General features: G+C 38.1%; 2 protein-coding genes across 5 annotated transcripts; one reads left to right on the top strand and one right to left on the bottom strand.

Annotated features, from left to right (window-relative positions):
• Positions 1-4112: 4112 nt before the first annotated feature.
• RIC1 (RIC1 homolog, RAB6A GEF complex partner 1) lies at positions 4113-140691 on the top strand. 4 transcript variants are annotated; one of them, XM_082842826.1, is made up of 26 exons: positions 4113-4443; positions 42026-42133; positions 65068-65147; positions 86007-86114; positions 90650-90792; positions 91123-91259; positions 96324-96415; positions 101191-101279; positions 106588-106732; positions 107415-107463; positions 109093-109245; positions 110923-111126; positions 116005-116043; positions 116365-116475; positions 117323-117412; positions 118030-118190; positions 119143-119278; positions 123688-123804; positions 124296-125024; positions 130810-130968; positions 131051-131187; positions 132993-133279; positions 134139-134330; positions 136734-136911; positions 137066-137254; positions 138092-140691. In XM_082842826.1, the coding sequence occupies exons 1-26, from the start codon at positions 4300-4302 to the stop codon at positions 138378-138380; spliced, it is 4266 nt and encodes a 1421-aa protein (XP_082698952.1). In that variant the 5' UTR covers positions 4113-4299; the 3' UTR covers positions 138381-140691. The 4 variants fall into 4 exon arrangements, with proteins under 4 accessions (XP_082698952.1, XP_082698954.1, XP_082698953.1 ...); XM_082842828.1 differs by having other exon boundaries at positions 96327-96415; XM_082842827.1 differs by having other exon boundaries at positions 91126-91259.
• Positions 140692-144900: 4209 nt separating this feature from the next.
• On the bottom strand, positions 144901-196804 carry ERMP1 (endoplasmic reticulum metallopeptidase 1; the record flags this gene model as incomplete). Its single annotated transcript, XM_082842839.1, has 15 exons — positions 144901-146690; positions 146816-146979; positions 163705-163820; positions 164421-164623; positions 166728-166880; positions 170667-170857; positions 171264-171438; positions 174412-174632; positions 175496-175708; positions 178139-178231; positions 178895-179041; positions 190114-190219; positions 190871-190998; positions 194815-195116; positions 196461-196804. The coding sequence occupies 15 exons, from the start codon at positions 196802-196804 to the stop codon at positions 146526-146528; spliced, it is 2721 nt and encodes a 906-aa protein (XP_082698965.1). The 3' UTR covers positions 144901-146525.
• Between the last annotated feature and the right edge of the window lie 26585 nt (positions 196805-223389).

Below are 223389 nucleotides of genomic sequence, written 5' to 3' on the forward strand. Positions count from 1 at the left end.
TTGTGTTCAAGTGCCAGCCTAGGGAGTCTCATTTGCATCAATTAAGGCTTATTAATAATAAGCCATTCTGCCTTTATGGTTAATTAAATGATTCTAAGTAAAATTTAACACTATTTACCATGAGGATTGTGGACAAGGTAGATTGGTTAATCACACATGATGGAGTTCCTGATTTGTTTAAAATTTAAATGTTTATACTTTTTTTAGTGGAAATTTCAACCATATGGAATAACAAGATGAGTTCCCAAGTTCCCATCATTTAGCTTCCTAGATTATCAACTCACGGCCAACCTTGTTTCATATATATTTCCACCTTCTCCACTCACCCCCGGATTACCTTGAAGCAAAACACAGACATTGTATCATTTCAGCTGAGATATTATCAATCTTCAGGAGGGGATGAATAATAATCAAGAATCTATCCCAGAAGCAAATACATCAGTTGCACATAACAGAAGTGTCATAAAGTTGAATGTTAAAGGCATATTAGGGACTTCCCTGGTGGTCCAGTGGTTAAGAATCCGCCTTCCAATGCAGGAGATGCGGGTTCGATCCCTGGTTAGGCAACTAAGATCCCACATGCCGTGGAGCAACTAAGCCCGAGAGCTGCAACTACTGAGCCTGCATGCCATAACTAGAGAACCCACGCACTTTGGAGCCCGGTGCCCACCCCCTTGTGCCACAACTAGAGAGAAGCCTGCGTGCCGTAGGAAAGATCCCACGTGCCATCAACTAAGACCCAACGCAGACAAAAATAAATAAGTATTTTTTAAAAAAGCATATTAAACAGTCAAAAACTAAAGCAGTATCACTTTCGGTGAATACTGTGATAGGTTATTATAGAGCTCCCCCCATATTGGGAGCGGTGTGTGAAGGATCAAATTCCAGTCCAACTGTGTACTGTTATAAGAAGTCTGTGAATGTCCGAAGGGCAGAGAGCCTACTTTCAGTCTGATGACTCAGGGTGCTTTTCCTCCTAATCCTCCTCTCACCAGTCTTGGGACAGTGCCTGAAGCTCCACGTTACTACATTCCACCCTGATTTGCCAGCACTGCAGGCCCCACTTAAAGCAGGCAAGTGGGTCATTATCAGTCATGAGCAATTTAACTTTGTTTTACATAATTGTTTTTCATTACAGAAGTAACATGTGTTCGTTATAGACAATTTGGAAAATACAGAAAAGCCCCCAAAAGAACATAAAAAGCACCATAGTCAGGGTAAATACCAGAATTTTAGTGCATTTTCTTCCTTTTTTTTCTCTAGGCCTTTTTATACTTTTTTTTTCATGAACATGGGATACTGCCTTTTTCCTGCTTTCATTACTTCATAATAGTGAATATACTTCTATATGATTACATATTCTTCCCCAACATAATTTTTTATTTTTGCAAGATATTCCATTGTAAGGAAGGACTATAATTAATGTCTTTTGGGGGACATTTGGATTACTTGCTCTTAGCTACACCTTTGTGGGGTACATTCTTAAAGCTAAACTCTGTACATATTGGTGTTTATTTCTTAGAAAATAATCATAGGAAAAGAAATAGTTGGGGCCAAAGGTGTGCATATCTTTAAGATCTCTCTTTCTTAAATGTAATGCCAACTACTCCTTAGAAAAACTGCACCAAATTATACTTCCACCAACCGTTTATAAATGTACCTCTGTTTCTGTGTACGAACATTTCTTCTAATTAAAAAAACCCATTAATTTGATACATGAAAACACATACCTATTAATGTTCACTTACACCTGAGTCTTAGAATAGAGTTCATTAAGTTTGACTTGAGAGTGATGGTGGTGGTGTAGGGAAAGGAAGAGTAGGAACATTCAGGGCACAGGAATTGCTAGTGTATTTAGAGTAACATTACACTGATATTTGAAAGCTGGAAAGTCCAGTTCATAAGGTTTCTATCATAATGGGGGAACTCTTAAGTAAGGGATTGTGGAGAGTCAGATATTTCACTTTTCCCCCCACAGGGCGAAAGGCCTACAGGGTGTCACTGCCTGGAGCAGCTACCACAGTTCAGTTCAATCCAAAGATCACTAGGTCTGTAGAAGGAAGGCCAGTTCTCTTCAGGCCATGTGACTTTAGGCATGTTCACCACTCTGGTCCTGTTTCCTCATTAAGAAAGTGAGAATAACATCACACCAGTATTACCTACCTTGAAGATTTACTGTGGAACAAAATCAAGTCATGCATTTGAAAATATTCTGCAAACCTTAAATACTACAAAGGAATGTGGCAGGGAAATTAGATTCTAAAGCCAGCAAGTAAAGTTAAAACTGAGAGCAATGAAAATTACTTAGAAGTTCCTTAAAATGTGCTTGAGTGCAGTTAAATGCTAACATTTAGGAAGCACGTGAGAACAAAGAACCTCTGAAGGAGAGCTGGGATGAATACACTCTCAGGAAATTTTGCCAGTGGAATTGGTGCCCTGTAACTTATTTTAATTTCCTCTCTCTTTCTGCCAAGTGCATAACTGAATCTGAGAATGTTAGATGACAGTATGATGCCACTGTTATTCTTCTACAATTTTATATTGGCAAGTCAAGAAACCACTCTGGGCCTCTTTATTTGTCTAATGGTACAGTTCAGCTGGATCACGGTTTCATCCAAAGTTTCCTTTGACAAATACTTTGAGTTTACTATTCTTACTACGTTCCAGGCTGCTTTGCTGTTTGTCAGACAAAAACACCAGGAAGGAGACACGGTCTGACCACAAGAGGCTGGTGAGCAGTGAGGCAATTTCAACTTTGAGGAATCCTGGGTTCTTTGATCGCCTTCTGGGGAATGCACTGAATGTTTAGGAAAATTATGGAAAGTTACATATTTTGTTATGAATACCAGCTACAATACTACATCTGATACGGATTAAGTTACTTTGTTTCCTCTTTTGCTGTTTATCTTGCTACTTTTTCATGTGAGCTAACATTTTTTTTTAAAACCTGGGCTAACTTAAAAATCCTTTAATTGAAAAAGTAATAGAAACACGTGGAAAAATTCAGACGGTACAAAAAAGTAGATAATGAGAAGCAAGTCTTTTAATCCAGACCCCTCCCCTTCCCCTACTCCGCATTCCCTCGCCACTCCTGCCATCCTATTCAGAGGTAGAGTCAACACTTAAGAAAACCCTCTTATTGTTAAGGTGATCCCTGGGTCCAAAAAGTTAAACAGAATCTCTAAAGTCTGTTCCAGCTCTAAAATTAAATCTTATACCCTACTGAGAGTGCAAAAGAGAAAGCCTCGCCTTGTTTAACATTATGGTTGGTAAAGGGACAGAAAAATGCAAACTGAATTCAAAAATATACACTACATTTAGAATTCCTGAAGGACAGAGAACAGGATTCAGGCACTTCCATGCTGGTTTATTTACGAATTGAAATAAAGGGCTCCTCTAGGGTGTAAACTCCATGAGGGCAGGAAGTTCACCAGCAGGTTTCACCGCAGACCTTGTCACACAAGAAAGGCTCACTGGGCGAGGGACACAACAACCCAGCACAGAGATCACGGCCCAGAAGCCAGGACCGGAACTAGAGCACGGAGCGTCACGTGACTCGTCCTCCTCTGCAATTTCCCCCACCCCCACCCCCGCTCGGCGATGCAGCTCCGGGACCGCCTCCATCAGAGGCCGCACCAATCCGCGAGGGAAGTCAAATTTGGCTAGGCCAGGCAACGGGCGGCTCCAGCTCGTAGTCGCCTTGTAGCTGCGTCTCGCTGGCTCGGCCCACTTGTCGCCGAGTCTCAGGCGGTAGTCCCGCCTTCCAGCCCAGACTACACGCTCTACATTGCAAGTGGGAGGTGCAAACGAGCAAGGGGCGGGGGGGGGGCACAGACGCATGCGTGTTGAAGTGAAGCCCAAGGCGAAGCTTCAGAAAGCAGAGGGAGGGGGAGGGGAGAAGTCTCCAGTACGCGCGCGTGCTCAGCAGCCCTCCCTGGCCAGACGCACGCGGCGCGGCGTGGTGACGCCAGGGCGGCCCGAGGAAGGGGCGGGGCCGGGGCGGGCCTTCCCAGCTTTTCCAGCTCCTCCAGCTCCTCCCGCCCCCTCCCGGCCCCGACTCGCTCTCCCCCTCCCTACCCTACACTGGGCCCCGTCTGCGCCGGGGTGCCTTAGTCGCTTAGCTTCGCGTCGGCCCGGCCCGGCCCGGCCAACGGGCAAATGCCCTGAGCTGCCACCCCCGCCGCCGCCGACTCGGCCGGTGGCGGTGTGGGAGACGGGCGTCCGGCCCCGGGCCGCTGAGTGTGACGGACGGGGCCGGGGGCCGCCGGGCGCCGCGGCGTCGGCGGCTCCGCGCGGACCATGTATTTCCTGAGCGGCTGGCCCAAGAGGCTGCTCTGCCCTTTGGGGAGCCCGGCCGAGGCGCCTTTCCACGTTCAGTCCGACCCCCAGAGGACTTTCTTCGCCGTGCTGGCCCCGGCCCGCCTCAGCATCTGGTACAGCCGAGTAAGTAGAGCCGCCCGCCGTCTCTCGCCTCTCTCTCCCCGGCGTCCCGGCACCGTCTCGCCCCCAACTTCCCCCCAGAGTCTGGGACCCCTGCCCCTTCGCGCCGGACCCACTCGTCTTCGCCGTCGGCGTCCTTGTTCCACCTACTCGGCCACACGAACCCCCGGGTCCTAACACGTCCTCCGGCCAGGGCTCCAGGGTGGATGTCGTCGCTGCTGCCCCAAATCCCAGCGCCTCCCTGCGTTGGACCGACTGCCGCGCACAGTGCGGACCCCAAGCGCTCCGTCGGCAGAGCCCAGACTTTCCCTCCTCTCCTTTCCCCCATTCGCTGAGGAACAAATTTGTTTAAACTTTCCACAGTTAGGAATCTGGCCGCTGTTTTGTTCCTAGCCCTTCCTTGCCCTAAAGGCCATTGTTTTGAAGTTAGGGAAAGCCTGTTGGGCTTTACCCAGTGTCAGACTTTACATGCTGTGATAACTTATTTCTGGCAACTACAGCCAGAGTTATTTTTTACTAAAGTTTTGATAATCCAACTCCTCGCCTCACCCCAACATCTCCTTTTCACTTTCAGGCCAGTTCTTTTTTCTGCTGCTCTTGGACTCTTCTGTAGAGAATTGTAGGGGGTTAGTAGGAGCGGAAGTAGAGCTCAAATCTGTTCGCGCTGCTCCTGGTATTCACACCTGGAAGTAATAAGATTTGGGAAGAGCGTGAACCGGTGTTCTGTTTTTACTTTCTGTGAATCTTGCTTTTTTATTTCTTGTATCTAATTACTGAGTAGATAACTTCAAAAATAAGTGGTGGATAGGATACTCCTTATTTTCCGTAACGGTTCTGTTTATAAAAGCAACAAAATAGAGTATAAAAATGCCCCCCCCCGAAGGCCGTACTAATCGATGTCAGAGTAAAGTCGTTCTCTTTTCAAAGCTAATTTTACCAAGTGGAAATAGGTCGTGACCTTAGCTTTGTTAGATCTGTGTGAAATACTGGCTTTAGTTAAATTAGCTAAAACTGTCACATCTGTGTATCTGACCACTTGAATGCCTGTGAGGCCCTTGACTACCCTCACACACAGCCCTGGTAAAAGTGATGATGAGATTTAGATATTTCTGGTATCTCTTTTATATGACTATCATAGTTAGTGTTTAAATCAGACTATTTGCCATTAAGTTTTAGCTGATTTAATTTTTATATATCAGAACAAAATAGGCTGTTATAAAACAACAGTGTGACTCTTCTGTCTGGTGCTTGATGGCATTTTTTGAATATATGTATTGCATATCATTTGGTTCTTAAATGAGATACTAATTCATTTACAGCGTGTATGCCAATTGAATAATATTTTATTTGGTTGTATATAACTATTATACTTAAAGCATATAAAGAAAAAAATAATTAGAACTTGAATTTTAAATTGCCTTCTGAATTTAGTACATAATTTCACTCTAATTTAACAAATTGTTTGTAAAGCCTAAAATTTAACTTTCCTTATCTCTATAAAGGGCAGACCTGACTTAATTTTAGGCGGAACTAAACTTAATTTGTAGGAGGAAGAGACCAGAAGCCTGTAGGCTACTATTCCTCTGTAGAAGAAACAAAAATGCACCTTGACAGGGATATTGTGACTATTAAGAATATCAGTTGTTTTTTGCTTTTGGACTTAGATACTAAGTAAATCAAAGGCAGTCCTGGAATGTAAAACTACTCATACTTCTTTCCTTCAGATTCCTACTGTGCACACAGATAGCTACTTCCTACAGAAGTGCTGGGGCCACTACCATTAAGATCCATTGTGCAAAAAGTTAGTTTGTACAGAATCTGTGGGCTCAGAAGTATGTGAAATGAGATGCAGGAAAACCTTAGAGGAGGCTCCATGGTACTGTAGGTTTACAAATGGTTAACTTTGATCTCTGGCATCACTGTCACTTTAAAGATCAAGTATTGGACCAGGTGAATTTAAGGTCTATAACTGGGTGAATGGGGGAACAGGTGCCAGACCCCAGTTTCTATTTTGATTTTTTAATTTCTAAACTTAAATTTATTTTAACTTACATAATTTAGGTCAACAGACTTCTTTTAGAAGTGAAAACACCTCTAGCTAAATTGAGTAGCTATCAGTTATTTCTATATAATTTAGAGTGAATTGGTTTAAAATGTTTGCGTGAGAACATGAAAGCTGATTTTGGAGACATTGTATATGCAAGTAATTTTACAGAATAAAGTGAATTTTGAAGATCTGAAGAAGGGTTTTATGGAGTTTGAGGTCTTAAAAGCAGCTTTAGGGCATTTGGAGACAGGGAGAAACATGCTCAAAGAGATGAGAGGATATAACACGATTGGCTTACTTGAAATTTTGTTAGGGCTCTCTTAGTAAGTTAAACTCACTTAGGAGGAATGCATTTTTAAAAAGAAAAAAACTAGCCTTGTGGGAGGATCGCGCATTTGATAGTCTAGCTGTTTTTTGTTTTTTAATGTCTAAAAGAATTGCTGTCTGGAAAATGTTGATTAGACATGAGACAATGGAAACATTAAAATAAAATCTCTAAGGATAACTTGGGTACATTTTATTGGTCTTCTAGTGAGCTTATATGTATCAATACCTCTTATAGCTACTATTATAAACTCTAAGTAGCTATTTGGAATTCCAGTGTTATAGAATCGTATCTCTTCAAAATTCTTTCCTGACTCCAAGTTTGAGAAATGTAGTATAGTGCTTTTCAGATGTGTTAATAAACAAAAGAGTTTCTGTAGATACTCACTTTGCTTTTTGATTTCATTTTTAGTGTGAGGATGTGACTTGTTTTCATTGTAACATGTTGATGTAAATTGCTTTCTCTACTTTGTGATTCTACTTAGGAGTTTTAAAAACTACTTGAGCTTACAACAGGGATCATCCATATATTTTGGAACCCAAAAAAGGTTTGGTATGTATGTTAGATTGGGATGCTAGAGGTGGGACTTACTTGATGGAGCAGTTGATGATGTATTTCTGCCAAGGGTATTGTAAAAGGACTAGTTTCAGCTTTGAGGATGAAGCTGCTGTTTAAAGCACATTATGATTTATGATTGACATGTGTGTTGTGTGAGATGAATTGTGTTTTGTATTGTATCAGAGAGCCTAGAATTATTCCTTTAATATACTGCTTAACTGTGAGTACAAAAAGTCTACACATGTGAACCACAAAATGATACCTTAGAATGCTCTAATTCTAAATTAGTCTTATCTCAGTTTTCAGGTCATTGATTATTTCAAATACATGAACACCTCCTGTGTAAAAGGTAGTATAAATAGGCAGTATATGAAAGGGATTAAGAGGCACATTGTATGAAAAAAACATTCTATCCAAAGATATTAGTGTGTTAATATAAATGAAAATTTTGTGAGTTATCACTACTAATAAAAAGCTGAAATAGATAAATAATTACTGGCCTTATGAAATAAATTGTCTTTGAGTAACCCTGAATAGAAACTTATCCTCTTGTTGCTGTATACTAATAATGGAAAACAATGAGATAGACGTTCAAAGAATCAGGTGTATGGTTAAATGTGTGACCTTAGGAAAGTAACTTAATTTGGATGGTACCTGTATTTTTCCAGCTCTCCCATTTCTCACCTTTTAAACCCTATTCTGTTAATGCCTCCAAAGAGCCTTCCTTATAAACTCACTGGTTGGAAGTCATTTAGGGTTCACTGTTGGTTAAAGAATGAAGTTCAAACTCCTTAGTTTGATAACAGAGACACTCCCCACTTGGAATGCTCTCTTGCCCCATCTCTGCCTATCAGAATATTATTCAAACTTTAGCTACTGTTGAAATCCTGCTCTGAGTCATTCTTTATTTACTGTAATTAGAAGTGTTCGTTTTTTTGATGAACTACTGTTTGTACTGTAGTTTTGCACACATGCTTTATTTCTCCAACTAGATTGTAAGTTTCTGGAGTGCAGAAGTGGTCTTATTTATTTATTTAATTGAAGTGTAATTGAGTTACAACATTGTGTTATTTTAGAAGTGATCTTATTTTGTATTATCCATAACACTTTGCACAAAGCACATGCTTAATAAGTATTTAAAATAAATTAATGAATTTAGGGTATCTGTCCTATGTGTAGCACAGAATTTTTTCAAGTTTTAATAATTGGAAGATTTTTAAATGTTGACATGTAACTTAAAAAAATGTGGTAATACTAAATTACAACTTAAAATCAGAAAAATTTGATTAGGGAGGGTTATATAAGTGAAGGTGAATTAAATACTTTTTTATTACACACAGTCCAAATTATATTAGAAAAGTGGTACATGTTATTCACAATAACCAAGATGTGGAAGTAACCTAAGTATCTGTCAATGCATGAATGGATAAAGGAGATGTGGTACATATACACAGTGGAATATTATTCAGCCATGAGAAGGAAGGACATCTTAAACCATTTGCGGCGACATGGCAGGACCTTGAGGGCATTATGCTAAGTGGAATAAGTCAGAGACAATTCATGTATGATATCATTTACATATATGGAATCTGAAAAAGCTGAATGCATAGAAACATTCTAGAATGGTGGATACGAGGGGCTGGGAAGGGTGGAAAAAGGGAGATGTTGGTCCAAGAGCATAGACTTCCAGCTGTAAGATGAGTAAATTCATGTACAGCATGGTGATTATAGTTGATAATACTGTATTATATACTTGAAAGTTGCTTAGATGAGAGTAGATTTTCAATGTGTTCACGACAAAAAAGAAATGGTAATTATGTGACATGATGCAAGTGTTAGCTAAGACTATGGTGGTAATCATTTTGCAATATATAAGTGTATCAAATCAACATGTACATCTTATACAGTGTTATATGTCAGTCATATCTCATTAAAGCTGTGGGAAAAAGTGGTACGTGATAAAGGGTCCTTCTTTAATTATTAGATAATCTGCTGTTTGCCAAAACTTAAACTACTGTGTAGTATTACAGCTAGTTGAAATCCTGGTTCCTAGTATGTGTTTATATTGATGTGATCTATGGAAAAAGAAGGTCACACACACAAAAGAAGCAGAATAAGAACATTAAAGACATTTTGCTTATCTTCAGGTGCTTGTGAATTATCGAAGTGATCCATTTTACTCATGAACATTCATTCTGAGTTTACTGCGGACTGTGTGCTTTACAACATGGGAATCAAAGTTTCCTGAATTTAGGTTCTTAACATACCTCACTCATGATTTTTGCCCTGTCCTCATAGTACCTATCCAGTCTAACTTTTAGACTTGAAGTTCTCTTTCAAAATAAATTTATATCTTTATTACAAATGGAAAACTATCACCACTTGTATGAATAGAGGGTTACTGCATGAGGGAATACAATGAAAAGAATGTTATGAAAATCTAGTTTCCTGCCAAAGGCTGTTACCTTTTTCTTTAAAAGGGCAGTTTGCAGATTACATGAGAGGTATTTAGAAGTAAACTAGCCCCTCATGCAGATTTCCTCCGTACCTAAATCAAAAGGATTGAAGAATTGAAAAAAATTATTTTCTCACATATGATTAAATATTTAATACAGAGTTTATATGTTACCTAAAATAGTATAGAAAATATTGCCTTAAAGCATTCTGTTTACTGCTAAATAAAGCACTTATTATGCAGTTTCAGGTTAGAAAAGATAAATTTACAATTTAAGCATTTAAAAATGTTCTAGAATTCAGACTTGCTACAGAGTGAGACAATTGCTTAATTTTCTTCTTTTTTTAAAAAACTGACCAGCAAACATCAATTGTTTGAAATCAAGGTATCTTACTTTTCTTTTAAGTTCATTATAATTGCTTTGCTTTGAGTTGCTATCACAAACCTGTCTCCCCAAGTGATTGCCTTATTTCAATCATAAATCATACCTAAATTTACATACGAAATTTTGGATATTATTGTAAATATACAGTAGAATTTGCTGTGGTTTAATTTTCAAACAGCTTTATTGAGGTGTATAAAATACATCTATTGTAAGTGTATAGTGATTTTTAGTAAATTAATAGCATTGTGAAGTCATCATTACAGTCTAGTTTTAGAACATTGATAGCAACCTCAAAAGTATTATGCCCATTTGCAGTCAACCTCTGCTCCCACTCCGGCCCCAGGAAATCATTGGCTGGCTTTTTGTCCCTTTGGATTTGGCGGTACTCCTTTTTATTGCTGAATATTATTCCATTATATGGATATACCATATATTTTTTTTAGTCCATTCACCAGTTGATGGGTATTTCGATTGTTTCTAATTTCGGACCATTATGAATAATGCTACTGTAGACATCTGTGTATACTTTTTTGTGTGTGAGATTATATATTATCATTTCTCTTGGGGAGATACCTAAGAATGGAAGTGCTAGGTAGTATGGTAAGTTTGTTTTTAGCTTTTTAGGAAACTGCCAAAATGTTCAAAGTAGCTGTCACATTTTGCATCCGCACCAGCAGTGTATGAAGGTTTCTGTTTCTCCACATCCTGTTAACACTTGCTGTCAAGCTTCTGTCAATCTTCTTTTATTATAGCCATTTAGTGGGTTTTTAGTGGTATCTCACTGTAGCTTTAATTTGTATATTCCTAATGACTAAACATGTTTAACATCTTTTCATGTGCTTATTAGCCATTTGCGTACCTTATTTGGTGAAATATCTATTCAAATCCTTTGCCCCCTTTTTTTTTTAAAAATTGGAGTGTTTGTCTCATTGAGTTGTAAGAGTTCTTTATATATTCTAGATACAAATTCTTTATCAGATATATGACTTGCATATATTTTATCAGTCTTTGGTTTGTCTTTTCAGTTTCTTAATGTGACCTTTTGAAGAACAAAAGTTTAGTTTTGATGAAGTCTGGATTATCATTTCTTTCTTTTATGAATCATGCTTTTTGGGTCTTATCTAAGGAACCTTTGGCTGGTCCAAGGTCACAGACATGTTCTGTATTTTCTTTTGTAAGTTTTATCATCTGAACTCTTATACATAGGTCTGTCACATGTTTTGAGTTGATTTTTATGCATAGTTTGAGGTAAAGGTCTAAGTTCGGTTTGTTTTTTACATATAGATCCAGTTGTTTTAGCATTATTTGTTGGAAAGACTCTTTTCACTATTGAATTGCATTGGCACCTTTGTCAAAAATCAGTTGACCATAAATGTAAGTGTTTATTTCTGTATTTTCTATTCTGTTCTGTTAATCAATATGTCTATCATCAGGCAGACATCACACTATAGCTTTTATGGCAAGGTGGTGAAGCTCCTACTTTTTGATTTCAAAATTATTTTGCTATTCTAGATCCTTTGCATTTCTATATCAATTTTTAAGATCATCTTGTCAATTTCTACCAAAAAGAAAAAAGAAAAAAAAAAAATAAACCTTGCTGGTATTTTCAGGAAATGGCACTAAATCAGACACACATAAACATGAGTGTTTCTCCTTTTATTTAGACTGTAAAAAGTTTCTGTTGTTAATCGGCTATACTTAAGTATAAAATAAACAAAACCAAAGTTTCTGTTGACAGTATTTTTTCGTTTTCAGTGTACAGGTCTCTCACTTTTGTTAAACTTATTTCTAAGTATCTTATTTATCTTTTATGATGCTGTTTTGAATGTAATTTCATTTTCAGATTGTTACTGGTATATAGATATAAAATTGATTTTTGTATATTGTTCTGCAACCTTGCCAAAGCTTGTTTACTTCACTAGTTTTTTTTGTAGTTAGAACTAATAAATTCAGCAAAATTACAGGACATAAAATCAAGACGCAAAATTCGGTTGCATTTTTATACAAAAACTATGAGCATCCAGAAATGAAATTAAGAAAAAAGTTCCATTTACAGTAACATCAAAAAGAATAAAATACAGGCTGTGGGGGGAGTTTGAGGTTAACATATACACACTACTATATGTAAAGTAGATAAAAAACAAGGATCTACTCTGTAACAAAGGGAACTATATTCAATGTCTTGTAATAACCTATAATGGAAAAGAATCTGAAAAAAAAGTGTGTGTGTGTATCTGATATAACTGAGTCACTTTTCTGTATACCTGAAGCTAACACAACATTGTCAATTAACTAAAAATGGTTAATTTAAAAAATGGTTGTTGGGAAAAAAAAGAGTAAAATACTTAGGATTAAACTTAACTAAGGAGGCGAAAGACATAGTCTAACAATTACAAAACATTGCTGAAAGAAAGAAGATGGAAATAAGTGGAAAGACGTCTCATCTTCACAGGTTGGAAAACAATATTGTTAAGATGCCAGTAGTACACAAAGCAGTCTGCAGATTCAGTGCAATCCCAACAGTGTTTTTTTGCAGAAATACGAAAATCACTCTAAAATTGATACGGAATCACAAGGGACTCCCCACATCAGTCTAGCTAAAATTTTATCAATTTTTTAGATCTTTACAGAGAACCAGCGTTTGGATTTACTGATCTTAGTCTATTAATTTTGTTTTCTATTTTATTGATTTCTGCATTGAATTTTCTTAAAAAATTATTTTCTTCAGCTTGCTTTGGGTTTAATTGTATAAAGCAAATTAAAAGTAAAGTAGGGCTTCCCTGGTGGCGCAGTGGTCGAGAGTCCGCCTGCCGATGCAGGGGACACGTGTTCGTGCCCCGGACCGGGAAGATCCCACATGCCGCAGAGCGGCTAGGCCCGTGAGCCATGGCCACTGAGCCTGCGTGTCCGGAGCCTGTGCTCCGCAACGGGAGAGGCCATAACAGTGAGAGGCCTGCGTACCACACACACACACACAAAAAAAAGTAAAGTAAATTTTGCTAGGTTGAAAACAGGTTATTAATTAGAGGCATTTCTTTTTTTAAAATAGGCATTTTAAGCTCTAAGTTTTCTTCTAAGTACTGTATTAGCTGTATTCCATAACTTTTTTCTTGTTTTTGAGCAGTTTCAGGTTTACAGTAAAATTGAGAGGAAGGTACATAGATTTCCCATATCCCCCCTCTTTACACATGCACAGCCTCCCCCATTATCAACATCAGTCATCAGAATGGTACATTTTTTTTTAAACCAAGGATAAACCTACAATGACACATCGTGCTTACCCAAAGTTCATAGTTTACCTAAGAGTTTACTCTTGGTATGTGTGTTCATTTTGGTTGGACAGATGTCTGATGACATATCCATCGTTGTAATATCATACAGAGTATTTTTCCCTCCCTAAAAATTCTGTGTTCTGCCCATTCATCGCCTGCCCCACCATAACTTTGATACGTTCCAATTTTGTTTTCATTTAGTTCAGTTTTAAAAATTTAACCAATTTCTGTGAATCATGGATTATTTAGAAGTGTTGTGGTTTAATTTCTAAATATTTGAGGATTTCCCAAATTCTTTCTGTTATTGATTTCTAACGTAATTCCATTGTGGTTGGGGAATATATATTTTGGGTGATTTTATTCTTTTAAGGTTATTAAGACTTGTTTTATGGGTTAACATATGGTTTGTGTAAGTGAATGTTCAGTGTGCACTTGTAAAGAATGTGTTCTGCTGTTGGCAGAGTGTTCTCTAAATATTAGGTTAAATTGGTTGACATGGTTGTTAAGTGTTCTGTAGCCTTGCTAATGTTAAGTCTAGTTCTGTCAGTTATTGAAAGTGAAGATTGAAGGCTCCAGCTCTGTTGTTGAATTGCCGGTTTCTTCTTTGAGTTCTGTCAGTTTTTGCTTCATGTGTTTTTGGGCTGTGTTGTTAGATTTGTATACATTTATAATTGTTTTATCTTCCCTTTGTATTAACTGATTTATCATTATGAAATTCCTTCTCTCTACTAATGTTCCCTTTCTTGAAGTGTATTTTGTTTTGCCTTAACATTGCCACTACAGTTCTCTTAATATTACCACTTGTGTGACATATCTTTTTCCACCCTTTTACTTTCAAACTGCTTATGTCCTTCAGTCTGAACTGTGTCTTGTATAGGTATCACATACTTAGATCTTGCTTTTTTGCTATTGTTTCAAAAATCCAGTCTGATAATTCCTGCATTTTGATTGGACTGTTCAGTCCGTTCACATATAATGTGATTACTGATGTGGTTGGATTTACATTACCTATTTTGCTATTGCTTTTCTACACCTCACATGTTTTTTGTTTACCCGTTATTCCTTTAATTGCTTTGATTTCTTAATCATATTTTCTGAGTTATATTATTAATGGTTGCTCTAGCAATTAAAAAATGAATCTTATTACAGTATACTTCAAGTTAATACTGAATTAATTCCAGTAAAATATAGCAAATTTTTCATCCCTTCTTTTTACTTTTATGTTTTTAAAGTGATGAAATGTACATAAAATTTACCGTTTTAATGATTTTTAAATATACAGTTTTGTGACGTTAAGTGCGTTCACATTTGTGCAGCCATCACCACCATCCATTTTCAGAACTTTTTTCATCTTCCCATATTGAAACTCCCTTCCTGGTAAACAGTAACTCCCCATTTCCCCTCCTCCCAGCCCCTGACAACCACTACTTTACTTTCTTTCCTTATGAATTTCCAATAGTGTGGAAACACAATATTTGATCTTAAGTGATAGACTTAATTCACTTAGAATGTCTTCAGGGTTCTTCCATGTTATAGCATGTACCAAAATTTGCTTTTTTAAGGCTGAATAATATTTCATTGTACGTGTATATTATAGTTTGTTTATCCATTCATATGTTTGTGGACACTTGGGTTGCATCCACTCTTTGGGTTGCTTTCACTTACTGTGAATGGTCCTGCTGTGAACATTAGTGTGCAAATATCTGTTTGTGTCCCTACTTTTGATTCTTTTGCATATATACCCCAAAGTGGAATCGCTGGATTATATGGTAGTTCTGTGTTTAATATTTTGAGAAATTGCTTTTTTTTTGATTGCTGTACTGTTTTTCACAGTAGCTGCACCATTTTACATTCCCATCAGCAATGTACAGGGATTTCGATTTTCCCACATCTGTGCCAACACTTTCTTTTTTTTGTTTGTTTTTTGATTATAGCCATCCTGAAACGTGCAAAGTGGTATCTCGTGGTGTTTTTTTTAAAACATCTTTATTGGAGTATAATTGCTTTACAGTGTTGTGTTTCTGCTGTATAACTAAGTGAATCAGCTATATGCATATGTATATGCCCATATCCCCTCCCTCTTGCATCTCCATCCCACCCTCCTTATCCCAGTCCTCTAAGTGGTTGCAAGGCACCCACCTGATCTCCCTGTTCCAAGCAGCTGCTTCCCTCTAGCTATCTGTTTTACATTTGGTAGTGTATATATGTCAGTGTTACTCTCTCACTTCGTCCCAGCTTACCCTTCCCCCTCCCCATGTACTCAAGTCCATTCTCCATATCTTTGTCTTTACTCCTGTCCAGCGCCTAGGTTCATCAGGACCTTTTTTTTTTTTTTGATTCCATATATATGTGTTAGCATACAGTATTTGGTTTTCTCTTTCTGATTTACTTCACTCTGTATGACAGACTCTTGATCCATCCACCTCACTACAAATAACTCAATTTCATTTCTTTCTATGGCTGAGTAATATTCCATCGTATATATGCGCCACATCTTCTTTATCTGTTCATCTGTCAGTGGACACTTAGGTTGCTTCCAAGTCCTGGTTATTGTAAATAGTGCTGCTATGAACATTGTAGTACATGCCTCTTTTTGAATTATGGTTTTCTCAGGGTATATGCCCAGTAGTGGGATTGCTAGGTTGTATGGTAGTTCTATTTTTAGTTTTTTAAGGAACCTCCATACTGTTCTCCATAGTGGCTGTATCAGTTTACATTCCCACCAACAGTGCAAGAGGTTTCCCTTTTCTCCACATCCTCTCGAGCATTTATTGTTTGTAGATTTTTTCATGATGGCCATTCTGACCTGTGTGAGGTGATACCTCATTGTAGTTTTGATTCACATTTCTCTAATGATTAGTGATTTTGAGCATCTTTTCATGTGTTTCTTGGCAATTTGTATATCTTCTTTGGAGAAATGTCTATTAGGTCTTCTGCCCATTTTTGGATTGGGTTGTTTGTTTTTTTGATACTGAGCTGCTTGTAAATTTTGGAGATTAATCCTTTGTCAGTTGCTTCGTTTGCAAATATTCTCTCCCATTCTGAGGGTTGTATTTTCGTCTTGTTTATGGTTTCCTTTGCTGTGCAAAAGCTTTTAAGTTTCATTAGGTCCCATTTGTTTATTTTTGTTTTTATTTCCATTTCTCTAGGAGGTGGGTCAAAAAGGATCTGCCTGTGATTGATGTCATAGAGTGTTCTGCCTATGTTTTCCTCTAAGAGTTTTAGAGTGTCTGGCCTTACATTTAGGTCTTTAATCCATTTTGAGGTTATTTTTGTATATGGTGTTGGGAAGAGTTCTAGTTTCATTCTTTTACATGTAGCTGTCCAGTTTTCCCAGCACCACTTATTGAAGAGGCTGTCTTTTCTTCATTGTATACTCTTGCCTCCTTTATCAAAGGTGACCATATGTGTGTGGGTTTATCTTTGGGGCTTTCTAACCTGTTCCATTGATCTATATTTGTGTTTTTGTGTCAGTACCATACTGTCTTGATTACTGTAGGTTTGTAGTATAGTCTGAAGTTGGGAAGCCTGATTCCTCCAGCTCCGTTTTTCTTCCCTCAAGACTGCTTTGGCTGTTTGGGGTCTTTTGTGTTTTCATACAAATTGTTAAATATTTTGTTCTAGTTCTGTGAAAAATGCCAGTGGTAGTTTGATAGGGATTGCATTGAATCTGTAGATTGCTTTGGGTAGTATAGTCATTTTCCCAATGTTGATTTTTCCAATCCAAGAACATGGTATATCTATCCATCTGTTTTTATTGTCTTTAATGTCTTTCATCAGTGTGATAGTTTTCTGCATACAGGTTTTTTGTTTCCTTAGGTAGGTTTATTTCTAAGTATTTTATTTTTTCTGTTGTGGTGGTGAATGGGAGTGTTTCCTTAATTTCTCTTTCAAATTTTTCATCGTTAGTGTATAGGAATGCAAGAGATTTCTGTGCATTAATTTTGTATCCTGCTACTCTACCAAATCCATTGATTAGCTCTAGTAGTTTTCTGGTAGCATCTTTAGGATTCTCTATAGTATCATGTAATCTGCAAGCAGTGACTGTTTTACTTCCTTTCCGATTTTATTGGATTTTTAAAATTTCTTTTTCTTCTCTGATTGCTGTGGCTAAAACTTCCAAAACTATGTTGAATAATAGTGGTGAGAGTAGGCAACCTTGTCTTGTTCCTGATCTCACAGGAAATGGTTTCAGTTTTTCACCATTGAGAAGGATGTTGGCTGTGGTTTTGTCATATATGGCCTTTATTATGTTGAGGTAGGTTCCCTCTACGCCTACTTTCTGGAGAGCTTTTATCATAAATGGGTGTTGAATTTTGTCAAAAGCTTTTTCTGAAGCTATTGAGATGATCATATGGTTTTTATCCTTCAATTTGTTAATATGGTGTATCACATTCATTTGTGTATATTGAAGAATCCTTGCATTCCTGGGATAAACCCCACTTGATCATGGTGTATGATCCTTTTAATGTGCTGTTGGATTCTGTTTGCTAGTATTTTGTTGAGGGTTTTTGCATCTCTGTTCATCAGTGATACCGGCCTGTAGTTTTCTCTTTTTGTGACATCTTTGTCTGGTTTTGGTATCAGGGTGATGGTGGCCTCGTAGAATGAGTTTGGGAGTGTTCTTCCCTCTGCTGTATTTTGGAAGAGTTTAAGAAGGATAGGTGTTAGCTCTTTTCTAAATGTTTGATAGAATTCGCCTGTGAAGCTGTCTGGTCCTGGGCTTTTTTTTGTTGGAAGATTTTAAATCACAGTTTCAATTGCAGTGCTTGTGATTGGTCTGTTCATATTTGCTCTTTTTTCCTCCTTCAGTCTCAGGAAGTTGTGCATTTCTAAGAATTTGTCCATTTCTACCAGGTTGCCCATTTTATTGGCATATAGTTGCTTGTAGTAATCTCATGATTCTTTGTATTTCAGTAGTGTCAGTTGTTAAGTCTCCTTTTTCATTTCTAATTCTGTTGGTTTGAGTCTTCTCTCTTTTTTCTTGATGAGTCTGGCTATTGGTTTGTCAATTTTGTATATATTCTCAAAGAACCAGCTTTGGTTTTATTGATCTTTGCGGTCGTTTTCTTTAGTTCTTTTTCATTTATTTCTGATCTGATCTTTATGATTTCTTTCTTTGTGCTAACTTCGGGGGTTTTTTTGTTCTTCTTTCTCTAATTGCTTTAGGTGTAAGGTTAGGTTGTTCATTTGAGATTTTTCTTGTTTCTTGAGGTAGGATTGTATTGCTATAAACTTCCCTCTTAGAGCTTCCCTGGTGGCGCAGTGGTTGAGAATCCGCCTGCCAATGCAGGGGACACGGATTCGTGCCCCGGTCCGGGAAGATCCCACATGCCACGGAGTGGCTGGGCCCGTGAGCCATGGCTGCTGAGCCTGCGCGTCCGGAGCCTGTGCTCTGCAACGGGAGAGGCCACAACAGTGAGAGGCCCACGTACCGCAAAACAAAAAACAAAAAACAAACTTCCCTCTTAGAAACGCTTTTGCTGCATCCCATAGGCTTTGGGTCATCGTGTTTTCATTGTCATTTATTTCTAGCTATTTTTTTGATTTCCTCTTTGATTTTTTTCAGTGATCTCTTGGTTATTTAGTAGTGTATTGTTTAGTCTCCATGTGTTTGTATTTTTTATAGTTGTTTTTCCTGGGATTGATATCTAGCCTCATAGCATTGTGGTTGGCAAAGATACTTGATACAATTTCAATTTTCTTAAATTTACCAAAGCTTAATTTGTGACCCAGGATCTGATCTATCCTGGAGAATGTCCCATGAGTATTTGAGAAGTGTATACTGTTGTTTTGGGATGGAATGTCCTATAAATATCAGTTGAGTCCATGTAGTCTAATGTATCATTTAAAGCTTCTGTGTCCTTATTTATTTTCATTTTGGATCATCTGTCTGTTGGTGAAAGTGAGGTGTTAAAGTCCCCTATTATTATTATTATTTTTTTGTGGTATGTGGGCCTCTCACTGTTGTGGCCTCTGCCGTTGCGGAGCACAGGCTCCGGACGCGCAGGCTCAGCGGCCATGCCTCACGGGCCCAGCTGCTCCGTGGCATGTGGGATCTTCCCGGACCAGGGCACGAACCCACATCCCCTGCATTGGCAGGCGGATTCTCAACCACTGCACCACCAGGGAAGCCCAAAGTCCCCTATTATTATTGTGTTGCTGTTGATTTCCTCTCTTATGGCTGTCAGTATTTGTGTTATGTATTGAGGAGCTCCTGTGTTGGGTGCATAAATATTTACAATTGTTATATCTTTTTCTTGGATTGATTCCTTAATCATTCTGTAGTGTCATTCTTTGTATCTTGTGATAGTCTTTATTTTAAAGTCTATTTTGTTGGATATGAGAATTGCTACTCCATCTTTCTTTTGATTTCCATTTGCATGGAATACCTTTTTCCATCCCCTCTCTGTCAGTCTGTATGTGTCCCTAGGTCTGAAGTGGGTCTCCTGTAGACAGCATATATATGGGTCTTGTTTTTGTATCCATTCAGCTGGTCTGTGCCTTTTGGTTGGAGTAATTAATCCATTTACATTTAAGGAAATTATCGATATGTATGTTCCTATTACCATTTTCTTAATTGTTTTGAGTTTGTAATCGTAGGTCTTTTCCTTTTGTTGTGTGTTTTGCCTAGAGAAGTTTCTTTAGCATTTGTTGTAAAGCTGGTTTGGTGGTGCTGAATTCTCTTAGCTTTTGCTTGTAAGTAAAGGTTTTCATTGCTCTGTCCAATGTGAATGAGATCCTTGCTGGGTAATCTTGGTTGTAAGTTTTTTCTTTTTATCACTTTAAATATGTCCTGCCACTTCCTTCTAGCTTGCAGAGTTTCTGCTGAAAGGTCAGCTGTTGACCTTATGGGGATTCCCTTGTATGTTATTTGTTGCGTTTCCCTTGCAGTTTTTAATATTTTTTCTTTGTATTTAATTTTTGATAGTTTGATATATGTCTTGGCGTGTTTGTCTTTGGGTTTATCCTTTATGGGATTCTCTGCGCTTCCTGGATTTCATTGACTCTTTCCTTTCCCATCTTAGGGAAGTTTTAAACTATAATTTCTTCATACATTGTCTCAGACCCTTTCTTTTTCTCTTTTTTCCTCTGGGACCCCTATAATTCGAATGTTCATGCGTTTAATATCCCAGAGGTCTCTGAGACTGTCCTCAATTCTTTTCATTCTTTTTTCTTTATTCTCCCTGCCAGTTATTTCCACCATTTTATCTTCTAGGTCACTTACCCGTTCTTCTGTCTCAGTTATTCTGCTATTGATTCTTTCTATAGTATTTTTAATTTCAGTAATTGTGTTGTTCATCACTGTTTGTTTGCTCTTTAGTTCTTCTAGATCCTTGTTAAATGTTTCTTCATTTTGCTTTGAGATTTTGGGTCATCTTTACTATCATTACTCTGAATTCTTTTTCAGGTATGTTCCCTATCTTGTCTTCATTTATTTGGTCTTACAGGTTTTTACTTTGCTCCTTCATCTGTAACATATTTTTTTGTCGTTTCATTTTTCTTTTTTTTGATGGGTGGTACTGTATTCCTGTCTTACTGGTTGTTCGGTCTGAAACGTCCAGCAGTGGAGTTTGCAGGCAGTTGTATAGAGCCTTGGTGCTGAGATGAGTACCTCTGGGAGGCCTCACTCCGACTGATATTCCTTGGGGTCTGAGGTTCTCTGTTAGTCCAGTGTTTTGGACTTGGAGCCCACAGGAGCTTGGGCCCAACCTCTGGCCTGGGAACCAAGGTCCCACAAGCTTTGTGGCATGGTGTTTAAAAAAAAAGAAAGGAGCAGTATGATATCAAAGAATAAAAAAGAAAATAAAATTAGAAGGATAAAAAATATATTAGGAAAAATTAAACTATAATTGAAACAATTGCTATTAGCTAAAATAAAGCTGCAACAGGAAAAAGAATGGAAAAAAAATGGGGGGTGGGAGAAGCCAAAAGAAAAGAATAATAACAAAGTATAAAGAATAAAATGAAATTAGAAAAATGAAAGATTTATTAGGAAAAATAAGAATATAAAAGAATCAACAACAGTGAACCAAAAAGGTAAAACAGAACCCCAATCTAAAGGAAGAAAAAGGAAAAAAAAAATGCCTTGGCTGTAGGAGCAGAGTTTAGGCAGGGGTGGAATTTAGGCAGGGGAGGGGTTTAGCATGGGGTGGGACCTAGGCGGGTGGGGGGTGACGTTTGAGTGTGGGGCGGGGCCTCTGCTTAGGACCTGTGTGGAAGGGAAGAGGCAGCCTTCCACGAAAGAAGGGCCTCTGGAGTGTGGAGTTCCAGTGTTTAGAAGTAGGGCCCTGAGTGAGGGTGCGTGGGTGGGGTTTAGGCCCATCGCGTTGGAGGGGGTCTCTGAGTGTAGAGGTAGGGCCCTGGATGGGGGTATAGTGGCGGGGTTTGTGTTCTGCGCAACAGGGAGGAGGCTCTGAGGGCAGAGAATTAGGCCTGGGAGTCCAACAGGCTCCCCAGTGCCTAAGTGGACAGGAAAGCACTGGCCGTGTTCCCTTCTGTTCCTTCGTGCCCCTCCCCCACCATCTCCCCCAGGGTCTTCCCCATCGCCGCTGGACCCCTTACAGTGGTTGGGTCCCTCTGGGTGTAGGAACTCCTCCCCTCCCCTCCCTCAGCTACCCCTCAGGGGTGCTGGTTCCGGAGGTCTGGCCTTTGTTTTTGCTCCGCTTCCCTCCCTCCCACACCCTCAGGACCCACACGGCTGGAGGGGACCTAGGTGGGCAGAGGATCTGTCCTGGGATCTCAGCAGGTTCCTGGGGGCCCATGTGAGCAGGGGAAACCTGGCCACACTCCCTTTTGATCCGCTGTCCCCAGTGGTTCCCCTTTTCCCCCTTTGGGCATGGGAACTCTTCCCCTCCCCCAGCCACCTCTCAGGGGTGCCAGTCCTGTCTTGCCTCCACTTCTTCTCCCCCTTCACTCCCCCCCCAACACCCCACGTCCTACCCAGTCGCTGGGGGTTCCTCCCGTCCCCTTAGGTGTCCGTGGTCCCCCACCAGTGCCTGGTAGGTGCCCTAGTTGTGAGGAGACACAAATTCTGCATTCTCCTAGTACGCTGTCTTGACTCTGTCCTCCTCAGTGTGGTTTTGATTTGCATCTCTAATGACAAGTGATGTTGAGTGCCTTTTAATGTATTTATTGGCGGTTCATGTATCTTTTTTGGAGAAACATCTGTTCCAATTCTTTGCCCATTTTAAAATAGGGTCATTTTTCTTTTTATTGTTGACCTGTAGGAGTTCTGTATGTACAGTTGACCCTTGAACGTCACGGGTTTGACCTGCATGGATCCACTTACATGTGAACGTTTTTCAGTAGTAGATACTATAGTACTACATTCTATGTGGTTGCTTGAATTCTCAGATGTGGAGCTGCAGTTATGGAGGGCCAACTGTTAAGTTATACTCAGATTTTTGACAGATGGTCAATTCCTGCATTGCAAGGGTCAACTGTATTCTGAATATCAATTTCTTATCATATATATGATTTGCAAATATTTTCTCCTATCATGTGGGTTGCCATTGTACTCTGTTGATAGTGCCCTTTGATGTCCAAAAGCTTTTACTTTTGATGAAGTCCAACTTAATTTTTCTTTTGTTGCCTGTGCTTTTGGTGTCATATGCAAGAAATCATTGCAAATCCAAAGTCATGAAGTTTTTGCCCTTTTTTTTCCTTGATAAATTTATATTATTTTAGGCTGTGTTGGGTCTTCATTGCTACACGTGGGCTTTCTGTAGTTGCGGAGAGTGGGGGCTACTCTTCATTGTGGTGCGCGGGCTTCTCATTGCAGTGGCTTCTCTTGTTGCGGAGCATGGGCTGTAGGCGTGTGGGCTTCAGTAATTATGGCACGTGGGTATAGTTGTTCCGTGGCATGTGAGATCTTCCTGGATCAGGGCTCGAACCCGTGTCCCGTACTTTGGCAGACGGATTCTTAACCACTGTGCCACTAGGGAAGCCCCACCTTTTGTTTTTCTTCTAAGAATTTTATAGTTTTAGCTTATATGTAGGAATGTGATCCATTTTGAGTTGATTTTTGTATGTGGTGTGAGATAGGATCAAATTTAATTTTTTTCCATGTGGGTTTTCATGTTTCCTGGTGCTGTTTGGTTATTTTTTTTTTTTTTTTTTTTTGCGGTACGCGGGCGTCTCACTGCTGTGGCCTCTCCCGTTGCGGAGCACAGGCTCCGGACGCGCAGGCCCAGCGGCCATGGCTCACGGGCCCAGCCGCTCCGCGGCACGTGGGATCCTCCCGGACCGGGGCACGAACCCGCATCCCCTGGACCGGCAGGCGGACCCTCAACCACTGCTCCACCAGGGAAGCCCCCTGGTGCAGTTTGTTAAACACTGTCCTTTTCCCCCATTGAATGGTTTTGGCACCCTTGTTGAAAATCATTTAGCCATATATATGAGGGTTTATTCCTGGGCTCTGTTGTATTCTGTTGTTGGGTATGTCAGTCTTTATGCCAGTGTGGTACTATTTTGATTACCATAGCTTTGTAGTAAGTTTTGAAATCAGAAAGTGTGACACCTTCAACTTTCTTTTTTTTCAAGTTTTGGCTCTTTGGGGTCCCTTGAGTTTCCATATTTTAGGATGAATTTTCATATTTTTGCAAAAAACTGGTGTTGTGATTTTGATAGGGCCTGCATTGAATCTGTACATTGGTAGTTTGGGTAGTACTGACATCTTAGCATTAGTTTTTACCCCATGAGCATGAGGTGTCTTTCTTTTTTTTTTTTTTTTTTTTTTTGCGGTACGCGGGCTTTCACTGCTGTGGTCTCTCCTGTTGCGGAGCACAGGCTCCGGACGCGCAGGCCCAGCGGCCATGGCTCACGGGCCCAGCCGCTCCGCAGCATACGGGATCCTCCCAGACCGGGGCACGAACCCACGTCCCCTGAAATAGCAGGTGGGCTCTCAGCCACTGCACCACCAGGGAAGCCCATGAGGTGTCTTTTTATTTATATGCATCTTCTTTATTTAAGCAACATTTTCTAGATTTCAGCATACATGTCTCTCACTTCCTTGGTTAAGCTTAACTCTAAGTATTTTATTCTTTTCTATATTTACTTATTTATTTTCTGTATACTCTTTTTATTTTCCACTATAAATGGAGTGATTTTCTTAATTTTATTTTTAGATGTTCATTACATAAAAATGGAATTGAGTTTTGTGTGTTGATATTGCATCCTGCAACTGTGCTAACTGCTTAATCAATTCTAACAGTTTTATGTGGAATCTATAGGGTTTTCTACATAAAAGATCATGTTTTCAGAGAACAGAGATAATTCTATTTCTCTTCTAGTTTAGATGCCTTTTATTTCATATTCTTGCTAATTGCCCTGGCCAGGACTTACAGTACTGTTTTGAAGGGAAGTAGTTAAAGTGAACATCCTTGTCTTATTCCTCACCTTAGGGAAAATGTTTTCAGTTTTTTACCATCAAGTATGATGTTGACTAATTTTTTTATGTATTGGTTTTACTACATTGAGGTAGTTCCCTCTATTCCTAATTTGTTGAATGTTCTTGTTATGAAAGGGTGTTGAGTTTTGTCAAATGCTTTTTTACTGAGATGGTCATGTGGTGTTTTTCTTTCATTCTGTTAATGTGGTGTACTACATTGATTTTTCTTGTGTTGAACCATCCTTGCATTCCAGGAATAAATCTCACTGGTTTATAATTCTTTTCATACTGCTGTTAAATTTGGTTCGCTAGTATCTTGTTGAGGATTTTTGCATATGTATTCTTCAGGGATATTGACCTGTAGTTTTCTTTTCTTGTGAGTCTTTGTCTGGCTTTAGTATCAGGGTAATGCTGGGCTCATAGGATGAGTTACTAAGTGGTCCTGTTTCAGTTTTTTTAAAGAGTTTGAGGAGAATTGGTGTTTATTTCAATTGTTTGATAGAATTCACTAGTGAAACCGTATGGACTTTTCTTTCTTTGATTACTGATTTAATCTTATACATGTATTCAGATTTTCTATTTCTTCAACATTCAATTGTGGAATTTGTCCGTTTTATCTCAGTTTTCTGATTGGTCAGGATACAGTTGTTCAGAGTACTCTCTTATAATCATTTTTATTTTTGTAAAATCAGTAGTAATGTTTCCCCTTTCACTTCTGAGTTTAGTTAATTGAGTCTTTTTTTCCTTAGTCAGTCTACCTAAGGGTTTCTCAGTTTTGTTGATCTTTTAGAAGAACCAACTCCTGGTTTCTTTGATTTTTCTCTATTTTGCTCTTTTTCACTTTATTTCTGTCTGCTCTAATCTTTATTATTTCATTCTTCTAGGTTTGGGTTAATTCATTCTTCGTGTATTTCCATAAGATGTAAAGTAAAGTAGGTTTGAGATCTTTTTCTTTTAATGTAAGCATTAGTTGTAAGTTTCCCGCTTTGCACTGCTTTTGTTGCATCCCATGTGTTGTAGTGTGTTGTGTTTTCATTTTCATTTGTCTCAGGATATTTTCTGATTTCCTTTGTGATTTTTTCTTTTCCATGGATTGTTTAAGAGTGGGTTAATTTCCACGTTTGTGAGTTTTTTGTTTTTTCTTTTGCTATTGATCTTCACTTTCATTCCACTGTGATCAGAAAAAATACTTTGGATTGTTTCAGTCTTTTAAAGTTTATTAAGACTTGTTTTGTAGCCTAAGCTATAATCTGTCTTGGAGAATATTCCATGTGCATTTGACAAAAATGTGTGTTTTTCTGTTGTATGGAGTGATCTGTGTATTTCTTTTAAGTCAAATTAGTCTGTAGTGTTGTTCAAATTCTCTTTTTGATTTTTTTGGTCTGGTTCTGTTCTCAGGTGCTTTCTTTGAGGTATTATTGTCATGTATGTTGCATGTTATAAGCCCAATAGTGCAGTGTATTTTGTTTTTAAGTTATTGTCTTATAAAGGCTGATATATTTTAGAGAAATTAGAAGGAGGAAAGATAAAAATACATTTATTCAGTCTTTTACCTTTATCCATTTACCATATCTTGTGCTTTGTTTCTTCCTTTGCATTTGAGTTACCATCTTTCTCAGTAGTCCCCTAAATTACCCCCGGTTCAGTGATTTGCTAGGAAGACTCACAGTACACAGCATATAGTTACATTCATGACTGTGATTTATTACAACAAAAGGATACAAAGCAAATTTGCCAAAGGGAAAAAGTTTAGTGGGCAAAATCTGGAGGAACCAGCTGCCAGCTTCAAATAGTCCTCTTTCAGTGCAGTCATATAGGATGTGCTTATTTTCTCCATTAAATTGTGACAACATTTGTACAATGTTGAATACCAGGGAAGCTTGTTATAGACCTAGTCCCCAAGGTTTTTACTGGGGACTTTCTGCCTAGCACATACTGAATTTCACATTCTCTGAAAGAAAACAGGTGTTTCAGCATAAGCTGTTTGATTTGTATAAACAGTTTAGATACAGTCAGCATTCTAATTAGTTTTGGAATGGTGGGAACCCTCCCAAAATCCAAGTTCCCAGATGCCAGCTCAGGACCAACCTTGCAGGCAGGCGGGGTTTTTTTGTTTGTTTTTTAGTACAGCAGTCTTAAGCCAGTTAACTCTTTTCTGCATACCTTTTGATGTCCTTTCCTTTTTTCCTGAGGGATTTCTTTTAGTATTTCTCATAAGGCAGGTTCAGTAAGAACAAATATTTTAATCTCTGTTTATCTGGGAATGTCTTTGTCTGTAGTTCCAAAAGATAGTTTTGCTGGATATAGAATTCATGGTTGACAGTTTTTCTGTTTCAGCATTTAAATATGTCCTTTCAGTGTCTTTTTGGTTTCCATTGTTTCTGACAAGAAGTGAGCCATTAATTGTATTTTTGTTGTCTTGTGTGCGATCACTTGTTTTACCTATATTCTTTTAACATTTTCTTTTTGTTGAGTTTAAGTAGTTTTGTGTATGATGTATGTGTGCATGTGTTTATCCCACTGGGATTTTGTCAAGCATTCTGAATCTGGGGCTTAATGTCTATCATAAAACTTGGGACATTTGCAGTCATTATTTATTCAAATTTTTTTTTATCCCATGTACTATCTCCTGGAACTTCCCATTATACGTGCGTTAGTGCACTTGATGTCTTAGGGGTCTCTGAGGCTCTCTTCACTTCAGTTTTTCTTTTCTGTTTTTTATATTACTTAATTTTATTGAAGTGTTTTCATGTTTTTTGATCTGTCATCTCAAATCTGCCGCTGAGTCTGTATAATGTTTTCATTTCAGTTATTGTATTGGGTCGGCCAAAAAGTTTGTTCGGATTTTTCCATAAGATGTTATGGAAAAACCTGTGTGAACTTTTTGGCCAACCCAATACTTCTAAACTGTAGAATTTCTAGAATTGGTTCTGTTTTATTGATTTTACTTCTTTTTCGAGATTCCCCACTTGTTTAGGTGTCATCATTTTTTTTTTCATTATTTAAACATACTTTCCTTTATTCTTTTAATATGTTTTTCATGACTGATTTGAATTATTTGCCTGCCATTCTGGGCCCGCTCACAGGTAGTTTCTTCTTCCTTCAGTCTGGGTCACTCATTGTATATCTTCAAACTTTTTTTGTTGATGATTGGACATTTTGGATAATTTATTATAATAACTTTAGAGTTTTTTTTTTTTTGTTTTGTTTGTTTCCTGAGGGTCATTGTTGCTGATACTTGTTTTAGTATTGTTTTTTAGTAAGTTTCCTGGACTTAATCTGCAAAATTGATCTCCCCTGCAATGTGCAGCTACTGACTAATCCCCTGCAATGTGCAGCTACTGACTAATGTCTCTGCTTATTTTTTCTTATTTTTATTTTTACAATGGCTTTCTAGGGGTTGCCTCCATATCTGCATAGTGTTTAGATGTTCAAACATCTTGAGCCAGTAAGGCATCTGTTCTCTGTTGATTGTGGGATGATGTGTGGGTTTGGGAGTACAGGCAAAGTTCAGGACGTTTTAATGTCTGCCCCAGCTTTTACTTCCTGCCAGGCCTTTCTGGAACTTCCTTGCAAACAGCTTTGCAGTGAGCTAGTGATGTGTGGGGAACTTGGCCTTTCAAGTGCCCTTAGCTTTGCATGTACACAGCCTCCCTGACAGACAGGGATGAGTGGAGAGCTTGGGTGCTTCAGCGTTTTTCCCTTTTATAAGTCTGCCTCCCGTTGAACCAAGGATGTGTGGCAAGCTTATCTGTTCCCTCTTTGACTCTCTGGTTTCCAGGATTTTCCTGTTAAATTTCTTGCTGGTTGAGGGATGTGCTGCTTGCCCAAAGCAGGTCTGCAAACTCTGGCTAGCAACACTGTTAGCTTTTTCTGTTTGTTCTCTAAGAATTTGCCACTTTAACAGTGCTGCAGGCTGTATTGCACTCTGCTCCATGTCAAGGCAGCAGCAAAGCTGCTGGTTTTTCACCAACAGCCCTACCCTGGTGGCACTACTGCCTACCAGAGTTTGGTGAGGGGATGGGAACAGTCCTGGCAAGAACATCATTTATTGCCACTGTTCTTATCTGAGGTTCAGAAGTTTCCCATGCATAAAATGTTCTTAATTTGTATGCCATCACTTTTCAAATACAGTACAGTTGACCCTTGAATAACACAGGGGTTATGGGCCCTGACCCTCTGTGTGGTCAAAAATCTGCGTATAACTTTACAGTCAGCCCACTGTATCCACGTTTCCGTGTCCATGGGTTCAGCGAACCACAGATTGAGACGTACTATAGTATGTATTTACTGAATAAAATCTGCATATGAGTAGACCTGTGCAGTTCAGACCTGGGTTGATCAAGGGTCAACTGTATTTGCAATGTTTGTTTTGAGTTTTGTTCAGTTTTTTGGTTGGTTTTTGGGGGAGAAGATTTGCCAGTCTCTTTACTCTCTCATTGTTGGAAGTCCTTGTGATTTAACTTTTGCTAAGCAATTTTATGTTTCCCTAAGTCTTAATGGGGTAAAACTGAGCAAATTGGCTCTTTGTGTCATAATTCTCAGTCATTAGAAGAAATAATTCCTTAATTTTTCTCTTTAAGCACATGTAATTGTTGATGTAATTTCTGCTTTCTTCTTAAAGCAAGACTGAGCTGTTTTGAGTGTGTGTTTGTGTGTGTGTGTGTGTGTGTGAGAGAGAGAGAAGTGGTAGGAAGAGAATATGTTTGAAGCTTGGTTATTTACAGTACAGTATTCAGTAGCTTTGGGGTCTCATTTGTCTTCCATTACCATTATTGTTATCACTTTCTTTAAAAACCAGATCCACTACCATCAGCTCTGCTGCCATCGTCAGTATCACTTGTTTTTGAAGCAGAAGAGTGATAGAATTTTTGTTAATTTTTTTTCGCTGTCAGTCACATGAAATATATATCCCACTGACCTTAAAACTAAAAACCTAAAAGAGAACAAATATAAACTAACAAGTATTGAGTGCATATTGTATGTCAGTCTCTATTTAAGTTTATTATGTATATTATTTCATGAAATCCTTACAGTAATTTTGGGAGATTGGTCTTAGTTCTGTTTTCCAGATAGGGAAACTGAAGCTCAAATAAAGTAATTGTGTGACCTAGAGGAAATTATTTAATAAATGGCAGAGCTGAGATTCAAACCCACGCTTAATGCCAAAGCTGATTTCGTGGGGATTGTCCCGTGCTGCTTCTCCTATAAAGTAAGAACAGTAACAGTTGAGACAATCTGTTTGAAAGATATCTTAGCAACAACTCAAGTAAAACCATATTCAAATAGTTCTGTTCAGACTTAAAGATTGTTTAATAAATGCCCACTAAATTTCAAGCACGGTGTCTAATAATCTTTTGGTATATTCTGTTTAAATGAAATGATACTGTGAAGTAGAATGGATTTCTTTCCATTTTAGGCCTTTTCGTAAGCCTGGGTTCCACCAATTCTGAGGTTGAACTAAAGGAAGATTATGAAACTCAGCTGGAAAGATGGCGTATAGGAAGAAGAAAAGTCTTAAAACATGGATGTATATTTCAAACCAGAAAACTATATTGTTTAGTGTATTTTAAAATGTTTACTATTTTTCTGGAATAGGGGAATTAGGTAGTCTCCCTAAGTCTATTTTCCAGATAACTGATTCTATTTCTTTAAGTCCAACTTATAAATCTTAGTTAATTATTTTTTCTAAACTCTTTCTGAAGTTCTGTTATTTGTTTTTTCTTTATCTGGCATGTAAATAGTATGTAATAGTGAAGACTCTTAAGTCAAATAGTACATAAGACTTCTAGAGTCTCTGTTGTTGATATCATGGTGTGCTGTTGAGGTATGTTGGTCTGTGACCCACAGTTTGCTCTTAACTATATGCTAGCAAATGGAGATAAATTATACAGATTGCATACCTTCAGCTCTGTACAGTTTGTTTCTAGAAATTTCCACCTCTAATTATGTCCAATTGTGTATACACATAGGACTAAACTGGTGCTTCTTTAGAGGGACTAGTGTGGTTTCCTTAATTCATGAGATTTAAGTATTGTTTCCCAATTTAAGAATACAACCAACTCCTTATTTTCTTTATAAAGTTTTATAAAAGTTTTAAAACATACAGAACACCTGGATACTCACCACCTAGAATCAGCAATTGTCAACATTTTCTTTCTCATTTATTTGCTTGGGTGTATATATGTATATGTCTGTGCGTGAAGTTGGAGACATCAAGACACTACACTAATACCTAACTACTTGGTGTTCATCTTCTAAAAGTGACTTAAATATACATAGCCATAATATGCAAATTAATAATTCCCTAATCTGTTATGGAGTTTGACTTGAAAATTTCCCCAGTATTCCCCAAATTACTTGCATAGCCTTTTTCTTATTTTAAAACAGATCTACTCAAGGATCACACATTCCATTGGATTGTTGTATCTTAGAAATTGTTATCGCTTAACCTAGGATAGTCTTCCTTCTCTTACTTTCAGTTATTCAATATGTAGATTTATTTTGTTTTTAATAGATTAGGTCACTTTTCTTGAAAGATCACCCTCACACTCTGGATTTGCTTAGTTGTTAATGTTTTCCTTGAATCCGCTATATTTCTTGTAAACGTTTAAAGGTTTGATTAGATTAAAGTTAAGCATATCTAGTGTGAATACTTTATGGGTGATTTTTGTATTCATGAAATTAATTTTAAAAGTGTTTCCATTCAAGAGTACTTGTTAATTGAGGTAATATTGCACAGGCTAAAGAATAGTAACATGGTAGGAGGTAAACAGTCTGGTTTCAGGAGCTTGAAAGTGGGAATCAGGTATTTCTCAAGTATTACTCATTTCGTAAAGGAAAGAAAGAAAATAACCAAAGTTTATTGGCTGTCCTTTTCCTGTACATGAAGGTGATCATCTCAGTTTAATGCCATGAGTATTGGTGTTGAGCTTGAGTCATCAGTCACAGTCATTAGCTGCTACCCTTAAGGAAAATTGCACTTTGGAATTCGAGGAATGTTTGAAGCATGGAGTTAATTACTTATCACTACTGACATGGTATCAGTGGAAGAAAGTGCATGTTACTGATAGAAGTGACCTGTGTACTCTGAAAATAATACCTAATGGACTGTCAACAATTAACCAGAAAACCTTTTTTGAAAATCATCTTAAACATATTAGTAATGTTTCCTGTGTTTGTAAATAGTATTCAGTATACTTAAATGATGGCTTATTTATTTACTTTTAGACTTTTGTTTTTTAATGTACAGTGATGTGTTGTTCTTAAGTGGATATTGACAGGCGTATATACTATGTAATGACTATTCCAATCAGGATTCAGAATATTTTCATCACTCCAGAAAGTTCGCTGTGTCTACTTCTGGTCAGCCTGGTTCTTCTCCCCATTCAGGTATCTGGTGGTCCAAGCCCTATACTGCCAGAGAGTTGGGCTGATCTTGTCATTGCTTAAGCTGTAGCAGAAAGCAATATGTTACTGGTGTCTTAAGTAGGAATTTCAAATACATTATCTCAAGGAAGCAGTTGGGAGTTTTGTTCTGTAGTATTTTTAATAATGTGATCCTGGGACATTAATAAAACAGCAACAAATAATATCTACAGCGCTTGCTGAGCTCTAAGCACTCTGCCAAGTGCTGTTATTTATTTATTCAATTTTTGCAGAACCTACCAGTGAGGTAGGTTCTATTGTTAGATTTATTTTAAAGATGCAGAAACTGAAGCATAGGAGAAATTAGTTTGTTCAAGCTCACAAAGCTATTAAATGGCAGAGCAAGTATTTGAACCTTGCATTCAGACTTCAGAGCTTGTATTATTAATCACTGTATTATATTCCCTGTTAGTATATGTGGGCTTAGGAGACCTTCTTGAGCTGGTCAGGGAATCTAATCACCATTTATAGTGAATTTTCCTATATGAACAAAAGAACCCCAGTAATCAACTTAAAAAGACAGATATTGGAACAGTACCTCTTTGAAAGTTGGTGATCCCAGTTAAAAAAATAGGCAATGGATTTGAATAGGTATTTCTCCAGAGACGATGTAAGATAGCCACATGAAAAGTTGCTCAACGTGATTTATTCATTAGGGAAATGTAAATAAACCGTAAGATACTACCACACTCACTAGAATGGCTACCATTAAAAAGACAGTAGCAAGTGTTGGCAAGGAGGTGAAAAAATTAGAACTCTCATGAACTGCTGGTGGGAATGTATAATAAAATAGTGCAGTCACTGTGGAAAACAGTTTGACAGTTCCCCAAAAAGTTAAACACAGAGTTATCATATGACCCAGCAATTCCATTCCTAGGTATATAGCCAAAAGAATTGATAACAGGTGTTGCAACAGAAACTTGTGCATGAACATTCATAGCAGCATTTTTCACAATAGCCAAAAGGTGGAAACAACCCAAACATCCATCAACAGATGAATGGATAAACACAATGTTGTATATCGATACAAGGGAATATTATTCAGTCATAACAGGAATGAAGTATTGATACATACTACAACATGGATGAACCTTAAAAGATTATGCTAAGTGAAAGGCCACGTGTCATATGATTCCCTTTATATGAAATCTCCAGAATACGCAAATCCATAGAGTCAGAAAGTAGATTATTGGTTGCTAGGAGCTGGGGGTGGGGGCGGGGGGGGGGGAATGGAGAATGACTACTAATAGATACAGAGTGTCGTATTGGAGTGATTTAAAAAATGCTCTGAAATTATATAGGGGTGATGATTGCACAACTCTGAATACACTAAAGCACAGTAAATTAGACACTATAAAAAGTAAAAAGTAGACTTTAAAAGTTGATGACATTTAGTTTATCAGACATAATATACACATATAACTTACTTGAAAAGTGTAGAATAGAATTTCCTGGAGGCTGGTATACAGAACTCTTGATACTGTGTGGTAATCTAGGGAAAGACGAGTTGTTTAATCAAATAAACTTGGGAAATATATGTACTGTATCTATTGAAGATTTACAGTGTACATCAGCCCACTAAAGATTTGGTAAAGCTCTGTGGTAAAGAAACCTGTTCAGTGTTAACACAGGATTTTTGTAACTGAATTGGTCTTCAGCCCTTTAAATGAACAATCACCAGTTCTACAGAACCTACTTCATTATATCCAGCTTGGAAAGCACCGGTCACATATTATTAAAAATTTTAGTTTATTAAGAATTCAGTAAAATAAAATCATTTCCTTAAACTAGCCACATTTCAAGTGCTCAGTAGTCACATGTGAGTAGTATATACTGTATTGGATAATGCATTTCTCTTGTTGCAGAAAGTTTGTACAGCCTTAGTAGACATACACGGTGAGACATACAGTCATAGGATGTTTTTATTTACTCTTAGTGCCCCACTTCTCAATTATTATAGAGCATTACAGAGAGAATGTTATGGGTTGAATCATGTCTCCCACCAAAAGATATACTGAAGTCCTAACCCCCAGTACCAGAAAGTACTTTTTATGCAGAAAAATTCATGCCTACTTGAATCTTTGTTACCATGTTACAAGTTACAAGGAAATATCTGATAGACTTCTTTAGTTATACATATATTTAGACACAGAGGTAGTTTTGTAAGGAGTAAAATTGCCTCGTAGAAAGTATTTTTTTTTAATAGCGTCAACAATTAATTGGGGGCCTTTAAACACGTTGATTTCTGCTATTTACAGAGTCAAAGTAGTACTTATTAACATTTATGCAAAATGTAAGTTACTAGAAAACAGGTGGGACTGAAGACTGCTGGTTGTCTGCTTTACATAAAAATGTAGCAGTTTCATAAGCCCACGTTATTGTACATTATTCTTTTGATATGGATACAAGCAGAATAACAATATCAGGTTTGATATGCTTTCTGACTCCCAAATTAGGGAAGTCATTCATTTTGAGAAATGAAAAGTTTATAAGATATATAAATATTGAAATAGTTAGAAATAAGTAAATACTAAAACATACTATGATTTTAAATTAGTGATTAAATATTGTCACTCTGATTGGCTCTTTTACCTTTATTAATCCAGTTGGCAAATTATCATCATTGCTGATTATAACAATAGAAACCTTTTTAAAAGCTCCTTTGTTGATGGGTTAACGTTGTCTCCTTTGTCATTAACATTAAAAAAACAACCTTTCAAATAGATAAGAGATCCCTAAATCATCAAAAATAAAGATGCAATTTACTCTAACTTGTATCTTGCATGTATGTATTGTAGTTGTGAAACAAATTACAATCAGTTTTTGTTGTTTTTGTCTTCTTTCTGTCCCTCCTACCGTCTGTCATAGTTCAGGTTTCTCTTTTAGGTTTTTGCAACAGATTCTGAGTAGGCCTCTGTAAGTATGTTGTTTTTCCCTTTAATTAGTTCTTCAAAAGACCATCTAAGATAACTTGTTTTTAACTTTTTAAACTTTTTTAGGATATACTTGACATAAATATAAATATAATTGACATATACATAAATTGTACATGTTTACAGTGTAAATTTGATTAAGTTTGATGTGTATGCACCCATTAAACCATCACTATAATCATGATAATGAACATATCCGTTACGCCCAGTTGTTTCCTCCTGTCTCTCTGTAGTGGCTTCCCACTGCCCTCCATCTCTGGGCACTCATCTGCTTACTTTCTCTCACTGTAGATTAGTTTTCATTTTCTAGAATTTTATATGAATGAAATCAGGCAATATGTACTTGTTTATTGGTTGTTCTTTTGTGTCTTTCACTTAGCATAATTATAAAGAGGAAATTAACATTGGTACAGTATTATTAAAGTACAGATCTCATTGAAATTTTCCCTAATTTTTCTACTGATGTAGTTGTTATTTCTTAGTCTTTTCCATTCAGTAATAGTTGTTCAATTTTCCTTGTCTTTTATGACCTTGATCCTTTTGAAGAATACTGATCAGTTCATTTATAGAATCTATCAGCTTGGGTTTATTTGATTTTTCTCATGAATGGAATGCGCTTATGTGTTTTTGGCAGAAATTATCACAAAAATGTCCTACTCAGTATTATATCAAGGAGTTCATGATGTTCATATATCTTACTATTGGTGACCTTTACCTTGATCACTTGGTGTCTGCCAGGTTTCTCTACTATAAACTTTCTTTTTGTAGTTAAAAAGGAACTGGGGGAAGATATTGTGCATATCTTATTTTTCCTGAAACTTGCTCACTGATTTTATGTCCATCACTGGATCTTGTCTGCAGCTAATTATGTGGTATTTATCTAATGATGATTCTCTACATCCTTCTTCCTTCTCTATTTATTAATTGGAATTCTATGTAAGAAAGAGCTGTCCCTTTGCTTTCATTTATTCAGTTACTTATATCAGTATGTTTTTGTATTTACGTGTTAAATACAATGCTGTAATTATTTTATTTAAATTTTTGCCTATTTTAAAAATTGGATTATATATATATATATTTACTGCATTTTAAGAATTCTTCATTTGTTTTGGATACAAGTCATTGATGCAGATACGTGATTTGCAGATATTTTTTTCCAATTTGTAGCATGTCTTTTATTCTTTTTAGTAGTGTTTTTTGAAGAGAAATATTTGATTTTTATAAGGACCAGTCTGTCAGTTTTAATAATATTTATTTTGTGAGCCATGAAATAAATACTGTGTCTTATCTAAGAACTCTTTGCCTAACCCAGGACCACAAAAGATTTTCTATATTCCTGAACGTTGATGGATCAAGTTTTACATATAGGTCTCTAAATAGGTGAATTAATTAATTAATAGATGTTATACATCTGTTACTGTATTTATTAGGTTATTTTGATACTTTCGTCTTTTAACTTTTATACTAGGATTAAAAGGAGTTTACTTATCATTATAGTATTCTGTATTTGTCTATATATTTACCTGTACCAGTCGGTTTTATACTTTTTTTTTATGCTACAGTGTTGCTGTTCTGTGACCTTTCATTTTAACCTGAAGAATTTTAACCTTTAGCATTTCTGGTGAGTAGGTCTAGTGGTGATGAACTCCGTCAGGTTTTGTTTGTTTGGGAAAGTTTTTAATTTTCCTTCTTTTTTGAAGGATAAGTTGCCAGTTATAGTATTCTTGGTTGGTGGCTTTTTTCTTTTAGCACTTAGAATATATCATCCCACTCCTTTCTGGCCTGCAAGGTTTCTGCTGAGAAATTTGCTTATAGTTCTATGGGGGTTCCCTTGTACATGGCAAGTTGCCTTTTTCTTCTGCTTCCAAAATTCTTTCTTTGGTTTGACTTTTGACAATTTAATTTGTCTCATTGGGGATTTCTTTGAGTTCCTCTTTGGGGTTCTTTGGGCTTTTTGTATCAGGGCATCCATTTCCTTCCCCAGATTTGGGAAGTTTTCAGCCATTATTTCTTTGAAAAAGTTTTCTGGTCATTTCTCTTTCTCCTGAGCATACATTGATCTGCTTGTTGGTATCTCACAAGTTCCTTAGGTTGTTTTTTTACTCTTTTTTTCATTTTTTTTTCTTTTTGTTATTGAATGATTCCTGATGACTTTTCTTAGACCTTTTTTCTTTCTGCCTGATCTAGTCTTCTCTGGAATCCCTCTAGTGAGTTTTTATTTCAGTTATTACATTCTTTAACTTTGTGATTTCTGTTTGGTAGTTTTATATTTATATATAATAAATTATATATATATAATATGTATATAAAATATGTTTATATATATTTTTTAAATTCATTTTATTTATTTTACTTTTGGCTGTGTTGGGTCTTTGCTGCTGCACACGGGCCCTCTCCAGTTGTGGCGAGCGGGGGCCACTCCTTGCTGCAGTGCACAGGCCTCTCACTGTGGTGACCTCTCCCGCTGCAGAGCACGGGCTCTAGGCACGCAGGCCTCAGTAGTTGTCGCATGCGGCCTCAGTAGTTGTGGCTTGTGGGCTCTAGAGCACAGGCTCAGCAGCTGTAGCGCATGGGTCCAGCTGCTCCGTGGCATGGGAGATCCCCCTGGACCAGGGCTCGAACCTGTGTCCCCTGCATTGGCAGGCAGATTCCCAACCACTGCGCCACCAGGGAAGCCCCTATTTATGTATGTTTATTTAATAATTATTTATTTAGTATTTTGTCTTTGTTGAAATTCTTACTTTGTTCATGCATCGTTCTCCTGATCTCAGTGAACATCTTTATGATGGTTATTTTGAATTATCTGTCTAGTAAATCATATATCTCTATTTCATTAGGGTCTCTTTTTTTTTTTAAATTAATTTATTTTATTTTTGGCTGCATTGGGTCTTCGTTGCAGCACGCAGGCTTTCTCTAGTTGCGGTGAGCAGGGGCTACTCTTTGTTGTGGTGCGCAGGCTTCTCATTGCAGTGGCTTCTCTTGTTGCGGAGCACAGGCTCTAGGCACGTGGGCTTCAGCAGTTGTGGCATGTGGGCTCAGTAGTTCTGGCTCTCGGGCTCCAGAGTGCAGGCTCAGTAGTTGTGGAGCACGGGCTTAGTTCTGCGGCATGTGGGATCTTCCCGGACCAGGGCTCGAACCTGTGTCCCCTTCATTGGCAGGCTGATTCTTAACCACTGTGCCACCAGGGAAGCCCCATTAGGATCTCTTTCTATAGATTTATCTTGTGTCCTTTGGAACATATTTGCCTGTTTCTTCGTCTTCCTTGACCCTCTTTTTTGGTGTTTGTGCATTAGGCAAAGCAGCCACCTCTCCAGTCTTTATGGATTGGCCTCATACAGAAGAAGATCCCTACCAGTCAGCCCAGCCAGAGATTCTGGTGGCATCTCAAAACTATATTCTAGTTCAGCATGCTTACTTTATTCTTTGCAGCCGCCTGGTGTCTGGGTTATTCTACATCCCCTCACAGCATCAAAACAAGTGAGACTGAAGCCATTTCTCAGGCAGCCTCTAAAAAAGTTGGATCATTTGATGGTTTAGCCAATTCTTTCCCTCCCTTGGGAGAAGCTGAGGGCTGCGTTTTTTCATCCACTTGCTCTGTGCTGAGCTGAGGGGAGGAGCTTTGGGAACTGGCAGCCCAAACCTCGGTCTCTATTCTCATTAGCATCTGGTGGCTAAATTATGCCAGGTCTCATTATTGCCCAGTGGAAGGCAAGACAGACCCCACCACCACCCCTTTTTTGGGCAGCCCCTGGAAAAGTTGGGGCATTGGAATTGTGGGCTAATCTTTAGCTCCCCAGGGAGAAGTTGGGGTTGGGTTTTTTATCCACTTGCTCTATACTTAGCCAGGGAGAGGGGCTATGGCAACTGCCTGCCCAAACCTCTGTCTCTGTGCTTACTAGCCCCCAGGCAGCTAGATTTTTCCAGATCCTGTCAGCACTCTGAGGCAGGTAAGTCAGAACCCATTCCTTTGAATAGGCCCCATAGAAACCGGGCTTTTGGACGTGTGGATCAACTCTTTTTTTCCCAGGGAAAAGCTGAGAGCTAGAATTATTTTCTCTGCTAACTCTGTGCTAAGCTGTGGAGAGGAGCTATTGGTGACTACCAGTCCATGCTGTTGTCTCTGTTCTCCCCCAGGTAGCTAGATTATGCCGGTTCTGACAGTGCTTCAAGACTGACAAGTTAGAAGCCTGTCCTCTGAGGATCCCTGTGGAAAGGTTGGGGCATCTGACACACAGACCACCCCTTTTCCTTTGTAGGGATTACCTGGGAGTTGGAGGGTTTCATCCTGATTGTATGGCACTATGTTGGTGGTAGGAATTCTGGTGAGAAGGTGTCCTGAATTTCCCTACCAGCTTTGATGAGTGTGATCTCTCATTCATCCAGCATTCAGGTGCTTTTCAATTCATTTCTGTATTTCTCACAAAAGGGGATTTGTCTGCGAATTGTCGTGGGGGGGTGGTGGAGAAGAGAATCTAGGACTTTTTACTCTGACATTTTGCTAATGTCACTGCCCCCAGGGTATTTGTTTTTAATGTTTAATTGATATTTGAAGTACAGACAACTAATGCCTAGCAGTTTTAATGTGTTTGGAGCTTTGTTAGCTTCTTAGAAACTTTTGTATTTCACTTTCAGAGATTAAAACAAGCTTCTAAGGGGATGACCTATGTAACTTTGGAAAATGGCATTGTAACTCGTTATTCTAAGGCTAAAGTAGAAGTTATCCAAAAAAACTGTATTGTATTTGGTAAATTTGTTTTTTTATAGGGGTATAGTTAGCAATTGCAAAATACTATATACATATGGTAAGGTTGAACAAAGAACTAAATTAGTTGTATGAAATGATAGCCAGGTTCTCGCTGTCTGAAGAAAGTTCCAAATAAGTAAGGGAGAAGGCTAGAAAGAACCACATTGTGCTTGATTATAGTCACATATTTTTGTTTATAAATATATGCATATATTGAAAGAAATATGTAGAGATACGTGTGTATATGTGGGTTATATAGGTTCATATACTTCCTACTGTGTTTGCTGAGAGGCCCTACAAGTAATGACACCCCACTAACAGTAAGCATCTTGTTTTCAGGTCTTCTTTTCTAAATACTATCTCTAATAAAAGGGTCAGGAATCCCTGAAAAAATGGCTGATTTTAGGGCAAGGACAGAGTACCAGATGACCTTGTGGAGCTTCTTGTAGTGCCAGAAACTGGATGTCCAGTTGTTCCAGCATCATTTGTTGAAAACTATCTGTTCTCCATTGTGTTTGCCTTTGCTTCTTTGTCAAAGGTCAGTTGACTGTATTTATGTGTGTCTGTTTCTGGGCTATTCTTTCATTGATCTGTTTTCTATTCTTTTGCCAATACCACACTCTCTTCATGACTGTATCTTTATAGTAAGTCTTGAAGTTGGGTGGTGTCAGTCTTTCAACTTAGTTCGTTTCCTTCAATATTGTGTTGGTCGTTCTCAGTCTTTTGCCTCTCCATGTAAACCTTAGAACCAGTTTGTCAATATCTATAAAATAACTTGCTGTGATTTTGATTGGGATTGTATTGAATCTGTAGATCAAATTGGGAAGAACTGAACATCTTGACAATACTGGGCTTTTTAATCCATGAATTTGGGATATCTCTCCATTTATTTTTTATTTTATTTTGTTCATTGAAACTTTGTAGTTTTCCTCACATAGATCCTACACATATTTTGAATTTATATCTAAATATTTTTTGTTGAAAATTCCACTTGTTCATTGCTAGTATATAGGAAAGCAGTTGACTTGTATATAATAACATTGTATCCTGCAACCTTGCCATAGTCACTTATTATTTCCACAAGTTTTTTTGTTATTGTTGTTGTTCATTCTTTCTGATTTTCTATATGGGCAGTCATGTCATCTAAGAATAAGTTGTATTTCTTTCTTCTCCATCTGTATATCTTTCATTTCCTTTTCTTGTGTTCTCCCAGTATGATTTTGAAAAGGAAGGGTAAGAGGGAGTATCCTTACTTTGTTCCTGATCTTATCAGGAAAGCTAGTTTCTTCCAGTGAGTATGTTGTTAGCTATAGGTTTTTGTAGATGTTCTTTGTCAGGTTGAAGAAGTTCCCCTCTGTTTCTAGTTTGCTGAGAGTTTTTGTCATGAATGGGTGTTGGATTTTGTCAAATTCTTTCTCTGCATCTATTTATAAGATCATGTGATTTTTTTTCATTTAGTCTGTTGATATGATGGTGGATTATATTAATTTTCAAATGTTGAACCAATCCTGCAGATCTATAGTAAATCTCACTTGATTATAGTATATGATTCTTTTTATACATTGTTGGATTTGATTTGCTAATATTGTGTTCAGAATTTTTGCATCTATGTGCATGAGAGCTCTTGGTTTGTCATTTTATTTTCTAATAATGTCTTTTCTGGTTTTAGTATTAGGGTAATACTGGCCTCATAGAAGGAGTTAGTATTCTCTGCTTTTATCTTGTGGAAGAGATTGTAGAAAATTTGTATAATTGCTTCCTTAAATGTTTGGTAGAATCCACCAGTGAACCCATCTGGGTCTGGTCCTTTCTGTTTTTGAAGATTATTAATTATCAATTCAATTTCTTTAATGGATATAGGCTTATTCAGATTGTTTGTCTTTATGGTTCTTTTTAGTTGATTTGCTTGGACTGTTTAAACTCATTTAATATTGGATTATGTTATCTTTTATTATACTTCTAGAATTATTAAAATACTGTCATTGTACTTGATGATATCTTTTACTTTTTATGAGATATTAATAAAATAAAACTGTTTTCTTCCAGCCTAGTGTATTAATCATAACCTACAAGGAACCTGCAAAATCATCTTCTCAGTTTGGATCCTACACACAAGCTGAATGGAGGCCAGATAGTACCATGATAGCTGTGTCAGTAAGTACATTTTTCAACTTTAATGCTGTTTTCTTATGAAATCATTACATCACATTTAAATTTAATTCTCTTAGATGAGATCCTTTCACTTTTTCACACCCATTAGTATTTACCATCTGTGATAGGAATTGCTGTACCGATTCTTCTATTCAGGTTACTCCTACTATATCGTCTTTCTTGATTCTTCTGCTTCCTCCCATCCCTAAATGGTGCCTATATCCTTTTCTTTTTATTCCTCTCACTTTGCTGTTTTGTCCTTGAAGTCTAATCTAGATTTTTTAAGCTTTCATCTGTATTTACATGGTATTCCCAAATTTATATTATAAATCCTGCCCTCTGTTCCCAAGGATGTCTCATAAAAATGATAAACTTTGTGTTTATGTCATACTACATTCTCATATCCATTTGGGTTTATTTCTGCATTTCTCCTCTATTCCATTAATGTGCTTAGGTCTGGTTAATTTTACCTTTTTATTGTCAGCTCTTGGGCTGTCATCATCACCTAATTCGAATTAGCAATAATACATTTATTGAGAACACCTTCCATGTAACTATTATTATAACCGCATTAGGTGTATCATGTCTTCTAAGCTCCACACTTCGAAGTAGATACAGTTGTCCTTCGTAGTAGATTAGTGTATTGAGGGTTTGAGAAAGTAAGTTTTATCCAAAGTTACACAGATAGTGTATATTGGAGAGAAGGACTTTAGAATTAGGTACTTAGATTCCATTTACTGTCAAGTACTACACTGATATCTCTCTGCTTTCGGTCCTTTTCCTGTTCATGCTATATAATGCTGACTGGGTTAATCGTCTGAAAGTGGCTCCATAAAATAAAAAATATTGAGTAGTTCCTCACTTCCTGCAGCAAGGGTTTGCAGACTACCAACCATGTGCCAAATTTACTCTGCTTCCTGTTGTGTGTGGACCATGAACTAAGAAGAGTTTTATGTTTTTAAATTATTGGAAAAAATCAAAGAGGAATAGTATTTTTGACAGGTGAAACTTATATGAAATTTAAATTTTATTGTCCATCAATAATGTTTTTGAGTATTAAAATGCTGATTTCTTTGCATGTTGTCTGGCCGCTTTCAAGGGACAACAGCTGAGTTGAGTAATACTGACAGTGACCATACATGGTGCTTTATCTCTTCACTCTTCTGCTCAGTGCAGTATAAATTATAATAAAGCATTTATAAATTCATTGTTTCAAGTGCCACGCATATTGCTATATTGTGACATGTCATATTATTTTTATTACTAGTGTATACTGATCATGTCAAAGGAATAAAAAGAGAAAAATAGATTTTGAATTTCATGCTTTTAAAGCACATGTGTATTATTTTATTACTGAATTAGATGGCAAAATATTGTGTATATTATGGAATGACACTATAGTGATGCCAGAAGAATACAGTATAAGTTGAAATTACCCAGCTACGTACTCATCACAGTATTCCCAGCTCACTGAAATTAGTAGTCAGGAAAAATCAGAAAATTTAAAATGGATTATCTCATCACATCAGATTTTTTTCACAAAAATAAAAAATTAAAATGAAGGTGCAATCAAAGTAAGTTTGCTTGGTTCTTATGATGAATTGACAAATGTTAATACTGCTCAGTTTATTTGAATATCAAGACAGAATGTGAAATGACTAAGAATTACTCCCCATGAATAGCATGTGTGGGACAACTTCAGGTGAAAAAAATTTTCAAAGTTGAGAAAACACTAATTCAATACAACCTGAAGTAGAATCCACTAAGGTGTCTTGATTGATGGTGGTAAAAACATGGAGCAGAAAAAGGCTTCAGTTGGACAAATTTACAAAGCTTATGAATATGTAAACATTTAAAACTGATGGTTATTTTACGTTTTTGTCAGAAATAGAAGCTGAATATCCTGACTTGCCCAAGACCACAGTGTTTTGATGGCTTAGCAGTTAGTGGTAAACATTTATTGTGAATTTTTTGAGCTCATGTGTGAGGTTGAAATTTTTTGAACTTGAGGAACCACTCTTAATCACCTGTGGGGCATTGAATGGCTTTGGAAAATAGCTTTGCTGCAGACTTGATAATGTTTCCTAATGAATTTAAAACTATAAAGCAAAACAGCGCTTATATGTGAAACTTATATGTGGTTAAGCCATTTTGATGACAGCTAATGTTTGAATTACAAGTAAAGTCAGGCTGCTTTTTATATTTCTACTGCTGTCAAAAGTTAACAAGAAGATGTCTATTTCCAAGAAAAATTAGCAATAAGTATTTTTTCTAAGGTCAAACCACAGTTCAAGTAGTATTTTTTGGATCTTGATGCAGTTGCAAAAGAAATTTCCATATTCATAATCCATTAATTGTGCAAATGAGGAGTGCTTCCACCTAACCTTCAGTTGGAAGTGATTACAATGTAATGACATGTTAATAGGCAAACATAGAAGAAATCTGGTAGACTTTATAATTGCCTACCAAGTGATGAATGTATTCAATTAAAATCATATGCTCATGGGTTGATATCAGTATTTGGCAGTACTGGTTTGAAAACACATTTTCACATATAAATATGTAAAATCACATTACAGACTAGCATTAAGAGGAAACTTTGCAATTGATTTTGATCGTGGGAACACTAACTTTATTTTTAATTGAAATATAGTTGGTTTGCAATGTTGTGTTTCTGGTGTACAGCAAAGTGATTCAGTTATGTACGTATATGTTTATATTTATTTATTTATTTTTCATATCATTTTCCATTATGGTTTGTTACAAGATATTGAATATAGTTTCCTGTGCTGTGCAGTAGGACCTTGGTTTTTTTTTTTTTTATATATATAGTAATTTGTATTGGCTAATCCCAAGCTCCTAATTTATCCCTCCTCCACCCCCATCCCCGTTTGGTAACCATAAGTTTGTTTTCTGTGTCTGTGACTCTGTTTCTGTTTTATACATAAGTTCATTTGTATCATATTTCAGATTCCACATGTAAGTGATATAATGTGGTATTTGTCTCTTTCTGTCTGCCTACTTCACTTAGTATGATTATCTCTAGGTCCATCCATGTTGCTGCAAATGGGCTTATTTCATTCTTTTTTATGGCTGAGTAGTATTTCATATATATATACACAACATCTTTATCCATTCATCTGTTGACGGACACTTAGGTTGCTTCCATGTCTTGGTGATTGTAAATAGTGCTGCTCTGAACATTGGGGTGTATGTATCTTTTCAAATTAGACTTTTCCTTTTTTCCAGACCATATGCTCAGGAGTGGGCTTGCTGGATCATATGGTAAACTCTGTTTTCCATAGTGGCTGCACCAGTTTACATTTCCACCAACAGTATAGGAGAGTTCCCTTTTCTCCACACCCTCTTTGGCATTTAATATTTGTAGACTTTTTGATAACGGCCATTCTGCCAGTGTGAGGTGATACCTCACTGTAGTTTTTTTTTTTTTTTTGCTGTACGCGGGCCTCTCACTGTTGTGGCCTCTCCCGTTGTGGAGCACAGGCTCCGGATGCACAGGCTCAGCGGCCACGGCTCACGGGCCTAGCCGCTCCGTGGCCTGTGGGATCTTCCCGGACCGGGGCATGAACCCATGTCCCCTTCATCGGCAGACGGACTCTCAACCACTGCGCCACCAGGGAAGCCCTTCACTGTAGTTTTGATTTGCATTTCTCTGATCATTAGCGATGTGGAGCATCTTTTCATGTGCCTGTTGGCCATCTGTATGTCTTCTTTGGAGAAATGTCTGTTTAGGTCTTCTGCCCATTTTTTGATTGGGTTGTTTGATTTTTTGTTATTGAGTTGTATGAGCTGTTTGTATATTTTGGAAATTAAGCCCTTGTTGGTCACATCATTTGCAAATATTTTCTCCCATTCCATAGGTTTTCTTTTCATTTTGTTCATGGTTTCCTTTGCTGTGCCAAAGCTTATAAGTCTGAATAGGTCCCATTTTTTAATTTTTGTTTTTATTTCTATTGCCTTAGGAGACTGACCTAAGAAAACACTGCTACAGTTTATGTCAGAGAATGTTTCGCCTATGTTCTCTTCTAGGAGTTTTATGGTGTCCTGTCTTATATTTAAGTCTTTAAGCCACTTAGAGTTTGGTTTTGTGTGTGGTGTGAGAGTGTGTTCTAACTTCACTGATTTACATGCAGCTGTCCAGCTTTCCCAACACTACTTGCTGAAGAGACTTCTTCAGCAAGAAGTAGAAGAAGAAGAGACGACTTCTTGCCTCCTTTGTCAAAGATTGACTGAGTGTGGGTTTATTTCTGGGCTCTCTGTTCCATTTATGCATGTGTCTGTTTTTGTGCCAGTACCATGCCATGCTGTTTTGATTACTGTAGCTTTGTAGCATTTTCTGAAGTCTGGGAGAGTTATGCCTCCTGCTATGTTCTTTTTCCTCAGGATTGCTTTGACACTTCTGGGTCTTTTATGGTTCCATATAAATTTTAGGATTATTTGTTCTAGTTCTGTGAAAAAGGTCATAGGTAATTTTATGCTAGGGATTGCCTTAAATCTGTAGATGCTTTGAGTAGTATGGCCATTTTAACAATATTAATTTTTTCAGTCCAAAAGCATGAAATGTCTTTCCATTTCTTTGAGTTATCTTCAGTTTCCTTTATCAGTGTTTTATAATTCTCAGCATATAAGTCTTTAACCTCCTTGGTCAGTTTTATTCCTAAGTATTTTATTTCAGTTTTTGGATGCAGTTTTAAAGAGATCTTTTTTTTTTAACTTTCTGATATTTCATTGGTAGGGTAAAGAGGTGCAACTGATTTCTGTATGTTAATCTTGTATCCTGCTATGTTGCTGAATTCGTTTATCAGTTCTAGTAGTTTTTGTGTGGAGTTTTTAGGGTTTTCAATATATAGTATCTTGTCATCTGTGTATTATGACAATTTTACCTCTTCCCGTCCAATTTGGATACCTTTTATTTCCTTTTCTTGTCTGATTGCTTTGGCTAGGACTTCCAATATTATGTTGAATAGAAGTGGTGATAGTGGGCATCCTTGTCTTGTTCTAGATTTTAGCAGGAAGGCTTTTAGCTTCTCCCCATTGAGTATTATGTTGGCAGGGGAACATTAACTTTAAACCTCAATTAAGCAAAAAATATTATCCCCACAAAAAGAATTTCATTCTCTTTAGTGGATATATATTACAAAGAAAAATTGTACTAAATTTTCATCACTATTATATTTAGAATTTTGTAACAGTAAAATTTATGAAAATTTTTTCTCTCTGTAATCTTGTGTTGTTGTTTTTCTGTATTTTGATGCTTTGACGCTGGCCCTGGAGAGACTGCCCCTCTCAGGGCTGGCCAATTTCTAGAGATAGTAAAGGATTACCTGCTAATGTTCCTTTCATGTGCAAACCAAACACTTCACAGCCTGTACCCTCAACCACATCCTTTATGGAGCTCTTTACCTAGGGCCACTATTCCCCACTCCTAATTACCCCAGAGCCAGTTACCAGATAACTAGAAACAGCCTCTACAGAAACAATTTCACAATAATTTATTAACCTTTGCATATACTAAATATTAAGAAAACAAAGAAGTTAGGAATTATTTCTGTTCTCAAGTTGGGAGTAGGTAAAATACATATGTAAGAGAAGATAACAAACAATTTACTCTTTTTGGCTACTGAAAGTCCAGTTTTTATTTTACCTGGTTATTGCTTATAGTCTTTTTCTAGAAGATACATCTCCATACAACTGGAGATGTCATGATGAACATAAATTTAGCTGTTGTAGTCTGGTTTATGTTAAATAGGCTAAGTAAATGCTGACCTGATTCAAGTGATTTAAGTTAATTCATCTCTGTTTGTATAATTTAAAACATGAATTAATGGTTTAGCTTATATGAATTATAAGTTCATAAATGGACTTTATGAAAAATACACTTTTTTAGAGCAATTTTAAGTTAACAGCAAAATTGAGAGGAAGGTATAGAGATTTCTTGCATTACTCCCTGCCCCAACACATGCATAGCCTCCCCCCATTATCCTCCACTAGAGTGATACATTTGTTACAATTGGTGAATCTACATTCACCATCATTATCACCCAGAGCCCATAGTTTGCATTACGGTGCACTTTTGGTGTTGTACATTGTGTGGGTTTGGATGAATTTATAATGACATGTATCCACCATTATAGTATATAAAGAGTAGTTTCACTGCCCCTCAAACCCTCTGTGCTTTACCTATTTATCCCTTCATATCCCATAACCCCTGGCAGCCACTGATCTGTTTTATTGTCTTCATAGTTTTGCCTTTTCTAGAATGTCATATAATTGGAATCATACAGTATGTAGCCTTTTCAGATTAGCTTCTTTCACTTAGTAGTATGCATTTAACGTTCTTCCATGTCTTTTCATGACTTGATAGCTCATTACTTTTTAGCATGAATATTAAATCATTGGATGTATTACAGTTTACACATTCACCTACTGAAGGACATCTTGGTTGCTTCCAAATTTTAGCAGTTATGAATAAAGCTGGTATAAACATCTTTGTGCAGGTTTTTGTATGGACATGTTTTCAACTCCTTTCATGCGCTGAGGTGCGCTTGCTGGGTTGTATGGTAAAACTATGTTTAGTTTTGTAAGAAACTGCCAAACTCTTCCAGAGTGGCTGTACCATTTTGTATTCCCATCAGCAATGAATGAGAGTTCCTGTTACTCCACATCTTTGACAGTGTTGTTAGTGTTTTGGATTATGATCATTTTAATAGGTGTATGGTGGTATCTTCTTGTTTTAGTTTGCATTTTTCTCACGACATATGCTCTGGAATATCTTTTCATATGCTTATTTGCCATCCATATATCTTTGGTGAGGTGCATGTTAAGGTCTTTGGCCCATTTTTTAGTTGGGTTGTTTGTTTCTTATTTTTGAATTTTAAGAGTTTTTTGTTATTTTGGGTAACAGTCCTTTATCAGATATGTCTTTTGCAAATATTTTCTGCCAATCTGTGGCTTCTCTTTTCATTCTTTTGACAGATTTTTTGCAGAGCAGACGTTTGTAATTTTAATGATGTCAAGCTTATCAGTTTACTTCATCGATTGTGCCTTTGGTGTTGTATCTAAAAGTCATCACCAAACCGAGGTCATGTAGATTTTCTGTTATGTTATCTTTTAGGAGTTTTATAGTTTTGAGAATTGGATTTTTAAAAGTTTTAGTTTTTAATAAGGGGGATAAATGTTCGATGAAGAAAATCTGAGAATTGTAGAGATAAACAAGAAAAAATAAATAACTTCACTACTCACAGATAATCATTAATTTTTACTTATGTTCCTATACCTTTTTAACGGTTGTTTGCAGATACACTTATATTTAATAGTACATAGAATTTGAAAGGCTATTGAAGTCTGTTTGTTTTTAAATCCAAAGTGATATTACTATAAGTGACTGTTAATGTCACCTGTTCATGAGGAGCACATTTGATAAATCTGTGAGTTTTCGTAGGTAGAGGATTATTGAAAACATATTTTTTTCTTTATAGAAAGCTACTGTACAGCTTTTTTGACATGTTATATCATGAACATTGTCTCACTTCAACATTTTTCTGTAACTTGATTTTGAATGTTTGCATAGGATTCTAACTTACAGATGAGTAGATATTTAAATAGATAAATATAGAAATTTTCATTATTTTCACACAAAATTAACATCTTAATTTACACATTACTCTGCAATTTGATTTTTTTCACTTAGTATATTATGACTACCCTTCTAGATTAATACATATACTCTAACTTATTAGTTTTAGTATTTGTATAATATTCCATAGTGTGGAAGTTTCTTATACTCTTTGCTATTCTTCTCTTAATGGACCTTTGGCAACTATAAACAGTGCTACAGTAAACATTGTTATACATATACCCTTTTGTATTGGCGCATTTATTTCTTTAGGGCACTTCTCCCTATGTAGGATTGCTGGGTCAAAGTGTGTATGTATATTCTTTTTAATGAGTATTGCCAAATCATATTTTCATAAAATTGTGTCAGTTTCCAGAGTCACTCCTATGTGTTCTTAAGATTCCTGTTTACCTACATTGTGCCTGCATTGGATTGGTGAAAAATGGTCTTGTCATTTTAATTTCCATTTGTTTAATTTCTCTTGCTAGTGAGGTTTGGCATCTTTTCCTATATTTATTGGCCCTTTGCAGTTCCTCTTCTGTAGGTTGCCTGTGTTTGTCCATTTTTCTTTTTTTCTTTAATTTATTTGGTTGCACCGGGTCTTAGTTGTGGCTCGCGGGCTCCTTAGTTGTGGCACACAGGCTCCTTAGTTGTGGCATGTGAACCCTTACTTGCGGCATGCGTGTGGGATTTAGTTCCCTGACCAGGGATCGAACCCAGACCCCCTGCATTGGGAGTGTGGAGTTTTATCCACTGTGCCACCAGGGAAGTCCCTGTCCATTTTTCAAACCCAGAATATTAGTTCCATATCTTTTTGCTTGTTATTTTCACTATAGCTTCAATGCCAAGAGCATTTTCTGCACACAGTGGGCATTCATATATTAAATAATATCTGAACGTACTGTTCTTTAAGCATGGTGAAGGATATCCTGTCTAGGTACAGGATTCTTAGATTGAGATTCTTTTTTTTTTTTTTTCCTAGCCATGAGGTAATGTTCTAGTGCCCTCTGGTTTCTAGGGTTATTAGTGAGAAGTCTAGTGTTAATCTGAGTCTTTTCCCTTTTCAGGAAACCTATTCTTTTTCTCTGAAAGATTTTTCTCTTTGTGATTGAAATTAAGTTATTTTTACTTACAAGATTGTATCTTTTTTTTTTTCATTAAATTGTCTCCCTCTGCCTGCCTCCCTCCTTCCCACCCCGGGCCAATCCACCCAAATTAAACCTGAGTCTTAGGCGTTTCAATCTGAAGACTTCAGTCTGTTTCTGCAGCTAGGGATTTTTTTTTCTCTTTTTCCTAAATAAGAGAAGACTAGAACAAGGTTTGTCTTGTTTTCTTCCCTTTTTTTTTAATTGGAGTATAATTGCTTTACAATGGTGTGTTAGTTTCTGCTTTATAACAAAGTGAATCAGTTATACATATGTTCCCATATCTCTTCCCTCTTGCGTCTCCTTCCCTCCCACCCTCCCTATCCCACCCCTCCAGGCGGTCACAAAGCACCGAACTGATCTCCCTGTGCTATGCGGCTGCTTCCCACTAGCTGTCTACCTTACGTTTGGTAGTGTATATATGTCCATGCCTCTCTCTTGCTTTGTCACAGCTTACCCTTCCCCTTCCCCATATCCTCAAGTCCATTCTCTAGTAAGTCTGTGTCTTTATTCCTGTATTACCCCTAGGTTCTTCATGACATTTTTTTTCTTAAATTCCATATATATGTGTTAGCATACCTGTTTTCTTTCTTTAATTCATTATTTGCAGAGCTCCTGAATTTGTCTTCCAAGTCTCTTACCTTTCAGTAATGATTTTATCGAGAAGGGACAAGCTGTCAAGATGGCAGCATAGAAGGACGTGGAGCTCACCTCCTCCCACAGATACATACAATAATACATCTACAAGTGGAGTAGTTCTCACAGAATACACACTGAAAGCTGGCAGAAGATCTAATACAACCAAAGCTGCAAGAAAGATGCCCACGTAACTGGTTAGGATGAAAGGGGAAATAAAAAGGAATCAGGACAGGACCTGGACCCCTGGGAGGGACCTGTGAAAGAAGAAAGGTTTCCTCACCCTGGGAACCTCCTTCACCAGCTGGGAGGTCCACTGGGACAGATAGGGAGCTTCAGAGACGAATACAGGAGCCAGCTTATAGCCAGGTAGGGTAGAGGGAGACCAGCATAGACGGTCCTTGCACATTGGTGCACTTTCCAGCCCGACATGCAGGCCTGCCGGTATGCGCAGGGGCTGGATGCTGAAACTCGGGCTTCAGTGGACAGACCTGGTGAGGGGACTTGGTTTGGCTGTGCAGAGATAGCCTGAAGGGCCTGAAGTGTGGTCTGGGATGCCACTGGCACGGAGCGCAGGTCTGCCATAGGAGCCCCATTGTCAACACACGAAGGGAAGGGTGTGGGCCCACCATGGCAGCCTCATTGTCAGCATGCTCCCAGCGGGGCATGGCTGCAGCCACTGCGGACTTTAGAAATGTGCACCAGCAAGTTTTGGGAGCGTGCAAGCGCCACCAAGAGTGGGTGTGCACGTGCAAAGGCAGGGCTGAAATCTGAGCAGATTACCAGCACTCCGATAGTGGGTGCAGGAGTGCGACTTTGGTGGGTTTTCGCACCAGTGGCGTTGTGAGCATGCACATCCCTGAGAAATGTATGAGTCTGTTGATTATTGATGCTCCTGTAGCGGAGGCTGGTTTGAAGGCAGTGCCAGCAATATTGTACTTTGTGGGCGCACACACCGGGTGGCAGGTGATATCACGGAGTTGCACGTCCTGGTGGACAGCTCCTGGAGAAAAATACACAGAGGCCCCTTTCCTAGTGAGAGCTTTCCAGTCCTGCCTACCTCACACTGTAGCTTAGAACTGGATCTGGGGGCTTCTACTCCAACAATTGGGGAGCAGACCCTGCTCCCAACAGGGCTGTGACAACCACAGAGCAAAGAAGAGGCCCCGCCCAACATCCAGTGCAAGCTCTGGTCACCACAACACAACCCGTCTGTCAAGGGGATAACGGCCAGAACATGGCAGGCATCCATACCAAATACAGGCCTTGCACCAAAAACACTGGACTCACACAGGCTACACAGGGATGCTCCCAAATAAAAAACAGCCCTTTAAGACCACAGTAGATAACTGTTTCTCCTAAATTCAGAGAGAGAAATATGAGTAAAGTGGAAAATTGGAGGAACTACTCCCAATTAAAAGAACAAAAGAAATCCCCTGAAAGAACACAAAATGAAAGAAACCTCTCCATTCTACCAAACACTGAGTTCAAAAAGGAGGTAATAAAAATGCTAAAGAAATTAAGAAAGATTATTGATAGAAATGCAGATCACTGTAGCAAGGAACTAGAAACTATAAAGAGGAGCCAGTCAAAATTAGACAGTTCAATTGCCAAGATAAAAACTGAGCTAAAGGCAATGAACAGTGGACTAAATAAGGCAGAAGAATGAATAAGTGATCTGGATGATAGAATAACAGAAATCACCCAATCAGAACAGCAGACAGAAAGACAAGGGAAAAAAAAAATTGAAAGCAGCATACGAGATCTATGGGGTAATGTTAAGCCTTCCAATCTACGCATAATAGAGATCCCAGGAGAAGAAAGAGAAAAGAGGATTGAAAGTGTATTTGAAGAAATTATGGCTGAAAACTTCCCAAATCTAAAGAAGGAAACATATCTAGGTACAGGAAGCACAGAGGGTTGCAAACAAAATGAACTAAAACAGACCTACACTGAGACGTGTTATAATTAAAATGTCAGAATTTAAAGATGAAGAGAGGATTCTTAAGGCATCAAGAGAAAAACAGTCAGTCAGTTACAAGGGAACCCCCATACGGCTATCAGCTGATTTCTCTACAGAAACTTTGCAAGCCAGAAGGGAGTGGCAAGATATATTCAAAGTCATGAAAGGGAAAAATCTGCAACCTAGGATACTGTACCCAGCAAAATTATCATTTAGAGTAGAAGGGGAGATAAAGAATTTCCCAGACAAGCAAAAACTAAAAGAATACAGCAATACTAAACCTATCCTAAAAGAAATATTGAAAGGTCTTTTCTAAATAGAAAAGAAGCAAGACTCTATAAGAAAGAGAAATCACAATAGGAAAGGCAAGTACGTAAAGGGATTGTTTGATCACCTAAGGAAGCCAGTACATAGATTTTTTAAAAAATCAAAAAATTTTGTGAAAGTGATTATAATTACAATGAACAGCAAGAGGATAACATGAAGATGTAAAATAGGACATCAGAGTCACAAAATGTAGGGGAGAGGAGTAAGAAAATATAGATCTTTTAGAATGTGTTTGAACTTATATGACTACCTGTCTAAAGCAAGGAGATATAGTAATGGGTTAACATATTTGAAAATCAGGGTAACCACGAATCAAAAACACACAATAGATTACAAAAAATAAAAAGAAAAGAACTCAAGGATAATACAAAAGAAAACTGTCAACCCACAAAAGGAAAACAAAAAGAAGAAAGGAACAAAAGACAAATACAAAATCAACTGGAAAACAAGGTTTAAAATGGCAATAAAGACATATCTACTTATCAGTAATTACTTTAAATGTCAATGGACTAAATGCTCTGATCAAAAGACAGAGTGGCAGACTGGATAACAAAACAAGAACCTATAGCATGCTGCCTACAAGAGACCCACTTTAGGGTAAAAGGAACACATAGACTGAAAATGAGGGGATGGAAAAAGATACTTCATGCAAATCGACATGACAGGAAAGTGGGGGTAGCAATACTCGTATCAGACAAAATAGACTTCAAAGCAAAGGCCATAAAGAAAGAAAAGGACACTATACAATGATAAAAGGATTAATATAAGAAGAGGATAGCATATGTTAACATGTATGCACCCATATAGGAACACCTGAATACATAAAACAAACACTCCTCTAAAGGTAGGTAATTTTATTGCTTCCACCATATAGTAGAGCTAACTATGGTAGACAGGTTAAAGCACCTGCCCCAGATTACATAAATACTATGTGCCTAAGATCACATCACTGATAATGGAATTCTAACCCATGAAGGCTGGTTCTAGAATTTGAAAGTCTTAATAATTTTGCCTTGCTGCCTTTCTCTGTTAGCATGGTTGTTTAATCTTACTAGCTATTATGGAATAAAGCTGAATCTAGGAGACGCTTTGAAATTTGCTTCTACAAAAAAAATCATTGATCGATTGTGTGAGAAGGATATACAGTTGTATGACCTATAGAGCAATACAGCATCACTCTCTGCACATTAAGTCAAAGCCAAAGCAGTCATCCCCATTTAATTTTCTTATGGCCTTCCCCCTGATCCCCAGGTATAGTCATTGTATGCTCTGACATGTCAGTTATATTAAAAATTCTAGTACTGTATCATCAACAGAACCACAGTCACCTCCTTATCAACTTGTACCTTAGAAAGAAATCTCACTGACACTGTTTTTTAATGGGGTGTGAGAAAGAAAATCCTTTACCATTTTAAGAATTGGCCCATAGCTTTTGGGAGTGTGCATTCTCTGAGCATCAGAAGTAGAATATCATTTTTGTAGACATGTTACCAGACCATAAATATCCTTACAGTTTTCCTCAGTTTTAGACAATTGATCTATATCCATGCGCAAGGAACATTAAAATGAATTTGAAGTACTGTCTCATTTCTAGGACTGTGTCTGGCAAATAGTAGCACCAGCATATTTAGGCATATGCGTAAGTATTTTTATTGAGGCTTTGCTTATAATAGGAAAAAACCTGGAGTCCCTTGGTTCTGTGTTCCCATCCAATCACCAGTATTTTGCTAAGTCCTGTCTCTAGTTTACTGCCATCCTCTTCTCTTTATTCTCATTGTCATTGCCTTAGCACAGGCTTTTAGTATCTTTTGTAGATTGCCTAGAACTCAAAACTTTCAGTTACATTTTTTTGTCTACTTGAAATGCATCTAAATTATGCATAGCTATTTCTGAATCACAGCTTTTATTTTTTAAAATATTTATTTATTTATTTGGCTGTGCCAGGTCTTAGTTGTGGCACGCGGGATCTTGGTTGCAGCATGTGGGATCTTTAGTTGCAGCATGCGGGGTCTTTAGTTGAGGCATGCGAACTCTTAGTTGCAGCATGTGGAATCTAGTTCCCTGACCAGGGATCGAACCCGGGCCCTCTGCACTGGGAGCTTGGAGTCTTAGCCACTGGACCACCAAGGAAGTCCCAATTATATTATTCTTACTTTAAACCTTTTGGTGGCTTCCCATTGCATTCAAAATGTGTTCCAAACTTCTTAGCCTAGTATTCAGAGCATCTTGTGATCTGGCCTCTACCTGCCATTCCAGCTCTATTTCTCATTGCTACTCTTAATATTCTCTTTCACACCCAGCTAAATGGAAATGTAGATTGTTTTGCCACAACATGAGTTACTGTGACATGAATTAGAATATAATTTATTTATAAATAAGGGAAAGACATCAGTTTAATTTAGAATTCCTGTTGTTTCATTGTGATTTTTTTTCCCGTTCCCAGCATGTTAATGTATTGAGTCACCAAATAACAGCTGAAAGCAAAGTATTATAAGAGAGTGGAATACAGCAAATTGTAGAGGAGTACAGTGTTCTAAATAGTACCCATTCATCTCTCTTTTTTTTTTTTCTTTTTTTTTCCCATCTTGGTGTGACCAGACACTGTTTTGGAAGTGATTACTCTGCTATTCTCCTGGATCTCTTTGAATTTTGCTCTTGTCTCCATAACTTGGTGACTTTAAATCATACTATTTATACTTCCTTAAATTATACTATTTTTGTTAGGGTTGTTATTTTTCACAGTTAACCATTATCTTCAAAATGGTGGCTCAAAACAGCCATTTGTTTACTCTCATTCTGTGATTTGCACTGGGTTTGGTCAAATGGTTCTCCTGATCTCACCTCTAGTACTGATGTGGCTACAGTCATTTGACAGCTCCACTGATGCTGGATAGCCCCTTAGTTACATATCTGGTAGTTGACTGTAGCTGTCTGTTCTGGTTTTCTTAGTTACATATCTGGTAGTTGACTGTAGCTGTCTGTTCTGGTTTTCTTTGTGACCTCTTATTTTCCAGTAGGCTAGATAAGGCCTTTCTTGTGATGGTAGAAGCTTTTCAAGAAGCAGAAGTTTCTAAGTCGAACCATCACTTCCATTCCTCTTTTCTAAATAGCTTTATTGAAGTACTGTTGATATACAATAAATTGCACATGTTTGAAATGTACAATTAGATAAATTTTGAAACCATAACTACAGTCAAGATAGTGAACAGATCCATCACAGGTTTCCTTGTACCCTTTTGTAATTCCTCCATCCTGCCATGATTCACCTCCCTCTAAAACCAATTACTGATTTGCTTTCTGTCACTACAGATTACTAGAGTTTTAAACAAATGGAATCATATAGTATGTGCTATGACATTTTTCTCATTTCTTTTACTCAGCATAATTATTTTGAGATTCATGCATGTTGTCATGGATCAGTAGTTAATGCTGAGTATCTTATTGAATATAACAGAGTTGGTTTATCCATTTATCTGTTGATGGGCATTTGAGTTGTTTATAGTTTGGGGCTATTTTAAATAAAAGTGCTATGAACATTCATGTACAAATCTTTATATGGGCATATATTTCCTTTTATCTTGGGTAAATAGCCATGAATGGAACAGCTAGATCGTAAGGTAGGTCCCTTATGTTTAACTTTTTAAGGACACGCTAAACTTTTTACGAAGCAGTTGTACCATTTTACATTCCTACCAGCAGGGTACAAGAGTTCTCATTCCTCTTTGCCAACCTAAGGTGTGCCTTTTTAATTTTAGCTATTCTAATGGCTGTGTGGTGGTATCCCATTATAGTTTTAATTTACATTTCTCTAATAACTAATGATGTTGAACATCTTTTCATTTGTTTATTTGCCATGTGTGTTTTCTGTGGTAAAGTGTCTTTTCACATCATTCGCCCATTTTATTTATTGGGTTCTTTGCTTTCTTATTGTTGAGTTTCTAGAGTTCTTAGTGTATTTTGGATTCAAGTCCTTTATTACACATATGCTTTACGAAGAATTTCTCCTAGTATGTTACTTGTCTTTTCATTCTCTTAACACTATTTTTTGAATGCGTGAAGTACTTAATTTTGATGATGTCTGGTTCATTAGTTTATTTTTTAATGGCTCTTATCTTCCTATGCTTTCTTCTAGAAGTCTTATGATTTAGGTTTTATATTTAGGTCTCTGATATATGTTGAGTTAATTTTTATATATGGTGCAGGATATGGATCTAAGTTAATTATTTGCATATTGATATTCAGTTGTTCCAGCACCGTTTGTTGAAAAGGTTATCCTTTCTATATTGCATTTCTTTTGCATCTGTGTCATAAATCTGTTGTCCACATGTATGTGGGGTTTTGTCTGTGTTCTCTATTCAGTTCCATGATATATTTGTCTGTGTTAATACAGTATTACTTTTGATTACTCTAGCTTTGTAATAATTTTTGAAATCACAGTGTGTTACTTTTTCAATTTTGTTTTCAAAGTTGTTTTCAGTGTTTTAGGACCTTTTGTTTCTGTATGAATTTTAGCATCAGCTTGTCGGTTTCTATGAAAATACCTGCTGAGATTTTGACTGGCATTGCATTGGATATGTGGATCCATTTGGGGGGAGTTGTCATCTTAGCAGTATTGAATCTTCTGACCTATGAACAACATATATCTCTTCCTTTATTTAGATATTTTTAACTTTGTCAGTGTTTTGTTATCAGTGTACAAGTATTTCACATCTTTTGCCAGGTTTATCCCAAAGTATTTTATATTTTTTGATGTTTTTGAAAACAGTATTTTAATTTGCTGATTGTTCACTGATAGTATATAGAAATGCAGTTGATTTTTCTATTGATCTTGTATCTTGCAACCATGCTAAACTCAGTTATTCTAGTACTGTTTTTGTAGATTCCGCCAGATTTTCTGTATAGACAGTGACGTCAAAAAACAGTTTTATGTTTTTCCTTTCCAATCTGGATCCTTTTATTTCTTTTTCTTGCCTGATTTTATTGGTTAGACTGTCCAGTACAATTTTGAATAGGAGGAAAGCATTTAGTCTTTTACTATTAAGAATCAGGTTATAGGGGCTTTCCTGGTGGCGCAGTGGTTAAGAATCCACCTGCCAATGCAGGGAGCACAGGTTCAAGCCCTGGCCCGGGAAGATCCCACATGCTGCAGAGCAACTGAGCCCGTGTGCCACAACTACTGAACCTGTGCTCTGGAGCCCACAAGCTACAGCGACTGAGCCCGCGTGCCACAACTACTGAAGCCCGCGTGCCTAGAACCTGTGCTCCTCAACAAGAGAAGCCACCGCAATGAGAAGCCTGCACACCGCAATGAAGAGAAGCCCCCGCTCGCCGCAACTGGAGAAAGCCCATGCACAGCAACAGAGACCCAGTGCAGCCAAAGATAAATAAATAAATAAATATTAAAAAAAGAAGAAGAATCATGTTATAGATATTTTGTAAATCCCCTTTATCAAGTTGTGGAAATTAACCCTCTCATTAATTTGCTGAAAAGTTTTAATTAGTAATGTTATATTGGATTTTTTCTAATGTCTTTCCTGCATTTATTGAGACTATCATACTATTTTTCTTTTTTAGTTTGTTAATATGGTAACTTACATTTATAGATTCTTGAATGTTAAACCAACCCTGCATTCCTGGATAAACCCCATTTACTTATGATGTATTAATACATTGTTAGATTTAATTTGCTAAAACTGTTTATAAATTTTACATCTGTGTTAATAAGCGATATTGGCTTGTAGTTTCTTTTCCTCATAATGTCTTTGTCTTCTTTTAGTATGAGGGTAATGCTGGCCTCATAAAATGTGATCAAAAGTGTTCCCTCTTTGTTGGTTTTCTAGAAGAGTTTGTGTTGAATTGATATCTCTTTTCTAAGTATTTGATAGAATTCACCAGTGATAGCATGTGGGCCTAGAATTTTGTTCTGCTTTGTGGAAAGGATTTTAATTGAAATTTCAATTTCTTTAGTAGATATAAGCCTATGTAGGGTACCTCTTTCTTTTCAGTACGATTTAATAGTTTGTGTCTTTAAAGGAACCCATCCATTTCATCCAAGCTGGAAATTTACTGTCATAAAGTTATTCACAGTACTCCCTTGTTATTTTAATATCTGTAGAATATGTAGTGATGTCACCTCTCTCATTTCTGATAGTGGTTATTCTCTTTCTTTTTTTCCTGGACAGTATGACTAGAAGTATATCGATTTTAATGATCTTTAAAAAAAAAAAACAGATTTTAATTTCATTGATTTTATTTTTGTTTTCTACTTCACTGATTTCTATGCTGATCTGTATTATTTCCTCTATTTTTTTTTAATTTGTTTACTTTGGGTTTCATTTGCTCATCTGTTTCTTGTTTAAAGTAGAACCCAAGGTCACCGATTTGGCATTTTTCTTTTTTTCTAATACAGGTATTTGAAGCTATAAAATTTCCCTTAAGTACTGCTGTAATAACACCCCACAAATTTTAGTATCCTGTATTTTTCTAAATTTCTGTCTTGATTTCTTCTTTTATTCATGAATTATTTACAAGCATATTATTATTATTATTTTTTTTTGGTATGCGGAGCTCTCACTGTTGTGGCCTCTCCCGTTGCGGAGCACAGGCTCCGGACGCGCAGGCTCAGCGGCCATGGCTCACGGGCCCAGCCGCTCCGCGGCATGTGGGATCTTCCCGGACCGGGGCACAAACCCATGTCCCCTGCATCGGCAGGCGGACTCTCAACCACTGCGCCACCAGGAAAGCCCTACAAGCATATTATTTAGTTTCCAAATATTTGAGAGTTCTCCAGAAATCTTATGTTATCAATTTCTAGTTTAATTCTGTTGTGGTGAAGGAACATATACATGTTTTATTTTTATATATGGTAAGACCCCAACATACATTGCTATTATTCTTGTTTAAAAAGTCAGTTTAGGGCTTCCCTGGTGGCACAGTGGTTGAGAGTCCGCCTGCTGATGCAGGGGACACGGGTTCGTGCCCCGGTCCGGGAAGATCCCACATGCCGCGGAGCGGCTGGGCCCGTGAGCCATGGCCGCTGAGCCTGCGTGTCCGGAGCCTGTGCTCCACAACGGGAGAGGCCACAACAGTGAGAGGCCTGCGTACCCCCCCAAAAAACACCAAAAAAAACCCCAAAACAAAAAAAAAGTCAATTTACCACAGCCATACCTGAGAACTACCTTCCTGAGCATTCTAATCAATGCCCTGTGCGTTATGAGTTTCCTCAGTCTTGCTGGTGGGACAGGGACTGTTTTCTGGACTGTTGGAGCACCATGCACTGTTCCCTTTACTAATCCTTTTGGTTTCTCTTCTGCCTTGGTAGTATCCTCACATGCATGTGCTTATTGGTGCTCTTTGATTCTTTCTCCATACAGCTCTCTTGACTCTGGTACTCTGTCATATAAATTTTGTTAGTGCCTTGTTCTTCCTGGACTCTCAACATCGTCTTCTCAACTCAGGGAGTCTGCCAGGCTCTATCTCTATTCCCCTTCTCAGTGCTGTGACCTGGAAACTCAAGAGAGTAAGCTGGAACAATCATAGAACTCACCTGAGTTGTTTTCCATGTGTCAGAGATCACTAGCCTTCATTGCTTGTCAGTGTTTTGAAAACCATTGTTTCATATATTTTGTTTGGTTTTTGGTTGTTTGTTTCAGATGGAAGCACAAATTGACTTCAGCTTAATCCATCTTCGTTGGAAGCAGAAGTGTTTTTTTTTTTTTAAGTATTCTGATATAAAACAATGTGATAGAACTAGTAATAATATAATAATTTTTGATGACTATTTGTATCAAAAGATATTCTTCACCTATCTTTGAGAGAATGTGTTATTTATAACCATTTTTGTTATTTTTCATTTAACTATATTCATAGGTATGAATGTACAAAGTCTGAAAGAGTATACAAAAGTGTTAGATCATTATCTTATTATGCTTTGGGGTGAGTAATTTTATATACTTGAACATGTATAACAAAAAAATAAAGCTAAAAACAGAGAACATCATTTATAAACCAGTGTAAAGAATTAAAAAATGCCAGTCTGTTATCAGCCTTATTTGAAACCTGATATGACAGTATGTTGGGATAGAAGATACATCTCTAAATCATTGAATCCTTCTCTCTTAAGTTATTACAGAAATCTCTGTGATGCCGTTATTCAAGTCATTGGAGCCAGATGCATAAATCTGTCCTATTCTTTATGGTAAAAATGGTATATGCTGAGGAAGAAATGCACTATGACTTGGAATTCTAAACTATCTGGTGAATTCATGTACAAAAAAGTATTTGGGTTGGTAGAGGAAAGTATTGGGATGCTGCCTACAGGTTAAGCATTAGTTATATATGGCAGTTGATTTGTCTCATGACACGGTTAGATTTAAATTACTCCTGTTTACAGAAGTTTACTATTTGTAATATATATGTCATGCATCAGTCATAAAATAATTTAAAAATACATTTAATTTGGGGTGGCAAGTGAAAACTTCCCAAATGCCCAAACAAAGCAGAATAGAAACAGGCAGTTAATAATAATAATGATAACCGTATCAACTACCACCACCACCTGTAGAATTCAATCTCTTCTTTTTAAAATGTGGAATTAGGTGAGGTAGTTTGCATGGTTTTTTAAAAGCTCTGTTACTAGATTTGCAATTGAAATAAATGAGGTGAAACTTTAATATTCATACCTCTCTGACTGATAATTTGTTGCATTATTAATATCCTTTTACATTATTGTTTCTAGTTCTTCTAAGTAGCGTTAGTAGAGACAAGGCTGTCTCTTCCAGCCTCTATTTAAGTAGTGATTTTCTTTTATCCTCTCAATACCTTTATCCTTATGACCTTATGGCCCTAATTCATGGATAGACAAAAGAAAGGGACATAAAGACTTGTCATATAAGTTGCCTACAGATTGTTGGGCCTCTGTAATTAAAGGCACATAATCCAGTAATATACCTTGGAGAAAGAAAAAAATATTGTTAAGATAGGGATAACAGGAAAGAGAACTTTGAAGTTCTTTATTTTGTCTTTTCATTAACTTAGAAAAGTTAGTTTTGGGGTGTGTGCGTGTGTTTATGGATGTATACTCAAAGAAGGTATTGGTATTGTTGCCTACAGAGTAAGCAGTAGTTATATACTTTTTTGCAGTATTTTAGGGATAGGAAGAGAAGGGCCATCATAACACTGCATAAAAACAGTTTTGGTATAGATACACAAAGATGCTACTTTTTAAGGATGATCATGTTTTTACTACCAAAACTTTTTAAGTTGTTCAAAGGCAGGACTGTTCATGAAATTATCACTGATGAATGTCATTGAGATCTGGAAATAAATAGCATTTAATATACATGCAAAGCCATAGAAACTTGGTAAAGATCATTGATACAGAATACCAAAATAGTAAATCAAGCCATTATTTGTAATTTGATCTAGTATACTGTCTATATAAAATTTCTAAATGCTGGTGCAAAGTGATGCTCTGTTTTTCCTGGCATTATAGTCTTCTAAGCACTTGTTAAAATTCTGAGTACATTATTAGCATTTGATATTCTGAAATGTTGAACTTTTGACCTTGAGTGACTGATATTCAGACAGTGGTTGTATGTTATTCATCTAAGTACTAGACCGTATTATTTTACTTTTCTAGCCCCTGTAACAGTAGAGTTTACACATTTTAAACAGTCACTAATCTATATAGGGGTCATGATGTCTGAAACTTTCAATATGGTTTGATTTGAATCCATTTTCTTTTTGATCCCATAGTTTTCACATTAGAAGAATAAAAAATTGCACATGAGTAATTAGAATGATGATCTTTTCTGAAGGATTTTAACCTTTTTTCTTTTGTATCCCAATATGTTGAATTAGAGTTTTGGAATACATTAAAATATTAAAGTTTATAGCTTAGAAACAAAACACCTGGCTTTGCTGAAGAAATTGAGTATTTCCTCTGGCATTCCTTTATGTGAAAAACAGAAAACCAGTACTGGAAAGAAACTTGAAAGTTTGAATAATTTTTCCAGTTTCTTTAGTTCTACTTTGGGTAAAAGCCCTCCTGCCTCTAAAATGATAAGAATTCAGTGTGAATATAAAGAAGTTTGGGTAAAACATTGCCACTTCACTCTGTTAATGCCTGAAAATGTTTGTTTAGAAAAAGCTAAATATTGTATTTATATAAATGTAAAATGGTTGTTTGAGCTTTACAAGTCAGATATGTGCCATGATCATATGATGGCACTGCTTGTTTTAATATAATTTATATATATTTTTTAATTGAAATATAGTTGATTTACAATGTGTGTTAATTTCTGCTGTACAGAAAAGTGATTCTTATACATATACGTACGTTTTTTAATATTCTTTTCCATTATGGTTTATCACAAGATATTGACTATATTTCCCTGTGCTGTACGGTAGGACCTTGTTGTTCATCCATTCTATGCATAACATGTTTGCATCTGCTAATCCCAAACTCACAATCCATCCCCCCCACCCCCCATCCCCCGGCAGCCACAAGTCTGTTCTCTATGTCTCTGAGTCTGTTTCTGTTTTGTAGATAAGTTCATTTGTGTCATATTTTAGATTACATATATAAGTGATATCATATGGTATTTGTCTTTCTCTTTCTGACTTACTTCACTTAATACAGTTTATATTTTTAAAACATTTTATTAACTTAGAAAAATTAGCTGATGTTCAAATTTTTTAAGTTGGAGGTTTGCTCTGTTTTTACTTCTGTCTTGATATATTTTGTAGTAAATCAGAGGCTAATTGATTGATTTTTAATGTATAAAATATGTTATTCTGAAGTTACACTATATAAACTTTGAGTAGAGTCAAGAATTTCATCATACTTACTATTTGGTGACATAATTGCTTTAAAAACTCAGAAAAATTATTTGCCGTATTATTCCAGAGTTTAAAACGTTCTGTATATTTTGCAAAATAATCTATTATTGAATAATAAAGTTATTTTAGAATATTAATGTCTACAGCATGTTATGAACTATTGATTTCAATTACCTATGAAATATTTTGAAATCTGTAAATCCCTTTCATGAGTTACTTTAAACAAGATGGATTATATTGAAGCAAAGTGATTTTTTTATTTGCATAATTAAGCTATAGCTCTTCAAAAGGGGGTTCTTGAAGTGTTTTCAAAGTAACAATATATAAAATTAAGATTACAGTCATAGCCTTACCCTTTAATTCATGGTAAATAAAATTTATCTTTCAGACGGCAAATGGCTACATCTTGTTTTTTCATATAACATCTACAAGAGGGGACAAGTACCTTTATGAACCAGTGTATCCCAAGTAAGTTTGTTGTCTTTCATTTTTTAAATATTTGATTTGCATACTTTGTATTCACAAAACATTACAGTTTGGGGTTGTCTCAAGTGCTAAGCCAGCATTTCCAAAACACTGTTTTAAAGATTACCAGGTCTTTGAACTGCTGTCACTTGAATAAAGAATTCTATAATTAAATAAGTCTGAAAATCTTGGATGGATGTACTGTCTCCAGAATTACTATTAAAATACTCCAGATCTAGCATCCTTTAGTCTTTATTGGGGATGTATGAGCTAAGATCATGAGGGGAAGAGGTGAAGTGTCAGTAAGCTATATGTACTTTTTCCTGTACATTTTAGTATATGCATAGAAAAAATATGTACCCCAAACAGTGGGTTACCTCTTGATTAGAATTTGAGGGAACTTGGACTTTTGATCTTTAATCTGTGTTCTGTATGTTTTGCATTGTTTTTTTTTCCTTTTTTGTTATTTTCCTTACTTGTGAAACAAGAGAACATTTTATTGAAAGACCTTTTGAAATAAAAGAACATGTAATGTAATTTTCAAGTATTTCACCTTTTTAAAAAACGATCAAGCCATTAAAACTGGATGAAAATATAAATGAATTATTTATCACATTTCTAGATGATAGAAGACAGAGGTTATTAGTTATATAAGTAATTAAAGGGAAAATAGATTACATTATATGAAAGTTTAAGTTTCTGAAAATTAACAGAAAAAAAAAAGACCAACATTAAAAGGGCAGATAACAAACTGGGGGAAAATTTTGCAGTAAACAAGACCAAGGCTTACTATTTTTTATATGAAGGGGTCATATAAATTGCTAAGAAACACAAAGATTTCAAAAGATAAATACGTAAAAGCAGTCTCATAAGAGGAAATGTCATCCATTTTAATTCTCAATTTAGACATACTCTGAAAGATTTCAAAAGATAAATAGGTAAAAGCAATCTCATGAGAGGAACTATCTCCATTTTAATTCTCAATTTAGACACTCTCCTGTAAATAAAAAGCAATAAACAGAATCACCTGTACTTAACTTGATTATTTTTTATACTATCATAGGTGGGCAGGGGACTATTATAGGTAGGCAGGGGAGGGAAATAACATCTCTTGAAACAGTGAAAAATACAATTTTCTTCCATTTGCCAACATGATTTACATATATTTAGAGTGTTTTGGAATAGTATTTTGAGACTCACTTTTTGTTTTCCAGAGGTTTTAAAAAGTTTCTTACCTTTTAATTCTAAGACTCCAGGGGACACTGCTTAACTAAGTAGTAGTCCCAACAATGCATGAGCTATGCTGTGTTTGACTGTATATGTTAAGCTAAAGAACTAAGTAAAGAGCATTATTGTTTTGTTTTGTTTTTAAACTTGGATGTTCTTCCACTGTGTTGAAGGGTTTGAGTTTCAATATGTGGGCTCAATAAAATGTGTATTGCCTTAGAGCAGCATAAATAGAAATTAAGGGGGGATATAGGCTTTGGTGTCAGATAGACCTGGAATTGAATGTCAGTTCTGCTGCTTTTCAGCTGTATGTCTCCTATCAAGTTAAAGTACCTCTAAAAACCTGAGTTTCCTCATCTGTAGAATGAGATAACAGTAGTAATTATTTTATAGGATTAAATGAGACCATGCATATTAAATGTTTAGGTAAGTGCCTAGCTTGTGGAAAAATTAATAATGGACAGCTGCTATTATTATTAATATATTTTTTCCCTCATCAAATTTTTACTTTATTTCTAATGTTTTAAGTGATTATATATATAAAGTGATTTTATACATTACATAAGTTGTATATATTATATATATTTTTTGTTTTTAACTTGATAATATACTTTTTTCAGAGTTTAACTTCTAGTAACTGTTACATAAAATCAAACAAAATCTCTTACATGGAAACAGTTTCGCAGAGCAGATTAGAATCAGCCTATTATGCATTAGTTTGCTAGACTACTTTCTAGTTCAGCTTTTTAGTCTAGTAAGTTTCTTAGTTTTTCTGTAGAACCTGTTTATAAAATGGGAATAAAAATATTTTCTTCAGTTGTTTGGAGGGTTATGTTAGTTTAGGTTTTTAAAACCTGATTTGAGGAGAGTTTTTTTTTAAATTTAGTTTTTATTGGGTGTAAGATAAGCTCAAGGATGTATTATACAATATACAATGTAGCCAATATTTTGTAATAACTGTAAATGGAAAGTAAATTGTATAAAAATTTTTAAAAACTAAAAAAATTTAGTTTTGAGAGTGTATCATCATCATCTGTGCCATTGTAAACACTTATGCAATTCAAGACACTATTCTAAGCACTTTTTCAAACTAACTTAATCCCTGTAGCAACCTGATGAGGTAGTTATGTACAGTAACTATACAAACTGCAGCACAGAGATGGCCAAGTAACTCACCCATAGTCATACACTAGTAAGTGACACAGTCAGGATCTAAACTTAAGTGTTGTAGCTTCAAAATCTGTGTATTTAAATTTACCACCAATACTACACTTCAACCCCGTGTGTCCATCTAGCCATCTACTACTTTGGGTTTTATTTGGGGAGTTAGGGAACCAAAAATGGATAAATGATCTGGAGTGGTTTATAGTAGTCCTGAAGAATAGAGACAGCATAATTGAGGCCAGTGGTTAGTCATCCTCTTCACAGTTTTAGAAACGCTATTGTCTCTTGCTTCTCTTCTCTAAATCTTATAAGTTCCTCCCATGAGTTTTTCTATAGTATCTCAACTTCCTTGTATTATGTGACAGCATCTTAACCTCAGACTGCCTCTTTTCCCATAGTGCTTCATCTTAGAACAGGTCAGATGCCCCCATAATCTTTCAGAGTTTCCACATAGTGTTGTTTCCAACATCCTTCCTGTTGATGGTGGGAGTCAGGCTTCAGCAATGGTTACAGTCTTATATTAAATGACTCTTTATGCCTCAAAGGTCATTTAGGTCATTTATTGTTTGATTAATGAATTTTCCATTTCTTTCATCCTTTGCATCTTTATAAATTCCATTCTATATTAAAATATTCCTTCATATTGGTTACACAGGCCAATGGATGGACTTATCCATTGAAGGGGTCATCTTGATGGCTTTTCCTTTCATGTCTTGTAACTTACAGTGCAATTAATGAAGGAAACTCTGTCAGGGATAAATCAGAAATAATTTGTGTTAAGCTTTAGAATATGTTCATGTGTTTATTTTTAAGTATGAGTTTGGTAGATCTTGAAACTGCAAATCATATTTAATTTCATAATGAAAATAATATCAACAAACATTTCATCATTATGTATACTACTTTGAGAGCAGAGATTTTTTTCTCCTTATTCTTTCTATCTTTCCACCTTATTGAGACCAGCCTTATTGAGGTTAGTGGTCTTTTAAAAAGAAAAGTTACTGTACTAAAATTCAGTATATTTAATTATCAACTATTAAAGATGAAGATATTATCTTCTTCACTGAAAAACATCACTCCAAAACAACTATCAAAATTCAGACGTCCCACTCCCTCCCCAAGGCCAATATTTTTACCATCTGTTATGAATTAGTGCTAGGTGGGAAGCAAGAAGAGAATAATTAGTTGAAGTTAGCAATTTCTAACTTCAACACAACTTGCCTTTTCAAAAATCCTGCTTCTTGGGAACTATACTCAATATGTTACAATAACCTATAAGAGAAAAAAATCTGATAAATAACATATATATGATATATATATATACACATATATATTATATATACAACTGAATCACTGCTGTACACCTGAAACTAGCATAACATTGTAAGTCAATTATACTTCAATAAAATAAAGCTTCTTGCAGGAGAAACCTGCAAGTAAGGGGATATAAACATTTACTCAGTTACATCAAAGAGAATAAAAGAGATTTGAATTACTTACAGATGTGAAAGATTCCCCTCAACATTTGTTTTTTTTCTTTTTGCTAGTAAGTTTTGAGTGTTAGTTTTCTGGGGAATAAACTTTAACTGCTTTTTTCCCCTTAAGCTTCTATAGATTTAGAAAGTTATTTCTAACAATATATCTTGGTCTAAGTTCAGTTTTGGAACTTGACAAAGTGTGTTAGTTATCCTAACATTTTTGATTCCCTTTGATCTTCTCAAAACATTGCATGTGTAATTTGATTTCAATATGTATGTATTCTGTAACAGTACATGTGTAACCTTTAGCTGTTCAACTTTGTGTCTTTTATGTATCCATTAGCTTACATTATAATTGCATGAGCATTTACTAATAAGATTAATTAGCAACGTTATTCTATAAATTCTGGACAGTGAAAACCACTCCCTGTTGGCCACACTTCTAAGACTGGCACCTGAATTCAAAGAATCACAGAATTGTTAAGAAATCTGCCTGATTCAAAGAGCCCTGTGCATTGTTCTTATCAGACTCAAAGCTGTCTGATTTTGTGATAATGTAAATAAAAAGCTTTTTTTTTCTTTTTAAGAAAAATGATATAAAATGCCTGGTGATAAAGAGTACTTACCTCTTTCAGAAAACTCTTCTGAAGAATTGTTGTCATCCATCTGTCCATTTAAGTATTAAATTTTGTCAGGCTCCAGGACCGTTTTAGATACTGGGATGCAGCAGAGGAAAAAGAAAAAAGAAGAAAAACAACAACAACAAGAAACTCTACTCATACAGCCTGCATTCTTGTAATAGATGGTGATAAATAAGTAAAATACATTACAAATTAGGTGATACATTCTATGGAGAAAAATAAAGCCGGGAAAGGGAATGGGAAGTGGGGAAATAACTTGAAATAGAGTGGTCAGGGTCTTTACTGAGAAGATGATGTTTTAAAAGTTCTCAATGAGATGAGGAAACAAAACATACACCCATGGCCAGAGCATTCTGGATTGGTGAGATTTAGAAGGTAAGAAAGTTAATAAGAAGAAATTACTGTGAATAAATCCTAGGTCTTATCTAATAACTTACAGTGAAAAAATCAGAAGGGAGAAATTTTTTATTAAATATAAAAAGAAAAATTACATTCTGCTTTTAAAATAACCTAATCCTGGGAAAACCTACAGTTTATTCTCTTTTTTTGTAAATGGCACCATCATTTGAGCTTATTTATTCTTACGACTTAATAACTCCAATAGCCAGTCTATATCAAGTCCAGTATATTCTACCTTGTATCCCTCATGTCTTTCCCTTCTTCCTAATTCTCAGCAACACTACTTTAGCTTGGGTTCTGTCATTTTTCTCCTGGATTATTGTAATATCTTATTAATTAATCTTTTGTGGTTTTCCCCTAAGTGAATTTTTCTAACATAAAATTAACTTGCCATTTTTCTACAGTTTTTCAGTGGCTTTTCTTAGATGTCAGGATTAATTGTGTTGCTTACTTTTTTTGAGTTTTATTTTACAAATCTGAAGAATGGATTTAATATCCACTTCATGAAGATGTCATTAGGTTGTTTTTGTTTGTTTGTTTTTTGCGGTACACGGGCCTCTCAGTGTTGTGGCCTCTCCCATTGCGGAGCACAGGCTCCGGACGCACAGGCTCAGCAGCCATGGCTCACGGGCCCAGCTGCTCCGCGGCATGTGGGATCTTCCCAGACTGGGGCACGAACCCGTGTCCCCTGCATAGGCAGGCGGACTCTCAACCACTGCGCCACCAGGGAAGCCCTGTCATTAGGTTTAAATCAACACCTTAAATTACTCTGTAGAGTACCTAAAATAATGCTTTACTGTTGCCCAGGATTTTGTTATGCGTTCTCTTGTATTCTACATGCTCTTACTGGCTTTAATTATCCAGTATATATGGATGAGGTTCAGACGTTTCTGTAATATAGTACCACTTTCTTAAGCTTCTGGCCCACCTTTCTGGAACAAATCTATTTAGGTGTCTCTAGGCAGCCTCAAACTCATCATGTGTAAACCTAACTCATTTCCTCTCTACCAAGCCAAACATGTTATTGCTTTTCTAAAATTTATTGCCATTACCATGATCTTTTATACAGTGTGTGATGTTGAAAACCTTGGAATCTTTATTTCTTCATTTCTCTTCTTTGTTTGGTAATCAGATTGTATTGATTGATTACAACTCTCTAGTGCCTCTAAAATTTGCTAGTATGTATTTTACTCTCACTTGTCATATTAAGGGCATTCATGGCCTCTCCTTGCCTATTGAAAAGCTTGTTTACTAACTCATTCTTGTCCTCTAGTCTCTTTCTCCTCCATACTGAAATCCATTCTTTGCACTGATAACCAGATTTATTCTTCAAAGCAGAAACTTGATGATGTGATTCTTGTCTCAGAAACTTTTTTTTAAAGTCTGGATTTACTTTGTTCTAAATAATTAACACCTGGATCTAAAGATACAAAAAAGCTAGCATTATACATCAGTACTTCCTGGAATATTATTTCAGAAAGATCATATCAGTAAATTTTTTTATTTCTAATTTTTTTATTGTGGTAAAATACACAATGTAACATTTATCATCATAATGTTTTAAAGTATAGTTATATAGTTGGCCCTTTAACAACACAGGTTTGAACTGTGCAGGTCCACTTATACATGGATTTTTTTCAGTAAATATGTACTGCAGGATTCTTGGTTGGTTGAATCCAAGGATACAGAGCCACATATATGGAGGGCCAACTGTAAAGTTATGCACAGATTTTCAAGTGCATGGAGGTCTGCATCCCTAACCCACAGGTTGTTCAAGGTTTAACTGTACTTCATATAAGTGAAACCATATGGTATTTATCTTTTGTGACTGACTTATTTCACTTAGCATAATGTCCTCAAGTTTCATTCATTTTGTAGCATATGTTAGACTTTCCTTCCTTTTAAAGGTTGAATAATATTCCACTGTATGTATATACCACATTCTATTGTGAATAATGCTGCTATGAACATGGGTATTCAAATGTCTCTTTGAGACCCTGATTTCAGTTCCTTTGGGTATATACCCCAAAGTAGAATTGCTGTATCTTATGGTAATTCTCTTTTTAATTTTTTTGAGGAACTGCCATACTATTATCCTCAGGGGCTGTACCATTTTCTGTACTTAGTGCACAAGGACTCTAATTTCTCTACATTTTTGCCAACACTTATTGTTATATATGTATTTTTATAGTAACTTATAGGTGTGAGGTGGTATCTCACTTTAGTTTTGATTTGTATTTCCCTAATGATTAGTGATGTTAGGTACTCTTCTAATGTGCTTATTGACTGATTGTGTATCATTGGAGAAATGTCTGTTTTGAGTCCTCTGCCCCTTTTTGAATCAGGTTGTTTTGGTTTTTTGCTGTTGAGTTTTAGGAGTTCTATATATATTCAGGGTATTAATTCCTTATCTCATAAACTTCTGTTGCTCTCCAGTCCCCACAAAATAAAGTCCAAGAGATCTGGCTTGGCGTTTAGAACTTACTTTTCCCCTATCTCTAGCACACTGAACCCACACTTCCTATGTATTTTAATTCTGTTCATTTGCTATTTGCTTTACTTAGTATGCCTTCACCGCTATCTTTTTTTATGTAAGAAAGCTATCTCACTTGGTTTTCAAGCTCAGGTCAAATGTTTATAAAGCTTGACCTCAACTCTCCTATCTTCCCTTGTACCCAAGAAATAGCTGATCCCTCATGTATCATCCCATGGCACTTAAAAAAATTTACACTGGTAATCCATGAATTTATTCTTATAAAAACAAACAAGTACTATGTTGAGGTATGTTGCTGCTGTGCCTGCTTTCTGGAGAGTTTTTATTATAAATGGATGTTGAATTTTATCAAAAGCTTTTTCTGCATCTATTGACATGATCTGTGGTTTTTATTCTTCACTTCATTAATGTGATGTATCACATTGATTGATTTGTGGATATTGAAAAATCCTTGCATCTGTGGAATAAATCCCACTTGATCATGTTGTATGATCCTTTTAATGTATTGTTGGATTTGGTTTGCTAGTATTTTGTTGAGGATTTTTGCATCTGTGTTCATCAATGATATTGGCCTGTAATTTTCCTTTCGTGTGATGTCTTTGTCTGGTTTTGGTATCAGGGCGATGGTGGCCTCATAGAGTGCGTTTGGAGGTGTTCCTTCCTCTGCAATTTTTTGGAATAGTTTCAGAAGGATAGGTGTTAACTCTTCTCTAAATGTTTGGTAGAATTCACCTGTGAAGCCATCTGGTCCTGGAATTTCATTTTTGGGGAGTTTTTAAATTACTGATTCAGTTTCAGTACTGGTGATTGGTCTGTTCATGTTTTCTATTTCTTCTTGATTCAGTCTTGAGTGATTACACCTTTCTAAGAATTTGGCCATTTTTTCTAGGTTGTCCATTTTATTGGCATATAGTTGTTTGTAGTAGTCTCTTATTATCCTTTGTATTTCTGTGGTGTTGGTTGTAACTTCTCCTTTTTCATTCCTGATTTTATTGATTTGGGACCTATATTACAAACCAACAGCTAATATCATCCTCACCGGTGAAAAAGCTGAAAGCATTTCCTCTAAGACCAGGAACAAGACAAGGGTGCCCACAATTGCCACTTTTATTCAACATAGTATTGGAAGTCCTAGCCACGTCAATCAGAGAAGAAAAAGAAATAAAAGGAATGCAAATTGGAAAAGAAGTAGAGCTGTCACTGTTGGCAGGTGATATGATGCTATACATAGAAAATCCTAAAGATGCCACCAGAAGACTACCAGAGCTCATCAGTGAGTTCGGTAAGGTTGCAGGACAGAAAAGTAATATACAGAAATCTGTTGCATTTCTATACGCTAACAATGAACTATCAGAGAAATTAAGGAAACAATCTGATTTACTGTCACATCAAAATGAACAAAATACCTAGAAATAAACCTACCTATGGAGGCAAAAGACCTGTAGTCAGAAAACTGTAAGATACTGATGAAAGAAATCGAAGATGACTCAGATGGAAAGATATACCATGTTCTTGGATTGGAATAATCAATATTGTTAAAATGACCATACTACCCAAGGCAATCTACAGATTCAGTTCAATCCCTATCAGAATACCAATGGCATTTTCCACAAAAGCAGAACAAATAATTTTAAAATTTGTGTGGAAACGCAGAAGACTCCAAATAGCTAAAACAATCTAGAGAAGGAAGAACAAAGCTGGAAGAATCACATTCCCTGTCTTCAGACTATACTACAAAGCTACAGTAATCAAAACAGTATGGTACTGGCACAAAAACAGACACATAGATCAATGGAACAGGATAGAGAGCCCAGAAATAAATCCACACACTTATACTCAATTAACCTGACAAAGGAGGCAAGAATATACAATGGAGAAAAGACATTCTCTTCAGTAAGTGGTGCTGGGTAAGCTGGACAGCTGCATGTTAAAGAATGAAATTAGAACATTCTCCAACACCATATATAAAAATAAACTCAAAATGGATCAAAGACCTAAATGTAAGACTGTATACTATAAAAGTCCTAGAGGAAAACGTAGGCAGAACACTCTGACATAAATCACAGCAATATTTTTTTGGATCTGTTTCCTAAAGCAAAGGAAACAAAAGCAAAAATAAACAAATGGGACCTAATTAAACCTAAAAGCTTCTGCACAGCAAGGTGCAGGAGTAAAGACGTAGACGTAAAGAATGGACTTGAGGACATGGGGAGGGAGAAGGGTAAGCTGGGACGAAGTGAGAGAGTGACATGGACATATATATACTACCAAATGTAAAATAGATAGCTAGTGGGAAGCAGCCACATAGCACAGGGAGATCAGCTCAGTACTTTGTGACCACCTAGAGGGGTGGGATAGGGAGGGCAGGAGGGAGATGCAAGAGGGAGGAGATATGGGGATATATGTTTATGTATATCTGATTCACTTTGTTATAAAGCAGAAACTAACACACCATTGTAAAGCAATTATACTCCAATAAGGATGTTAAAAAAAATAAAAGCTTTCTGCACAGCAAGGGAAACCATTGACAAAACAAAAAGACAACCTACTGAATGGGAGAAAATATTTGCAAGCAATATGACCGATAAGGGATTAATATTCAACATACATTAACAGCTCATATAACTCAACATCAATAAAACAACCCAATTAAAAAACGGGCAGACGATCTGAATAGACATTTTTCTGAAGAGGAAATGCAGATGGTCAATGGGCACATGTAAAGAGGCTCAACATTGCTAATTATCAGGGAAATGCAAATCAGAACCACAATGAGATATCACCTCACGCCTGTCAGAATGGCCATCCTAAAAAAGAACATGAATAACAAGTCTTGTCAAGGATGTGGAGAAAAGGGAAGTCTCGTGCACTGTTGGTGTGACTGTAAATTAGTGGAGTCACTGTGAACCATATTTTTAGTCAAAAGACTAAAAATAGAACTACCATATGACTTAGCAATTCTACTCCTGGGTATATGTCAAAAAAACCCTAAAAACACTAATTTGAACAGATACATGCACCCCAGTATTCCTAGCAGCATTATTTGCAATTGTCAAGATATGGAAGCAATCTAAGTGTCTATCAACAGATGAATGGATAAAGAAGTGGTGTATATATATATACAATGGAATACTACTCAGCCATAAAAAGGAATGAAATTTTGCCATTTGCAGCACCACGGATGGACTTGGAGGGCATTATGCTAAGTGAAATAAGCCAGACAGAGAAAGACAAATACTGTATATCACTTCTATGTGGAATCTAAAAAATATAACAAACGAGTGAATATAACAAAAGAGAAGTAGACTCACAGATACAGAGAACAAGCTAGTGGTTACCATTGAGGGGAGAGGCAGTACAGGGGTGAGAGAGTAGTAGATACAAACTATTGAGTGTAAGATAGGCTGCAAGGATGTATTGTACAACACAGGGGATGTATCCAATATTTTGTAACAACTGTAAATAGAGTGTAACCTTTAAAAATTGTATTAAAAAGCACACAGATAATGAGAGACATACAAAAAGTAAAAAGTGAAATTGGGAGCCTTGTCTGCTTTTTCAGATTCCAGTCTCATTTCACTCTCCAGTTAGCTTTATATCTTTTGAGTAAATAAATACCTAAGAGTTGAGTTGCTGGGGCATATCACATGTCTAGTGATTTTAGGTTGGATCATGGGCATTGTATTAGATATCAAATGTCTGATTTTCATTCTTTTGCTTTAAAGAATGTTGAGTTTTGTTTTGGATGGCAGTTAAGTTGGAGAGCTTCTTGATCCTTTTGAAGCTTGTTTATGTATTTTTAGGGTAGGTTCAACCTTTACTGTAGACTAGCTTAGTGCTTCTGAGCTCTCTGCTAATGTTCTGAGTCTTTAATGAGGTCTCTTTTATGTGGTCAGAACTGGAATGTCTCTCAGCCCTATATGAACGTTACAGCTTAAAACTCTGGTAGTTATTCTTTGGCTGACCTTGTGGGGTTTCACCATATATATGCATAGCTTAGTATTCAGCAAGACTTAAGGGGAATCCCTTAAGCTCTAGGTTTCTAGAGCTCTTTCTCTGTATCTCTCACCTGTCTTGTACTCTGTTCCACAAATAGTTGCTTCTGCTTCCCTGAACTTTAATCTTTTTCTCCTCAGTTTAACAAGACTGCCATATTATGCTTGTGTCTTCCCACCATACATGGTAGTCTAGAAAGTGACTTCTATCAGAAAACCTTGTTTGTCTCCCTTCACTCAGGATTATAGTCCTGTTCTGCCTGTTATGCAGTGTCTGAATATGGTTGTTTTATATATTTTGACCAGTTATTTTTTTTATTGTTTCTGGAGGGCTAATTTGGCACCAGTTTGCTGTTAGTATAATAATAACGTGACTGATGACCACCTATGTGTCCATCAGTCAGCTTAAACAATTTTCAGTCTTTTTTCACTGAGTATGTTTTAGCACATTCAAGATATCATCATTTTATTTCATGCCCAAATACTTTAATTATTGATATTCTGGTAACAATTAGGTTAACTGAAAATGATGAAACAGGAGGTATGGAGTTTGATGAAAGAAACCATCCTGAGCCTTTCCAGAACTATGGTTGGAGAACCAAAGCCTTTTGGTCCAGAATTCACCTTAGGATTGCCAGAACTTCCTGGATCAAGCCTAATACATTCCAGAATCATTTTAAAATTTGATAACCTGAGTTGTAAGAGAGTAGATCTTGAAAGTTCTTATCACAAGGGGAAAAAAATTGTAACTGTGAGGTGTTGGATGTTAACTAATCTTATTGTGGTAATCATTTTACAGTGTATACATATTGCAAATCATTTTGTTGTGCACCTTAAACTCATACAGTGTTCTATGTCAATTACACCTCAAGAAACTGGGAAAAAAATGTGAAAATCTGGAATGAGATTTTTTTCCATCATCATCAAACACTTATTGTATGCTTTACTATCATTTGTAAGGCACTAGCTATTCTGTTGCTGAAAAGGTACAAGATGCTAATGAAGAGAGACATTTAAAATTAATGGCAATATGCAATGGCAAATGCCAAGTGAATGAACATCCCTAAAGGTGTTAGTAGCATTTCAGGGGAAAATTCTTGAGTTGTCAGGGAAAGGTTTGTAGATAAGGAGATTTGAGCTATACTTGGAAGGAAAGATAGGCCTAGGAAAAACACTGTATAGTTAGCTATACTTCTGAAATTCCTATCCGATGTCCCTGGGTCGTTTGCTGCCCACCCCACCCCCAGCACCACCAAATCCATCAGGTTATCTGCTATGTTACTGTTTTCTTTAGTTGGCACTTAAAGTATTTGAGATGTCCTGCACAGTAGACTTTGTTGAAATAAATGCCTGTTGAATTTAATTGCATAGTGACAGTTTTCTGTATCATCTTGTTTAGCCCTCCAAAGCATACTTGACATATATATTAAAGGCAGTTTTTTCTCTCTTTTTTTTTTTTTTTTTTGCGGTACGCGGGCCTCTCACTGTTGTGGCCTCTCCCATTGCGGAGCCCAGGCTCCGGACGCGCAGGCTCAGCGGCCATGGCTCACGGGCCTAGCCGCTCCGCGGCATGTGGGATCTTCCCAGACTGGGGCGCGAACCTGTGTCCCCTGCATAGGCAGGCGGACTTTCAACCACTGCGCCACCAGGGAAGCCCATTTTTTTCTCTTTTAAGACTTCTTTGTAATTTTTATGATACGTTTTTGAGTACTGTAGTTTGCTTTTTATTTTTATCAATTTAGTGGGAAACTGCTCCCTCCTCAAGGCTATGGGAAGTTTGACTAGTAGTTGACCTACCCCTCATTTCATTTTTCATTGCCCTTTGGGGGCTGTTCATTGACATGAATGCATTGCATTCATTAGAATGGAAAGCTAGGAAACTTTATTTAAAAAATAAATTTATTTTTATTTTTGGCTGTGTTGGGTCTTCATTGCTGTGCGTGGCTTTCTCTACTTAACGGCAAGCGGGGGCTACTACTCTTTGTTGCAGTGCATGGGCTTCTCATTGTGGTGTCTTCTCTTGTTGCAGAGCATGGGCTCTAGGCGCGTGGGCTCAGAAGTCATGGCTCTCGGGCTCTAGAGCGCAGGCTCAGTAGTTGTGGCGCACAGGCTTAGTTGCTCTGTGGCATACGGGATCTTCCCAGACCAGGGCTTGAACCCGTGCTCCCTCTGTTGGCAGGTGGATTTTTAACCACTGGTACCACCAGGGAAGCCTGGAAACTGCTTTTAATTCATGAAAAATACATCAGTAAAGCAAAACTCTTAAACTGGCTTAATTTCATTTTCCCTACTTTCTTACGATATTGGACTTAATATTACTACCTCTGATAAATATACAGCAGTTTAGAGATGTGGAGAAGAGAATTTGAAGAGCATTTGAAATTAGAGCCACGTGGGTTTCAGTCTGGGCTCTACATTTTATAGGCAATAACTTTGGAAAAGCTGCTTGTTCAGTTACTTTCTGTGTTTTTGTGCATCTATAAAATGAGAACAATGAGTTAGTACGTTCTTAGTAAGTTGCAGTTGTTGTTGTCTAGGTTGCCTTTTGAATTATTAAACATAATCTGCTTCCACTGGATATTTAAGACAATTTGTGTGTGTTCAGGAAAGAAGGAAATTCAAGTTCACTAAATATATGGATTCTCTTATAATCCATTTGTTTCTCTAAGGTCAGTAGTAATGTCCCCCCTTTCATTTCTGATTTAAGTGAGTTGATCCTTCCTTTCTTTTTTCCTTAGGTTTTTCAATTTTGTTGTTGTTTTCAAAGAACTACCTTTGCTTTGCTTGATTTTCTCTATTTTCCCATTCTCTGTTTTTTGTTCATATCCGCTCCAGTCTTCATTATATCCTTCCTTCTGCTAGTTTTGAGTTAAGTTTGCTCTTTTTCTAGATCCTTTTAAGGTGGAAAGTTAGGTTATGGATTTGAGATTTTTCTTCTTTTTTGGTGCAAGCATTTTAGCTGTAAATTTTCCTCTGATCACTGCATTCACTGCCTCCTATGGTGGTGTGTTTTCATTAGTCTCAAAGTATTTTCTAATTTTCCTTTTGGTCTTTTCTTTGACCTATTGGCTGTCTCAGAGGTGTTGTTTAATTTCCACATATTTGTGAATTTTCTAGTTTTCCTTCTGTGATTGCTATCTAGTTTCATTTCATTGTGGTCAGAGAAGATAATTTCAATCTTTTTAAATTTATTGAGGCATTTTGGTGGCCTAACATGTTCTATCCTAGAGAATGTTTCATGTACATTTGCGAAGGAATGTGTATTCTGCTGTTACTGGGTAGAGTTTGGTATACATCTTAGGTCTGAGTGGTTTATAATGTTCAGATTCTCTGTTTCCTTACTAATCTTCTGTGTAGTTGTTCTATGCATTATTGAAAGTGCGGTATTGTCCATTCGTTACTTTAGAACTATTGTCTAGTCGTTACTTTAGAACTTTTTCTCCCTTCAGTTGCTTCAGTATTTGCTTCATGTGTTTTGGGGCTCTGTTGTTACATGTGTTATCTGATGTGTTATCTGTTTATAATTGTTATATCTTCTTGCTGGATTGACACTTTCATCAATATATAATGTCCTTTATCTCTTTTAACAATTTTTGATTTAAAGTATTTTGTCAAATATTACTGTAACCACTAAGCTCTTAGTTATACAATTTGCATGGAGTATCATTTTTCATCCTTTCACTTTCAACTTATTTGTTTCTTTTGATCTAAATTGAGTTTCTTATAGAAAACTTAGAAATGGAATCATATGTTTTTTAATCTATTCTGACAATGTGTCTTTTAATTGAAGTGTTTAATCTATTTACATTTAAAATAATTGCTGATAAGGAAGAACTTCTGCCATTTTGCTATTTGTTCTCTGTGTGTCATATCTTTTTTGTTCCTCAGTTCCTTCATTACTGTCTTCTTTTGTGTTTAATTTTGATTCCTTTTTCATTTCCTTTTCTCTGTATATTTCAGGCTTCTTTAGTGGTTATCTTGGGATTACGTAGTATCTTACACTTACAACAACCTAGATTGAATTAATAACAACTTGGTTTCAGTAACGAAACTATATTCCTCTACATCTTCATCCTTCCCCTTTTATGTTCTTATTGTCACACATTACATCATTATACATTGTGTGCCCATAATGTAGATTTAGAATTATCTTTTCATTCATTAGTCTTTAAAATCATATAGTTAAAAAGGTGGATTTCCAAATCAAAAATATAATATTGCTGGCTTTATATTCACCTATGTAGTTACCTTTACTGATGTTCTTTATTTTTTTCATATGGCTCTGGATTACTGTTTAGTGATCTCTCATTTCAGCCTGAAGGACTCCCTTTAGTGTTTCTTGTAGTTCAGATCTGCTTGTGACAAAATCCCTCAACTTTTGTTTATCTGAAAATCTCTTAATTTCTCCTTTATTTTTGAAGGATAGTTTTTCTAGTTAAAGAATTCTTAGTTAGCTTTTTTTTGTCTTCCAGCATTTGCATTGTCATCCCACTGCCCCTGTCCTCCATGGTTTCTGATGAGAAACTGGCTGCTAATGTTATTGAGGATCCCTTGTATATGATGCGTCACTTCTCTTGTTGCTTTCGAGGTTCTCTTTGTCTTTCAGTAGTTTGAATACGATGTATCTTGTATGGATCTTTTTGAATTTATCCTTCTTGGGAGTTTGCTAAGCTTCTTGGATGGTTAGATTGATGTTTCTGTTAGATTTGGGACATTTTCAACCATTATTTCTTCAAATATTCTTCCTGCCTCTTCCTCTTGCCTTGCCTTTGGGACTCCCATTATATTTATGTTGGTATGTATGGTGGTATCCCACAGTCTCTTAAGCTGTGTTCATTTTTCTTCATTGTTTTTTCTTCCTGCTCCTCAGACTACATAGTTAATAAAATCACTCATGAATAATAATCACAAACTATTAATTTGTTGGGTTTTACTGGACCACAGTCTAACAACTCTCAGTTATTTGATGTGGTATACAGTTGACCCTTGAACAACATGGGTTTGAACTGTGCAGCTCTGCTTATGCACGTTTTTTTTTTTTAGTAAACGCAAATAGTACAACATGATGCACGGTTGGTAGAATCTGTGAACGCAGAACCACAGATAAAGAGGACTGACTGTGGGACTTGAGCATCAGCGGATTTTGGTATGCATGGTGGGTCCTGAAAACAGTCCCCTGCACACACCAAGGGACAGCTGTACTGTGTAAGTCAGCATAGGCTAAGTCCCTGCGGTAGAGGATAAAAGCAGAGCATTGTGTACCAAGTGTTGGCTCTTTAAAGTCTCTGCCCAGAAATGACCCAAGTCACTTCCCCTTGTGTTTTATAGGCCAAAGTAAGTCACATGGCCATACCTAATTTTAAGTGGTGAGGAAAGCACAGTTCTCTCTGTACCCCAGAATGAAGAATATATTATGTTTCAGTAGCTTGAATGACAACCAGGTATGCATACAATGTGATTGTATGTGTCTGTTTCTGAGAAGTCTCTGTTAATGACCGGGAACTATAATTCTCAATATGCTTTTATCATATCCCTTCAGAAAAGATTATGATAAAATTGTCTGAAAAGACATTTCTACTGCCACTGCTAGTAGATGCCTTTGTGTACTCTTATTAACAGTCTCCTAATTAATTTACACACTACTCCCTCCCCACTCTATCACCAGTCCATTCTTTAGCATTCATTGTAATATTTCTTTGTGTACACAAAGGTTATTATTAGTCTCTTTAACTCTACTAGTTTTCAGTTTAACTCCTTCACCTTACTAGCTCTGTGACCATAAACAAAATTCTTAATAATAAACTGAAGCTTCAGTTTCTTTTCTGGAAAAATACAGATAATAACGCCTGACTCAAAGGATTGTAATCAATCAGTTGAAATAATGTGTGCAGAACGTTTTGTACACTCATACTTGGTAACTGCTCAATTTATTGCTTTTTTTCCTCCTGGCATTCAGTGCTCTTCATAGTTTGGCTCTCCCTTCCAAAAATCTGATGCAATACTCTCAAATTACTGTTGAACTATAAGTAATAATATTTTTGATCAGAAAGTTAGATTTTTTTGTTAATGTAATTTTTAACAGTTTACTGCATTTTAGTATGTTTGGAGGAAGGGGTGGAAATTATACTGTGAAGTTTATCTCCTAATTTTATAATGGAAGTCATTGCGAAGTCAGGATTTACTTAAATTTACTATAAAATTCTTATCATAATACTTTTAGCTCTAATAAATGATAGTATTTATATAAAGGAAAATAGTTTCCAGTTTCAAGATGGGTAATGAGGTTTCCACCTTTTTCTTGAAAATCACCAACAGAACAAAACGTTGAAATACTGTTTTCATCTTTAATGAGAGCTGGAGGTATCTCTAACCCATGACCTAAAAATTGGATGAGAAAAAATAAATGACTTAGGAAGAATATCAAACCTGAGAGCCTAATGTTACATATATGATATTGATGAAAAGCAAAACGCTAGAACCCTAGAATGTTTGATCTGCAAAACCCTAGAATGGCTCAGGTACTAGTACCACAGACTATAGGAGTGAACCAGGGGCCATAAATGGGGATTGTTTGAAAAACCTGAATAAGGAATAGGATTTCTATGTTCTCACCTCACAGGAGACAGGATGTCTGATTAAACCAGAGGGATTCCAGACACAGAGTAGGGCAAGGATGAGATGCTAAACTAAAGATGGGGATTAAATGAAAGTTGTTGTACTGAACAGTAGGATGTCAAGCTTTCTTCCCCTGCTTGGCTCCAGACTTCTGGCTTCTGTACTTGATTGAGGGATTCTTCCTAGGGAAATTAAATCACTCCCGATGAATGACCCAACAGCCTCTCATATTGGAAGACCTCAAACAAAAATGCCTACCCTGAGGTCCACCAGTTGACAACCCAACTTGAACACATAGAACTTATAATTAGTTTTTTCTCATTAACCTCTTGAACATGAAGAAAGATGTTATCCATCTTAGGAAAGTTTCTAACGTAAAATAGAGACACACAACAGAAAAAAGGAAACTCAGAGGAAATAGGCAATATAGGGAACAAAAACACTTTGGGGAAATGAAAATTAACCACCTTAAACAGGTATTGCCTAATTAAAAAAAAAATTGATGCTATAAGAAAAAAGGGGAGGTGGGTGTGAGAAAGTTCCTGGAATGAAAAGTATGATAGCAGAAATTAAAAATTCAATAAAAGCATTAAAAGAAACATTTGACAGACCCAGGATATAGAACAGTGGCAGAAGAAATGTCTTCAGACAACTTTATCATAGTCTTTTTTGAAGGGACATTCATTCAAGTGTCATAATAAAATAGAGACATTTCAGACTTGAGAGTTCTAAGTTTACTTCTCATGCACCTTTCCAGAAAGCCCCAAGAATATGTGAACCGAGGAAGATACAGGATCTATAAAATAAAGAGTTCAACGTAGGAAAGAAGCAAAGAAATCATAAGGATGATGACAAAGTAAATATGTTGATAGCTGTGCATTAGACTTAGTAGGGCAATGGGCATAAAGAGGGATGCCTCCAAGGGCGGGGGGGGAAATGGAAATCATAAGCTATATAGCAGGTTTGACCACATAGAAGATTGTATTGAGAATTGTTTTGTCAGACCTATTAAGGAGTATGAGATGACTTAGGTATAAGTTTAAAGAAAACCAAGCAGGGCTTCCCTGGTGGCGCAGTGGTTGAGAGTCCGCCTGCCGATGCAGGGGATGTGGGTTCGTGCCCCGGTCCGGGAAGATCCCACATGCTGCGGAGTGGCTAGGCCTGTGAGCCATGGCCGCTGAGCCTGCGCGTCCGGAGCCTGTGCTCCGCAACGGGAGAGGCCACAACAGTGAGAGGCCCATGTACTGCAAAAAAAAAAAAAAAAAAAAAAAGAAGAAGAAAACCAAGCAAATGAAAGCATGTGGAAAATTACCAAGTTATTTAAGGAAAGATTACTGAACACTGCTTGACCCAGAAGTGAAAAATATTTATGTAATCATCATAATGAAAACAGTTTGGTATAATTATGTTAGGAGGATGGGAAAAAATGGGTAAATGAGAATTAAAAGCTAATGTCTAAAATTAATGATGTTAAAGCAGTGTAAACACATGGTTTAAAAAATACGCAGGTAAATGGAAGAAGATAACAGCTCAAAGAATTCAAGCTGGTTGCCTCCTCACTGAAAGAAGACTACTTCAGTAGTTATTTTTGTTTGTCATAAGCCTTCTAGCACTGTTTGACTATTTATGTGTATGTATTACTTTGAATAATAACTTTAAAACTAGATGTACATGGAGAACATCTCAGAAAATTCATCACAGTGTCTTGTGTGGTTAGCAATTCAGATATGACTCCTGTAAACTAATAACTCATGATGTCCTTTTAAGGGCTGTCTTATCAAACATACTAATTGAACATGAACATGTTTGGTTAAAAATTAGCCAATTTAGCCATTCAGGCATGTAGAAGGAATCAAATATTCCAGGTCATGGCAGTAGCAGAGCAGGATAGTAATAAAGCACCACCAGGTTTCTGTATGGAAAGTAATCTAAAACTAATAAGCATCTAAATAATTTTCTGAGCATCCAGATAATTTTCACAAAGCTAGGAACCTTAACTTGTTATATTCTTTGCACTTAGTTTTAATAGTATTGACAAATTGGTTTCTAGGATTGTAGGTGATGAGAAGGAAAGATGATGTAGGCAGGCTAATTGTTGCCTAAAGTAAGTGATAGCTGATAGTAAGAGAAGAGACAGATAGCTGTTAAATTCTAGCACAGGCATTGAGAAAGAATGGTCCAATGCCATATGGATATAAAGATTCCAAAACAGCTTTATAGTCCTTTTGAGGGCTTGTATGTGACAGCTCAATTATGTTGGCATTGACCTAGCCACTCTAGTGCAGCCATTTAGTGCCAAGGAGTTTTCGAATTTACCCATTTTGCCACTTAATGTAAAACATCTCCTAATTGCATCCCTGAATCTGACCTTAAGTCTGATACATACCTAAAGGATAGGAATCAAGAATGAGGTGTGGAGCAAGGGAAGATGAAGTGACGATTTGATCACTTCGGACATGCACTGTATAATAGAATGGTATATAAGTTTCGTAGTTGCTCAACTCAGAAAGGGCTGTCAGTCATTTTAAATGTCTGTTGGTTCCCTTGAGAATTAACTTCTATCTTTACTGTTTTTTTCCCTAAGATTCTTTGCTCCTCTCTCTCTTCTCCCTCCATTCCCACTCCCCCCAATATAAGTTACACTGGTCAGACACATTTATTTCTAATTGATAAATAGATATATCTGCTATAGTGGAATTTAAGTATGTTTTTCATTTGAGAATCTAAAGGATGAACACCTGATTTTTACGTTTGATTGTGTTACTTTATTTGATTGGCTATTAGTCACAGAGTGGAGGAGAATTCAGTATCTTTCTCTTTAATCCTGTGTATTTGCTTTTTTTTTTTAGAGGAAGTCCACAAGTGAAGGGGACACCCCATTTTAAGGAAGAACAGTGTGCTCCAGCATTAAATTTAGAGATGAGGAAAATATTGGATTTGCAAGCACCCATCATGAGGTACAGTACTTTGGTTAAATTTAGCATTTTGTGATGACAGTATACAGTGTAGTTTGTTAATCGCATGAGCAGTAAGAAAGTTGATTTTATTTCTTTTCATTGAGGATCATTTTTTTTAGTTCTAAAAATTCTTGATTAGCCCTTATAAAAATGTAAAATTTTACAAATGGTACATTATTATACTTAAATTACTGTAATAAAGCCCACAATTTGGGTATACCAACTGTAATTTTATTTAGAAATTTATATTTTTTGATAAGATCTAGAATTGTTTGAATGGTATAACATAGTACATGTTACTTAAAAAGATACTCATATGCATTTGTAAAAACATTGAGGGCACTTTCTCTTTTCTTTTCTTTTTTTTTTGCGGTACGCGGGCCTCTCACTGTTGTGGCCTCCCCCATTGCGGAGCACAGGCTCCAGACACACAGGCTCAGCAGCCATGGCTCATGGGCCTAGCCGCTCCGCCCCATGTGGGATCTTCCTGGACCGGGGCACGAACCCGTCCCTTGCATTGACAGGCTGACTCTCAATCACTGGGCCAACATGGAAGCCCGAGGGCACTTTTTCTTGAAAAAACTCCCCAAATACGTTGTTGGGTTAAGAAAAGTGAGGTATACTGTACATAAAAATGCTACTATTTTATTTTAAAGCGAGCTGGTGGTGGTAGTTTATGTGTTGTTCTGGAAGAATACGTAAGAAACTGGGCATGAGAACTGAGTGGCTAGGGGGGACAGTTTTGGAAAAAAGACTTTTTACTATGTAGTCTTATTAAGTGTTGACCTATACAATACGGATACAATACGTGAATATATTAAACTATATGAATGTAATACATATGTTTCTTAATTTCTTATGATTCACAGTTCTAACTAAAGGCTTCCTTCATCATTTCTCTTGTTAGAATACAGTACAGATACTAGAACATGTTAAATAGAATTGTATACAAGTGGCTGGCTATTGCCTTGTTTAATCTATCTTTTTTTTACTTTAAGTCTCCTCAGAGAAAAAGAATGCCTTTTTGTTGTTGTTTTTATTTGTTTAAATGTGATCAGGGCTACAGGAGATTGAGTTCAGGTTACTCTTTATCTCAGATTTTATTTCAGAATAGAGATCCTTTTCAAGAGTGTAACTTGTGTAAGGAATTTTGAATGTCTGGGTTCCAAGCTGGATGGAACTGTACAAGCATGGCTTTCTATCTCCACCTGGTGGCAAAAACTGTGTGGTTCATGGATATAGGATAGAAAAAGAGCCTTAAAAAAAAGAATTCCTGCTGTCTTGTACAAGTTTAACTTGTCAGGTGCTAGTTTTTAATCTACTAATTTAGATGATTGGAAATCTCTCATTTTCTCTCAGAACTTCAGTAAAATGATCGCATTTCAGAGCAGTGTTATTATTAGCACCTGTAACATGTACCTCCTGGAAATTTGATTGGAGAATTCCTATATACTTTTGAATTGAGTGAGGGGGCATGAAACTTGGCCTTTAAACCAACTGTTTTCCCTCCTACTACCAAAAATTAGTCAAATAAAGTTAGGGAGAATGATTATGCTGTTGCTTATAGGCATAAGATTGCAAGAGTCTGCCATCTTTTAATTTTTGATTGAAGAAAGAATTGGATTAATGTTAAGCATCTACACCTTGTTATTAATTGAGGGTAGAGAATATATAGAATGTTTAAAAGTACTGGGACTTCCCGGTGGTGCAGTGGTTAAGAATTTGCCTCCCAATGCGGAGGATGCAGTTTGATCCCTGGTCAGGGAACTAGGTCCCACGTGCATGCCGCAACTAGGAGTTCGCATGCCACAACTAAGGAGCCCGCCGGCTGCAACTAAGACCTGGCACAACCAAAAATTAATTAATTAATTAATTAAAATTTTTTTAAAAAGAACTGATATAATTTATAATTAAAACTCTTAGTCTATTTCTAACTAATACTAATAAATACTACAGTTTATTATCTTCCTTCTTCCCAGGCACTTAGAAAGACCCATGTAGTATATATAGTATTTAATGTTAATTAGGTATTAAACATATTTACATATTTGAGAATCGGTAATTGTGAATTATTCATTTTATATTAAGAATATTTGATTAATCAGATTCCAAAATCCTATTATTCTACTTCTAAGATCCTAAATTAAACAACAGCAATAACAAACACCTGTGGTATACCACATAGCTGTTAATAAAGCCCATAGAAGTCAGTGATTGTAGAGGGCATAACTATGCCATAACTAGAGGCATAGTTATGCCTCTCTAAGGGCATAACTTAGAGTATCTTTATGTGTATTTTGTGTGTACTTACACGTAGGGGTGATTTTCAGTAAAAGTCAGTACAACATATGAAGACATAGGATATAAATTATTGGTACAGGGTCCTAACATCCCCCAGGTGGCAAGAATTAATCCTTTAGTTCTTAGATCTTTGTGAGAATGGGAATCCGTGGGGAGAGACCCTTGGGTGACTTGAAACAGGGCCTATTTACTAAACTTCATGGAAATATTCAGTACTTTAACATCTGATATCAGCCTTTAATTGAAAGTTTGTTTACTTTCAATTAAACGGGGAGAATCTATCCTTTTTATAGATTGTTTATCATTTTTGTCACAGTTATTTGTTAATTCCAACGTCAGGATTGTTTATGAGTCTGTTTACATTGATGGATTTTTCTCGACTCTGGGTCACATTTTCCTGTTTATTCAGACATCTGGTCATTTTTAATCACAGTACTGTGGATGATGATGATGTAGAGATTCTGAATTCTGTTAACTTTGTCAGAGAAGTGTTGAGTTTTGCCTAGAAGGCAATTAAATTACTGGAGGGTAACCTTGGTCTTGTTCCTAATCGTCATATGCAGTGATTCTTCCAGGGAGATACAAGCTGGGGAGAGGGAGAATGTGGTTTGAAAAAACCGAGGCTGACTCCTGCTGAATGAAAACCACTGGTAAACCAGTGACTCCTCCACTAAATTGCCTCTCTTATATTAGGTCTAAAACAAAGTTTTTATATTCTAGCCACCACATGCTACACATAAATTTTACCACTAAAATATAAATTTGAAATAAAAGAATATATAATATTTTAAAAGGTGAACTTTCATTAAACTGGGAATTGTAGTTGACTGCAAATGCTCGGAAGTTCAAGAGATGGAGCTCAGTAAGGGGACATGTTATTCTTATCTTTTTTAATATTTTTATAGTTGGGAAGAAAGTACAGTAAATTCTTCATCATCTGAAATATATGGTGGAATAAGTCATTGAACTTAACTTTCCAAAGAATTAAAAGTTAAAGAAAACATTAAAAACGTTCTTTTCACCACTATGGGTTAAAATATTTCTGAAATAGACTCTTAACTTCTAAAGTATGAAAGGAAATTTAACAGTACATAATAGAGTATATAAATAGACATTACATTTTTCATTCTTTCGTATACTTAAATTTTCTTTTTTTACAGCATTTGATACTCTTTTGAGTACTCTTTCTTAAGTCCATCTTTTTCCCTTGGCTTTCTTGATACCAGTTTCCACTGGTTCTCTTTCTTTCTCTCTGCCATTATCTTTGTAGCCTCACTTTTGGATTCCCCTTCCCTCTTGACCTTCCTCCCACAAACATTTGGTGCCATATGTAACTAACATTGCCCTAGGGACTTGGCATTATAGGAGTAAACAAGTCAGGCATTTATTGCCGCAGTTGTAATTGTTAAATCTCTTTGCAAGTGTCAATAAGTGCTGAGATCATACTACATAATTACTTTTCACTACTTAGTCAGCTGAGAGGTCTTCTGCAGGGATAAACTGTATTTTATTCACCTCTGAATCTCCAGCCCAGCATAGTGCCTGTCACAGAGCTCAGGCTTAATTAAATGTTTGTTGAATGGATGCACAATGTGAGATTCTTTGATACCCTAGAAATACTGTGGTCTAGAACTATGCTCTCCGCAGTAGCCATTAGTCAAATGAAGTGATTTAAATGTAAATTACAGATAAAATAAACAATTAAAAATTTAGGTCTTCTGTCACACTAGCCATGTTACAAGTGTATAATTACCACATGTGGCTAATGACTACTGTGTTGGATAGTACAGATACAGAACATTTCCATTACTGGTGAAAATTCTGTTGGATAGGGTTAGAGGATTGTTACCTCTACACTCCATGTCTCCGGATTGTCATTCTGTCATTAGTTCTTTTCATGGTTTCTCTGTCTCTTTCCTTTCTTGTCAGCTGTCACTTATCCTTCCATCTTCTAATTTGCTGTTTCAGTACGTCTAGTTTTTAAACATAATTCATCAGGTTTGTGACTACAGCAACGCGTGGTCTTTCATTTTTTTCAGAATTTCTGATGCTAGATTGAATTATACATTGATAAAGCTGATATATAGCTAAATTGTAGATAAATGGCAGTTTTGTTAAGTGGTTTTATGATCTTTGCATGAATATTCTCCAGAGCAGTTATACTCATATTCATTGCTTACCCAATATGCTTTTCTTAAAAGGAAATTGATTCTAAATTGCTTACTTCTCTACAGTTTGCAGTCTGTGCTGGAAGATCTCCTGGTTGCTACTTCTGATGGACTTCTTCATCTTATTCACTGGGAAGGAATGACAAATGGGAGGAAAGCTATTAATCTTTGTACAGTACCCTTTTCAGTAGATCTCCAGTCATCTAGAGGTAGTTACACTTTTTTCATGAGACAGAACCAGATGTTTAATATTTTATATAAACTAGTTAGATATTTCTTATGGATGAACATTGGTTTATCTACTTTGGAATTAATTATGCAAGGGAGGAGGGTGTGTGTGTGTGTGTGTGTGTGTGTGTGTGTGTGTGTGTGAGAGAGAGAGAGAGAGAGAGAGTAGGAAGGAGTAGTTCAGTTGTTTAGTGTTGTTAGGTCATTATGTTTGCCCTTTTAACTGTCCTTATATGGTTTGCAAGCAAAAATACAAGAGAATTAATTTACTATATTTATATTCATATTTCATGTACTTTTTTTTTCATCAGCAGGTTCATTCCTGGGCTTTGAAGATGTGCACATTAGAGACATGGAATACTGTGCCACACTTGATGGGTTTGCTGTTGTGTTTAATGATGGTAAAGTTGGATTTATCACACCAGTGTCAAGTAGATTTACTGCAGAGGTATGACTTATTTACTTGGAATGTTTATTTTTTAATTTTATATTTATTAATTTTAGTCTTTATTAAACCCCTCCCCTATTTTCCTTATTTAAGATTTTTTTAATCAAAACTATACATATAAATAGTGTAAGTAGACAATTCTATTGACATGTTAATGAAAAATGATAGTTCCTTTCCTCCTGCTTGTTCTCTTCATGCCGTTTTCATTCTCAGAGGCAACTACGTTTTATTCCTTCACTGATGATTTTGCTATTTATCTCCACTACTCTGAGTATTTCCTGTAATTTTTAGTTTTTAGGCTGTGTTCATTGACTTCCCATTGTGGAAAATGACCATGTACTTCCCACTTCCCTGTTCCCCCACCCTGTCTGTAAGTTCTTCCCATCTTCCCAATATAGTTATTGTGATTTTGATTATGTTAGTATCCGTTTCATCTTGAATAAATTTCTCTTGGAGCCTTCTGGACGATTGCTTACTATACATACCTATTTAACACAGTTGCATTTTTAGGCTGTCCATCATTATCATCCTGTGGATTTCCTATATTCCTTTATTTTTAGATCCTTTCAGAGTTAATGGTTAATTAATATTTGATTCATTAATATATGAATTTGGTTGCTGTGACAGAGACCCAAAATAAGAATTTGGATTCACTGAAGGCTGTGTGGGCTTTGGTGGGTTTGGTTGACTGTGATCTTCATCATAGGGTGAGCTAACTGGGTTATTTCTTTTCCTCCCCACTCCGTATCCAGTGTCTGTTGGAGAAGAGTCCTGCAGTCTTTCTCAGAGAATATGTACCTGGCTGGCCCAGTATTTTGGGATTTGAGTTATGGAAGAGTTAGACTAGAGGGTCCAAATTCAGGATGTAAACTCCCATGTATCCCTATTTTTGGTGTGGTCTAGAGACCACTGAGATTTTTTTGTTTTTCTCTAAAGAAAAACTCCAGTTTTCTATTGGAGTGGAGGTGGGATATTTCTTAGCTGCTCAGACTGGGAGGTAGGCAGTGCCAGCTACTGATTAAACAGGCTTTAAACCAATCCTACTGCTTTTAGTTCAGCTTTTGAGAGACATTTAAATTCCAAGGCCTTTTGTGTACCTTACAATGTAAGTGTGGCTGTTTTTCAACATCATTACTGCTAGTTAAGGATTCTACTCATCCACTTGCTTCCCAGTGTCCAGAATTTTCTGATACCACCTCCTCTCCCATTCTTTGTCCTTGCCAACATATGCATTTTGAAAAAAATCTTTTCTGTTATAAAAGTTGGGGTTTTAAGAGTCAGAGAAGCTAAATATTCATGTTCAGTGTGTTTAATGGAAAGGATTTTAAGTTTTCAAGGGCATATTTTTCTATATGGTATCAGCTTTCTGTCTGATTTATTTCACTCAGCATAATGCCCTCAAGGTCCATCCATGCTGTTGCAAAAGGCAAGATTTCATTCTTCTTTATGGCTAAATAATATAGTTGACCCTTGAACAACATAGGTTTGAACTGTGCAGGTCCACCTACACCTGGGTTTTTTTCAGTAAATACATGCCACAGTACTCTACGATCTGCGATTGATTGAATCCACAGATGCGGAACCAAGGATATGGAGGGACAACTGTAAAGTTGTATGTGCCGGGGGTAGATGCCCCTAACCCCCATGTTGTAAGGGTCACCTGTATATTCCTGTGTGTGTGTACCAAATTTTCTTTATCCATTCATCCATCAGTGGGCCCTTAGATGTTTCCATATTTGGCTATTGTAAATAATGCTGCATTGAACATGGGGGTACAGTTATCTTTTTAAGTTAGTGTTTTCTTCTTCTTCTTCTATTTTTTTTTTTTTTTGATAAATACCCAGAAGTGGAATTGCTGGATTATACGGTTGTTCTAACTTTACTTTTTTTTTTTTTTTTCTTTTTTTTGAGGAAGTTCCATACTGTTTTCTGTAGTGGCATACCAATTTACATTCCCATCAACAGTGCACAAGGGTTCCCTTTTCTCCACATCCTCCCAACACTTATTATTTCTTGTCTTTTTGATATTAGCCATTCTGACAGATACAAGGTGATACCTCATTGTGGTTTTGATTTGCATTTCCCTGGTGTTAGTGATGCTGAGCATCTTGTCAGGTACTTTTTGGCTCTCTCTGTGTTCTTTGAAGAAATGTCTATGCAGATCATCTGCCCATTTTTTAATCAGAATTTTTTTGCTATTAAATGTGTGAGTTTTTAATATATTTTGGATACAATCTTTTCTCACATATATGATTTGCAAATATTTTCTCCCATTCAGTAGATTGCCTCTTCATTTTGTTGACATATGTTTGGGATTTAAATGTTTTTACTGAAAACAAAAATATTAGAGCTGGAAAGTGAGTGACTGATTTCTGAATATCAGCTTGTATTAGTATTTGGTTAAAGAAAGTTTTCTAGTAAATTAAGGATTTAAAATAATGAAAAGTAGACGAAACATTATTAAATAAGTTATAAGTAGAAAATATAAATTACAAGAAAACAATACATATCTATTACTGGTAATTGGGAAATACACTAATGCCGTATTTATATCAGACATTATTTAAGTGCTTTATAAAAATTCTGTTTGGCACTGCCTTTTTTTTTTTTTTTTTTGGCTCTGCCGAGCGGTCATGCGGGATCTTAGTTCCCTGACCAGGGATCAAATCCACGCCCCCTGCAGTGGAAGCATGGAGTCTTAACCACTGGACTGCCAGGGAAGTCCCCTGTTTGGCACTGTTCAATACAGTTAGCAAATGTATTAAAATATGTCAGATTATGCCACTCCTCTGCTCAGAACCCTTCAGTAGGACAAGATATTTAGGACAAAACCTGCTGAGGACAGCTAAAAGAGCTGGAGAAAAAATATTTTTTGAATGTGCTTAACGGCTTTGGAAAGCTAAAAAGACTGTAAAGAGCTAACAAGACTGGTTAGGGGAGGCCAGAGGCCCAGTGAGCTAAAAGCCCAGTGTTTGACATGACAATGAGCATGAACAAACAAGGCTGTATGCAACAACATGGATGAATCTCACAAACATGTTTAGTGGAAGCAGCTAGACACAAAAGAGTACATGCTATGATTCTATTTTATATAAAATTGAAGGAAAACAAAAAACATAGCTCTGAATCAGTTCTGTGTGGACGCATGTTTAAGTGTTAATGGTTTAAAGGAAAAGAAGGAAGTGATTACTATGTAAGTCTGGATATTGTTTCTTTTGTGGTAGAGGTGAGGATAATATTGATCAGGAGTGACACTGTTGGGGGACTTGTGGGTAATGGTAATTCCTAGCCTGAGTGGTAATTTCACAAGTGTTTACTTTGTGATATTATTGTGATGTACATTTTTGCTTTTGTATTTTTCTCTAATGTATTATAATTCATAATAGAAAGGGTTAAAAAAAACTAAAGACACTCCAAATGACTCCCCATATATGAATTGGAGAAAAAGCCAAAGTTCTTATGGTGACTTTCAAAGCCCTATAAATCTGGCCCCCTATTTCATCTGTTACCTCATTTATTCCTTCTCCTTCCCCCATTCCACTCCACTCCACTCCATCTGCACAGGCCTCTTTGATGTTCTTTGAACATGCCAGAAATGCTACTGTGACAGGGCCTTTCTACTGCTGTATCTCCGAAAGTACTTTCCTCAAGAGGCACCTTCATAGGGCAGACCTTTTAATATTACATCTTCACCCATATACTCTCTTCTCCTTAATTGTTTTATTATTTTTTTCTGTAACATTTACTAACCTCCCACGTGATACTGTACAGTTTTTTAAACTTGTCAGTCTCTTAACAAACGTAAAGCAGGGATATAGCTAGGGATTTTGGTATGTTTGAATATCTGCAGTATCCTTGGCACCTAGGGCAGTACCTGGTGAATAGTAGGCACCTGGAAAATTTTTGTTATAGGGATGAATAGACGAATTTCAGTCTAGGCAGCAGTCCAAAGAAATAATGCTCAATGCTGTCTTTGCAATTTTTGTTAACTAAAATAATGTCTAGTTTTATTATTAAAATTGAAGAATAAATAAAATTCCTACAAAAAAGCAAATATTCCATATTTAGATAGTAGATTCTATAGTTAGGAATTAAATAAAATCTATAGTATTATATTTCAAACAGTTTAATTATATTGAATCATCTAATTTTACTATCGTGATAATCCAGAAATAAAGTGCTGTATTGTAGTGTGCTGATTTTTTGTGCTTACTAAACAGTCATGATGACCTTTGCCTTAGAAATTTATGATCTAGGATGCCCTTGATTTGACGAATAAAAACAGACAAGGGAGCTGAATCTATTCTGTGTCTGTATTCAGAATTAAGTAGCATATAAAGCTTAATAATAATGTCATTCATTTATTGAAGCTTAACTTGTTGAATTCCAGGCATTGTATTAAGTGGGTTACTTGTATGTAAGTTCTCATTTAATTTTCAAAACACTCTAAGGGGTAATTTACAGATAAGAAAACTGAAGCTTGGAAAGGTCAAATAATCATTTTAGCAAGTCAGGGGTAGATCTGAGATGTTATGTCAGGCTGCCAGATACCATGCTACTAACCACTGTACTATAAAGCAAAGGAGTAATAGAGAATAGTCAGCAATTGACAAATCATTAATCACTTCTAAAGGATAGATGAAATAAAATCGACCATTTTCGATTGATCAGAAAAGTTCAACACTATATGCTAGGTGACAAGAATAATAATAGTGAGCAAATTAGATGCAGTTTCTACCATTAAGAGGTTTACATTTTAATAGGAAAGTTGTCTTCATTTAATTTGAATTTACAGGTCAGATATCCATTTTTTAGTGTTTTATGAATAGATTAGCACTGGACTGAGCTCATTTGGGAATATGTATTGAACCAGTTAATGAAATTGAGGTTTTTAAGGGAGAACATCCAGATGGTAGTTCTGATGGGATGTTTTCCTATCCAGATCAAACCATATAAAGAACCATATAAAGCCTTATAAAACTGTGTTCATTGAAGGAGAATTTTATTGATAAAAGTATATTTGGGGAACATGCTTTAAATCTTAACTATTTTTCTTAATTTTAGCAGCTTCATGGAGTTTGGCCACAAGATGTTGTTGATGGAACTTGTGTAGCAGTAAATAACAAGTATCGACTGATGGCGTTTGGTTGTGCGAGGTAATTGATACAGATGTCTGTATTTTAAGACTTACTGCCAAAAATAATGGGTTTTTTTTAAACCGTAAGATATTCCTAACACACTTATGAACTTTATTGTGCCTTTCATAATTTATGAATCAGCCTTAATATAAAACTTAAAAGCATTTTAATAGATTGAAGCAAACAAATCTAAAGGGCAGATTTTGGAGATTGGGTGTTTAAGTTTGTAAAAGTGAGCTTTTTTTCAGTGGTAGGAAATTGAGTCACAAGTTAAGAAGATTAAATCAGTTAAAATTTAGGTTCTTTATTGTTTAAAAGAAGATCAGGAAGAATGTTTTCCTTTTTTGGAAACAGTCCTTTCTTTTTAAGACATCAGTGTTGACTTGCCTTTGAATTAGTGGGTGTGCCTTAGTTAACAAGCAAATTAAAAGCTTATACATAAAATCAATTTCTTGCTTTAATTCAAATAATTCAGGTTTTAGAAGTAAAATTGAATACAAATTATTCATTCAACAAATATATTTGTGTCTACCATGTGCCAGGCACAATTCTAAGCACTTGGGATACATTAGAAAACAACAAATATACCTGACTTTTTTGAGCTTTATGTTTTAGCTCAAATAAAAAGATTATATCAGATGCTGAGAGTAATGCCTTAAAATGTGTATAGTGCTTTTTAGTCTTCAAAACTCTTTGTTAAATATAAAATTCCATTTTGACCTCAAAATGTGACTTAGTGGTTCTGTAGAACATAACATCTAATATTGTTTCCAGCTACATCAAGGTAAATATCAAAGTATTTCTATCAGTATAAGTAATACACTGATAGTGTTATAAATCACTACCTTCATTATACTGTCAATAATCTGTTTGTGAAGTAGGAAATCCTTATCCTCAACACATTGCTTCTCACTGAGGAGATAAATGTAGAAAGTATATTTAACTTAGTGTAAGGAGAAAAGGAAAGCGTATTTTTCTTCATCATTATGGATTTGATTTGGTCACATTTTGTTTAGAATTTTTAAATCTATGTTCATGAGTACAGTTTGCTATAGTTTTTTTTTTTTTCTCTCTCCTGGTTAACCAAGGTTATGCTTGTCTCATAAGACAAGTTGAGGAAGGATTTCTCTCTTTCCCTTCTTTGTTCATCTTTGAATGTGTGGCTGAATTTGTCAGTGAAGCCACCTGAGCCTAGAATTTTCTTGATTACTAATTCAATTCAGTTTTAAAATAGACTGAAGAACATTTAGATTTTTTGTCTCTTAGTCATTTTGGCAGGTTGTGTTTTTCTAGGAATTGGTTTCTTTCATATACACTGTCAAACTTATTGGCATAGAGTTTATAATATCCTTTTTAACTTTCATATTGTAAAATAAAAACAAACAGGAAGATGCATAATCCAGATATTCACAGTTTTACAAATAATTATAATACAAACATCCATCTTTTCACAACTCAGTCAAGAATTAGAACGTTGCCAGCCAATATAAGTTTTACTCCTGCCACTTCCTAATCATGACTCCCATCCCCCCCTTAACACTTAAAGGTAACCAATTTTGTCTTTCATGATAATCATTTCCATTTTTTTTTTTACAGTTTTACCACTCAAGTATGCATTCCTAAAAAGCATAATTTAGTTTTACCTAATTTTGAACTTTATATGAATAGAATCATATTCTATGTTTTGTGTCTTGATTCTTTCAGTCAACGTTGTGAATTCATCCAGCTTATTTGCCAGTAACTGAAATCATTTATTTGGGATTGATTTATAAGTAGTGTTTTGGTGTATGAATATATCATACTTTGTCTGATTTCCTGTTAAAGGACATTTACATTATTTCTTGGTTTCCAAAAAAGGAGACATTCTCTTACATAAATGCATCATCTTTAGTCAAACACATGGGAAAATTAATGATAAATCCCCAATAAGATCTAATATTGAATTCATATTCATACTAACCCAGTTGTCACCAAATTTCCTTCATCTCTTTTGTTTTAATCAGAATCATTCAAAATTCATGAATTATATTTGGTTATTATTTCTCTTTAGTTACCTTTTGCCTATAAAAATCCTTGTATCTTTTTTCTTATTTTTATGACATTAACTTTTTTTTGAGTCTAGGTCAGTTGTTTACAGAATATCCTACATTCTAAATGTGTCTCATCGTTTTCTCATATTGGCATTTAATTAGTTTCTGTAACACCTGTTTGAATCTTGAAGGTGGTTCTTATTGAGCCAGTATAGTCAAATGAGTAGGAAGCTCACATCAGCATTTAGAGGAAACTGACAGAGATGGGAACAGTGGTAGGTGTGCAGTTCTACATCACCTACATTTAGGACTAGCACCCAGGGGTCTAGCAAGGCCAGATTTTAGAAGCCAGGATTCTAGCCCTTCTTCCAGGATAATGAAGGTGGAATCTTGGCCTTCAGCCTTTTAGTTACCTCAGTTTTCATGAGTTGGGAGAGGATCAGCCCTTCTTATGGCATGATCGTGGGTTGGGGTGAAAGTTTTGTGATTATAGCTATGTGACATAACTGACCTAGTGGCTTCTAGCCCTGATCTGCCAGCACTTACCAGGATTAATTGACTTGAACACCTCATTAGAGTTCTATAAGAAACCAGCTTTCTTTTAGGATGACAGTTTACAGCCTAATTCTTCCCCTTATATTTAAAGGTTTGATTAGATTCTGGTTAAACATTTTTGTCATAGGTGTTTTGTACTTCCTATGGCATCATGCAGCAATAACATTGAGTGGTCTCAGTATTGATGATGCTAAATTTGATTACTTACGGTGGTAATAGCCATATATATCTCTATTATAGAGAGATGTTTTTTGCTTTGAGATTAGTAAGTAGTGTCTTTTTAATGAAATATATTTTTCTTTTATGGTGGGCTTATGAGAAATGGAAAGAAAAATAATTTAATATGGACACTATAAATGCTTAAAACGTTAATTGTCAGTCTTTTGTAACTATTGACATAGCACCTACTTCTTATATTAGAAATATCTGGACTCCTCACTGACTTGTTAGAGTTCAGCAACCCAGAGTTAGCACTTGACAGTTGTTAGATGCAAAGCAAAAATAAGTAAATACCTGCTAGCCACTTAGTGCTGTCTTTTAGCAAGGTATCTAATTGGGCAGGTAGTCTGGATAGATATCTGTTCCAGGCATTTGGCTTCCAAGTTAGAGTAACAGATCAGATTTTTCTCTCCCACCTAAAATAGCCAAGAAAATGGACAAAAATATGAAACAAGTGTTTTGAATTCAAGACATAGGACATCAGGCAACAAAGGATAGTGATCCCTGAAAGATGAGAAACTAAATAAGAAAACTCTTCAACTGCCCCAGCTTCAATTACTTTGAGAGAATCTCCAGCACAAGGATAGAGAGACAGGGCCTGGCAGATTCCCTGGGTTGAGTGTGTGGAGAGGAAATGAGAGTCTGGGAGACCAAAGCAGCTGGGGCTCACAGGCCAGACATCAGAGGAGAGAGTGGCACAAAGAGAGAACTCCAGAGAGCTGTAGAGGGTTTCTTTTGAGTATTGAACTGAAACATGGAAGACAAAAGACCCAAATCAAACATTACAGAAGAAAAGATTAATAAGCTTGAAGAACACAGCAAGAGAAATGATGCAAAATGAAACACAGAGAGAAAAAAAGAATTTAGAAACAGAGCATCAGTGAGCTGTGGGATAACTTCAAGTGGCCTATTATTGCAGGTATTTTATTTAGTCCCCATCCTGATCCTTGAGAAGAGTGGGGCTGGAAACTGGAAACTGATCAAAGCTGCTGTGAGGAGATCATCTAACTTCTCCTACCTTGAAGGAGTACAGATAAGGGTCAGAACATTCTGGCAGTCATAAGCTAGTATCATCCTGATGTGTGCAAAAGCAGCCTTGGATTTAAATTATTTTTAAAACAACATTTATGTTAAATTTTTGATCTGAGAATGACTCTGTAAGCAGAAATGATATTTTTTGTGATTATTATAATTCAATTTTGAAATATAGCTTAGATGTAATATACAGATTCTTTGTTTTGGTTTCTGGCCCTTTGTAAGTTTGACCCTTGTAAAGATTTTTTAATGGAATAATGATACTTACCATATACATAAGAGTATGTATCATGTGTATACATACAAAAGATAATATAAGGTAAAAAATAACAAAATGAAGATTTCTGAAAGTTTCCAGTACTGCACTGATGTAGCCCCCATTTGTCTCTCTTCTTTAATATTCCCCTTTCTCCACCAGGGCAGTTACTCATCTGGAATCTGTGTACATTAGGTCCTTGTTGTATTTTTACCACAAATGTATTTAACTATGTTTTGAATGTTTTTCACAGTATAGAAACAGAATTACACTATTTATGTAGATATATAGATAGATGGGTGGGTAGATAGATATGCTGTCCATTTTAATGCACATGACAAAAATTCATTTTCCGTGCTATATGGTATACTACTATATAAATATACCACAGTTTCTCTTTCCTTTGTCTTATTGCTGGACATGTAGATTATTTCCATTTCTTTGCACTTATTCCCAGTACTATAATGAACATTATACATGTCTCAAAGACAAGGATATTTCTGGGTTATATCTGTAGGTGAAATTGCTAGATTACAGAATATGCATTTGTTTAAATTTAAGAGATGACTGCAAATTATTTACAAAATGGTTTTGTTCTAGTTTACACTCCTATCAGCAGAACATAATATTTCCTGTAGTCATGTTTTTTTATATTTGTATTTGTCTCTTTACACTAAAAGTCTTTTTGATTTTTACAGTGGTTCTGTACAGGTTTATACAATAGATAACACCACTGGAGCCATGCTACTATCTCATAAACTAGAGTTAACAGCAAAACAATATCCTGGTGAGTCCTCTTCTTTTTTTTTTTTTCTTCTTAATTAAAGGTAATAGAGTCTCTGTCTCTATTCCTGCCCTGCAAATAGGTTCATCTGTACCATTTTTCTAGATTCCACATATATGCATTGATATACGATATTTGTTTTTCTCTCTCTGGTTTACTTCACTCTGTATGACAGACTCTAGGTCCATCCACATCTCTGCAAATGATCCAATTTCGTTTTAAATTAAATGATGGAGGTTTTAAATTAAATGATGGAGGCCAAAGGCCAAATATTGTTAAAATATGTAACAATGTTCTCTCTGACCCAAGGATTTCTGTGTCACTAGAGGCTCCTGGGATATCTCTTCATTTAGTTTTCTCTGTCCTCACTTAGTTTTAGCCCCTATATTCCTTGTCTGGGTTTTGCTTTAGACTCTTACCTGATTTCATCGCCTCTGTTATTTTATGCCTTCCAATTCCATTTGTTCATTCAATGAGTAATTATTGAGTACATACTGTAGGCCAGACACTGTTCTAAATGCTGGTTACACAGCAGTAAACAAACCAGAAAATCTCTTTCTGAACCCCCTTAGTGACTGTTGATTGAATCCTGTCCACAGATGTAAGTCTAAAGTTTGTATCATTGGAAATGTTTTTGAATGAAACTAACAGAAAACCCAACTTACTATTGCTTAGACAAATAGGATTTATTTTCTGTAATAGCAAGAAATCCAAAGGTAAGCTGCTGTTGGCATTCATTTGGCCTTTCTGTCATGATCACAGGGTAGCTTCTGAGCTCCAAGCATTACTGCTGCATTTGAGTCAAGAGGAAAGGAGGAAAGAAAGCATCTATATGCTTTTTGATCAGGAAAGCAAAAAAGCTAGATTGAATTTGAGTTCTTCCAGAGAAGATTTCTGTTTGTTTCTTCCAATCACCTGGGAAAACTACATCAGTCTGGAACCCTTTGCATTATATTCTCTGTTTGAGATTTTTTTGAATCATACAAGTTACACAAATTACAGATCAGACTGAGGACTGGTTTCTGGTTGCAGATTCTCAGGGGAACTTCTTTATTTTCCATTCAATACCATGGACAAAAACAGGGAAGTGTTCTTGCTATTTTTTCACCTTCCATGTGGTAGAGTTTATTTCTCATTCTCCCTTGTTCATGGAATCTTTGTAGTCCCAGCTTTACGTGGGTATCTTCTATTAGATTCCCTGCCTTGGCCAAGCTCTGAGCTTTATCTCCTGTTCCTCACATGCTGTGAGTCGTCAGATGTAAAAGTCAGGTGTCTAGGGTTTGGCAGAAAAATTCAGGGCAAGAGCACTTGGTACACTCACTTACCTCCCAGTATTTTTGGATATTTTGATGTGTTTAAGTATTCTGTTTAACATTTTAGTTGTTTCAGTGTGGAGAGTCATTCAAGGTGTCATTTCGCTATACTGCCAGAAACAGAAATTTGCTCCTTAAGTTTTTATCATTCTTACTGCATAGCCTTTAAAGGCTTGCATATATTTTTTTCTAAGGACACTTTTTGCTGCAACTGACAAGAATAGGGTGTTGTGTATTTTGATTGTGTTTTCTAACCCTTTTATCTGTTTAATTTTCTATCCATACTAATGTTGTGATGTGCAGTACAGTAGTTACCAGCCACATGTGGCTGTTTAAATGAAACTAACTGACATTAAAGAAAATTAAAACTTTTCTCAGTTTCATAGTCACACCTAAATGTTGAATAGCCACAGGTAGCTAGTGACTGTCTGTTAGACCAAGCAAATATAGAACATTTATCATCATTTCAGGAAGTTCTCCTCATTGCTTCTATTGATTGATTGACAGCACTGTATTGAATTTTTTAGATTGTTTCCTTTTCTCATGTTCTTGGAATGCCAATTCTCCCTTTGGTTACCTGCTAACTCTCACTCTTGCAGTTTTTCTTATGGGAGAGTGCTGCCTTCTTGAGTTACATAACTTTAGACTATAAAAACTGCTTAAAATGTCGGGAGACTTGTGCTGTCCTGCATCTTGAACACAGACAAGCTTCTGTGTATTTTTCTGGCTCCACTGGCTGATTTTTACAGGTGGCAGCACTGCAGGAGTCCTTACGTGATACAGCGGCTTCCATTCTGATTCCCAGACTCACGCCAGCCTGAAACCCCTTTCTTGTCTTTGTATAGGATGTGAGACCCCAACTCCCTAGTCATTGCTAGGTCCCATTCCAACCTTCTGTCCCTATATTTCTAACCTTTTTCACCTCACCACTCCCCACTCTTCACACCTCCGCCCCCTGGGCTGCCTTAATTCAAACACTAACCAAACTCACTTTCAGTTTTCTCCTTCCTTTCTTCAGAGTTCAGCTCTGTAACAGAAAGTCTTTGGATTACGTTTTACATTTTTCTCATTATGCAGGTTATCACAATCTATGGTAGGTTACCAGCTAGATAAATTTTCCATATTCCTGCCACTTGAAGATTAGGTTAACTGTCATTAACATTTTATTGTATATCTATACAACTAGATTTTAATGTGTGTATAATACTTGGAAAATAGATATGCATATTATGTACATATGTATATATATGTTTACTTGGGATTAATAGGAATACTGTTTATAACCATTCTGTAAGCTTTGATTTGAGTTTGTATGTTTCTTCTTGGTTTGGTTTTAAATTTCGCTCTTAAATGTGTAAAGTATACTAATAAGATACGAGGTTTCTTATGCATGTTACCATTTATTTATTTGGTTATTTGTTTTGTTTTAGTTTCGTCATTTGATATGGCTTTATTGGGCATTTTTTTTTCTATTTGGATAAGAATTTTTTTTTTATTGGAGTAGAATTGCTTTACAATGTTGTGTTAGTTTCTCCTGTACAATGAAATGAATCAGCTATATGTATACATACATCCCCCCCACCTTGGTCCTCTCTCTCACCCCCCCATCCCACCCATCTTGGTTGTCACAGAGCACTGAGCTGAGCTCCCTGTGCTATACAGCAGGTTCCCACTAGCTATCTGTTTTACACATGGTAGTGTATTTATGTCAAACCTAATCTCCCAATTTGTCCCACCCTCCCTATCCCCTGCTGTGTCCACATGTCCGTTCTCTACGTCTCTGTCTCTATTCCTGCCCTGCAAATAGGTTCATCTGTACCATTTTTCTAGATTCCACATATATGCATTAATATACGATATTTGTTTTTCTCTCTCTGGTTTACTTCACTCTGTATGACAGACTCTAGGTCCATCCACATCTCTACAAATGATCCAATTTCGTTCCCTTTTGTGGCTGAGTAATATGCCATTGTATGTATCTACCACATCTTCTTTATCCATTCATCTGTCATTAGACATTTAGGTTGTTTCCATATCCTGGCTATTGTAAATAGTACTGCAGTGAACATTGGGGTGCATGTGTCCTTTTGAATTATGATTTTCTCAGGGTATATGCCCAATAGTGGGATTGCTGGGTCATATAGTAGTTCTGTTTTCAATTTTTTAAGGAGCCTCCATAGTGTTCTCCATAGTGGCTGTATCAATTTACATCCCACCAACAGTGCGAAAGGGTTCCCTTTTCTCCACACCCTCTCCAGCATTTGTTTGTAGATATTTTGATGTTGGCCATTCTGACAGGTGTGGGTGATACCTCATTGTGGTTTTGATTTGCATTTCTCTAACGATTAGTGATGTTGAGCATCCTTTCATGTGTTTGTTGGCCATCTGTATATCTTCTTCGGAGAAATGTCTATTTAGAGCTTCTGCCCTTTTTTGGATTGGGTTGTTTGTTTTTTTGATATTGATCTGCATGAGCTGCTTATATATTTTGAAGATTAATCCTTTGTCAGTTGCTTGGTTTGCAAATATTTTCTCCCATTCTGAGGGTTGTCTTTTCATCTGGTTTATGGTTTCCTTTGGTGTGCAAAAGCTTTGAAGTTTCATTAGGTCTCATTTATTTATTTTTGTTTTTATTTTCATTACCCTAGGAGGTGGGTCAAAAAAGATCTTGTTGTGGTTTATGTCAAAGAGTATTTTTCCTGTGTTTTCCTCTAAGTGTTTTATAGTGTCTGGTCTTACATTTAGGTCTTTAATCCATTTTGAGTTTATTTTTGTGTATGGTGTTAAGGTAGTGTTCTAATTCCATTCTTTTGCATGTAGCTGTCCAGTTTTCCTGGCACCACTTATTGAAGAGGCTGTCTTTTCTTCATTGTATGTTCTTGCCGCCTTTGTCATAAATTAGGTGACAGTATGTGCATGGGTTTATCTCTGGGCTTTCTATCCTGTACCATTGATCTATATTTCTGTTTTTGTGCCAGTACCATACTGTCTTGATTACTCTAGCTTTGTAATATAGTTTGAAGTCAGAGAACCTGATTCCTCCAGATCTGTTTTTCTTTCTCAAAATTGCTTTGGCTATTCGGGGTCTTTTGTGTTTCCATACTATTTTTTATATACATAAATAATACAGTTATTCATATATCTGAATTATGGTGGGAAATGCTAATGTGAGGATTCAAACATAGGCAGAGGAAAAAAGTTTTACTTACTCTATTAACAAAGGCTGTCTTCTGTAGGCTAAAATCTGTATACAAGCCCTTTGTGGCAAAGGTACTTACAACAAAAATTTATTAATACTGCAGATGTAAAGAATTTTAATTTTAAAGAGGTGAAAGCTATAGATCTTTTGAATTGCTGATGGGAAATGCTATGTTTCATTTAACTCTGCAGTAAAGAAACTTGGATTTTACTACACAATGAAATTTTCTCCTTTAATAATTATATATGAAGAACTATTATTAGTTAAAAGAAGATATAAGCGCCTATGGTACTGAGGCTGGAGTTTACCTACTTAATCCTAATGTAAGGTTAAGCTTCGATTTATTTTAACTTGGATCTCTTTGATATTGCTGATGGAACATGGAGATCATGGTAAAATATTATTTTACATTTTAAAACATCCTCATACTTTGCAGAGTAGTTTGACATTCAGTGTTGAATCATTCAAGGGAAATATTATTCCCATCTTACAGAAACTGATTTGCCCAAATCCAAAGCCTTTTTAAGACTACACAGTTATAGTTATTTAAGCTAATAGTGGCCAGAAACGGTTTTTGGTTCATATAAATCACTTGGGTACTGACTTTGTTCTGTTTAGATTGGGTCAAGGCTAATGACCATACTGATTTTAAATAGCCCTAAACGAACAGAATTCATCTCATTATTTGAAGCAGGCATGCCTTTCTGCTTGTTTCAACTTGAAGGTATAGGCTGTAAAAAATACTAAGTATTTATGAAGCAATCATTTATTTTTAACTCTTCTCACAATTTCTTAACAGACATTTGGAACAAAACAGGAGCTGTTAAATTGGTCAGATGGTCTCCTGACAATAGTGTTGTAATAGTGACCTGGGAATATGGAGGCCTTTCTTTATGGAGTGTATTTGGAGCTCAGCTGATTTGTACACTTGGAGGAGATTTTGCGTGAGTCAATAAAGAAATTTTAGATGAAATAACTCCATTTTCTCCAAGACAATACACATACACAGAAACTTTGTTATACAGCTACCATTTTGCCTTGACTCTGAACCCAAAACAATTTGTAAGGTTCAGAATTAATGTATTCAGAATGTATTGTTTCCTCATACATCCATCCTCTTTCCATCCTCTTAAAACTGACCATTCAGTGAAAGTGCATTTATTTATTGAACCCCTATTGTGTATATGATAACATGTTAGATTCAAAGCTAAATCAGACATGAATCTGCCTTCAAGTAGCTTATTATCTAATAAGAGTGGTAAGCTATATACATAAATAACTAGTAGGAAATGAAAAATTACATTATCTCATTGGGTTAATGTAGGTTAACTCAGTGGGTTGATAGAACTGGGTTAATATCTCTGTCCACTTCATATACTACCCTGAACTTCAGTCCTGATATAATGAACACACCTTCCCAAACTGCATGACCCTGTTAAGAAGTTATTTAGTAACCGGAAGACTGTATCTCAGTGATATACCTAGGTGTATTAACCAGGAGTCTCATATTTCATACAGTATTGTGTATTTCTCATTCTAAGGAACAAAATCAGTTTTTTAAAATTAAAGCTAAATATTATATGCAATTAGAAGACTCTTCTTAATTAAGTTTCTATTGTGTTTCAGTTATAGGTCTGATGGTACCAAAAAAGATCCCCTTAAGATCAACTCTATGGTAAGTTCTTTCTATAAAATATTGATACAGTGTGAAAAACTTGGTTTTTTCTTCTTCTTCTCTCATGTTGATCTGATAAAATTACAAAGCTATTCTAGTCTCAGCAGACTCTTATACAGTTCTTGCTTTGATAAAAGTATTATCTTTAAAAATCAGGAAGCTGCCCAGTTTTCAGTATTTGATTTTGGTTTTGTTTAGATGTGTCCAGCAAGCCCTGTCATCTCTGTGAACATAGTAACTGTTGAAATCAGGCCTTTGTTTTTCCAAAGCATACCTACATTTCTTATGGGACTCAATAGCACCCACTTCCCATGGCCTCCTTTCTTTTAACATAATGTGAAATGCTCATTGGGTCTTTTTCCTGGAAGACATGTGCTTGTACGTTATTTGAGCATATTTAAAATTTTTTCCATAGATGTATGTCAAAAGAATTGTAGTCCCTGTTGTAACAATATTTTTACTATCAATTTTCAAGAGTTTCTGTAGAAAGCAGTGAGGTGTAACCCCTGTCTTTACATACAAACATTTTCTTTCTGTAGCCCTCTGTGTACCATCTTTGAGGAATTAGTGGCTGTGAGGCTTATCACTACCTTTCTCTGCTGCTCCACAGAGGAAGGCATTTTCTGATCATGGGTTTCTCGAAGAATTAAGACCACCATGGTTGCCTTCAGTAGGGGTTCCCAACCTTTCACCACCAAGGATCCCATTTGATGGCTCTCCTCACCTCCATATTTTAAAATAAGTTTTCAAACACCATTTCTCTGACTGCCAATCAGTGCTTATGAATGCCATGCAGCAACCAGTGTTACCTGCCTCACTAAGTTAATATTTTAATCACAGCTAAGAATCTAAGCATTTTAGTTAACTTATGCAACCAAAACTTTTCATGGGAAAGCAGAAGTTCTATTCAACTTCTGAAATTTTGGAACAATTCATGGACCTCTTCTCCCCGCATTAGTATTTTCTTGGCCTTGCAGATTGGGAATTACTAATGTTAAAAAAAATTTTTTTTTTTTAACTCTCATGGAATCTCGTTAATAGAATATTAAAATGAACTGGGCCTGGAGAATTTATTTGAACCCTCTCATTTTACAGAGGAAGAAACTTATACCCCAAGAAACCAAACAGCTTGGCCAAGGTTGTACAACAAAATGGTAGCCAAGCTGGAGTGCAAAACCCTAGTCTCATAGCCTCCAATCCAGTGTTCTTTGTTCTGTACAAAACTGCATCTGTTTGGGTGCTTCTTTGTAAAGCTTCAGCTATGTAACATGGGTCTTCTCTCTGTAAGGAATTTCTTTGTATTTGAGAGGCAGTTAAATTAATGGTGAAGTTACAGAGAGCAGTAGGCATTTCTTAGGTTTTGGAGCTAAGATTGGTGTGTAGTGTTTTCACTCTTCTAAGTGGAGAGCAGTGATGGTTTCTACTGGAGATCTAAGATGTAGTAGATGTAGGTATAATTCTTGTCTGTGTTGTTTGTCATGGTTTCTCCAGCCTTCAGAAGTCATTAATAATGCTGTTGTTGGTTATTTCAGAATTTGAATATTTCAAACCGGGAAAAAATAACAAACTTTTTATTGCTTTGATTTTCTTTCCCTGACCCCCTTCTTCTTTCCCCCTCCTCTCTCCAAGAGCTGGGGTGCCGAAGGCTATCACCTATGGGTAATCAGTGGATTTGGTTCTCAGAATACTGAAAATGAGTCTGACTCCAAGAGCATAGTTAAACAGCCTAGCATTCTACTGTTTCAGTTTCTCAAGAGTGCACTCACCGTAAACCCTTGTATGGTAAGTTTATTTAATTAAAACTCCGTTAGTTTTTTTTAGTGGCTTTCATATTTGAATATGACTCTTCCTTATGACAATTTTATTTCTGAGCAGGTTTTGCTTTTTTTTGGCCTTGTGGCATGCAGGATCTTAGTTCCCCAACTAGGAATTGAACCTGCGCCCCCTGCAGTGGGAGCGTGGAGTCTTAACCACTGGACCGCCGGGGGAGTCCCATGCTTTTTTTTTTTTCTTTTTTTAATAGGATCACAAGCAATTTGAGGAAAAGCAGTGTTTACAGATTCATTTGAGTAACCTGAATAAAATTTAGTCTTTGTCTGAATAGCATTTCTCAAAGTATGTTCCACCAGGCACTACTTGTGAGAAATATCAAGAGCAATTATGTAGGACAAGAAGAATTTCTGTTGTCTTTTAAGTGTGAAATAAAGGAGTTAAACAAAGCTGTAGAGATTTCTTTAACATAGGACTCGAGTCTTTAATATGCTGATGTGCATCATGAAAGTCCAGGAGTTGGTATATAAAAAGCATTGTTTCCCAAGCTTATTTAACTATGAATTTTTAAGGAATGCCTAGAAGAAAATAAGCCTAGAATCCTGCTTTGGGAAACACTGCCCCAAATTATAACATAAACTCATGTTTTATCAGTCTGAAATAAGATATTAATATGATATATTGTTGATATATAGTAACAGTGATATGTTATATGATAGGGGTGCATATCTTAGTATCTACCACCAATGGGTTTTTAAATATTTGGTGCAACCAATTTCTAATTAAAATTTATAACACATTGAGGAAGAATGAAAATACCCTGGATCTCAGACCTCATTACTATAGCTGAATAATAAGAAAAACAAGAGTAGAGGATTTCTCCTCTGCTCGCACATCCCAAATAAATAATTTAAAAGCACTCCGAGTTTTATATCAAGACAACATTTGGACTACAATGGGAAGGTGAGTGGCTGGAGTGCTGATCTAATTTAAAGAGTGAGTGAATAATCTGCCCACATTTGAAAACACTCGCCTTTAATTAAAAACCAGGGCATAATCACAGAGAGTTGAAACTATATTTTTGTCTAAACATCCTCAGAACCTGGTACACTCCTTGGTACTAACCAGGCTGTCACCAAGCAATTATTGAATTGTTCTGAACCAGGACCACAGATGTAGGCTACTCTTCCTCCTCCCCATGATTTAAAAGATCCTCCTGTATCCAGTTATCCCTGTTCGTAATCCACTCCCTCTTCTTACCATGTGGGCACACGGATGAGCGTATACACACAAACAGTTTGACCAGACATGTTTTCTTACTACCATTCATGCGGTATCTTATATGAAACTAGTTTGTAAACTGTAGACATTGAATAGTGTTATTCAGTTTTCAGGTGGAAAATCTCTCATAGCACTGCCCTGGGCATGTTTTGGAATCTGTATGATAAAACAGACTTTAACAAAGATTTTATTTACACTGGGAAGTAATCATTAAAATGTTGTCTGTTAAATATAACAGTGTGTGAGATTATTAGGTAGTCTTGTCCTCTGTGAGGAAAATCAGCATTGAGATGTGTGGTACATTTCCAACAATAAAAGTAAATTAATGTATTACTTACTTTCCCCTACCTTATACTAACTTGTTTTTATTTGCTTCCCTCCCCTCTGCTTCCTTTTTCCCTCATCTAGAGTAACCAAGAGCAAGTGTTGCTTCAGGGGGAAGATCGATTGTACTTGAACTGTGGAGAGGCCTCACAAACCCAGAATCCCAGGAGTACTTCGGCACACTCTGATCATCAGCCCAGTCAGGAAAAGAGCCCGTTTCCAGATGGCAGTTTAGAGTCTCAGAGTTTAAGCACTTTACTTGGTCATCGGCATTGGCATGTAGTGCAGGTAAGTCTTCAGATGCTGTTGACTGTGGACTTAGTCCTTGGTAAGATAGCACCCTGAAGCACATATTTAAGTATTTCATTTGTTGCTTTAGAAAACTGAGAAACTTTGTAAACTTTTTGACTGTCATGTCTCTCTTCTGCTGTTCTGTGCTCTTGTCCTCTTGTCTTCTCCTTTCTTTCCACCTGATGTAGATTGTATGCCCACCTGCTTTAAGTCCATTAGTAAGTGAATAGTTAAAAAAAACTAGAAGTTTATGCTTTGTCCTCTTATTGTGCAAGACTGTTTATTTTACTTCCAGCCTATTTTTGGTATAAATTTAGCTCTGGATTTGCATAGGCTAAAGTGTAGTAATTTAATGAAAAGTGACAATATTGATTAGTACCTTGTGCAGCTGACCTTGTAGTCCTAATGGGGACACATTGAGGTTAATTGCCTGACTTTGGACGCAAATTGCAGACTTCTGATTAGTCTAGAACCTTAGTGTTAATAATTTTATTATTACTCAATCTTGTACCAGATTATTATTAAATTAGCAGTTTCTTTTAGTAATTCTGATACATTGACATTTAATATAGAAATTAATTCTGAGTTTCGATACCAAATAAAATTAATTTGGGTAAATCAGTAAATTGAAGTTTCTTGAAAGAAACTTTCACACACATTTCAAAGTCCTGAGTGTTTTCTTCCCACTTTTCATGCCAGAGTATCTTAGGTACATCAGAGCCTACTCTTGGATTAGTTTCTTTTAGTCATTTTCTATTTCCACAATTCTTTGTCTTACTTCTACATTCTGTACTTTTACCTTACTAGCTTACTTCAGCTCCCATGTTATTTTCGGTTGACTTTGAGAGGAGATAATGAGAGACATAAGAATGGTCATTGTGTGAAAAATTGAAGGAGGAATATCTCCTACATTGACATGTGGTATACACTAAAAGAAAATGTATTTAACTTACATTAAGAAATTCATAAAATCAAAACAATGTGCATACCATTTTATAATTAGTAACAGTTATTAAATAAAACTGCATCAGCTACTTCCTTGACTAAAATTTTCCACTGCTCCCTTCTCTCCTATAGCCATTTCTCTGCTATTTTCATTTCCCCATACTTTGAACTATTCATTCTACACTGACCTAGCATCAATGCCAGTTCTGCCTAGCCAGGTCTGTGTTGCCAGAGAGCCAAGTAGAGCAGAGGATCAAAGAAGGTAGGTCTGGAACTCAAAAATCCATCAGGCAATAACAAAAATTGAATTTCCTTCCAGCTCAAAAATTCAGTGATTCTGTGATTCATAGCCATCTATGAAGTATCCCATATTAGAAGCATATAACACTGATTTTACAACTTCAGGCAAAGTAGATACTAGCAAGATTCTTCTGTCATCCTGTTCTTTAGGTATCTAAAATATTTAGAAAGATAAACTTGTTTAAGTCTAGCTTTACGTAATTTTTTCAGTTTCCTTAAAACTAATAAAAATAATGCTAGAGTTGTACTCCCCCCAAATTAAGTTATAATGGACTCATAGAATTTTTAGAGCTGGAAGGACCTTAGCAATCATGTAGTCCAACTAGGTTTTATACATGAGGAAATTGAGGCTCAGGGAAGTTAGGTGACTTGCCCAAGGTCACACAGCAGAATAGTGGCAGACTCTATCCTTACCATGATATAAATTAAAGTAATAATCAAACCTGTTTTAAAACCTAGGTACTAAATGTTGAAGCATATAATATACTGCTGACCTTGATCTAAAACTGAGAATGTGCCTATTTGACATTCTTTCTACTTGGAGTTGCCCTATGCTTTGTTTGCTGGCACTCCAGCCACAAGAGTCAATGCAGCATTGTGGTGGTGTTCGTTTGGTAGTGTGGTTTACAGTGTCCATATAATGTTAATGCTTTTAACTTCCAGACATTTTAGCCATTAGTAAGTATTCCCTGAAGAAATGTGGGTGCCTGTTTAATTCCCCCTTCAACATATGCTCTTGTCTAGGATAAGTGCCCGCATCCTCCATCACAATGGCTTTGTTTGTGTGGTTTATACTTTGTATGCTTCTTGTACAGCTTAGAGTTCATCACATGAGCTCCAACTAATTCTGCTCTGTCTGTTCCTCATCTAGACTACTGGATTTTTTTTGTTTGTTTAAGCCGTCTACCTTACACTCGTTAGTTTCCTGGTCAGAAGATTCTGTGTTAACCATGTTTTCTCCTTTAACAAAAATAACACAAATGCATACTTGTCGGAAGCAGGGTAATGTATCAGGCACTATGTTAGAGAGGTCAACGAAGAGGATTGTAAAGGCTATTTCATTTATAAATGATTTGCTCTCATTCCTACAACGTGTATCAAATGTTCTGGGTATTTGGCACAGATCATATCTCCTAGGGTGATGGCCCTCACAGTCTCACCAGTTACAGAAGAAAGTAGGCTAGGTAGGAGACATGGTTTTAGCAGAATGACTTCAAGGGAAAAAAGGTAGATTTAGGTTCTCCAAGAGACTGAAAAATCCTAAGATGTTCAGAGTAGAGATTCTGTACCTTAGCACTGAGTTTCCCAGTGGTATGACATGACTTTTGTGCCCTGACTAGGCATTCCTAACCTGAGTTTCTTCATTATTCATTAGCCACCTCTTTTCTTACTTCTGCCATTTCCTGTTCTCAGTATTAGGAGTGGAACTCAAAGTTCAGGTAACATATACATCTCCTGGGGCAAAACCAAGTTTTTGTTCTTATTTCATAGCATCTTCAAGACACAAAACCATATGAGAAATAAAGCTTCATTTTAAGTTTTGAAAGTAAACCATTTGTGGCATCTCATATACTTTTGGAGGGTAAAAGAATTTGTTTTCTCCTAGAGATAGTCATCAGAATGTGATCGTATGATAAGTTAACCTTGGTTCCCATGATTAGAAACTCTTCATGTTGGAGTCCACTTTGGCAGTGAGATCTCACTTCCCACTTTACCTGCCCACACATCTCACAAATACTTATGAAACACTAAGGTTTGGGGAAAGTCGGGGGCGGGGTGTTTAGTGTCATGGATGGCTAGCTCAGTTGTGCTCCAGGAACATCCTTCTTCAAGTGACTATTTTTATTTTCTTCATCCAAAAAAAGAATTTCACTTACAGTGTCCTACAAAACTACTTTCAAATTTTACTTCGCCACCTGATCATTACCTCAGATTATCATTACTCTGAACTAATTCCACCCATCATAGTAAATTTTACTGGTTGGCCTGAATAGTACAGCATATCTGTTAAGATACAAGTTAAGCATTCTTCAAGCGTATCTATCCTGACACAGTTATTTTTAATTCTGTAAGGTAGGCTTCCACAAACCAGCACTGGGGTTAAGAACTTCCTAATGTACTAAAAGCTGTTAATTTACTTAGATTTTAGGTTGACTTACTGGATAATAAGTGAAGTCTAACAAAAATAGTTTTATAAATAAATTTTATCAAGGTTAATACAGATGTTTTCACTTGATTTTTGCTTTGTCTTCACATTACACAAAGAATCTTATTGGATTTGATTGCATTTACTTGGCTTTTTAATTTGACTTTCTCTTTTTAAATACGTAATCATTTTTCTTTGAGTAAACGGAAACTAAATTAAATTGAAGGTTCTCTTATTCCAGGAACAGAAGATTTTTCCTTTATTCTGTTGTTCTGTTAATTTTCACATTGCATTCACCATGTGCTCATGAAAACTATTTACTCAGCAGGCTAATAGATCACAGTCTCAGTAAAGCTAGACTTAAGCTACATTGATACCTCACAGAGGATTTTTTAAGTTTAAAATTCTCTGAGTGACACAAAGACACTGTGTACAAAGATGTAAGACAGACGACATGGAAAGATATATTTATTGCTTATGTTGCAGATAAAGAGTTAATATCTGTAATATATTAAAAGTACTTGTAGGTGAATAAGTTGAACGCCCCAGTAAAAAGCAGTAGCTTATACACACTTTTATATATATATGGCTGTTTGTTTAGAGATAGCAATGATATAACAGAAGAATTTCACTTTGTATTTTGTGTACTTTTATACTGTTTAAATTTTATAAGCATGCATTGCTTTTTTATTAGAAAATGTAAAAATAATAAAAGAGATTTCTACTAAAAAAACATAAACAAAACTCTTGCTGAGGCTCTGATTTTATTAGATAAGGGTTTTTTGGGATGGTTCATATCAGCGGACCCAAACTGTTCCATCTACACAATTCTTGGCTGCCTTAGTAGATGCTTCTCTATCTGTATTTATTGAGTGTTCAATATTTAATTTAAATCAAATAAAAACAGTGTAGAGAAAAAAGAGGAAAGCCTGATGTCTAGAAACATATAATGAAATGGTTAAGACAGGAGTTGTGAAATATTGGCTGCTAGTGTAATACTCATTATTTGGGAGCACTTTTTAAAAAACAATTTATTTTATTTTTGGCTGTGTTGGGTCTTCGTTGCTGCGTGCGGGCTTTCTCTAGTTGCAGTGAGTGGGGGCTACTCTTTGTTGTGGTACGCAGGCTTCTCATTGCGGTGACTTCTCTTGTTGTGGAGCACGGGCTCTAGGCGCGCGGTCTTCAGTAATTGCAGCACGTGGGCTCAGTAGTTGTGGCTCGCAGGCTCTAGAGCACAGGTTCAGTAGTTGTGGCGCACAGGCTTAGTTGTTCCGCGGCATGTGGGATCTTCCCAGACCAGGGCTCAAACCTGTGTCCCCTGCATTGGCAGGCAGATTCTTAACCACTGCGCCACCAGGGAAGCCCTATTTGGGAGCACGTTAAACATTACAAGAAAATTAATCTCATGATATTAATGCTTTTACGTGCTTTACTTTAAAATATATTTCAGAAGTCTTACCAAACTGATGTGTTATTTTCTATAGATTTCCAGCACCTATCTAGAGAGCAATTGGCCTATACGGGTGAGTTATTTGTTACTTTGTTGGTGTTAACTTTCATTGGATAGCATTTGCTGCAAGAGGTATTCTGGGAATTGAGCCTTTCAGTGGGTGCACTGATAAAAGTAAAATTTCAGTACTTGCTTCCTTGTACATTGTTAGTGTAACTCTATAATTTGGTCAAATGTAACATGTATAAATGTTAAGATTTTTGAATTTAGCATTGTACGTTTAATTCTCTTAGCAAATGTTTATTAATAGTCTGCTTGCCTGACATAATCCTCAGCTCTTTACGCCTAATTAAAAAACTCAAGGAAGCGCTCTTAATTTTTTTTTTTTAATCAGTTTTCAGCTATTGATAAGCTTGGACAGAATATTGCTGTGGTTGGCAAGTTTGGTTTTGCACATTACTCTTTACTCACCAAAAAATGGAAGCTTTTTGGAAACATTACCCAGGTTAGTCTTTTTGAAATTAAAAACCTATTTCTCAAAGTATGAGAGAACCACAATATGAAATAAGTATAAAGTAAACCACTGTTTACTTATTAAAAAGTAAAATCAAATATTAAAAAGTGACACTGGATTATACTAAGGGTCAGTTCTGATAAAGTACTTGATATTTGATAAAAGATTTTGTATTGAGATAGTTGGTTTGTTTTTAATTCTTGTTAAGATCAGACACTATAATCCTGTAACTTGAGGATTTACTCTTACATTCCAGGTAGAGTTCATCAGATATGATCGGAATAAATCTCCACAAAATTTGAGATCATTTCCTGCTTGTCTGTGTATGACATAAATATTTGGGTAGCATACAAACATATGCAGTTGGATTTTGCAAGAATCAAATAGGAGGAAAAGAAGGAAGTTAACATTTAATAGGTGCCTACCGTGTACCAGGCACTTCCACATATGTTATCTCATTGTTCTTCATAACAACCCAATGAGAGCACTATTGTTACTCACCATTTTATAAAAGAGAAACTAGGATTCAGAGTCAAGCAGCTGATAAATGATAAACCCAGAATTTAAACCAAGGTCTGTTGAATGTGGAATAATGATGCTACATGGTACCCAGTTATTTTGAATGATGTATTTTATGTCTTACAGAAATATTTATTTCTTTCAAAGTAGGATGTGAATCATTATTAATAAAGGCCCTAGAGTAATACTTATTGTTGAGGGGGGCGGGAAGAGAGTAGAGCAGAAATAATTAGAGCTTTCATTGTCTGATTAGGAATATTTTACAAGTCTGTTACTGGCAGGAATAAATGTAAATATGTTTTTTATATTTTCTTTTAAGGAGCAAAATATGATTGTGACAGGTGGCTTAGCCTGGTGGAATGATTTTATTGTCCTTGCATGCTATAACATAAGTGATCATCAAGAGGAGGTATGTTTTCGTTTTCTCAGAAATAACAAGATTTTTACATTTTAAAGATATTAAGCACAGTTTGGTTTTTATATAAAAATAACCTATTGAAAATGAACAAAACGTTTTACTTTTTAATCAAGAATTGGCCTTTTTAACAAATGGGATTTTCATTTCAGGTTACTTAAAAATTTAAAGGGATAATCAGGATTTCTGTGATAACTTTTTCTAAGGATTTTAGCCATTAGACATTCTCTGTAAAGTTTGTAAATAATAAAAAGTTAAAAGTTGAGAAGTTTATAAAGATAGCTGTCCTTAGAGATTTATTAACTTATTTATTTCTGTATTTATTTTTTGAGAAACTACTGATCTCCCTGTATCAGGTCTAAATGCGCAGGTCTAAAAGGAGTATCTCATAATAGTACATCACAGTTTTGATCACTTCATCTTTTAGTTATTTGTAGAATGAGCCTACCCTGTCAAAATATAAACATCCATTTTTTATTAATGCTCAGATTAGTCTTTAACTCCTCTTACTTGAAAAAAGTCAGTAGATAATAAAACAGCATGTCTAAGGTATTTAGTCATCCATGGTAGGTATCTGGTTTTACAGTTTTCTTTATTTTTGTTTTCTATAGCTCAGAGTATACTTGAGAACGTCAAATCTGGACAATGCTTTTGCTCATGTCACCAAAACGCAAGCAGAAACATTACTGCTTAGTGTCTTCCGGGACATGGTAATAGTATTTAGAGCAGACTGTTCAATATGCCTTTACAGTATTGAAAGGAAATCTGATGGGTAAGTATATAACGTAGGACAGGTCACTTTTTGCTCCTATTTATCATGTTTCCTCTGTAGTTTTTATTTCTCAAAACAGTTATTCTAATTTTATATTTAGTTTCCTTTGTTTTAGGAGTTAAAAAAGCAAGGAATTTTAATTAGTGATATTCATATAGTAGTTATTTTTTAGCTACCAAAATAATTAAAGAGCCTGTACCAACTTCTTCAGCTAATCTTACTGGACTCATTTGAGAAAAATCTAGTTCGGGATGGGGTAAAGCTTTAAATACTAATTTTTTTTTCACAATCTTGAAAACAAGTGGTTACTAACTATCCTGGTGTTCTAGAAACTTGGGGAAATTTGTAGGAGTTTACAGCTTTAAGGCCTTAGGAAGCATGACCTTAGAAGACTCATTAATATTTTAACTGAGCTAGATGGCTGTAGTCTGGGAAAGGAAAAACTGTCAGACCTGTTAGAGCTGCGTGTTGCCTATATTCTTGGCATCTGGCTGGCTTGCGGCATTTAGACCATTCTTCTTGAGTTTTATTTTGTTCTCAAATGGTTTTTGTTTCTTTTTTTAAACAGCTATGAAGTGCATATTTGCTGAAGTAGCTTATAATTGAGGCGTAGTATAAAAATAAAAATTAACAAATCTACTAGCCTCGGAACGCATGTCTTTCTCAACCAACTATTTCTCAACTGACTAAGCTATTCCTATAGCTTCTTCCCAGTTTATTTCTTCCTTTCTACATCTTACTCCCTTTTTTTCCCTCCCTCTTTTCCAGATGTGTTCTTGGGTGCCACAGCCTTGTTGGTCTGCTGTTTAAAGGATACTTGGGGAGGAGAAAATGATAGGTAGAAGGCATTTGGGCCCATAAACATAAAATCTCATACTATTAGTAGTGGAAAAGGAAAAAACCTCATTAGCATTGTTGTTGAGGTGTATGGGTTTCTTTCTCTTTTTTGCAGTCCAAATACTGCTGGTATTCAAGTTCTTCAGGAAGTCTCCATGTCACGCTACATTCCCCACCCTTTCTTGGTAGTATCTGTCACTCTGACATCAGTGAGTACAGAGAATGGAATCACCTTGAAAATGCCACAGCAGGTACCATTCTATTATCAGAGCTCTTTAGAGTTTTCATTTCAGTTTTTTGTGTTTTAATTTGATTTTAGGAACTATTAATTGTTCAGCAAATACATACTAAATGTCTAGAATTTGCCTTGCATGAAGCTGCTGGGTTACAGTGGCAAACTAAACAAACATGGTTTCTGCTCATACTATAAAGAAATAATTACATACATAATTAATTACAATTGTGATGTGTATATCAAAAAGTAATATGGCTTACTGTGTATAACAAAAACCTGGAGTAGTCTAAGCAATCACAGAAGATTTCTAGATCATTTAAATTGAAACCTGAAGAACAAGTGGCAGTTATCTAAGTAAAGAAGGGGAATTTCAGGCAGAGGGAACGGTATTCAAAGGCCCATAGATAAGAGAGAACATGACACCTTCAGGGAATTGGAAGAAATTTCAGAGTGACTGGAACATAGAGTATGAGAGGATGAGAGTCTTATTGATAATACGGACTTTGGAGTTTGTCTTAAAGTCTAAAGTGTTTTAAGCTGGATGTTATTAGATCTAAGCTTTATAACGTTAGAGAAAACATTACAAAGGAGGAAAATGAAACAAAGTGGGACACAACTGGATATAGGGAGAGCAGCTGAAAGGCCATTGTAATGATCTAGGTGAATGGTGTCTGTGGCCCAAACTTGGGTAGGGAAAAGAAGATGGAAAGAAGTGGAAGGAATATGACATATAGAGGACTCCATGATTAGTTAATTATGAACAAAGAGAAGGGATAATCCCATAGCTTCTGGTTAAAGTAGCTGTGTAGGTAGCAGTGTCACCAGGACCCAGGTATTATAACTTTCTATTCCAAGCCGCCTTCCATTATACCACTGGTTTCCAAACTTCATGTCAATGTGGAACCCATTTTCAAAGGAAAGTTCTGTGTGGATTTATTTGTCATCCCTGTCTGCCCAGTCTGTCTTTTACGTCCTATTAAGGCACTTCCACTGAGTGCCTGTAAAATACAGGTCCCATTTTTCTCTGCAAACTCTATTTCATGTAACAAGATAGTCCTAGTTGATAAGGGGAAGTTATCTTTTACAGAAGAACTCTAGCTAAAAGATATGGAAGGAATGTAAGAATTTAAGAATCACGATTTTGCAGCCCGTGAAGAAATGAGTGATTCAGGCAGTGATCATTGGATGAAACCAATGAAAGGTTGATGGGAAGTTTACAATGAAGGTATCAAGTTGTCATGCCCAAGCCTTATTAATCAATTTTAGCATCACTAAAAGTGGGAGAACCAGATGTGGCATGCTTCCTGGGGTGAAGCAACCTGAAGTTCACGTGAAGAATTACTAGCAAAAACATTGAGCCTGATCTGAATCAAGCTTCTAGAGTCATCTTCTATTCACAGAAGATACAGGGAAAGAGGTTTAGTTTAATAATATTTTATAGGAAAGCTGCAGGTCAATAATGTGGGGGAAAAAAGAAAAGATTCTTCTAAATAAGACTTTCGAGCTATAACAACAAAATGCATGCGTAAGTTCATTTGTATCTTGATTCAAATAGGCTATATATAAAAAGACACTGTTGAAACAATTTGCAGTATTTAAATGTGAACTAAGGAATAGTTGTAAGTTTTATTACATTTAGATGTGATATTGGCGTTGTGATTATATAAGCAAATATCCATATATTTTAGAGATGCCTATTAAATGTATAGGGGTAAAATGGCATGGTATCTTTTAAAATGCTTTGGCAAAATAAGTAAAAAGAAAAGAGGGATAAGTGGAGCAAACCTTGATAGTTGTGAATCTGGATGATGGGAATAAGGGGGCGCTGTTTGTTGTACATTTTACATACTTTTGATCATGTTTGAAGTTGTCATATTAGAAAATATGTATATCCTAGATACTACTATTAGGCAATCAGTGGCATCAGTAATACTGGGTGCCCCATTTTAAGAGGGCCCTTTACAAAGAGGAGATACTTAACTTGGTAAAGAGCACATTAAGAAGTAAGTTGAAATACAATAGGAAATAGACTGATTACATCTTGCACAGAGGGAAGACCAAGATTTAAAGCAAAGCAAGTCTTGATTTAACAACAAAAAACTAGCAGTAAGAACTGTTCAACAGTAAGGTGGCCTTCACTCAGGAGAGAGGTGAGCACCTTGTCTCTGAAGCTCCCAATGAAAATTATCTACCAGGGATTTTTTAGGGTAAGAGATGGTATGTTGGGTTCCTTCAAATATAGGATTTTGAGGATACATGTAGTCCCTGCTTGTATGTTACAGTCAGTTTCTGAAAAGTTCATTAAAGTTGCCTGAGAGGGCTGTCGTGGTCACCGGTTCTTACGTATTGTAATATTATCAGTAGAAAATGTTGACTGCATGTAGAGCTGAAGGAAAAAAAAGAATTTTGCTTTTTTAAAAAATGAAGTAGTATAAAATGTAGTGGTGAATTTACTGTCTTAAAACTTGAAAGTGGTCATTATGAACATTAATCAGATTTTAGTGAACTTCAGTAAATGGTCTTTAGGTCTTTTGAAGTGTTTGAGGAGTTTGTCCCTATGCCAGTCCCCAAGCAGTCATATTGTTTGATTCTTGGCATTGCATATTCATTTTCCTTTTTCCTCTACTCTCGAGCGCTTATAATTCCCAGATAGCTTTTAAATTCCATTTTTCCTTCTCTTACCTCCAAGTTATTTGCTTTTTCTCATGTGTTAGGACAGATGTTCAATTTTTAGTTTTCATGTCATTATGTGCTAAGTGGGGAAATGAAGATTTCTTTCCAAATAAAATTCTTGAGTTTTGTGACAGTTGCTTGGAGATTTTGTAGGGTTATTTTTTAAATTCCTACTTTGTAAATTAACAGCAGTTCATATCATGCTTACTACCTACCTGGATATGATCTAAAGCAAAAAAGAATAACAAAGCCTGTGAGTATTCTGTACCCTTTTGCCATTTCTTTATACACAATCCCTTGTGTCTTAGAGCAGTGCAAAAGAGCATTTCATGTATCTGAATATTTTTTGCAAGTAGAATACATAGGGTGACGTTGTTTTCTTTACCAAACCCTAAATGATATCGGCAGCTTAAATTCATCCAGCCAGCAAGAGTCAAAGCTGGGACATAATCCATGTCTTCTGAATAATCATCCTTTCCTTCTTAAAACTCTTTCCTTCTCTGGTCTGTGACATCATGCTTGATTTCTCTTCTTGCCTTCAAAAGCTTAGACAGTGGCCCTCTGCTCTTTTGCCTCCCATATACTTTGCCTCAGAAAACTCATCTGTTTCCTTCAGCTTACCAGGTTTGCCTTTATGGTTATGATTCTGGTATTCATCTCCAGTTAAGTCATCTCTCACAACGTTTTTACTTGAAAGTCTTAAGATTCTTTCTAATTTAAAATGGGCAATAGAAGGAAACTCTTCAGTTTCCCTTCCCTAAACTATTTTCTCCTCCTAACTTGTATCAGTGACAACTGCAACTTCTCTAGCACCTCGCCAAGATTCAGTTCCCTGAAATCATCTTTGATTCAGCTTCCTTTTCCTACCCTTCATGTCTAGAATATAAGTAAGTTTTTGTTTTGTTTTGTTTTAATCAAAATGCTTTTTCCTCTTTACAAGTGAAAATGACTTGATGTCTGAGATTCATTTTAAAACAGTGCTCCTGAAACTTAAAGCTGGGTGATAGGGTTCAGTGAAAATCATTATACTAGGTTCTCTACTTTGGGGTTTGATTGAAATTTTCCTTAATAAATAGGCAGACTATTTCCTTCATTCTTGAAGTCACCACCCATGATATCTTCCTCTCCTCAGTAATCCATCCTGAATAACTCAGAATTTTTAATAACTCCGTTATTCAAGGACCATACATGGTGGCTTTTTTCCTGCTATATTTTTACCTGACTTTCCAAGCCCTCTTTGAAGGTCTGTTACCATCAGCATTTTTTCTCATAACATCCCTAATTTAGCCAGATTGTTCTCACTTTCCCAGTAGAACTATTTTATCCTACCTCTGTGTCATTTATATTGCATTCTTCAACTAAAGTACCAACGCTTTTTCTCCCACCCGTGTAGGTTAACCTCACCTTTCAAGTCCCACCTCATCCTTTAAGCCCTGTCTAGCTGTGCCGGCCAGGTCACTGAAGCGATGTCTCATTTTTATGAACTTCTGAAGGTCTTTTAGTTTTTCCAGGATAATTCAGCTCTGCCCTCAATTTTATGTTCACTTGCATTGTTCATTAATTACATTGTGTTAAGCTTGTTCTACCCTAGCCAGACAGCTCGTTGTACTTCCACAGAGCCTAGCAGAATGACTGTACATAGTACACACTCAATATTGTTGTTTGCTTAAACTGTAAACCTTATGCATTGGCGGGGGAAATGCTGAAAACATACCTATTAATTTTTATAAATACAATTTATTTTTCTTTCAGGCTCGTGATGCAGAGAGCATTATGCTAAATCTTGCAGGACAGCTCATCATGATGCAGAGGGACAGATCAGGCCCTCAGATCCGGGAAAAGGACAGTAACACTAACCAAAGGAAACTTGTGAGTAAAGTGCAAGTCATTTAAAACATTAAGAATGTATGGGAGGAGGATGAAGGAATAAAAGAATTTAAGAGGAGAGTATTATCTTGTGATTTGGAAAGTGAGTAAGTACATAAAATAAGTCTTAAGCCTCTGGGTACAAGACTGTTTGTGAAGAGTGGAAGATGAGATCCTAAAATGATAATAAAATGCTCTGTATGCCGGATGTTACTGCTTAGGCATTATTATTTACAAATTCTAATGGGAAAACAGGATAAATTGGTGAAGTTCCTTGGGGTGGGGGGGTGTTCTTTTGGGGTTTTTTTAGATTTAAATACACATGCTTTGAAAGTCAGGGTACTATTATTAACTCTGACTCTAAATAAATTCCCCTAATTTTCCCCAAAATTTATACTGTCATTTTGAAAGATTTGGGAAACTAGTACCTAGGAAAACTTAGGAATCTGCAAATTTAATAGGGGAAAAACTGATTTCTGTCTCTCCTTCTCCAGCTGCCATTCTGTCCTCCTGTTGTACTAGCCCAGTCTGTTGAAAATGTCTGGACCACGTGTCGAGCAAGTAAACAAAAGCGTCACCTTTTGGAGGCCCTCTGGCTGAGCTGTGGAGGTTCAGGGATGAAAGTCTGGCTCCCTCTCTTCCCTAGGGATCACCGTAAGCCCCATTCCTTCTTGTCCCAGCGGATCATGCTGCCTTTCCACATAAATATCTACCCCCTGGCTGTTCTGTTTGAAGATGCATTAGTCCTTGGTGCTGTCAATGACACTGTACTATATGATTCCTTGTATACTCGGAACAGTGCTAGGGAACAGCTGGAGGTGCTCTTCCCTTTCTGTGTTGTGGAGAGAACCTCTCAGATCTACCTCCACCACATTCTACGTCAGCTGCTGGTGAGGAACCTTGGGGAACAAGCCTTGCTCTTAGCCCAGTCCTGTGCTGCGTTACCTTACTTTCCTCATGTGCTGGAGCTCATGCTCCATGAAGTGCTGGAAGAAGAAGCTACCTCACGGGAGCCCATTCCCGACCCTCTGCTTCCCACTGTGGCAAAATTTATCACCGAGTTCCCACTCTTCCTGCAGACAGTTGTTCATTGTGCCAGGAAGACTGAATATGCCCTGTGGAATTACCTTTTTGCAGCCGTTGGAAACCCCAAGGACTTGTTTGAGGAATGTTTGATGGCTCAGGATTTGGATACTGCTGCCTCGTACCTTATTATTTTACAGGTAACAATTCTCTTCTTACAAAGGTATAAGAATTGTTGAGCGTAAACCTAGAGGAAAAGGAAGGCAAATGTCCTGTGTTGGCACTGTGATTGTGTTTAAAGAACTATTACAGTCATGTTTTCTGTTCTTTTTTTTTTTTCCGGTATGCGGGCCTGTCACTGCTGTGGCCTCTCCCGCTGCGGAGGACAGGCTCCGAATGCACAGGCTCAGTGGCCATGGCTCAAGGGCCCAGCCGCTCCGTGGCATGTGGGATCTTCCCGGACTGGGGCATGAACCCGTGTCCCCTGCGTCGGCAGGCGGACTCCCAACCACTGCACCAAGAGGGAAGCCCAACTTTGGGGTTTTTTTGTTCTTCTTTTTCTAATTGCTTTAGGTGCAAGGTTAGGTTGTTTATTTGAGATGTTTCCTGTTTCTTAAGGTAGGATTATATTGCTATAAACTTCCCTCTTAGAACTGCTTTTGCTGCATCCCATAGGTTTTGGGTCGTCGTGTCTCCGTTGTCATTTGTTTCTAGGTATTTTTTGATTTCCTCTTTGATTTCTTCAGTGATCACTTCGTTCTTAAGTAGTGTATTGTTTAGCCTCCATGTGTTTGTATTTTTTACAGATCTTTTCCTGTAATTGATATCTAGTCTCATGGCGTTGTGGTCGGAAAAGGTACTTGATACAATTTCAATTTTCTTAAATTTACCAAGGCTTGATTTGTGCCCCAAGATATGATCTATCCTGGAGAATGTTCCATGAGCACTTGAGAAAAATGTGTATTCTGTTGTTTTTGGATGGAATGTCCTATAAATATCAATTAAGTCCATCTTGTTTAATGTATCATTTAAAGCTTGTGTTTCCTTATTTATTTTCATTTTGGATGATCTGTCCATTGGTGAAAGTGGGGTGTTAAAGTCCCCTACTATGAATGTGTTACTGTCGATTTCCCCTTTTATGGCTGTTAGTATTTGCCTTATGTATTGAGGTGCTCCTATGTTGGGTGCATAAACATTTACAATTGTTATATCTTCTTCTTGGATCGATCTCTTGGTCATTATGTAGTGTCCTTATTTGTCTCTTGCAATAGTCTTTATTTTCAAGTCTATTTTGTCTGATATGAGAATTGCTACTCCAGCTTTCTTTTGGTTTCCACTTGCATGGAATATCTTTTTCCATCCCCTCACTTTTCAGTCTGTATGTGTCCCTACGTCTGAAGTGGGTCTCTTGTAGACAGCATATATATGGGTCTTGTTTTTGTATGCATTCAGCCAGTCTGTGTCTGTTGGTGGGAGCATTTAATCCATTTACATTTAAGGTAATTATCGATATGTATGTTCCTATTCCCATTTTCTTAATTGTTTTGGGTTTGTTATTGTAGGTCTTTTCCTTCTCTTGTGTTTCTTGCCTAGAGAAGTTCCTTTAGCATTTGTTGTAAAGCTGGTTTGGTGGTGCTGAACTCTCTCAGCTTTTGCTTGTCTGTAAAGGTTTTAATTTCTCCATCAAATCTGAATGAGATCCTTGCTGGGTAGAGTAATCTTGGTTGTAGGTTTTTCTCCTTCATCACTTTAAATATGTCCTGACAGTCCCTTCTAGCTTGCAGAGTTTCTGCTGAAAGATCAGCTGTTAACCTTATGGGGATTCCCTTGTGTGTTATTTGTTGTTTTTCCCTTGCTGCTTTTAATATGTTTTCTTTGTATTTAATTTTTGACAGTTTGATTAATATGTGTCTTGGCATGTTTCTCCTTGGATTTATCCTGTATGGGACTCTCTGTGCTTCCCGGACTTGATTAACAATTTCCTTTCCCATATTAGGGTAGTTTTCAACTATAATCTCTTCAAATATTTTCTCAGTCCCTTTTTCTCTTCTTCTGGGACCCCTATAATTCGAATGTTGGTTCATTTAATGGTGTCCCAGAGGTCTCTGAGACTGTCCTCATTTCTTTTCATTCTTTTTTCTTTATTCTGCTCTGCAGTAGTTATTTCCACTGTTTTATCTTCCATGTCACTTATCCATTCTTGTGCCTCAGTTATTCTGCTATTGATCCCTTCTAGAGCATTTTTAATTTCATTTATTGTGTTGTTCATCGTTGCTTGTTTCCTCTTTAGTTCTTCAAGGTCGTTGTTGAATGTTTCTTGCATTTTCTCTATTCTCTTTCCAAGATTTTGGATCATCTTTACTATCATTATTCTGAATTCTTTTTCGGTAGACTGCCTACTTCCTCTTCATTTGTTAGGTCTGGTGGGTTTTTATCTTGCTCCTTCATCTGCTGTGTGTTCTTCTGTCTTCTCAGTTTGCTTATCTTAGTGTGTTTAGGATCTTTTTGCAGGCTGCAGGTTCGTAGTTCCCATTGTTTTTGGTGTCTGTCCCCAGTGGCTAAAGTTGGTTCAGTGGGTTGTGTAGGTTTCCTGGTGGAGGGGACTAGTGCCTGTGTTCTGGTGGATGAGGCTGGATCTTGTCTTTCTGGTGGGCAGGTCCACGTCTGGTGGTGTGTTTTGGGGTGTCTGTGGCCTTATTATGATTTTAGGCAGCCTCTCTGCTAATGGGTGGGGTTGTGTTCCTGTCTTGCTAGTTGTTTGGCATAGGGTGTCCAGCACTGTAGCTTGCTGGTCGTTGAGTGAAGCTGGGTGTTGGGGTTGAGATGGAGATTTCTGGGAGATTTTTGCCGTTTGATATTACATGGAGCTGGGAGGTCTCTTGTGGACCAGTGTCATGAAGTTGGCTCTCCCACCTCAGAGGCAGAGCACTGACTCCTGGCTGCAGCACCAAGAGCCTTTCATCCACACGGCTCAGAATAAAAGGGAGAAAAAGTAGAAAGAAAGAAAGAAAGAAAGGATAAAATAAAATAAAGTGAGATAAAATAAATGTTATTAAAATAAAAAATAATTATTAAGAAAAATAATTTTTTTAAGTAGAAAACAAAAAAAACGGGCAGACAGAACCCTAGGACAAATGGTGAAAGCCAAGCTATACAGACAAAATCTCACACAGAAGCATACACATACACACTCACAAAAAGAGGAGAAGGGGAAAAAATAATATATCTTGCTCTCAAAGTCCACCTCCTCAATTTGGGATGATTCGTTGTCTATTCAGGTATTCCACCGATGCAGGGTACATCACGTTGACTGTGGAGATTTAATCTGCTGCCCCTGAAGCTGCTGGGAGAGATTTCCCTTTCTCTTTGTTCGCACAGCTCCCGGGGCTCAACTTTGGATTTGGACCCGCCTCTGCGTGTTGGTCACCGGAGGGCGTCTGTTCTTCGCTCAGACAGGACGGGGTTAAAGGAGCAGCTGCTTCGGGGGCTCTGGCTCACTCAGGCTGGGGGAGGGGGGAGGGAGGGGCGCGGAGTGCAGGGCGAACCTGCGGTGGCAAAGGTCGGCGTGACGTTGCACCAGCCTGAGGCGCGCTGTGCGTTCTCCCGGGGGAGTTTTCCCTGTATCCCGGGACCCTGGCAGTGGCGGGCTGTACAGGCTCCCCGGAAGGGGGCGTGGAGAGTGACCTGTGCTCACACACGGGCTTCTTGGTGGCGGCAGCAGCTGCCTTAGTGTCTCATGCCCATCTCTGCGGTCTGCGCTGATAGCCGCAGCTCGCGCCCGTCTCTGGAGCTCCTTTAAGCAGCGCTCTTAATCCCCTCTCCTCGCACACCAGGAAACAGAGGGAAGAAAAAATCTTTTTCCTCTTTGGCAGCCCCAGACTTTTTCCCGGACTCCCTCTCGGCTAGCCGTGGCGCACTAGCCCCCTTCAGGCTGTGTTCACGCTGCCAACCCCAGTCCTCTCCCTGGGATCCGACCTCCGAAGCCCGAGCCTCAGCTCACAGCCCCGCCCGTCCTGGCGGGTGAGCAGACAATCCTCAGCTCACAGCCCCGCCCGTCCTGGCGGGTGAGCAGACAATCCTCTCGGGCTGGTGAGTGCCGGTCCCACCGATCCTCTGTGCGGGAATCGCTCCACTTTGCCCTCCACACCCCTATTGCTGTGTTCTCCTCCGTGGCTCCAAAGCTTCCCACTTCGCCACCCGCAGTCTCCACCCGCGAAGGGGCTTCCTAGTGTGTGGAAACCTTTCCTCCTTCGCAGCTCCCTCCCACTGGTGCAGGTCCCGTCCCTATTCTTTTGCCTCTGTTTTTTCTTTTTTCTTTTGCCCTACCCAGGTACGTGGGGGAGTTTCTTGCCTTTTGGGAGGTCTGAGGTCTTCTGCCAGCGTTCAGTAGGTGTTCTGTAGGAGTTGTTCCACGTGTAGATGTATTTCTGATGTATCTGTGGGGAAGAAGGTGATCTCTGTGTCTTATTCTTCGCCATCTTCCCCCTCTCCTCCTCTGTTCAGTTTTTATCTTTCCTTTTGAAGAACTCAATCTTACCATATGATGGCAGAAAATTTCTTTACTATCATAAAGTAACATTGCAGGGTTGTGTTTTTTTAATCCTGTTTGTCCATAAATAGGCCTAAAACAAATTAATGAGTTTACAGTATTATTTTGAATAATACTGAAGAAGTGTATGTATACATATATGTATATACATATTATATATCATAGTACATATAATGATATGCACATATTACATAAGATTATTGAAATATGTAAGAAACATAATAATAAAGAATTATTTTGAATATCAGTGGGTTTGTCTGAGCTCTCCACAATAATCTCTTTCCTTATAGTGTGGAATTGCTGAGGGGACTCTGATTAGAATGTGGGTTACAACAGAGTACCTTACGTTAGGCTCCCCATAGCACGCAGGGAAGACCCAAACCTGCCGCAGTAATTACACAATTTTTCTCAAAATAATGGGTTCTTTGAGACTCCTGAAAATTTGTTTCATTATACATTTGACAAAAGGGCTTGATAGTTTGCTTTCCTATTAGTCTGATGTGAATTTGATAGGTTACATTTAAAAGTTCTTTAAAATTACTGAAGAGTTGTTTTCATTGATTAAAGAAGCTAACCATAAACCTTGTTTGAAATTCTGCCTGAAGCAGTTTTCCTGTCAGTTTATTTGCTTCATGGCAACTGATTGAAACCAGAGGGGATATTCAGGCAGAAGCTAAGTGGCCCCGAGATTCTGTGATTCCTTGGGTATTCTTAAAAGGCCACACAGTCATAAAAACAAACAATAAATGCAGCTGTGTTTTGTTTTAGGTCACTCCTTAGACTTTCAGTGATCTCCCAAGCAATGGAATTAGAAACTTGATCTGAATTCCTAAGTTGCTGTGGATTGACAGATAATAATTACAGTTGAACTTGCCTGTTAGGCACCTTTCCATGAAGGCCAAGGCAAGCAGCAAGTTTAAATTTGTGAAAAAATTACAGAGAATGCTCTTTGTGTAGCAGGACTACATACTATTGCCTAAAGCAAAGATTTTTTTTAGTCACATTTTCAGAAAACTCTCCGTCGCAGGAAATAGACCTGAGCTTTTTTGGAGTCAGGGAGACAAATTTATATTCTTTTCTGTTGATCTTTAACAGTTATTTAACTCAGTTTTCTCATCTGTAAAATGAGAATGAAATACATATTTTGAGAGTCACTAGGAGAAATGAAAGAATATGTAAGGTTTATGTAAGATATCTGGCAATAATGGGAGTTCAAGAAATCATAAATTATATTACACCAGCAGAGTATTTGCCTCACTTTTCCTTGTATGGTACTTTTTAATGCTTCTTTTAATTTTACTGTTAAACTGTTCCCATTGTTGTAGTTGCATTACTTCTCTGGGTTTAGGGAACCGTGGAGATAAAGAATTGCTTATATTTTCCCAAGTCATTTATAGTATAAAAGGAATTCTTGTCTTCCTTGGTTGTTTTTCTAGAACATGGAAGTACCAGCAGTAAGTAGGCAGCATGCCACCCTTCTGTTCAACACAGCCCTGGAACAAAGCAAGTGGGACCTGTGTCGACACATGATTCGATTTCTTAAAGCCATTGGCTCTGGAGAATCTGAGACACCTCCATCCACACCTACAGCTCAGGTTAGTTGCAGAATTGCACAGCTTCTCTAGGCCATTACACCCACGTGGCATCTTCCTCTAACTGTACGGTGTGTAATCATAGGAACCCAGTTCAAGTGGTGGATTTGAGTTCTTCAGGAATCGAAGCATCAGTTTATCCCAGTCAGCTGAAAATGTACCTGCTAGTAAATTCAGCTTACAGAAAACACTAAGTATGCCGTCTGGCCCTTCTGGAAAAAGGTAAAAGAATGAAGAGCTGTTACTGGTTTTAGGGCATTCTGCGACACATTGCATTTCAGGGTATTTGTAAAATTGCATCTTGGGAAAACAACTATTTGATCCAATTGCAATTCCTTTTTACATTCCCAAAAGGCTTCCCTTTTTTCCTTCTCCAAAGTTCACTTCTTTATTCTTTGTACAGTTTCTGCCCTTTGTACTGGAGTAGATCTCGGTTTGCCCATGCTGAATGCCACTAACTTTAAATTACCTCTGATAATAGAGGACCAGAATAAAAAGGAAGACAGATAAATCTGCAGATAATTCAAAAGCCTTCTACAGGGCTTCCCTGGTGGCGCAGTGGTTGAAAGTCCGCCTGCCGATGCAGGGGACACGGGTTCGTGCCCCGGTCCGGGAAGATCCCACATGCCGTGGAGCGGCTAGGCCCGTGAGCCGTGGCCGCTGAGCCTGCACGTCCGGAGCCTGTGGTCCGCAACGGGAGAGGCCACAACAGTGAGAGGCCCGCGTACCGCAAAAAAACAAAACAAAACAAAACAAAAGCCTTCTTACAGTCAGCAGTTTTACCCTTCTTTCCAACTATACCTCTTGACAAAAAGTAAAATTTAGTTCTCATGTACTTGACTCTCCTGTGACTCTTTTGAGTGGAGAAGTCATTAAACAGTGGAAGCCAAAAAGAAGTGTATCCTGGAGCCTGAAACCTACATTACACGTAGATGGGTTATTTCTCCTGAGAGGTAACTATGAACTCATACTGAACATTATAAAATAGAACTTCCTCCGTTTTGTGAGGTCCTTGTATTCCTTCCTGTGTTATTTGGTTCTGTGTGTATTCTTACTACAGTGCCTGACACATAGTGAGAGCTTATTGAAAATTTTTTATTGTGATGTTTTACTGCTTTTTCTTATCACAGCCATTAATACAGCCCCATTCCCAGTGTGCACACACACACACACAAACACACACAGTCATGGACTATAAACAAGTTAAATGCAACCATGGAGGATTGTAAACAATTGCCAGGCAAACAGTAGCTTCTCAGCCATGCCCCTGAATTTAAAGGTGCTGACTAATATATACTAAGCACTTACTATGTGCTAGGCATGGTTCTAAGCATTTCCATGTGTAGGTCTTTCAGTCCTTACAACAGCTCCATCTGGGTAGATACTGTTCCACATTATACAGGTGAAAAACAGAGGCCCAGAAAAATAAATTTGCTTTATGTTTGTACAACTAATGTGTGGCAGAGCCAAGATCTGAATCTAGGCAGTCCTGCTCCAATACTGCCTCTTGCTGAAAACACCCCGTCACCCAGTGACCATACCAGTTATACCATGTCAGTTCATGTGAATAAAGGACAATAGACTATATTTAGCAGTTAATTTTTAAAAATCCGTTTTGATGTGTCTGTAAAACTCACATTAAGAGACTTCATTTCACTGTGCTTCTCTCTCGTTAGTTCCTTTGATCTGATCTTCCCTCTTTTCATTGGTCTTTCCAAATACAACATTTTTTTGCTCCCTTTCTTTCCTTTATCCAGCTACCATCCTCTTCCTGGTTTGACTTAGTCTCCTGTTCTTTCCTATTCTATATTTTCATTATACAAATATGTTTTAAGAGGCTACTATGATCGAGGTATTGTTTAATAGATTGTGGTATCACATGGAGAAGCCCTAATACTTTAGCTTCAATCAGAATTAGATCTTAGATGTCTTACCTCCTTGTCAGCGTTTTCAGTGTTACTTCATAAAAGTATTTGAAGTCCTCCAGTGAAGATTGTTCTGTAGCTTTCTTGTGTTCCCACTTACAGATGGAGCAAAGACAGTGACTGTGCTGAGAACATGTATATTGATATGATGCTCTGGAGACATGCCCGGCGTCTCTTAGAAGAAGTTCGGCTAAAGGATCTCGGCTGCTTTGCAGCCCAGCTGGGCTTTGAACTAATTAGTTGGCTATGCAAGGAACGTACCCGAGCTGCCCGAGTAGACAACTTTGTGTTAGCCCTGAAGAGACTCCACAAAGATTTCCTGTGGCCACTTCCCATCATCCCAGCTTCTTCTCTCAGTTCTCCTTTCAAAAATGGAAAATACCGAACAGGTAATGTAGGCTTTGTGTTCCTTGTAGAGGGAGGATTGTATTTTGCTCCAGATATGTAGACATTTTGCTGTTAGTTGATATTCAAGGAAGTCTTTTCATTCCAAGGTCAGAACAGATAAAAGCTAACTTTTTGTGCATCACTTGGAACATCCACCATTTGACTAAGGATGTAAATAAAGTAGAACATATGTCTCTAGGTCTTATGACCTTTAAGTCTAATTTATGAATCCAACCAATTGTTGTATCAGATGATCAGCAGGTTGAGCATTGACTGAACATAGAAGCTCCCACATATGTTTTCTGTAGGAAGGAGTTATTAATCACAGACCTCAAAATAAGCTAAATTGTGACTTATCTGACAGGACTCATTCCAGAGAAATGGTAAAAATGCATCTTGAGAGCTTGGGCCATCTTCTAAATTAGGAGAGGACAAAGTGAAACTGTATTTTGATAAAAGAAAAAAGTTTTTTAGTTCAGGTCTTTTAAAGAAGACTGTTGTAATTATTATCACTTATGAAAATTCAAACAAAAACCTTTATTATGGCATTTGGAAACTTCATGTCATGTTAAAACCAAGGAAAATCATTTAAAGATGAACAGAATAAAGTTTTGCCTAGTTCTAGTAAGATACATGATGATATAAGATGACTGCTGGGTGGCGTTATATAGTCAGTCCATTCTGTTACAGTCCCATATCCCTGGTTCAGTGGATGGATGATGCAGTGTAGGGACAGTAATTAGCTCTGAACTTTTAGTATTTGGGTTTGAGGGAAGAGAAGCTGAAAGAACTGAATTGGAAATGGCAGTGTGTGCACCTTTAATTCCCATTTTTTTCTTTGTTTTTGGACCTACCTTGCAGTGGGAGAGCAGCTGTTAACATCCCAGTCAGCTGACCCTTTTTTGAACCTTGAGATAGACGCTGGCATCTCTAATGTCCAACGAAGTCGGAGCTGGCTTGGCAACATTGGCCCCACGCATCATGAAATAGACACAGCCTCATCCCATGGACCACAGATGCAAGACGCCTTCCTTTCACCTTTATCTAATAAAGGTAGATATCATTTTAAACCCTAGCTCCTCTTCAGTTCCTGTGGAGGAAAGTTTATATGCTATAGCACTTCAGAGAGAGAGCTTCACTCTTTTCTTTCAAGATATGTCCTTGAGGATTAGCCATTTGTATCTGCTGGAGAGGTGGATAGTTACTAGAACAAGGCCATATTGGCCTTGACTATACTTTGCCATGTTTATTTTAGATAAATGAAATAGGTAAATTCTCATTACAGCTCAGCACTAATAAATGAACCTTTGTAATCAACTTTGATGATACAGAAACACTAACTTTGAACCTCAAGTAAGCAAAATGTTATCCGTGTGTAAAGAATTCCATTCTTCTCATAGGTAGACCCATATCATAAAAAATTGTACCCAGTTATCTTCTATTTTTTTATTTCACTGATACAAATTTATGGAAAAAATTTTTTCTCTTATAAATTCCTGCATGATATCCTTAATTTTGCCTCTTAGCCTTCAAAGCCTAAAATATTACTGTCTGACCCTTTATCAAAAAATGTGTGTCAGCTTCTGCAATTATAGTAATGGTTACATTACAGGTTGAAGAAGTTTTAAAGTGATTTATGTTGTTTAGGTTTATATAAGAACTTAAGTAGCAATTGGTCTGATTTTCTGGAGTTTTTTAATGGCCAGGCATTCACCTGATGTTTGATTTTCAGTGTGTCATCACTGTTACCGGAGCTTCTGCTATGTGGAGAGGCATATAGCTGCCATGACTTTCTTTTTAAATTTTGGTAGAATACATGTAAAATTTACTATCTTAACCATTTTTAAGTGCACAGTTCAGTGGTATTAACTACATTTTTATTGTTGTGCAACCAACCTGCAGAACTCTTAATTCTTTTCATCTTGCAAAACCAAAACTCTGTACTCTGAATAATAGCTCCCCATCCCTCTCTCCCCCAACTCCTAGCAACTACCATTCTATTTTCTGTCTCTGTATTTGTCTTTTTGTGTCTGGCTTCTTTCACTTAGCATAATGTTCTCAAAGTTCATCCCTATTGTAACATGCATGGAAATTTCCTTTCTTTTTAAGGCTGAATAATATTCCATTATGTGTTTATAACACATTTTATCCATCCATCAGGGGACATTTGCATTGCTTCCACCTTTGGTTAATTGTGAGTTATGCTGTAATGAATGTGGGAGTACAGTGAACATGGGAGTTCTCTTCGAGACCCTACTTCCAGTTCTTTGGGGTATATACCCAGAAGTAGGATTGGGAGATCACATGGTAATTCTATTTTCAATTTTTTTCCCATAGCAGCTGCACCATTTTACATTCCTACCAACATTGGCAAGGATTCCAGGTTTGCCACATCCTCACCAACACTTACTTGCTGGTTTTGTTGATAGCAGCATCCTAATGGACGTGAGGTGGCATCATTGCTTTTTTTTTTAGAAAACTTTCTAAAGAGGTCACTTCAAACATATTTAAAAAGGAGAAATAATAGTATAATGGACACCCTTCCCCCAGACCCCACTCCAGTTATTACCAAGTCAGGAACAAATTTGTTTTATCCACTTTCCCCTTCCTGTATTATTGAACTAAATCCGAGACATGATGTATTTTATCTGTGAACATTTCAGTATATATTTCTGAAGACTCTTCTTGAAGATAATGATAATTACACCATTAACATCTCTTTAAAAATTTAATAGTAATTCCTTAATACCATCAAATATCCAGTAAATATTCAAATTCCAACTGTTTTATAATGTCATAATTTTTTTATGGTTTGAATCAAGATCCAAATAAGATTCATACACTGTGATTATGTTTTTTAATTTTCTTTTTAGTGATTGTTCCCCCTCCCCATTTCTCTTTCTTTTCCACTTGCAGTTTATTCATTGAATCAACTTGATTCTATGGATTTTCTCATGATGTGGATTTTAGGTTATTGCATCTTCATGGTTTAGACAGTTTCCTCTGTATTGTAAATTGGTAATTGAATCTAAAAACGTGATCAAGAATTCCCTGGCGGTCCAGTGGTTAGGACTCTGTACTCTCACTGCGAAGGGGGCCCAGGTTTAACCCCTGGTCAGGGAACTAAAATCCCACAAGCCGCGAAGCATGCCCCCAACTGCCGCCCCCCCCCCAAAAAAAAAAAGACAAATTATTGCTAGGGTTTTTTTTTTTCAGAGGTGGGCAAGACTACTTTTTAGGTAGTATGAAGGCACATAAGGCCTGGTTACCTCCTAATAATTTTTTTTATATCTATTATTATTAATGTAACATGGGAGTTTTAGTAGTGGATTTAATGTTTTGGTCTCAAAATCCTGAAGAGAAATCAACATCTGAGAGACAGTTAACATTTATAATGAAAGGAAAACATATTTTCTACATGAAGCTAGTTTGTAACTTTTGGCAATTCTTCATCAGGTGATGAATGCAGTATTGGTTCAGCCACAGACTTGACTGAAAGTAGCTCCATGGTGGATGGAGACTGGACAATGGTGGATGAAAATTTCTCCACACTCAGTTTAACTCAGTCAGACCTAGAGCACATCTCCATGGAGTTGGCAAGTAAAGGACCTCACAAATCCCAGGTTCAGCTTCGGTGAGTTTCTCAGCATTCTGAAAGCATAGAGCGCCTACTCAGGAAATCTGGGCAAATTAGGTACAGAGGCTACTTTCCCGATAATGATTGCCCTTATGTACATCTGTAGATCATTTTTAGCATCAGTCATTTGTGTTTCTGCTTATATATGTAGGTATTTGCTACACATCTTCATGGAGGCAGGATGTCTGGACTGGTGTGTTGTTATAGGCCTGATTCTCAGAGAATCCTCAGTAATCAACCAGATTTTGGTTATTATACAATCTTCAGAGGTAGATGGAGAGATGTTACAGAACATAAAGACAGGGCTGCATGCTGTGGACAGATGGGCCTCTACAGATTGGTAAGTGCTAGTTTCATTAGGTTTGTTATCTTCACGGTCCTTTGGTGAATCCTGTCCTTTCACATTAAGGCTTAGTTCTGGTTCATTTATTTGGAGATTTTTTAGGTTGTTAGAGATAAAAACTCCTTTTGTATATTCATTTTAAAGGCTAGTTTCTTTAGTTACCATTTTATACCAGTTTAGATGAGTACTATCCATTGAGATAGTGTTGGTCAGTGAATACATGTCACTGACTCAAGACTGATGCAGTACAAATGATCTTAGATCTAGGGTGGAACTTGAGATTTTTAGTTCTGTCAAGTAGAAGGTAATAACCTAAAAACATCTGCTTGAGAAGATAAAAATTTAAGGTCTGTGTGAATTTAACATTCCATGGCAATTACTAACAAGCCAAATTAAGAGTAGTGAATGAAGTTAAAAGAGCCTGGGATTCTACCCCTTTGTCACCAGTTATGTGTGGATTTGGGATTTCCCTTACTTGGGTCTAGTTTTCCTTAATTGGTAAATTCATTCATGTTAAATGTTCTCTGAAGGTCCTGTTTTTCAAGTCTAAAATCCTATCGGTGCTTAGATTATAGAATACGATTTTTAATCGTAATACTGGATAAAGAATATCAGTCTTGCTCTTTGTGCTCACACTTACATTATGTGCTGCTCCCTCAATGGTGGCCTTGGCACCTAAAAAGCCTTTCCTCCCGACCCTTCTGTGCCTCCTCCCCTCGCCCACAATCTCATTGACCTTACTATATCAGTGCTTAGTAGGAATTCATCCATAACATGCTATGGAGCCTTTTGAATGTGGCAGAGGAGAGCTAATTTCCGTTTTCTTCTACTTAGTCCTGGATATAAGCCATTTTTAAACATCATTAAGCCACAACTGCAGAAGCTCAGTGAGATAACAGAAGAGCAGGTCCAGCCTGAAGCCTTCCAGCCAATAACTGTGGGTAAGACTCCTGAACAGACAACCCCCCGGGCAGAGGAGAACAGGAGCTCCTCCAGCCACGGGAGCATCCCCCAGGGCGAGGTTGGAGGTAGCAGTCTGGTCAGCCGGAAAGAGGAGGACACAATGCGAGCAGAGGAGGAGGAACCTTTCCAGGATGGGACTTACGACTGTTCTGTGTCCTAACAACATTGGGTGCCGTCACCACGGGCAGTATTAATTAGCAGCAGCATGCAGCTGAGGACACTGTGACCTAGCTGGATGATTTAACCAGGGAGAGAACTCAGCTCTGAGACTCTGGTAAGGTATTACTAAATTTTAACTAACTCTTTCTCCTCTAAGAAATCTCTTTGAGTCCATAAAAATGTGATATCAAAAAAAATCATCTTTCATAAAAAAATTTTTTAAAGCTGCAGTGGAAGTAATAAAGAATATTGTACAGATGTACACGAGAATATTTTGGTTTTATTCTTAAAGGTTGGTAGCTCTTAAACCACAGGGATTGTTTTGCCCCAGATGAGCAAAACACTTTTCACTACTTACAGCTTCCTATGTTTTCTGGTTCAGCGTGTGTTCAGACTGCTTTTTAAAAACAAATGCTAAGGTGCTTGCTATAGCTCATCAAGTACTTGAGCTACCTGTATGCCCCCGTGGATCAAGAGCACTGGCCTCCCTAACTGGGCCTCTGAATAGATGCCTGCCCTAGCATAAGAGGTGCCTGTGTGAAGGAGACATGCTCCTCTTCTAGCCTGTTAAATCCCAGTGCTGAATTGATGGAAGCTATTTAACCTGTGAGTCAGTGTGCCTGCTTTTTAGCAAGCTTGGTTCCTGCTAGGTCAGCGTGGGCTGAGGTCTGAGGAGTTTTTATCAATTATGCTATTAGATACCACTAAACTATTTTGTATCAAAGAATTGTTATCTTTTTGTGAGTACTCTTGTGTAAGTATACTCAAAGGCACTGTTCATATTTTTAGGGCTTGTACTATAATTTGTAAGGTTTTATGCTGGATTCTGCATGGCTATAGATACTCACTCTTGGAACAAAGACAGGGCTTGCTCTTCTTTCCAAATATAAGCAGTCTTCATAGAGGAAGACAGGTTTATTGGCTTGGTCATAAGGTAACAGAAATGGTCACACTGATCATGAAATGAAACAGGTTTTGTGCAAATTAATGTAGTTTCTTATTTATTGCTTTTATAAATTGAATAAAAATGGACTTTTATGTAAATAGACTGCTGAATCCTGTATTATCACAGCTACTAAAAATTAGTATGTAAAGAATGCATTCTTCATTGTAACTTTTTAAATATTTTATGTATTTCTAGAAATAACAAACTTTAGTTTTCATACATTATGAAAACATGACTGCATACTCAATTGCTTTAGACTGAACACATATCCACTGTATGTACATCAATTACCTTATAACAGTATTAATTTAGATAGCTTGTTTGTACTGTGCAATTTGAACAAAGGAATGCAATGTTATTTTTTACAAAAATGAACTTATTTTTATAATAACAATGTATTTGATGTGGACCAAATTCATACCACTATGTAAAACAGCCTCTCTTCTCATAGTGCAATTACAGTTTAGAAATAAAACTTGGTCCTCTATCCTTGCTTTTTAAAGTAAATGGCTAGCTTTAGTTGTCCTAGCCAGGTTTCCTCTGAAGGGAAACCCAAAACCATTTTGAAAATGCTTTGTTCATAACTCATCAAACGGTTTTAAATTATTGAGTTTGGTAATTTACTATCACTTACTTTTCACATTACAAGTGCAATAATTTCACATACAAAAACTCCTGAATGGGTGGAATATGTGATTACTGGTACCTGGTCCTTCTGGTGCTATGTTTATTTAAGCCTTTGTTTTAAACCACCTTTCTCTGAATTTTAAGATAGAAAATGTTTCCCATGTGAGTACATGCAGCCCAGCAGGAAACTAAACTGAAGAATTTCTTCTCCTGTCCTAGTCCATTAGGAGAAGAACTAGCATTACTTTTGTGTTTGGTGTATTTAGTCAATAAAAATGACTTACCATTGTAAACAGCTATGATCTTTTTCAGGTATCCTAATGTGCTGCTGGGTTCATCCTGCACTCTTAAAAGCAGGGCACCAATAAGTTAACTGTATTCCTGTGGTTAATGCCATGAACGAAACTTTTCTTGTATAAACTACTTGTTTTTCAACTAAGAGATATAGGTGGCCCCAAGGCAAAAAAATTGGCAACTTTATAGAAAATTTCTCTTTGGTAATGTGTTACATTAATTTTTTTAATTCATATTTTAATTTTGCCTTGTTTGGATCACATATCGACTGTTTAAGCCATAATTTTAACCAGTGAATTTAAATATTCAATATAACTATTTGAAGTTTAAATTATTTGCTGATACCAAAACAAGAAGTCATTTGGGGGTAGAGTCAACCTTTGCTTGTAATTAAAGTTGCTGCTACTTCTGTAATGTGTATTTTTTTACTTGGTAAAGGGCAATAAAACCATTACGTGAACTTTTGTTTATTCATCATCTCAAGTTAACAGCAAAAAGTATATGTATTGAAAGTCATAAAAATATTCTTTTCATTATATAATAATATCTCTTAGAATTTTCCTTATGAAATAATTAGAAATTTAGATTTAAAATGTGTATGCAGAATTATTTAGAATAGGAGCATCAAGAGTTGGCAGCATCCTAGATGCCTGGCAATAAATAGGCAATTGGAACAGACGGTCCATATTGATGACATGGAAAATACTCAAAATATAATGAAAAAATGATATAAAAGTACACATACCAGAGGAAACTAGTCATCTCTAATATGTGTGACTAAAATAATAGGTGGAATTTTGACTTTTTCCTATTTTCCTAAATCTGCTTTCTGTCTCTGAATTTGCCTGTTCTGGACATTTCATCTAAATGGACTTACATAATATGTGGCTTTTTCTGTCTGGCTTTCACTTAGCATGAGGTTTTCAACTGTATATTAGTAGTTTATTCCTTCTTAAGGCTGAATAATCCATTTTACGGATATATATACTACATGTTTATCCATCCATCAGTTGAGGGACATTTGGGTGGTTTCCACTTTTTGACCATTAATAATGAACACTGATGTACAAGTTTCTGTGTGGACATATGTTTTCAGTTCTCTCTAGCAGTGGAAATGCTGTGTCATATAACTGGTTAATTTTTTTGAGGCAATGCCTAATTGTATTACCAAGTGCCTGTGCCTTTTTTTTTTTTTTTTAACATTTCCACTAGCAGTGGAGGAGGGTTCTGGTTTCTACTATCAGCACATGTTATTGTCTGTATTTTTGGTTATAGCCATCTAAGTTATGTATGAAGTAGTATCTTATGGTTTAGATTTACATTTCCCTGATGGCTAATGTCTTTTCATATCTCAGGAGAAAAATATGTATTCACATCCTTTGCGCATTTCACAAATGGGTCGTTTATTTTATTGTTGGTTTGCAAGAGGTCTTTATATATTCTGGATACTAGACTTACCAGAGATACGATTTGCAAATATTTTCTCATTCTGAGGGCTTTTCACTTTCATGATACTGTCTTGTGAGGCAAAAAAGTTTTTCATTTTGGTGAAGTCCAGCTTTTTCTTTGGTTGCTTGAGCTTTTGGGTGTCATATCCAAGAAACCATTGCCTAAATCCTAGGTTATGAAGATTTATGCCTGTGTTTTCTAATGAGAGTTTTATATTTTAGCACCTGCATTTAGGTCTTTGATCCATTGAGTTAATTTTTATATATGGTATGAAGTAAGAGGTCTATAACTTTGTTCTTTCGTGTGTGAATGTTCAGTTCCAGCACCATACACAGAAAAGATTTTTTTCCTGTTGTCGAAAATCAATTGACTGTAAATGTATGGGTTTATTTCTGAAACTGTCAGTTGTATTACGTTGATCTCTGGGGTCTTTCCTTAATGCTGGTACCAGATTGTCTTGATTACTGTTGCTATTTAATAGGAGATTTTGAATGTGTAAGTAAGTCATAAGTTTGTTTTTTTCAGGACCATTTTGGCTCTTCTGGGTCCTGTGCATTTCCATTTGAAATTTTACAGCCAGCTTGTCAATTTCCGTGCACACCCGCACACACACATAAGGCAGCTAGGATTTTGATAAGGATTGTATTCAGATGAATTTGGAGAATATTGCCGTCTTGATAATATGCCTTCCAGTCCATGAACATGGGTTGTTTTTCCAGTTATTCATGTCTTCAGTTTCTTTCAGTAGTGTTTTATAGGTACTTTTGTTAAGCTTATTAGTATTTTATTCTTCTTGATGCTATTGCAAATAGAATTATCTTTGGATTGTTCTTTATAAAAATACTATGCTGTAATTGGATCCTACAGCACTGCTGAATTCATTTACTATTGGGTTGGCCAAAAAGTTTGTTCAGGTTTTTCGTACGATCTTAAGGAAAAACCCGAAGGAACTTTTTGGCTGACCCAATATAGTTTTTTGTGTGGACTCTTTAGGATTTTCTGTATAGAAGATCATGTCGTCTGCGATTAAAGCCCTGGCCAGAGCCTCCAATACAGTATTCAAGTGGCAATAGTAGATACCCTTGTCCTTCTGACGTTAGGGAGTAAGTAAGTATTGAGTCTTTCATAAATTAGGATGTTTTAGCTGTTGAGTTTTGCATCTGTTGAGATTATACTGTAGTCCTTTATTCTAATAACCTGGTATGTGACATTGGTTTTTTGAGGTGTTAAACCAACATTCCATTCCTGGTATACATCCATTTGGTCATGGTGTACGGCCAAACTTGGAGAAAAATTATCAACATGCTTATTGTATTTTTTACCAGTCAATCAAATCAGGAAGTAGTGGTATCAAAAAAAGTACTAATGCACTTCAAAAATGCCCAAGATGTTTTTTCGAACAAAAACAGAGGTAAAGAGGCATAGATGCATTTTGGCTTTACTGGCCCTAAAAGAAGGCAAGGTGTATTTAAGAATAGAAGTTATTCGGAGGGAATTCACTTAGGAAGGGAAGTAACTTGCACAGAGCTCTGGGAGCTCACAAGTGGTACACTGTTTGGGGACTGGTGGTGACCCTTCCTTGTGTGAAGATTGGAATGTGCAGTGGGTTACTCTCTGGCTGAAAGACCATATTTTCTTCCCTCCCTCCTATCCCTATCAATCAATCAATCACTTAAAGAATATCATTTATTAGCCCTTCAGTGATTTTCTTTGCCAGTGGCAATGCTAAAACTGCTAAGTATGCTATAGCTCAATATTTACCAAATGATTGATAGGCCATTGATTTCTGTGAAATTCAGATGCACAATTTCATTCCACAGTGAAATGGATTCCAGTTGAAGCCATGTTGAGTTCTTTGCTCACATGACCCATTAAAATATCAATGATACCACATGAGCCATCTAGGTCTTTTTAAAAGGCTCTATACCCTTCAAATATGGGGGATACAGGAAAACAAAATAAAGATCCATTTCTCTGTTAAAGATACTAACTTGTATGTTAAAAAGTTTATTTCAGTTAAAGTGTAAGGCAATAATTAATCTTAGCAAACAAGTTGAAAGAAAAAGACAGACATAATCATTTTTTCTATAGCTTCCTGAGTCAGCAGTCTGGCTTCGTAAGTAGTGGCTCCCTCAGTGGTGACATTTTAGGACTCTATAGTGCTTATTTACATCTGCTAAAGTGTGGAAACAGAAAAACTTCATGCAACAATCTTAGGTCAGACACAATGTAAATTTTAAGGATTTCTTCAAAATCGCAACCCTTCACACTTTCCCTGAATGTGCAGTACTGTACATTTTAAATTCTGTAGGAAATGCATTAGAATTTGAAAAGACCCTTTTAGAAATGAGTCATTCAAATCAGATACTCAAGAAACTAACAAGTTCTTTAATCTCAGAGATTGCTGATCTGACCGTGTTCTTAACAGAGCCATGATATTGTGTATAATTACTTAACCACTTTTGGCATTAAAATAGTCCCCCAGAATATTAAGCATGCCATGAGACTAGTGAGCATTTGTACGATAATCAGAGCTTTATAATGCCAAAGAAAACCAAAACAAGAGAGAATTGTTCGCATAGGAAAATAACTCAAAGGCAAAAAGAAAACCATGATTATTACTGAAATGGAGTAACAACAGGGAACTATTGGTTTCTCACGTAATGTCCTTCTTCAACACTTGTGATTTTGCTTATTTTTCCTATAAATAATTTCCATTAATCTATTTCATATTAACCACAGGAACAGAAAATCTGAAATTTGTAATCTATTTCATATTAACCACAGGAACAGAAAATATGCCTGTATTTTGAAATTTGTAATCTATTTCATATTAACCACAGGAACAGAAAATATGCCTGTATTTTGAAATTTGTTTAGATGTTTTTTCCTCCACAATTGAGTCTATAAAAGCTATAAACACTGCAAACCTTATGTGTACTGCCTGACATGTGAAGCACCCAAGACTAGTGATACAGCTGACCCTTGAACAACATGGGTTTGAACGGTGCAGGTCCAATTATACGCAGATTATAAACGGGTATTACAGTACTACACGATCCGTGGTTGGTTGAATCCATGGCTGTAGAACCTTGGATACAGAGGTATGACTGTAAAGTAATATGCAAATTTTCAACTGCACAGTGGTCAGCACCCCATATCCCCAGGTTGTTCAAGGATCAACTCTATATGGTTCCTACAACTCTATATGGTTCCTACAAAGTCCAGGAAGAGCAATGGTTCCAGTGTCCACGCATGTGACAGCATGTTACCATTCAGCTCTGGCTGCAACCCTGCTGTCTGTGTGGGCTCGGTCAGTTTTTAAGGAGTCACAAATGAGGCAGGCAGTATATGAGGAGCATGATTCAGAAAGCACACTGTATACATCCCACAAGCAGCTTCAAGAAGTGTTTTCTTCCACAGCGCACACTTACTATGTATGCTCCTTCTGTTCAGGCAGATCCGAGTGCCACTTTTTTTGTTTACTCTGGCTTTTCTTTAAAATGTTTTTTTTGGCCTAGGCTTGCTAAATGCAAAAATTGTCTTTTTACATTTTTAATGGAGAAAAGAAAGCTAGCAGAATTTACCACTGCTCTAATCAAACTCTTCCACTGCTGGAGCCAGGAAGCCAACAGCCATCTTCCTCAACATGAAAAGTACCTCTAAGTCCTAGAGCTGCCATCATGCAGGATCTGAACACCGACAACTCTAAGGACAGTTACAGAAGGACATTCCAGTACAAGCCACAGCCTCAAGTCTCAGGAAAGCCAGCTCTGCTGAACACAGTAAGTTAGTGAGAGACGAATCTGTTCAACTGGCTGGAAAACAGACAAAAATAAGGACCCAGTGCATCAATAAAATTATGCCCTAAAGGATTAACCTTGGATAACAGAAGACTCCTAAAAAGTGAGAATAAATATAAAACGCCCAGCCACTCCCGACCCCACTCTCCTCCCACCCCAGAATAGCCACCATGGCAACTAGTGCTCTGAAGAAGGAAGTTAACATCATATACTTGCACGAACAATATTCTAAACCAAAAGGGCCTGTGCAACTCAAAGGGAAAGGTAACTAGACAAATGCTCTTCTCACAATGGTGAGGTGTGGAGAGGACGAAAATATATGTTTCAGAGGGAAACAGGCATTGAAAAAGCAACCTCAGAAAAACATTACAATGATGGAGCTCAGTGACCACTTGTCAGAAGGACAGGAGTCCCCAACTCACACAGGTTTCCACATCAGAGGACCGGGGCTTCAGAGATGCAAAGCACACTAAAGGCTGCATGCAGAAGCAGAGCTCTCGGCACAGGCTCTGGGGCCTCAAAAGCCCAATGGTGCTTCCCCAGTCTTTACCGCAGTTACCTTCTAATGACCTACAGAGTTAGGCCTCAAGGGGAATCATTACTCCTGTGAATGATATTTAACCTACCATCCAATGACACAAAAAAAATGCTCTTGGGCTTTAACTGGAAATGTCATTTGTCTCATTAACAGTGGACTTACAGTACCTTCTGCATCTTTCATGATCCTAAGGGGACAACTATTAAAGTGGTTTGTTGGCTTTCGTCCTTAAGGTCATACAAAATGACCTATGTAGGTAAGTGGCAGTACCCACATGTGCTTAAGTGCCAGAAAACTGGTATTTTCAAGTGTCAGAAGGGCCATGCACACTACCCCACAGCATAACCATTACAGACAGTGCTGGGCCCTGAAGAGTGTTAGACCACAAAGCTCTTTGAACATATGCTCACTAATTCATTGACTTACATACCAACATCCATGAAACACCAGGAGAAACCGTGGGCATGTACTTAGAGCTCATCCACAAGACTAAAACACAAAGAGATGGTAGGTGCACACCCAGGCAGAAGGAAATGTCCAATCTGGGAACTTCTCTTTCAGAGCATCCAGCTGGGAGGATCTCTTGTCTTCCCCAGAAAGATAGTGGGCAGCAATGGCCACAGTGACCGCTCCTTCAGGCTGTTCTTCCAAGACCTGGAGGAGAAAATTAGTTACTTCTCTAGTGCTAGGAAGGCAAGAACACTGACTGATCCCAAGGTTCTTGCCAAATACCCCTGGAAACCTGATCAGTAATACCAGCAATACTGGGAAGTTCCCACCTGTACTTCTATCCAGAACTGCCATGCAGAGGCCTGGAGTCCATGGGAATAAAATACAAAGTAGTCCCCTCCTTTACTCGTGACTGGGGTGCCATTGCCAAGAGACCACTGAGAAAGTGTAGACCCTTTGTGGGTTCGGACGTAGAATGACATATGGCTTGGTCCTGTACGATAAGAGGAAGGAAGAATAGTTAAAACAATCTTTGAAAAAGCAACAAGAAAAGAAACCCACCACCCAAAGCAGACTACGAAGTTCAATGCTTTATATCACTTTTAAGACACTCAGTACAAACCTAAAAAAGGTGCCAGGTTGGACGTTCAGTGTGTATCAACAAAGGTAAGTAATGAGGTGCGGCAGAAAAGGCACAGAATTTATAATGAGAAAACCTCTGTTTACATCTTGGTCTGGTCATTTAAACATGGAAGAACCTTACCACTCGTGAGCCCTTCTTCAGAAATCTAGAGAATAAGCTTCATCTAACCCAAGAGATAACTGCAAAAACTATAGCAAAAGAACTGACAGGATTTTAATATATCCACATACATTATTAAGACAAACAAATATTGAGGTGAGGGTGGAAGGCTAATGGGCAAATGTTGCATGTAACAAACACAGAGGGAAAGGGCAAAGCAGATAAACTGTGGTATAAGCTAATAGAGTTAAAGAATACAATTAAACACTGACACACAGATAGTAAAAGGTTAAATAACAGGCAATCAAAACAAAAATATAAACATTATATGCCAGAAACTACCTTTTTCAAGAGCAAGACAGCACATCATAGAAAAAGGAATATAGCAGATAAAACACACGTAATTATAAATATTTTTGAGACCAAAAGTATTATACAGTAAAAATAAATGTGAAAAGACCTAACCCAGCTGCTAAAAGAAAAAAAGTTTAACTTAGCTTACAAAGCTAAACCTAATCACATACTGTAACATACTTAAAGAGATTCAGAAAGCGTAAAAAACGAAGGTTATTTCAGGCAAGTGGACAGAGTTTTTAAAAAGACAAGAAAGGAAAAACTAGAAATCAATGAAATAGAGAATAGAAGAAACAGACCTAATAATCAAAAATCTGTTATTTTTTTAAATTAACAAGACAACCACTAAGTAACCTGATTGGAAAAGAAACAGAGGGAAAGGAGAGTGGAGCAGAGAAAACAAGTATATACACAAAGAGAAATAAGAAAAATAAGCAGAAGTTGTTTAAAAAATCACACATAACCACTCTGCCGCCCTCTGTAAGTTTGAAAACCCACATGAAATGGCTATTCTGCTAGGAAAATACAGATTATCAAAACTGATAAGAGCTAATAAAGCTAGAGCAGAGATAATAAACAGATAATAAAGCTAAAGCAAACCAATTTCCCTAGAAAAATTATTAAGAAACTACCCTAAGGAAAAGCACCAGGCCCAGGTGAGTTTAGAAAGATTTTCAAGCCAACTTTTCAACAAAATAGTTCTAATGCACCATAAACTGTTGCAAGAAAATGAAAACCAACTGTTTTTATGATGTGTAACATTCAATACATTTATGATGTATACCTAAATCTGATAAGGACAGTACCAACCCACCCCCCCCCAAAAAAAACCCCAAACAACACAAACCAATATCACTCATGAACACTGATGTGGAATTTCTAAATAATATATTTGCAAACAAATCCAATATCACATTAAGAAAATAATAGCCTATGTGTGACCTGGTAAGATACACCATTTACTTAAAAGACCCAAGGAAGAAAAATCGATCATCAGTTTTGTAGATGCTAAAAAAGCTTTTCACAAAATTAAAATCTAAAATACATTCCCTAAAAAAAAATTCAAGGAATGACAAGTGATGAATGCTTGTTTAACATGATTAAAAAATATATACCTTAGCCCTAACGTCAATATCTTATATAATAGGAAAACACTAGAGACCTTGGTTCTAATATCAAGAACAAGGCAAGGATGCTCACCATCTCCACAACAGTTCTATCCTATGCTAGAAATATTAGCTATTTAGACAGAAATCAATTAGAGGCATAAGAGTTGGTAAAGAAAAATTATCTGCAGATGATATGCAGTAGTAAACAAACTATACACCTGAGGTCTGTATTTGTATGGCTCTCAGGCTAAGCATGGTTTTTACGTTTTTAAAGAGTGGTTAACAAACAAGAATCTATCATGGAAACATATGGCAAAGCCTAAAATATTTACTATCTGGCCCTTTAAATTTTGGCAATTCCTGGTATACCTGGAGAACCCTAGTATCAGTGGTTAACTAAAACAAGATTCAGAAAGGTAGCAAGATACAAAATTGACATACAGACGTCAACTGCCTTCATACATAAAAAATATAGCCAGTTTGAGGACATAATGATAGTAGCAACAAAACCTTTATAGCACTCCTGAAAGACATGAAAGTAGAACTGATCGAACAAATGCAAAGACATTTCCAGGTTCAGGATAGGGTGATTCAACATTGTATGTCAGGGTCTCCTTAATTTATAAATTTATTATGATACTCCCCTAAATACCAATTAGCAATATGTTTTATATTAGATGATACTAAAATTCTAAATACTAAAATTATGGAAAAATAAGCATGCAAAAAATGGCAAGGAAGATACTAAAAAACAAAAACTACAAAGGATCTTAACTCTCCCAATCATTAAATTATAAAGCTTCTGTAATTAAAAGTGCGGTAACTGATGCACAAACAGACCTGCACACGCACCATCAAAAAATAATTTTTTTAAAAAATGATTTCTTGTCATTTGTAATCACAAAACACAGGGCAGTAGGTGTACAACCTGCCTGCCAGGAACCTGAATTTTATTGGAATTCTCCAAATGGTGCATAAAGGATAGAGAAAGGTTTGAATTTTTCTGTGCTTCCTTTTTATAGGCTGGCATTTAAATAAAATAAAAAATTACTGGCATGAACAAGAAAACCAATTAGTGCAAAATAAATTTACTTCTAATTAAAATTTTAAAGCCTAGAAAACAGAAGTATTCACCTTCAGAAGTGTCAGCTAAGGCACTTCCTTCCCATAAGTGCTTCATCCCACTGGTTAACTACCAAATATTATTTCACTACTACCATCTTGTGTCCTCCAGCTTCCCTCGCTTACAAGATTTTCAAGTCCCTGCTGTGATAAACTGAATGAAAATACAAAAACCAAACAAACTACTTGTAGAAGAGAAATTTCAGTAAAAAGTGGGCAAAGCTGAGGTATATACAGTCAAATAATTTTGTGTATGGTGTTAGGTGTTCTAATTTCATTCTTTTGCATGTAGCTGTCCAGTTTTCCCAGTGCCACTTATTGAAGAGGCTGTCTTTTCTCCATTGTATGCTCTTGCCTCCTTTGTCATAAATTAGGTGCCCATATGTGCATGGGTTTATCTCTGGGCTTTCTATCCTGTACCATTCATCTATATTTCTGTTTTTGTGCCAGTACCATACACAGTCAAATAATTTTTGACAAAGGCACCAAAGCAATTCAGTGAGCAAAGTCTTTTCAACAGATGATGCTAGAACAACTGGATATCTATAAAGGAAAAAGGACCTTGACCTCTACCTCACACAATATACAGAAATTAACTCAAGGTGCATCCTAGGCCTAAACATAAAAGCTTAAGGCTATAAAGTTTCTAAAAGGAAAAGTCTAAATTCATGATCTCTGGGTAGGCAAGCTTTTTTTGGAAGATACATAAAGCATTAATCCTGAAAGAAAAACCTGATAAAATGGACTTCATACAAATTTAAAACTTCTTCACATCAGAAGACATCATTAAGAAAATGAATGGGCAAGAAATCTTGATAACACCAGTTATCTGATAAAGGATTTTATCTAGAATGTATGAATGTATGTCCTATAAGACAACAAGCTCAGTTTTTAAAAGGGAAAAAGACATGAGAAAACAGGTGAATGGCCAGTAAACACTTATAAAAGTGTTCCACATCTTAATTATCAGAGGAATGCAAGAGGTACTACTACTAAACACCCACAAGAAATGATAAAATGAAAAAAAACAGTAAATTCTGGTGAGAATGTGGAGTAACTGGAACTCTCGTATACTACTGGTGGGAGTGAAAAACTGAAAAAAACAATTTAAAAAAGTTAAACGTAAGTCTGTCCTATGAACCAAACAATTCCACTCCTAGATATTTATCCAGGAAGAGAAGTGGAAGACATATTCCCAAAAAGCTTTGTACGAGAATGTTCATAATAGCTTTATTCATATTAGCCCCAAACTGGAAACTGCCCAGGTGTCCGTCAACAAGAGAATGATAAGCTGTGGTATAGTCATGCACTGAATACTACTCAGCAATGAATAGGAACAAAATACTGATACTCAAAAACAACACAGCTCAATCTCAAACACATTATGCTTAATGACCAGACACAGAATATTACATACTGGATGATTCCATGTATATGAAGTTCAAGAATGAGCAGGCAAATCAAATCTGTCAATGTAGGAATCAGAAAGTTGCTTCTCCAGGGCAGGGAGACTTTAGTGTAAGGGAACTTTCTGGGGTGATGGAAATGATTTGTGTTTTGATAGTGGTTACATGGGTATATGTATGCTTTTATCAAAACTAAAGGAACTGTACAAGATCTGGATGTGTCAATGTATGTAAATTAGGCCTTAAAAATATACATATATATATGTATGTACATATATATATGAATGAATAAAAATAAACAAGGGGGAAAGTTACGTATGAAGATACCTTTCACTCATAAAATCCTGGGCAACTTTCTATCAACCTTTTTTTTTTTTTTTTCAATTTATTTTTGGCTGCATCAGGTCTTTGTTGTTGAGCATGGGCTTTCTCTAGTTGTGGTGAGCAGGGGCTATTCTTTGCAATGTGTGGGCTTCTCATTGTGGTGGCTTCTCGTTGCAGAGCATGGGCTCTAGGTGCGCGGGCTTCAGTAGTTGTGGCACACGGCTCAGTACTTGTGGCTCACAGGCTTAGATGCTCCGCAGCATGTGGGCTCTTCCTGGACCAGGGCTCAAACCCATGTCCCCTGCACTGGCAGGTGGATTCTTAACCACTGCACCACCAGGGAAGTACCTCAACCTTTTTTTTTAAACTCAGTAATTAAAGTACAGAGTGAACAGTAGCAGGAACTTTTAAAAATGAACTTCCTGTATTAGGGTTCTCTAGAGAAACAGAATAGGATGTGTAGAGAAAGAGAAAGAGAATTATAGAACTGGCTCATGTAGAGGCTGGCAAATCCAAAATCTGCAGTAGGGGCTGGCAGGCTGGAGACTCAGGGACGAGCCGAATTTGAATTCCTAGGCTGTGCTGGCAAGACCCCCCCTCCTTGGAGGAGGAGAGTCTTTTTTTTAAGGCCTTCAACTGATTGGATGAAGCCCACCATATTATGGAGAACAATCTGTACTCAGAATTTACTGATCTAAATTAAATGTCAATCCTATCCACAAAATACCTTCACTGGAAACATCTAGTATGGTGTTTGTTCACATATCTGGGTACCATCTTAAAAAGAAAAAAGCTGACTAATTTAATTTAACTCAACACATTTGAGTGCCCATTATGTGTCAGTGATTTCACTGGGCACCAAGAATAGAAGGATAAGAACCCACCATGTCTGCCTCCCTTGACTAAATAATCATGATACAAGGAGGTCAGAGCTACAATCAAGATATGTACAAAGGAAAGAAAAAGGGTAGCAGTTGCTTAGTCTGTTGGAGAAGATGGGAGAGAAAGGTCAGAGTAATCTTGGCATTTTGCCTAGGGGAGAAACACAGAGTTTGGGTGGGAGGTAGTAGCAAGAAAATCTCTCTCTCACCAGGAGTGTGTGTTTGACTGGACAGAAAGGAGCAGTTGGATGTAGCTAAGGAATGCACCAAGGGAAGTGCTGAAAAGTTTAAATGGGTACCTGGGCCAAACTCCCGAAGACCACACATGCTTTGCCAAAGAATTTGGATGTATTCTGCGGCAACAGGAAATCGTTAAAAGTTCTTTAAGTAGGGAAGTGACGTGATCAAATGTATTTTTGAAAAATAATATGAGAGACAAGACTTAGAAGCCAGAACACCAGTTGAGTAGCTCAAGGAGCTAACTACTAGTTTTAAACATAGTAAATATACCAAGAAAGGTAAATAAGGTCACACTGTCTACTAATGCCAGGCCAAATGCTGTTTTGGATCTACCTGACAACTAATATCTGACACTAAAAGTTTTTCAGTAAGGCTCCTTAAAAATTATTATCTGCCTCAGTTTGTTTTTAGAAACACTATAAGCTCTCAAGTTGCTGGTCACGATAATAAATCTGAGGGGGGAAAAGCTCACATGCAACATATTATAAAGTTGAAGAAGTGAAAGAGAAAGAGAAAAAAAAAATGTTGTCTGACTTACCCATTGCTTCAAAGGTCAACTTTACAGAATCCCAGGGAGGGAAGAATTGGGAATATTACATTATAAAGCATCTGTACTACCCATGAAGCAGTACAGTGTTACTTGAAAGTGAACTTATTGAAAGCTCTAAGCCACTTAAAATAATTTTTAACAAGTATAATCAAAATGCTAATATATCAGTTTAATCAAACAAGTATAATTGCTGTGTGCCTAAAAAGCAGACCAAAATAGGTGAGGCAAAAACTGACAGAATGGAAAGAGAAAAAGACAAATTCACCATTATAGTTGGAGACTTCAACAACCCTTTACAGTAACTGACAAATACAGCAGGCAGAAAATCAGTGAGGATATATAGCTGAACTAAAACACCACCATCAAAAACATTCATAGAACTTCATCCAACACCAGAATACACATTCTTTTCAAGCTCACATGGAACATTCACCAAGAGAGACCATATCCTGCACTATAAAACATACCTCAACAAATTTAGAATAGAAATCATATAAAGTATGCTCTCAGACCACAATGAAATTGTAGAAATAAATATTGAAAACCAGCTGGAAAATCCAAAATATTTGAAGATTAAAGAACTTACTTCTAAATAAATGAGTCAAAGAAGCCTCAAAAGAAATTTTTAATAAATTGAACTAAAATTGTAAATTTGTGAGATGCAGCCTAAATAGAGCTTAGGGGGAAAAATGTAGCATTGAATGCATACATTAAAAAAGATGATCTAAAGTCAATAATCTAAGCCTCCACTTTAATAAGCTAGAAAAAGAAGAGTATTTAAATCCAAACTAAGCAGAAAAAAAGAAATACTTAAAAATAGGGCAGAAATTAATGAAATTGAAATAGGAAGTCAAGAGAGAAAATCAATAGAACCAAAAACTGGTTCTTTGAAAAGATCAATAAAATTGATAAACCTCTAGCCAAGCTAAGAAAAAAAGAGAGAAGACACAGATTACTAATCTCAGAAATGAAAGAGGTGACATCACTACAGATCCCACGTGCAGTAAAAGGATAATAAAAGAATATTATGAACACTGTAGGCCCCAAAATTTGATAACCCAGATAAAACAGACCAATTCTTTCAAAGACACAATTTGCCAATATACACACAAGAAGAAATAGACAATCTGAAATAGTCCTTTATTTATTAAACAAAATTGAATCAATAATTAATGACTTTCCAAAACAGAAAGAACCAGGCCCAGAGGGGTTCGCTAGTGCATGCTACCAAACATTTAAGGAAGAAATTATACCAACTCTCTACAATCTCCTCCAGAAGACAGAAGCAGAAGGAACACTTTCTAACTAATTCTGTGAGGCCAGCATTACTCTAACACCAAAACCACACAAAGACATTACAGGAAAACTTCAAGATTAGGACTCGGGCTTCCCTGGTGGTACGGTGGTTAAGAATCCGCCTGCCAATGCAGAGGACACAGGTTCGAGCCCTGGTCTGGGAAGATCCCACATGCCGCGGAGCAACTAGCCCCATGAGTCACAATTACTGAGCCTGCGCGTCTGGAGCCCGTGCTCCGCAACAAGAGAGGCCGCGATAGTGAGAGGCCCGCGCACCGCGATGAGGAGCGGCCCCCACTTGCCGCAATTAGAGATAGCCCTCGCACAGAAACGAAGAGCCAACACAGCCAAAAATAATAAATAAATAAAATTTAAAAAATAAAAACAAAACAAAAAAAACTTAAAAAAAAAGATTAGAACTCCTTCATGAACACAGACGTAAAAATCCTCAACATAATATTAGAAAATCAAATCCAACAACATATAAGAATTATACACTATGACCAAGTAGAATTTATTCCAGGTATGTGAGATTGGTTCAACATTTGAAAATCAAGTAATGTAATGCATGACATCAACATGCTAAAGAAGAAAAACCACATGATCATATCAAAAGACAGAAAAGTATTTGACATAATCCAACATTCATTCAGAATAAAACTCTTAGCAAACTAAAAATAGATGGGAACTGCCTCAGCCTGATCTGACGAACATCTACAGAAAACCTACAGCTAACATTATACTCAGTTGGTAAGAAAGCTTTCCCATTAAGATCAGGAACAAGGCAAGGATGATCCCTCTTACCACTCATTTTTAAAATGACTTCCATACTGGAAGTCCTAGCTAATGCCATGAGATAAGAAAAGGAAATAAAAAGTATAAAGATTGGGAAGGAAGAAATAAAACTGTCTTTGTTTGCAAATGACATGATCATCTATGTAGAAAATCCAGAAGAATCAACCAAAAAAATCCTGGAACTAATAAACAATTATAGCAAGGTTGCAGGATACAAGATTAACATACAAAAGTTAGTTGCTTTCCTGTATACCAGCAATGAACAATACTATTTACATTAGCACCTCAAAAACGACATACTTAGGTATAAATCTCACAAAGTATGTACAAGATCTATGTGAGCAAAACTGTGAAACTACAAAAAAAAAAATCAAATAAGATACAAATAAATGGAGAGGCATTCCATGTCATGGATAGGAAGAGTCAATAGATGTCATTTTCCCAAACTTGATCCACAGGTTCAATGCAATTCCAATCAAAATCCCAAAAAGTTATTTTGTGGGTATTGACAAACTGATATATAGAAAGACAAAAGACAAGCAATAATCAGTATACTGAAGAGAAAGTCGGAAGACTGATATACCCAACTTCAAGAAATACTGTAAAGCTAAAGAGATGAAGACAGTGCAGTAATGGGAAAAGAATAGAGAAATAGATGAGTAGAACAAAATATAGAGTCCAGAAATAGCCCCACGCAAATATAGTCAACTGATCTTTGACAAAGAAAGAAAGGCAACTCAGTGGAGACAGGATAGTCTTCAACAAATGGTACTGGAACAACTGGAAATCCACATGCAAAAACACGAATCTAGACACAGAACTTATACCTTTTACAAAAATTAATTCAAAATATATCACACACCTAAGTGTAAAAGGCAGAATTTTAAAACTTCTAGAAGGTAACATCAGAGAAAATCTAGACACCCTGGGTTTGGCAATGATTTTTAGACGAAACACCAAAAGCATGTTCCATAAAACAAAAGTGATTAAGTTGGACTTCAATAAATTAAAACACTTAATGCTCTAGGAAAAACACTGTTCAGATATGAAAATACAAGCCAAACTGGGAGAAAATATTTGGAAAACACTTACATGATGAAGGACTTATACCCATATATACAAAAAACTCTTAAATCTCAACAATAAGAAAACAAAATTAATAAACAGACAAAAAGATCCAAATAGATACCTTACCAAAGAAGTTATACAGATGGCAAATAAGTATGAAAAGCTGCTCAACATCATATGTCATTAGGGAATTGCAAATTGAAAAAGTAATAAGATACCACTACGTAAATATAAGAATGGCTAAAATCCGAGATTGGTTCAAGATGGCGGAGTAGAAGGACATGTTCTCACTCCCTCTTGTGAGAGCACCGGGGTCACGGCTAACTGCTGAACAGTCATCGACAGGAGGACACTGGAACTCACCAAAAAGGACACCCCACATCCAAAGACAAAGGAGAAGCCACAGTGAGACGGTAGGAGGGGCACAATCACAATAAAATCAAATCCCATAACTGCTGGGTGGGTGACTCACAAACTGGAGAACACTTATACCACAGAAGTCCACCCACTGGAGTGAAGGTTCTGAGTCCCACGTCAGGTATCCCAACCTGGGGGTCCGGCAACAGGAGGAGAAATTCCTAGAGAATCAGACTTCGAAGGCTAGCGAGATTTGACTGCAGGACTTCGACAGGACTGGGGGAAGCAGAGACTCCACTCTTGGAGGGCACACACAAAGCAGTATACGCATCAGGACCCAGGGGAAGGAGCAGTGACCCCCAGGGGAGACTGAACCAGACCTACCTGATAGTGTTGGAGGGTCTCCTGCAGAGGCGGGGAGTGGCTGTGTCTCACTGTGAGCACAAGGACACTGGCAGCGGAAGTTCTGGGAAGTACTCCTTTGTGTGAGCCCTCCGAGAGTCCACCATTAGCCCCACCAAAGAGCCCAGGTAGGCTCCAGTGTTGGGTCACCTCAGGCCAAACAACCAACAGGGAGGGAACCCAGCCCCACCCATCAGCAGACAAGCGGATTAGTTTTACTGAGCTCTGCCTACCAGAGCAACAGCCAGTTCTACCCACCACCAGTCCTTCCCATCAGGAAACTTGCACAAGCCTCGTAGATAGCTTCATCCACCAGAGGGCAGACAGCAGAAGCAAGAAGAACTACAGTTCTGCAGCCTGTGGAACAAAAACCACATTCACAGAAAGATACACAAGATGAGGGCTTCCCTGGTGGTGCAGTGGTTGAGAGTCCACCTGCCAATGCAGGGGACACGGGTTCGTGCCTCGGTCCGGGAAGATCCCACATGCTGCGGAGTGGCTGGGCCCGTGAGCCATGGCCGCTGAGCCTGCGCGTCCGGAGCCTGTGCTCCGCAACGGGAGAGGCCACAACAGTGAGAGGCCCGCGTACCGCAAAAAAAAAAAGATACACAAGATGAAAAGGCAGAGGACTATGTATCAGATGAAGGAACAAGATAAAACCCCAGAAAAACAACTAAATGAAGTGGAGATAGGCAAACTTCCAGAAAAAGAATTCAGAATAATGATAGTGAAGATGATCCAGGACCTCAGAAAAAGAATGGAGGCAAAGACCAAGAAGATGCAAGAAATGTTTAACAAAGATCTAGAAGAATTAAAGAACAAACAAACAGATGAACAATACAATAACTGAAATGAAAACTACACTAGAAGGAATCAATGGCAGAATAACTGAGAAGAACGGATAAGTGACCTGGAAGACAGAATGGTGGAATTCACTGCTGCGGAACAGAATAAAGAATGAAAATAAATGAAGACAGCCTAAGAAACCTCTGGGACAACATTAAACGCAACAATGTTTGCATTATAGGGGTCCCAGAAGGAGAACAGAGACAGAAATGACCCGAGAAAATATCTGAAGAGATTATAGTTGAAAACTTCCCTAACACGGGAAAGGAAATAGCCACCCAAGTCCGCGAAGTGCAGAGAGTCCCATACAGGATAAACCCAAGGAGAAACATGCCGAGACACATAGTAATCAAACTGGCAAAAATTAAAGACAAAGAAAATTATTGAAAGCAGCAAGGGAAAAACAACAAATGACATACAAGGGAACTCCCATAATGTTAACACCTGATTTCTCAGCAGAAGCTCTACAAGCCAGAAGGGAGTGGCATGACATATTTAAAGTGATGAAAGGAGAGAACCTACAACCAAGATTCCTCTACCTAGCAAGGATCTCATTCAGATTTGATGGAGAAATCAAAAGCTTTACAGACAACCAAAAGCTAAGAGAATTCAGCACCACCTAACCAGGTCTACAACAAATGCTAAAGGAACTTATCTAAGTGGGAAACACAAGGGAAGAAAAGGACCTACAAAAACAAACCCAAAACAATTAAGAAAATGGTAATAAGAACATACATATCGATAATTACCTTAAACATGAATGGATTAAATGCTCCAACCAAAAGACACAGGCTTGCTGAATGGATACAAAAACAAGACCCATATAGATGCTGTCTACAAGAGACCTACTTCAGACCTAGGGACATATACAGACTGAAAGTGAGGGGATGGAAAAAGATATTCCATGCAAATGGAAATCAAAAGAAAGCTGGAGTAGCAATACTCATATCAGATAAAATAGACTTTAAAATAATGTTATAAGAGGCAAGGAAGGACACTACAAAATGATCAAGGGATCAATCCAAGAAGAAGATATAACAATTATAAATATCTATGCACCCAACATAGGAGCACCTCAATACATAAGGCAACTGCTAACAGCTCTAAAACAGGAAATCAACAGTAACACAATAATAGTGGGGGACTTTTAACACCTCACTTACACCAATGGACAGATCATCCAAACAGAAAATTAATAAGGAAGCACAAGCTTTAAATGACAGAATAGACCAGAAAGATTTAATTGATATTTATAGGACATTCCATCCAAAAGCAGCAGATCACACTTTCTTCTACAGTGCACACGGAATATTCTCCAGGATAGATCACATCTTGGGTGACAAATCAAGCCTAAGTAAATTTAAGGAAATTGAAATCATTTCAAGCATCTTTTCTGACAACAATGCTATGAGATTAGAAACCAATTATAGGGAAAAACACGTAGAAACCACAAACACATGGAGGCTAAACAATATGTTACTAAATAACCAAGATACCACTGAAGAAATCAAAGAGGAAATCGAAAAAAATACTTAGAGACAAATGACAATGAAAACACAATGATCCAAAACCTATGGGATGCAGCAAAAGCAGTTCTAAGAGGGAAGTTTATAGCAATACAAGCCTTCCTCAAGAAACAACAAAAATGTCAAATAAACAATGTAACCTTACACCCAAAGGAACTAAAGAAAGAAGAACAAACAAAACCCAAAGTTAGCAGAAGGAAAGAAATCATAAAGATCAGAGCAGAAATAAATGAAATAGAAACCAAACAGTAGCAAAGATCAATAGAAATAAAAGCTGGTTCTTTGAGAAGATAAACAAACTTGATAAACCATTAGCCAGACTCATCAAGAAAAAGAGGGAGACGACTCAAATCAATAAAATTAGGAATGAAAAAGGAGAAGTTACATCAGACACCACAGAAGTACAAAGCATCCTAAGAGACTATTACAAGCAACTCTATACCAATAAAATGGACAACCTGGAAGAAATGGACAAATTCTTGGAAAGGTATAATCTTCCAAGACTGAACCAGGAAGAAATGGAAAATATGAACAGATCAGTCACAAGTAATGAAATTGAAACTGTGATTAAAAATCTTCCAACAAACAAAAGTCCAGGACCAGATGGCTTCACAGGTGAATTCTATCAAAAATTGAGAGAAGAGCTAACACCCATCCTTCTCAAACTCTTCCAAAAAATTGCAGAGAAAGGAACACTCCCAAACTCATTCTATGAGGCCACCATCACCCTGATGCCAAAATCAGACAAAGATACTACAAAAAAAGATAATTACAGACCACTGTCACTGATGAATATAAATGCAAAAAACCTCAACAAAATACTAGCAAACAGAATCAACAACACATTAAAAGGATCATACACCATGATCAAGTGGGATTTATCCCAGGGATGCAAGGATTCTTCAGTATATGCAAATCAGTCAATGTGATACACCATATTAACAAATTGAAGAAGAAAAACCATATGATCATCTCAATAGATGCAGATAAAGCTTTTGACAAAATTCAACACCAATTTATGATAAAAACTCTCCAGAAAGTGGGCAAAGATAGAACCTACCTCAATATAAAGGCCATATATGACAAACCCACAACAAACATCATTCTCAATGGTGAAAAACTGAACAGGAAGAAGATAAGGATGTCCACTCTCACAACTATTATTCAACATAGTTTGGAAGTCCTAGCCACAACAATTAGAGAAGAAAAAGAAATAAAAGGAATGCAAATTGGAAAAGAAGAAGTAAAACTGTCATTGTTTGCAGTGACATGACATGATACATACATAGAGAATCCTAAAGATGCCACCAGAAAACTGCTAGAGCTAATCAGTGAATTTGGTAAAACTGCAGGATACAAAATTAATGCACAGAAATCTCTGGCATTCCTATGTACTAATGATGAAAAATCTGAAAGAGAAATTAAGGAAACACTCCCATTTAACATTGCAACAAAAAGAATATAATACCTAGGAATAAACCTATGTAGGGAGACAAAAGACCTGTATGCAGAAAACTATAAGACACTGATGAAAGAAATTAAAGATGATATCAACAGATGGAGAGATATACCATGTTCTTGGATTGGAAGAATGAATATTATGAAAATGACTATAATACCCAAAGTAATTTTTAGATTCAATGCAACCTCCATCAAATTACCAATGGCATTTTTTACAGAACTAGAACAAATAATCTTAAAATTTGTATGGAGACACAAAAGACCCCGAGAAACCAAAGCAGTCTTGAGGGAATAAAACGGAGCTGGAGGAATCAGACTCTGCGACTTCAGACTATACTACAAAGCTACAGTAATGAAGACAATATGGTACTGGCACAAAAAGAAATACAGATCAATGGAACAGCATAGAAAGCCCAGAGATAAACCCACGCACCTATGGTCAACTACTCTATGACAAAGGAGGCAAGGATACACAGTGGAGAAAAAACAGTCTCTTCAACAAGTGGTGCTGGGAAAACTGGACAGCTACATGTAAAAGAATGAAATTAGAACACTTCCTAACACCATACACAAAAATAAACCCAAAATGGACTAGAGACCTTAATGTGAGACTGGACACTATAAAACTCTTAGAGGAAAACGTAGGAAGAACACTCTGACATAAATCACAGCAAGATCTTTTTTGATCCACCTCCTAGAGTAATGGAAATAAAAACAAAAATAAACAAATGGGACCTAATGAAACTTCAAAGCTTTTGCAAAGCAAAGGAAACTACAAACAAGAGGAAACGACAATCCTCAGAATAGGAGAAAATATTTGCAAACGAATCAACATTCAAAGGATTAATCTCCAACATATATAAACAGCTCATGCAGCTCAATATTAAAAAAACAAACAACCCAATCCAAAAATGGGCAAATGACCTAAATAGACATTTCTCCAAAGAAGACATATAGATGGCCAAGAAGCACATGAAAAGCTGCTCAACATCAGTAATTATTAGAGACATGCAAATCAAAACTACAATGAGGTACCACCTCACACCAGTTAGAATGGGCATCATCAGAAAATCTACAAACAATAAATGCTAGAGAGGGTGTAGAGAAAAGGAACCCTCTTGCACTGTTGGTGGTGGGAATGTAAACTTGATACAGCCACTATGGAAAACAGTATGGAGGTTCCTTAAAAAACTAAAAATAGAATTACCATATGACCCAGCAATCCCACTAATGGGCATATATCCAAATAAAACCATAATTCAAAAAGACACATGCACCCCAATGTTCATTTCAGCACTATTTACAATAGCCAGGTCATGGAAGCAACCCAAATGCCCATGGACAGACGAATGGATAAAGAAGATGTGGAACATATATATACCATGGAGTATTACTCAGCCCTAAAAAGGAACGAAATTGGGTTATTTGTAGAGACGTGGATGGATCTAGAGACTGTCATACAGAGTGAAGTAAGTTAGAAAGAGAAAAACAAATATCGTATATTAACGCATATATGTGGAACCTAGAAAAATGGTACAGATGAACCGGTCTGCAGGGCAGAAATTGAGACACAGATGTAGAGAATAAATGTATGGACACCAAGGGGGGAAAGCCGCAAGGGGGTGGGGGTGTGATGAATTGGGAGATTGGGACTGACATGTATACACTGATGTATATAAAATGGATGACTAATAAGAACCTGCTGTATAGAAAAATAAATAAAATTTAAAAATTTGAAAAAAAAGAAGAATGGCTAAAATCCAAAAGGCTGACAGCACCAAATGCTGGTGAGAATGTAGAGCAACAGGAACTCACATTCATTGCTGGTGGGAATTCATACTGCCTTTGGAAGACACTTTGGCAGTTTCTTACGAAGGTAAATATAAGCTTACTATACAGTCCAGCAATTGCACTCCTAGATATTTATCCAAATGAGTTGAAAACCTATTCTACACAAAAGTCTGCACACAGATGTGTACAGAAGCTTTATTCATAACTGCCAAAAACTGGAAGCAACCAAGATGTTCCTCAGTAGATCAGAAGATAAACAAACTGTGGTACACTCACAGCAATAAAAAGAAATGAGCTATCACACCACTAAAAGACATAAAGGCACCTTAAGTGGAAATTACTAAACAAAAGAAGCCAATCCGAAAAGGCTACAAAGTGTAATTCCAGCTATGTGGTATTCTGGAAAAGGCAAAACAATGGAGACAGTAAAAAGATCAGTGGTTGCCAGAGGGAGGGAGGAGAGAGGGGTGAATAAGTGGAGACGGGATTTCAGGGCAGTGAATCTACTCTGTATGATACTGTAATGGTAGATACATGACAATATGCATCTGTCAAAACCCATAGAACTAAACAACACAATGAGTGAACTAAGTCTAATGTAAACTAAGGACTTTAGTTAATAATAATGTATCAATGTAGGCTCATCAATTAAAAGAAATGTACCACACTTAATGCAAAAGGGATAATAAGGGAAGCTGGGGGGTAGAGAGGACAATAGGGAAATCTCTGTACTTTCTGGTCAATTTTTCTGTAAACTTAAAACTACTCTAGAAAATAAAGTCTATTAAATTTTCTTTTAAAAATCATAACCAGCTTCAATTGCTTTTAAAAACACCAAGTTCTTCCTAAGTTGCTGGTCACTATTATACATTTGAGGAAAAAATATACATGCGTATTAAAATTTTTAAGAAATGACAAGAGAGAAGAAAAAACTACCATATGACTTACCTGTTGCTTCAAAGGTCAGCTTTACAGAATCCCAGGGTGTCTGTTCTTTGGATACAAGTCTGAAATGAGCAGGTTCTTTTGGAGAAACTTCTGGGGCAGGAAGATACCAGTTTTTCCTATTTGGAAAGGTAACTTCAATATTCAGGTTGCTTTATTAGTTGATTTTGAACTATAATTCATGGAAGTGCTCAGAATATAATAAACACATAAACTGATGAATATGATAAACAATGTCAGTTTCTCTGAAGCCCAGGTTATTGTGTAATAAAACCTTTATTGTGTAATAAAACCTTCCTTAATAAAAGTGAAGAACAAGGATCCTAGGTGATCTTGATTCCACTACCCATCCTATTTCTTCTCATCCATTCCTTCACAGCCAAACCATAAAAACTCCCCAGAAATAAAACAATTTGAAATTGATGCTTAGCTGCTTGCTATCTGTTAGACCAGTTAAGAGGGCTACACTTTCTAACTATTCAGCTTTCTAGAGGAAAGACTTCCTAATTTGAAAAAGCAAAATTTGGGGGAGAATAAAAAACTTCTGAGTGCTGTATCCCACAAAGAAATACAACTTCTGTAGTGATATTAAAAAGAAAAATAGTATAAACAGCACTCAACTTCTATGTTAACCAGTTAAAATAATAAAGTACTGATACAGTGATAGGACTTGAGAACAAACTAATCCCCAACTAAAAGCAGAAAAGTAATGAACCAACCTGATGAGAAAGTGCACTGGAAGATACCAAGGGAAACCACATAGGGGTGCGTTCTTCTCACAGTGAGCTCGGATGGTATCATTGATCTCGGGAATGTGAGGTGTTATGTGAGACATTCCGGTATAATCAAACCCGTTGATCCATATTCCAGAGTCTCGTTTAACTACGTTTCCATCCAAGTCATGAAATGTTCTAGTCATATGCTGAAAAGAACAAGACTAATGAGGAAACTACTGTTTGAACTCCTTCACCCACATCCCCACCCCAGATTAACAAAAATGACTACGTGACAATACCAAGAAATGATGAGGCTACTGAGCAACAGGAACCCACCGCTGGCACAATCACTTTAGGAGACTGCTTAGATTACCTAATAAAGTTAACATGCGCATAACCCTTCAAGTCAGCAACTCCACTGCTGAATATGGACCTTAGAGAAACTCTTGCAAGGTACAAAAGTGTTGGTTCAGCATTGTCCATATTAGCAAAAACTGGAAACAACCCAAATGTCCATTAACAGTAGAATGGGCAAATAAATTGGGGCATCCTCCTATGACAGAAGTCTATTCGGCAATGAAAAATAACGAACTACAGTGACACAGATCAACCTGGAAGACTCTGACATGCTGTTGGGCAATAAGAAGTAAGCCACCAAAGAGTATATGGTATGGCCTTACCTGTAAGAAGCTCAAAAACAGGCAAAACTATATGTTGTTGTTTAGCGATTAATACATATGTGGTAAAATAATGATTAACTCCAACCTTTAAGATAGTGAGTACTTTGGGGGTGGTAACAAGAGAGAGAGGAGCAAAAGAGTTGGGATCAAGAAGGGAATACTGAGGTTTTCTAAGATACAGCTAATGCTCTTTTAAACTCAATAGATACTCACATGATTACTTTATTATTTCTTACAAATATGTTTCTAAATTTAAATTTCATATAAAAAGTTTCTGAAAACCTACTATTTCAGATATAAAAGACATGAAAACTAGATCTCTTAAAAGTCCTAAAAGGACTTAAATACATTCTAAAAGAAATACACACACACTTCCCTTTCGGGGTGTTACATGCTAATTGATGTGCAGAGAAAAATAGGAATCACAGCTCACCACTGTGCCTAACAGAATTCTCTGAAAAGGCACCATGCTCCATCTGGAATAGCTCTATTAACAACGGAAACCAGCCTGAAGAATATCGAATAGGAAAAGAAAAAGGATTGCAAAGGGCAGGGGTAAACCACAGCCCACAGGCCAAATGGCCTGCTGCCATTTTTATAAATAAAGCTTTATTAAAACATGGCCACATTCATCTGCAGGTGTCGTCTATGGCTCCTTTCACTCTGTAGAAACAGCGTAGCTGCAACAGAGACCACATGGCTGGCAGAGCCTAAAATATTTATTTTATGGCCCTTTATAGGAGAAGTTTGTCACCTTCTGGCACTGGGGAAGAAGAGAACCCCAAAACAAATCAGGACAGGAGTTTTTAAAAATAAAAATCTAGCTTTTCCTAATGACTACTGATGTGACTGTAAAATTTGTCACATAAAATGTATCACTGTGTCCTACAGGACTGGAAACAAAAACAAGGAATAGTTGGCTCTTTCTCAAAATCTCCTCTCTCATACTTAAGTTCAAATATATTATTACTACTTACTCAAGTCCTTGAATAATTATCTAGGTTATGACTGTTGGCTTTTCTGTTTGACCACTCCATTCCCTCTAACAGACAGGAAGACTGGAAATAAGGGGACTTAAATTCTTTTTCCTGTTTTACACCAGCTCTAAAAAGTTTGCAGAAAAACCTGAAATCTAAGAAAGTTCTAAATCTCATTTTATTAATATCTAAGTTATTATATTTTCACTATCACATTACCTTGAACATTACCTAAGATCAATCTTACCGCATTTTAAAGAATCTGTTTCATTTTGCCAGTTGACAGGAGGCCATATTTTTACTCAGCCCACAAACAGTTTTACAATCTGTACTTCTGACAGCTCATTATTCCATGATACGTATTTGCTCTCATTTTTCCAAGTAGGTACATTTTTGTAATTTGAACAGTAATAAGAACAACAAGCAGACATTTCTGATTCAGGCTCTTAGGAGAAGTGTTTCTAGCTGATAAGAATGCCTCTTGATGGTCTTTTCCTCACTGCCTTACACAAAATAGTCGAGGTACCAACTAACAGGTCAACAGTAGAAAAGTCACTTATGTGTTTCGAGCTTCACTGTTGACTAGTAAGCTCAAAACACCATAAGCCTTTCCTCTCCAGGATCTCAAATAGCTCACACAAAATTGCTCTTACCTGAAGAAACACTCTCTTTGGCTTTGGACTGGCAGGGTTGGAGCTGTATGGGAAAAAAGTTCCACTGCAAACAAGGAGGAATGCAATTGTACATACCAAAGTTAAAGTTAGCATAGTTCTTTTTGTGCTTTTGGCAAGGTAGATGAAGTTAATCTAAAACACAAAACACAAAAATAGAAAAATTACCATTGGCAGAAAGGTGGCTTTACTGACTTGACATTGTAACAGGTGTTGTCAGACAGATAATAAAGGACATGTATCAGCATGTGCTACCATACTCCCAACTCCCAGTACACAAAGCACTAATTATAAGGGATTTCCATCACAAGCCAGAGCCTAAATTAATTAGAGATGCCCCCATCTGCATGACGGTGCCTCTCTGACAGGCAGCCAGACAGTAAGAGGGAAAAAGGCAACTGAGACAGTGTCTCTGCTCAGCCAAGAGACTACTAGAGGATGTACATCCACCATCAGTCAAACCGTGAACTTATTTTATTTCCAATTCTATCAAACCCTGTAAGTTAACTGCACAGCAGACACTATTTAACCGTACCAAACATCATGACATCAGCCTTTTATTAAAGAACCAGAGGTAAGCTTTTAAGCAAGTAAGCAGGCCTATTTCAACAAAACTCAAGTTCTAATAATGCTTTCATAATGTGCCTATGTGCTGGATTCATCTTTTAGATACACCTACAAGACTCTGCCTGTGGACCTGCACATAAGGAAAAACTGCAATAAAAGTAATTATGCACCTGAGACTAACACAATATTGTAAATCAACTTATAGTTCACTTGGAAAAAACCCAAAAAAACTATGAAAATTGAAACCAGGGGAAAAAAGGTACTTCTGCCCTTGTCACTGCAGAGTTAACCAAGGCCAACACAATCAAAATAACAAATCTGAACTTGGGCAGGAAAAGCAAGTGGCTCAGTCTCAAGATGGGCATCCAGGAAGTCCTAAATATGTTTATATTAATTTTTTAATTGTAATAAAGTCACCGAATTAAAAATTGCGGAGGACACATGATTATAGAATATGTCCACAGATCCCTTAGGGGTTCTGAAGGAGCCACTTTGAGAAACAATGACCTAGTCCCTGCTCCCCCTTTTGCCTTCTCCCCCTTATTGCCCACCCTCCAGGGTCAATAAGTAGAAAAGTGCAGAACATAAATGTGAAAATATTTTTACTGAGATGAAAATGAAAAATTAAGCAGATATTCATAACCTACCATATACTCTACTATATGAAACTAAGAGATTTTATATCTACAGTGTAACGATATGCCAGCCAGGGTAATCTCCAGCAAAACAGTACTGGTCTTAAGTCGAAGATCTTCATGTTTTTACACTGAAGGACAGAAATAAGACAGAGTACCCAAGGATTTATGGCAGTGAGTCAGCAAAACACAATTTGTTACCCTGTCCGTCCCTCTTTCTCCTGACAGTCACAATATTTAAAATGTGGCTCCTTAGAACAGGGTCAAATATCCTGCCAAGTAATAAGTTTCGCCTCCACTGGGAGACTGGTTAAGTTTAGGTATACAGAGTCGTTTGGGTCCAAATAAAACCTCCCTGTCATAATGCTGTGGTTCCTGCCATTCTCAACCCTGTTGCTACCCAAAGTTGTCCTACAACTTCAGGTTAAGCTACAGTTTCCACATCCATATTTTTCTCTTCTCCAGGTCCTGAGGCTCATCTTCTGCCTCTTCCACCCACCTTCTGGAAGAGCTTTGGTAATGGTGATAAATGAGAAGGTGATCAGAGAGTGGGAGAGAAGGAAGAAGAGAACGGCCTAGTGACAGTGTGTTTGGATCCCACTGTATCACATTTTACTGTCTTTTGTCTTAAATGTTACATCTGATACCACTCTAGGTTCCGAAATGGGTGTGAAATAAAATGCAGAGAAGCATAAAAAGGGACTATGAAGTGCCCCGTGTGCGCTGGCTCTTTCTCTGTTTCTCTCTGAGAATCTCCTCCTGATCCCGCTCCTACCAGCAGTCTCATTTAATCAGTACAACCATGATGGCCCCAGCACAGGGGAACCCCAGGAAACCTGTTAACCGATCATTTGACAGCAATTTAATTGCTTCCTAGCAAATATATTTAATAAATCCCCAAGGACTAAAAGACAGGCTCTCTGAAGTGTGCATTGTGGTTCAATTCTCCATTACCCAAGGAGAAAAGTCTCACTCTAGTAAAAAGCCACTATCTGTAACACAGCTACACGTAAGTAAGAAAATAGCGAAGAGAATGATAACCCACAGCATCAAAGGGCAGCAGAGTTATTTCACATTATAATGAACATTAAAGTATTCCAAGAGCCACTCTCCAAAAGTAATTTAAAAGGTAATAAACTTTAATCTACTTGCTTATGGTTTCCAAGATTTCCATGCTTTTGGGGTCATTTTCAATTTCCACAGTGAAGTTTTCAGGGTTCATTTTGTCCCCTTCCCTATGGAACAGAACTGAAATGCCCCACATTCTGATCATCTTTTATGAGCATCAGTAGCTTTCATTCATTGACTGTGATTTAAATACACTGCAGGGGCGGGGGGTGGGGGGTCCAGTTCATAACTTAGCTGACTCTAGATTACAACCTAATCTACATGTGATGAAACTACATCTCCTTTAGTCCTCACAACAGCAAACCATCTATTAAGATATACAGAGGATTTAAAGCCTTAATATTAAAACCAAAAGAAGTAAACCCTGAAGGCAACAAAGAACATTTTAGAATTTTCCATCTATCCCTGCAAATACCAGTAAGGACTAAACCATAATATTAAAAGTAAGATGGCTGCAATGCTCAGATTTCTTTCAGAACTAGTACAGCTGATCTCAAACAATAGCGTGCATAAGAATTACTCTACAGGGCTGTATACGCAGTCACACATGCAGCTATTTATTTGCCATTTAAGGGACTTGCATGGACAGCGCTGGCCATGCACGTGGTACTTGTATCTGCTGTCCCTAGACCCTAGTCCCCACATGAGATGCCCTTTACTATATCAGTGTGAAAAAGCTCACTATTCTCTCCATGAAGGAAAGAGCTATAATAGTCACAGCTACTTTTTCTATTTGGTACCCTAGCCTCAAATCTCAGAGTGTACCTACAGGTATTCAATAAATACTTCTTACTCTTAGGGACTGCAATGAAAAGAGCCACAAAACAGAGCAGCCAGGCCTGAGTCCTGGAGAGTGCCGACACCACGCCAAGGGCAGCACTCTGCCTGGAGCTTGCTGTAGCAGAGGGCAGTCTGGTTGTCAACTCTACATCATGTCTTTTCTTCCCTCCGGAGAGTCCCAGGGAGGAGAAGCAGGGATGGCACAGGTAGCACTCGCCCTGTGAGGGCAGAACACTGATACAGTAAAATGACAAGGCCTGTAACATGTATTCATTACTTGGTAAAGGAAGGCATGTTTGGGTGTTGTAACTGTATGTCACTCAAGGACACAGACTCGTTCAGTGACCTTGGCTGCGCCAGCACCAAGGCAGGTGAACGACAAGGGAAAACTCCTCATCAGAATTAGTCTTCCTTCACTAGCTCTAACAGCACCAATTAAACTACCATGTATTTATTAACATTTGCCTCTAATTAGTAAGTTCAAAACACACTCTAAAAATTCACCACCAAGCAATCTCTACCACTTCTCACTTGGTATTCGTTCCACACATTCAAATTCAGGTAGTTTGAAAGCTATTTGAAAAGAAGTATAATCAGAGGATTTGGGAGGATGAGGAAGCAAAAATAACAACAACCCCCCCCCTTCTACATTTTATGCCCATACCGAACCCACAATATGCAGAGTCATTCACCATTTCTTTTGCTTAATAGTAGAATCAACACTATTTCACAGGATCTAGCATGGCAAAACTCATCATGTATTTATATATAAAATGAAGAAGGAAATTAAAAAAAATTTTTTTTTCCTTACAAAATAGGATGAGAGAATCATTGTACAACCAGCCAAAATAGAAGCCAGCACGACATCAGGTGGAATTTCCGAACCACTCCTCCCAAGGATAGGGGTAAACATCTCAAATACGGCCCAGATGAGGTACAATGCATAAAGATAAGGAATAAACATCCCCAAAAGGTAAAAGGCAATAAATTTTCCTCCGGCACCTACAGAAAAAGAGAAAGAAAACACATCTCTGAAATTCTCCAGTGAGATAACAGCTTTTCATAGTCCTGGTATACCTTCGCACCTAACAGAAATTAGGTTAGCTCTGACTCTTGCACTTTTGGTACATGTTATCCTAGTGAGATAAAATACTTTGACTTAGGGTAGAATACAAATAAGAAAACAAAGTATGTAATATATTAGCATGTGCTCATTTACGTGAGAATGATGGGGTAGGTATAAGGTGTAAGATAAAAATCTGTGTGATCTGAAAGTTAAAAAAAAAAACAAACAGCAACAATTTAGAAAGCCTACCCAAAAGGATCAAATATGGAAATAGTTCCTGGAAGCTTTATCTTATGTATTTTAAGGTATTTCCCATTTGTATCACAACCAAAAATACCCTACCATGCCGCTTAAAGTCCTTGTGCACGCAGAGCTTTGTGAGCAACGGGAATGCCACCCAGACAGCGCTAATAAATGCCGAGCAGAGCCCTTGGTAAGTGAGAGCTGTAAGGAACCCACAGTGCACAAATAGAGAGACGTCAAAAAATACTTCTCCCAGATACTGGTCACTGGCATTCTGAAAGAAAGAAAATATACAAGTCGTCCCATTCATGGGCCATTCAGAAAGATCTTCTATTGTAGTGTAACTTCCACTGCTCCAAAAAGCTATATTTTGTTTGGAGCAGGGTCTATCCTTTAAACTTTAAAGTAAACACTGACAAAGCTACCTCCTATCATAAAGTAATAAATTCAAATTACTGCACAGGAAAGGGGAATTTAACAAGATGGGGGTAAAAACATCATTACTTGTATATAATCTGTGCTCTCCCTCCACTGGGCTGAAAGACCTTTGGAAATGTTCTAAAATAGAAGAAAGGACTCTCCTAAAAACATTCACCTCTGTAAGCTCTTTTATTCATGCAACTTACAAGGAATGTCAAGCAAACTGGAGAAATGACCTATGTGAAGGCGGCTGCAGCGCCACCAACAGCACAGCTTGAGAACTGCAGGACCTTTAGAGCACACAGCCATGGGGGGTTTTTGCTTGATTCCTGAGTCTTTTCTATCTCCAACTGGTCTTGTAGCACAACTTTGCCCCCATCCTGGATTCCTGGTGGTTTCACGTTATAAAATTTGATCTACATTTTTTGAGCTCTGAAGTCTGAGGATTCCTGTGCAGCACCTTGAGTTCTTCAGAAGAAAGTTGCCATATGAACTTAATACATTTTAACGTCTGCACCAGCAATTCTATTAATGTAAACATGAAAGTTATAATTTTAGTGCAGAAATACCAAAACGGAAATAGATATATTTAAGCTTTTCTCTCTCCTCTGCCTTCTCATTTCTGTATAGTCCAGGGCATGTTTGTTATAAGGGTCCCTAATTCAAGAGCTCAAAAGAGTTTGTCACATGTTTTCAAAACAAGTTAAAGTTCACTTGACAAACCTCCTTTGGACAATGAAAGACAGGCTATCATCGTTAAATAATTAGATGTTCAACACTGTTAATCAAGAGTCATGGTCTTTAAAAAGAATAAAATAATCCTTAGGATTCAATTTGAAGCCAAATTCCACTCAGATATTTAAAAACAAAGATCTCAACAATGAAGACTGTAATAACTGAAAATGTTTTACATTGTTCCCACATTGTACCCAAGTCCAAACATCCCTCAAATCTAGTTCCCCTCTCCCCGTCTCTATTATCCCTCTACCCCTTCCAATCCATTCTGTACACTGTTACCAGTGTGTTCCTACTAAATTACAAATTCTCACACTCAATATCCTGCTTAGAAATTTTAAATTGTGGCCCCACTGATTTTTAGGGTCATGCTCCAACTTCACCCTGGCCTGCTTTCTCAGTTATTATCCTATCAACCTCATCTTCACCACACTGAACTTTTTACTGACTGTGAGCCAAATGCATCTTGTACATTCCCACCTTTGCCCATCAACCTGTTCTCTATCTGGCACACTTCTACTCAGGCTTCAGAAACCCAGTTCAAATGTCACCACCTCCTTCATGAAGCCTTCCTGACTTCCACAAACAGAATTCATCTCTCCTGGCCCTATATTCCTACAGCACTGTTAACATATCACTCTACTTCACTTCGTCCCAATGTACTGAAACCCCTGTGGTTTCTCCATCATTTCATCCCCAAATGAAACTGTGAGCTCCTCAAAGAAAAAGACTATGTCCTGAATCTCTGTACCAGACCTTAGCATGGAAGCCCACTGGATACTCAAAGACCATTTGTGAAATGAAAATAAAACACACTATTCTTTACATTGTGCCTCAGCCCGAAGTTTTGTAATCAGACAACTGAAATCAAAGTAGAACTTTACTAAGCATTTCTGTCTTACCCTCTACTGCACCCCAATGCCGTATCAATGACAGTCAGCCACGCTCTGACTGATTACACACCATTGCACTAAGAATAAGCATGTGAAATTGAGCCCCATGGTATAATTCTTTTGGAGACAGAAGCCACTAAGATACAAGCATTGGCTCAACCATAAACAGATGGCTAACCTCAAAGAACCTTTCTTCAATAGGGCCTGAAACACAGAAGGGCTCCTCAGATCATATCCCAACATGAACTGAAACTGAGACCAAGGTTCAGGTACCAAAGACATCCTTGTGAAAGGATGCTGTATTATAGTCTTCCATGTCTCCATTCTAATCCCCAGCAGTACAAACCGAAAAAACAGGTGTACACTGGCTGTCTTGAAAATGACGGAACTAAGAAAGATTTTCCCTTTAACTCTCTTAGAAAATCAGAAACCACTGCTTGCTCTCTCACTGTAATTATTTTTAGTCCTATTATCTCATAACCCTAATACCTAATTTTGTTTTTACCAAACAAAATACAATGGTATACAGTTGAACCACAACAATATGGCTATATTCTCTAAGTCAGCATAAATCATTTTGGAACCCTATCTACCTCCCCTTATTCTCCTTAGCAATATGTCAGTATAACCCCCAGACCACAAAGGCATGCTGAAAGAATCTGCATCAACAACATAAAAGTTAAAAAAAAAAGTGAAGGAAACTGAAAACTTTAAGCGCAGTTTTAAGCGCAACGTTCATTCACACAGCAAACACTTACTGTGTGTTAGTGCTGTTTCAGACACTGCCTAAGCACAGGGGACAATGAACAAAACAATCCATGCCCTCAAGGAGCTTACAGTCCAGTGGAAAACAGAGCTATTCAAATATAAATAATTGGGTGATCCCAAGGAAGGCTGGTAGATTAAAGAGCATGGTTACAAAAACCGCAGAGTCAGGAGAGGCAAAAGGCTATGCTAACACACCTTGCTGTCACCAACACCCCAAACTGTTTGCAGCTTTATAACCTCATTTGAAGTCTGCTACCCGCAGAATGAGAAGCCTTCCAGAAAGTCAACACAGATCTGGGAGTCAATTATCTATAGCCATGCCAAACAATCTGTGATAGCTCAAAAGGCCAATCACAAGGAACACCCACCTGAGTCTGTCTTCAATCCTAGAAGGCAGCAAAAAGAAATCAATAAATATGCCCAACACTTACCACATAATGAAATCTTTTTGCGAGGGTATGTATGAATATTATTTTGGCAACAGCTGCAGTTCCATACAGACAAACGGAGACGTAGAAGTGGTTATACCATGCGAGAGACTGTCCAATAAGAGAGACGAACACTGCTATAATGAGAACTGTAACCAAGCTAGTAAACCAGCTTATCAGAGTGATGCCAAGTCCACAGAAGAAGTCCTTTGTGTAGGTAGCAGCTAATTGAGAGAAAACAAAAAGTAGAGATCACCGTCTTTATCAAATCAATTTCATAACCAGTTAGTAGAATTAAAGGAGCAAACATTAGAATAAAATTCACCATTGTAATTGAAAATACTGAAATTTCCTAGGGGTAAGGTTTGTTAAACACTACACAGGGAAAGTATCAGTGAATAAGATTCAAGTATTGACATCTACTCAGAGTCCGTGCGTACAAACGACTCAAAGAGATAAGTCTTCAGGAGCAGTTCAGATATATTCCTGGCTAGAAAAGTGGGTCGTCTTAATCTTCATCACCTTTGGGATGCTTTGTGTATTGAAATAACAGCAGAAATGGAAGGCAAAGTTCCATGTAAAATCTTACTAAAAGAAGCTAACACAGGAATAGAAGTAGCATGAGAAAATAACGAGTGATAAATGAGTATTTAAATTGCTGCTAAATATTTTATCTGATAACAGCACACACCAACTTAGAGTACAAAACATAGTAGAAGGAGACCAATTTAACCAGAAGACGCTCATTTATATTCCAGAACAGTGTGCTATTGGTCTGTAGTGTGGACAAGACTTTTTAATCGGACTCTTCACTAAAAGTCAATCTTTACAAACCATTTTCCACAAGCTTTTGTGGTACTTCTATGAAGTGCATAAGTACGTAAAAATTGCCTGCTTCACCATGACTGAAAGTATAATGAGCATATCAACCTGATATTCATTTACAAATTTCTTACAACAGTATAAATCAAATATTATTTTTCTTAAGATTTTTAACTTCTTGGAAAGATATAAGCAAAGTGACTAAAAAACTTCAGGCAAATTCCATACCCGTGCCAGTACAGTAGTTTTAAAGGAAAATACTTACTCTTATGTTGGGGCTGCAATAATTTCTTTCCCAGGTATAAAACAACAGCCATTACCACCATGTAGTTAATTATCAAGCCAACACGAGAGGGGTAGGCAATGACAAACAGGCCAAGCACATCAAAGAAGACCATGTTTCCATGTTGATACTTAGAAGAAGAAGCCAACATATCAGATGTAGCTAGATATTTAAGAACTGCTAAAATATTGTCACCTATTAGTAAAAAAAAAAAAAAAAAGAAAGAAAAGAAAGGTAACAAAGTTGAATAAACCATCCACTGTTAGAGTAAAAAAATACCTAGAAAGACTGTGAACAGAAATAGCTTTCTACCATCCTACTGCTCTCCCCCACTTTTCTTACTAAATATCTCAGATAAGGTCCATGCCCCCTACTCTTGTTTCCTCTCCACTTCAAAGCTCAGTGACCTGGTCTTCATCCTTTCTCTTCTATTTATTACAGCTACTCCCTGATCAGTTCTCCCCTCGCTGTTGACAAATCCAGTGGCTGTTTCTTAGTCCTTCTTCATTTAATATATACTTAATGTAGCAGACACCGCTCTAGATACCAAAAATTCAGTGGGGAACCAAGAAACTCATGAAGCTCACAAACACCAAACAAGTTATTACACGTGTGTTAAGAATTAATAAGGAATTTCAATGATATCCCAATTAAAAAAAGAAATAAGAAGGAGAGAGTCCCCTAAAAACATATCACGGGAGACTACTGGAGTGGAGTTTGAGAAGTCAGGGAAGCACTCGAGGAAGTGAAATTTACAGCTAAAGGATGGACAGGAGCTACATCGGGGGAGAGACTGTCCAGGCTGAGACTGTTCATCTGTGTAGATGAAGGCTCTGAGGAGGGCAAGTTCCAAATACAGGGTGGAAAAAAAGTCCGGAATGAGTAGAGAGAGTATTCAACAATGAAACTGGAGAGCTGGGAGAGCCATTATCAGGGAGAATCTGGCACATCAGATGCCGTCACAAATATCTGTTATATCAATCAATGACTAAACGAGTTTGAACTTAATAATGAAGAATTACAAGGAGACATGAATGATTGGCATTCCTTCCTGCTGCTCATCCCATTGACTTTCTCTTTCCACTGAAGACACCACCTCTGTCTTACTGCGGGATTTCTTTCATTTGGCTCCTCTGTCACACCTTAGAATGTGTCTTCCTCGAAGCTCAAGTTTAGTCCTCTACCTTTGCTTCCCTCTTCCAAAAACCATTTCCATTCTCCATACCTCTGTGGTTTTCTCTATGCCTTTAATTTCCAAACCCAGAAATCCAGTTCTGTCATGAGCTCTAACAGTGTATCTATATTTTCATCTGGTCAGTTCAGACACCCTCCGTCTTACATCTGACAGACTTCAGTCCCCTTCCCCTCTTCATGACTGCTCTGGATGGGGGCCTCCTTCCCGTGTTCCCATAATGGTCAATGGCATCATCTTTCCCACAGCCAGCTAGGCCTGATGCTGCCCCTTGCTGCCCCTTTTATCTAATCTGTCAAGTTCTGTTGAATTTACATTCAAAATATACCTAATTTTCTATCCCCTTGCTTTCATTTCTATCTTTGGTCAACACCCCAGTCTATGTCCCTTACTATTCCACACGAAAATTACTGTTGGAACAGCCCTGACTCTTGGCTCTCTCCACGTCTCCACCATCCACTCCACACTGCATCACCAGACTGACAGCATTTTAAACCATCATTCATTCGTGTACTCTGGCCTTTAATGAGTCCTTATTCCTACAGCATCTTCTTGCTGATTTTTAAAGCTTTCTACAATTTTCTCTACCCTATACACTTATACCTCATTTCCCTCTATTTCTGAAAATGCAACCTCCATTCTCTGACAATCTACTCACAAACAGCCCCTCATACACAAACACACCCTACTCGTGCTGTGCTCTTACTTGGGACATCCTCTCTTTTCCACTGTGCCAAATCCCACCAACTCTTTTTAAGACTCAGCAACAGACTCACCTCCCCTGACTACTATGGATCTCTCTGGAAAACACTTTAACTCCCTTACCCCTTGTCCTGACACCTGTCCTATAACCCACTCACTGGCCCTCACCACTCAACCTTGGATCAATGTAACTTTTCCAGACCTGGGCAAGTTGCCCAAAGATGTGCTTGTACCACCTCCAACGTATAGCTTCCATTTTGGCTACAGGCTCATCACTCTGCAATCCGACCATAACCCTGGGTCAACACCCTTTCAAATTCCTCATAATGAATAGTCTTATGTTCTTAACTGCTAAACTAGATTTCAAGGCTAAAATTCAAAGCCTCATCTAACTCCAAAGCCCCACCTCATTTACACCATACACTGCCTCCCTAATGCACAGGACACAGAATATTTATAGGTTTACAGGTCATCCATTGTATTCCATCTTAATATCAAAAGTCTAAATTAGGGGCTTCCCTGGTGGCACAGTGGTTGAGAGTCCGCCTGCTGATGCAGGGGACGCGGGTTCGTGCCCCAGTTCGGGAAGATCCCATATGCCGCAGAGCGGCTAGGCCCGTGAGCCATGGCCGCTGAGCCTGCGCGTCCGGAGCCTGTGCTCCGCAACGGGAGAAGCCACAACAGTGAGAGGCCCGTGTACTGCAAAAAAAAGTCTAAATTAGAATACCAACCTGCTCGCTGAATGGAATCTGTTAGAATTCTGTCCGCTGTGTCATACTTGGTGTGATAAATGTATCCATTCTCAATAAAAGCTAAGTCTATTCCTAAGACATACAGGAAAAAAAAAAAAGTCATTTTAAACATCAACCTTACTTTAGGCCCATTTGTTTAATGTATTAAATTCCTGAAAGACAAAACATCAAAGCAGTGACATGATTGCTTTGTCACATTCATGAATGCACGATGTAAATTCTCTTCCAAATTCTCACAGAAGCAATAGTTATGGTACATAATTCAATACATAATGACTGGGGCATTACAATTCACACAGCAAGGGGTAGGAATATTGAGCACAGGAGGTCATCAAAACTTTGCCATCGACATCCTTGCCAGGCCAGAGCCAAATTTTAACTTCAAATAAGCTGTACAAGCCCCCAGGGCAGTTGGCACAGCAAGATAACAATGATAAAAGACCCCTGAAGGATCTATTACCATCTTTTGGGAATGAAGTGCTAACCAGTTCTTCCCTGTTCTGTCACACTGTGGGCCAAGATGACATGTTCTAGAAAAGGGAAACATTTAACTTAGACTGGAGTTTAAAAGAAAAAGAAACTATCAGGGTCTCTCTTTCAGTAAGTCAAAATATGCAGTTTTCACATAGAGAATTTGCTCTCAGAAAATGCTGCTCACTCACAAACTTCCAAAATGTAAAACTTGTTTTTGATTAATCATTGTCACAAAAAAGCCCGTAACGACTGACAGAATACCTGGAATGTTCCCAAAATCCCTGTAGATACGAAAGTCAGTATCTGAAGGAATGATTCCACTCTGGAAAACCTCCTGAGCCACCACGGAAGCAAAAGGGTGTTTAGCTGCTGAAACATAAGCCTGGACCAACCAAGGATTTTCAGGACCTGAAATGAAACATGACAACATAATACAAGGTTAATCTGGTAAATATTTTTAATATAGTAATTTTTTAAACACACCTGAAATAGTTACTGTGGTGATTTGGGGAGATAGGTCAAGAGTTTGTTTTTTTTAATCCTATTTTCAGTATTTTCCAACATTTCTTTGATAAATGTGTATGACTTTTTAGAATGAAAAATAACCTTTAAGAAAACAAAATTGCTTTTAATTATAAAATAACAGCACTAGGGCTTCCCTGGTGGCGCAGTGGTTGAGAGTCTGCCTGCCGATGCAGGGGACACGGATTCGTGCCCCGGTCCGGGAAGATCCCACATGCCATGGAGCGGCTGGGCCGTGAGACATGGCCGCTGAGCCCGTGCGTCCGGAGCCTGTGCTCCGCAATGGGAGACGCCACAACAGTAAGAGGCTCGCATACCGCAAAAAAAAAAATAATAAAAAATAACAGCACTATAAAAACTTTAAGTTTAAAAATGAAAAACCACTAAGATAACTATCATCATTTTTCTATTTTCTTACAAATGTATGACTGTGTACATAGCTGTACTGATAGGGTATATATACTCTCTACATTGCTCTTTCACTTAACAGTGTACTAAATGCATTTTCCTATGTTGCTAGATATTACAATGATCATTTTAAGAACTGCATAATCACTGAATATATCATAAAGTTCCTTACTACTATAAATTTTTATCATTGTTAATAATTCTGCATTAACATCTTCATGTACATACAGCTTTTTTCAAATGTGGGAATTTTTTCTTTAGGATAGCAAGATAAATTGTATTACTGTTCCCAACTATTCACTCCTCCCTCCCATATAACTTATAATGCCTCCCTGGGGAAGTAGCACATACATAAATTGCTTCAGTCAATTGACTGTGAATGGGAGAGAAATGAACTTCAACTGAGAAGACTCTGAAGAACCACCACATGGTCCATCTCTCCCATTAACTTTGGCCCTGAGATTAAAACATCCCTGATGAGGGCTTCTCGTTCAGCCTACGTCTCAGAATGAATAAGACACATGGAACATAATAACCATGGGATGTAGCTGCAGTTACTCAGGAACCAGAACGTAATGCAAGCAACAAATAAGCCTTTGCTATTGTAATCCACTGAGATTCAAGGGTTGTATATTACAACCAAATTTACCAAAAAGTTGTCTGCTGTAGACAGATCAAGTAACTGTATTTCAGGAAATCTAAGAATATTAACATTTTTATAACTTTATAAACAGATAATCAATTTGCTTTCCTACAGAAAAAAATAACCATAAACGGTGGGGGAGGGAAGGGGTGGAGAAACACTACAGAACCAGACACCCAAGTGACCCAGAGACTGGAGTTACCAGGCATGGATTCTAAAATAAATACTATTAATTATTCAAAAACACAGATGATAGCAAGAATTTCACTAGACAACTACAACCTATTAACAAAGAGAGAGTGAGAGACCTAGTCAAATGGAAACCCTAGAACCAAAAAGCATAATAATTGATGTTAAGAATTTTAATACATATATAGTTTAATACAAAGTTAAACACAACAGAAGAAAAAAATATAGATCCAGAGAATTAAAGCACAGAAGGAAATAGGGATGGAAAACATAGAAATGCTTATAATACATATGGGATACAGTGAAAAGGTCTAACATGAGTAACTGGAATCTCAGAGGAAGAGGAGAAAGAATGGAGTAGAAGCAATGTTTAAAGAGGTAAAGGCCAATAATTTCCCAAAACTTAAATACCAAGCTATGAATTCAAAAAGCCCTACAAACCCCAAATAGGATAAATATTTTTAAAAAAAGCCTACTCAGCACCAAGATTTTTGCTTCTGAATACAATTATCCACTAAAAGAACCAGTTCTCCCTAGAGACATGCCCAATTCCAGATCTGAGCCTAGGAAAATACTGATAAGTGGGATCATCTTGTGCCAGAAAGTAAGAAGGTGCTCAAACAAACATGTCAGAGACATGTCAAAGGGACAGGCACCAGCTGAAGGGGCTGCCACTGGCCTAAACTGGAACAATTCATGCATCCAAATGATTATAACAGAATATAAAATCCATAAAATAAAACATACATGAAACACTGAAATAAATACACACAAGAGAGAAGAGAAAGCCTTCCTTCTAGCAAACTCCAACTATTAACTACAGACGGAATGACGGACCCAGAAAACAGCATCTGGCTAACATTATAGTAAAAATGCTTTGGGGCAAGAATCATCAATGATTGCTAAAACTAGGATCAAAGTTTCACAAGAAACAGGATATCTACACAGCCTCAAACTATTTATTACAAAGGTGTAACTTTACAAAGTACAAAAACCTGGCAAATATAATCAAGTGATAGAAGGTTAACACCGTCAGTAATCAGACAGACATTACATGCTTCTGATGTGATGCACTGAGAAGAACACAAATGTAAAAGGAAAAAGAAAAATGATGGTGGGGAAGCAGATTATCAAACCATATCATGTTAAAATATTAAAATATTATTACTATTACAATTAGATATTAATAAATTTTTATGATTAAATTATTAAAACCACATTGAAAAACAGGTAAAGCTAAACTATAAAGGAAAGAAAGTAATGATCATAAAAATTAGAATAATGGCTAACCTTAGATGAGAGGGAGGGAGTTGTATTTGTGAAGGGGCAGGTGGAAAACTTCTGGGAGGGTGTAGCAAGAGTCTATCCTCGGGCTCCCCTGGTGGCGCAATGGTTGAGAGTCCGCCTGCCGATGCAGGGGACAAGGGTTCGTGCCCCGGTCCGGGAAGATCCCACATGCCGTGGAGCGGCTGGACCCGTGAGCCATGGCCACTGAGCCTGCACGTCCAGAGCCTGTGCTCCGCAACGGGAGAGGCCACAACAGGGAGAGGCCCGCATACCACAAAAAAAAAAAAAAAAAAGAGTCTATCCTCTTTCACACGTGGGGGTTAGAAGGGTAGTCACTTTATAATAATTAAGTTCACACTGATATTTTTTATGTGCGTGTTATATAATGACTGTGATGTATCAAAATACATCTGACATTTGCTCCTGGATTGGAACTCAGACTAAAAAACAAAACAAAGGATGTTATCAGAATAATAGAAATCTGAATATGTACTGTTTATTCACTAACAGTTTGTTTTTTTGGGTTTTTTGGGTTTTTTTTTTTTTTGCAGTACGCGGGCCTCTCGCTGTTGTGGCCTCTCCCTTTGCGGAGCACAGGCTCCGGACGCGCAGGCCCAGCGGCCATGGCTCACGGGCCCAGCCGCTGCGCGGTATGTGGGATCTTCCCGGACCAGGGCATGAAACCGTATCCCCTGCATCGGCAGGTGGACTCTCAACCACTGCGCCACCAGGGAAGCCCTAACAGTTTTATATTAATGTCACACTTTTTGAGTGTGATAAATGTACTGTTATTGAAGGAACATATCCTTGCTCTTTATCTACTGAGATGATTATGCTGAGATTATCAATTGAGATGGTTTTTCTCCCTTACTCTGATAATGTGGTGACTACATGGAGTGACTCAAATATTAAGCCATCTTCATTTACCATTAGTAAAACTGCAGGATGTAAAATCATTCCACAAAATCATCTGCATTTCTATACACTAATAATGAACTATCAGAAAGAGAAATTAAGAAAATAATCCCATATCCAATTGCATCAAAAAGCATAAAATACCAAGGAATAAATTTAACTAAGGAGGTGAAAGAAATGTACACTGAAAACTTTAAGACACTGATGAAAGAAACTGAAGATAACACAAATAAATGGAAGAAACTGTGTGCTCACAGACTGGAAAAATTAATATTGTTAAAATGTCCGTGCCACACAAAACATCTAGAGATTCAATGCAATCCCTACCAAAATTCCAATGGCATTTTTCACAGAAATAGAGCAAACAATCCTAAAATTTGTATGAAACCACAAAAGACCCCAAATAGCCAAAGCGACTTTAAGCAAGAAGAACAAAGCTAGAGACATCCCACTTCCTGATTGCAAACTATATTACAAAGCGCTAGTAATAAAAACAGTATAATACTGGCATAAAAAAAGAAACATAGATCAATGGAACAGAATAGAGTTCAGAAGTAAACTCACATATATATGGTCAACTAATTTACAACAAGAGAGCCAAAAATACACAATTGGTGAGGGACAGTCTTTTCAAATAAATGATATTGGGAAAACTGAACTGCCACAAGCAAAATAATGGAAAGGGACCACTATCTTACACCATACACAAAAATTAACTCCAAATGGGTTGAAGATTTGAACATATAAGACTGAAATCAGGGACTTCCCTGGCGGTCCAGTAGTTAAGACTCCGAGCTTCCGATGCAGGGGTGGCGGGTTTGATCCCTGGTTGGGGAACTAAGATCCCGCAAGCCATGTGGCCAGAATAAATAAATAAATAAACTTTAAAAGACTGAAATCATATAATTCCAAGGAGAAACCATAGGCAGTAAGCTCCTTGACACTGGTCCCGGTGATGATTCTTTGGTTTTGACACCAAAAGCAAAGGCAACAAAAGCAAAAAACAAACAAATGGGACTACTTCAAACTAAAAAGCCTCTGCGCAGCAAAGGAAACCATCAACAAAATAAAAAAGGCAGTGTACTGAATGAGAGAAAATATTTTCAAATAACATTTCTGATAAGGGTTAATATCTAAAATATAAAGAATTCATACAAATCAAGAGCAAAAAACCCCCCAAACAATCTGATTGAAACATGGACAGACAACCTGAATAGACATTTTTTCCAAAGACGACAAACAGACGGCCAAGAGGTCCCTGAAAGGTGCTCAACATCACTAATCATCAGGGATATGCAAATCAAAACCACAGTGAGATATCATCTCATACCTGTCAGAATGGCTATTACCAAAAAGACAAGAAGTAAGTGTTGGTGAGGACGTGGAAAAAAGGCAACCCTTGTGAATTTGGTGGGAAAGTAAATTGGTGCAGCCACTATGAAAAACAGTACTGATGTTCCTCAAAAAATTTAAAAATAGACCTACTGTATGATTCCACTTGTAGGTACTTATCCAAAAAAAATCTAACTCAGAAAGATATCTGCACCCCCATGTTCACTGCAGCATTATTTACAAGAGCCAAGACATGGAAGCAACCGTGTCATCAATGGATGAACGGATAAAGAAAATGTGTGTGTGTGTGTGTGTATACACACACGCACACAATGGAATATTATTCAGCCTATCCTAAGTGAAATAAGCCAGACAGAGATAGAAAAATATCATACAATCTCACTTATATGTGGAATCTTGACCAAAAAAAAAAAAAAGAGGACTTCATAGATACAGAGAACAGGTTGGTGGCTGCCAGAGATAGGGAGGTTGGGAGATGGGTGAAATGGGTGAAGGTGGTCAGAAAGTACAAACTTCCAGTTATAAAATAAATAAGTCATGGGGATGTAGTGTATGTACAGCATGGTGATTAAGTTAATAATACTGTCTTGTATACTTGGAAGTTGCTAAGAGAACAGGTCTTAAAAGTTCTCAGCATAAGAAAAAAAAATTGCAACTTTATGGTGATGAGTATTAACTAGATTTACTGATGATCATTTTGCAATATATATAAATATTGAGTCACTATGTTGTACACTTGAAACTTAAAAAATCTTGTATTCCTGAAATAAGCTCAACTTGGTTGGAAAGCATTATCTTTTTTGTATGTACATATATGTACACATATACACATACACATAACTACACATATATTGCTGGATTCAGGACCAGTGTTAATAATATTTTATTTAGGATTTTTGCATCCAAGTATGGCATATATCTACCAAAAGTTATCTACCAAAGCTGAAATTACACACACCTTATGACTCAGTAGTTCCACTCAGAAACGTGCATACACAAACGTGTGCTAAAGACACTCATAAGAATGTTCCTAAAACCAATCATAAGAGCCAAAGCCTAGAAGCAACCTAACATCACTAGTAGAATGGATATCCTTGTCAATGGAATATTATTCAGCAATGAAAAAGAATGAACTAAACACAACATAGAGGAATCTTACAGACATAATACTGAGTGAAAAAAAGCCATACACAAAAGAAAACATAGCGTATGAGTCAATTTACAGAAAGTTCAAACACAAGCAAGATTAAATCTATCAAGGCATAAGTTAGAATGGGGTAATCTTGGGGAAAGAAGACTGAGAAGGGACACAGAGGAGGCTTCAGGCTTCTGGAGTACTCACAATACTCTCAATCTTGAGCTGGGTTCTAGTTACATGACTTAGTCTGTAAAAATTCATTAAGCTGAGCACTCTCAGAGCTGTGTACTTTTCTTAGTTTATAATAAAAGATGAAATAAAGACACCTAAGGATATCATCAAGTTTAAGTTCACTTCATGCATTGTACCATAAAAAATATTTGAGAAAAACGTAAGATCCATCAGTAGGAAAGGGTTTTGAATAGCCACTACCTGGCCTTTGACCCCTTTCAGATCACACTGCTGCACAGTAGTGCTCCAGCCCTACTCCATCCTCTCACTGATTGTCCACTGAGGCCTACAGGTCACAGACAGGTCAAGTGTTGGTGAAAAAGGGAAGACTGGGGAGACTGGGATGGGGAAGGCAGATGAACTACTGAGTAAGATACTCTCTGTGATATAAACAGGGCAAAGGCAGCTCTTAAACAAGAAATTACAGACTTGAGGATTCTACGCACTGGTTATTAATCCTATATTATCCCAGTTTTACTGATGAGGAGCTGAAGCATGGAGCTCCAAGGTTGCAATGCTACAGCTGAGATTGGAACTTGGGTCAGCAGAACACAGAGGCTGTGCTCTTAATCACCACCTATCCTGCCTCCCCCAGAAAGCTCTTATCTTAATTATCTCACAGAGGAAGGTGGGAGGCACACACAGAAATATTTTCACCTTATAGTCTTTCTCCTGCCATCATCTAAATCCCATGATGCTTCCAGTTTCTTGTGTACCCATTTCTTCTTCAAGAATGCATCCCATCTTTCTTAAAGCAAAGGGCATGAGCATGTGTGATATTGAGGGGAGGCAGATCGCAATGTCAACAATGAAAAGTCAAAGTTCCCTGGAAGTCCAGAACCAACTCACACCAAGCATCATTCCCTCTGCTCTGCTTTCTTCTAACTTTAGTTGGTAGCATCAATGCCCAGAATAAACAAAAAAAGGAGGAACTAAAAAAGGAGACTGAGAGCAGAGAATATTCTTATGGAAGCCAAGTAAGATGTTTATTAACTCAACACTAATATAACCAGTCCCTTATGCATGGACGTGGAAGGTGTTTTCAGTTTTTCATTCTTATTAAAAAAAAAGCTGAGAAGATTATGCAGTACTTAGACCTATGCGTCTATGTGCAACTATTTCTACAGGATAAATTCCTGCAAGTGGACCTGCTGGACAGAAGGGTCTGTACATTTTTTAAAGTGATACATATGGCCAAACTGCCCCAAAACTGCACCAATCTATACTTCCACCAATAGTGTTTGAAAATGCCTGTTCCTCTGTATTCATCAGAACTGGGCATTATCATTCTACTTACTTTTTGAAAATCTAGTATTAAAAAAATTCTTCCTATTATCTGAATTTACATTTCTTCTAAAATAAAACTTATTTGGTTTAGCAGTTTCTTAAAAAGTTAAAACATAAATTTACCATATGACCCAGGAATTCCATTCTTAGGGATCTACCCAAAAGAAATTAAACTATATGTCCACACAAAGACTTACACACAAATGCTCATAGTGGCATTATTCATAATAGCCTAAAAGTGGAAACAATCCAGATGTCCATCAGCTGATGAATGGATCAATGAAATGCAGGATATCCATACAATGTAATATAATCTAGCCATAAAAAAGAATGAAGTACTTGGGAATCCCTGGCGGTTCAGTGATCAGGACTCTGCGCTTCCACTGCCAAGGGCTCGGGTTCAATTCCTGGGGGGAACTAAGATCCCGCAAGCCACGTGGTGGAAAAAAAAAAAAAAAGAAAAAGAATGAAGTACTGATACATGCTACAACATGGATGAACCTCAAAAAATACTCTAAGGGGCTTTCCTAGTGGCGCAGTGGTTGAGAATCCGCCTGCCAATGCAGGGGACACGGGTTCGATCCCAGGCCCGGGAAGATCCCACATGCCGCGGAGCAACTAAGCCTGTGCGCCACAGCTACTGAGCCTGTGCTCTAGAGCCCGCGAGCCACAACTACTGAGCCCATGTGCCACAACTACTGAAACCTGCGTGCCTAGAACCCGCGCTCCGCAACAAGAGAAGCCACCACGATGAGAAGCCCGTGCACCACAATGAAGAGTAGCCCCCAGTCGCGGCACCTAGAGAAAGCCCACGCGCAGCAACGAAGACCCAATGCAGCCGAAAATAAATAAATAAAACAAATTTTTTTAAAAATTAGGTAGTAATGATTATTCTAGTCACTAAAAACTCCCCAAACGAATGTCTCTCTGAAGTGACAATGGAGCACTAGAGAGGACAAACTGTTTTAACGGAAACGTTTCCAGGGCAGGACAAGCGCTACTGTGTAGGATAAAAGCGCCTGTTGCAGAAGCTGAGGACAGGGTGGTCTGGCAGAGCTCCCCAGGACTCCAGACCCAGGAGGCCTCATCCTCCCTCTTCAGACATGGAAGCAACACTAACTAGCTTTCTGAAAGCAATCCCCACAAGAAAGCTAGTTTTTTGTAGGAAGGGCATCTGGAAGTGAGAGAAATACTGGGAAAGGTATTAGACTGTCAGAAAGTGCCCAGAAAGCTTTCAGGTATACAGTTTAGCCACAAGAATAAGCTACCAAAACCTAGAGGGAAAACAGCATACAAAGACTCAAAGAAAGGGGAGAAACATTCTTTACAAATATTTGTAGGATGCCCCTCTAGAAAAAACTTAATTTTGAAATACGAGGATTTTAGAATGAGTAAAACATTTAAATTGTATATATATTGCTAAGTAGTAACAAGTCTGTTTTTATTATTAAAGTAATCATATGAAATGCAAAAAATTTAAACAATACAGAAAACTATAAAGAGTATCAGTAAAGCTGTAATGCCAATTCTGATTGTAAGTTTATGAAGCAGTGGAGAGTTCAAATTGGCTTTTCACATTTTGCCCCATCCTCCACTCTAGTCACACCCACCACAGCTCTGACAGCAATGCCCACCATCCAGAAGTGACTGTTATTAACAGTTTGTTTATATCCTTCCAAATAATGCAATATATCTAAAATGTAAACTGTAGAATTTTTATGTCTAACTGTCCGCATTTAGTAAAAAGAGCAGGGACTGTAAATTAGACCTAGCATAAATGAGTACTCAATAAATGTAAATAAATAAATGAAATGACTTGGGTCTAGCCCTTGCTAACCCTAGGTAAGTATTTTTTTTTAAACGCAATTTTTAAAGGTTACTTTCCATTTAAAGTTATTACAAAATATTGGCTATATTCCCCATGTTGCACAACACATCCTTGAGCCTGTCTTACACCCAATAGTTTGTACCTCCTACTCCCCTACCCCTATAGTGCCCCTCCCCTCCTCCCTGGTAACCACTAGTTTGTGCTCTATATCTGTGAGTCTGCCTCTTTTTTGTTATATTTACTAGTCTGTTGTATTTTTTAGATTCCACATATAAGTGATATCATACGGTATTTGTCTTTCTCTGACTGATTTCACTTAGCATAATGCCCTCCAAGTCCATTCACATTGCTGCAAATGGCAAAATTTCATTCTTTTTCATGGCTGAGGAGAGTTCCATTGTGTACACACACACACTATCCATTCACCTGTTGATGGACACTTAGGTTGCTTCCATATCTTGGCAATTGTAAATAATGCTGCTAGGAACATTGCAGTGCATGTAACTATTCAAATTAATGTCTCTGTCTTTTTGTTTTTGTTTTTGAATGTATACCCAGGAGTTAGGTAAATGTGTTTTAACCTCTCTGGATTATATGTACGAAAGATATATTAATATATACACACAGAATATGTATGCATTAATAAATATGCACAGAAAAATTCAGGAAAGGCACACACTAAACCTTCAGACTGGTTCTTCTTTGGGTCCTAGAAGTACAGGGGCAGGGTCCAGTGATAATAAATTAAAAAGTATGGATGTGAAGGTACTTAAATTATAGTACGCTTCCAGTAGGGAAAATATACAAAGACACACTCCTGCCCATGTGCAGCCCTAGTATTTTCACCAGAGAAAAGAAAGACACAGTGTCCTCTTTGCTTACAGAATGTTCTCTTGCTGCTTTTTGATCTGGTGGTTGTTATATCAAGTGTTCCTCTTATCCTGACGGACATCCCAGAATTAGAGGAAAATGGATAATAGTGTTGCATCCACTGACCCCTATAGATATTAGGTACCAGCCTCTTCTCATTATTCAGATGAAGAGTAAACAGAAAGGTTTGAGGTGAAAAGAAGGGAGAACCTTGCTTCTGACCTCATAACCTTGAGATGCTCATAGGTTTGGCTGAAGTTAAAATACACATTCATTTTGAGTGGTAAAAGTCTAAAGTAAGTTGGATGGAGAATATTAAAATGTGGTACTGTTTAGGTTATGAAGACATACTTAGCACTTAGCATATCTCTATAACTTAAGCAATATCATGTCTGTGAAGGGTGCTAAAAAATAAAAAACAAGTTCCCATATCACCTTCCTCACTTCCCCTAGCCCACCTAATACCTCAAAATACTCCTCATTATTAAGCTTCTAGCAAATGCTACATCTCTGGCTAAAATACATTACCCAAATTTCTAATAGAGCAGGAAAATGGCATGAAACGACCAACATCAGATTTTAGTATGCCCTAACCAAACAAATCTGAGCTTTGAACTCTGATTCATATTACTGGATTTTTATGACATTAACATTAATATTATTTTGTTAAAAACTTCAAAAAGACAAGCTAAAACTGTCTCATGATTTTAAAAGAATGTTCATTTCATTAGATTATTTACATTCAAAAAACTTCCACTTTTATAAAAACAAAAATAACATTAAAATATACAACGTACAGCCTCACACACCTGTTTGGAATACAAGTTCTTTCCCTCCTACACCCGCGGCCTCCAGGTTAATAAATGCACGAATCAAGCTGGCCCACGGGTGCTGGGTAATAAAACCATGACTGGCCTGAATGAGAAGGAAAGAAAACAGATATCAGTTAAACAATCTTATACTATTAAAGTCTTTATTTTGCTTTTTTTAAGGACGTCTATGTTGATGAGGGGAAGAATAAAAAAAAACAATCATTTTTTTCAAAGGCAGGATCTAAAGACATCTATCTGTGTGTCTCTCTCTGCCTAATGGCCATGTGCAGTTTGCTCAGCAGAAAGTCACTCTTCACAGAAGGCAGCCTGATTTCCATGAGTGGAGCCAAACAACATCTTTAGTAAGTGTGAGCCTGTGCAAAAGAAAGTGCAAAACAATAGAAGGGAAGGCGCTATCCCTGTGGTTGGGCATTCATGCCGTGTGCCTGCCTCAAAACATCTCTGAAACTCTAGAAAACCTGAGGCGAAAAATTATGCCATCACAGAGCCCTTTTATGAAAAAAACACTGACAAGACAATCTGTTGTAAGTTGAGTTTTCAAATATTAAACATGTATACATAAGTGGCTGTAGATTTTTTTAAAGTACTGCCCAGTACAGTATCTCTTTTGCATGTCATTTTATGATACTACTCCAATGAATAATCAAAATGCATAAATGTTAGCTATTGTTATTATTATTATTCTCATTACCATTATTACTCAAGCCTAGTCTTTAAAACAGTAAAATCTCACTTGCAAGACATTTTCCTCAGCACCATTAAAGAGAAATATGACAGCATGATGTAAGGCTTCTGACGATGTTGACAAGACACGAAGGACTTCCAGCATCACTGAACAGCTAACTGCATCATCACTGGCACCTTTAAATCAGAAAAACAGATTTGCTTCTCAGATTTTAAAACCTTTACAGTATGAACCATTATGGCAAGAAACAGAGTTTTCTCATCAAGGAAGCATCACAATAGCTGCAAGTAGCATAGCTCTGTCATCATCTGGTGATAACTACACCCACCAGCAGTAAACTCCAGGAGAACGGGAATCTTTGGTTTGCTTGCTGATTTACTCTCAGTATCTGGAACTGTGCCTGGCCCCGCAATAGTTGCTCAATTAATACCTGTTGAATAATCAACCAGAAGGGACCTAAGGCAATATTGAAAACTGGCATTCTCATCGCCCAAAGCAATTTTTTAAATTCTTTATCCTTATTCCACGTCCTCTGTAGTATCCTCACTTCTGGTGTTCACGGTTTCCTATGTCATCTCCAACTGCCACCCACTCCCTTCCTGCTAGTTTTCCTGCTAAAATCATAAGAGGGGTCAGTATGGATAGTGTAGCATTTTTTAAAGTTTCTCCAAGGGGATCATGTGATGAAAAAGTACAAAGAAGACACCCAATCTAATAAGATACAGGAAAGGAGACTAATGACCTGAGTAGTAATCTTTGGTCCCAGCACTGATAAAGCAGAGAACCTCATCAAATCACTTAACCTCTTAATTCAGAAACTTTATATATTAATTAAAAGTGATTATAAAGATGATTTTAGGGCCAAGACTTTTCTTTAAAGTACCATAAGAAGTCATTAAGGAACTGACTGGATATTTGATGATATTAAGGAATTATTGTTAAGTTTTTCAGTGAGGTAATTCATGGTGTTATGAGCATGTCAAAAAAAAAAAAGAGTCCTTATCTTTCAACAATACAGCCCAAAATACTTAACAGAGGAACTGATATAGCTGAGATTTGCTTTAAAATAGTCAAGGTCGGGGTGGGGGGTAGGGCAGTAGAGAAGAAGCAAGATTGAACTGTTGAAGCTGGGTGACTGGTACACTCAGGTTCATTAAACAATTCTCTTTCTGTATATATTTGAAATTTTCCATAATAAAAAGTTCAAAGAATAATCAAAGTAAATAGGCACAGTAACAACCCAGGCAACAGCATTTCTGGGTTTACAAGTGGGAGGCAGGGTGCTACAGAGAATAGTGTAGGTTTTAGAGTAAGAAAAGACTTGGATGTAAATTCTAGCTCTGCCCCTTTACTATTTCCTGGTCTAGAGAGCAGATTAATGACATCTATATTTCACAGTTGTGTTGTGAGGATTACAAGGTAATGCACAGTGCCTAGCATGTGGTAGGCATTCAGTGTTAGCTTTTCCTTCTCTTTGCAAACTTAAGGAAGGCTCTGCAGCCAGCTAAAATGCTTGTTTTGGTGCTGTTAAATTCCAGACCCCATTCCTACTTGAGAGGAAACTACTTATTAGCTATACTTGTCTCAGTAGTGATTACTGGATTGTATTTTAATCGAAGTGAAACAAAGTAATAATTACCTAAGTACTATCAAGCAGGAAGTATAATGTAGCTATCAGTAAAAAGTGCCACCTTTCAAAAACCAAAGGAAACAAATGATTTTTAACTTTGAGACTGTGACTTACTTTAAAACAAAAAGCAGTAAAATTTTTCTTTATTCAAAGGAAGAGAAATGGAAATTTAAAGATATATATCTCTATAGAGTTGATTAAAAGTTAAACTGTCCTTTTATCTTCCTTTATTTTAATGGTTCTGGTGTCTGAGAATAAACCTAGAGAAGGGTTAGATATCTTTAAGAAAGTGAAGGAAAGTTAGAGGACAGTATCTATAAGGGCTGGATGCTTAACCAACATCCCTTTCCATTTAGAATTAACCCTGAAACTGAAGCCAGCCCCAGAGTAACAACCTGGAACCATGCAGCAAACACAAGAAGATATTTAAGGCCTTTTTCTGTGGGTAACATTACTCCTAATTGGTATCAGTTCCTAAGTTCCAGATACCTTGCTGAGATGTACCCTTAAAAAATAACCATGTTTCAGTTTGCTCATCCACTAAAATAATTTAGGTGACAGTCTATTTTATGAACGTTTTTAAAACTATTTTTAACAATTTATTAATGACAGAAGTTTCCCTGAGATTGCTGGCATAGGTATCCTTACAAAATTTTAGTTAAAAATGGGTTCCAGGGGCTTCCCTGGTGGCGCAGTGGTTGAGAGTCCACCTGCCGATGCAGGGGACACGGGTTCGTGCCCCGGTCCAGGAAGATCCCACATGCCGCGGAGAGGCTGGGCCCATGAGCCATGGCCGCTGAGCCTGCACGTCCGGAGCCTATGCTCCGCAACAGGAGAGGTCACAACAGTGAGAGGCCCGCGTACCGGGGGGGGGGGGAATGGGTTCCAGTAACCCACAAAATGCCATCCTTTCATTACTGGACTCCATATATATGATTTCTAACATTTGGTACTGTTTGTTTCTGATACTTGTATACATGTCTTTCTTATATAATGCTCTTAAATAACCATGATGTTAATTTGTCCCTTCCTAGATTTTAAGCATCAAAATAGTGGGCACAGGGTGATGCTTATTTTATTACCGCTTTGAAATGGACATACAAGACCACTAATTTCCCCAGCACACACAAAGGTATTTCTGACTTTATAAAACAGATGAGTGTATACTAATTTTTGAAAAAGCATGTTACATTCTAAATGCAATTGGCAAGATTCCTAATTAAAGATATCCTAGTATGAATAATTTTATCAAGCACGTAAATTTTAATTTATAGTTTGTATAACTCTAGATGTTCATATTGGGGCTGGTTTAAGTTTAAGCAATCCGCAAGTACTTAATATTAAATAACTACTAATTGCAAAAAAAGGATTTTTCATGCCAGTTGCTATTCTACTATTTTACTCGTATTTAATCCGCATTTAATCCTCTAAGCAATGCCATTAGGAAAGTACTGTTATATCGCCATTTTTCAGATTAGAAACTGAGGAAAGAAGTTAAGTAGTTTGCCAAAGGGAACATTAACTACATCCTAATACTCTCCTTCCTTTCAAATATAGCTAAAAGAACTGACCAGCCAGGAAACCCAGGTCCTGGCCCTGTCTCAGATCAGTGGTGATCAGCTAAGCGTATTCCTGTTTCACATGAGGGGATTGAACCAGATGCCATCTCATTGCAAATTGCTATTATTTTCTATTCATCCCTATTTACAATTTCTAGCTACTGAAAACCTTTTTCTGAGGAATCTTACTCTAAAAAATTGAAGTTCAATTTAGGAGATATTGAATTCAACAAATATTTACTGGTCAGGCACTGTCCTAAACATCAAGTACTCTATTCTGCCGAAGTATTTTCAGGGCAAGATTTATGGATTAATGAGGTACTCTACCAGTATGGCATCCCCAATGGACCAACATTCTCACATTATAGGTCCACAGAAACTGCTAGGAGAGTGAGCCTCCAAACCATGTGTACCTTGAAGGCCAGTACGGTTCCTTTATCCCACAACCCCAAAGCCTAGCACGACACCTAGCTGAGTAAACACTTGAAGTGGCAGGACCTAACTCCATGACTGAAGAACACACACTTGTAACACTGATAAGGCTATTTCAGTCTGCCAGAAATACTTGATGCCCTGTCGCTGGGCTGCTGGCACTAAAGTTTAAAAATTAAGTAAACAAAGCACTTGAGAGAACACTGAAAGGCAGACCTTAAACTAAATGATAAGTATTCTAATTATCCTATCTTCCATCACAATGAAAAGAAGATTTGTCTAAGAAAATAGTGCCCACAGTTGCTCAAGCAGCTTGGAGTTAACAAGCTTCCTTGTGAGGATTTCAAAATGACTAAAAAACAGGCACAAACCTGGTGAGTTTGCCACTGAGTCAAAATGACAGTTGGCCAGGACAGCATGCTGGGCTCCATCTCTGGGTTCCAGCTTTACCACAACGTTGGTGATGTTGTCATAGTAGCTTGTAAACCCTCCCAAAAAGTCAATGCTAAAGGAGCCTGTGGGCCGTTGTACATCTACTGAAATTCTGTGAAGGCTGTTGCTCTGAACTTCAATCAGTTTAATCTGTTCCAAAAGGTAACGCACTGTCAGAATTTCATTTTCTGGACTTCCTGTAGTCCTGGGGCCAATGGATGTTATGTGTTCAAGATAATCCCTGGAAGCAACCAGAAGAATCATGATGACAAGGCGTCCTAGGCTTAAGACTAACACTTCGCACAGAGCAACTTTTCCTCCATACTTCCCCTTTCCAAAGAACAAGTTCTCTGACTCCTCACATAAAAGAGGCTGCCTTTAGTATTTCAGGTAACGTGAAAATCACTTGCAAAGTTCCATCATTTTATTTGGCCTTCCATGAGTTCATCCCTTCAGTTTTCTACACTCACTCCACTCCCAACTTCTCCCAACCCCCATATCGAATCAATACAAAGACAAGGGGTTTTATTCAAAACGTATAACTGCTGATGGCTAGACAGAACAGAATACAATTTCACTGTGTCACACTCTGGAGGGTTACTGATGCTGGGTTACTGATTCTAAGTAGCAGAAACCAAGAGCAAAGACAATTAAGTCAAGAGGTTAAATAAGCAAAGAAAAACTTTTGAAGAATGGACTCAGCCCTCCCATTGTGCACACAAGGCCAAGTAACTTCAATTCAGGCCAAAACCAACTCTACCCCTAAAACAAACAAAAAAATTTTTTGTCTTTTCACTGCATTCCAAGTGAGGAAAACAGGGGGTGGGGAGGCGTGTTTCAGAAAGCCTTTAAGAAAATAAGCTTCCAGCACTTTGTACTTAAAAGAAAAAGTTTTCTAAAACACCAAGGCTGTTGAAAAGTCTGCTAGCTTATGATTTTATGAGCTTTGACACACTGAGGTCACAATACCTTTAACTTAATTCACGTTTCCTAGTATACGTAAAGGTCTCTTGTGTTTTTTTTTTAAAAAAAAGCCAAACCTTACACACCAAGGACCCAATGACAAACTCCAGGAAACTGAGAAGTTCTGAAATAGTAAAATTTTGAATGTGCCGTCTTCCAGGGAGAGCCTCCATAGCTCTCAGGTTTGAGACCTGTGACCCTCAAAGATTTAGACCACTGCATTAGCCCCTTCGGACCCTTCCCAGAAAACCGAACTGGGTCCACAAACCTCACAGCCTTCCATCTCACTTGCAAAGTAGGAGAGCTAGTAAAAAGCGTAAGTTGCTCCGAAAGATGGGCGATTACTAATAACCAAACCATCTGCAGGTGAGGCAAAAAAGGGATGGAAAAGCCGGCGCAATCACCCTGGCCACCCGCACCTGTACCACGAGCTTAATAGGGGGCCGCGCGACCCCCGCGTCCCGCAAACTGGGGCTCCAGAAGGGGGACGCGCCAGGCAACCCCACCCCACGTGCAGCCGGGCGGGGACGGCGAGCCCAGGAGGCCCCGCGGGGTCAGGTGCACACAGGTGCGGGATCCCGCACCGAAAAGGGACGCCCGGGCCCGGCGGAGGCGGCGGTACCTGGCTTGGCGTGCGTCGAACTCTCCGCGGTGCCCAACAGCGGCCCGACGCACCACGAGCTGCTGCAGCGAGAGCTGCACGAGCGCCCGCAGCGCGAGCAGGTAAAGCGCCAGCCCCAGCGCGGCGCGCGCCTCAGACAGTCCGGTCCCCGCGCCCCGGCTCGCGCCGCCGCTCCCCTCCCCGCTCCGCTTCCGCGTCCTCGCGCCGCCGCCGCCGAAAGCGTCCGCCGGGGGCTCCTGCGCCAGGGCCTCCCTCTCCAGTTGCGGCGCGGCCGCCGGGCCGTCCCGGCGCTCCCCTCCGATGCGGTACCGCCTCACAGCTCCCGACTCCGAACCCCACTCCATGGCCACGAGCGTCAGCCGCCGGTCCAACCGCCCGGGCCCGCGATAGCCCCGGGAGCCGCCGCGGCGGCCGCAGCGCCTCCTAGTGAGCGGACGGAAACTGCAGAGGGCCAAACTTCTTCTGATTGGCCGGTCCCGCCGCGCCGTGACCCAGGTTTTTCGGGCAGATTGCTGGCGGGCTCCGCGGCAGGGCCAACACCCGGCTGGGCATGATAGACTTACCTTCTTATTCAGGGCTTCCCTGCCTGGTGTGGGGACAGAGATTAATAAATGGAAAGATAAGCATAAACCTAGAAACGTGAAAAAAGAGAGATCGTTTTTAAAAGAATGCACGAGGGGGCTTCCCTGAGGGGGCTTCCCTGGTGGCGCTTCCCTGGTGGCGCGATGGTTGAGAATCTGCCTGCCAATGCAGGGGACACGGGTTCGAGCCCTAGTCCGGGAAGATCCCACATGCTGCAGAGCAACGAGTAGCCCCCGGCTCGCTGCAACTATAGAAAGCCAGCGCGCAGCAATGAAGACTCAAAGCAGCCAAAAATAAATGAATAAATAAATTAATTTTTAAAAAAAGAATGCACGAGGTTCATCATTTACGCATCATGAAGAAGGCAATGGCCCAGCTTTCGCAAGGAGCGTTAGAATACGCTCTGGAAAAAGTAGGCGCCTGGCTCTTCATATTAGAAACAGGACTGTGCAGAGGAGGCCTAGCCTCATGCTTCCACGTACCGTGATCTAATCACAGGTCTTCATAACCATGTGAGGTAACCATTGTCTCCATTTAACAGACTAATAATAGTTGTTATTTCTTGAATACCCTCCATAAGCCAAACACTGTGCTAAGTGCTTTAATACACTCATTTGATTCTCATAAGAATCCTGAAAAGAAAGTATTTTTATGTCCTCTTAATAGCTGAAGAACTTACAGGTAACAGGTGAAGAACTTAAATCTAATTCAGTGGGCTCCCAAAAGAGCATATTGAATATGGCACTCTGGAAAGGAAGATTCAGAAAAGACATTCCTCCCTCCATGTCGCCCTGGGTGGGAAGAAGCAGAGCCTTGGTTTTAGTGTAGACCCTAGTGAGCATCTAGTCTTCTTCCTGCTGGTGCAATGAGCCTCTCTGCCTCAAATCTCTGTGTCTCCAGCATGGAATTGCTGCGGTACCCTGTCTATTAACCTAGAGACCAACTGGGAATGTGCACTAGCTGACCGGTCTGCCCCTGCCTACTGCTCAGGCCCACCTGAGACCAGGGCACTCCTTATTTCCAACTCTCTAGTCACAGTGACCTCTTTCAAAGTCCTTCCTTCTACAGCAGGATCTTATACACTGAGTTGCCTGGAATGTTCTTCCCTCCCCTCATTGCCTAGTTTTAACTCCTGTTTATCATTCAAGTCTCAGCTTAAGTGGAACTTCCTCAAGCAAGAATCTCCTAATCTGATGAAGTCAGTTTCCCCTAATTGTAGGATCTCATAGCACCTTGTATGTGTGTAATTATTTAACATCTTCCTCATTAGACTGTAAGCTCCATGAAGGCAGGAATGTCTGGTTTTGCTCACCATTTTATTTCCTTCTCTTACCACAACATGTAGTATGTAATCAATAAATAATTCTTGATTGTGTGAGTGAATGAAATCATAACAGTTTTATGGCAGCAGCATAATTTTTGCTCAGTAAGATCCTTTTTAGTCGTTAAGATCCATGAGACCAACGACAATGTCTATCTTATTTATCATTACTATGTCCTCAGTGCTTAGTTCTGTGCTTAGCCCATGGTCACCACTCAATACATATTTATTAAATGAGCAAATGAATATATATTGTCTTTTTATAAGAACCAGCTGTCTTACTGTCTTGTCTCTTTCCAAAAATTCAGCACCTCCACCATCTTTGGAAGGTAAAACCTCAGAAATGACTCTGTCCACTGCAGCATAACAAGTTGTGGAGGTCTCTAGTTCCTAGGGGTAGGGCACAAATGTCTCATGGTCTTTTACACTTTACTTATTTTATGCTGTGACTTGCTAGGCTGGGTGGGTGTCAGAAAACCTAGGGATGAGTTACACTTCTCAGGAGCTGTGTTACTGGTTAAGTCATCTGGGCTCTCTTTTTCTGAATAGATAATGTATGTTAAGCATCTCTGACAATATTCCATGGGAGGCAGTGTACCATAGTAGAAAAAAGACTGGAAAAAAGAAAAAGAAAAAAAGCCTGATCGTTGGAGTCAAAAAGATCTGAGTTCCTGAATCATGTACCTTTAATACACATGGCATTATGCAAGGTAAAGTTTCAGTGTAAATGTCCTTATCTGTGATAATGGAGATAACGGCTGCCTTAAAGAACTTCAGTGAGGATTAATCAGCTAATCCATGTGAAAGATCCTCATACATAAATCTCATTAAATAGTATTTTCCAGAATTTTCCTTCTTGTACAATCCTTGGCAGAATGGGTTAAAAGCCAGTTTCCTATCATGATACAATCATAGAGTCCTAGGTGGTGAAAGCTGAGCTATTATAGTTGGGGTCTTGGAAGGCAGTCTTTCTCTAGACTTATATAACCTATGCTATTCACATTTGAATATTTTTAAGCTACCAGTTGTTGGCTGTCTACTCTGTGTCAGATGCTGATCAAGGTGGGTAAACATCTAGATGAACAAATCAGTGTTTCTGCCTTCACAGAGCTTACATTCTAGTGGGGAGACAATAAATGAAAGTGCATGTGTGTGTGTGGGTGTGTGTGTGTGTGTTTCTGTGTGAATAAAATGTCAGATAAACTGTTATGGAGAAAAATAAAGCAGGGAATTGAGAGTGACCGAGGCTGCTCTTTTAAGTAAGGTGATCAAAGAAGACCTCTCTGAGGAGATGACATTTGATCTCTCTCTCTCTCTGCATGAAGTCAGGAATAGGGCCATGAAAGCCTGGGGAAAGAATGTTCCCAGCAGAGGGAAATGAACTGGGGTGTTCTGAAGCAACACTGAGCAGGGCATGTGGCTAAAGCAGACTGAGCATGGGGGTAGGGAGTAGTGATAGAGATGATCAGAGAAGTGGGCAGGGGCCAGTGCAAGGAGGGCCTCCTGGGTCACAGCAAGGACTCTGGAGTGGTTTTGAGCAGGAAAATGTTATGCTCTAGGTTATGTTTTATGAGATCACTCAGTGTCTCAGTGCCAGGCAGAGCAGCACAATGACCACACCTAGATGACAGAGGCTAATAAAAGACTTTGCTAATTTCTGGCCTTTGAAGTATCTGAGGTCATTTATCTGTAGTTTTAATTGTGTGGGAAGTAGACCACAGTCAATTGAAACACACATTCTAGTTCCTACATATCAAATTGCTGATGAGGACGGAATGGGATGTGAGAGTCTTCGGCTGCCCCATCTGGTGAGCTATTGATCAGTGGGGTTGACTCAATTCATCTGGCTTGGCAGATAATTATGTTTTTCTTATGTGTCCCTTTATGACAAAGTGAGAGTTAAACCAACTTGACAGGCATTGAGAGTCCCAAGTCCCTGTTTTGCCATCTCTCCAGTATTTCCTAGTAACCCGGCCAAGGTGAATGGAAAGGCATGCAAGCTGTCAGGATTCAGGTAAATTGCCAGACTCTGTCTTCCACAGAGGTCATCCCACGGCCTACATGCCTCCTTCCTTGGAAGAGGGGCTACTGGCGCACTTGGTGAAAGTTCTCTGAGACTGACGTTAAAATCAAGGGAGGTGCCAAGCCAAGAGGTGAGAAGAGAATCCAGGGAATTCCCTGGTGGTCCAGTGATTAGATATCCTCGCTCTCACTGCCAAGGGCCCAGGTTTGATCCCTGGTCAGGTAACTAAGATCCTCCAGGCCGCGTGTGGCACAGCCAAAAAAAAAAGAGAGAGAGAGAGAATGCAAACCGGTTGCAAAAGACAGAGAAGATGTTAAAACTTGACAGGCAGAGTGAATCAAAGATCGAGAAATCAAGAACAATGATTCCAAAGGCAAAAAAGATCTTGGATAAATATTGAAGACAGGTCCTGTTGCCTACAGCAACAGGGTTTAATGTACTCACTGAGGTGGTATGAGGATGGGCCGACTCTGTTTAAAGGGCCAGGGATGGAGCTCATGCTCAGGTTCAGGGGACACCATTAGTTTTCTGGTTTTGGGTTTTGTTTTTTCGGGGGGTAGAGGGCAGGTTTAGGTCCACTTCAGTGTTAAGCAAGGGCCTCAGGGTGCCGGTAGACAACTGGTCTTCCTAATGATGGAGCTCTGCAATGGAATATTTGGGAGCTGGTAACAATGGTCAGCTACAGTAAGCACCTGCAATAAGCCAGGCAGTCTGGGAGCTGACAGTGCCGGTGGAAAAGGGCTTTCTAAAGGAAACAGAGGGACTTCCCTGGTGGTTCAGTGGTAAAGAATCTGCCTTACAATGCAGGGGATGAGGGTTCGATCCCTTATTGGGGAACTAAGATCCCACATGCCGCAGGGTAACTAAAGCCTGCATGCCACAACTACTGAGCTCGCGCGCCTCAACTAGAGCCTGTGTGCCGCAAACTACAGAGCCCTCATGCTCTGGAACCCGCGCGCCACAACTACAGAGCCCACGCACCCTGGAGCCTATGTGCCACAACTAGACAAGAGAAAACCTGCAGGCCACAACTAGAGAGAAGCCCGCGCACCACAACGATAAAAGATCCCACGTGCGTCAACGAAGATCCCACGTGCCGCAACTAAGACCCGATGCAGCCTAAAATAAGTAAATAATAAATAAATCTTAAAAAAAGAAAGTAAAATAAAAGAGACAGTGCTTTCTAAATAAATAAAGGGCACAGAGGCCAGATTTGTAAATCCCCCTTTTGTTCAGAGCTTTTCTACGCCCATGAGCTGAGCTGTCCTTGGAGCCTAGGGAGAGGGTAACGGTGCACCACTCTTACCGCCCCTTCCAACTCCAGGCTGGTCCCTCCTACTCCTTTAGTATCCTGTTGCTGGTGGCCACATAGGAGGTAGAAAACCAGTCCAGTTTCATTACCAGCTGAAGTTACCATGTCCGATAACCCTTTTCCATGGCCAACTGGAAAGGAGATTCTCTGATTTTGGAAGAACCCATATCTGGCTAAAAAGGCCTTCTGAATGGGCAGAAAACCTAAAGAGACATTTCTCCAAAGAAGATATACAGATGGACAGTAGGCACATGAAAATATGCTTAACATCACTAATTAGAGAAATGCAAATCAAAACTACAATGAGGTACCACCTCACACTGGTCAGAATGGCCATCATTAAAAAAGTCTACAAATAACAAATGTTAGAGAGGGTGTGCAGAAAAGGGAGCACTCTTACACTGTTGGTGGGAATGTAAGTTGGTGCAGTCACTGTGGAAAACAGTATGGAGGTTCCTCAGAAAACTAAAAATAGAATTACCATATGATCAAGCAATCCCACTCCTGGGCATATATCTGGACAAAACTATAACTCAAAAAGATACATGCACCCCTGTGTTCATAGCAGCACTATTCACAAGAGCCAATACATGGAAACAACCTAAATGTCCATCAACAGGTGAATGGATAAAGAAGATGTGGTACATATATACAATGGAATACTACTTAGTCATAAAAAAGAATGAAATAATGCCATTTGCAGCAACATGGATGCAACTAGAGATTATCATAGTAAGCAAAGTAAGTCAGAAAGAGCAAGACAAGTACCATATGATATACTTACATGTGGAATCTAATATATGACACAATGAACCTATCTATCAAACAGAAACAAAACCAGGGACATAGAGAATAGACTGGTGGTTGCCAAGGGGGACAGGGGTAGTAGAGGGTAGGAGTGGGAGTTTGGGATTAGAAGATGCAAACTGGCATATATAAGTATGGATAAACACCAAGGTCCTACTGTATAGCACAGGGAAGTATATTCAATATCCTGTGATAAACTATAATGGAAAAGAATGTGAAAAAGAATGTATATATGTATAACTGAGTCACTTTGCTGTACAGCAGTAATTAACACAATGTTATAATTCAACTATAATTCAATAAAAAAATAAATTTTATAAAAGGCCTTTTGGAAACAAATGGAGTGACAAAATTGGCTCTTTTGAGGGAAAAAATAAAATTGGAAACTTATGCCATATTACACCCCCAATCAAGTAGAAATCAGAATTAAATATCATTTAATTATTTTTTAACTGATTAAATAATTTTTAACTTATTAAAAAATAAGGTAAACATAATTAAATAATTATAATAATTAAGATTCGAAATGGCCAAGGACACTTTAATCAAAAAAGAAGTAGAGGAAATCATAAAGTGGAAAATCACATGTTGAACACACAAAAAAGTCAAATGACAAATTTGAAACATTATTTTCAACAAATTTTTAAAACAGGAGACTAATTATACTGTCTCTCATTCTGTCTTGATAGATAAATTTAATGTACGTATTTATATTTTATTATATATTATTTTATATTATATAATTTATTATAGTTATATTTAACTTAATATATATATTAACATCAGCAAGAAAAATATCAATGCCTCATTAGAAAAATCTGTAAACCATTCACCCTTTGTATCAAAGGAATACATGTGAAAATGTAGGCCATTTTAAACTTATCACATTGAAAAAGGTTTCTGTGTTCTGTTTTTAATTATAATATGCACGCTGGCAAAAGTTTAATTGATAAGCACTTACATGATGCAGATAGAATATATATCTGAATGCCTTTCTGGAAAGCAATTTGGCAAGATGTACCAGAAGCCTTAAAAGAATCTGCAATTTTTGATGTAGTATTTTCACATGTCGGAATATGCTGATATGATAAAATTAAAAAAAAAAAAGAAAAATGCAAAAGAATGTTCATCTATAAAAATCAAACATGTGGAAATGACTTCACCATATAAAAATCAAGGTCAAATAAATTACAGTACATCCGGAGTATGGGACACCATGTAGTATTAAATACACCATTACCGAAGTCTATTCAATAATGTGGGAGAAATGCTCATGTTGTAAATATTAAGAGGAAGGAAAAAATATACAAAATTGAGCAAAGCATATACTTCTGAATATTAAATATGTGGAAGGAAATACATTGATGCAATGACAGTGGTTCTCTGTGGGTGATTTTTCTCTTCTTTATTCATTTCTCTCCCACCTTTCTTACCGTGATCTCAGTGTTCTCTTTAAAGACCCTCAGGCTGTGAGGTCAGGCTCCTCAACCCTGTGTCTAGGAAGACGCTTAATATCTGCCACATTTTAAGCCTTAGGAAGGCAGTTTTTAAATTGATTCCAGCATGGATATGATCCAACAGGGGAATGCAATGTCAAAACCTCATCTCTGACCTGAGCTCAAGTACATTTCTAGACTAAAGGTTTTAGGGTAAAGATTCAGCAATTAATGAATAGCTGAACCAATAAAAAAATTTTTTGGAGAGAATTTTCACTTAATTCTCATTCTTTAAATTCAGTCTGTGACACTAGAGAAGAACTGGTGCTTAGACTTTTAAATGGCTTTGGATTTTGCATTTTCACTTCCCTCCATCCATAGTACATTCTTTGAATTAGAGGAAAAGAACCCAGGAAGCCAGAAGTCTCCAGGGATTTATTGGTACTTGAGGGCCACGTGCCCAGGGTTTTATTTGCCTTCCTTCTGGGGCTGCAGGGGCAGGTGAGCAGGGACAGCGGTGGGTGACTCAGCAGTTTGGGGGTGGGAGAAGCTGACTCCATGCTGAAGCTCAGTTGTTTTAGACAACCAAAAAATTAATGAGCATGGACTTCCCTGGTGGTGCAGTGGTTAAGAACCCACCTGCCAATGCAGGGGACATGGGTTCGAGCCCTGGTCCGGGAAGATCCCACATGCCACGGAGCAACTAAGCCCATGTGCCACAACTACTGAGCCTGAGCTCTAGAGCCTGTGCGCCATAACTACTGAGCCAACGTACCACAACTACTGAGACCTCACGCCACAACTACTGAAGCCTGTGCACCTAGAGCCTGTGCTCCACAGCAAGAGAAGCCACCACAATGAGAAGCCCACACACCACAACGAAGAGTAGCCCCCGCTCACCACACCTAGAGAAAGCCCATGCGCAGCAAAGAAGACCCAACGCGGGCAAAAATAATTAATTAATTAAAAAATAATAATGAGCATGAGTGTTGCCAGGGCTCAGCGCATCTAAGAGAGCACACCCAGAGACCCCATCTCTAAGCAGCTACCTCCTCCTGCAGCTGCCTGAACCCCTCTCGCGGGCTCTGTGCTGGGCCTGGTTCACTTGCCCTGTGAGCCTGTGACCTTCATCTGGACCTTACTGGTTGAAAATAGCCTCTGCAACTGTGCTTCTCCAAGACACCCAAAGGAGAAAAGGGACAACAATGGATCTTGGATGAGAGTAACAAATATCTCTCACAGTGTGGTCTGAGGACCATGTGGCATGAGAATCACTTGGAGACCTGCTAAAAAATAGTTTTCCTGTGTCCTACGCACCTACTGCATCTGACTGTCTGCAGGCAAGGTCCTGGAAATTGTGATTCCTACGTACGCCAAAATGGTAAACCACGGTGCAGTCAAGGGTCTTCTGTCTGTGGTCCACAAGCCCAAGATGGCACACGGGCCGACTGTGAGTGGAGCCTGGGCCAGATGGTCCCTCCCTCACCTTTAGGAAGATTGAGTCAGCATTGCTGCTGCCACCTTCTTCCAACCTGCTGTGCCCACCCCACCCCCAATGGCCAGAAGAACAGTGTAGCACTTTGCCACATCTCGTTAGAAAATAGGGATGCCAGAGGCAGAAGGTGCACTGGTTAATAGCATGGGTTCTGCACTCAAACTGCTTCCATCTGGGCTCTCTACCACCAACATGCTGTGTGACCTCCAGTGAATTACTTAACCTTGCACTGCCTCAGCTTCTCCAACTGAGAAGTAGGGCTAATAGGGCTGTTTTGAGGGCCTAGACCGGAAGACCTGGCAAGAGCTCAAGGTGTGACAGCTGTTGCTCCTATTCTGTGGTTTGAACCTTATCTGTAGGACATTCAGAAGATGAAGAGATAGCATCTCTGTGTCTCTGCCTCAGTTTCCAAATTCTCCAATCACTTTTTTGCAGGTGGCTATGTGAGTGAAAGGAAATCAGAGAACTCGGACAGACACCTTTACAGCAACTTAAAATTGTGAAAGGCAGTTTGCAACCTTAGCCTGAGGGAAACTTTGCTTCTATCTTTACTGGAAGGGCAACTGCTCTGCTCTCTCCAACCCCTTGAAATACACGCATTCACATCCTTACAAGTACATTCCTCTTTATTCCTACCTTCTTGGTGAGAGGGTTTGTGAAAAACCTGTTTTCTTCTCTTATCTCAAGTCTTGGTCTCCCTTGGTACATAAGAGGTTAATGAGCAAAAAACCAGAAGTATCAAGAATAGGTACTGGGGCTTCCCTGGTGGCGCAGTGGTTGAGAGTCTGCCTGCCGATGCAGGGGACACGGGTTCATGCCCCGGTCTGGGAGGGTCCCACATGCCACGGAGCGGCTGGGCCCGTGAGCCATGGCCGCTGAGCCTGTGCGTCCAGAGCCTGTGCTCCGCAACGGGAGAGGCCACAGCGGTGAGAGGCCCGCGTACCGCAAAAAAACAAAACAAAAACAAAAAAACAAACAAAAAAAAGAATAGGTACTTTATTTTTTTAAATAATAAGAACTTATTCACAATATTATTCAGTCACAAAAAGAAATGAAGTGCTGATACACGCTACAATGTTGATGAACAGAGAAAACATTATGCTACATGAAAGAAGCCAGACACAAAAGATTGCATATTGTCTGATTCTGTTCATATAAAATATCCAGAATGGGTGAACTCATACAGACAGAACACAGGTTGGTGATTACCAGGGATAACGGAAGGGGAGAATGGAATCAACTGCTTTATGGGTACAAGATTTCCTTTTGGGCTAATGAAAATGTTTTGGAACTTGATAGAGGTGGCGTCTTGCACAATATTGTGAATGTACTAAGTGCCACTAAATTGTACACTTTATATTATGTGAATTTTACCTCAATAACAATAATTTAAAGTTTTATTCACTATAAATTATACACTGCTGACTAGATAGTAAGTGGGATTTAAAAAGAATTCTTAGCTCCAGAGACAGATGCCTGCCCAAGTTCAGTTACAGTAAAATGATAGTGACTCCAGATCTATTGTTATAAATTGTGATGATAATAATGAAGTCCGTGGGTTTCAATAGCTTCTTATTTCCGAGCAACTCAAATTAGGATTTCTGCTCCAAGGTGTTTTGGGTTTTTTTCCCTGAGAAAATCAATGAACAGATCTGTGGCAGAAATGCTGATTCTTTAGAGAAGGCAAAGGAAGGAGCTTAATTCATGGCCTCAAGTTTTTAAAATCATTTCCTCCCAGATTCCTCCATGGTTCTAATTTCACTTAACATAAAGGGCTAGCCAGAGGTAAGGCTAATCTTTAAGGGACTTCTGCAAGATCGGGAGCCCAAGTTGAGAGATTCAGAGATAAAAATCCAAGAGAACTGTGCTATTGTGTCCACAAGGTGGCTTTGACTTATTTGGGGTGACAGAAAAGAGCATTCACCTACCATTTTCTGATATGGGCAGATAAGGTAAGAATAAAACAGTTCAGATTACAGTTGTAGGGGGTGGCAGGAACTGGGGTCAACTGTGACCTCAAGCCCTACCTGGACCTGTAACTATTGCTCTGTGGAATTTGGGGCTCAGCATAGCCAGGTCTTCTAGTTTTTCAAGAAATGACAGAAATTCAGGTATTTATGTGAAACCTTCTGCTCTGTTAATGTTGAGAACTAATTTTAAAAAGAGATCATTGTACATGCCAAACAAAACAGGTCTGCAAACTGGATCCTGCCCTCCAGCTGCCAGTATGGAACTTCTGAGCCCTCACCTTCAAGGACACACTTGCTAAAGATAAAATGTTTCCTTGAGTGACAATCAGATTATAAACAGAACTCTTAGCTCTCGATTTAGGGTAAAGTTTACAGGGCTAGAGTGGGTCAGATATAGCCAGTATAGCCAGGCCTCTTTCTTTTCTTTTTAGGTGACAGGTGAGTCTTGTCAAATGCATCCCCCTTCTATTCCTCTTCCCCCGACACCCCATCTTTATTTTGCTTTGAACATACTGGAGCATGAAACTGACGTGTAGTTACAGCCCTCTTAGATTCTGGACCAAGCTGGGACTATGCAGCTGTTATTTACCCTCCCTGTGTGTCCCGTGGGGAGGAAGGAAGGGAAAAGCAGAGAGCGAGTGGGCCTAGGATAAAGCCCACGACTGTGGGGGACAAGGAGTGTTCCTCCACACAGGGGCCAATACCAGGAGCACCGACTCTTAATTTGAAGTGTAATCCTCTGTGAACTAGGAGGGCATTTCCAGGAGTTGAGACTCAGTCAAACCTACAAATTGGTTCTGATGTTAAGAAAAACACTTTCTTCTTAAAATTAGATACCCTGTCCTGGAAAACACTGGCATCCTAAATCCCGGGACTTCCTTCCTGCACCTTTGAGCTCTTTCCTCCCAGGCTCAGACATAAGTGGCCAAGGAGCCACAGTGACCCAGCAGGAGAGATTAAATTCAACTTTTGTAAGAACTAAAGAGAAACCTCTGCAGTCCACCTTGCCGAAACCTGACAAAAATCTACTTGGGTCAGACGGAAAGGCGCTCCTCTCGAAGAAACCTAGGCAAACTCCTGCACCCCTCCTTTCCCCTGGGTTTTTCAGGTTTATCAGCCTTGCAGGAAACCATAGATTTCCAGTTGACACTCATGCTTTCTGGTTACGTCAACCCCAGTTCTTCCTTCCAGAGACACCGTCCTGGTTGTAGAGAGAAAAATCAACAAATACCACATTCTTTCCAACTGGTTTACCCATAAATTACAATTGGTTTGAGCATGTCAGCCTTCTGGTTTTCTCCAGAGTGTAAGATGTGCCCTGGCCTCACTGGTGGCTTAGCTGGGTTTCCTGCTGACACGAACAGGAAAAAATGGCCCCCTCCACGCTGTCCAGGCCCCTCCCTGGGAACAGCATCAGGCCTTTGAATCTTTTAAAACTTCACTTGCTGAGCCTAAAACCTATATCTTGGTATTTTACTTGTTTCTGTTTTCATCAGGCAACCTTCAGCGCTCCTTCGGTGTTGGCTTAAAAAAAAAAATCATTGTTTATTTTTAAACCTGTAATGCCCCTGACCTGTGACCCTGAGGGGATTTGACAATTATTTGTGCTCTTAAAAAAAAAAAAAAAGTTTCTTAAACTGAGGAGGAGCGGGGAGGAGAGAGAAAGCATTAGAGTGAGAGAACAGTTTGTTCAAGTTATTTATCTTCTCTGTTTTCTGTCTCACAAAACCAATTCCCAATTGACTGATTATCTGTGCTCTTCCCGGCCTGTGGCTTAATTACACGCCCCCCTCATATCTTTCCCCTTCCTTTGCTGCCAAGTGTCTGTTGTTTCTGCTACAGAAGAGGGAAGAAAAAACTCAGATTAGTTCTCTTTGATTACCCAAGAGAGGTTGGTGGGGTCCAGGCCTTATCTTGGTCTCTCTTAAAGCAAACAATGGGGTCAGCGCTTGCCTCTCAGGAGAGCACACCATGCTGAGGGCTCTTTGGGCATTTTATGAGAAAACTTTCTTGAGTGAACTTCTTGCTAGAGGGAGCCAGGACTCCAAGGTGGAAGGGCTTAACAGGAAAAAATATGGGGAATGAACGGGCCTAAGGAGTTCTTTAGAGGCCATAAAGCCATCAACTGGTACGGGGAAAGTTCCAGAAGGAAAGAGGAAATCAGTGAAATTACACTGTTAAAACCCTCGTGGTGCTTGGCTCAGGAAAAAGGGAAAAGGAGGAGCCATTCTGGAATACCAGGTAGGCCTGGGTGCAGATGCGGAACAGTAGGGCTTCTTGAACTTGACTGTGCCTAGGAGACACCTAGGATCTGAGTCTGGAGGTCTAGGGTGGCCAAGATGCCGTGTTTCTAGCAGGCTCCCTGATACTGCCCAGTGCTGCTACTTTACCACACTTTTAGAAGCAAAATGGTAGAGTATTTTGGGAACTAGGGACAGTATAAAGGTGAGGTGAGGGGCAGAGGCAGGAGAGAGCAGACAAAGCAGTCTGCAATCACTTCACCATGCAGGCAACAGACGGACAGTCTTACAGTGAGGCAGCCAAGAGGAAAACAAGACTACCAGTGGCTGATCAATCTGGGTTCAAATTCTGGCTCTGCCACTACTCTGCTGTTTGCCCTTAGAGAAGTCATTTCATCCCTTGGTGCCTCAGTTTCCACATCTGTAAAAGCAGGGATAATAAAACCTACGTTGGCCAATTCCCAGGGTTGCCCTGAGGATTACATGAAATAAATATGAGGAAACTCTAGAGGCCAAAGTACTTTGCAAATGTAATCTGTGATTATGCTGACACCGTTGCAAAGTTTCACCCACATATGATTAATAGCCAAATCTAACTGCATTTCTCAGAGCACTGGGTGGAAAGGAGGAACTTCTATCTGTTTCATCATCCTTCAAAGCCTTTGCGACTAGATGTTAATTGGTCTGTGTCCCGGGCCTTTGCTATCCCTCTGGTTCAACATCAATCACCTCACTTGTTTCATTGGATGATTATTCCCATCTGAAAAGATGAAGGAAGTGTTTGTGTTGACCGAAACTCTTCTTTTCTAGTTGGGGCTGTCTCACATTTACACTCGTGGGCAGAATAGTTGATTTTCCTGTTGGACGTGGAACTAGAGGCCCTTTCTTTAAGAAACTCCAAATGGATAGGCTACAAAGATACATTACAGATGCCTTCTCCTGAAAACAGAGCTCATTTTCCTTCCATTTTTCCAGACAGTGTGATGGTGCCCCTCACAGCAGACTCGGTACATTTCCTACTGCATTCCCTCAGCACCAAGGCAAGGTACCCCCAGGCAGGCCTCAGGGACCATGAATATCCAGGAGAGAGGGGAAGAGACTGGCAAATGGAATTTTCTGTTTAACTTACCATTATATCTAGGAAATATGGAGTTTCCCTCCCAATTCTTACAATTAAAAATTTCTCTAAAACAGTACTCTCCAATTCACTACCTTAATTAGCAGAATATCCCAAACAATTACTTAAAGTTTTTGAAGATTAGGATTTTGCAGCATCTGAGTCATCATCCTGAATATCATCGCTAATTACACATGATACCAAGATGTAGATGACGGTAGACAGGCTCCAGATTGATTTTTAAACTAAAGCCCTAATTTTTCTCCTTCTCTTATGAATAACACGTAGCAGGCAGGCAGTATGCCATGTGCTTAACAAGCTTTACCTTATTTAATCCTCAAAAAACCAACCAATTAAAACAAAACAAAAACCCTATGAAGTAGATTTGTTATTAACCCACTTTTGTTGATGAGGAAACTGAAGCTCAGAGAAAGGATACAATTTAACAAAAGTCACGGGCCTTCCTTGGTGGCGCAGTGGTTAAGAATCTGCCTGCCAATGCAGGGGAAACGAGTTCGAGCCCTGGTCTGGGAAGATCCCACATGCCACGGAGCAACTAAGCCCATGTGCCACAACTACTGAGCCTGTGCGCTAGAGCCCGCGAGTCACAACTACTGAGCCCATGTGCCACAACTACTGAAGCCCGTGTGCCTACAGCCCGTGCTCCGCAACAAGAGAAGCCACCACAATGAGAAGCCCGCACACTGCAACAAAGAGTAGCGCCCGTTTGCCACAACTAGAGAAAGCCCGCGCACAGCAATGAAGATCCAACACAGCCAAAAATAAATAAATTTATAAAACAAAAAACAAAAGTCACATGAACAGTAAGTGGCCACGGTGGGATCTGAAGGTAAATCTGCAGGTTAGGCAAAATAAGAGCCCACCCCTCCCCCAGCCCCAACTATGTCCACACCCTAATCACAGAACCTGTGAATATATTGCCTTATTTGGCAAAAGGGACTTTGCAGATTGCTTAAATTAAGGACCTTGAGATGGGAGATTATCTGGATGGGCCCAGTATAAACACAAGGGTTCTTATAAGGAATAGTGGGAGGTGAGAGAGTCAGAGAAGAAGTGAAGACAGAGCACAGGTTGGAGTGATACAGAGCCACAAGCCAAGGAACGCAGACAGCCTCTTGGAGCTAGAAAAGGCAAGGATGTGGATTCTGCCCTAGAACCTCCAGAAGGAACACAGCTCAGCTGAGCCATTTTGGACTTTTGACCTCCAGAACTGTAAGGTAACATATCTGGGTTGTTTTAAGCCACGAAACTTGGAGTAATTTCTTATAGCAGCAATAGGAAACTAATACACATGCAGGCATATCTTGGAGATATTGCAGGTTCAGTTCCAAACCACCACAATAAAACAAATATTTCAGGACTTCCCTGGTGGTCCAGTGGCTAAGACTCCCCGCTCTCAGTGCCGGGGGCCCGGGTTTGATCCCTGGTCAGGGAAGTAGATCCCACATGCTGCAACTAAGAGTCTGTATGCCGCAACTAAAAGATCCCACATGCCGCAACAAAGATCCCACATGCCGCAGCTAAGAACCGGTGCAGCCAAATAAATAAATATTTATAAAACGACTATTGCAATAAAGTGAGTCACATGAATTCTTTTGTTTGCCAGTGCGTAAAGAAGTTAGGTTTACACTATACTGTCATCCATTAAGTGTACAATAGCATTATGTATAAAAGAACAATGTATATACATTAGCTTAAAAATACTTTATTGCTAAAAATCATCTGAGCCTTCAGCGAGTGGTCATCTTTTTGCAACAGTAACATCACAGGTCACCAATCACAGATCACCATAACAAATATAATAATAATGATGAAAAAGTTTAAAATACTCCAAGAATTACCAAATGTGACACAGAGACACGAAATAAGCAAATGCTTTGGAAAAATGGCACCAAAAGACTTGCTCGACACAGGGTTGCTGCAACCTTCAATTTGTGAAAAATGAACTCTCTGTGAAGTGCAATAAAGTGAAGCACAATAAAACAATATCTGAAAACAAAAAACAAAAAACAAAAACAAAAACAATATCTGCTTGTACCGATAGGAGGAATAGTGGAAAGAAAAGTCTGGTTTTGTCAATGAGTCATATATACGTTGCTATTAGACATTTCTGGTTTTCCATGTGGATTTAGGGAACTGTAATTATTTTTTAATGCTCAGAGCCTTAACTCTTAACCACAGAATGAGATGGCCTCTCCCCATCTCCACCCCCAAATAAGCCCTTTATTGTTTGAAGGTGGTTGTTTGTAGATAGAATTCTGGTTTAATAGGGATTATTAAAGAAATAACGACTCTAAAGTTTATTTGCATTGGAAATTATTGGTAGACTTCTTGAGTATCACCTTTCCAAAAGAGTGAGTAGTGTGGACTGGGTTACAGGGGTGTCAGTTTGGGTGCAGGTTGAATGCCAGAAAAGGGAAGGAGAGACCCACTTGGTTTACTCTGATCAGATGGGGTGACTCTGACTGAGTAGAGAGAATGAACGGGGAAGCCTTTCCGAGCTGCAGTCTTGCAATCAGATAGTCACAGCCTGTGGGGGACAAAAGGGGCTCTCAAGTTAATCATCCAATCTCTTCATTGTACAGATGAGGAAGTTAGTCCCAGGGATGAGAGCCAACTTGCCCAAGGTACACAGTGAGTCTTGGGTCAGGACTAGAGCCCAGACTGGTCCCTGGCCCCAGTCTTTTGCTCTGCCCACTCCCCTGACTTGGCGCTTGGTGCAGTTTTGGTACACTAATTGGGTATTTCACATAAATAAGATCAAAATTTGGGCACTGTTCAGAGGATGGTATTTGTAGACACTCTTTTTTTTTTTTTTTTTTTTGCGGTACACAGGGCTCTCACTGTCGCGGCCTCTCCTGTTACGGAGCACAGGCTCCTGACGCACAGGCCCAGCGGTCATGGCTCACGGGCCTAGCCACTCCGCGACATGTGGGATCTTCCCAGACCGGGGCACGAACCCGTGTTCCCTGCATCGGCAGGCGGACTCCCAACCACTGCGCCACCAGGGATGCCCTGTAGACACTCTCTTAAATCACCAAGAAATGTTCATACTTCAATAAATTGTCCTGTTATACATGGCCAATAAAACCCATGCTGTTATAACAGGTTTATTTCAGACCTACATGTGTCACAAAAATAAATCATTCAATTATAGCATATCTTTGGCAAGCTCAGTTCTTGCAGAAGTGCCTATGCCAGCAGTGGCAAACTTCCATCTGCCTGTTGTATTACATCTAAATCCACCCAAATTCTGACATAAGATAGACGAAACCAGGCCAAAGGGCACCCCTCCACCCATGTCCCAAACTCACACACACAGGCTTAAATGAATGAACCCAGAGACCCAGATTTCCATCGTGGGCTTGTGGATTTCAATCTAGCCCTCTGTACACATACCCCGCCCCCCATACACACACACACACCCAATAAAAATGCATACCTGGTGGCCACAGACACACTAATCCTTTTAAAATCTGCTTTCCCAAATAGGAGCACATCTTCAATTTAGTTGAGTGTCTACTCTGTGCCAGGCATTGATCTAGGTTGGGGGGACACAAAAATTAATAGGTCTCAGTCCCTGACTTGGTGGAGCTTGGGAGGTGCAGGTATAGCAGATTATTTCTATAAACATTTTACCAATGAGGAGCAAAACTAGAGTGCTTAATAATAGGCCCAAGGTCACATAGCCTGCTGTTGTCAGAGCAGACTAGACCCCAAGTCTTTCCCCCTTTAAACTTCATGGACTGGTGTGAATCTGTGGATGGGCTGCCTCAGAATTACCTAGGGTTCTTGTTAAAAATACAGAATTCCCTGGCCTTCTGCGTCGGAAGCTGGGTGGATTAGGAGACAGAATGTGGCTGGGGTATTTTAATGTTTAACAACCTCCCTAGGTGACTGATACATGCTCAGGTTTGTAGACCTCCAAGTAGACCCAGTTGTCAGCGGGTCTCTACTCAGCTGGTTGTACATAAAAATGAGCTGGAACATTTAAAATCTATATGAATTCCTGGGCCCAATCCTAGAGATCTATATTCAGTTCATCTAAGTGGTGCCCAGGCAATTACCTAATTTTGGAAAGTTGCCCAAATTATTCTAACGCGCAGAGTTTGAAACCCACAGCCCTGTGAGCAGTGATAACAAATGCTTCACCCCAAAGTCAGGGTAACTCCTCAGGTAAATCAACCCTATCCTTCTGGCTGTGTCCTAGCTTGCAGGGTCCCAGAAGGAAGTACACGGCTTAGAGAGACTAGACAAGGAATGAGGAACGAGGTGGAATCCCCTGAGAACACTGGGGTTTTGGATCAGCAACCTCATCCCCAAATCAGTGAGGAAGGAACTGCCCGAACCCTGAGGTCCTCCCCTAATGGCTTTTCCCCAAAGATTCCCCCAGTGTTCCCTTTTTGCTGGTATCAAGCAGAGCCTCTGGAGTGTTTCCATTTTGTGGATACTGTGAATCTTATAATTGATTTGTTCTTTCCACTCTGAACCTCAGAGCCAAATTGGAAGCTCACTTTCAGCAACTATACAGCACATGTGGCATGCATTGTGTATACTCTCAGCCCTGGGCCACTTCTTATTTTCCTTCCTTGGTTTTTTCATCACTTGTTTCTGCATTTCCCTTTTTTTTTTTTTTTTGGACAAACGTTCTCAATTTATTTTGACATGCTGTAAGTGAATAAATTACACTATTTAAAGAGTTATCATCAATACATTTTTCTTCCTCTTAGGTCAGAGAGGGAAAAATAAAAGAGCATGCAAATACGACTGAGAAAGGAAGCACCTGCACAGGTAACTTACAGATGTGGGTGGGGAGAGAGGCTCAGGTGAGAACCTTGCACACAGTGATACTTTCCAAGGGTGAGAGTCAATCTGCTCAGAGCCAATTCACAAGGGTTTTTTAAAACTTTCTTTTGTAGTCAAACCTTTTAACACTTTCATTCTTATTCATAATCAGGCCACTTGTTACATCAGTGGCAGCAGGAGTTACAATATGAAGGCCTGGCAGTTGGGATACTAGGTATTATGTCTATGAGTCATTTAAAAAAGAATGTGAAAAAAAGAAAGAAAATGAAAGAATGCCTTTCACCTTCACACACACACACACACACACACACACACACACACACACACACCCCAAAATTTATTTTAAAACAAAAAATTGAGAAAAACTTATAACACTACATCTAAAATAATTTGCAAAGGAATATTTCCTTTACAAAAGGCTTGAAGTAGTCTAGTAACAAATTAGGGATATTTTGATTTCATAGTGAGTCAGCAAGGCATTTTTGTTATTGTCTAAAAAAAAAAACTCATTTCTTTACAGAAACACTTTTTGGTTTTTAATGACCTTGTATACAAAAAAAGCTCCCATTTCAAATAAAAACTAAATCCCAGATCATATTGACATTTACAGCAATTGCATTTATCTAAGTGACATACATAATCAGTTGTAAGATGTTAACTAAATTTCGGTGACAAGTATGCTTTCTTTTTTAATAACCAAGAGCAATAGAGAGAATGCAGCACCTGAAGGATAATTTTGATGTCACCAAGTTTTTCTTAAGTCTTTACTTTAGATGCTGTTACTTCTAGCAGAGGTGACTATCAGAGTCTTTCGTATGCTCAAACGCTGGAACATTTTGTTGCTATCATACCAGCAAAGAAGCCAACCATTTTAAGAACGTTTTAAATGAACAATTTACGAACTCCAATGATATCTATTTTTTTTAGATTTGTATTATGTATATCTTAATAAGTTGCCTCAAATCTGCATTTTGAAATAAGGGAGATTATAGAAAAGTTAATAACAGCAACAGAAGAGATTCCATTCACCACAGAGACATGTTTTTATAAGTGGGATGAAAAATTTTCCTTTTTCAATGACATGCCACATGTCAGTTCTTTCCACTGTAGCAGGCGGGGAGGGGGGGACCTTCTTCACTATTCTCAGTTTAGTCACTGAGAACCTGCGAATTAAACTGACAGGAGAAAAGGCAAACAAATTTTATGTGCACAGGGGCTTCACAGAAAAGAGGTGAAAACTCAAAGAAGCAGTTAGAGTTATATACCATTTTAACAAAGTGATAAGTAGTGGAGAAGTGACTAGACAAAGGAAAGGGGGTTCGGGCTTCTAGGGGCAATAAACTATGTGAAAGGGACTAGGAAATGCATGGGGGAAACTACTAGAAGGTAGAAGATAAGGGTTATATTAGTAAGGTCTGTTTATGCAGACGCAACTTGGTGCCAGCCCTCCATCTACAATGATAAGGGTCACTCTCCCCATCCTAGGACAAGAGGTGAGGTAAATTACTGCCACCTTCAAGAGGGAAATTTATACCCTGCTTTATGAAGGGGGGAGGACAGAGCTCTTCTTGCATTTGCTGTTTCTCAGTTGCCTTCAGCTCAAAATAATCAATACGCCAAAATGGCATCCTTGGCATAGCTCATCCTGGGCCCCTTCACCACATCACTTGTCTTCCCTCTTGCCCTGTGGCTGCACTCAGAGATGCCTGAGGTTTCAGGGCTGAGCTCCCAGGATTGTTACACTTGTTCTGTTAGGAATCATGCTCTGCCCATTAAGAAACAGCCACCACATGGGGTTCAAATGATTCTGCACCCCAGCTTGTGTGTGTTCTTAAATGTGCTTCAGCCTTGAGAAACAAGGGTTGGGAAGCCTTGGAAAGCCAGGTTCTAAAACTTGAGTGTGCGTTAGAATCATCTGGAGGCCTTATTAAATTGCAGATTCCAGGGCCCTGCCCCAATTCTATCCAGTAGGTCTAGGAGGCCCAGCAATTTGCATTTCTAACAAGCTCCCAAGGGATGCTGGTCAGGGGACCACACTGAAGAGCACTGCCCCAGAGTTAGGACTCTCCAGTCAGGCTGACATGGAGAAAGAGGAACTGCTGTGGGTGAAGATCCACTCTGAACTGGAGGGAGGAGAGGGGGCCACGGTCACGTGGGTATCTAGGTTCCAAAAAGAAAACAGCTGGGATTTTCCATAAACTGTCAGTACTGGTTAGGATTCTGGCAGGAAACTGATAGCACACTTAAATGGGAGATGAAGGGAGTTTACTACCGGGATTATTTACAAAGGTGTGGGCAGGATGCAGGGAAATCAGCAACGGTCCGTGAAGCACCCCGGGGCTAGCTTCAGTGGGGACCTGTTTCCACCCCAGGCACCTAAAGGGACAAGGAGAGAGAGCTGCTACCAGAATTCTAAGACAATAACTATAACTCCAAAGAAGCTGTCCTGACGGGAGCTGTGGCTTTTGACAGATGGATGGAATCAACCTCATGTCAACCCAGCAGGTAGGAAGCTTCCTGGGGAATAAATACAGTTGATTCTCATTATTCAAGGCAGTTATGCTCTATGAAGCTGCAGCTGACTCTGAATTAGTGAGTGCTGACCCATTGCTCCTGGGGCGATCCAGAGTTAGGGTCCTGCAATCTCTGGCCACAACATTTTCATCAACTGATCAATACATATCCTTGCTTCACGTGTGTTTCTTTTAAAGACACATTATTTAATACATATTGTTGATTCATTAACTTTGGACTCATAGTCAAGAGCACCTGAACTCAGCTTATGTAACACACATATTTTTTCCATAAGGAACACTACATAGCACTTCAGCTCGAAGCTTGGGGCTGTTTTAAACAGTGAAATCACCAGCAAAAAACACAAACGTGCAAAAACATGGGCTAAATGGATGGTAAAAGGGACGATTGTTCACAGTATGAGAGCTGAAATAAGAAGGCAGAGCAGTTACCTTGTCTGACCTCGGCTGGGAATATGCACATCGGGCAACAGAAATTTTTTACCTCTCTGTGCGTGTCTATGAACGACCACAAAAGCAGCATGAGCATTGATTTGGGGGTTCCAAATAGATTTTAGCAAGTAGGCAAATTTGCAGCTGCAGAATCTGCAGATAAGGAGGATCAACTCTACCTACACTTCACTCTTCTCCCTCCCTCTAATCTATTGGTGCCTCCAACTGACTGAACCCAACCAGAGGGCACAAGTACCCGTTGATACAGTCTTATAAAGGTCAACTTTCAAGGATACTGAAAAGGATGGGACAAGGTAGAGAGTAGATCTGGGAAGGATCTAGAAAATATTCAGTGCATCACCCCTTATTATTTATAGACTTGGCTGAGACCCTAGGGGTTATGGTTATTTTACAAGCCATTCATTCATTCACTCACTCATTCATTCATCAAGCATTTATTGAGCACCTAGCACTAGGCTATGCACTCTCATCCGTATAGAAGGTTGAAAAAGTTAGAAGATACAGTTTTCCACCTGGAACTAACACAATATTGTAAATCAACTATCAATAGGTAGGTAAATAAATAAAAGATACAGTTCCCATTGAACTATTTGAGCACCCCCTACATTCTAAACCCTGTTTTAGGTGCCCAGGATATAGCAGGACCCAAGAAACATCCCTGCCCTGGCAGAACTTATAGACCAGAGAAGAGGAAAGACAACTGAGTGAAGGACCCTGCTCTGGGATGCTAAGTGGAATAGAGGAGCCTCTACTCGTCAGGGGAATTAGGGCAGATCCAATTAGGGAAGAAAGAATGACTGTGGAATAGTCAGGGAGAGATTTCTAGAGGCAGGAAAGAGTGGCTTGAAGGACTCTGAGTCAGCGCCAGGAGCCCAGAGCAGGGGAAGTTAAGAAAGGCGAGAGGTGAAGCCATGTCTGTGCACAAATGTGATTACATTGTGTCTCCAAATGCTGAGAAGTGCCGATGAGAGGAAGAGATAAAGCACTGCAGGAGCTCACAGCAAGGCAAGGTCACACTGCACTGGCCCTGAAAGGATGAGGCGGACCGTGATAACTTCCTAAAAGCACGGACTCGTCCTCTGTGCTGGCCACACACAGTGCCCACATGGCAGCACTTGATGGCGCTCATTCTTCTAGCCCGAGGCTCCTTGAATTGCCCAGGGAGGCCCATCGCCTCTCTGGAGCTCAAAAGTCAGAGTCGTAAGCAAAGTTCTCTAAAGGGAGACTCAAAAACTTAAAAGGGGTAAAATTGTGGGGCAGTTGGGATACTGGGGAAATGTTCAAATCACATCATGCAAAAGGGCCTTCTTCACCCCTATGGTGACCCTGAGATCAGAGAAACATTCAACAACATTACACGGATTCGCTCTGCTCAGCTTCAAGTGGGTGCACTCAGTAGAAGGAGGAAGGGAGGGAGGGAGGGAGGGAGGGAGGGAGGGAGGGAGGGAGGGAGGGAGGGAGGGAGGGAGGGAAGGTGAATGGATAGATGAATGGGAACAAAGTAAAACCTACCGTTTTCTACCCTTGTGGCACTCGGCTGGCTCCAAGCTGTGGTTCCTTCTACTCACCAAGCCAGGGAGTTCACCAAGTCCCTCCTGTGTACCTGTTGCTGAGCTAGGCCCTCTCACAGACATGGACTCACTGCATACTTCCAATAACCCTGAGAGGGAGCTCAGGGTTATTGGAAGGTAACTTTCCCCATTTAATGAGTGAGGAATGTGAGGCCCAGAGAAGCTTAGTAATGTATTCCAACTCCATGCCCTGAAGGAGACAGAACGGAGACCTGAATCTAAGCCTCTGCCTCCAAGTTGTGTCCTTTTTCCTTGTTCCTTTTCCATTTTGCTTCCTCTTCTCCTTTCCTTCTCTGTGTTAGTAAGAAGGAAGTCCTTTTGAAACAGTATCTTCTCTGTTCTAAATAGGAACAGAGCTCTTAATGGAGCTTTGTCACCTGGCAAAGATGCTACTTTTGTTTTTGTGAATTCTGGGAGCTCTTGCTGTCCCCTTGGGAGTGCCTTGCTCTTTTAACCTTTCAGGCACTTTCCCACCCCTCTTACCATTTAAATCTCCTAAGTGCTGTATAGGGTAGTTAGGGGAAGCTATAGTCTCCATTCTACAGATGAGTAAACACATGCTCAGAGGAATTTAATGACTTATCTCAAAGTCATGCATCCTGGGGTTTCCCTAGTGGTGCAGTGGTTAAGAATCCGCCTGCCAATGCAGGGGACACAGGTTTCAGCCCTGGTCCGGGAAGATCCCACATGCCGCAGAGCAACTAAGCCCATGTGCCACAACTACTGAGCCTGTGCTCCAGAGCCCGCGAGCCACAACTACTGAGCCCACATGCCACAACTACTGAAGCCCGCGTGCCTAGAGCCCATGCTCTGCAACAACAGAAACCACCACAATGAGAAGCCTACACAAAGCAAGGAAGAGTAGCCCCCCACTCGCCGCAACCAGAGAAAAGCCTGCGGGCAGCAACAAGGACCCAATGCAGCCAAAAAAAAGTAAAATAATACAATAAATAAATTTATATATATATAAAAAAATGTCATGCATCCTTACCTTGAGACAAAATAAAGAAGAACCTCTAGGCTCCTAGTCTCTTTCTCCTAGCCTAGGAATGGGAGTGGCAAATGGGTTATATCTTTGACTGAGAGAAGGATTCTGAGGCCATCTTCAGACTCAATGGGAAAGAGACCTATAATCGATTAGCAATGTCTGCCATGGGAGGGGGAATGAGGTAAATGGAGGCACACGTGCTTAGTATTTGCTATCCCAACTTACCATAACTATTTCTAAGCCTTATGTTCTTTTTTTAAAATTAATTAATTTATTTGTTTTTATTTTTGGCTGTGTTGTGTCTTTGTTGCTGTACATGGGCTTTCTCTAGTTGCGGCGAGTGGGGGCTACTCTTCATTGCAGTGCACAGGCTTCTCATTGTGGTGTCTTCTCTTGTTGCAGAGCACGGGCTCTAGGTGTGTGGGCTTCAGTAATTTTGGCACGCGGGCTCAGTAGCTGTAGCTCGTGGGCTCCAGAGTGCAGGCTCAGTAGTTGTGGCGCATGGGCTTTGTTGCTCCGTGGTATGTGGGATCTTCCCGGGCCAGGGCTCGAACCCGTGTCCCCTGCATTGGCAGGCGGGTTCCTAACCACTGTGCCACCAGGGAAGCCCTGTTATTTCTTATTTAATGAAGAATTTTGTTAATTCTCTTAGCCTGACACAAAGTTGATGCTCAGTACAGAGAGGTACTATAATTTATTGAGTGACTACTGGTTATCAGGCACTGAGCCAGGCTACATAGCTACATTTATAGCCATTCAAGTTGATCATAAACATTCTGATTCAGCTAAATTTAAACATGGTGAGCTGTTTTTACTCCCAATACTTCTAACCAAAGGTGTGGTGTTTTTTCCCAAGAGCGATCAATTATGCAGTTCCCTGAACACCAAATGGGTGTCCAACAATTCAATTCAACTCTGACACTAACTACCCAGAATTAGCAGAGGCCCCACAGGTTAAGGGCTCAGCCCCACAACACTGCCTCCACTTCAGATACTAGTCACAAGCCCCAGGTTACTACCTGTACTTCTGAGTGACTGGCTCTAAACTGAGATTCTGGGGACTTCCACGGTAGTCCAGTGGTAAAGAATCCACCTTACAATGCAGGGGACATGGGTTCAATCCCTGGTCAGGGAACTAAGATCCCACATGCAGTGGGGGAACTAAGCCTGTGAGCCACAACTACTGAGCTTGTGTGCCTTAACTAGAGCTGGGGTGCTGCAAACTACAGAGCTCACGCGCCCTGCAGCCTGTGCACCACAACGAGAGAGAAGCCCGTGCACCACAATGAAAGTTCCTGCGTGCCTCAACAAAGATCCCACCTGCCGCAACTAAGACTCAACACAGCCATAAATAAATAAATAAATAAATAATAAACCTTAAAAAAAAATATTGAGATTCTCATGACCCCCTCTTCAGGTTTGGTAATTCACTAGAATGGCTTATACAAGTCAGGAAAACACTTTACGTACATTACTGATTTTTAAAATAAAGGATACAGGGACTTCCCTAGTGGCGCAGTGGTTAAGAATCCACCTGTCAATGCAGGGGACACGGGTTCGAGTCCTGGTCCAGGAAGATCCCACATGCCGCGGAGCAACTAAGCCCGTGCGCCATGACTACTGAGCCTGCGTTCTAAAGCTGGCGAGCCACAACTACTGAGGCTGCATGCCACAACTACTGAGCATGCGTGCCACAACTACTGAGCCCGTGTGCTGCAACTACTGAAGCCTGCGGGCCTATGGCCCGTACTCCACAAGAGAAGCCACCAAAATGAGAAGCCCGCGCACCACAACGAAGAGTAGCCCCCGCTTGCCGCAACTAGAGAAAGGCCACACTCAGCAACGAAGACCCAACACAGCCAAAAATAAAACAATAAAAAATAAAAGAAATTAAAAAAGAAAATCATAGAAAAATAAAATAAAGGATACAACTCAGGAACAGACAAATGGAAAAGATGCATGGGGCAAGCTATGGGGAAAGGGGGTGGAGCTTCCATGCCCTCTCTAAGAGCGTCCCCCTCCCAGCACCTTGGTGTGTTTACCAACACAGAAGCTCTCCAAACCCCATCATTGACGGGTTTTACGGAGCTTTCATTACATAGTCATGATTGATTAAATTATTGCCCATTGGTGGTTAACTCAATCTCCAGCCCCTCTCTCCATGCCAGTAGTTGGGGGTGGGGTGAAAGTTCCAGTACTCTAATCATGCCTTGGTCTTTCTGGAGAGCAGTCTCCATCCTGAAGCTATTTAGG

The sequence above is a fragment of the Leucopleurus acutus genome (assembly GCF_964270905.1).
Source record: "Leucopleurus acutus genome assembly, chromosome: 7".
NCBI classification, from domain to species: Eukaryota; Metazoa; Chordata; class Mammalia; order Artiodactyla; family Delphinidae; genus Leucopleurus; species Leucopleurus acutus.

Coding starts and splice junctions, on each gene's coding strand:
- RIC1 (XM_082842826.1), top strand. CDS start 4,300: ATGTATTTCCTGAGCGGCTGGCCCAAGAGGCTGCTCTGCCCTTTGGGG. Junction 90,793..91,122: donor AGATCTCCAGTCATCTAGAG/GTAGTTACACTT, acceptor TTTTTTCATCAG/CAGGTTCATTCCTGGGCTTT. Junction 96,416..101,190: donor ATGGCGTTTGGTTGTGCGAG/GTAATTGATACA, acceptor TGATTTTTACAG/TGGTTCTGTACAGGTTTATA.